This window comes from Hemibagrus wyckioides, linkage group LG28, assembly GCF_019097595.1.
Source record: "Hemibagrus wyckioides isolate EC202008001 linkage group LG28, SWU_Hwy_1.0, whole genome shotgun sequence".
Lineage (NCBI taxonomy): Eukaryota > Metazoa > Chordata > Actinopteri > Siluriformes > Bagridae > Hemibagrus > Hemibagrus wyckioides.
The window spans coordinates 3778115-4065180 of NC_080737.1; the positions used below are offsets into that span (position 1 = coordinate 3778115).

General features: G+C 38.6%; 19 protein-coding genes and 1 long non-coding RNA gene across 31 annotated transcripts; 17 read left to right on the forward strand and 3 right to left on the reverse strand.

The window, feature by feature from the left end:
• The first annotated feature begins 363 nt into the window (after positions 1–363).
• On the forward strand, positions 364–8708 carry rnf214 (ring finger protein 214). The gene is made up of 15 exons (XM_058383962.1): positions 364–596; positions 677–827; positions 1409–1468; positions 1561–1701; positions 1911–2044; positions 2783–2851; positions 2981–3077; positions 3171–3259; positions 3371–3458; positions 4267–4362; positions 4498–4877; positions 4963–5080; positions 7715–7843; positions 8179–8277; positions 8388–8708. Exons 2-15 carry the CDS (start codon positions 738–740, stop codon positions 8448–8450), a joined length of 1653 nt encoding a protein of 550 aa, XP_058239945.1. The 5' UTR covers positions 364–596; positions 677–737; the 3' UTR covers positions 8451–8708.
• Positions 8709–9222: 514 nt separating this feature from the next.
• Positions 9223–11106, reverse strand: apoa1a (apolipoprotein A-Ia). Its single transcript, XM_058383963.1, has 4 exons — positions 10912–11106; positions 10644–10694; positions 10090–10234; positions 9223–9921 (listed from the first exon to the last, which is right to left on the reverse strand). The coding sequence occupies exons 2-4, from the start codon at positions 10684–10686 to the stop codon at positions 9333–9335; spliced, it is 777 nt and encodes a 258-aa protein (XP_058239946.1). The 5' UTR covers positions 10687–10694; positions 10912–11106; the 3' UTR covers positions 9223–9332.
• Positions 11107–13756: 2650 nt separating this feature from the next.
• On the reverse strand, positions 13757–20587 carry pafah1b2 (platelet-activating factor acetylhydrolase 1b, catalytic subunit 2). 2 transcript variants are annotated; one of them, XM_058383519.1, is made up of 6 exons: positions 20449–20587; positions 17002–17082; positions 16834–16923; positions 15902–16018; positions 15672–15794; positions 13757–15311 (listed from the first exon to the last, which is right to left on the reverse strand). In XM_058383519.1, exons 2-6 carry the CDS (start codon positions 17077–17079, stop codon positions 15033–15035), a joined length of 687 nt encoding a protein of 228 aa, XP_058239502.1. In that variant the 5' UTR covers positions 17080–17082; positions 20449–20587; the 3' UTR covers positions 13757–15032. The 2 variants fall into 2 exon arrangements, with proteins under 2 accessions (XP_058239502.1, XP_058239501.1); XM_058383518.1 differs by lacking the exon at positions 20449–20587 and adding an exon at positions 17916–18196.
• On the forward strand, positions 19574–30048 carry mpzl2b (myelin protein zero-like 2b). 3 transcript variants are annotated; one of them, XM_058383514.1, is made up of 6 exons: positions 19574–19627; positions 19769–19808; positions 25575–25744; positions 27719–27929; positions 28243–28399; positions 29084–30048. In XM_058383514.1, exons 1-6 carry the CDS (start codon positions 19589–19591, stop codon positions 29238–29240), a joined length of 774 nt encoding a protein of 257 aa, XP_058239497.1. In that variant the 5' UTR covers positions 19574–19588; the 3' UTR covers positions 29241–30048. The 3 variants fall into 3 exon arrangements, with proteins under 3 accessions (XP_058239497.1, XP_058239499.1, XP_058239498.1); XM_058383516.1 differs by lacking the exon at positions 19574–19627 and having other exon boundaries at positions 19654–19808; positions 29084–29824; XM_058383515.1 differs by lacking the exons at positions 19574–19627; positions 19769–19808 and adding an exon at positions 20397–20532 and having other exon boundaries at positions 29084–29824.
• Positions 30049–37392: 7344 nt separating this feature from the next.
• scn4bb (sodium channel, voltage-gated, type IV, beta b) lies at positions 37393–53301 on the forward strand. The gene is made up of 6 exons (XM_058382475.1): positions 37393–37839; positions 37959–38243; positions 45276–45442; positions 45776–45998; positions 47257–47386; positions 47583–53301. The coding sequence occupies exons 2-6, from the start codon at positions 38171–38173 to the stop codon at positions 47674–47676; spliced, it is 687 nt and encodes a 228-aa protein (XP_058238458.1). The 5' UTR covers positions 37393–37839; positions 37959–38170; the 3' UTR covers positions 47677–53301.
• tmprss4b (transmembrane serine protease 4b) lies at positions 51637–57143 on the reverse strand. The gene is made up of 11 exons (XM_058382473.1): positions 57001–57143; positions 55721–55873; positions 55495–55621; positions 54915–55037; positions 54780–54823; positions 54539–54701; positions 53844–54010; positions 53567–53662; positions 52809–52951; positions 52038–52187; positions 51637–51832 (listed from the first exon to the last, which is right to left on the reverse strand). The coding sequence occupies exons 1-11, from the start codon at positions 57125–57127 to the stop codon at positions 51821–51823; spliced, it is 1305 nt and encodes a 434-aa protein (XP_058238456.1). The 5' UTR covers positions 57128–57143; the 3' UTR covers positions 51637–51820.
• Positions 57144–58491: 1348 nt separating this feature from the next.
• Positions 58492–66256, forward strand: tmprss13b (transmembrane serine protease 13b). Its single transcript, XM_058382637.1, has 14 exons — positions 58492–58658; positions 59040–59335; positions 61487–61673; positions 62147–62260; positions 62343–62456; positions 62565–62691; positions 63132–63227; positions 63428–63471; positions 63553–63715; positions 64293–64471; positions 64550–64648; positions 64813–64949; positions 65289–65444; positions 65716–66256. The coding sequence occupies exons 2-14, from the start codon at positions 59303–59305 to the stop codon at positions 65728–65730; spliced, it is 1464 nt and encodes a 487-aa protein (XP_058238620.1). The 5' UTR covers positions 58492–58658; positions 59040–59302; the 3' UTR covers positions 65731–66256.
• An 8470-nt stretch (positions 66257–74726) lies between these two features.
• On the forward strand, positions 74727–85089 carry arhgap35b (Rho GTPase activating protein 35b). Of its 2 annotated transcripts, none has more exons than XM_058382981.1 (7): positions 74727–75102; positions 77987–81968; positions 82074–82215; positions 83125–83202; positions 83447–83578; positions 83863–83968; positions 84091–85089. In XM_058382981.1, exons 2-7 carry the CDS (start codon positions 78249–78251, stop codon positions 84446–84448), a joined length of 4536 nt encoding a protein of 1511 aa, XP_058238964.1. In that variant the 5' UTR covers positions 74727–75102; positions 77987–78248; the 3' UTR covers positions 84449–85089. The 2 variants fall into 2 exon arrangements, with proteins under 2 accessions (XP_058238964.1, XP_058238965.1); XM_058382982.1 differs by lacking the exon at positions 74727–75102 and adding an exon at positions 75588–75683.
• An 809-nt stretch (positions 85090–85898) lies between these two features.
• On the forward strand, positions 85899–120951 carry LOC131348665 (uncharacterized). Its single transcript, XM_058383798.1, has 40 exons — positions 85899–87064; positions 90281–90337; positions 90871–91701; positions 91988–92052; positions 92440–92516; positions 92625–92842; positions 93011–93279; positions 93430–93552; positions 93632–93776; positions 94159–94223; positions 97755–97831; positions 97936–98153; positions 98312–98580; positions 98731–98853; positions 98933–99077; positions 100592–100710; positions 100912–100988; positions 101092–101303; positions 101450–101706; positions 101805–101927; positions 102021–102165; positions 102522–102557; positions 102811–103062; positions 105115–105239; positions 107211–107319; positions 108157–108846; positions 109245–109316; positions 109769–109836; positions 110229–110296; positions 110661–110804; positions 111107–111318; positions 111808–112049; positions 112183–112305; positions 112416–112560; positions 113132–113167; positions 113326–113592; positions 117894–118583; positions 119411–119475; positions 120526–120606; positions 120892–120951. The coding sequence occupies exons 2-37, from the start codon at positions 90307–90309 to the stop codon at positions 118550–118552; spliced, it is 6837 nt and encodes a 2278-aa protein (XP_058239781.1). The 5' UTR covers positions 85899–87064; positions 90281–90306; the 3' UTR covers positions 118553–118583; positions 119411–119475; positions 120526–120606; positions 120892–120951.
• Positions 104901–105750, forward strand: LOC131348323 (uncharacterized). The gene is made up of 2 exons (XR_009203915.1): positions 104901–104942; positions 105115–105750. It is a non-coding gene; the product is annotated as an uncharacterized LOC131348323 (long non-coding RNA).
• Positions 120952–126925: 5974 nt separating the features above from the next.
• LOC131348257 (uncharacterized) lies at positions 126926–133834 on the forward strand. Its single transcript, XM_058383050.1, has 13 exons — positions 126926–127415; positions 127987–128040; positions 128199–128876; positions 129275–129346; positions 129799–129866; positions 130259–130326; positions 130691–130834; positions 131137–131348; positions 131838–132079; positions 132213–132335; positions 132446–132590; positions 133164–133199; positions 133358–133834. Exons 2-13 carry the CDS (start codon positions 128016–128018, stop codon positions 133624–133626), a joined length of 2082 nt encoding a protein of 693 aa, XP_058239033.1. The 5' UTR covers positions 126926–127415; positions 127987–128015; the 3' UTR covers positions 133627–133834.
• A 4239-nt stretch (positions 133835–138073) lies between these two features.
• LOC131348275 (NACHT, LRR and PYD domains-containing protein 1b allele 2-like) lies at positions 138074–147394 on the forward strand. Of its 5 annotated transcripts, none has more exons than XM_058383076.1 (11): positions 138074–138213; positions 138413–138587; positions 139415–139479; positions 139972–140141; positions 140530–140610; positions 140896–141107; positions 141337–141578; positions 141788–141910; positions 142007–142151; positions 144758–144793; positions 144973–146254. In XM_058383076.1, the coding sequence occupies exons 2-11, from the start codon at positions 138572–138574 to the stop codon at positions 145239–145241; spliced, it is 1359 nt and encodes a 452-aa protein (XP_058239059.1). In that variant the 5' UTR covers positions 138074–138213; positions 138413–138571; the 3' UTR covers positions 145242–146254. The 5 variants fall into 5 exon arrangements, with proteins under 5 accessions (XP_058239059.1, XP_058239060.1, XP_058239058.1 ...); XM_058383077.1 differs by having other exon boundaries at positions 138413–138578; XM_058383075.1 differs by lacking the exons at positions 138074–138213; positions 138413–138587; positions 139415–139479 and having other exon boundaries at positions 139487–140141; positions 140896–141098.
• A 1230-nt stretch (positions 147395–148624) lies between these two features.
• On the forward strand, positions 148625–184858 carry LOC131348667 (uncharacterized). Its single transcript, XM_058383799.1, has 37 exons — positions 148625–148863; positions 149110–149817; positions 150577–150682; positions 152034–152120; positions 152366–152577; positions 152718–152959; positions 153322–153466; positions 154101–154136; positions 154309–154566; positions 155888–155967; positions 158689–158854; positions 159687–160373; positions 161234–161304; positions 161860–161978; positions 162376–162566; positions 162972–163064; positions 163513–163583; positions 164138–164256; positions 164658–164744; positions 165045–165256; positions 165470–165711; positions 165890–166012; positions 166108–166252; positions 166781–166816; positions 166986–167253; positions 173418–173638; positions 176287–176340; positions 176689–177399; positions 178071–178144; positions 178756–178910; positions 179676–179762; positions 181309–181520; positions 181662–181903; positions 182095–182217; positions 182328–182472; positions 183090–183125; positions 183294–184858. Exons 1-37 carry the CDS (start codon positions 148776–148778, stop codon positions 183560–183562), a joined length of 6921 nt encoding a protein of 2306 aa, XP_058239782.1. The 5' UTR covers positions 148625–148775; the 3' UTR covers positions 183563–184858.
• On the forward strand, positions 150673–153458 carry LOC131348301 (NACHT, LRR and PYD domains-containing protein 1a-like). The gene is made up of 6 exons (XM_058383122.1): positions 150673–151268; positions 152034–152120; positions 152366–152577; positions 152718–152959; positions 153141–153217; positions 153322–153458. The coding sequence occupies exons 1-5, from the start codon at positions 151153–151155 to the stop codon at positions 153168–153170; spliced, it is 687 nt and encodes a 228-aa protein (XP_058239105.1). The 5' UTR covers positions 150673–151152; the 3' UTR covers positions 153171–153217; positions 153322–153458.
• Positions 184859–208512: 23654 nt separating the features above from the next.
• LOC131348279 (NACHT, LRR and PYD domains-containing protein 1b allele 3-like) lies at positions 208513–217724 on the forward strand. The gene is made up of 10 exons (XM_058383084.1): positions 208513–208562; positions 211856–211948; positions 212601–212755; positions 213472–213542; positions 213910–213974; positions 214223–214434; positions 214818–215101; positions 215185–215329; positions 215892–215927; positions 216094–217724. Exons 2-10 carry the CDS (start codon positions 211890–211892, stop codon positions 216360–216362), a joined length of 1296 nt encoding a protein of 431 aa, XP_058239067.1. The 5' UTR covers positions 208513–208562; positions 211856–211889; the 3' UTR covers positions 216363–217724.
• Positions 217725–219600: 1876 nt separating this feature from the next.
• LOC131348668 (GTPase IMAP family member 9-like) lies at positions 219601–221543 on the forward strand. Its single transcript, XM_058383800.1, has 2 exons — positions 219601–219604; positions 220765–221543. The coding sequence occupies exons 1-2, from the start codon at positions 219601–219603 to the stop codon at positions 221442–221444; spliced, it is 684 nt and encodes a 227-aa protein (XP_058239783.1). The 3' UTR covers positions 221445–221543.
• Positions 221544–227310: 5767 nt separating this feature from the next.
• LOC131348282 (NACHT, LRR and PYD domains-containing protein 1b allele 2-like) lies at positions 227311–233514 on the forward strand. 3 transcript variants are annotated; one of them, XM_058383092.1, is made up of 11 exons: positions 227311–227824; positions 228323–228375; positions 229325–229395; positions 229563–229624; positions 230057–230113; positions 230423–230634; positions 230800–231038; positions 231862–231984; positions 232089–232233; positions 232667–232714; positions 232888–233514. In XM_058383092.1, exons 2-11 carry the CDS (start codon positions 228351–228353, stop codon positions 233154–233156), a joined length of 1251 nt encoding a protein of 416 aa, XP_058239075.1. In that variant the 5' UTR covers positions 227311–227824; positions 228323–228350; the 3' UTR covers positions 233157–233514. The 3 variants fall into 3 exon arrangements, with proteins under 3 accessions (XP_058239075.1, XP_058239074.1, XP_058239077.1); XM_058383091.1 differs by having other exon boundaries at positions 227317–227844; XM_058383094.1 differs by lacking the exon at positions 227311–227824 and having other exon boundaries at positions 229325–229399.
• Positions 233515–241779: 8265 nt separating this feature from the next.
• LOC131348313 (uncharacterized) lies at positions 241780–256046 on the forward strand. The gene is made up of 11 exons (XM_058383140.1): positions 241780–242458; positions 242591–243433; positions 244005–244732; positions 244852–245493; positions 245578–245698; positions 246991–247652; positions 247740–247860; positions 248157–248824; positions 248907–249033; positions 249350–249385; positions 252391–256046. The coding sequence occupies exons 1-11, from the start codon at positions 242275–242277 to the stop codon at positions 252660–252662; spliced, it is 4404 nt and encodes a 1467-aa protein (XP_058239123.1). The 5' UTR covers positions 241780–242274; the 3' UTR covers positions 252663–256046.
• A 239-nt stretch (positions 256047–256285) lies between these two features.
• LOC131348277 (NACHT, LRR and PYD domains-containing protein 1a-like) lies at positions 256286–267799 on the forward strand. 2 transcript variants are annotated; one of them, XM_058383081.1, is made up of 10 exons: positions 256286–257122; positions 258391–258437; positions 258879–258958; positions 262996–263072; positions 263461–263675; positions 264120–264367; positions 266072–266188; positions 266382–266425; positions 266634–266669; positions 266854–266989. In XM_058383081.1, the coding sequence occupies exons 1-10, from the start codon at positions 257001–257003 to the stop codon at positions 266858–266860; spliced, it is 993 nt and encodes a 330-aa protein (XP_058239064.1). In that variant the 5' UTR covers positions 256286–257000; the 3' UTR covers positions 266861–266989. The 2 variants fall into 2 exon arrangements, with proteins under 2 accessions (XP_058239064.1, XP_058239063.1); XM_058383080.1 differs by having other exon boundaries at positions 256802–257122; positions 266281–266425; positions 266854–267799.
• A 3774-nt stretch (positions 267800–271573) lies between these two features.
• Positions 271574–276872, forward strand: LOC131348285 (NACHT, LRR and PYD domains-containing protein 1b allele 3-like). Its single transcript, XM_058383099.1, has 10 exons — positions 271574–271624; positions 272563–272608; positions 273199–273281; positions 273508–273560; positions 274006–274214; positions 274612–274859; positions 275104–275232; positions 275334–275475; positions 275710–275745; positions 276019–276872. Exons 2-10 carry the CDS (start codon positions 272593–272595, stop codon positions 276282–276284), a joined length of 1182 nt encoding a protein of 393 aa, XP_058239082.1. The 5' UTR covers positions 271574–271624; positions 272563–272592; the 3' UTR covers positions 276285–276872.
• The last annotated feature ends 10194 nt before the right edge of the window (positions 276873–287066 follow it).

A 287066-nucleotide genomic window follows, 5' to 3' on the forward strand; every position in this document is an offset into this window, starting at 1 on the left:
TGTAAGGATGTATTGGACATTTGAGAAGTGTAAGGATGTATTGGACATTTGAGAAGTGTAAGGATGTATTGGACATTTGAGAAGTGTAAGGATGTATTGGACATTTGTAAAACAGATGTGTGGTAGATTCTGGAACTTTAGTGTGAGACATTTAGGGAGTTTAAGGATGCACTGCGTCTTCGGAATGTTTTGGGATGCGGTGGATATTTAGGAAATGTAATTATGTGTTGGACATTCTGTGTTTGGACACGTGCATAACATAGCAATGTGTGAATATTTTGAAATGTAATGATGCGCTTGACGTTTGGGAATTTCCATCCGAGATCAACGGATCTGGCAACATTCATTTACTGGAAACACGACGCGGCGAAAGGAAAATCCCGCGCACGCGCAGTACCACTTAGCTCGCCTTCTGATTCGAGGCCTGAATCCATTTTTAAGATAAATTTCGACTTGATCGAAACAACAGAACGCTTAAACAACGAAGTGTTAATCCGTGAAACATCCATTAGTGTTGTTTTTCTTAACATACTTAAATATCGCGAGATTTTGATCACCCGGCGGACTAGCTAGACAGCGCGAAACAATACGTAAACGTAAGCAAACCATTTAAGCTTTATATATATTTTTTAAAATATAAAGGTCACATTTCCGATAAGACATTTTGTTTCCCCAGTATCCCATACTGGGAGGTGGTGGAAGGTTTCTGGTACATTCCAAATCCATTTGAAGGTGGCATGGACATACCGGAAGTGGTGCTGGATGATCACGGACTCCTGGACATAATAATGCCGACAGGTACAGAGACCAAAGAGCAGGATGTCCAGGTAGGAAAAAACAAACAAACAAAACAAACAAACAAACAACCAGCTAAAGCTGCAAATAAAAATCTGGCAAAGATTTTACACAACCTGTTTAATTCATGTGTGTTGAATTGTATTCTCGATTCTGATTGGTCAGTCGGTGTTGATTAGTTTCCTCTAACAGCAGTTCCGGCTACAAGGGATTGTATTAAAATATTAATATATTAATACATTGATACACGTCTTCAAATACGTTGTCATTTTCATTAGGAACGGCTAATCTGTCTTCACGTGCTGCGTAAACGCATTCAACGTACCTGCAAATGGATAAAAAGTACAGTGGTGTCAGAGGATAAAAACACTCCAGGGCATGCTGTTCTAGGAAGTGCATCAACTCATCAACACTGCTTCATCACACACACATTTCGTTCATTATTTTCCTAGCAGAACACTGACCACGTTATTAACTTAGCACCCTGTACAGGTTTGACCCAACCCTCCCGAATCAATATCAACACAACATACAGCAGGAATGTAACTCATTCTGGTCTGATCTGGTCCTCGTCTGATCTCTGTGTCTGATCAGTGTCTTCTCTCCGTCACAGACTGATGACTGGACACAAGAAAAATGTGTCAACACTAATGACAGCTGGGAACATTTAATGGTAAAGTAGTGTTACTTCCCTCTTAGTCTTTATAGCTCAGACTGTATTCCAGTACATGTTCACTGGATAGTAAACTCTCTCTCTCTCTGTAGCGTGTCCTGATCGAACAGAGTGGCGCGTTAGCGGAGGAGTGTCAGTCTCTGGAGAAACAGCAGACTGATGACAAGCTCAAGCACAAGAGTCAAATCCAAAGTTTGGAGAAGTTGAGAGATGAGAAGAAGCGACAACATCAGGTCTGGTTTCCAATCTCTGAGTGGCCAGAAATCAGGACTTGTCTCCGTATTGTAAAAATATGAAATCTTAACTAAGTGTTAGAATGAGCTTAAGTTCCAAGTCTCTTGCTTTTGTTTATATTTGTTTTCTGATCTGCTCATTCCAGCCAGAGTTGGCTTTGAGAATTGATTGATTGACTGATTGATTGAATTTTTTGGGAATGTTCCAGGCTGTCCTAGAGAAGATTCAGTCAGTGATTCTGAAATTGAATCTAAACAGCAACAAGACGACGAGGAAAACCTTCAATGCCAAAGTTGAGGAGCTCACCGCTGAGAGGGCTCAAAAGCTGGAGGCGAAGAGAAGGTTAAGAGAAGATTTGTTTTTAAACGAGAAGTAATACTTTTTCTATGAAAACAAGATCTAAGACTTTTTTTTTTGTAAAGGGGTGAGGCTAATGTACCAGAATGACAGGTGAGGGGTGGGGCTAGTTCACTAGAATGACAGGTGAGGGGTGGGGCTAATGCACTAGAATGACAGGTGAGGGGTGGGGCTAGTTCACTAGAATGACAGGTGAGGGGTGGGGCTAATGCACTAGAATGACAGATGAGGGGTAGGGCTAGTGCACTAGAATGACAGGTGAGGGGTGGGGCTAGTTCACTAGACTGACAGGTGAGGGGTTGGGGCTAGTTCACTATAATGACAGGTGAGGGGTGGGGCTAATGCACCACAATGACAGGTCAGGGGTGGCTCTAGTGCACTAGAATGACAGGTGAGGGGTGGGGCTAGTGCACTAGAATGATAGGTGAGGGGTGGGGCTAGTGCACGAGAATGACAGGTGAGGGGTGGGGCTAGTGCACTACATGAAAGATAAGGAGTGGGACTAGTGCACCAGAATGATAGGCGAGGGGTGGGGCTAGTTCAGTAGAATGACAGGTGAGTTGTGGGGCTAATTCACAAGAATGACAGGTGAGGGGTGGGGCTAATGCACCAAAATGGTTGGAAAAAGATTTTTTTTAAAAAAGAAAAAAAATTGGGAGTGTGTTGATCTTTTGTTTGTGTTTTTTTGTGTTCAGTGTTAAAGTGTGTGTGTGTGTGTTTTAGATTCACACAAGAGCTGGAGGAGTTAGATGGGAGACTGAAGAAGCTTACAGAAGAGCAGAGCAATGAGAAGTGAGACTTTTTTAAAACAAGAATTAAGCCTTATTTTTTTAAAACAAGAAGTGAGACTTTATTTTAGTGAGACTATTAATTTATTAATTATCTTCTTCTTTACCGTTGGCCTGTGTGTGTGTGTTACAGGCTTATATGGGAGCAAGAGATTGCGTCTTTGCAGCAGGAAATGGAGAAACTCTCTAGACAAGTTGAAGAATCCAGTCAGGCAGCACTAAAGGATGAGGTCAGCAAAAAAAACGAAAAGATTTGTTATATATTAGCCACATTAGATTATTATTGTATAAATGACATGTATTTTATGTGTGTGTGTGTGTAGAAAGCTGCTCTAGAGTCTCAGAGAGAGCTGGCTGTTTCTCAGGTAGAAGACTGGATTGCAGAAGCTGAACGATATCTAAGCATGCTCAGGTAAGAGTGATAAAATTCCTAACTGATTACTTGCTGTGTTTGTGTGTGTTTGTGTGTGTGTGTGTTTGTGTTTGTGTGGGTGTTTTAACATAACATCTGCTTTGCGGCCAGGTCAGACACTTCACATCAGAGCATCCAGCTTCGAATTGAATGGGAGAAGAATGTTTCGATGACTCGTACCCGACTGGAAAAACTCAAGGTGAGGGGTGGGGCTAATGCACCAGAGTGACAGGTGAGGGTGGGGCTTATGTACCAGAGTGACAGGTGAGGAGTGTGGCTCAGGAACAAGAACAGGTGAGGTGTAGGCCTAGTGCACTAGAATGACAGGTGAGGGGTGGGGCTAGTGCACTAGAATGACAGGTGAGGGGTGGGGCTAGTGCACTAGAATGTCAGGTGAGGAGTGGGGCTAGTGCACTAGAACGTCAGGTGAGCGGTGGGGCTAGTGCACTAGAATGACAGGTGAGGGGTGGGGCTAGTGCACTAGAATGTCAGGTGCAGGGTGGGGCTAGTGCACTAGAACGTCAGGTGAGCGGTGGGGCTAGTGCACTAGAATGTCAGGTGCAGGGTGGGGCTAGTGCACTAGAACGTCAGGTGCAGGGTGAGGCTAGTGCACTAGAACGTCAGGTGCGGGGTGGGGCTAGTGCACTAGAATGACAGGTGAAGAGTGTGGCTCAGGAGCAAGAACAGGTGAGGTGTAGGCCTAGTGCACTAGAATGACAGGTGAGGGGTGGAGCTAGTGCACTAGAATGACAGGTGAGGGGTGGAGCTAGTGCACTAGAATGACAGGTGAGAGGTGGGGCTAGTGCACTAGAATTACAGGTGAGGGGTGGAACTAGTGCACTAGAATTACAGGTGAGAGGTGGGGCTAGTGCACCAGAATGACAGGTGAGGGGTGGGGCTAGTGCACTAGAATTACAGGTGAGGGGTGGGGCTATGATACTATGGTACTGTTAAGATGTTAACACGTGTTAAATCTGTTAATCTTTTGATCTGTTTTGATATTTCAGTTATCGTATAATGAAAATCTTAAGCAGCTTCTCCAGGGGAAAGAGCTGGACAGTTTGCCTAAAATCCTTCTTCCTCTTCTCCCTCACATACCCATGGTAAGTTTCAGTGTGTGTGTTGTCTGTGCTGTGTGGTACTACTTTGTAAGCCTAAGAGTGCCATTTAAAATATTAACGTATTAGTCCATTTCTCTCTCTCTCTCTCTCTCTCTCTCTCTCTCTGTCTCTCTCCAGATCGATTTGCTGAATTTCACACCTGTGATTCACCCTCCACTGACCCAGCCGCAGTTTCACTCAGTCCGTAGACACGCTTCGGCGCCGGCTTCTACACACAACCCAGCGGTCTTCACACCACACACCCTGGAGCAGCACACACCTGTACCGAGGTCTGCCTTGCCCACCTCTGTCCATTCCACCCCTAGAGCCTACACCCACCCATACACTGCTGTCCCGGCAGCACCAGCTGGCACCACGAGTAGTTTCGCACCAGGGGTGGGGCCAGTGGCCTCAGTAAGAAACCCCTCCTCCCAGGCTCTTCCTACGAACCCACAACCTGTAGGCAAGCTGGACAAGCTGCTGGAGAAACTGGGCACGCAGTTCCCACAATGCACCAGGTGTTGACAGATGACAGGTTAAATAGTTTGAATGCTTATCTTTACCCTAGAACCTTTTCTCACTGTGTGTGTGTGTGTGTGTTAGAACTCAGCTCATGGGTGTGTTGCAGCAGGTTAAGAGTGAACGTGGCACCATGGCTGGAATGTCTGTTGAGGACATCAAACAACAAGTGGAACAGAAACTAGCGCAAAGTGAACGGCCAGTAAGCAAACTTTACACAAAAACCTTTTTAAAAATGTTTTTAAAACTTTTTATAATTTTAAAAATTATTCATTTTTTATTTATTTTAATTTATTTTATTTTATATGTGTGTATGTGTGTATATATATATATATATACACACTATATTGCCAAAAGTATTCGCTCACCCATCCAAATAATCAGAATCAGGTGTTCCAATCACTTCCATGGCCACAGGTGTATAAAATCAAGCACCTAGGCATGCAGACTGTTTTTACAAACATTTGTGAAAGAATGGGTCACTCTCAGGAGCTCAGTGAATTCCAGCGTGGAACTGTGATAGGATGCCACCTGTGCAACAAATCCAGTCGTGAAATTTCCTCGCTCCTAAATATTCCACAGTCAACTGTCAGCTGTATTATAAGAACGTGGAAGTGTTTGGGAACGACAGCAACTCAGCCACGAAGTGGTAGGCCACGTAAACTGACGGAGCGGGGTCAGCGGATGCTGAGGTGCATAGTGCGAAGAGGTCGCCAACTTTCTGCAGAGTCAATCGCTACAGACCTCCAAACTTCATGTGGCCTTCAGATTAGCTCAAGAACAGTGCACAGAGAGCTTCATGGAATGGGTTTCCATGGCCGAGCAGCTGCATCCAAGCCATACATCACCAAGTGCAATGCAAAGCGTCGGATGCAGTGGTGTAAAGCACACCGCCACTGGACTCTAGAGCAGTGGAGACGCGTTCTCTGGAGTGACCAATCGCGCTTCTCCATCTGGCAATCCGATGGACGAGTCTGGGTTTGGCGGTTTCCAGGAGAACGGTACTTGTCTGACTGCATTGTGCCAAGTGTAAAGTTTGGTGGAGGGGGGATTATGGTGTGGGGTTGTTTTTCAGGAGCTGGGCTTGGCCCCTTAGTTCCAGTGAAAGGAACTCTGAATGCTTCAGCATACCAAGACATTTTGGACAATTCCATGCTCCCAACTTTGTGGGAACAGTTTGGAGCTGGCCCCTTCCTCTTCCAACATGACTGTGCACCAGTGCACAAAGCAAAGTCCATAAAGACATGGATGACAGAGTCTGGTGTGGATGAACTTGACTGGCCTGCACAGAGTCCTGACCTCAACCCGATAGAACACCTTTGGGATGAATTAGAGCGGAGACTGAGAGCCAGGCCTTCTCGTCCAACATCAGTGCGTGACCTCACAAATGCGCTTCTGGAAGAATGGTCAAAAATTCCCATAAACACACTCCTAAACCTTGTGGACAGCCTTCCCAGAAGAGTTGAAGCTGTTATAGCTGCAAAGGGTGGACCGACGTCATATTGAACCCTATGGATTAGGAATGGGATGTCACTTAAGTTCATATGCGAGTCAAGGCAGGTGAGCGAATACTTTTGGCAATATAGTGTATATATATATATATATATATATATATATATATATATATATATATATATATATATATATATATATATATATATATACACTCACAAAAAGTTAAGGATATTTGGTTTTTGGGTGAAATTTATGGAAAATGTAAAAAGTTCACACTACAGTGATATTGTATCATGAAAGTAGGGCATTTAAGTAGAAGCTGCAATGGTGATTTCCTCATCTCAAACAATTTATTGAAACAAAAGCCAGCAACAATGGTGGGTATACCACAACAAAAAATGTCAATGTCTCAATAATTTGTCATGTGCCCTTGACCATCAATTACAGCTTGACAACGACGTCTCATGCTGTTCACAAGTCGACCTCGATGAGCTGGAGCATTGTCGTCCATGAAGATGAAATTAGGCCTATGTTGTTCATGCAGGGGCACAATGACTGGATTAATGATGTTATTCAGGTAGTATTGGCTTGTCACTGTACCATTCACAAGATGTAGGGCAGTTCTGTATTGAGTAGACACACCTGCCCAGACTGTAACACCACCACACCAGTGGCTGATGCATAGCTCTCTCCTTGACGTCTCCAACATTGTTGGTGGCCATCATTTCTGCTCAATCTGAATCGACTTTCATCAGAGAACAGCACTGAGGCCCACTGGTCCCGCGTCCAGTGTAAATGCTCCCTGGCCTGGTGGTGTGGTCACCACCAGGCCTCGCCATTGCCTCGCCATTGCAGGCCTCGCAATGGCGAGGTACTGTTGATCAATTGTTAGGTGTGGTCTTGGTCTCATGATGCCAAAATGTGAACAGCATGATGAAGAGGACTGTTTAAATACCAATTCTAATGGAACCAGAAAATTTATTGGTCGATTCATGGATCAAACCTCAGTTGTGAATTTTTCCGTTAAGCACCTTGTTAGAGAACAGCAAGTTATGCAGAAAGTACTGAAACACTGAACAGTTGGACATGTGCATTCAAAAGTGTAGAGAAGGTCAAATTAAGTTCACCTGGAAAGGTTATAGTGCATTTTAGGTGCATCCTGAAATTTCACCCAAATCTGAATATCCTTAACTTTTTGTGAGTAGTGTATGTTTACTTCGCTAGCTGCAAAATTCCAATAATATTAAATGAATCTGAAAAGTCTATTTTTATCCTCCTTGTGCTCCTGAATGTGTTTATTAACTCTGTGTGTGTCTGTGTGTGTGTAGTAACTGTGATAGCATTCATTTATCATTCATAAATACACCCCTTGCTTTTTCAGCCTCCAGGTCCCATAGCACCCCCTGCAGGCTCCAGACACTCACACAGAGCTCCAGTCCAGCCTGCGCTGACCGCACATCCCCCTGTCCATGTGCCCAGCGCTCACGTCTTCCAGGCCCGAGGCCCACAGGTAGCTCTTCACAATACTTTTTGTTTACTCTGCCATGCTTGTAACGTTACTGAACAGCACAGTTACTAATTTATAATAGTTAAGAGGTTGAGTATACAGTCATGGTAGCTACACCACATGACGACTGGCCGATTTGTTGTCCAGTGTAGCAAGACGCAGGTGCAGTGCTATTACATTACAGATTACATCACAAGATTGTAAACATGAATTGTATGTAAACAGGATTTGTGAAATCCTGTTGTTGTAAACGAATAATTATGATAAACAATTTAGATTAAGAGTTAAAATTTAAATTTTAATTAAAATTAAGATTAAAATTTTTCCCCCCTTATCAGGCAGTTCCATCTGTGCGCAAACTGTGTTTAATGTGTCAGAACCACGTAGAACCCGGAACCCAGTACAGCACGAACTGCCCTCATACGCTACACAAAGAGGTGAGTGTGTATCTCTTGTACAGAGCTCAGTTCACGGCTGGATTATTCAAAACACGGTGTGATTAGCTGCTTGAGAAACGTAATCACTGGTCTGTTTTTTTATGTTTTAGTGCATCAGTGTGTGGCTGCAGTCCAGCAAGAACAACTCCTGCCCTTTCTGTCCCAGCAAATAAACCCATGTGGCTCTTTCTTCCACGTCACTGGTCCACGTGTCTCTGCTTTACCAGACACAGTTTTTCGTCAACGCTGAGGGATCTGTAAACAGTATTTGTAAAAAAATTTTTTTTTCACATGAATCCAGCCATGAGGTTATGTTCTGTCCATACAAAGAGACAAACGTTGCAGAACTCTGTGTAATTAAATGATTTTATTTTTGAATAATGTTTATCATTTTCCATTAAAGACTTGGTATACAATGGTGTCAGTATAAGAAGTCTGGCTTGTCTGGTTTTTTTTAATAGATTTCAAACGTTGAGACGCTCCACAGTGAGCAAGTTACTCTCCAGGTGAAACTCTCAGACATTAAGACTCTGATTCTGTTTTGTTCACATATACACTGTTACCTGGGACGGTAAGTGTGAACACAAACGAGTAAGTTCATATGCGAGTCAAGGCAGGTGAGCGAATACTTTTGGCAATATAGCGTATATACGAAACACCCACAATCCACTAATCTGTTCCTAACATCACGTCCTGTATGTTTAGACACTAATAAAACATGTGAATGTGTCTCCTGGTAAATTTATAGACTCAAAGCCCAAATGTCACAGGTAACCCGAAACTGAGAATGAAATTCTTAAGCTGTGAATTGACGAGAAATATTTAGGTGTTAATAACTTGGGTGTTAATATTGTTATTTTATTTGGTACTAATATTTAAAAGGCACTCAGGTCTCAGTCACAGATCTGCTAAGACACGTTTTGTCTTTTTTATATATTTCTTTTATTATGCATCATTATATCACATGGATGTTAGAGCTGGCATACAATCTAATGCATGAGTATGTGATCGTGTGTGTGTGTATGTGAGAAATTGAGTCCTGGTAGAAGCCATGTTTAGGCTTGAATGGCCTGGGCGACGGACTCGTAGAGAGACTGGAACCTGTCTCTCAGGCTCTCCATGTAGGGCTTGATTTGGCCTTGGAGCTTGGTGGTGTGGGGTGCCAGCTTCTCCTTGATGTTCTCGACAGCCTTCAGCACGTGTTCCTTGTATTCCTCAGCCACGGGGCTGGTAAGGTCCTTCAGGTTCTGCAGCCTTTCTGTGAACTTTCCACTAACAGCCTCGACAATAGGGGCCAGCTTGGTCTTAGTCTCCTCAAAGTTGGTCTCTACCTTGGACTTGAGGTCCTCGAGGGCAGGCTGAAGCTTCTGGTGAAGAGCCTTGAAATCATTCTGGTTATCGGCCATGTAGTCACGGAAGATGGGGATGAGACGCTCGCCATACTCGTCCAGGTGCTTCTCGATGGCTTGGCGCAGCTCAGCACGGTGTGGCTCCACTTTGGCATGAAGGTCATCCAGTTCTTTCAGGAAGTACGCGCGTGCGCTCTGGGTTCCCTCAACCAGCTGGGCGGCAAAGGGTTTCAGGGAGGTGGAGCTGGAATCAGCATACTTCTGCAGGTTGTCCAGGCTCTCAGTCAGCTTCAGTCTTGGGCAGAAAAAGAGAGAAGAATGGAGATTGGCTATGTCTTCCAATGCAAATCTAGCTCAAGTACTTGCTCAAAAACCTATCCAATATACATTTGGTTACTTCACATCAAAGTTAACAAGCTTTCTCAATAAAGCGGAGTTGAGTTTGTGATCATGTTTGGCTTACTTGTACTGCTCATACTCTCCTCCGTCCAAGTGCTCCAGGGCCTTATAGGCCTGGTCCTTCACCTGGTTCAGGTAGACCAATGCAACTGCCTTGTAGTGCTCCATCTGGGTGGGAGCATCAGCCTGCAGGGAGCGGGCATGGCAGCCTGCGGACAAACAAAAAAGTCTGTTAGGCCTCAACTGGTTCTGGAAGTACAGAACTTTAACTACAAATGGTAGTGTGATGATTCAGAGCAAAGGAACATCCTGCACTGGATTCCTGTGGTCTCCTCTGTAAAGCCAATTAAAAAGATGACATTATAGTGTTGATTGCATGTAATGGATAGCATTACTCCACCCTGTCAATCAGAGTGACCCTTGACAATCATGGGTGTATCCATGACAATCGTGGGCCTATTTCATTCATTTGGTAACATTTCACAGCATGAACTAAGACATCTAACCACTGCCAGAAAATAAACATTTGAGGTAAAAGTCCGGTGAACTGGTACAGCATAAAAACAAAAAGGAATTAAAAATGGTAAAGACGGAGAATTGAAGACAAACGAGACTCACCCAAAGCCAAGAGGACGGTCAGGGCAAGAGCTACGACTTTCATATTGAAGCCTGGGAAAAGATTAAAAAACATAAATACATTTAATAAACCAGAATTATATAGCTGCTTATGTATTAAAATGGACCACAAGAGACACACCGGGCAAACAAGAGCTTTAAGTAAAGTGTAATAGAAGCATAGTTCGAATGTTATTAAGTTGCTCTCTGGAAGAACTGAAAGTTGTTAAACTCCTTCAGCCTCCTTCCTCTCCTGTAAGTGAGCTCTTACCTTAGTGGTGATGGGTCCCCAACTGCAGGGACGCAGGGTTTATATACACACCTGAATCTGTGTGTGTGTGTGTGAATGCGGTTGGACTCCAGACCTCCTACATGGAAGGCTGAAGTTCGAAGGTTACACGCATCAGGTTGAATTAATCAGCTCAGTGCATGCTGTAATAGATGAATCAGATCAAATCAATCCCACCAATCAAACACACACAATGCATGCATCAAAGGTCACTACGAGTCAACAGATTCATTTCAGGATAAGGAACTAAGACAAGATTCTGCTAGTTTTTTTCTAAAAGACTTAAATATTATTCTTTTAATTTTATAGTGTGATATTTATTCACACTGTAAAATTATTTTTATTTGTTTATTCACAATTCAAAGCTAACCTTCACACACTTTATATTACAATATGTAAATACATGGATATTACAATCCATTGAGTAACATTTTCTAAATCCGTACATGATCTAAGTAATCATACTACTAAAAAACTCTTTTGATTTTTATATTTTTTACATATTTAATAAATACATATATATTTAATAAATCTTTTATTTATCATTTTCAGCATGTACTTTAATTAAAGTGTAAATAAGGGGCAACACTTTAACCATATAATTCATCATGCTTTTAAATAAATAAATAAATAAATAAAAACATTAGTAAAGCACCAAACTAGAAAAAAGCTTCATGGGGTCTGAATATTCAGTAGTTGCTTTTAATCAATGCAAACCATTTAAAATCTTCATTTTATATATTATTAGTATATAGCATTTATTACTTCATTTATTTTACATATAAACTAAATGAAGCAATAAATACTATATATTAGTGTTTATACTATATATAGACATTAATGCTAATCAGTCCACACCAGTAAATAAACTCAGCATTCCATGTGCATGAGCTCAGACTGGCTGGATGGATTAATCCCAGCACATGGACACGCATGTCAAAGTGCAATGATGGTCAGCCGATTAGCCGAGATAAGATATGCTGAGGCACACGTATGCATATACAGGTAACAGAAGTGTACATGTCTTTAGTCATTCCATCACAATAAAGCAGTGATCTTTACCATGCCAGGCTATTTCATTTCATTCGGCAACGTGTCTAACCAACAAATCAGCTTCAATATTAATTGAGTTACACTATATTGCCAAAGGTCACCCCTCCAAAACATTGAATTCAGGTGTTGTCTTTCAGGGGTTGGGCTCGGCCCCTTAGTTCCAGTGAAAGAAACTCTTAATGCTTCAGCATGTCAAGACATTTTGGACAATTTCATGCCATTTCAGCCATTTCCCAACATTGTGGGAACAGTTCAGGGATGACCCCTTCCTGTTCCAACATGACTGCACACCAGTGCACAAAGCAAGGTCCATAAAGACATGGATGAGTGAGTTTGGTGTGGAGGAAAATCACAGAGTCCTGACCTCAACCTGATAGAACAGATGAATTAGAGCGGAGACTGTGAGCCAGACCTTCTCGTCCAACATCAGTGCCTGACCTCACAAAATGCGCTTCTAGAGGAATGGTCAAAAATTTCCATAAACACACTCCTAAACCTTGTGGAAAGCCTTCCCAGAAGAGTTGAAGCTCTTATAGCTGCAAAGGGTGGGACAACTCCATATTACATTCATGTGCATGTGAACGCAGACATCCCAAAACCTTTGGCAATGAAGTGTATTTAACATGCAGTTCACATACATGAATAATATGACATGAATAAATTAACCTGCTGTTGTTTTCAGTGCTGATACTGTTATCTCAACTCGATCAAAGCAACATGCAGAAGCTCAACTCAGTGGATTCTGATGTCACAACAGGAGTAAAAAAAGGACTTTTTTTTAATCAGCAGGGTCCTCCAGTGATGTTTCCCAATCTTGCTTGAAAACGTTTCTGTAAAATCATGATTGTTTTATTAAAGTAGAATTGATCCTGATAACCCAGCTGTTCACCCTTCACCATACACAAAATCCATTTATAATCACCTTTATTGTGACGGAACATCTATGAAACAAGTCATCAACATTGTAGCAGCTACAATACATCTTACAATATCTAACAATACACATACGTGAAGACGTCTGCCTTCACATGCACATGAATGTAATATGGAGTTGGTCCACTATAATAGCTTCATCCCAAAGGTGTTCTATGGGGTTGAGGTCAGGACTCTGTGCAGGCCAGTCAAGTTCCTCCACACCAAACTCACTCATCCATGTCTTTATGGACCTTGCTTTGGTCACTGGTGTACAGTCATGTTGGAACAGGAAGCAGTCATCCCCAAACTGTTCCCACAAAGAGCATGAAATTGTCCAAAATGTCTTGGTATGAGGCTGAAGCATTAAGAGTTCCTTTTACTGGAACTAAGGGGCCGAGTCCAACCCCTGAAAAACATCACCTGAATTCAGTGATATGGAGGGGTGTCCCAAAACCTTTGGCAATATAGTGTATAAACAGTCGTCTCATGATCAAACTTACTAGTATCTTTTTCTTTTTGGTGACCAGCATAGATGTACCAGTTAGCTTCATTCATCATTTGGACGTAAACTCTGTGTATCATGTTCTTATTAACTGAATACAGAATTAAGGCAGAACCATTTTGTTTTACTGACAGGTTGAAATCCCGACACGGTTGCTGTTTTTTTCACTCAGAGTTAAACTTTTAGACCCCAATCTTTCAATTTTAACCTGTTTTTGAACCAAACGGTGCCGCCATCTTCATAGCTAGTTTCCTCAGAGGAAAGCGAACAGCACTGACAAGATATTGATCGGACTTCTATCCAAAAAGAAAAATAATAATAATAAAAAGATTCCAGTCAATAAAAAGATTCAAGTGGTGACATTCCTCCTTCTTTAATGGAAAGTTTCACACAGCATTTTCTTCAGCGCGTGGCAGTGCGGCTAAGCTAACACTCACTGGCTGACAGGAAACATTAGCATATACACAAACAGCTACGCAGGCGTGTAGTGACGGTTTATATACAGAGAGTTATGGAGTTATAACACACACACACACACACACACCAGTCCAGTCTTGTGAAGTTTAAAATATCTTAAGATAGATGGATTCTGTTTCTGTATATAACATTCTCTCTCTCTCTCTTCCCTCTCTCTCTCTCACACACACACACACACAGTGTGGTTGTGTTTCCTGATTTCAGGAAATGGCAGGAGAAATTCCTTTAAGCTACTCTGTAAAAACAAAACAAAACCAAAAACAAAAAAAGATGAAGGCCAATGAGAGAGAAGGAGAGGCTAAGCGTAGTCAATCAACCAAGCTGTGATTAGCTACAGAGCTAATGTAGTAGACATATACCTAAAAAAAACATCCACTTTTTGGGGTGAATTTCTTCTATTTCTTGGCAGCCATCTTGGACAACCGGAATCACTTTGTGCTCGGCAAAATGCGTTGGGTTTCTCGTAACATCAGTACAGAAAAGCTACCGAGGTGGCGGATGCTAATAGAGCTCCACCGTGAAGCTTCAGGTTCTTTTCTAGAATTTTAGTTTGGAAATGAATTCACGGACCTTCTGTGTAAAACCCGTGCATAAAGATTTAGACGTATTTATTTATAGGAAAGAGTTTGGGGGATACATGAACCTACATTAGCCTTGTAGCTCCAGTGTGTATGGTTGTGTGTGTAATCTGAAACATAGCAGCCATCTTTCATTACACACTGAATAGATCTTTCTGGAAAGGTGTGTGTAAGAAGCTGGCAGTATCAGTGCTACGCTAAAGCATTAAAGGTGCGCAGGGTGTCATTGTTTATTATCCAGTTTGTTGAGGTGGCTCACACACACACACACACACACACACACACACACAGTGCTCAGTGTTGTATATATATTTGTGAGGACTTTGCCATAAATCTCAAGAAACACTTAAATAAATTAAAGCACATTAGAAAAAATGATTAAAACACACACATTTCTGAGAATTAGCAAAGAAGTTTCCCACTTTTTTCACATTTTGCCAACATTTATCACTCACTCTCTCTCTCTCTCTCTCTCTCTCCGCATATATTATGTAATGATGTACGTGTTCCACTTAAAGGATGTGACGGATTCCTGAACCCTGCCTCTCTGAACCCCCCTGCGCCCATGTCGTCTCCTCTCACACGAGCGAGGCCCGCCTCTCCTGCGGTGTCTCCTCCAACAGCTGGAGCAGCAGCTCGTGCAGGGGCGTGGCGATGGCGCCGTAACCGCTGGCCGTCAGGTGCAGGAAGTCGAACATGTCTCGGCAGGAAATGGTGCCGTCAGAGTGCACAAAGCTGCCACCCACGTCCAGGAACTGCACGGGTCCGAGGCGAGGGAGGGCGCAGCGCAGGTAGGTGTTAACTGCTGCGTTCTTATCCCTCAGAGGGTTCGGGAACTCGCCCCTGGGTAACAGACCCTGAGTGGCACAACCGATAAGTTTTAATCAATTAGCTGATCAATTATTTTTACTAATCCCTATCATGTTATATTGTACTGTATTCATTAATTCAACCGCTCCATGTTACATGTTTTTAATTTACATTGCTAGCTAGTCAACAAGTGAATTAGCGTTAATCTAGCTAGCAAGCCAGTAGTTTTAAAGGAATTTATACACTTGCTAGTTCACATGCCACAACACCAAAATGACTACATTTTTACTTACTGCCTCACAGGCTATTCTGCTAGCTAGTCAGAGAGCTAGCTTATTAGCATTAAGGAATTATCTGAAGGTCAAAGTGTGCCTGTATTCTCTCTCTCTCTCTCTTCCACTTCTCACCAGGATGACGATCTTGGCCTTTGGAAGGCGTGAGATGAGCAGCTGTACTATGCTCACGATTCCGCCTGCGACCTGCTCCGCCGTGTGCTCGTGATTATTGGTTCCTACCCACAGCACCACCACCTGGTGGGATCCAAACACAACACACACCAAGTTGTTACTGCTCTTTACAAGGAATGAAAGCTATAGGATAATATCTCTCTATGTTTCTCTCTCTCTGTCTCTCTCACCCGTGGCCTGATGTTCTCCAGTTCTCCGTTCTGCAGCCTCCACAGAACATTGCACGTCGTGTCTCCTCCGATCCCGAAGTTGAGTGCGTGGAGTGGAGAAAAGAGCTCTCGCCACACCTGCACACAACAACCGATCACAAAAGTTTTGGGACAGCTGCACATGAATGTAATATGGAGTTGTCCCGCCCTTTGCAGCTATAACAGCTTCAACTCTTCTGGGAAGGCTTTCCACAAGGTTCAAGTTCCTCCACACCAAACTCACTCATCCATGTCTTTATGGACCTTGTTTTATTCACTGGTGTACAGTCATGTTGGAACAGGAAGGGGTCATCCCCAAACTGTTCCCACAAAGCATGAAACTGTCCAAAATGTCTTGGTATGAAGCTGAAGCATTAAGAGTTCCTTTCACTGGAACTAAGGGGCCGAGCCCAACACCTGAACTCAATTATTTGGAGGGGCGTCCCAAAACTTTTGCCAATATAATCTATCTATCTATCTATCTATCTATCTATCTATCTATCTATCTATCTATCTATCTATCTATCTATCTATCTATCTATAACGTGTTTACAGACTTAATATTAAGGAACCTGCTTGAAATAAGTTCATTCCTGTGATGTTACAGCAAATCTAGAAATCTAGTTTTTTTACTTTCCTGCCTGAACCTGTGAGGATTGAAGCCACATGAAATTACAAATCAGGAACAGCAACAGCAGCTTATTTACAACCCAGAAGACAATGTGGCATTGTGCAGCGTGGCACTGAACTGCAAACTGACACTTCAGGCTCTGTTTCCTGCTTAAAATACCAGATTACTGACAAGCGATAGGGATATACAGTATTATAAATATGGGTTAAAGGTGAAAAGGAGTTTTTAGAAATGTTTCAATGTGAAGGTATGTAGTTTATCACACACACACACACACACACACCTCGTACTGCTGCATCAGCTGTACCATGGAGTCCCCGACAAACAGCACGTCAGGTTCCGCATCCTTACACTCCTGAACGAAGCGGTTGTGCTGCAACACACACACTCATGTCAAATACACAAACTCTTTATATACATAGGCTTATTCATTAAATACACACACACACACCTGTGACATCCAGCGTCCATCACCCTGGACGTCCAGGACCTGTACGGGTTCAGCAGCAGGGTTCTCCTCTTCACTCATTCTCTAAACATAAACAAAAACTTGTAACATCATTGTGTGCCAAAACACACAACTTTACCCTCCCCCAAGATTCACTGGGAATTCCACTTTCGGTGTCCGTTTCCTAGGTTACCCACGATGCCATTTAGGCACCTTCTGATATTGCTCGATCTATAGAGCAATATCAGAAGATGCGGCAGCGCTTTAGTCTTTCACACCAATGCACTGCGACTTCTCCAGCATTTCACTACTTCGGAGCCTGATTTCCTCAGTAAAGAGGAAAGACGTTCTAGCTCACTGTGAAAGCTGTCCATGAGACTTCTGTAGGAAACTCACTGCACTAGCTGTAACAACGTCCCTGGAGTGACATCAGAGCGACACACTAACTTCTCACGGGAATAACGAAAACACAACACCACTCCATAAATAGAAATATATTTCATATTCTATTAATATCCAGAATATCACCTGCAACAGGAAGTTATGTAGCCCAAAAAAGGTGCAGGAATACCCAAAATGCACTGCTGTTTGTAGGAAATAAAGAGTAATCTTAATAAACACACCATTTCATACACGGTGCATGAAAGCACGCTATACATTCAGGCTCTAATGCTCTAATTCTGGCTGATAATCCAGTAGTTTCCTTATGATGCATGAAATCCTCGCTGAAAGCTCTTGTTTATTGTCTAATCGGGATATTTGGATGATATCGGGCCGTGAATTACAGCTGCATCCTGCGTTAGAGGCCTCTCCTGATATGACTAAATACCCAGACAGGCTGCAACAATAACGTTTGCAAGCATTGATATTAATATTAATACACACACACACACACACACACACACACACAGTCTCACCTGCTAATCAGATGAATTCACTAAAGCAGGAAGCAGCAGAAAGATGACTGATAGCGGAGGATGCTGCGCTTTGGTGCTGATGTTGCGCCCAGTCTCGCACGCGCACGGTTTTTGTTTTGTTTAGTTTTTGTTGTAAAAAGGAAAAAAATGGCGACGCGATGTTTATGCGCCACAAAAATCGTTTCTGTTCAGCGGATATGTTTGGAAAATCACGGACGGAGGGTTTTGATCACCGAAACCGGTTATGTCCGCCCCTTTTTTCTAGGGTTGCCAGGTTTGTGCATACTTTCACCTCAACCCAGGCAATTGTTCCACACAAAGAACTCCCGAGTTCATAATAGATCTATATATATATATATAGTTAAATAGACTTAACCCCCAAAATATATTTTTATTTATAAAAAAAAAATTATGACACATTCCAGCACTAGTCGTCTGTTTGTCCAATTAATGCTCACTAATAGACAGATGTCCCGCCCCCAGGATTGTGTCTTGCTCTACAGCAGAAGCTTGTTAACTCTAAAATGGATGTATTTTATTTATTTGGAGGATGGTGCAGGTTTGTGCAAGGTGTTGGTCATGTGATAGCCATGTTTGAGAGCAACATGGACCTGTTCAGTGTCCAACGCCTGTGGAAGAAGAATCAACTTCAGAAAGGTAACAGTAACTCCACTTCATCACACCACCCTGTTGATTATTTTCCCATAGCGCACATTTTAACAATCACATTTGAATCCTTGCTAAGAAAGTAAAGTGACAGGGCCGGTGGTAGCTCCAGTGGATAAGGCTCTGTATTGTTGATTGGAAGGTTCAAGATGTATCACCGCCAAGCTGCCACCATTGGGCCCTTGAGCAAAGGCCGTAACCTTTCCTGCTCCATTACAGCTGACCCTGCGCTCTGAGCCCAATCCTACAAGGATGGGATATGCGAAGAAAGAATTTCACTGTGCAGTAATGTATGTGTGACAAGTTAAGGCAACTTAACTTAAAGTCACGGTAATGGACAAAAGTTTTAAGTTTAAAAGAGGACGTCAATCTTCTTCTTTTTCTACCACAATAAGAGACAAACATTTAGAGCCTTTTAGAGAGAGAACACCAGTATGGATGGAAAATAGAGTCATTGAAATGCTGATGTACATCTTGTTACCATAGGAACTGGTAGGATCCCAATCTGGCAACCGTGTAAACCCTGTTTCCGACGCAGGCACGCTCTCTTCCCAAATTCGTCCCAAGTGGACACCAAATGCACTACACAGGGTACAGAAGTCTTTATTTAATGCCCTGATGTAGTGCTCCTTTAAAGGGAACGTAAGGATTTGGCATAAATATATACTTCCGGCTGCACTTCGCCCCGCCTCCTTTGTTTTGATAGCTAAAAATAAAGGAGATTTTTGCTAAATGAAAGGAAATGGAACCAAATTAGATAATCAAGAACAAAATCTAAATAATTCAGTCATAAATCAGAATTTTATATTAGCGTTTAGAAAATCTGTTAAATAATCACACGTTTATTATAATAAATATTTTGTATCATTTTAACTCCATTAATTACCTTCAACCAGATATAGGGTTAAATTCGAGATATCAATCAGGCAACCCTGTTCTCTAGTAACAACAAAACCTGCCCACAAGATGGCGGAAGAGGCGCGAGGCCAAAAACTGCTTTTAATTTAATGTTTTGGCACCTGCACGAGATTTTATTCAAAATAAAGGTCTGTGAGGTATTTTTTTTTATAGTTTCATTCTGTTCATTATGATTTCAGTCCTTTAGTGAAAGTAGAAAATACCAGTGGCTAAAAGATGCAGCTAAATGATTTATCATTTATTGACTCATCGTTATGGCAACATCACAGGAAGTCGCACGAGAACGCTCGACCTGTCTATTACCTCCAGGTAAGGAAAACAACAACAACGACAAAAAAAACCAGCATTTTAAAAACATTTATTCGCATATTACCTCAAAATTCTCTCTAAAACCTCTGACTCTTTATCTCGTTGTTTTCTTCCGTCGTGTTTTTGTAGTTTATTTATTCATTTATTTATTTTTATTGTTTTTATAGTATCATGTACTCGATATATCACACGTCAAAAGTCTTTCTTTTGAAATAAAATTCAAATTCTTGAGTCAAACTTTTGAGAAAATAAGGAAAAGTTTCGAGATGATTTTTTTTTTAAATGTGATATTAAATTTTGAGATAAAATACAAGACATTCAGAGATCATACAGTGAGAGTTAATAAATCGAAATTTTAAGGGAAAATGTAATAGATAAATGAACGGCACGTGAACTCGGGGAAAAGTTTTCCTTTTCCCACCTTTTTCCAGAAAAAAAATCCGACCTCGCGCATCAGGCATGAACAATTCGGCGCGTGCTGTCTCCGCCCACGCTCGCGACCCTTCCGCTCTCTTTTAATCACGTCAGGAGTTTCAGAAGTGGCTTGAAGCTCGGAGCGAGGAGTGAAATCAAAACTTTGTCACACACACATCTCCAGACACACACACACAGACACACACACACACGCGCACACACACACCTCTGGGATTTGCGCTGCTTTTTCTCATGTTTCGGATATGGAAGCGCTTTCTGGTCAGTGTTGTAGGTGTTCTCCTCAGTTCAGGTGAGTCGCGAGTGCGCGCGAGCTTCACTTCCTGTTTGTGAAAACGTTTTGGTTTGGAGTGTGTGTGTGTGTGAGTGAGTGTGTGAGTGAGTGTGTGAGTGAGTGTGTGAGTGAGTGTGTGTGTGTTTTGACAGCCTCTCCCTACTATGAAGTAACCACACGACGTAAAAGCTCTGGATAGTGTCTTTGTTCGTTTTGTCTTGTCTGTAACTTTAACCCACTGTAGATGTTTAGTTTAAAAGTCATATTTATTTGTGTTGCCTTTTCAGAAGGTTTATCCGTTTATAGTCACGTTTAACGTTTCGGGGCGTCTATGACGCAACTGACACATAGTGTATACACTGATCAGGCATAACATTATGACTACAAACCGGTGCCGTGAATAAGACTGATGACCTCCTCATCACGGCACCTGTTAGTGGGTGGGATATATTAGGCAGCAGGTGAACATTTTGTCCTCAAAGTTGATGTTAGAAGCAGGAAAAATGGACAAGCGTAAGGATTTGAGCTTTGAGTTTGACCAAAAGGGCCAAATTGTGATGGCTAGACCACTGGATCAGGGCATCTCCAAAACTGCAGCTCTTGTGGGGTGTTCCCGGTCTGCAGTGGTCAGTATCTATCAAAAGTGGTCCAAGGAAGGAACAGTGGTGAACCGGAGACAGGGTCATGGGCGGTCAAGGCTCATTGCACATGTGGAGCAAAGGCTGGACCGTGTGATCCGATCCAACAGACAAGCTACTGTTGCTCAGATTGCTGAAGAAGTTAAGGCTGGTTCAGATAGAAAGGTATCAGGATACACAGTGCAGGACGGGTCAGGGCAGCAAAAGGCGGACCAACACAATATTAGGTGGTCATAATATTATGCCTGGTCAGTTTATCCAGCTGACACTAAAGACATTGCAACAATAAAATCTGGAAGCAAATGAAACTCACACCAACCTTGTGCTTCCTTAAAATGTCTTTTTAAGATGCAGACCAGATATTACTATGTTTTTATTCATTCCTTGCCGTTTCCCATTTTTTTTCCAAAACGACAGGTTATGAAATAAAATTAGACGGTAATAAGAGGTCATTTTTCAATCAGCGTGGGTGTTATACTGGACGCTCTACACAGCCGAAGCACGGTGGTGGTAGCATCATGGTGCGTTGACCTCGTGCTTTCTAAATCCCTTTCAGTGACGTTTGTTGGTCAGAGGGGTGCAACTGAGACTCGGATGAACTGCTTTTCCACAACTTTGTCCTGGAATTGTTTTGCTATGGAATAAAATCACTGTCGAAAATAATCGTGCGTAAACTCCAAAATGTACGACTATGACGGTTTACACACACAAAGCTAGTTTTCACAACAGCTCTGTTACACCGCACGACGTGAGAAATTACACCCACGAAGAGCGCTGTGTGAAAACACTGTCAAAAATACCTCATCAAGGTCACATGCACAGGCATTACTACACAGTTTCAGATTCGGACATATTCGGCACTAATAACAGAGAGGAGTAATATTACAGAGATAGTTTAACTATAGTAGGTAGGATTAGCCCTCAGGGATCACCTTCACCGAAGGCCTTTGTACTGTTGGTCAGTAATACAGTAACTGAAGCGCTTCATTTACCTTCTTTTATAATAAATGCGCAAGATTTGATTAGGTGTAGCCTGACAAATAAATTAATAAGAAATTTATTGACCCAAGATAAATTTCCAAATCAAGCTAATCGAAATAATGAGGCTCACATTTTTACCAAGAGCTCTATTTTTAAATTAAGAACCATGTATCCCTCCTTTCCCATACGTATCTGCCCATCTTTAGAGTTTCTTGGATATAAATTTCATATTGATCACAATAATTGTACCTTTTGTGATGTTGATATTGAACCACTGTACATTTATTCTTTGACTGTTTACTCAGTAGAGCCTTTTGGTCTGAGACATTCGAGTGGATTAAAGTTTCAATCAAGCTTCTTCTCCATTTTCTAAACATGATGTTTGGTTTATTACTGGAACATACTCAATTTGTGCTGAATATTATTTTCATTTTGGGCAAATTTTATATTCATAAATATAAGTGCCTTAAAACAAAGCCGTTGTTTTTCTGTTTTTCAAAAGGAATTTTGGACGTACTGTAAATCTGTAAGATTGCTAAAAGACTGTTTAGTTTATTGCAGAAATTATTAGAAGACCCTACTGTGTCATTCTTTTCCTTTTTTTCTTCTTAATGTTCATCTTCTTATGATCTTGTTTTGCCTTATTGTATTTGTGTTTTTTTGCAGTAAAAAAATCGATTCATCTTCCCTGGGATAGTAATGCCTGTGACCTTGATGAGGTATTTTTGACAGTGGTTTCACACAACGCTCTTCGTGGGTGTAATTTTTTAGTAACAGAGCTGTTGTGAAAACTAGCGCTCTGTCTGTAAACCATTTTGAAGTTGTACTCTAACAAACACACAATATCTCCTATCTGTAAACTGTCATTTGACAAAACGCAGAATTACATACAGTAGTTTTAAATTGCACACGAGTGAATCACAATTACACACAAACGCTCTGAATTACCCACAATTATTTTCGACAGTGATTTTATTCCATATTTTGCTAGCTGCTTGGTTACAGATTTGTCTCCCACTGTGATTCCTTCCACAAGTGTATCGGAAAGTTCCCCGCATCAACGATCTCGCACGTTAAACAGGTTTAGATTATGCGAAGCCGAACTAACAAGTCCCCGTGAAAGATGTTACGGCATGAGGACCAGCAGGTTGATGAAATCCTGGGATAGAAATAAAGTAGAAAATAAATCAACACCTTCATGTGCAGTGGTATAAAATGCTGTATAATTGTAGCTACTGAGTAGGGCTTTAAACATGGGGGTGGTGAGAAATTCTGAGAAAGACGCAATCCTGTGATGTCGAAATACTAACAATGCTAACTGAGAGCTCACAGTTGTGAAATTTTTTCGCAACAGTTTAGATTCGTGTTACATAAAGCTGGTTTTTATTCATTTCAGTCTGTCATCAGTTCACTGTGTGTGAGGTCTTTAAGAGCATATTTTCTCACAAACACTTGATTTGTGAGTGAATCAGAGTGAAAAATGAAATGCTGTTGTGGTGTTCAGTCACATTCGTGTTGCTGGTATTCAAGCAGAACAAGTCTTAGCTTGTGGAGTCTTCCTTATAAATCAGTGCCGGTGTCAAGTTCCTCAACTGAAGTGTGGTGCTTTTTTGACCATTTCTGGACCTGGTGCTTTATGCAGAATTGAACCTCGAGTCTTGATGTGATCTGTTTAATTATAAGCGGATTAGACGGTTTGAAAAGTTTGACCCGTCTCACGCAGTCACTTATGTTTGCATCATCTAGCAACGGGCATGGTCTGTAACAAACGCTGGTTTTATTTTCTCAAAATATAACCACAGCAACCCAACATGACCGACGTGACTCAGATGCTGTTCGTGGAAAATACGCACTACTACCCCTTTCGTTTGGATCACACACAATCCCAGTCCTGCTGCACACCTCTAACCAGAAATATTCAAAATATTCAGTTTTAATGAAGAGTTGATGTGTACATGCACATGTTGAGACTTAATTTGCCCCACAGTGCTACATGAAGATGTTTTTGATCGAGACTACGCCTACATCTACTTTTCAGGTGTAATACATCGCCTACTACTAGATTAACAGCTTCTGCCAAACAGAACTCGTACCATGAATGCACATTAGTTGTGGGCTGGTTGTTGTGCTCGTGTAACAGGAACCTAGCCGACGCACGATGTGTGTTTAATTTGCATTTGTGTGCGATTGTATTCGTGTGTGTGTGTGTGTGTTGCTGAGGCAGAAGTGCCACATTTAGAGAGAGAGGGAGAGAAAGAGAGAAGGGAGGGAGGGAGTGAGAGAGACAGATGGTGAGAAAGAAAGAGAGAGAGAGGGAGAGAGAAAAAGGGAAACAGAAAGGGAGAGAAAAAAATAGAGAGGGAGAGAGAAAGATAGGGAGAAAAAGAGAGAGATGGGGAAAGAAAGAGAGGGGGGCAGAAAGAGGGGAAAAGAAAAAGAGAGAAAGAGAGAGGGTGGGAAAAAGAGAAAGAAGGAAAGAGTGAGCAGGAGAAAGACAGAGGGGAACGGAGAGAGTGAGTGAGGGTGAGGGGGGAGGGAGAGAGAGAGAGAAGTGGGGTGAAGGCCAGTGTGGTGGAGAGTTTACTTCTCTAACCAGCCAAGTTTGTACTGGAGAAATGTAAACAGTGTCCTACGCTACACACACACACACACACACACACACACACACACACCCCATTCCATACACAAGTTTACACTGACTCTTAAACTTGTAAAACTAATGAAAGTGGAAGCCATTATCTCTTTTTCTTTACTTTTTTTAATGAACTGCTACTGAACATTTGTGAAGGGGGAAAAATGAACAAGAAGACGATGAGGTCATCAAAGGAGCTGCAGCCAAAACCCACAGTCATGGGGTGTGTCCCAAACCGAGCTCTGAGCATCGCAGTCGCTGGCCACGCTGACAGAGTGCAGATGTTTGGAGCTCCAGTTCTCGAGTCCTCCTCGGCTTTGAGGACTTTTCGGGCATGGCAGGTCCAGCTGCCCACAACCCTATCCACCATCACCACCACCACCACCCTCTGCCTCATTTACTTTAATTCTCATTGGTCAGAAGTGCCGAGCTGCAAACCACTGGTTCAAATCTGTAATTGTTTCCTTGGTAACAAGGTGTGCGTTTGTGACTCATACGGGAAACGTTAGATGTTGAACAATTAAGTCATTGACATGGCGGAGATTTTCGGAAGGAGTTGTTTGTGTAAATTGTATGGAAGGAGTCTACGGTGTCCGAGGTAAAGCTGGGGCTTGAAGTTTTCCGGTAAAAAAAAAAAAAAGTGTCGGGAAAGAACCTTCCACAACATGAATGTAGCTAGAAATGGATAAAAAAAGTTTGGATCTCACTGCACCATGAAAGGTTTTAGGTCATGAGGGTGTAGTCAAGTCCGCAGAGCTTTCGAGATAAGAAGCCAGACTCTTTGATCAACCTGCTCTCTGTGTGTCCAGGCGTGACTCACGTCCTGGCCATCGAGGTGTCCACGCCCAAAGACCAGACGGCGGTTAACGGGACAGACGTTCGGCTCAAATGCTCCTTCAAATCCACATCTCCTGTGTCTGAGAAATCGGTGTCCGTCTCCTGGAGCTTTAAACCCCTAGGCCCAGGCATGGAGGAACAGGTGAGGAGCAGATAGAGGAGAAGTAAACACACTGACGGAGTCTTTTATCATCAAAATATCTGTCGATGAAGAACTTGCGGTCTTGTGTATGCTGTAGGAAGATCTGAGCGATATAGTCTGAAAACTCCAAAATAAATATTTGCAATGAAATTTTCACTTATTTAATTTTTTAATTATTTTATACTATTATCAGAATTTATACACTAAAAGATTCTCACATTTTTTTTAAAATTTAAAATGAAAATGTATTTTTATTTGCCTTCAAAATTACCCAAACAATTTCTAAATCGCACCAAAACAACCTGTGTACAATATATATAAATACATGTAAATATTTATTATAATATATAAATACATACAGAAATATATATTTTTATTTATGCATGAAACAGGCAAAGTAAATATAAATTCAATGTTATTTTTATATATATATATATAATATACAGTGAGGGAAAAAATTATATGATCCCCTGCTGATTTTGTACGTTTGCCCGCTGACAAAGAAATGATCAGTCTGTAATTTTAATGGTAGGTTTATTTGAACAGTGAGAGACAGAAAAAGAACAAAAAAATCCATAAAAACACATTTCAGAAAAGTTCTACATTGATTTGCATTTTAATGAGTGAAATAAGTATTTGATCCCCTATCAATCAGAGAGATTTCTGGCTTCCAGGTGTCTTTTATACAGGTAAGGAGCTGAGATTACAGTAGGAGCACTCTCGGGGAGTGCTCTTAATCTCAGCTCTTTGACTGTATAAAAGACACCTGTCCACAGAAGGAAGCAATCAATCAGATTCCAAACTCTCCATCATGGTCAAGACCAAAGAGCTGTCCGTGGATGTCATGGACAAGATTGTAGACCTACACAAGGCTGGAATGAGCTACAAGACCATCACCAAGCAGCTTGGTGAGAAGGTGACAACAGTTGGTGCGATTATTCCCAAATGGAAGAAACACAAAAGGACTGTCAATCTTCCTCGGTCTGGGGCTCCATGCAAGATCTCACCTTATGGAGTTTCAATGATCATGAGAACGGCGAGGAATCAGCCCAGAATTACACTGGAGGATTTTGTCAATGATCTCAAGGCAGCTGGGACCATAGTCACCAAGAAACAATTGGTAACACACTACGCCGTGAAAGACTGAAATCCAGTAGCACCCGCAAGGTCCCCCTGCTAAAGAAAGCACATGTACCGGCTCATCTGAAGTTTGCCAGTAAACATCTGAATGATTCAGAGGTCATGTGGTCAAATGAGACCAAAATCCAACTCTTTGGCATCAACTCAACTCGCTGTGTTTGGAGGAGGAGGAATGCTGCCTATGACTCCCAAGAAGACTATCCCCACTGTCAAACATGGAGGTGGAAACATTATGCTTTGGGGGTGTTTTTCTGCTAAGGGACATGACAACCGCACCGCATCAAAGGGACGATGGACGGAGCCATGTACCATCAAATCTTGAGTGAGAACCTCCTTCCCTCAGCCAGGGCATTGAAAATGGGTCATGGATGCAAAGAGGAGTGGGCCCAAATTCCTTGAGATGTGAGATGTGTGCAAACCTGGTGGCCAACTACAAGAAATGTCTGATGTCTGTGATTGCCAACAAGGGTTTTCCACCAAGTACTAAGTCATGTTTTGCAAAGGGGTCAAATACTTATTTCACTCAATAAAATGCAAATCAATGTAGAACTTTTTGAAATGTGTTTTTCTGGATTTTTTTTTGTCTCTCACTGTTCAGATAAACCTACCATTAAAATTAGACTGATCATTTCTTTATCAGTGGGCAAACGTACAAAATCAGCAGGGGATCAAATAATCTTTTCCCTCACTGTGTGTGTATATATATATATAATTAATAATAATAATAATAATAATAATAATAATAATAATTATTATTATTATTATTTTTGCCTGTTTCATGTTTACTTATATAACGTTATATATCATTCCCTTCCTCCATCCTCTTTTCTGCAGTTTTTCTATTATCATGAGGAACCCTTCCTCCCTGAAAAGGGTCACTTCAAAGGTCATGTGATGTGGTCGGGGAACGTGTTGAAGAACGACGCCTCCATCACGCTGAGCGATGTGCAGTTCAGCTTTAACGGCACCTACACCTGCCAGGTGCGCAATCCGCCCGACGTGCAAGGCTTCACCAGCGAGACCCGCCTGGAGGTGGTGCAGTCAGGTGAGATGTCACGGCACAGCTCAGGCTTCATCTCCTCCTCATCCTGATCTTCAACACCAGGGCTGATTTAATCCGGCTGTATCCCTGCCTTTCTGATACTGACTCTTCCTGCTGCTCTTCTGATCCTGAGCTCTGAGAAGATGAAGGTGTTTGACACCGAACTGTTGTTTAGTAAATAGTTGATAAATGATATCTAGACCTCTCTCTCTCTCTATCGTGCTCTCTCTCTCTCTCTCTTTGGTCTTTCTCTCTCTGTCTCCCTCTCTGTCTGTCTCTCTTTTGTTCTCTCTCTCTCCCTCTCTCTCCCTCTCAGTGAAGCTGTCCGAGATTGGAATTCTGGCCGCGGCGGTGGGCGGAGCCGTCGTTCTGGTCCTCCTCATCCTCGCCATCGTCTTCATCTCGCGTTACTTCCGAAGTCGCCACGGAGATGCAGCCATAGAGCTGCAAGACTCGAAGCAGGGGAGCGTATGGTGAGACAGGAAGGGGCGGTGCCTCTAGAACCGGCCGCGTCTCTAATTGGAACAACCCTACTGTCCTCTTCCTCTGGTTCCTTCAAAGAGCTTCTTATTTTGTGAGACAAAAAAAGATAAAGAAAAAGAAAAAAGATGTTCCTGGGCTGCGGATTTCGAACCGAAACTTTTGAACTGAAATGTTTATTTTTTAAAAAAAATTCTATTTTTAGCTGGAATGAGGATATTTTTAAACACATTTATTGTCTCATAAAATATAAATTTCTTGTAAATAATAATAATAAAATCTCCTAACTTCTCTTTTAATCTTGTAAATTCAGATCGGTGGTATGCGCTTGTTTCTTTTTCTTTTTTTTTTTCTTTTAAGGCACTTTACAGAGCACCAAATAAATAAAACCTGATATTTTATTTTACCAAAAGCTGCACTTTTTACCCATCAGTTACTCTGATTAGATTGTGTGGAAATAATCGCTCACCACCATGTTCCAGACCGACAGGTGCTTCCAAAAGTATTGGAACGAACCATGATTGGTGTCTGATTTCTTGGCTTGGGTGCGATGCAAACTTTTCCTTTTTCGTCTCTTTCTGTTGTTTCTGCTATATGTTTCATGTCGCATCTTTCTTTAATGTGGCTTGTTTGTTTGTTCATCTGTCTGTCTGCTCACATGCTAACAAACACGCCAGCTTTCTGGAGGAGTCCGTACCGATAAACCAACCAGAGAAAGTGCTAGAAAAGGACAAGCTTCAGCTCCAAGACGATCTAGAAAAGAAACTTCCTGAAGAAATGACGACGCTTAAAGAATCTGAGGCTAACTCAATAGCCGCCGCCGCCGACGACTAAGCGTTTCTTGAAATTCTGCGAAACCCGATGCAGATGTGACTGCTTCCTTTTCCTGTATGTAACGATTTGAATGATTGTTTTGTAGTTTTTTATTTTTTTTATTTTCGAATCGCTTTGATTAGGAAATGATCAGACTGAAAGTTAATGTTAGCGGAGAAAAAAAACGTGCTCAGAACGTGACGCTAGCAGTAAACATTTAAGTAGATGCTAAGCCCTGAAATGATGGGAATCGAACGAGAGACAATCTAGCAAACATGCTAACACTGATATGACACAAAAAGTGAAAATTTCAACATGGTCTCAGTGGTAAATTTACAGAAATATGAAATGCTTCATTTGACAGGAAGAGAAGGTGAAGGTAGTTTTTTTTTTTTTTTCTCCCCTTATGATATTTTTTATACATTTTTATAAAACATTTACTGATTTTTTTTTTTATGGCAATTTTGAGCACGAGGTCGACGGTTTTTAAAAAAAAAAAAAATCAATAACAAAAAAAGCCAAATGATCAACAAAATTTCAACATTTTAATAGAAATGAACAAATAAATAAATATATAAATATTTAAAAAAATTATCTGATGTTTTATACAAACTGCATTGTATCATTAAGTTGTTTGTACTTTTTTAAAATCTCCATTTGTACTTTTTTGTTTAAGCTGTAAGAAATGAGCTGACGGTGTGGGTGTGGTTAGTGTTGTTTGCTGTTGTTGTGTATCTCGACGCAGTGCTCTGGATGTGAAGATTCTGGGAACTTCAGTCTCATCTTCTGTATCTCGGATTGTTCTGTCCCTCTGTCTGTCTGAGTGGGTTTTTTAAAATTTTTTATAAAAGATCTGGAATGTTTTAAGAGAAATAAAAGATTTGTGCGAAAACGTGTGTGTGTGAGAGAGAGAAAGAGAAATTGTGTGTGTGTGTGTGTGTGTGTGTGTGAGAGATAGCAAGAGAAATTGTGTGTGTGTGTGTGTGTGTGTGTGTGTGAGAGAGAGAGAGAGAAAAACCCTTTTTTGTGTGTGAGAGAGAGTGGGATTGTGTGTGTGTGTACACATTCCACAGATCAGTGCATCAGGTGTGTATCTGCTTGTTGTTCTCAGTAATAAGTGTGTGTAGTTACAGTCAGGTCAGTGATCACACACCGTGGGCATGTTGAGTCTCGCTCTGCGCTGCTTTGTCCCTGAAAACAGGTTTGTGTTGAAGTCATTTTTCTGCTGTTTATCTTCTCTTCTCTTCCAGAAGCCACGCCCACACCTCACTCTTCCACAGTTACTCTCAGGGTTGAACAGCAGCGTGTGTGTTACTAACATCTGTGATGAGAGAGAGAGAGAGAGAAAAAAAATCACTACAAATATACAATTGTAATGCGATACACACTCCCTGGCCACTTTATTAGGAACACCTGTGCACACCCGTTAACCGATCAGGTGGCAGCAGCACAACCACACCAAAGTCCCTGCAGGTACAAAACATCAGAACGTGATCTCGGTGGCTTTAACTTTTATTAATAATCAATCTGTACAAGCATGGCGAGCGGAAAAGCATCTCAAATGCAGGAATCCTCGAGGCGGAGGAGCCACAGCCGTAGATCAGGTTCCACTCCTTTAGCCAAGAACAAGAATCTGGACGAACAGCTGATGTTTTTTGTTTTTTTTTGCAGAAAAAATCTTCTAGCACTTGGGACGTTCTGAAACGTTAAAACAGACGACTTCATCTCAGACATCAGTCCTAGCGTTTGGTACGGAACCCGTAAACTGTTTTATGGTGGACATGCTATCGATCGTGCTGCGGAGATGGACGAAGGCTTAGTGGTGTACGCAAAAAGGAAGTGGCTTTTTATATAAATTAAGGCAATGAGTGTGTGTATGTGTGTGTGTCTGGGGGTCGTATATATTTATATCTTAGTGGGGACCAAATTTCACAAGGATTACAATATATGACCTTTCTTATGTTTTTCTGAGGTGAGATGAAGGTTGTGTTAATTAGCTGCATTGTTTATTATAGGAATGTCCTCATGAGGAAAGTAAGGTGTGTGTGTGTGTGTGTGTGTGTGTGTGCATGCTGCAGTATATCCAGTAATGCTGAGCGCTCGTCCCTTGGCAGATTCTCGCTGCACCAGCAGAGGACACCGGTGTGTGTGTGTGTGTGTGTGTGTGTGTGGGAAATGCAGCATTGATTGGAACTGATCCAGAGCAGCAGGAAGAAAGAAACGCAGTCCCATTCAGGATCTCCAAAACTCTACAACCGCACACCTCTACAACCTGAAAACCTTCCACCACGTCCACAAGCGAGTGATTACTGAATGCAGCTCGGTTAATAGATAATAAAAACCAACTCAATGTTCACCTGATACGAGTTCTAGCAGTGAAAGAGGAAGGCTAAGCCGTATCAGATCGTCCTCCAGCACGACTAAAGAACCCTAGATGGGTCTTAATGTGTCTTTGAAAACCTTTAGATGTAAAAGTTTCTTAAAGTACCTTTAGACTGGCGCTGGATGGAGTGTGTGATCTCCTCAGGGTGAGTCAGCGCTTCTCCTCCACCTGCAAATGTGATTAGAGACGTCACCGAGAGCGAGCGGCCAGACAGATTAACACTACGATCAGCTGGGTTTTTTTAAAACTGCAAAGAAAAGCAAAAAGAAAGCACATGTGGGGAAACAAACAAACAAAAAAAATTCATCCATCATTAAACATCGCAGCTGGATATAAACCTGTGCTGGAGCTAATTCTGGTGTCTTTCCCATGGTGATGATTTATTTTGGAGAATTCTGAAGAAATTAGTTTCCTGCATTTATCTTTATTCTCTCAGGCCCAATACATACAAATGCTGTGTCATGGTCTTATATTTATCTGAGCAAAAGCTTCTGGTAAAAAAAAAAAAACAAACCAAAACAGATCAGTATCACTCCGTCTGCAGTACTCTGTTATCTTATTTAACATCTAGGAATTCACTTTCTTCGTTATTTCCACTCCCAGCAAAATCCCGCTCCCTCTCTTCCTGTAACATTCCTGTTCATCTGTTAGCATGATGCAGGTTAATGCTTCTTGTGTCTGTTTCACAATTAGCATAAAAATGAGATGGAAAGTTTATCATGAGCACCGCTAGAACTGTTAAAAACTATCAGAAAGCTAGCCAGGCTAGCAGAAAACCAGCAAGCACCTAACCAAAAAAACCTCCTCGAGCATTATCAGGTGAAAAAATGACATATCGCTAGGAATGCTAATGACATAGCTGTCTTTTTCTTGCTAATTGTGAATACATTACAGAATGTTAGCTTGCTGATACAGGTAGTACACTACAACACGGACCTTATAAAACAGTTGGCTTTTCAGTAGTTAAAAGCTTTAGTTAGCGAACAGGTAATAGAGTCAGGGGAAAGGTGGGATAGTTATAAACTTAATAGAATAAATGTTAAAATGATCGTTTTCTTAGATATCCTATCATGCTAGCCACCTAGTGTCAGCGAGGAAGATGATCATTAATGTGAATTTTAAAAATCAAATAAATAAATAAATGAATCACCTCAGAAATCCTCTCAGATTAGCTTGTGGTAGCTAATAAATAAATAAATAAATCAGAAATCCTGTCAGATTAGCTTGTGGTAGTTAATAAATAAATAAAATAGCTAATCCTGTCAGATTAGCTTGTGGTAGTTAATAAATAAATAAATAAATAAATAAATAAATAAATAAATAAATAAGAAATCCTGTCAGATTAGCTTGTGGTAGATAATAAATAAATAAATGAATAAAATCAGAAATCCTGTCAGATTAGCTTGTGGTAGATAATAAATAAATAAATAAAATAAATAAATAAATCAGAAATCCTGTCAGATTAGCTTGTGGTAGTTAATAAATAAATAACTAAATAAATAAATAAATAAATAAATAAATAAATAAAATAAAATAAATAAATCAGAAATCCTGTCAGATTAGCTTGTGGTAGTAAATAAATAAATAAATAAATAAATAAATAAGAAATCCTGTCAGATTAGCTTGTGGTAGTTAATAAATAAATAAATAAATAAATAAATAAATAAATAAATAAATCAGAAATCCTGTCAGATTAGCTTGTGGTAGATAATAAATAAATAAATAAATGAATAAATAAATCAGAAATCCTGTCAGATTAGCTTGGGGTAGCTAATAAATGAACAAATCACCTCAGAAACCCTGTCAGATTAGCTTGTGGTAGCTAATAAATAAATAAATAAATCAGAAATCTTGTCAGCTTAGCTTGTGGTAGCTAATAAATGAATAAATCACCTCAGAAACCCTGTCAGATTAGCTTGTGGTAGCTAATAAATAAATAAGAAAATCAGAAATCCTGTCAGATTAGCTTGTGGTAGCTAATAAATGAATAAATCACCTCAGAAACCCTGTCAGATTAGCTTGTGGTAGCTAATAAATAAATAAATAAATCAGAAATCTTGTCAGCTTAGCTTGTGGTAGCTAATAAATGAATAAATCACCTCAGAAACCCTGTCAGATTAGCTTGTGGTAGCTAATAAATAAATAAGAAAATCAGAAATCCTGTCAGATTAGCTTGTGGTAGCTAATAAATGAATAAATCACCTCAGAAACCCTGTCAGATTAGCTTGTGGTAGCTAATAAATAAATAAATAAATCAGAAATCTTGTCAGATTAGCTTGTGGTAGCTAATAAATGAATAAATCACCTCAGAAACCCTGTCAGATTAGCTTGTGGTAGCTAATAAATAAATAAATAAATCAGAAATCCTGTCAGATTAGCTTGTGGTAGCTAATAAATAAATAAATAAATCAGAAATCCTGTCAGATTAGCTTGTGGTAGCTAATAAATAAATAAATAAATCAGAAATCCTTTCAGATTAGCTCGTGGTAGCTAATAAGTAAATAAATCAGAAATCCTTTCAGATTAGCTTGTGGTAGCTAATAAATAAATAAATAAATAAATCAGAAATCCTCTCAGCTTAGCTTGTGGTAGCTAATAAATTAATAAATAAATAAATCAGAAACCCTGTCAGATTAGCTTGTGGTAGCTAATAAATAAATCAGAAACCCTGTCAGGTTAGCTTGTGGTAGCTAATAAATAAATCAGAAACCCTGTCAGATTAGCTTGTGGTAGCTAATAAATAAATAAATAAATAAATCAGAAACCCTGTCAGATTAGCTTGTCTTAGCCAGCTGACTTTAAAAAAAATCTGTGAGAAGATATTTGTGTGAAAGTTCTATTTTCCAGCACTGACAGTCACAGATAACCTGTAAAAATATCGTGTAGCATTTCCTGAAGATGGAAAGTTGACTAGCTAAACATTAGCTAGCTACCTTAGCTTCAAAGAGAAGGTTGTTTGAGGATTTGTGAGGTTTATAAAGGCTTCGGTAACCCTGTCTGTTCTCTAGGGCTCCAAAATATATGTCTATGAAAATACATGCGCATATATGAATGCTAATGATTTCTTCAACCTACTTCCTGCTTCCTGCCCACACTGCTATAAATAAACCCGAAGACACGCCTCCCGATCCTACCGAAATGATTAATCGCGTTGGGGATGACGCGTCCATGCTGTGCTTCTAGCGCGAGGGTCATGTGTGCAGTATGTACACACTAACAATGTCAGCTAAGAATCCTCTGGTACCGTGTACCTGGGAAGAACTGAAAACACATAAATCATATGTACCGTTCTGCCATTGTATGACCTACACACACACACACTCCACAGAAAACACTCCTATTTGAAAGTCCTGAGGTAAGAGAACCTGACACTGCTGCGAGGTTACAGTCATTAGAAACTCAACTCAATCTATCAGACACGTTCAAAGTCACCGTCAACACACACACACACACACACACACACAATAGAAGCATCCTAGTAGTCAGGTCTTTTGCACCAAACGTCATGTTTCCTAAAATTATTAACTAAATATAATATACTACTGTAAAAAACAAAATGTTGTGTCACACACACTAACCAAACAGTATATCCCATAAACCATACTCCTAAACTAAAGAGTGCATCAGTATAGAATGCTACAAATACTACAGTGGTAAAGAGTATGTACAAATAGCATGGAAACCCTATTACCCATACTAAAGTGTATATCAGTATAGTGCACTATTCATACTGCTGTACTACACAGTATGTTAAAATAGAATGAAGACCATACCTCCAAGCTAAAGAATATAAGTAGAGTGTATGACCAATAGACAGCACGTTCGCCTCACACCTCCAGTGTCCTGGGTTCGAGTCTCGCTCCTGCTCACTGTGTTTGCATGTTCTCCCCGTGCTTGGTGGGTTTCCTCCGGGTGCTCCGGGTTCCTTCAACAGTCCAAAGACATGCTTCTAGGCTGATTGGAGTCTCTAAATTGCCCATAGTGTGTGATTAAATGAGTGTGTGTGTGTGTGTGTGTGCGCTCTGCGATGGGTTGACACTCCGTCCAGGGTGTATCCTGCCTTGATGCCTGATAATGCCTGAGATAGGCACAGGCTCCCTGTGACCCGAGGATAGATCGGATAAGCGGTACAGACAATGAAATGAAATGACCAATAGACGGAAACCATACTACTCATACTGCTGTTCTGAAAAGTAGGTTAAAGTAGTATATCAGTATAGTATACTACCCATACTGTTGTACTAATATGTATGTTAAAATAGTATTTTAGTATAGTGTACTACCCATACTTCTATATTAATGAGCATGTTAATCTAGTATGGAAACCATACTATTATGTACAGTATCTTTATATATATATATATACTGTACATCCATACAGTATATATAGTGTATGGATGTATATACATATGTATATACAGTTAATAACTACACCAAACTCCCATACTAAAGTGTATGTTATAGAATGAAGATCATACCCATACTACAGTAGAAAATAGTATGATAAATAGTATGATAAGCATCCATACTCCCATACTATATAGTATACCACTATAATGTACTACCCATACTGTTATACTAAAATGTATGATAAAATAGTATCTCAGTATAGTGTACTACCCATACCATAATGCTTTATTAATGAATATAGTTAACTTGTATGGAAACCATACTACCATAGTAAATAGTATACTAGTAAAGTGTACTTACCCATACTGCTGTAGTACAGAGTATGATAAAATAGTATAGAAACCGTACTCCGATACTAAATAGTATACCAGTACCCATACTGTTGTACTAAAGTGTATGCTAAAATAGTATGGAATGCATACTACCACACCAAACAGTATAGAAGTATAGTGTACTATCCATACTACTATATTACTACTATGCACACAGGGGCAGTGGCGGCTGAAGTGGTTAAGGTTCTGGGTTGTTGATCCGTGGATCAGGTTTCAAGCCCCACCACCACCAAGCTCCACTGTTGGGCAACTGAGCAAGGCCCTAACCCTCTCTGCTCCAGGGGTGCTGTATCATAGCTGCCCCTGCGCACTGACCCCAACTTCCTCAACTGGGATATGCGAAGAAAAGAATTCCACTGTGCTGTAATGTATGTGTGGCGATAATAAAGGCTTCTTCTTATTCTACCACACCAAACGGTATAGAAGTATAGTACACTATCCATACTTCTATATTAAAGAGTATGTTAAAATAGTATGGAAACCACACTACCACACTAAGTAGTATATAAGTATTGTATGCTACTCATATCACTGATCTAACTTGTACAGGGCCCATACTACCACTCTGAATAGTATGCTAAAATAGTATGGAAGGCATACTAGCTTACTAAATAGTATATCAAAATAGTGTCCCACTCATACTCACATACTAGGTCAGAATAGTATGCAACCTTTACTGCCTTATGAATAGTGGTCTAGCACCTGTATTATAATGCTATGCAGGATTATAGTATCATGTAATCCATCCTGCTTTATTAAATATTATTTACTAAATTCTGCTAAGATTCTGCCACAGTGTAAATAATATAGCATGCATACTACTGTACTATATAGCATGAATATTCTATAGGTGCCAGTACCATACTGTACCACCTCTACAGTACGATGATATTCAAATTATGTGCATGGTGTGTGCTGTCCTTCTCAGTGCCTGTGCAAAATCTGACTCTCCATTCATAAGATAAGATAATTCAGATAAAACAGATTTCTGTTTTTCTTTTCCTTTCCCTTTTTCTCATTGCCAAAAACATCTGATCTGAAATCAGCACTGCAGCTGCAAGAAGCTGCACTGCAGAAAGAACAGGGCGAGTGAAAGAGAATGAAGTCCAACTTAGAAAAAAAGATGAGGGAGGAATGAGAGAGAGAGAGAGAGAGAGAGAGAGAGGCGGAGGAGAGGAGAGAAAAGTTGAGTTAGAGCCAGATTTTCTTCAGCAGTGAGACGGAGGCTCTTGTGTTTAGTCTGCAGTAACGGAAAGCGCACTGCTGTACTGCTGTTCTGCTGTTCCGCTGTTCCGCTGTCCCGGGATGGAGAGTGTGTGTGTGTGTGTGTGAGTGTGAGTGCGTTCGATGACTGATGGTGTGCGACTGCACGTGTGTTAGAACATCAGGAGCAGAAGAGCAGCAGTGTGTAGTCCTGAAGACGCTTTGACTTACCGTTTGTCCTCTGGAATTCTCGCTATAGGACACATAGGGAGTTATCTGAGCATCGGAAGAGGTATAACACACACACACATGCACACACACACTTGGTTTTCACATTGTGCATTGATTTTGTTGTTCATAGTTTACTTTTTCTAATACCCTTCTCTTTATTAATCCTTCTGGCACTTGAAGCCTACACACACAACCTGGAATTTTTCCTCATAACCCGGAGCTCTTGCTAGGTCTCCATACTCTGCAGGAATCGCCCAGAGTTTTCGGAACATTTACCTCCCTGTTATCCAGGTGTGACCCAAACCACCAAAACCTCTAAGCGGGAATTCTAGGAAACGGACGGAATACTAAGGAGCACGGAGCGGCGGAGAAACGTTAGAAAGGACTGAGAGATGGAGATCCGGAAAGCCAGAAGGTTTCTGCCAGAAAGGAGCTCTGTCAGCCTTCTCCTGATGGTCATGTTCAGTAAGCGGGCTATTTCCTTTTTTCTGCATGGACAGAAGTTTACAAAAAAAGAGGTAATGGTAATAAAAGTTAAATTAAGAAACAGGTTCTTTGGTTTGTCCTTGATGGGGAACCTTTAAACCTGGGGGTTTTCTTTTCGAAAGGGTTCAAGGACAAATAAGTGTCATCCACACTACTACACTAAATATAATCCAGTACTGTGCCTTAATAAATAGGGTGTCAAAGTAGCGCACTGAATATATTCTCAGTAGTATATCAGTATGAGGTATGTGTATTTCAAAATAGTATGGATCCTGTAGTCCGCTACTTAATTACACGTCAATATACTGTAGCATGCTTTCCAGACCACAGAATTAAACAGTGTTTCAGTAAAGTTTGGAATTCCAATTACAGTAATCAATAGTATATAAAAAATAGTATGGAATTCATAGTACAGTACTAAATAGTATATAAAAATAGTATGGAATTCATAGTACAGTAATAAATAGTTTACAAAAATAATGGGAAATTCATACTTGAGTACTAAATTGTATATAAAATAGTATGGATTTCATACTTGAGTACTAAAGAGTTTACAAATATAGTGTGGAATTCATACTCGAGTATTAAATAGTATTTAAAAATAGAATGGAATTCATACTCGAGTACTAAATAGTTTACAAATATAGTATCGAACTCATACTCGAGTACTAAATTATACATAAAATAGTATGGAATTCATACTTATGTACTAAATAGTACATAAAAATAGAATGGAATTCATACTCGAGTAGTGAATAGTACCTAAAATAGTTCATACTAGAGTAATAAATTGCACATAAAATAGTATGGAATTCATACTTGAGTACTAAATAGTTTACAAATATAGTATGGAATTCATACTCGAGTATTAAATAGTGTTTAAAAATAGAATGGAAGTCATACTTGAGTACTGAATAGTAAAATAGTACAAAATTCATACTTGAATACTAAATAGTTTCCAAATATAGTATGGAATTCATACTCGAGTATTAAATTGTACATGAAATAGTATGGAATTCATACTGCAGTATTAAATTATATAGAAAAATAGGATGTAATTCATACTAGAGTATTAAATAGTATATACAAATAGTATGAAATTCATACTAGAGTACTAAATAGATTACAAAAATAGTATGGAATTCATATTCAAGTAATAAACAGTATAAAAAATTGGATTGAAACTCATATTTAGTACTAAATACAATGTATGAAATCAGTTTGGCTTTCATACTCCAGTACTCGGTAGTATATAAAATAGTATGGAATCTGTACTACAGTACTAAATAGACATAGATATAACATAGATAGAGGAACTCAAATAAGATTACTATATATTTTCCAAAAAGAGTATGGAATTCATACTCCAGTGCTAAGTAATATATAAAAAGAATATGGAACTCATATTTCCATAATCAATATTATGTCACTATACTCTGCAGTTCATACTGCTGTACTAAATAATACGCCAATATACTCTAGTATGCTTTCCATACCACTGTATGCAGTACTAAACAATATAAAAAACTGTATGGAATTCATACTACAGTACTAAACAGTAGGTCAGTAATCAAACTGATGTCTGTTCTCTCTTAATTAAAGTGGTTTAGTTATAAAAAGTATTTTATTTGACTTACTTGAAGAAACCTTTTTGTACGCATTCAAATTTGTTTATAAAAATGAGGTTCTTAGTTTGTTTCTAACTTGGAAGCACACGCTAGTACGTCTCTACACGGATCCTTAGAGAGTTCTGAAAATCCTTAAAGTGTTCTGAAAAGAGAGAACTGAAAATCCCTTAGGGATCAATATTAAATTTCTTTTTGTGGTGAATGTCATCTTTTTTATATCTTCCAGATATAACTCCTCAGCTTTAGCACCTGTTCTCCCTTTAAGACTTCCTCCAAAAACCAAGATAAGATTTTTGGAAAAATTTCTAATCATGGGGCAGTAAGAAACTCTGAATTCTCTAAAGAACTCTTCATGATGTTTCTTCTAAGAGTGCTATGTTGAACCTCGGGAACCTTGAACCAAGGCTTCCTCCAGAGGCACAATTCATCCACTTTAAATTATCTGAGTGGATGAGGCCAATGTGGCCTTTCTCTCTCTTTGTCTCTCCCACACACACACACACAGACACACTCTGAGGGTAAATGTAGCTGTGTAGCTGTTTAGCTGTTCTCATGTTTCGCTGACATCCTGGTGCTCAGGCAGATGATGCGTCAGTGCCGATGTTCTGATACTTGTGATTGTAAATGGAAAAAACACAATATTCAGTAATGATCATTGTTGTAAAATTGCTGTGATATAATCACAATCTCACTAATAACTCTTCAGGATGTACTGTTACAGACTGTAACAGTTAAAACAGTTTTTAAGTAACTTAAAAAGCATAATAGTCATTGGAGCAATATTTGAGTTTTACTGATTTCTGTGTACCAGGATATTGTCACATCTTGAATTCACAATCAGACTTAAAACCAGACTTTAGTCTCAGCCTGAGCTTAAGTGACTGTGTGTAACCTTGAGTCCTGGTAGGCCACACCCACTTACTGTCAAAACCTTCCTGCTCCAGCATCCCCGGTTCAGCTGGTGACGTTATAGCAAGTAAAGCACTGTACCGCACGGTGGATTTGAACTCTCCGACCCTTTGCTGTCTCTCCTCTACAGAAGCGCTGGGTAAAATGAAGCGGTTTCAGATTTTTTTTGCTGGCCATGCATTATTCCACATGGTCACACAGCAGCTGTGTAAACACGTGCATTTTCTCATTTGGACGTCATCATGAGGTGTAAGTGAGAAAAAAATGATTAAAGAAAAAGGGTCTGGCTTCATTTTCCTTATGTCCAGGTGTCACAGTCGCAGAGATAGGAAAATAGTTGTCACGGTTCATATCTGCACAATCATGAGAACACCAGTGTTGCAAACATGTTAGGATTTTTGACTCGTTGCTATGGTGATGTGAGAGACAGCTACGCTTTAAACTTTCTGGAAAAACACGAATAAAATTAAGCCAGTTTCACTGAAGGGGAAAGGACTGATGTATCTAGGAGGATTTGCCAAACTGGGTCTTGTGAGCTGATGGAAAACAAGTGGACTGTGCTCAGTATAATTAGCAATGATACCAGAGTTTTGCTTGAAAAAATGGCCATCATCCTCCAGCAAACTCTGTTCTCTGCTCTGATTTTCTGATTAGTCATGTTAGATTTATAAACCTGAACTTAGGAAGTATCATATGAGTCATGACTGCAAACATCAAGCGTCAGAATTTGCTTTTATGTAACATTTGGAACAAAACTAGCCTGAAATCCTATAGCAAAGCACTCTTAAGGATATGTCTTTAGTACCTGAAGCTGTCAGGATCCACTGAGGTACGAGACAGTTTCACGAGATCCTCACTGATCTGGGGTCAGTAGTAAAAGGTAAAGGACACGAAACAAAAAGTCGCTACCTCAGCAGTCTCGGAATGTTGATAAAAACAGACACCAGTCTCGTGATAAACAAGGGAAATTCATCCTTCGCGGATATCAATCACTGCCTCTTAGCTATCAAAATTGCTGTTCTCGGAACGTCCTGAAAACTTCTAAGGACGTTGTTTAGTAGAGTCCTGTAAACAAGCTTGACAGACAGCATCCTCATAACCTTCCAAAAGCACCTTATTAAAAAAAACAGTTCTGGAATGGGATGTTCATGAGGACACACAAACTTTTGGTTATGGAGTGTATCTACGATTCTTATTTATTCCCCCCATTTCAAACAGTTACATGGTGTTTTATGGAAACTACCTGATTTACATTTACGGCATTTGGCATATGCCCTTATTCAGAGCAACACTTACAATCTATCTCATTTTATACAACTGAGGGTTAAGGGCCTTGCCCAGGATTTGAACTCACAACCTCCTGAGCCCGAACCTGCTGCTGCTGATGATGATGTTGTGAACAAACCTGACTGGTTTAGTGACTGAGCAACAAACGTGTCTTGTTTAAAAGTTTTGGGCTGCTGCTTTTAAAATGAATAAATAAAACCATTCTACCATTTATTAAAGTACCATCACATCCTCATAAACTTTCCAATGTTCTAATGTTTTCCAGTGAATTGAAATCAATTGTCTGGTGTTGTTGTTATTGTTGTTACAGTGAAGACCGCAGGTTTTTAGACTTAAAAGCCTGGAAGCTAGCTACTTGTCATGATTTAAGCTTAGCACTCATAGTTACAGTTTTAACTTTAGCTTTAATTAATGAACACGCTTGAGTATGGACAAAAACAAACAATCAAACAAACAGATAGCGTGAGAAAAGGGAAAAGATTCAGTTCCTGTGTTCCTGTGTAGCTTTTTGCTCTTCAGTTACTTCAGTCACTTTTAAAAACTAATCTACCGCAATATGCTAAAAATACAGACCGAAATATCAATATGAATGTTCCTGACCCTTTGTATTCGGTTACAGCATCTCCATATCCAGAACGTTTCTGTCTCCAGAATTTTTTTACTGTCCCAAATATACAAGAAATAAGGACAACTCTCAGGAGATGGAAATGGCAGACGTTCAGGCTTTGTAATCGAACATAAACTGCTTTTCAGTGGTTTTTAACTGATCGATTCCTTCCCATGGGGTTATATTGTGTGTGTTTCTGGATATAGGCTGAACTGTGACCAGTGTCTGTCTCTCATACTGGATTTTTTAAAAGTAGATTACTTAGTAAATTTGCATGGCATCAGCATTATTTTTTTCACTGTCGATTAGTCTTAGTGCGTTGCAGACGAGAGCAAGAAATAATCGATGTCCGGATAGAGAGCGAGTTCGGTGAGGGAGTTGACTCATGCCATCACTGCAGAGAGAGAGAGAGAGAGAGAGAGAGAGAGAGAGAGGGGAGTGGGGGAGGGAGGGAGGTAGAGGGGGAGAGAGAGAGAGAGAGACAGAATGAGAGAGAGAGAGAGAGGGGAGTGGGGGGGGAGGGAGGTAGAGGGAGAGAGAGAGAGAGAGAGAGAGAGAGAGAGAGAGAGGGAGAGAGAGAGAGAGAGAGAGACAGAGAGAGACTGTTTTTGTGAATGAGATTTTGCAGCATCATTGCTGCAACAGAGAAGGAGGGAGAGAAGAGAAAGGATCAAGTGAGAGAGAGAGAGCGAGAGAGAGAGAGAGAGAGAGAGAGAGAGAGATAGAGAGAGAGACAGAAAGCACACACTTCATTTAATTTACATAATACAGTAAAAAGTAAACACTGCAAGATCCAGTAAATGAAGCACCAGACCTGACTAAATGATGAGTTTTGCACTCAGGGAGCACTTGAAAAAAATAAACTCCACTGATCCCCACAAATATTAGCAGCATTGATATAAATGTGTACAATAAAAATGAAATGGAGGTACAATGGACATTTTTAATAAAATCGACACCAAGTTGACATTCATTAGAAGCATTTTTGATATATGGCACTTAAAAAGTGTAATCTAAGACAATTTAAATGGAAACAGAAAACAAACTAAAATGTGATCGATGTTGAGCAGATCAGGTTGGAACCAGTCAAACTTATAACCGATAACCATAAAAATGCAATAGTAAATATAATGACTTGACTAAAATGTCTATGGTGGCAGTTTGTGATTTAGGTTTCTAACCTTTTAGGGCTGTATGAAGCTTTAATTCCTGAATTAGCTGAGAAAAGATTTCTGACGTCCTGAAGTGCAGAATGTGATCCAGTCAAGAAAACCTTCCAATAACACTTCAACCTTTAGGAGGTTTACAGTGTGAAAGGAAGAAAAGTGAGAAATCAAGTGATTAAATAATCGGTTTAACACTTAAAAGAAGAAAAACAAATGAAATTCAGGAAGAAACCAATATAAATCGAATGTGCTCTGACCTCTTTTTCCAGACTGATTGACCTGGAGGTTGGTGAATGTAATTTCTTGAAGTTCCTGGTTGTTCTCAGAAAGCACTGAGTGCAGGAAACAGTTGCCCTCCACAGCACTACTCATTAGTCTGTTCATTCAGAGAAGCAGATTTTTATACATTTAAATATTGGTGAGCCAGCCAGGAGCTAGGGTTACAAAACTCTAACACAAGAATAATTAGAACCGAAAGATGGTTTGGATAAAACCAAGATCTACTTAGCTAGCATGTTTAAACCTTTGAAACATGATTGGTCTGGTTTTGTAATAGAGGCCTTATTCTGTGAATTATGAATAGAGGTCTATGCCTTAAAGTATTACAAGCCTGGAAGTCTATTTTGGAGAGAATAAAAAAAAAAACTTCTAAAACATTATAGCTCAGAACAATATAACAAATGGGGTTTAATTTTATGTTCTGAATGAGCAGTGACTCAGCTTTCCTGTCTGGGAAATAGTAGTTGGATTTTGTTTGAGGAACAACAAAGCAATGTTGATACTGGAGCATGCCTCACTTGGGCAAGTCACGTAAGCTGTAGATATTAAGCCACTTAATAGATGAATGCTGGCATCATATTACTCAGGAAAGAGAATTGTTAAGAAAGATATTTTACCTTGGAGAAAATGAAAACAGAAATATTGTTTCACTTTCTAATGGGATTTGGCGTGGATTTGGTTTTAATGGTTTCCAAATCCGTCCCTTTTAGATTCAGGTCCAGGTCCTGTATATCTCTAGTGTTTAATTAACTAAAGTATTGTTTATATTACCTCAAATGCTAATAAATCAGCACTTTCTTGTTTCCTTGAAGAAGTGCAGGAACATTACAGTGACTACTACAGTCCATTAGATTCATTCCAATAAATCACCATTAAACCAACAATTGTAACCACATAATCAGCATTGGAGACCCTTTACATTCCATTAGAAGGCCATTAAATGCATCTAGGATTAGCCACAGGTCACACATGAATCCTTTAAAACTCATTAAATTGTGATTTATTGGCATAAATGGGAATCAATACAAAGCTTTACCAACCATTACAAAAGCACAGGAACCTGTAAAAGTGATGATCTTTCTCATGGGTTGAGGGACATTTTACCTGATTCATTCCCATGCTCCCTCTCTGTAAGGTGTGTATGGGACGCTTGAGGCACTGGAGATGAACGTCGGGAAGGTCCCCTTTCTAGAGGCGGTGAACGGTAGCGACGTCTTGCTGCCCTGCACCTATGCTAGTTGTATGGGCATCGAAAACCTATACTTCAAATGGGAGTACAATGACAATGGCACCATGGTGAAGGTGAGGCTTTTGGGAGCTTTCTACAATGAAGGAGACAGAGCAAGCTAAATGTAGCAGAAAAAATGACTAGAGATACAGATACAGATATAGTTACAGGATACTAGAATCCGACTATGGGGTTTATTAGGTATGTTTCCAAGGGGTCACCTGAAAAAATTCCATTGTGCAAATAAAGTGCTGGGGCAGGCTTTAACAGGGGAAGATACATCTGTAAGCTGGTTTGTTAGAAAGATTGTTGGAATGGTTCAGGCTAAGGTTTATAGTTAGAGATCAAACTTGTAAACAAACTGATCAGTTGATGCATCCAGTCACAAGACTATGTTATCCAATCAGATTATGGAGTCGGTGATCCCAACAGATCACGGAGAGCTGATGAACAAGCACATTTACCGGGAACGTGTGGAATTTATGGGTTCCACTAAGACAAACAATGTGTCCATAATGATCTGGAATGTGACCTTCGAGGACGCTGGCCAGTACACTTGCTTTGGCAAGAACCCCAAAGAGAAGGGCAAGAACCACAGCGCCATCTTCACACTCTATGTGGTGGATGAATGTAAGTGAAGTTTCTATACTTGCTGATTCAGTTACTCCATATGTTTTGACTCCATGTTGTTAAATAATACAGCCATGGCACGTGGTCTAATTTCCTTCTGGGAAAGTTAACTAGTTTGCTAGCTTACATATATTTCATACTTCATGCTAATATGTAAGTCGTAATCTGGTGTACCAATATAAAGACAGCATTCATCTGATAAAAAGGAAAAGTTTGGAAAACAGTTATCATCCAAACTGTTCCCAACCTCTGTAGATAAAACCAGTGTCATGTAAGAAAAAGATACTGAGCATCTCGAAAATCTCAATGAATTTTATGACAGTGTAGCAGTGACAAAGTAAATGAAGCACTTTGAATTCATCATTGGAGACAAAGTTTTCAACCCGGTTTCCTTGCCCATAAGATAGGGGAAGTCTCGCTCTACATGTAACAAATGAAGTGATCACTTTCCGTTCTCACATTATTGATGTTGTTACAGATGTGAGCACCCGAATGATTGGTGACACGATTGTCTAGACAGATGTCTTTCTGAAGGATAATTACGGTCATGTTCCTCTGGGACGGTTCTTGATGTCCCACCGCTGCTCCCATGCTGTAACTGATTGGATGTCACTTCAGGTGGCTTTTTCCACATGTTGCTGAGACCCAAATGTGCTGTTTCCTAAGCCTTTTTGAGGGATGAGTTTGTTCTAACATCTACCTCAGAGTGGAATCTGATTATAGACAGTGTATAATTTTTTACAATAAACCTCACAACTAGATAAAACAGTCACATGTCAGCTGAGATGGGAAGGCGAATTTCTAACACGAAGCAATATTTCACCAATATGCTTTTTTTTTTCAATTATATAGTTGCCATAGCAACAGCTCATTCAGTGGGATTTGTTCAGCAGGTAATCTATATAATAAATTGTTTATTACAACAATAATTGTTATTGTAATAAATGCTTCCTTAACATTTAAGGAAGGAGTCTCCAGTGTCAGCACTACAAAAGTTTGTGGTTTCCAGTTTCTTGGTAAAATGACAAGTGACTTTTCTTTTAACGTTTCCTAAAGTAAAGGGAGAAAAAAAGAGAGACTGGTAAAGGGGTGACTGTTTATAGCTGCTGTAGCGTATGCACTAATAGGAACAAACGTCTTTTGCAAAAATGTAATTAATGAAATTAAGTTTTTTTTTAATGAATAAAATGCTGTGAAGCAAGAGACTGTACACAGTGTCAGTGATTTGACCGTCAGTTTGCTCTTCCTCATCTTTCAGTACGAGTTGTAGATAACACTCTCACCATCATCATCGTGTCTTGTGTGGGAGGCTGCATAGCTCTGCTGGTGATCTTCATGCTGCTTAAGAACTTCACGCTCTTCGTCCTTGCCAAGCTCGAGGAGAAAAAGTAAGAACAGGTTTATGTTTACGAATAAAAACTCAATTATCAAAATGTAATTTGACTAAAAAAGGAAATAAAATTAGGAAAAAAAGTTTTAGGAATGAAATTATTTTAGGAAAATAAATTTCCTTTTTCCACACGTTGTTGATAATGTTTGATGTCTAAATGCAAGTCTATCTCTCCCTCTCTCTCTGGTCTGCAGTAAGGAGTGCCTCGTCTCCTCAGGGATCGATAATACGGAAAACGGTCTGTCCGGCTCCAAAGTGACACCCAAACCTACACCAAAGAAAGCCTGAGAGTGACACACCCACCCACACACCCACACACACACGCACACACACACTCACCAACATGCCAACCTCCTTCCTGCCTGGTCACAAAAAACACCCCCCCCCCCAAAAAAGAAAAAAAACCCCACACATTACTGTGTGATGCATTTCTACATGAAGCATTTGATTATTTGTATATTTCATTCATGTCTAAGCGTAAAATGTGAATGAGAACAGGGCGTATCGGGTTCTGCATATATTGCACACTTTCCTCTCAATATCTATCTACTACAATGCAATGTACAGAGTTAAATCAGCTGGACTCCAGCAGTTAGGACTGCATGAAGCAATTTTGAGTCCTCAGAAAAAAAAAGCAATGGGGGGGGGGGAAGTCTTTCAATTTATTCCATCATTGAAATTTCTATATATTTTTAGGTAATTTTTTGCTTAAGATTAAACCAGGTGCCTGTAGCTGCTTCTGTCACCACCTATAGGTGGGGAGGACTATGCTAATGCAACACACACACACACACACACAAAGTAATGCAAACAAAACAGAACGCACACAGAAAAATGTAGAAACATGTAGCTGCTGCTAGCTGATGAATGAATACTTGAAAAATCCCTAGTTTTTCCTTTCCTTCTAGAAGAAAACAGAAGTGCAAATAATAATAATAATAATAAAAAAAACACTGACGATGCTGCTTTACAACACTATTAAGCGATGCTTCTTCTAGCATGGTGAGCGCCAACACTTGTTTACTGTAACAGTAGAGAAACACATTATATAACGACGTTTACTATAACAGTAGAGGAATATATGTAGGTTTTTTTTTTTTTTTTTTTAAATTCAAGAACACATTAACGTATTAAACTCGGATAGGGTGCATTGTAATACGAACGTGAGCTTACGGATAATAAAATGATCACCACTCAGCAACTTACGAATGCAATATTCTGACATTAAGCACACTTTAATCAGCATGAGACCAGCGCAGGCTCATTAACCAACAAATACCGCGCTGTAACCTGTAACTTATTGCATACGTTTTGCCTTGTGTAAGGGGTATACACACTGTACAATATTCTGTATATTAGATATGTTTTTTTAAGCTCAGTTTGCTGTAAATCCAGATGTTCTGCAACTGAAATAGGTACTGAGTCAAGAAATGTAGAATGGAAACCGGGGAAAATTTTTTATTATTGAGCTTCAAATATGATGCACTGTAGGTTAGTACAGAGACTGAACAGGAAGCGTTTTGTATTTTTGACTGATGTTCGTGTAACTATTTGGGCTGCAATGATGATACTGCAGTGATTTTAACCGACTGGAAGTTTTAAACAACTATTTAATACTAATTTTCGACCACCCTACACTGAAATAAATTGATTTCATTTAAACGTGTAAATCGGTTCTGCGTGACTGAATCGAATAACATGAACACATCCGACATGATTTTCAGCGTGTATTTTTAAATCCCTGAATAAAATTAAACCCTGTTGTGAGATCTGAACCCGCGATGCAGGTATTTTGGGTCAGACGCATTTCCGTTACTTAGACGTAATAATATAGTTACAGTTCCCATGAGCGCCAACGTCCTGGTGAGATTTAACCGAGTTTAACTGGTTTGCATTAATAATATGCGAATTCATCACACACATTCTACGTCATTCAAACTAATCATTAAAAACGTGTTTAAATTACGTTTTGTTAAATTATTTTCCGCTAAACTATACATTATATGTTTTCTTAAATCTGACTCACCACATATTCCTTTTTTTAGTGTGGCTGTATTCACAATAAACAGTCTTCTGGCTAAGTTACGTCAATCTCCAATTTCACCTCAAATATGACATTTTTCAAAAATACATAGTTCATATTTCCGATTATAAAGAAGTAAACAGGCCAAAGTGCGGTATCCGATTCCGTAGTGCTGATTTTTAGGAGAAGGTGTGGTAATGTTTATCAACACATCTATATGCTAATGCTAGCAAATTAATAGCTAGACAGAAACTACAGTTGCTGTTTTTATCTTGTAAACCACCAGATGGACAAAGTTTTCTGCCCTCTTGAGTTTTACTACATGATTTAAATTCTTACTTCTGAAGTAATTGGAACTGCTACCATTTGCTAGCCTGTTTTTGATTTAGCTCATTCCTCCTTTCGACTTCTGTTGATAAAATCTACCTAAGCGCAACCAAATTTAAGCTAAAATCTGGCCCAGTGCCTGGAATACTGGTGATTACAAGCGGAAAATGTTATTCTAAAGAATAGAAATCACAGTTAATCTGCAGTTTAACAGGAAGCTGATGTGCTTTCAGCTCCTCTTGTCCTTTCTTGACTCGTTGCTCAGCCTTCTTGATCCAGGTGATTGCCATTGTCAATATTAGGATCTTACAATCAAACATTAAAATTAAAGTCATTTTAAAGGAAGAGGACTGAGCGGGTTATGCTTTTGCCTCCTCAGTGAGATCGAGGCTTCTGCATTCTTCTCAAGGAATCATTGCGGTAGATGATGAAGGCTAGTGTTTTTCTTGAAAATGTGGAAGCTTGTCAGTGTGTTGTAAATTGTATACAGGCGTAAATACTGGTTAGAAACCGAGGTTAATGGGGGTCAATAAAATAATGGAATGTAAAGCTCTGTACTGAGATCTAAAAGAATCAAATCATAGATTGTACAGTGAATCAGATTTTTCCATTTTTATTTATTTTTTGTCATGTACCGTTTGGCCTACACTTATAATTGTGGCAGGGTTAAAATAACAAAAAATTCTATTAAATGTATTTTATGTATTACAGCGAAATTTTTCCTGTTATTAAAATCTATAACAGTTCCTCCTGAGATCACTTTCAGTTTCAAGCACTGAATGTGTTTTAACTTCACTCACATTGCCTTACATAAGTGATGATGGGGAATTAGAGTGATTTCTGTATGAGATTTTGGTAAAGAGTGAATATCTATTAAAAAAAGTGAAAACAATACCCTTAAAAAAACAGATGGAAAGTCCTATCTTGAAATCTACTTTTTATTATAGAATTAAAATAAACCAGATCATTTAACTTCTTTGTAGAAATGAATCTTGTTAAAAACATTAAAAAGTGTATAAATATTCATTTAAGAATCTTATATTTGCTTTATGGTAATCTTAAAATAAGAAATAGCAAATTAATCTGACTAGATTCAACTTGCTAAGAATTGATTTGCAGTGTGATCAAAAGGACGGGATGATGTTACTGTGATAATTCAGCAATAAGCAATAAACCGTACTGTAGCTACGAACCAAAAGACTCGGTGGCAGATAGGGGAAAAGCGTGAACCTCAATAAATATTGAAATTAAAACCTCTGTTAAGTGTGAACATGAGATTTTACTTCAGCTGTAATTATTAGATGAATGGAAAAGAGATGTTAAATAAAATCTTGAAACCAATTTACACTATATAAATATTTATTGTCATTTTTAGTTTACCATCTTCACTGGGTGAAATGTCAAGATCTTCAAGATCGTCAAGACCTTACGATTGCCGATTTGTTGTTTCAAATGTCTGAGTTGCTGGATGATGTGTCAGGAATTGATGCATTAAATGATCAATGCTGTAAATCTTCTGAATGTCTGGTTATTGGGACTTAAGGGCAAATTAACAGCTTGTTTTTTTTGGTTTTTATAAAAACACAGGAAGAAGTTTTGTGTAAACTGTCAATTGATGGTTTTGAATGATGCATTTCAACAAATTTACTCAAATTATTAGTAAATATATAAACAGTGCGACCTTACATCACTGCTTTAACTCATTTTCCCAGACATTTAAGCTTGCTTTAAAATGTTTTTCCTCCAAAATCGCACAGGATCCGAAAGAAGAAAAAAAAAAAAAAAAACAATTCAACGTCAGTTTAATTCCTTAAATCTCTTTATTGAAGTTTCCAGTGCGACTCTGATAAAAGACAAGGTATGGCACAGTTCTATGTATATTATTCAACACAACACTGATCTAAACACTAAAATAAATTTTAAAAAAGTGCCCCAGATGCCTAATATTTATTTTAAAATATATATATATATCCATCAATACGCATGTACAAATTAACCGATACCCAGATGGCAGGGTAATTATTTTTTGTTTTATGTCTTCATGGGTCCTCTTCCAATGCAGACTTTTACTACATAGAATTCTTAAGGGTATTTCTGCAACAAAAAATGGAAAAAAATAAAAAATAAATTCACACACCAGATGGTAGTGAACATGGTGCATAATGTAAGTGTGTAGCACATGATTTGGGACACAACAGAAAAAATATCAGACTTTTGGAGCATTGACCAAGTTCATGTCATGTAGGAAGGCAAACAAATCTAAACAACCATTAAATTATATCTTTATTTTCACACACACCTCCATGATGGTGTAAATCCAGTTCAGTAGCTGTCCGACATCAGTGTAAACTCCAGGCAGACCTTTACGGGCACAGCCCTGTCCCCAGCTCACAATGCCCACCAAGTGCCACCGGGACGACAGGAACACCAGTGGTCCTCCGCTATCCCCCTGCACAGAGACCGAGAACGAAAATAAAACCCCCAACCCAGTCAGTAAAGGTTTCATCATGTTTATGTTAGGTTTGCAGAATGACAGTTCATGTGGGGTGGGGTGGGGTAGTGTGAGGTGGGTGTGAATACTTACTGCAAGTCACCAGATCCTCCACTTCTAAACTAGGTTGAATAAGAATCTCCTAAGCAATAAAACACTACATGATCAGCTGGTGCAACTGTTATTGTCTCAAAGTTGGTTTACCTAAACTGCAGCAGCACATCCCCAAATAGTTTATTCATCTTCGTCGAAAACACTTTTTATCCATGTATTGTTACATTTTATGATGGGAAACAGCCACAAAATTTAGAAACTTTCATCACAGTTAAACAGTTGTTCCCTCATCTGTCTTTTTTCCCCCCTCCATTTTCACTCCTCAGTCCTGAAGAGTTTCCCCTCGTCACAGAGACTCCTTCCAAAAGCATTACATGTCTCCATCAAAGCGTGTTTTTAAGCCATTAGTGTCCACCAAACAAATGTATTTAAATGATTGGTTATTATAAAAGCAACAATGCACATGATTATTCAGTTCTAGAAGATGATATTTTGACCAATGGGAGGTGAGAAAGAATTTATCACCTGACAGGAATCTACTCCTCCTTTCAGAAAGCCAGCGCAGAGCATCCTGGGAGTGATGGCAGAACCATAGATGGATGCATTGGAACATACGGACCTGTGAATCAAAGGAATTGTGGCTTTCTGCAGAACATCTGGCAGTTGCCCTGGGGAGTATGATGGACAGTGAGGGAGGACATCATCATTATTTCATCATAACATTAACAACTTACTGTCCCCTCGTGGTACACCCCACCCGCTGACGTCCCCCTTGTGGTATATCCAATCCACTTACGATCCCCTCGCAGTACACCCCACTCACTTATCCCCCCCATGGTACTCCCCATCCACTTACCTGCCCCTCATGGTATGCCCCATCTGCTTACTGTTCCCTCGTGGTACACCCCACCTGCTTAACAACCTGCAGCGTGATCCGATGACTGAAAATCGTGCAGTGTGAACCCGGCATTACCGTCCCCTCTTGGTACGCCCCACCCACTTACCGTCCCCTCTTGGTACGCCCCGCCCGCTTACCGTCCCCTCTTGGTACGCCCCGCCCGCTTACCGTCCCCTCTTGGTACGCCCCGCCCGCTTACCGTCCCCTCTTGGTACGCCCCACCCGCTTACCGTCCCCTCTTGGTACGCCCCACCCGCTTACCGTCCCCTCTTGGTACGCCCCACCCTCTTACAGTCCCATCATGGTACGCCCCACCCGCTTACTGTCCCATCATGGTATTTCCTACCCGCTTACTGTCCCATCATGGTATTTCCTACCTGCTTACCGTTCTCTTGTAGTACACCCCATCCAGTCACAACAAGGTCATCTCCCTCCATGACTGACAGCTGGTATGGGGGCAGGCAGACTGGGTGGATAGAGGCTGCAGGAAGAAATGGGAAGTTTAATTAAGAAATGGGTCTTACAAAGTCTAACAATTAGCAGTCTAGCCAGTCCCTAGCTACCATTTCTTAATATTTGGATAGACAAACACTAATGTAATGAAGGTTATGAAATCCAGCAGCTTTACTACAAACAGATAGATAACATGATAGAAGCTACACCTCCAGGAACAATGTCAGAGGAGAGTCGGACCATGGCGATGTCATAGTCATGTGACACAGAGTTGTAGGCTTTGTTTAGCAGGATGCTTTCCACAGACACGGCTCCAGATGAGGTCAAATAGGTTTGACCTAAAACCACACTCCACTGGCTCAGTTCTTTGGTTTTTCTGGGAAACATGGGAGAGAAACAGATCATTACAGAGGCCTGGGAGTCTTCTATGTATATTTACATGAAGGAGACGTAATAAATATCTGTTATATGGAATGAACATGTGATTAGCAGGTGTGGCATTTGGCACGTGAGGCTAGAGGTGTGAACTGGGTCTGGGATCCTGCGGTATGCATCAGAAAATTTGTACCAGCAGAAGGTTTTTACTTTTGTGAAGTTAAGCAAGCGCTCATGTAAAAAGGACTATTTCATCCTTAGTAACTGCCTGGCCAGGGTAGCAGGGTTTCAGTTAGGCTACTCATTTATTTGGTGCACAATCTAAGACAACTATGAAGTGAAGTGATCGAGGTGTATTTTTTCCCCCACACAGTGTATTCTGGGCATAGTGTTGAACTTCATGCATAATTATTTATTTAATTAGGCTCCACCCACTTTGGGTTTATATCCGAATAGAGATATTTGAGGCACTATACAGATATGAGGACCCCATTTGTATCAGTATATTACATGTATTCCATATACACACCCAGTAAAGCAGTGGGCAGCACTGATTAGCCATCGTGTCGAGATAAGCGATCCTCCACACACATGCTGTGTTTGCCAGCGCAAGCTGACCTGCCATGGCCAGGACTCTATGGTAGTGTCCGTACCACCAACGATCCGGTCTTCACCAACCACCTCACCACAGTCTACACATACACAGAGTGTTGCCTCACTCTCAGTCTTCAGAAGCCTACAGCCAAAATTTCACAAAAACACACTCTTACCTGAGCAAGACAGCGATATTACCGAGCCAGAGGTGCACTGATCTCTAAAAGAAGACACCACATTAACACAAGCTTAAAAAAAACTTCAACACTATGAATGTAAATACCTGAAGCATGAGGTAAAATTTGCTTTACCCCATACTGAGTACACTCTGAATGCTTGCACTTGCGTCTTGGCCCTCGTTGTTCACCACACTGAATGCAGTCTGTAGGTCAGGACGTAGACTCATTACAGGCACTTGTATACTCCGTGGGCTCCTACGGCAAAACAGGATGGGACCCAAATGTACACTCATGCTCCAGAAAGTCAAACAGTACAAAGATCGTGCCAGAAAGTCCAAAGTGTTAACTTGTGATTTTAGTAGTTACTGCCTTCTTTAAAACAAACAGCACATCAAACAACTTGATTACTGGGTAAAGATACAAATTACACAATGAAGATAATCAGCTGACTGTCATCCACCATCCAGCTCAACGTAGCCAGACGACTTTTGTGTCTTTAGTCTGGATTTTTGACACATCTGGACCTGAAAGTGGGCTGACCGTCACTTACCAGCTTTTATCCTCTGCCTGTTTTTTCCCCAAAATAATAAAACAGCAGCAAGCAGAAAACCTTGTTTTTTGCTTTGTATGCTTATGATTTTAGTCACACATATTTTGTGTATTTGTACAGCTTAACACAAGTGTGTGTGTGTGTGTGTGTGTGTGCGCTTACTGTGTGTAACCCAGTTGCTGGCAGGCTAATCGAGTGTGTTGCGTTCTCCAGTTGTCTGCACACACAGTGCTCCATATTTTGTTGTTCATGAAAACCTGCAAAATCAAACTCTCACCCATCAACCTCACTACACACACACACACACAATATGTACACATGTATAATACACACACACATAGAAACACCTATAGACTATTTTTCCTCATGCCTGAGTGCAAACACATACCTGGATATGTGGTGTTGATCCTCAGGCTGGACACACAGTTGAGCTCGTCCTCTCCAGAAGCACAGTCCAACTTCCCATCACACGCATTTCCGATGGGAACAAACGCCAGCGACTGATCGCAGAAGTAAAACTCTGACTTTATGTATCTGATGACTGAGAAAACATGGCCGAGCGAGAGAGATGGACAAACGTTTGTGTCTTACATTTTTGCTTCTTCTCTGAATGTACACACTTGCAGTGCGAGGCCTAAAGGAATAAAACATGCTAGGGGCATTGTGCTTTAGGAAAACAATCAATCAGTGACATTTGTGCAACTGAAGTTTTCAACACTTTTAGAAAGGTTTTATTCCTCATACCCCAAAGCCTTAGCCATTACACACAGGAAAAAAAACACAGTGTAAGAAAACTCTTCTGTAAATCTGACACTGTAGGCTGCTTCCATAGACTTTAAACATTTCTCATAACCCACATGCATTTATTTAAAAAAAATGCTTTTATATGCTGCCAAAGTAGCTGCAATTGAGCTACTAGTACAGAAATGATCATATATTAGAATGTGTGTGTTAGTAAAACTCCTTAGATTTTGTATCAACATCATCTGACCAATCAAACTGAGAATTTCAAAACCAGTGGGGTTTAAAAACCAGTAAATCCTGTAACCTCCCAGTGTTGAAGCACAGTTCTCTCGGAGCCTGTTGTGGGAAAACTGCAAACTTAAGCTTCAGTAAATGATCCTGGAGAACACAACACACTCACAGCCTGATAGCACCACAGACACACACACACACACACACACACACACACACACACACACACACACACACACACCCCGCCCAACCACCACAGTACCAGCACACACCCCTACACAACCACCATACAACCCCACACACACACACCCCATCAACACACAACCACCATACAACCCCACACACACCCCATCAACACACAACCATCATACAACCACACTATGAACACACAACCACCATACAACCACACCCATCACTACACAACCACACACACACACACACACACACACACACAACTATACTACCACTACACAACCACCAAACACCCACTATCCAACCACACACACCCACATCACCACACAACTACCATACAATTGCAAAACCACTACACTACCACCACCACCACACAATCACTATACAACTACACACAAATTTGTCTTATGTGAACGGTTTTGGAATAAAATAACTAAAATAAAATCCCCCCTGTGGACTGAAATGACATTTTTCTGTTAGATTTTGTGTGAAGATTCTTACTGTAGTGTAAACCCAGTGCCAGGGTTACTGAGGTCAGAAACACACAGCAGATGATGATCAGAGCCGACCTCAGCCTCTTCTTGTTCTCAGTCTGTAACTTTGATAACCTCCTCGAGCGCACAGGCATGGCTCCTATCTGTCTGTGTCTCTGTGTGTGTGTGTTACATTAATATTTAGAATCAGTTCAAATATACCCCCCCCCCTTTTTTGCTGTGCACGTATCTATGTGTGTATAGGTGTGTCTCAGGTAGAGCATATCTTCCTGGAAAGACATCCCTGACCAATGAGAATGCACGGTTTCCTGTGACATCACACATCTGCAGGTGTTCTGAATGATGCTTGATGGACTCGTGGTTAATTAGAGCCAAGTCTCTGGTTCAGCTTTTCACAAGATGTTGATAAGAGTTTGTGCCAGTAGCTTTATTAGTATGTAGACATGTTATTTGTGTGTATATATATATATATATATATGAAAAAGGCAAATCAGTCATGTTTTCTGGCATCATCATATAAATAGAAAATAATTAAAATTGTATGCCAATCTTTAATTGTGTAAAAAAAATGTAATTGTAGCATATAAAAGCTGTGGTAAAAGAAGATTGTGATATTACATGAGAGTGATCAAGCGACCTGCTTGTTTAAAAGTTTTTACCCCTTTATAGTTACAGTTAATGATGTACGACATCCATGAAACAAGTTCCCAACAAAAAAAAAACCCCAAAGAACAAGAGACTTCCATATGTCGGAACACTTGCCGGCACTGGAGCAAGTTTTTGCATGCTATATTATAAGGAGCAGCAGAATCACGGAAAAACTGAATAAGAGCAATGAGGCAAGCAATCAGGCTGTGCATGTCTTTACTACACCAGCAGGTGGCAGCACATATAATTTCTGAGTTCTGAATCAGGGTTTTTCTGCACTTTATGACATTATTTTGTGATACATATACAGAGCTATAATTTTTTTTTGTTGTTGTTAAAAAGAGGAAGTGATGATATAAGGAAAGAAAACGTCACTCCACCTCTGACTCCTTTCCTCAAGTTAGCGGAAAACATGTGACAGAAAACATGACCCTGGAGTTCAAGGTCTAGTATTCAACAGAGGATGGAGGAACACGGTGATTCTGCATTTCTAATGATGCCTAGCTGAGAAAGTAACAGCGGCCCCTATGCTTTCAAGGGCAACAGATGACCGAAGAGAGATACCACAGAACCGGTTTAACCTCAGACGCAGAAAACCTCCTGGAGCTCCATGTGACTGAGGAGAGACTGTTTTTTTTGGTTGCAGTTTAATTCGGCAAAACAGAACTTTAGGAAACTCCTATTCACATCCATTAAAGTAATAAATATCATTCATGTAGCTTCTGCATTCCGATTGGTCAGGATCATATTAACGTTGATTAACATTCTATAACAGCAGGTTTACATTAGCACGCACATTCTCATACACTATTGTTTCTATAGCAACAGCTCATTCACAAGGGTGTGTACGGTAGATATTTAAATATCACGTCTAGCTGCTCGTTCATATGGTGTTTTCTGTATGCAGATGTTTATTTAACAGGGAAGGAGTCTCCAGTGTCAGCGCTTGTGTATCAGACTGAGGTACATTTTTCCAGACCCAGGACAAGCCTAGAGCTTCAGCGCCATCTTTGAGTGGTGAGTGCTTGTTTACAGCTACTACATCACAATTCAAATTGTTCCACAACATTAAATGTAACTATAAACAGATAAAAAGTACCTGTAATTGCCAGCCAATTGTTTTTGGAAGAGAATGTGCTGTAGGCTGATGATGTGCCTGTAGCAGCACCACACACAGAGTTTGTTTTTTTTAAAATACAACTTAAATAATCTGAGATTAAATAATTAATCCAAGATTACTAGCAAAATAAATAATAAATATGCAGATGCTAGTCAATAGTGTTTTATTGGGATGGTAAAATGTGTTGCTTGTGGGCAGAGCCGTGTGTTTTTAGGCCCGCCTTGTCATATATATATATAAATATATATATATATATATATATGTTTTTTTTTTTGCAGATTAAAGCAAACTCTGTGCTTGTCCAACCAGTCCAGCAAGACAGAGGGACAATAACAGAGGGAGAAAAGCAGGATAATTAAGGAAGCATTGGCTTGGTTGTGATGATGGTTGACACTGTGAGATAAATAAGCAGAGAGCAGTAGTGAGAGAGAGAGAGAGAGAGACAGACAGACAGACAGACAAAGACAAAGATAGAAAGCGAGAATATTTAACGCTAAGTAGGATAAGATTTCTTTTCTTTCCACTTTTATTCCACTTGCTAATGGAGACCACGGAGGTCAACATACAGGCAGAGGTATGTCCTTTGATTGAAAAAAGCAAACCAAAAAAAAGGTTTATATCTGAAGTACTCATTAATATGCTGTGTTATTATTATTATTATTATTATTATTATTATTCAGTATGCTGTATGTTAAGGCTTGGCTAATTTTAACAGCTCATTTTCTCTCATTAGAATTAAATCACATATTTCCACACCGCTGCTTTCATAAAACAATTTCTTTTCTTTTTCTCTAAATGTTTCCCACCGTAGATTATACTCAATATCCAAAATTCCAAACCATCCGTTTCTTTAAAGCCATGCACCGTATACGTATATGAGTTTTCTAAGCTGTATTTGTGGTGTTGTAATTCAACACGACTCTCAGGTGATGGCTGATGTTATGATGTAATGCTGATACAGACTTGTCAAAAAAAAAAGAAAAGAAAAAGCAAACAAGTTACCTACCATAATTAACGCTAGCAAAAAACATTGAGTTTTATTTTTTTTAAAAAGTGCAAAAGATAAGCAGGATTCAGAGGATATTCTGGGGATTCATCTGTAAAAGAAGCGCAAGGATTTTGTAGCTTTCTCTGGTTTACCTCAGATTTATTATATATTATATTTCTCAGACACAGAGGTACTACTAGTTCTTATTTCCTATATAAACATTCAGTGTTTCATGTTAGCAAGAAAGGATTGGAGTCACTGATTAAGGGATTGAGAAGTTGGATACCTGTAATTTGTTTGTGTCAAAACAAACGTTTTTCCGAAACTTTTACCTCAGAAGTCACATCCTAAACTAGTGAAAAAAAACCCTGTAAGTCATCATGCGATAGTGTTAGTAATGACAAAATAGTGTTATTGAGAGTCAGATACAAGAATGTTACAAATGTGTGCTAGTTTACTACAAACTAGCGATTTTACTAGCAGTTAGTGAGTGCTTATTTTGACAGGTTTTTCAAATAAATCACTCAGAATATGACGACTGAAATCAAGACAAGATGCAAGAGTCTCAAGTGTAAGCTAGTTAACTCCGGCAAGCTTATGAAGGTGTGTTAGTTTAGCAAAATGTGTTTGCTCAGATCAGATCTCGTTAGCTACTAGCTCAATCCCAGTGGAGTGAAAACTGAGTTCAGGTGTGTCACTGACTTGTTAAAAATGCTGTGAATCTTTACACTGGCTCAGGTACAGAGGAGATAAAAGTCAGATTTGAAGCCTGTTCTCATGACACTCGCTAGTCTTGTTGTCAGTAATCACACTGGTGTGCATATGTGCGAGCTAAAAGAACTCAGTCACACCTTTGTGCGTTGTGACCGTAAACATAGACACACGTTACCTCAGGTGTGATACAGTGTAATACAGGTGTGTTTATTTCCACATCAAAACCAGACCCATGTAGCCTTACACACACGACAATGTCACTAATGATATCATGGCTTCTGTGTCTTATGGCTGGTGTAGATTGAAAGAACGTACGTAAACACAAATATATACACATTCACAATCTGCGGTCTGCAGATGGAGGAAAATAATCAACATCCAGATGGTGTGATAAAGCGAGGTGACTGGTAACACCCTGATTATTTTACCACAACACAACATACATCTTGGACTGTAGCAGTTTGTCAGCAGTTACAATTTCCAGACTGACTGTTGTGTGTTCTACTTTTTACCCATTTATTGTAATGTAATGGATTGTCCAAAAGTAGTCAAGTCTATAGCAGCTAAGCACAGATAACATAAGATTTATTTAAGGTAACTTTTATTCGTCCCACAGTGGGGATCACAAGGATCTTATTATTTCTTTCTCTTAAAGTTAATAAAACATACACAAAAAAAAGTTAAGGTTAAAATTAAGGATACTGGAGACTCCTTCCATAACTATTATATAGCCTAAATATTTTTCTTAACATAACAACATGCTTTTAATCTGTTCCTTGTTAAAAGTCCTCGTGGACTTTTAAAGAACCATCACATCAAAGAATGTTCTTTTTTTTGCAAGTGTAATCGAAAATGTCTTAAAGTAGAAGCTCGGTTTTGCTTTAGATGGAAATGTCTGCCAGATGATTGCAATGTAAAATGTAAAGGATTCTTCCAACAAGGTTGTATCAGTTTGTAATAATACTAGAGCATCTGGAGTAATAACAGACATACTGCATCATATAAAGTTTGTTTTTTCCTCAGCATGGAGATAATCCCCCTCCGTACTACTTGGTGATAAAACCCATTGATCCCCCTCCTCCATACACAAGGGTTCAGCCATTACCAGAAGCCCCTCCAGCTGTCCCCTACTACACCCAACCTCTTCCTCATGTCCTTGCTCCTCATGTACCTCAACGTGTCATCACTACCAGGCTAGAAGATCCACCAGGTTGTATACACTTCCACAGTGAAAACCTTTGCATGAATCTATGCATCATGAATTGTCATATGGTTTGAATAAGTGCATGGATGGATGGATGGATGGATGGGTGGATACATGGGTGGATGGGTGGATAGATGAATGGATGGATGGACAGATGAATGGATGGGTAGATGGATGGATGGATGGATGGAGACTTTCATTGATTGATGGATGGATGAATGCATGGATACATGCATGGATGGATGGATGGTTGGACTGATGGCTTGATAGATGCATGGATGGTTGGGTGGATGGGTGGATGGCTGGATAGATGGATAGATGAATGGATGGATGGATGGACGGATGGCTGAATGAATAAATATCCAAGTAATGGACAGATCCCCCAATCTTATTTAATAACCCTGAGTGATAAACAGCTTTAATAAAATGCTGCATTTTATTACGTTCCATTCAATAATGTAATCCATCCCTCTTTACAGACCAGAGGCAGGGCAGACTGGTAGTGATGCGGCATAAAAAAGCCCGCTGCTATGGAGGCTCAGGTGGTTCTGCCTTTATTTTAGTTCTTTTTGGAATTGCAATCTGGCTAGGAGGTATGAAAACATCTCATTACATCATACTATATCATGATAAACTGAATGCTGTTAGGTAATATGAATATCCCATGTCCTGTAGTGCGATATGGCATGGCAGTGATGTCCAGAGGGAAGTCGGACACATGTCCATCCAATGCCATCGTCTGTGACGGACACACTGATTGCCAACGTGGCAGTGACGAGACGATCTGCGGTCAGTGTGAATTAAACTCTAAGCATAAATCAAACGCATAGTATATCAATCTCGGGTGTCATCATGAGATGGCTGAATGATCTTCACAATGTTTACTTGTCTTTACAGTGAGGTTTGGAGGAGGCAATGAACTTCAGGTCATGACCTCTAACTCCAGTGGCTTCCTTCCTGTCTGCTATGCTGACTGGAATCAGAACCTGGCTACCCAGACCTGTGAGCAGCTTGGCTTCAGAGGGTGTGTGAGATATAAATATGTTTAGATGGTGGTTTTATGTACCGGTGGCACAGTGGAGAAGCTGCAGCTCAGCTCCAGGGCCAAAAGTTCAATCCTGAGCTTGGGTTCTCTGGTTTCCCACAGAAGCATATTAGTAGTAGGTTTGGGGTGGTGTCTCCCTCTGGTGGCCAATAGTGAAATAGATTGGAGTGCTTGCATAATATCTTAAAGTTCTAGTAACATGATTTATTATAGCAATTGACATTAATTTCAATAGATTCTCTAATGTTTATTTAATGCATAAATAAAAATATATAAATGTCAACAGCCTTACTGAGGAATTTTGCCAATGAACCACTACAGAAATATTGATTACATAGTGTCTTTTTGGTCATCTTTGTAATTTCATAATTGAGCTATAAAAATGTACCGTGTGTGTGTGTGTGTGTGATGTCCTATAGAAGTTACCGGTATGGAGCCTTAACATCGACCTCAACCTCATTTCTCTTTGTGACCTCTCAATCCTCAGACACCATACAGGGAAAGGTTAACGTCGGGTAAGGGCTAGACTCTAAACATGAAGAACTGAAACAAGTAAACCCTAGTCACTAAACTTTGCTAATTATTTTCCATATCTAGCATTTCCTTAAAAGTGTTTATATACAATTTTACAATCAAACAAGTTAGATGGTATTATTTAGCTCTTTTAATTGTATGTACATGTGTTCAACCGTCTCGCCACTTGTGTCTTTGGCAGCACATCATGTCCTGAGAAAAAGACAGCGTTTCTCCAGTGCAGTGGTGAGTGTTTCATTATGAATGCTTTAGTACACTTCTGTGTATTATGTATTGTCTAATAACCATGTTTTGTCTTTCAATCAGACTGCGGCCGTCCACAGACCAGCTCAAGGATCATTGGAGGAAGTGTGGCGCCTTCGGGTCAGTGGCCCTGGCAGGCCAGCCTGCATTTCGAGGGTTCTCATGTGTGCGGAGGCTCAGTGGTGTCGCAGGATTTCATAGTGAGTGCTGCACACTGCTTTCCCAGGTATGAAGTAGTGATTGGTTGATCAACTTCATGAATGGATGGATGGATTGATTGACTGGGTAGATGGATTGATCAGCTAGATGAATGGATGCATGCACGGATGGATGGATGGATGGATGGATGGAGGGAGGAAGGAATGGATGACTGGATGGATGGATAGTTGGATCAACCAACCCTTGACTGAATGAGAAGATGGACAGATGGTTGAATGGGCTAAATAGTTAAAAAAAATGGTAGGTGGACGGATGCCTAAATCAACAGGATGGATGGATGGATGGATGGATGGGTGGATTTTTTTCTCTTGGCTGGATGGAAGAATGAATGCAGGGATGGTTGCAACCAACCATTCATTGACTGGATGGATGGATGGACTAATGGATAGGTGAATGGTAGATTGATTTATGGAAAAAGGATAGATAGATTAATGGATGAAATAAATGAAGGAATGTGCAGATGGATAAGGAAGCATGTGATCCTCCTGTATGAATGCTAAAATTATTAAAATTCTCTCCATTGAAAGAACAGTTTGTGATGAAGTACCGATGGATGTAACAGCTCTGTTTTTCTGTCCTTTCAGTGACCTCACTTCCGGGCAGGTGGAAGTTCAGTGGCTTGTGTACCTGGGGGTGGAGACACAGTACATGCTGCCACCACCGCATCATGTAGCTGACATCATCATACACGAGTCCTACAACACCAACACACACGACAACGACATCGCACTGCTTAAACTCACTCAGCCCATCAACTTCACCAGTCAGTACATGCACACACACACACACACACACTGCACTGTTTGTGTATTAAAAGTCTGCTGTGTGTTGTGTTGTGTAGGTACGGTCAAGCCTGTATGTCTTCCTGCGTATGACCAGGTCATCACTGCAGACACACAGTGCTGGACTACAGGATTTGGAGCCACGCAGGAAGGAGAAGGTTTGTGTGATGTGTGTGTGTGTGATGTGTGTGTGTGTGTGTGTAGACATGCACTATTAGTGAATTTTATAGTAAAAGAATGTTTAGTGCTCTTTGTGAACATGTGTATTGTTATGAAATAATGTGTTATTGTGTATTGTGTGTGTGTGTGTGTGTGTTCACAGCCATTGGTTCAAGTCAGCTGATGGAAGTAGCAGTAGGTATCATTGACATGTCTGTGTGCAACAACGCATACAAAGGTCTCATCTCTAACAATATGCTGTGCGCAGGAGATATGAATGGGATGAGAGACGCCTGCCAGGTGTCTCACACACACACACACACACACACACACACACACCTTTTTTAAGAACTATTTTGTTCCTCATGAATGTCTACAACAACATCTTTTCCACAACCTCTTTCCTCTCGTCTTCTTTCTGTTCCTCTTTTCTCTCTTGTTCTGACTGTCTCATTGACCATTCCTTCTCTCTCTCTCATTTTCTTTCTCCGTCTCTATCATGTCCATATTTCTTTCTGTCTCTGTTACAATCTAAGCTGAAAGAATTTGGTCAAATACTTCTATCTAATATTATTATATTTTCGTTCCTCCCTCCCTCTCTCTCTCTCTCTCTCTCTCTCTCTCTCCTTTTCTGTGCAGGGTGACAGTGGAGGTCCTCTAGTGTGTCAGGAGAAAGACGGGCGCTGGTATCTCTATGGTGTGACAAGCTGGGGGAGTGGGTGTGGCCGCCGGAACAGCCCAGGAGTCTACAGCAACGTACACAGCCTTCTATCTTGGGTCCACAGCAAGATGGAGGTACGGTCATGATTGGTGTTTTCAGCCCTCAAATGGCTGTGACTGACGTTCATCCCAGTCAATCTTTTCCACAGTACCACCTACAGGATTTCATGTCTGTTCGGTTTCCATGCCGACCAGGAAAAATGCATAGAAACTTTCTTCCATAGTTTGTATTTCAAAACATTGTCAAGTTTGAATATTTGTTAATATCAGTAATATAGTCTAATGACTTTCAGTCATTCAGAATACTGCTATATTTATCATCCTTTCTGATTTCTGTTTCTCACAGCAAGACAGGCCATGAACACGCTGCTGTCTGAAGACACTTTACAACTACACCTGCACTGTGAAGACCATCGTTTAACATCTTCACCTTCACCTTGTTAGGAATTCCACCTTAATTCTCCATCAATAGAACAGAAACACGTTAGCTCTCGAGCTGTGTTTGGTTCGCTTCTCATCAGGGATTGTTCTCATTTCGACGCATGCATTAAAATGGGTCTTGAATATTATGGTTTCACCTCAAGCACCATCACTGCATATTATATTGGCTGTAAGGCGTCTCCCACCTCAACCCTGTCCCAGCATGTGATCTGCATCTCTCCTGATTGGCTCATGAAATAGTTTAAGAAGAATAATAAACATCCTTGGGTCTGCAGTCTTCTTGCTCTGTGGTTCCACTGACGTCCTCTAGTGGCACAACACCACAGTGGTGCATTTAAACCTAATAAAAGAATGAAAAGTTGCAGAACTCATCTTGATATCTTCATCACAATGCTATGTTTCTTCAGTGGCACTGTGACTGCACTCTATACACTGAATAAAGATTTTTAAAACTTCCCTTCTGTTCTTACCTCACCAGCTGCTTATAAAAAGTACACCTTTTTATGCTAACGAGAGAAGACTTTCCTTTTCATGTGCTGAGCTAGCCTATTAGGTCATACATTCAGGAGGAAGAACATTTACATTAACAGCATTTGGCAGATACCCTTTGGGGAGGCTTGCTCAGGGTCCTTGGTGGATCTGGCTTTCAAACTTTTGATCAGTAGTCCAACAATTTAACCACTAAGCTACCACATCCTCAAGGTAGAAGTTTCCAGAATTTTCCAGCATCCAGGATTTGGATTTTATAAACATTTACACCGCTGATGTTTAAGTAGCATGTATTTGAGCCTCACTCATGGTAACCGGTGATTAACATACACATAGTTACACTTGACACATTTCATCCTCCATATATTTAGCATATAATTTTGTACCCAGTCCCCATTACCTCCTAATGGCCCTTTTTTGTAATTTTCCAGTGAGTTTCCTAGCTGTAAGTGACTCGTTAACTCTCCTGTGGGCTTCAGTAACTCAGCCAGGCTTAAAACGCTCTGCTCCTGTTCGCCCATTACAACTAACATCAGCGGCCTAATGAGGCCTGCGCAGGTATGTGTTTCGTTCAAATATCTTTACATTCAGTGCGTTCGTTGCCTGAAGGTCCACATTGTCACATGTCTTTGGCATGGTCATGAGTTTAAATCCACTTAATAATGTTCATAATTTAGCCATTAAGTTGCTGAGCGACTAGACGTAATCTCTGTACTTCCACTGCTCTAGGCAAAACTTTCAGCTGAATGCCAATTTGAGTTTTTTATTATTATTATTATTTTTTTTTTTCTTGACATTTTCAGATAGCTACGTAAAGCACAACCCCCACTTTCTGTGCCCTTGCCTTGAAGTGTTGTTTTTGTAAAACTTGTTCCCTCCCAAATGATTAACCACAGCATGAATCCTTCACCTCACTGATATTTAACTTTCCATTGAATTCATTTATTATCTACTAGACTGAGCTTCAGGAATGACCTTGTCTCCAGAACATTCTTTTGTTAGTCGCTGGCTTTATATCCAATGAATAAGGCTCAGTGGAAAACACGCTTTTAGATTCTTATAATTCAAAATAAAATTATTCATATGGCCATAACCTCTCCATTCTGATAGATAGATAGATAGATAGATAGATAGATAGATAGATAGATAGATAGATAGATAGATAGATAAAACTTATGATACAATACATACACTATATTGCCAAAAGTATTCGCTCACCTGCCTTGACTCACATATGAACTTAAGTGACATCCCATTCCTAATCCATAGGGTTCAATATGACGTCGGTCCACCCTTTGCAGCTATAACAGCTTCAACTCTTCTGGGAAGGCTGTCCACAAGGTTTAGGAGTATGTTTATGGGAATTTTTGACCATTCTTCCAGAAGCACATTTGTGAGGTCACGCACTGATGTTGGACGAGAAGGCCTGGCTCTCAGTCTCCGCTCTAATTCATCCCAAAGGTGTTCTATCAGGTTGAGGTCAGGACTCTGTTCAGGCCAGTCAAGTTCATCTACACCAGACTCTGTCATCCATGTCTTTATGGACCTTGCTTTGTGCACTGGTGCACAGTCATGTTGGAAGAGGAAGGGGCCAGCTCCAAACTGTTCCCACAAAGTTGGGAGCATGGAATTGTCCAAAATGTCTTGGTATGCTGAAGCATTCAGAGTTCCTTTCACTGGAACTAAGGGGCCAAGCCCAGCTCCTGAAAAACAACCCCACACCATAATCCCCCCTCCACCAAACTTTACACTTGGCACAATGCAGTCAGACAAGTACTGTTCTCCTGGCAACCGCCAAACCCAGACTCGTCCATCAGATTGCCAGATGGAGAAGCGCGATTGGTCACTCCAGAGAACATGTCTCCACTGCTCTAGAGTCCAGTGGCGGCGTGCTTTACACCACTGCATCCGACGCTTTGCATTGCACTTGGTGATGTATGGCTTGGATGCAGCTGCTCGGCCATGGAAACCCATTCCATGAAGCTCTCTGCGCACTGTTCTTGAGCTAATCTGAAGGCCACATGAAGTTTGGAGGTCTGTAGCGATTGACTCTGCAGAAAGTTGGCGACCTCTTCGCACTATGCGCCTCAGCATCCGCTGACCCCGCTCCGTCAGTTTACGTGGCCTACCACTTCGTGGCTGAGTTGCTGTCGTTCCCAAACACTTCCACGTTCTTATAATACAGCTGACAGTTGACTGTGGAATATTTAGGAGCGAGGAAATTTCACGACTGGATTTGTTGCACAGGTGGCATCCTATCACAGTTCCACGCTGGAATTCACTGAGCTCCTGAGAGCGACCCATTCTTTCACAAATGTTTGTAAAAACAGTCTGCATGCCTAGGTGCTTGATTTTATACACCTGTGGCCATGGAAGTGATTGGAACACCTGATTCTGATTATTTGGATGGGTGAGCGAATACTTTTGGCAATATAGTGTATATTGAAATTCCATACACTTTCTACTCAAACACATCGACTTTGACCTGGCTGTTTTTTTATTTTTTTAATGACACTCTTTAAATATTCATTTATGTCATTTCATGTTTCAAGAATACATATAAAATGTATTCTTTTTCTAAAATTATAGAATATAAATAGAATACTATAGAATATATATATACACTACCAGTCAAAAGTTTGGACACACCTTTTAATTCAATGTTTTTTGTTTAGGGATTTATTTTCTACATTCTAGAACAATACTGGAGATTTCAAAACTATGAAATAACACACATGGACTTCAGTAATCCATATGTAATGACAACAAAAAACAGTCAGTTGTTATTTTAAGACACGAAGGTCAGGTGTTCTGGAATAGTTCTTACAAGAACAGTATTGTCAAGTGCATTTGCAAAACCCATCAAGCACCATGATGAAACTGGCTCACATGAAGACCATCCCAGTAAAGCAAGACCAAAACTGACCTCTGCTGCAGAGGAGAAGTTCATTTAGAGTCACCAGCCTCAGAAATCACCAATTAACAGCACCTCAGATTAGAGGCGTTATGAAGGCTTTACAGAGCATCAGTAGCAGACATATCTCAATATCAACTGTTCAAAGGACATTATTGTGGATTTTGGCCGCCTTCAGCATATATAGATATACAGATTTTAACACAAATAATTCAAATGATCTTCAAGAAGATTTGTTGTGCTATGTACAAAAAAATTGAGAAAGCTTGGGCATCTTTTGCAAAATGAAATTTTTTGTGATAAAAATAAAAATTGTGCAAACATTTGGACAGACCCCACTAACTCTTGTGTTCAGAGAGTTCTGTTTTTACTTTATCAATCCAACGCAGTTGTTTTTAAAAGCCTTAGTTTAATCAGAACGTTGTTTTTGCGTACCTCATTCTTTCGATGACTCTTCCATGCAGATCATGCTTGTTTAAGCAGTGCAGCATGGTAAAATGGAGCCCTGTTAATGGACTGGGAGTATTTTCTTAATCTTGACTATAGTTCCTCCCATTTTAATGCCATTTTGGACAGTGGAAAGAGTGAACCAGAAGCAGTTTCAGATCCTCAGACAGCTGCTTAGACAAGTCCTAATGAGTTTAGTTTTAGTCTAGTTGTGAGATATAGTAGCTTAAGGCATTGGACTACTGATCGAAAGGTTGTGATTCTGAATCCCAGGTCTACCAAGCTGCCACTGCTGGGCCCCTGATCAAGGCCCTTAACCCTCAATTCCTCAGGTGTATAAAATGAGATAAAATGCAAGTCGCTCTGGATAAGAGCATATGCCAAATACCAGAAATGTAAATGTAGTTCTGTATATTAAGAGCTGGAACTTTTGCACATCCCAAAATGTTTTAAGTGACTATGTATTAACATTTGCACCAAAGGTTTTAAAAATTATTTGCTGCTGAGGGTTTGTTTAAAAACAAAATATGTCCTTTGGCCAGGGGTGTCCAAACTTTTGCAGATACCTGCCCAGTTTTGTCTCCCATTTGTCCTTTAAATGTTTTTAAAAAAATTTTTTTTTATGTCAGATTAAACCTTAACCACTCACTGACACAGAACAAACCTTCTCTCCTGCTTTTTCTCTCTTGCTCATGTGATTAGAAAAAGCGATGCAAGTCATATGCCAAGTGCCGAGCTAACCTTTGGTCTGGTGGTGTGGAACGAACAGGTTAGAGTAGTGAGGAGCAGGAGAACATTTATAAAGACATACACAGGCCTTGTGAAAATTTACACACAATATCTTGGAGAAAAGTACGCACTCTGAATTATTACAGGCCTGTGTATGTCTTTATAAATGTTCTCCTGCTCCTCACTACTCTAACCTGTTCGTTCCACACCACCAGACCAAAAGTTAATTTATATTATTATTATTTATTTATTGCTAACGTCTTTATTGCAAGCAATGTTAACTGAAGCAGGAATGTTACACTGACCTTGTGCTGTTTTTATAAAAAAACATTCTTGAACAAAAGATCTCCCAAAGCGTTTTATTTATAAGTCTTATATCACGAACATTGGTTTATATGTTTAAAAACATCACCTTTTATCCGTTTGTAGTTGCATTTAAATATTCTGGAGTTTACTCTAAACAAATTCCAGTTCTCACTTACACTACAGCAGACAGCAGTCTTTCTCTTAACAGTCTCTCTTTTATTTTCTCCTCTAGAGAAAACTTTATAACTTAATAGTTACAGAGTGCTCCAAAGCACTGAAACTGGAGACTCCTTCCACCAATTCTCTATAAAGAAAATCACAAGTGTTCTGTTTACATGGATTGAAGAGTCACATATATGAACGCAGACGTTAATCTAAACCTGGGATCTTTCAGAGATACTGCATTAGAAGCTTCACCTTCCAGCCAATCAGCATCGAGCATTCAGCAGCACTGTGCTAAAAAGTGTTTTATGGGACGTGTCTTGAATCATCCATCTGGTTTTAATGTTGCTTGACATCTGGGTATCAGAGTCGTGATATGTTTCACCTTGAACAGCCTGCTCACATGGGCGAATAAATAAAAAAAAACAGCAAAAAAACATGCAACACCCCCCGTCTCTGTCGTTCTTTTGTTCTTTCTCCTCCCTCTCCTCTTGCTCACACTCACAAGTCTTTAGAGAGTTTTGTGATCTTTCACACACGTCGGACTGGATTCAGTGCAGCAGCGTCCAGTGTCCAGACTGAAGCATGGAGCGTGGTGAGTCCTTCTAATTAAAGATCTGAATTATTACATGACTCTCTTTAACCAGCTCACTTTGTATGCTATAACATTGTTATTAAAAAAGTACTTTTAGTTGTATAATATCTTCTTTCTGTTAGTAAGTGTATATCATTTGATTTGTTTCTCTAGACTCATCTGACAACTCGGGTGACTTTATCTATGGTAAGAGATTAACTGGTTATTTCTGGTTATGATAACTCTACAGACCATATACTTTTTGTTGGTATTGGGAAATTGGTGTGTAATTATTCAGTTCCTTCGGGATCTGGGTGATTTTTGCAGAAATTGACGCAAAAACAAGCAGACTGCATGATATTTGGGAGGAAATTATAGTTTTGGTTTTTTTTTAAAATGACAGTTAATTTTCTACACGTTTGGGCAGAGACTTAATCCCTCTTCCACTTACAGGTTAAGCATGAATATAGCTCTCATAGAAAGTCCTTACATATGTGTTTTCACTCAAAGCAGTTTAGAAGAAGATTCCTGTGTTTGCAGTTTTGTCAATTTACGTAGTTTTATGCAAAAAAGCAAAAGCAATCCAACAAAAAAAAGCAAAAAGACAAACGTAGTCTGGAAAAGGGACTGAAAAATGAAATAAGAAATAAGAGGAATAAAACGGTGCTTTTGGAAAATAATCCAGTCCCGTTCACATGACCTGACTCCACTGATTATTACGAAAACTTCTAGACCTCTGTTAGAAAAATTTGGATTGCATTTCAGAGCCAAACGCTCTGTCTGGTTTCCATGGCAACCAGTAAACTGCATAATAACTTTCTTCCATATTTTGTCTTTCACAAGTTTAAATATTTGTTAATATCAGTAATATAGTCTACATCAAAAGTCTTAATTGTTTACCTGATTTACTTGATTGTATTACCTATTCTTTTCAAAGTAAACCTGTTTGAAATGTTTTGTAGCAACCGGAAATATTTCTACATCGCCGTCATCATCTACTGGAAGCTCTGAGCAGCTTACAGTTTCCTTACGACTGCATGACTTCCAAGATCGCACGCTTATTTTAAATCACAGACTGTGAACGATTAAAGCGTCAACGAATCAAGTTAATTATTATAGAAATGCTACCACCTCCTGGCCATCTGAGCAGCTGCGACTTAACCGTTACTTCTGTTCTGCTTTGTTAACATGATATAACAATTGTTAGAATAATGGAGTGGGATATGATTTGCTAGGATATGCTTATCTTTGTGTGTGTGTGTGTGTGTGTGTGTGAGACTACGAGCTGATCAGAAGAGGAGGGCTGATCTTCGCTGCTGTTCTGTTCTGTTTGGGCATCGCGATCATATTTAGTGAGTAATCACAATTTTTTTATAGGCGAACTCTTTGGATTTTTACAGCTTAGATTGTAGATCATAGCCATGGTGTAAAACTTTGTTAGCAGTCTTATAGCTCTTAACTGGTTTTATTAAATGGACGCCTGAATGGAAAGGATTTAAACCTTAAAAAGGTCTAGAAATGGATTGTAGCGCAATAAAATTGGATTTTAATAGTTTGTTTAAAAGAAAATACATTCATCAAATCCATCTATACAGAGGGCTTTGTGGGGTTTTTTTTTTCCAGTTAACTCCAGATCTAGAGGAACCATAATTATTAGATTTCTATACAGAGCGGTACAACAACATATCCCTCTCAAGCAGAACCTCATGAAAGAGCTAAGAACCCAAATATCTCGTAAACAAATCCTTAAATAAGGATGTAGATTACTGAAGACATCACTGATGAGAAAAATTTAACGTAGCTCTTAAACACATCTTAACATTTATTATTAAAATTGACTTTTTAACAGTATATTTGCAAGGGAATGGTTAATCTGACACTCTGTAGGTAATCTGCTGAGTCATGTCCCCTACAGTCTTAGCATTTATTCTTGATGTTAGATTGTATATATGTACTGTAAGCTGCATTTTTTTCTCTGGTGGTGTTCACACTGCTATACACAATAATCCACTTCTGTTTGTCCTGTTTCTGTTTAACAGGCAATAGGCTCACCTGTGGGAGAAAACGAAACACAAAGTAAAGCACCAACACACAACTACACACTCACATGGTGCAAGTCTAACGTATAAGCAGTACAAATAAACAAAAAGCACAGACACCCAAACACATACACATACGAATAATGACTCTCTGTCCAATTACAGGCCTGTGGATCTGGACGAACTTTAAATCTGAAGCCGGTATGTAAAAATATCCTGCTTATGCTTGTTCTGATTGCTCTACTCACAGGCACAATGGTGTAATTTAAACCTAAACCTAAAGCCTGAAATCAGTAGCTTCATCTTCTTACCACACCATTGGTAATTTTCCTTTAACAGCATACCCCAGATGTTACATAATCCACTGAAAAAAAATTACGTTTTGAGCAACTTTATGGCTCATGACCTTTTAGATGAGCAGCATTTAAGTAAATTTTTTTTTAATTATTATTCAAAATGATTGATAAATCATGTTGGGTAACACTGATCAGTTTCACATAATCTAAGTGTAAAAGTATTCTAAAATGGTTAAAGCTTTAATAGAAAATTTGGTGAGATTTCTTATATTTCTGTGCCCTTATATATTGTTCTCTTCATAGGTATCCCATCATCCTTCCCATCCTTCCCAACCCTGTCCTGCAATCCTGCACCAATGGAAAATGGAAAAACCTAGTTTTAAAAGTGACCTCCCTTTATATTTTTGAACTGAGTAAATGTTTTGGGAGCTGGTGTGTCCAGTAAAGAATGTATGATATGAGCATATTTTCTAATAAATGATGTGATGAAGACTGAGAAATACACATATGGACACCTGATCATTACATGCTTATTGAACATTTCATTTCAGATATATTCCCCATTTGCTGTCGTAATAAGCTCCGGTCTCCTGGGAAGGATTTCATTTAGTTGAATTTTGTCACGTAATAGGAATTAGGTTAAAGGTTTCGATGAGATTCAAAGTACAGATAGACGGAAGAACAGACAGACAGACAGATAGATAGATAGATAGATAGATAGATAGATAGATAGATAGATAGATAGATAGATAGATAGATAGATCTAACCCAGACTGTGGCTAACCACTGAAAGTTGAACACATGTAACCCACGTGCCAATATGCAAAAAAAGGGGGGGAAGAACCAATTACTTCAACTACATTAGCACTTCAAGCAGTGCATGTAAAATGTGTGTGTGTGTGTGTGTGTTTTGCCGGGTTGTAGTGTTGTTCCTGCGCCACAGGGCGAGTCTCTCTGTAAGTGTGCGTGTGAAAGCAGGCAGAGAGGAGGGGAGCTGAACCGGGCGGAGGGGCCGCCATTACCGGGGAAGCAAGAAAAGCCCACTTTCACCCACACACACTCTCACACTCACACACACATACACACACACACCACCCCTGCCCCTGCGCTTATAGCTGCTACCACACATTTCGGTATCGTTTGGGAATTCCGCGGTTATTACACACATATGAAGCTCCGTTTCTGGGATTTATCGGAATGTCAGCGGCGCGCGTGCACGCCGCATAGGATGAATTCAGCGCATATTTATGATGGGCTACAACAACAAAGGACATCATAATTGATCAGGAGAAACGTGGGACAGCTGGAGGAAGCAAATGAGGCGAGGATTTTTTTGGTTTGTTTGTTTGATTTATCCATGTGAAGATTACAGATAGAAATCCAGCATCGCCATTCATGGATTTTGTGAATCCGCTGTACTCGAAACCGAGCCGAGCCTCGGGAGCCGGCTCCAACCCAACCTAAATATAGATATATATATAGATATACATTTCTCTTTAAATCTGAGAAACTGCTTGTCCGGATTGTAGTCACTTAAAATATCTCGTCTATAAAATACAGTTTTGTTTTTAAGCCGTGGAAAAACACTGTTCGTGGCTTAAAGTGTGTAAAAGACCCAGAAATAATAAAGCCTCACGCCGCCGGCCTGGACTAGGAACGGATATAACGAAATAATTTTTTTTATCCTGACAGAATGATTTAATATCGAGGGCGAACAATCTGAAAAGTCAGCGCGGATTCATTTTAATAATAAAAAAAAATATTTTAGTTTTTTTTTTTTTAAAAAAAAGAAGTAAAACTATTCAAGACAATAAGACAAGGCAGCTCTGTACACGGCTGAAGAAGTGTCGAAATTGTTGTCATGGAGCTTAGCTGGCTACAAAACACTGAAAGTGAATGGGGGCTAGTCTGCTGAAGGTGTGTCACTCGGTCTCCGTTCTCGGTTCAGGGTTTTGCGATGAATTATTACCCGGTTTTTCTTTCTACAAACACGCGCTGTATGTCGTTGTGTCAGTACTTGCTTTATGAACTCTCTTTGCGCGCGGAATATATATATGAAATATTTGTAAAAAAAAAAAAAAAAAATATGTAGACAGCGTATTAGCTATCTAGCATGCTAGCTAAAGTGATTGTTCACATCACATGTATTAGCCTATGACAAAACGGGAACAGAGGGAGCTAGCCACGGCGCTGGAGCAGCTTTAAATAGCAGTTGATTTAAAAAAAAATTGAAAGAAAGAAAAGAAATATGTTCTTATTTGGCATCTTATAATATGACTGGATGTGTATTAGTTATTTATCTATTCATTATTGTTATTTATTTATTTATTTATTTATTTACATATACCAAAGGTTTCTCAAACCTTCCGAGTCAGGGACTCCTTTATCTGTAAAAATGCAGTTCACAGATTTGTTTTAGGAACACAAACTCCTCAAATGTTAGACTGTGCAAATGTGTACTCATGTATTTTGTGTGTTTATTAGAGCTATAGTGATTTTTCTTCTTCCTGAAATTGCGTCTGATAAAACACATTAGGTCCAAAGTGGGCATTATGTATAGGCCTGCTTATTAGACACGTTAAATTCAACTGGCTATTCAGACAAAAAAATACGTTTCGTAATAGTGGGCTGTGATTTCACACAGACTGTTTTAAACATTGAGTGATGCAGCTAAAATAATATAACACTTCACATTTTCATCACACACACACACACACACACACACACATATATATATATATATATATATATATATATATATATATATATATATATATAACATAGACCAATAGTCACGTTTGGTAACACTAAGTAAAGTTGAAACTAACTTAAATGTCTGAAAAGCATGTATTTACTTAGTATCTGAAAGAAAGAAGAACCGAAACATTCACTACCCCAAAGGGAAATGAAACTTTCAGTACAGACAAATTTAAACGCCCAGTTCCTCGTCATCGTGAGCAGACGAGGATGGTTAAAATGTTGGATAAAATGATTCCCGATGCCTGTGAGATCTCAGAAAACAACCATTTTTAATCACGATATCTATATCAGAATTATCATCTCAATCCTCATCATCATCTCAGTCATGTTTCCCAGCACTAGACTTTGAAAAGGATTTCTAATTACTGCCAAATTAATGGAAATCTTCAGCATTAAATGTGTTCCTACAGATGATGTTTGTGATTCGTGTATTAATGTGCTATATTTCTGTTATTCCCAAGAGAAGCTAGTGGCCGTGCCGTGCTGATATCACAGCGGGAAGTTGCTAAAGCAAAATTTAATAAGCAAGTAAATCTTTTTCACAGATGAAGATCACATATCTATGATAAACATTGATATGTCCTTAATAGAAGTTGTGTCCAGTGGGTTTTTTCGTTAGGGGACCAAGTAGTGGTTTTGTAACTGGATTCGGAGTTATGCTATAGGAGTCTGGTGATCTTTCAAGGTGACTTATGATAATAGACTATGGTTTACTAGTGATTCATTGGACCTAATGGACTTGATGTAATAATCTCGACTGCAATAATTCAAGCATCCTGCCAAAAAAAAAAGGAAGAGCATTGACATAAAGTTCATGGATTGAACTGGCAAATAGTTTCTCAAAGATATAACATTTCATTTAATGCTGCATTGAATGTATCCTGGATTTGATTATTAATAATTGGATTCCAAGAAACCAGTATCCATTATATCTAGACCTGTCTGTTTTTTTTTTCCCAGCAGAAATGCTTTGCATGGGATGTTACTTTTTATAAAAGCACTTTGCTGACATTTTGAGCAGAAGTCAGTGTTTCATAACGGATATTCTTGGTTCCAGCCCTTGTGGTATTATTAGTATTTTAATGCAAGTCTTGAAAATTAGCTGATTAGCTTAAAAAAGGCCCACATTTTACAGTAATGCAGTTTCACAAATATTATTTTTGCTGACGTTACACTATACATTATACTACTTGCACTGTTGCCGTGGCATTGCTTACTATTTGCATACACTATTGGACTTGTCTGTGGCATCGCTGAGCATAAATAAATAGAAACGAACAATATGTTAGGTAGCGCTTAGCAGACCTACAATTCTTTACTTTTTTCTGTCTGAGATGCTAGTTTATAGCTATGGTATAAAGTTAGAGTTGTACTTGCTTTGTTGATAATCAGTTGCTCTTTTTTAATCATGTTTTTTGGAAAGGAAGGTAATAACTACTCTCCTTTTTCCTCTCTTTCAGGATGGACATTAAAAAAGAACTGCTTCTCTAAAACATTTCATATTTTCTGTCAAGCCACGCCCATCTGATCCTCACCTTTATTTCTGTACCCTACGTTCGTTCTATAATATGGGCAAGAAACACACAATCTGAAGTAGTCTGATCTGAAGCCAGAGAAAACCCACTGCAGCAGATATGATTGAATAAATCTGTTCATAAAAACGTCTTAAGAGTAAAGCCTGTGTTAACCCTTACGGCATGGCAAGATGAGTGCCTGCAAACGATGATGGCTAAAAAGCAAGATTCACGGGTGCCTACCTACAACCTAGTTGTAGTTGGTCTGTCAGGCACTGAGAAAGAGAAAGGACCATGCGGAGTTGGCAAGTCTTGCCTTTGTAATCGCTTTGTCCGCCCTAGTGCAGATGACTTTCACCTCGATCACACATCTGTTTTGAGTACCAGTGATTTTGGTGGCCGAGTTGTCAACAATGACCATTTCCTGTTCTGGGGAGAGGTGGAGCGAGTCTTGGAGGATGGCACTGAGTGTAGGATGCATGTGGTGGAGCAGACCGAGTTTATTGATGACCAGACCTTTCAACCCCATCGTAGCACAGCTTTACAGCCTTACATAAAAAGAGCTGCCTCCACAAAACTGGCCTCTGCAGAAAAACTCATGTACTTTTGTACAGACCAATTGGGCCTGGAACAGGACTTTGAGCAAAAGCAAATGCCAGAGGGAAAGCTGCAGGTCGATGGATTTCTACTATGTGTCGATGTAAGTCGAGGTATGAACCGCAGCTTTGATGATCAAATGAAGTTTGTTACCAACCTGTATAATCATCTAGGTAAAACTAAAAAGCCCGTTGTGCTGGTTCTCACTAAATGTGATGAAGGAGTTGAGCGATACATCAAGGACTCTCATACATTTGCTATCAACAAAAAGAATTTGCAGGTGGTTGAAACATCAGCTCGATCTAACGTCAATGTGGACTTAGCCTTCCTTACTCTGATTCAGCTCATTGATAAGGGAAGGGGCAAGCATAAGATAATACCTTATTTTGAGGCTTTAAAACATCAGAGTCAAATAATTGCCACTGCAAAGGACCGATACGAATGGTTAGTAAACCACATAGTGAAGAATCACAACGAGACCTGGCCTGCTATCAGCCGACGTATGCAGCCATCACCGGAATACAAGGAATATGTCTTTTTAGAAGGTACAGCTAAAGCAAAAAAGCTTTTTCAGCAGCATGTTCATCGACTTAAACAGGAGCACATTGAAAGACGCCGTAAATCATATTTAAGTGCTCTCCCTCTGGCCTTGAGTTCCTTAGTGTCTGAACTGGCTGAAATTGAGCATTTAAGCTGGTCTGGGGTGCAGAAGGTTCTGGAGTCCAAGAAGGACTTTGACCATTGGTTTGTGGTGCTGGAGGATGCACCATGGGAGGACACGCCACATCTTGACAATATGGAAGATGAACGCATACCCTTTGATGTGCTGGATACAACTGCCGCAGAAATCATTTTCGATGCACATCTTGAACATTTGCGAAATGAGTGTAAGCGTGCTGAGATGCGACATGAGTTTAAGATGAAGCTGGCTTCCTCACCCTTCGTCACGCCTGGGAAGCCATGGGAAGAGGCACGGAGCTTTATAATGAATGAAGATTTCTATCAGTGGTTGGAGGAGCCAGAATACTTGGATATCTATAATAGGCACCAAAAGGTGATCATAGACAGGGCAAAGGAGGATTTCCAGGAACTTCTGCTGGAATATTCTGAGCTTTTTTATGAACTTGAAGTGGATGCTAAACCAAGTAAAGAAAAGATGGGGGCAATTCAGGAAGCACTAGGAGAAGAGCAACGTTTCAAAGCATTGCAGAAACTGCAGGCAGAGAGAGATGCCTTAGTATTAAAGCACATCCATTTTGTTTATCACCCAACCAAGGATACCTGCCCGAGCTGTCCGTACTGTATTGACAACAAGATTGAACAAATATTAGCCTTGTGCTTCCCTATGCGCTATCCTTCTTTTGGAAAGTCTCAAATGCATGAAAGCAAAGCAGAAAGGATTAACTTAGTGATTCTGGGCAAAGATGGTTTAGCAAGAGAGCTGGCCAATGAGATCCGGGCTATGTGCGCCAACGATGACTACTATGTACTTGAAGGCAAAATATATGAGTTGATACTCAGGCCTATTGAGGGTAATGTTAGGCTTCCTGTTAACTCCTTCCATACAGCTACATTTACACCTCATGGTTGCCTGTGTTTGTACAATTCCAAGGAATCTTTGTCATATGTTCTCGAAAGTATCGAGAAGTTGCGTGAGTCCACCCTTGGCAGAAGGGATAACCACATAGCTCAACTTCCTTTGTCTCTCTTGTTAGTCACTAAGAGAGGTGTAGGAGCTTTGAGTGACCTAGGTGGGGAGACGGCCCAAATCTTAATCGCACAGGGTCAGCAGGTAGCCATGAAACTGCAATGTGAATTTTTGGAGCCAGCATCCCCTGGTTCAGGCTATGGGCGTAATGTGAACGAGAAACAGATAAACCAAGTATTAAAGAGTTTGTTAGACATAAGAAGGAATGCTGTGTTTCGAAGTGGTTCCCCGTCATCACCCCCATTGCCTCCGAGCATCAGAGATATGCAGCAGGACCAGAATCCAGAGGCAGACTTGAGAATTGTCATGTGTCTAATGTGTGGAGATTCCTATGACGTAGACCAACTTCTCTCACCCTTTTTATTGCCTCAGCATTGCAGGCCAACCAATTCCAGTGGTAATTCAGTGTTGCTTGAGCAAACAATCGGTGACAACAGGCTAACAATAGAGCTGTCCTTACTATCATATCATGCTTCTTTTACCATGCGTAAGAGTCGCCTCGTACATGGGTACATAGGTGTTTATTCTGCTCGCCGCAAAGCCTCGTTGGAAACCTTGTGTGCCTTACTCTGTGAGGTTCCAGACATCGTTCCAGTCCAGCTGCTGGCTGTGGGAGAAACCGAGACAGAGCTTACAGACTCTGAGTCTGCCCGAGAGATGTTGGCCCAAGGTGAAGAACTGGCCCATGAAATTGATGGTCATTTTGCTAGTTTGGTCTGTGGACCAGGTGGAGTAGTGGGAGGACTGCACAGAATAGACATTCTACAATCTTTCTTCATGGAGGTAGCAGAGAAGAAGACTCTTGTTGAGGCAACTCATGTATATGATAATGCTACAGAGGCCTGTAGCACAAACGAGAATGTGTACTCACCCCATTGTGGTTCCCCTAGCCCTGTAACTATGCTGTTAGATTATGAGGAGGACATGGAAGCTTCACCGCCTTACTTTGATGGCACCCTTGCCTCCCATAGCGGATTCAAGCTCCCTGACCTGGACTCAGGTGACACATTCTCTGTAATCTCTGAACTCAGTACTTTTGAGAACAAGTTGAACAACAAAGTCCCTTTACATATGAGGCCAAAACCCAGTGTCACTTTTGACTTTCGAAAGCACAACTTTAATCCCTACATGGACACTAGCCATCGCCGGTCTCTTACCTCCAACGTCACCTGGCCTCCCTGTGGGGACGGAGTGTATGATCCATCTGATTATGCTGAGCCAATGGATGCTGTTTCCAAGCCTCGACCCAGCCATGAGGAGAACATATATTCAGTGCCACACGACAGCACGCAGGGTAAGATCATCACCATACGGAACTCCAACAGGATGCACTCTAATGGAGGTGTGAATGGCTCGGATAGTGAAGGGGACGGCAGCTCTTTGGAGAGGCACAGGAAGTTCTCTTCTGCAGGAGTAAAGCCACGACTGTATCGAGATCGATCCAAGCGTCTAGGCAAGTTCAGCAGCTTCCGCACCAGTTTCTCCATTGGCAGTGATGATGAATTTGGTGGTCTTCCGAAAACAAAGGAGGATGATGTGACCACTTTGAAAGGAGAATCACTGATTGAGGAAGGGGATGATAAGAAAAGAAACATTCTGAGGAGCTTGCGCCGACCAGGCAAAGTAATTACATTCCACATTATATTTTCTGTACATTACCTGTCCAAAAACAAACTCAGGTTTTGAACCCAAATTTCAACCCAACCCAAATTTCTCTACTTTTTGCAGAAAACCAGACTAAAGCCTCGGCACTCGGTCTCCAAACCCCCAGAGAGTACTTATTTTGGGGTGCCATTAGTTAATGTTGTGTCACCGGATAGACCTATCCCATTGTTCATCGACAAATGCATCCGCTTCATTGAGGCCACAGGTAAGACTACAGTTTCCTGATAGATTTCTTTCTGTGCAAGGGAACAGCTTATCTAATGCTTGTACCATATGACCAAATGTTTGTGGACGCTTGACCATCACACCCATATATTGCTCTTTTCCAAGTTGTTGCTCAAAACGTTATAATTTACCTTCACTGGAAGAGGCCCTAGCCTGTTCCAAAAATTTCAGTGCCCCTATGCACAAAGTCAGCTTCATGAAGACATGGTGTGTTAAGTTTGGAGTGGAAGAACTCAAGTTTGCTGCAAAAAATGATGCTGACATCCATGCCACTGAACACCTTTGGAATGAACTGTTCCCCAGGCCTCCTCACACAACCTCAGTAGGTGAGCTCACTAATGCTCTTCTGGCTGAATGGGCACAAGAACCTCACAACAGGTGATGCTCAAAAAGCATGCATGGGTGTTATGGTCAGATGTCTGCAAATCTTTGGCCATATAGTCTATCTTTGTACTGTCCTTGAACTAAGACAAATTGAGTCAGTGGTTCATGCCTATGTAACATGCTAGGCACTGAGCCTGACAGTGAGAAGATTCAAATCAATGATCTGGAGGTGTCTGGTTTGGTCACATGTCCCTCTGGCAAACTAGTGGTGTGTTTTCTCTAAAAATATCCACTATCATCAGTAAGGACGTTTTTCATGGTGACTGTACAATTCTAGATGCTGCAATGCTTCCTTTTTGTCTGTCTTCTTCCACTGAACACATGCTTGCTGTCAACTGTCCAAAATTCAGAGCCTAATACCTAATTAGAATAAACCTACTTATTTAGTGAAGTGATCTTTTTTGTTGTTCTGCAAGGCTGCTGATATAAGCACATATACATAAGATATCATGACAAAAACCTTTCATTCTGAGACATAGATCACATACATCTCTCTTTGTGACAGGGTTGACTACGGAGGGTATTTATAGAGTGAGTGGAAACAAGTCGGAGATGGAGAGCATGCAGCGGCAGTTTGAGCAAGGTAAGCTTATCCCCACAGCATCTCTTTTAAGGTTTGTTTGTTGGTGAGGTGGTGCTCATGTGCAAATCAATCCATTTTACATATATTTACAGACAGATGCAAGAATGACTTCAAACATTAATTCCATCGAAATAGTTATTTCAAATTCGGATTAGTCGATCAATGAACAGATCATTTCATTCCATTCATTACAAATTTATGGAAATTATTCCTTTTTGCTGGATCCTTTTTCTTTCCCCCACAGACCATGACCTGGACCTGGTTGAGAAGGACTTTCCGGTGAACACAGTAGCTGGAGCTTTAAAGAGCTTTTTCTCTGAGCTGCCTGATCCATTGGTCCCATACAGTCTACAAGTGGAGCTGGTGGAAGCTTTCAGTAAGATTTCTTTAAGATTTTCTTTAAGACACTGACGCAGAGTCAGTTCCAAAATGACATCACGTATACATCCGGCAATGTTTACTATGAACAACGTTGGCACACCAAAGACTTTTTCCTGAATTTTCTTTAAATATAACCAATGCCCAGTACAGTACCTTAATAAAGGTTTGAAAATACTGAGACTGAATAGTTAAGAATCATGCGATGAAATTAAATGATATGCTAATTAAGTTTCACTATTCCACTGTTGTCTGTATTTTTCTGTCTTTGTGTTTGTTCAGAGATTAATGACCGGGAGCAGAGACTGCAGACCATGAAGGATGTGCTGAGGAGATTTCCTCGTGAGAATTATGAAGTTTTCAAACATGTCATGAGCCACCTGAACAAGTCAGTTCCTCTTAGCTGATATACCTATATAACTTTTTACTCCTGGCTTCTCTGAAGATTTGTAGTGAGCTATATAGACCCCTTATGTGTGACTCTGTTATTTTCATTTTCTCTTCCTGCAGGGTTAGCCAATGGAACAGAGTCAATCTGATGACCAGCGAAAACCTGTCCATCTGCTTCTGGCCCACACTCATGCGCCCCGACTTTACCACCATGGACGCTCTCACGGCCACGCGCACTTACCAGACCATCATCGAGACGTTCATCCATCAGTGCGCCTATTTCTTCTACAACCAAGCTCCGGCCGAGTCTCCCACAGGCCTCTACGGCACTTCGGTGCCCTCTGCCCTGCCTCCTTCTCCCAGTGCCGCCCCCTCGTGCACCCCTCCACCTCCGCATTTCAACCCGGCGCTGCATTCTCCCCCCAGCTCGCCCCCGCAGAGCCCCCTCACCGTCCCTGCAGAGACGCACACACTGTGAGACAGGGAATCCCACAGAGAGCTAATGACTGCTCATATCTACTCACACGTACAGTTATATGCTGCAGTCTTTACATAGACACTTCCTATGTAAACACCATTACACACAAGATATTGTGTGCGTATTTAAATTTGCATGTAGCGACTGGATTCAACGCTGTCTGAAAGTTTCCGTTTTTTTGCACACACTTGAAACTGTAGCACACACACTTCTCCTGTCTCGCTGTGGACCGTCACTGTTAAGGGGGACCAGAACTTCTTAATCAAGTCCACGTCCTGCAGTTTAGCAGATTTCTGAGTGTGCGTTTTTCCTGTTCGTGTCTTGTCTCTCGTTTTTTTTTCTTTTTCTTTTTCTTTTTTAATGACTTCTCTCACTCTCTCGCTTAACTCCATCCATTCCTGCTTTCCTGCTTTCCTGATCTCAGACTGTAGCTGCTTTTTTTCCGTTTTGTTTCCAGCCACACATGAAGGAAATACAGTAGGGAGACGCACTACAAATGGAAATCCATCCAAGCACTTATTCAAATGCTTTTCAATGAAGTTAAACAGACCCTTTGAGAGAGTACTGATTTAAAAAAAAAGTGTGTGTGTGAAAGAGAGAGAGAGAGAGAGAGAGAGAGAGAGGGTGGTGGTGAAATAGAATTACTATTGCTGCATGCTTATTTGCAAAGACAAACTTTTTTCCAGTGTCAATTTAATCTACCTGATCCCTTGTTAAAAGACAGCATGGATTTGAGAAAAAAAAAAAAGAAGGCAAAAAAAAAACACTGATGACGATGTCATGTATGAAAGTTTTGATCTCATTTACTTCTCTCTGTGATATGAAGCTTTGACGGTTTTCGCTTTTATCGGTTCCTGTGGATCTGTGCTCTTTTTATGAGATTTGATTGGATGAATCTGGAACTCCAGAGACTTTGATTGCGCTGAGACTTGGAATGACTTTGAACTTTGACATTTAATCTCTAAACCTTTAACCTTTTAGTCCAGGGTGATCCCAGAAACCCTCCCACCCTAAAAAATGGGACGTTAAAAAAACACACACACACACGGGCCTTCTTTGGACATCCCCTGTTTATGTCACTTACTAATCTAAAGCACTTTGTTTTTTTTGTTCGTTTGTTTTTTTGTTTTATCTAGGCCTGATTTCGTGAAGAGTAACACTGAACCGCATTTGGTGTAGCCTGTGTCTGGGGAAGTCTATGATCCTAATGAAGCAACTGTTCATCTCTGTACTGGATTTTTCCTTGTATGTCTGTGACATTAAGACTAAACTGCAACTAATGTAGACATAAACTGCTAATGTTATCATTTCAGCGCCGTCCGTCTCCAGATCTGTGCAGCGTCCCACTTCTCTGGTTCTCCAGTCCTCTAACTCGTTTCCATCGGTCCAGAAGATGTAGAAGGTCCCAGTGTGTGTAGGTTGTAAATGCCATTTCATTTAAAAACCTTTCTGAAATGGACAAAATGTGTAATATTGTCCTGTTTTGGTAGGTGATAAAATGGCTAGCTAGATTTAATATTTGATTTAAGGAAGTAGGAAGGACTGGGATCCCACAAGACCCAACAGAAACGCCACTGTAAGTGAATAATCAAACTCACATCCTTTAATTTAAGAGCTGTTTTATTTTGGTCAGGATAATGGTGGTTTTAAACGACTAATTAGTTTATGTTTTGAAAAACAAAACTTTAGTTCAACTGTGTTTTTTTCCCCATTCCTTGATTTATGCCTTTAAAATGTGCCTTTTGGAGCATTTAGCACCACCCCCTGGAAATATGGGGTAACAATTTAATAATATAACTAAATAATTGCCATAAAAAATGGCTTCTACACTGATTTCTATTTTGATTCATTACAGTTATGAAGAAACTATGAGGGGTGTATTCAGGATTCTGAGAAGCTTGGAATGTGTTCATCACTCATGGGGGGTCAGGGGTTTAGGTGGTGCGGGTTATGGGATTAAGATAAACAAAGCTGGAACACTCACAAAGCAACACCACAGCAAACATCTGCAATACCATAGCAATTGCCTAGCAATGCCCTAGCAACCCACAAATGAGTTTATTAAGTTGTTTAGAGTATACTTTTTAAATGGACCACTTTAAATCAAGTGTTATGCAGTTGCCACTAGGGGGCAGCACCTATACTTAACAGAGCTATATCACAGGTTGCCAGCCTTAGTCCTTGAAATCCCTCTTCTTGGCACATTTCCCCTTGCTGTAACACACCCACTTCAACTCAGAACGGGTTGAATAGTTGAATCAGGTGTGTTAGAGTAAGGAAAACATTGAAATGTGCTGTTTAGGAACAGGGATGGAAAGCTGTGGTGGAGACGTTGGGATGTTAATCAGAACAACCTGCTGCTGAAATACACTAGACACAACAGAAACACACTATATGCAAGTAATTAAAAAAATAAAAATAAAAAAAAACTTTGGACAGTGTGCTAAACTTCCTGTACACTCCTGCTTGGGATAATTTGCAGCTCCAGCATCCAGCTGTCCTTCTATCCATCCATTCATCCAAAGGTAAAAGTCAGTACAAAGGCAGGCGTGTCCTGGTTTTATCGTTGTAGCGTGTGAAGTTGTGTTCTGGATCGCTTGTGGAACAACAACAAAGGTAAGAATGAATCATTTTCACACTGAAGGTATTTTTCTTGTTTGTTTTTTTCCCAACACATGGGGATGTCCTATTATAATCAACCATGGGCCTGATGATGCTGAATTAACATCATCAGCCCAACACTGATTCTTTCCTGTAACAGCATGTCCTGAAGGATTCAGACCTTTTCTATTATTAAAGCAGTTTGTCAACAAATATGTTTTTCACCTGGTGCATTCAGGTTTATAGTTTATAGCGGAAATACTTGAAATTGTGATATTGTTTGTGTGTTTCTTAACATTTTCTTTTTTGATGGCTAAATATATAGATATACATATAGAAATATAGATTTATGGAAAAATAAATTGTTTAAATTAACATTTACCTCCATTTAAAAAAATAAGAAATAATTAAAAATCATAACATCTTTTTTTTTTAATGGTGTGAAAATTTGTATAATTTGGCAACGTTAAAGTCCAACTTCAGAGCCTGTAGCATATGTTCTTCATACGAAGTAAAGAGAAAGCATACTTTGAACCCCTTGTCATTATTTCCAGAACAACAGTCAGAGAGAATCAGGTAGGCCTATGCTCTTCAGTAATTTTACAACAGCTTCAGCTGTTATTCTGATCAAATTTTACACAATTTACACAAATCTTTGTACCTAAAGTTGCTTTTACTTTAATTGTATCATCTGAACTTTATTTCAAACATTAGTAGGTATTCTCTGTCATGCAGTGGAAGCAATACAGTTGTAAAATATGCAGCAAAACCTGTTGGACAAAGGCATAAATAGCAGAAAAAGAAGGCAGGCAATCAGCCTGGAAAAATCTAAGAAAACCTGAATCATTAATCCAGTGGACAGTAGTATGTCGATGGAACTGGAGCGTGTCCAGCTTGGTTTGAACCCAAGCCAAGCTTCACATGACTGTAGGCCAACTTATTTTCCAGCTTCCTTATTTCTTGCCTGAATTGATCAATAAAAGTTTTGTGATTTTCTAATCACCTCACTGTTGTGTTGCTTTCTGAAGGTTTTAACTAGTATTACTATCAATATTATCAATTATGATAGAACCAGCTGGCAAAGATGGACTATCAGTTTGAGTAGAACGACTAACACATACCAGACCAAGCTGGGGTAGAAGATTATTGATGTACATTTAAAGCCTTATGTGGTGGAAATTCTACAAAAGGAGACTGAGCAAAGGTTCCAGGAAGAAGGTTTATTCAGGGCAGGGTTAGATTCTCAGTTCAGATATACAGTCTTGCACCATTCTCTTTTCTTCGGAGATATCTCTTCTCCTTCCTGTCTTGCTAGAAAGAACTGGTTCTAACTGGCATTGATGTGTGCAGTTGTCTGCATGCCATCACTTTTTTTCAGCCCTGACCTAGACCACACTGAACACCTTTGGCATGAACTAGAACCAGAACTGGAGTCTCCTGACATAGTGACATCACTAACACTATTGTGAATGAATAGATGAATGAGCACAAATCTCCCCAGCCACAATCCAACATCTAGTGGAAACCCTTTCCAGAAGAGAAGAATGGAACTTATTATAAGAGCAAAGAGAATAAGCCTGGAATCGGATTATCTACAAGCTCATATGGGTGTGATGGTCACGTGGGGGTGCACATACTTTCGGCCATACAGTGTATCAGAATCGTATTGGTCAGAAAGCATAGCCATACTGATTGGTTGAGGTAAAGCAGCAAGAGAACAGGCCAGTAAGCAACATTATACAGTCCAGTCTGTGACGTATGTTTTTTTTGTCTGCTGATAACTGGTTCTACAAGCAGATCTGGTTCTGCATCTCTTAGATATTCACGTGTAAAATACTTTGGTGTGTGTCCTATTTTTGTCTGTGGCCAGTGTGCAGCAGTCCTAAACACAGGAGCTTTAGTGACTGCATCACAGAAGAAATCAAAGATGTTCTATTTGAATGGCTCCTCAAACACAAGCCTTTCCAATGAACGAGAGAAGATGAGTAGAGATGTTCTCATTTATTTAATGCAAACATTTTCTTGAAACTCTGTGGTTAAAACTATTGTTCACGGTGCCTTGCAACAAAACTGTATCTCAACTGGTTAAATCCCTGCAATGTCCCAACCTGCCACTGGATGGATCTGGAACCCAAATGTAAAAATGACAGGAATTTCCAGTCATGACATTAGCTCCATTAGTTCCACCCATCTACATCAGCCCTACTCTTAAAGGGACAGCACTTCTACACAATGTTAAAGCTCCAAAGTGTATTTTGTTTTACAGGAATTTAAATGTGTCTTGAATTTCTAGTTAAACAATAATATGAACGCAGCATCAGAATCAATGTCTTTGAATATCAATCATAATATGATATTAAGCTTTTTTGGCCCCACACCTTCAAAGTTGGGGGTTTGGATTGTTTTCTCCACCCTGTGTGTGTATGGAGTTTGCAGGCTCTCTTGCTGTACTTCGGGGTTTCCTCCAAAAGTTCACACATGCGTTGTAGGTTGAGGAGCATCTCTAACTTCCCCGTATGTGAGAGTGTGTGATTGTGCCCTATGATAAGTTAATACCTCATCCAGGGTGTCTTGTGACCCGAGACTCTTGGGAGAGACTGCAGTTGCCCCGCAACTCTGTGTAGGATAAACAGAAAATGACTGGATGGATTGAAAGGTATATTTATTATGGTTATGGCAATTAGTTTCTGTAAAATGGTAAGTTTCATTCCTGTTTTTTCCCCCTTATAACTTTGTGGTTTTGAATGCTGCCTGCTTTGATTACAAGCTAGGTCAGTCCCTTTTGTTTTACATACAAGTTCTTTGTAAACAGGAAACTGGCTGTCTCAAGGCACCCAGTACTTCGTTCTCCATCATCTCACATGTACCCCTTGCCTTTAACCCTAAGCTGTGTGACCTAACCCTAGACTGGATCCTACTGGATTTGGTGTCGCAAGTAGGATTTGGGCTTGAAATTTTTTATTTTTTTTTGTCATAAACTAGACCACTCTAGCACTCGAACATTCATGGTATGGCTTTACCTGTTTTGTTTGTTTTGAACCGTTCACACCTAGCAATATGTGATATGTTTCCTTATTCAGGTATTACTCTGGTTTTGATCCCTGTAAAGCATTACAATGCAAAAAAATGATCAGTAACACAAACAAATAACAGTTTATTACTAAGGGGAACTTAACGGTTGATAAAGAAGTGGTTTAAAGATTTGTACTGCATTTTAATATTTCATTTCAGATGTGAAAGCTGTAGAATTGTCAGAAATGGCCTCCAGTGACCCAAGTTATATGTCTGGTGAGTGTCTTTTCTTAGATCAGTAATTGATCATATCAATAAGCAACTGTCAGTTGTTTATCTTAAGTCTTGCACTTAATAAGTGTCTTGCTGTAGTCATCATAAAAACAAACCATATATTCATCCCAGGTTTCTTTTCTAAAGCCTAATTATCCACAAATTATGCTGTTTTCCTTTTCTTTGTATGACTTATCTAACCGTATCTACTGTAGTGATTTATAATCCCACTATTTAGTGTCACCCAGAAGAGTCTGGTTTTGAGCCTGGTTCCCCACAAGGTTTCTTTTGCCTGTAAATCTTTCTAGAGTTGAAATAATCCTTTATTCAACCAACAACTGGGAAATTTGCAGTTTTTGCATATCCCAGCTTATTAAAAAGCTGGGGGCAGAGCAAAGGATCAGAACTGTTTTAGCACCCCTGGAGCAGGTGGGATTAAAGACCTTGCTCAGGGCCCAACAATGGTGGCTTGGTTGTTCAGGAGCTTGAACCCCAACCCCAACCACTTCCCTACCTAAAGTGTTTTTGTCCTGCAGGTGACCTACACCATCTGTCAGAAGTGAGCATTGTGCTGCTGGGCTGCAGGAATTCTGGGAAAAGTTCTACAGGAAACACCATCCTGGGCCAAGAAGTGTTTGACTTACAGGAAAGTGTGCAATGTGTGAAGAGACATGGAGAAGTAGCAGGGAAGAAGATCACTGTAGTTGAAGCTCCAGGATGGTGCTGCAATAAACCTGTAGAGGAGAGTGCCAAGCTTCTGAAAGAGGCGATCGTCCACAGTGTGTCTCAGTGTCCTCCAGGTCCACTTGCTGTACTGGTGGTGGTAAACAGTGAAAAGAGTTTCACAGAAAAAGACAGAGAAATATTAGCAGGATATCTCAGTCTTCTCACTGATGACGTCTGGAGTCACACCATAGTTCTGTTCACTTTTGGAGACTATCTGGGAGACACAACCATAGAGAGACACATTGAGAGTGAAGGACAGGCTCTGCAGTGGCTGGTAGAGAAATGCGGAAACAGATATCATGTTTTTGACAATAAGATGGGTGATGACTCTCAAGTTGCAGAGCTGCTGGAGAAGATCAAGAAGACTGTGGCACGAAATGAAGGCTGCCATTTAATCACGGATGTGGAGACATTACGTAGGACTAAAGAGGACAAGAAATCGAAGGAGGGAATGGCTAGAGGCATGAATTATTCTTCATGTTTCATGAATGCATTCATATATGTTCTCAAATTCTTCCACGTTGTCTCATACAGTTCTCAGCTGGTGTTTCTGCCTGTGTGGAGCATCACACGTCCGCTATATTTTCGTATGGGTTTCCCGCAAGTCCTCTGGTTTTCTTCCACCTCCCAAAAACATGCAGGTAAGTAGACTGGCCATGCTAAAATGACCCTAAAGGATCAATGTGTGTGTGCATGGTGCTGGAGTTTAGTGCTCTTTTTGCTGATTGTAGTTTTTTTTCCATTATTATTTTTTAAAAGACCTCATTTATAAGATAAGCAGACACGAAAACATTATATGTACTTAAAGGAAAATTTCGACTGAGTATTAGTAGAATTTATCCTGCTGCAAATATTAAATTTGATTTAATTCACAAAAATGTTTTTATTTTTATTGCTGATTTCTGCTTTTGTGAATATTTTCATTAGATCTAAACAGTGGGACTAAAAAAGACCCACAATCCACATCTACACTGCACCCAGACACCAGACGCGTAAGAACCTTTCATTCAAAATCCATGACCTATTACGAGAGGAGAGTCAGCCATATATCTTTAATTTCTGTAATAGTCACTTTAGCTGTAAAAAGCTTTTAAAGAACTCTCAAGAATCCCAGTGCCTGTTTTGGGGCTGCCTGTGTTCAGCCTACTCTATGTACAGAAACCTAACAGTGTCTTAATTAACTGTATAACAGACTTGCAGCTATAAAATAACTCATTTGTTTATATTGATTGAAAATAATATAATGAAGATAATTCGAGTTCTGTAAGAAAAGTTTAATAACTACAAGATGTTTTTTTTAATGTAGAAATTGATTAAGGAAATGAAGTAAAATAAGCAAACCATCTAAAAAGCAGTGCTTATTTCTGTCTGTTTAACAGACCTCAACAGACACTGAACTATTTACGCCTGAATTGGTTGAAAACTGTCCTGAAGATAACAACAGAGATGAATACAGGTAACAGACATGCTTCTTCTTCTTCTTCTTCTTCTTCTTCTTCTTCTTCTTCCTCTAGGTGAAGATATAGTTGATGTTATGGTGATATGTTTTTTTTTTGTTCATCAGGTTTCTCTGCCCTCATGCTGGTCAGTTTAAATGCAAACTGACCAACCTTGTGTTTGTGATGGAAGAGAAAGGTGTACTGATGTACAGAGTAGTGTCCTGGGACTGCCAGGTCCTGGATGGATTACGCAGCATGGAGCCTGCAGGACCTCTGTACAGTATTAACTGCGTTGAAGGTTCAATCTGTTACCTGCACCTTCCACACTGTGAGATCCATTGGGGTAAGAGATTTAAGCCAGAGTTACAATATTATAATAATAGACAAGTTAATAAAAGGTTAATAAAAGTCACTGCAATTGAGTAACATTTCCAATACTGTAACTAATGAATTCTAACCATTTATTATCTTTTCTGAATATTATTTTAAATTTCTCATTCTGGTTGTTTAGATGTTACAGATACAAATGTGGTTAAACTGACCGTGGCACGTGTGACCGGTGAAACTGTAGAAAACCTTCAGCCACTGAAAGTAACGGACACACACGTTATCATAGATGTTCAGAGACAACGTCTCTCCTGCATTGGTCTCGTAAAAGAGCTGCTATTCCAATCATATCCCATCAGAGCCCAAGTCCTGCTGTTCTGTACAGAAACTGAAGAACACAGGATGAATAAACTGCAAATCCATTTGTTGCCGGGGAATGTGCCAATTAAAGAGGTAATCTGCTTTAACATATATGTTTATTACTATTATTATACTCCTTAAATAAAATGATGAGATGAGGTTGTATTCCAATAACCAGAATTTGTAGTTTTAGGATATTTGATTGTTAAATTGAAGACTCTACTATTTCTATTTGTCATGAAGGTGCAGAAACAACATAAGTCCAAAACATACATTGAGACAGCCTCCGAATGTCAGCTGACTCCCAGTAACAGCTACAGGCCATGCTGTAAAACTACAGACCACAACCTTATGTCCCAACCAGAGGTAAAGTTCATCTCATATGGTCATAATTTAATAAACATGGTTGACTTGGAATGATGTCTCCCATCACCTGTTCTCTTAGGATACGGCGTTTAATTGTGATTACGACCTCAAATTTCCTCCTACGTTCGAGGTGCTCTTTAATCCTGAGGTTGATGAATTCACTTTAAGTATATTGGATGAAAATAGCCGGGAGGTGTGGAAGCCTTCTACTTTCTGGCTTACAGGTAACCAAATATTCTTTTTTTTATATATATAAATATACGGTGCACATATCCATGAGAGGCTGGTATAAATGACCTAAGAAGGCTATGTTATATATATATATATATATATATACTGTATATGACTGAGTATTAGTCAAATGAGCAATTTTTTTATTTTATTGATGTTTCTAAAAAGTTTAAAGTAGCTATAAAATAATCTTTACTGCATGAAGGATCAGTGTCATTAAGCTGTTGTGTCGATTTTTATTTTAATTAATTTGCAGGTTAATTAAAAGCAAGTGTCAGAATTTATCCTGTTGCATATATTAAATTTGATTAAATTTACAAAAATGTTGATTTTATTTTAATTGCTGATTTCTGCTTTTGTGAATATTTTCATTAGATCTAAACAGTAGGACTAAAAAAGACCCACAATCTACATCTACAGTGCACCCAGACACCAGACACGTAAGAACCTTTGATTTGAAATCCAAGATCCATTAGGAGAGGAGAGTCAGCCATATATCTTTAATATCTGTAGTCAAATTTCTATAAAAAGCTTTTCTAAACTCTCAAGAATCTCAATGCCTGTTTTGGGGCTGCCTGTGTTCAGCATACTCTATGTACAGAAACCTAACAGTGTCTTAATTAACTGTATAACAGACTTTCAGCTATAAAATAACTCATTTGTTTATATTGATTGAAAAATCTAGCCATGGGGTCACAGTCCAGTGACTTCTGTGCCGGTCCCAAGCCCAGATAAATAGAGAGGGTAGCGTCAGGAAGGGCATCCGGCGTAAAACATTGCCAAATTTAACCATGCGAATTGTCAGTACTCTAAATTTCATACCGGATCGGTCGAGGCCCGGGTTAACAACGACCGCCATCGGCGCCGTTGACCTACAGGGTGCTGGTGGAAATTGGTCTACTGTTGGTCAAAGAAGTAGAGGAGGGAGGAGAGTGTGCAGACAGAGAGAGAAGAGGAAAGATAAGAGTGTAGGACTGAGAATAGGAACTCTGAATGTTGGTACTATGACAGGGAAAGGTAGAGAGCTGGCTGATATGATGGAGAGAAGGAAGGTGGATATACTGTGTGTACAGGAGACCAGGTGGAAGGGTAGCAAGGCTCGTAGGATAGGAGCAGGATTCAAACTGTTTTATTATGGTGTGGATAGTAAGAGAAATGGGGTAGGTGTGGTCCTGAAGGAGGAGTTTGTGAGGAATGTTCTGGAGGTGATGAGAGTGTCAGACAGGGTGATGAGTCTGAAGTTAGAGATTGAAGGGGTGATGTTGAATGTTGTTAGTGGTTATGCCCCACAGGTAGGTTGTGAGTGAGAGGAGAAAGAGAGATTCTGGAGTGAATTAGATGAGGTGATAGAGACTTTTCCCATGGGTGAGAGAGTGGTGATAGGAGCAGATTTTAATGGACATGTTGGTGAGGGGAACACAGGTGATGAGGAGGTGATCGGCAAGTTTGGAGTTAAGGAAAGGAACCTTGAAGGACAGATGGTAGTGGACTTTGCTAAGAGGATGGACATGGCTGTGGTTAACACTTATTTTCAGAAGAGGGAGGAGCATAGAGTGACTTACAAGAGTGGAGGTAGGAGCACACAGGTAGACTACATCCTATGTAGAAGAGGCAATCTAAGAGAGATTAGTGACTGTAAAGTGGTAGTGGGAGAGAGTGTAGCCAGACAGCATAGGATGGTGGTGTGTAGGATGACTTTGATGGTCTGTAAGCAGAGGTCAAAGATAGAGATGGAGAAGAAAACCAAGTGGTGGAAGCTGAAAAAGGAGGAATGTTGTGAGGTATTTAGAGAGAAGTTGAGGCAGGCTCTGGGTGGGCAGGTAGTGCTGCCAGATGACTGGGAAACTACAACAGAAGTGATCAGGGAGACAGGAAGAAAGGTGCTGTGTGTGTCAATTGGAAGGAGGAAAGAAGATAAGGAGACTTGGTGGTGGAATGAGGAAGTTCAGGATAGTATTCAGAGGAAGTGGTTAGCCAAGAAGAAGTGGGACATGGACAGGACTGAAGAGAATAGACAGGAATACAAGGAGTTACAGTGCAGAGTGAAGAGGGAGGTGTCTAAGGCCAAGCAGAAGGCGTATGGTGAGTTGTACACTAGGTTAGACACTAGAGATGGAGAGAAGGACTTGTACAGGTTAGCTAGGCAGAGGGATCGAGATGGGAAGGATGTGCAGCAAGTTAGAGTTATTAAGGATAGAGATGGAAAGGTGCTCACAAATGAGGAGAGTGTACAGAGGAGATGGAAGGAGTACTTTGAAGAGCTGATGAATGAGGAAAATGAGAGGGAAAAAAGAGTAGAAGGGGTGAACTCTGTGGAACAGACAGTAGATAAGATTAGAGAGGATGAAGTCAGGAAGGCTTTGAAGAGGATGAAAAGTGGAAAGGTAGTTGGTTCTGATGACATACCAGTGGAGGTCTGGAAGTGTCTAGGAGAGGCAACAGTGGAATTTTTAACTAGTCTGTTTAACAGGGTTTTAGAGAGTGAGAAGATGCCTGAGGAATGGAGAAGAAGTGTATTAGTGCCGATCTTTAAGAATAAGGGTGATGTGCAGAGTTTCAGCAACTATAGGGGGATAAAGTTGATGAGCCACACAATGAAGCTATGGGAAAGAGTAGTGGAAGCTAGGTTAAGGAAGGTAGTGGAAATTTGTGAGCAGCAGTATGGCTTCATGCCCAGAAAGAGCACCAGAGGCAATTTTTGCTCTGAGAATGTTGATGGAGAAGTATAGGGATGGTCAGAGAGAGTTGCACTGTGTGTTTGTAGACTTGGAGAAAGCGTATGACAGGGTGCCAAGAGAAGAGCTGTGGTACTGTATGAGGAAGTCAGGAGTATCAGAGAAGTATGTCAGAGTGGTGCAGGACATGTATGAGAGGAGCAGGACAGTGGTGAGGTGTGCTGTAGGTCAGACAGAGGAGTTCAAAGTGGAGGTGGGACTGCATCAGGGATCGGCTCTGAGCCCCTTCCTGTTTGCTGTGGTGATGGACCAGTTGTCAGAGGAGGTCAGACAGGAGTATCCTTGGACAATGATGTTTGCAGATGACATTGTGACCTGTAGTGAGAGCAGGGAGCAGGTGGAGGAAAACCTGGAGAGGTGGAGGTTTGCACTGGAGAGAAGAGGAATGAAAGTCAGTCGTAGTAAGACTGAGTACATGTGTGTGAATGACAGGGAGGGAAGTGGAACAGTAAGATTACAGGGTGAAGAGGTGAAGAAGGTACAGAAGTTTAAGTACTTGGGGTCAACAGTCCAGAGTAATGGAGAGTGTGGGAAAGAGGTAAAGAAGCGAGTGCAGGCAGGTTGGAATGGGTGGAGAAAGGTGTTGGGAGTTCTGTGTGATAGAAAAATTTCAGCGAGAATCAAGGGGAAGGTGTACAGGACAGTGGTGAGACCGGCCATGCTGTATGGTTTAGAGACAGTATCACTGAGACAGAGACAGGAGTCAGAGCTGGAGGTAGCAGAGCTGAAGATGTTGAGGTTCTCTTTGGGAGTGACAAGGTTGGACAGGATTAGGAACGAGTACATCAGAGGGACAGCTCATGTTGGACGTTTGGGGGACAAAGTTAGGGAGGCCAGATTAAGATGGTTTGGACATCTTCAGAGGAGGGAGAGTGAGTATATTGGTAGGAGAATGTTGGACATGGAGCTGCCAGGCAGGAGGAAAAGAGGAAGGCCAAAGAGGAGGTATATGGATGTAATAAATGAGGATATGAAGCTAGTGGGTGTAAGTGTTGAGGATGCAGAAGATAGGGATAGATGGAGAGAGATGATTCACTGTGGCGACCCCTGAGGGGAAAAGCTGAAAGAAGAAGAAGAAGAGGTTTATATTGATTGAAAATGTCTGATAATTCGAGTTCTGTAAGAAAAGTTTAATAACTACAAGATGTTTTTTTTTAATGTAGAAATTGATTAAGGAAATGAAGTAAAATAAGCAAACCATCTAAAAAGCAGTGCTTATTTCTGTCTGTTTAACAGACCTCAACAGACACTGAACTATTTACGCCTGAATTGGTTGAAAACTGTCCTGAAGATAACAACAGAGATGAATACAGGTAACAGACATGCTTCTTCTTCTTCTTCTTCTTCTTCTTCTTCTTCCTCTAGGTGAAGATATAGTTGATATGTTATGGCGATATGTTTTTTTTTTGTTCATCAGGTTTCTCTGCCCTCATGCTGGTCAGTTTAAATGCAAACTGACCAACCTTGTGTTTGTGATGGAAGAGAAAGGTGTACTGATGTACAGAGTAGTGTCCTGGGACTGCCAGGTCCTGGATGGATTACGCAGCATGGAGCCTGCAGGACCTCTGTACAGTATTAACTGCGTTGAAGGTTCAATCTGTTACCTGCACCTTCCACACTGTGAGATCCATTGGGGTAAGAGATTTAAAGCCAGAGTTACAATATTATAATAATAGACAAGTTAATAAAAATCACTGCAATTGAGTAACATTTCCAATACTGTAACTAATGAATTCTAACCATTTATTATCTTTTCTGAATATTATTTTAAATTTCTCATTCTGGTTGTTTAGATGTTACAGATACAAATGTGGTTAAACTGACCGTGGCACGTGTGACCGGTGAAACTGTAGAAAACCTTCAGCCACTGAAAGTAACGGACACACACGTTATCATAGATGTTCAGAGACAACGTCTCTCCTGCATTGGTCTCGTAAAAGAGCTGCTATTCCAATCATATCCCATCAGAGCCCAAGTCCTGCTGTTCTGTACAGAAACTGAAGAACACAGGATGAATAAACTGCAAATCCATTTGTTGCCGGGGAATGTGCCAATTAAAGAGGTAATCTGCTTTAACATATATGTTTATTACTATTATTATACTCCTTAAATAAAATGATGAGATGAGGTTGTATTCCAATAACCAGAATTTGTAGTTTTAGGATATTTGATTGTTAAATTGAAGACTCTACTATTTCTATTTGTCATGAAGGTGCAGAAACAACATAAGTCCAAAACATACATTGAGACAGCCTCCGAATGTCAGCTGACTCCCAGTAACAGCTACAGGCCATGCTGTAAAACTACAGACCACAACCTTATGTCCCAACCAGAGGTAAAGTTCATCTCATATGGTCATAATTTAATAAACATGGTTGTCTTGGAATGATGTCTCCCATCACCTGTTCTCTTAGGATACGGCGTTTAATTGTGATTACGACCTCAAATTTCCTCCTACGTTCGAGGTGCTCTTTAATCCTGAGGTTGATGAATTCACTTTAAGTATATTGGATGAAAATAGCCGGGAGGTGTGGAAGCCTTCTACTTTCTGGCTTACAGGTAACCAAATATTCTTTTATATATATATATATATTCATGATCTAACAAGGCTATGCCATATAAAGATTAAAAATAAAAACATAATATAAAGATGTTTTTAGCCTGCATGTCAAATTATGTGCTGTTCAAGGTGGATTTTTGTGGATCAGCGCCACCAACAGATTTGTTTGAAAAATAGCATGAAAAAGCATTTAAAAATTTTTGTTACCAGTGGTATCATTATCATATATATCATTTCCAGTGCCTTGACTCTTTTATCTTAACAGGGACACATTCAGACCTGTTTTACACTTACGTGGTTAATTTGTTGATTTACATCATGAGTTGCCACATCCTTGGATTATCAGTGTGACCTGGACTGTAGAAGTGTGATACTGTGTAGATTGTGATTAATGTTGATAATCATTTGATTATCATCTGTATTTTAAGTGTTGATCTGGATGCTGATAAACACAGAGACATGCTCGCCAAGTTAGCTTCCTCAATATTTCAAACTGGAGACTGTCTGGAAGTCAAGAAAATGATTAATGATGAAATGTACATTATGATTCACTATAGGATCAAATAAGACTCTGGTACATAATTTGTTTGAGAATTAGTGAGCACTACATGCTTTGAGTAAATCTGTAAAGCTCAGTGGAGCTCCATGGATGCATAAATCTTCTTTTCTTTATTTATTATATAAAATACTTTCTGAACTTTCAGTGCACCCAAACACTGCAGCAACTTTACTAACCCACACTGATGCAGTTAGCATACAGAAAATGCAGCTTGCTCTGATCCATTTTTCCTCTTTCCTCAGCTTGAACATGGCTCACTTTTCTCCCATACACAGCTCTGTAGTCTTCATCTTGGTTTAACCTTTTACACAGCAAATGCAGACAAAACCCCAGGCTCAACCCAAGAGTAGACATTTAGAGTTTAAACAGCTGTAAAAGGGCACACCTTTCAGTCACATAACCCCAATATATTTGATCAACTGAATAGGGTGGATTCAAACAAAGGTGCCATGTTGTAAGTTGTTTATCAGGAAATGAGTTGAAAATGGGTTGGAGTTGATCTGATACCCAACTTGCCTTTTGATTAAAATACAGACTAGTTTGTATTTCACAGGATTATTTTGAATTAGTTAAGGGGCTGAGGTGCATCAGTGTATCAATTAAAGTTAAGGACACTGTTGGGTATGAGTAAGTAACTAATAAATAGCAGGGGTCCAAGCACTGACTCTTGAGGAATCCCTTTGAGTTAGGTAAGAGTGGATGACAGTAATGACGAGCTTTTCTGTTTTTTTGCCCTTTGCTATCCATATTTCCAAATAGTTTGATTGGTTTAGAATTATACTCAACATTGAATCATCACTGAATATCATTAAGAATCTCTAGTGATTCACTCTGAATCAAACCAAAGCTCGAGGTCATGATGGCTGATTTGTTACCGGTTAGAAATTAAGCACTATAAATACACATAAAATAGAGTGAGAGCTGGAAAGTATTCTTTTTATTTACTTTCTCTAGGGGATCACGATGAGGCAAGCTTCAACCCTGAGCTCGAGTTTCAGAATTTCCCACATTCTACTGATGCCTATAAGGGTTACCTCCAAGGTTTCCAGACTCTGCCCACTTATCAAAAACAGGTCAGGAGATGACTGGCTGTGCTTCATTGTCCTTATTTGTGAACGAGTGTGTAAATGTGTGCATATGCTGTGTTTTAGATCCAAATTTAAACCATACGTCTTCATCAATATGTCTTGAAGTCCTTTCAAAATATTTATCCTACGGTATTGTTACTAACCTACTGTTACTGTAAATTCCTGGTCTATTATTTTGTTTATCAGCCTTCAGGAGACATGGAATTATTTATTCCAGAAATGCTTGAAAGCTGTGCTAAGGACAGGAATAGCTGTGAATACAGGTACCACACCTGCTTTTTAATTCTTGGAAGTGGACAAATGAGTAGCTTGATTTACTCTGCATTCAAAGAAACCTGATTTCTGGTTTTTCTATTTCTTCTGCAGGTTTCTCTGCCCTCATGCTGGCCAGTTTAAGTGCAAACTGACCAACCTGGTGTTTGAGATGGAAGGCAAAGGTGTTGTGCTTTACAGGATTGGGTCCTGGGACAGATGGCTGTGGGATGGATTACCCCAAAACGAGCCTGCAGGACCTGTGTATAGCATCGACTGCCATGAAGATTCAATCAGTTACCTGCATCTTCCGCACTCTGAGACTCGTAAGTTGACCTTTTCGCTAATGTCCATAATAAAAGCTTTCCTTTTTAAATAGTGCTGCAGTCTAAATTCCGCCATTATAGTATAACTACTTAATCCTTTTTTAGTAATTATTATCTAAAATGCCTTTGTTGTTTATACATTACAGGCACAGATGTGGTAAAACTGACTGTGGCACATGTGACCGGCGGAAACGTGGAAATCCTTCAGCCACTAAAAGTAACAGACACACATGCGATCATACAAATCCACAGCCTCTCCCTTTATGGTCTCATGAAAGCGCTGCGATTCCAAACGTATCCCATCAGAGCCCAAGTTCTACTGTTCTGTAAAACAGTGACTGGAAATCATAGGACGAATAAACTGCACATCCATCTGTTGCCGGGGAATGTGCCGGTTAAAGAGGTAATCTGCTTTAATGTCTATGTTAATTATGTTTAACCCGTCCATTGTGTCTATGTGTGTAGACTGTAAAGATTGTACTATTTTGTTTCATCTTGAAGGTACAGAAACAATATGAGTGCAACAAGTACATTGAGACAACCTCCAAATGTAAGCTGACCCCCGGTAAGACCTACAGGCCATGCTGTAAGTCTAACGGCCATGACTACATACACCAACCTCAGGTAAAGTAGCACTGCTCTTCACACAACAACTCCTCCTCATCATCATCATTGCTTGAGTGACCATATCTCTCTCTCCATCACCTGATTCCATAGGAGGACACATTTGAGTGTGACTACGGTCCCAACTACCACCCTACATTTGAGGTGCTCTTTAATGCTGAGGTTAATGAAGTCATGTTAAGTCTTTTGGCTAAAAATGGCCGGGCGGTGTGGACACCTCGTACAGTCTTGCTTAAAGGTAACCAAATTCAGGAGTAGCTGGTGTTCACCATGCTAAGAAAAAAGACATCCATATAACATGTCATCAACGTCATATTTGGCATCATCGTCATCGAATTTGCTGTTATTTAGGATTCTGAAACTAGGGCCACCAGGATAGCACTACTAATGATCATAAGACAAATACACAGATGCTGATTCGGATTTCTTTCTAGCCCAGAATATACATTCTTCTATGCTGTCCCTACATGTTGCATGCTTGTCTCTTGTGGGACTGTAGTGGCTGCTGCTGTTGCTGAATTAATGAATGAATGATTTTTGTTCATTTGTTATGTAAAGCCTGAGTCTCATTTGCTGTTTGTCTTGTGACATCAGATATAGAGGGAGAGGCAACCAACATGGATCTAACAGGTAAACCTGTCCCATTAACATTCAAATCTAACGTACGAACAGAGCAGAGCTGTTTCTTAAGAGAGACACATGCAAACATTTTGGTCATTAATCTATTCTAAGAAACCGTATTGTTCATATTTATATTAAATATTGCTCCAATTTGCTGTAAATGTTACTGGTGTGTGTTTGAAATGCAGCTTTTTACAGAGTCACAGACTGAAATCATGTTCAAGTGCAAGAAAGTTTATGGTCATTATCGTTTGCATTTTAGGTGCTGACTTTGTGGATCAACACAGAAAAACGTTAATACAAAACGTTTCTTCAGTAATGGAGATTGCAGACTGTCTTCTAGAGAGGAACATTATAACTAGAGAAATGTACAGCAGGATCTCCGCAAAGGAAACATCACACGACAAAATGAGAGAAGTGTACACACATCTTGACTCAGCAGGACGAGCTGCGAAAGCTGAATTCTATCAAATTCTTCTAGAAGTCGGGATCGGTTCGGGCTTAGTGGACATTTAACAGAGGAAATCACACGAGATTGACTTGTTTGTGTAGTGGAAATGTAGAGATCATAGAGGTTTCATCATTATAATTCTGTTTTTCTGTTTTGATAATGTGAATGTGTTAAATCAACACACACACACAAAAAGTTCCCATTTGTGATTATTTGCATATATTTCTTTTAATCTTAATGGGAGGTTTTAGAGTTTTCAGTTTTAATGTATTTTGGGCTAATCATCACAAAAATGAAAGAGAAACAATATGAATTCACGGTTTTCCTTTTTTCTTCTAATTTCTTTGCTGTAACATACCATAATTATTCATGTAAAGGCTTAACCACAGCATACAAATCTGCCTCTGGGCCAATTCTTGAACTTTTCTTGGATGAGATGAACCACAGCTGACCAGTAGATGGTACTGAGCTCGTTTGCAAGTAAAAAGAAAGTATAATTTAAACCGACTTCTTGTCATTTCCTCAGTAGTGAGAGAGTCAGGTAGGAATACGTTTTTCCATTATTTCTAGTAATTTCACATCTACATAAATTTGTCATTTTAATGGTGCTATAGAACACACACAGAGTCTGGTTACTGACAGAGTCTGCTCTAATTAAGAAGTGTTCACATCGTCCACATCCTCATCTAACAAATTCTATTCTTTCAGTCACTGAGGGATTCAAAATTAAACCATGAACTTTTACAGAAGAAGGTGGAGCTCTTTTCAACTGACCCTCATCCTGGCCCTGTAGGGACTCAAGATGTGGGTTGTTCCTCTTACCAGAAATGTTAGTTTCACTTCTTGAAAAATATTTCAGATGCCCACCTCAAAGAGCAATTACTTTAAAATTCTACATGAAAATAATCAGTCTTTACCGTGAACTTCACTGTGAACTGATAAAAGGGGGTTTATAATGTGAAATGTCCTTTTTGTTTCAGTCATAACATAAAATAGAAAAAAAAAGTGTTATAAGAATAAGTAATATAGTTTAATAACATTTCAGCGCCAGTGCCTTCGTTTGTGAAATGAAGCTATATTTTTATACCTAAATAAATACATAAATCAGTCAATATTCGTTTATATTTAAAGGGATAGTTTTGTATATTGCTTTGGGTTTGTGGATGAGATCGTGGAGGCTCGTCCCTGAAATGTTCATGCTTTTGCATTAAAACGTTAACGATAAGCGTCCTGATTTCGCACATGCGCACTTGATGCTTAATTCTCGCAACCTTCTTTCCCCGCAACTTTTCAATTACCAGAACGGTACAAACCCAGCTTGTTGGTTCTTCTGCACGCAAACAAGTCTTGCTTTCTTCTTCTTTTTCATTTTTCCAGACTGAGCAATAGATAATTCACTGGTTCACCTCCATAGCCTAAAGCATATACTCTAAAAAAAAAAAAAAAGAAAGTAAACCAGAAGAATCACTTTCTCAGGTAAGAATCAGTTGCCCAGAATCTCTGCTAATTATATAACAAATTCAAATGTCTGTTTTTGTTTTTGTCTGCATGTTTTTTGCTCTCTCCATCTCTCAGAAATGAGTATTGTGCTCCTGGGCTGTGGGACTGCAGAGAGGAGTTCAATAATAGACATCATCTTGGGCCAAGAAGGGTTTCGTGTAAGACCGGGGGTATATAGTGCTATCAGAGAGGGAGAAGTAGCAGGGAGGAAGATGACTGTACTTAAAGTTTCAGGATAATTCAGAGATATAGCTGGTGTACAAGCAGTTACTGCAAGAGGTAGGTAAAAGCTACTTGACTTGACGTTTAGTCATTTAGTGAAAGGTTGTATATGACTGGTTAATGATGATAAATGAACAAGTTTGAATGAATGTTTTTTTTTGTCTTTGTCTGTCTTGTCACATCAGGAACACAGAGAGCCACAACCAGTAAAGATTCACCTGGTAAGGCTTTCTGAATCATTTCACTCACTGAAAGTTTTACATTCGATTTCTGTGGAAAAATAATCCCGTTAATGTGAGCACTGAATGAATCCTGATGCACTGAAAGTGTAATTTGTAGATTGTCAAAAAAGTGAGTTTAATGTTTAATTTTATTTGTTTGTCTGTATTTTAGGTGCTGACTTTGTGGATAAATACAAAGCAGATCTCATTCAGAGCGTTCCTTCAGTAATGGAGATAGCAGACTGTATCAAAAGCAAGGAATTTACTAGTGAAATGTACAATAAGATCCATGCAGAGGCAACACCACAAGACAAAATGAGAGAATTGTACAAATATCTCAACTCAGCAGGACGAGCTGCAAAAGCTGAATTCGATCACATTCTTCCGAGAGAAACATCGCGATTTAGTGACAGAGCTGGAGTCAGGATCTGGTCTGCATTAGTGGAGGTTTATCAGAGTAAATCACAGGCAGACAGGGGTCTAGCCCCAATTCTTGGGCCCTATGCAAAGACAGTGTGTGGGGGCCCCTTTCCCATCATCTCATGATCCATGCCATTTATCACTTAAAAAAAACAAAAAAAAAATAGTACACATTTCACTCACTAATAGAGTAACTGCTGACAATCACTGACATAAAATAAAAAAGAACAGTATTAAAAATACAAATGTGTATAGTATAAAAAATTATTTGTAGTCATGTTAATGCAGCACAGAATTATTTTCATGTATGAATTGTTCTATATCTGGGGTAGGCAGCATGTCCTGTAGACTTTAGTCCCAACCATAATAAAGTATTTTCTTTTCTTTTCCTCTCTTTTCTTTTTTTTGGTTTGGACATTGTGTTCACATCGTGTCGGTCTTGGCTTGAAAAACCACTACAACTGACCGCTCGTTTTTCTCCTCTGAGTCCACGCTCCGGCACTCCCTCAGTCACCTCTAATTAGCATTTGGCATCGTTCTTAAACAAGCAATGAAATCATCCAAATTTGCATGTAGGCAGTTCTTATGGGAAGGGGTCGACACAGGCGTGTGTGTGTGCCGAAGCTTGATAAAGCAGTGAGGATCAGGATATTGTGTGCATGCACAGGTACAGTACACACTCAGTTTCACATTAATAATAATAATGTTTCAGGATCTTCGAGGGCAGGCCGGTCAAGGCACCTCACGTGCCAGGGTCCTATGTACTCAGTCACCCTTTACGACGCCCCTGCCCATAGCTAGTTGAAGCAGAGATGAAAAAGCAAAACTGAAAGGCACATGCACGATCCGCACATCGCATCTTCTTTAGATCTTTGAGGCTCTGGAAAAGAGAGAGGATCATCACTGACACCCAGCAATGAGATGTCCATGAGAATCAATTAATCTTGTAACTAATCTGTAAACATGGAAATAAACAAGTTAAACTATTTTAAACGTAGAGGTCTATGCAGGACTTCTTCTTAATATTTTCTATCTATCTATCTATCTATCTATCTATCTATCTATCTATCTATCTATCTATCTATCTATCTATCTATCTTACAGTTTGTTTCACCCTATCAATAACCATCTATTCTTCTAATTCACATCTATTACAATAGAATAATAGATTCAGAAAATAATGGAAAATGGGTTAAATTCTGTACTAGAGACAATGTGGTTGCTGCAGATTTGGAAATGACTGATTCAACTTTCACAGGAGAAGGTGGAGATTTTTTAATCCACTGACCTTCATCCTGGTGCTGTAGGAACTGATGATAGAGATTGTTCCTCTTAATAGAAATGTTACTGGATCCGCTACTATAAAAAAAATCCTGAGCATTGGATCATTTCCTCAGTTTAAGTTTCAGTCTCAAGCTCACTGTGAACTGATATAAGGGGGTTTAGATGGGAAATGTCCAATTTATTTCAGCAGTAGCATAAAAAGTAAAATGTTATGAGTATAATAATAATAGGTAAAATATCAACAATTTAGTGTCAGTGCCTTGGTCTGTGAAATGAAACATGCATACCTAAAACAAACAAACAAACAAATCAATATTTGTGCATTCTAAAGTGTCGTTTTGTATGAAGGTTATGTTGCTTTGGTCGCGGATGAGCTTGCGGTCGTTCGCGGTAGTGTTTAAAAACCGCGCCCAGGATTTCGCACATGCGCACTTGCGTGGAAAAAGCGGGGTGATGAATTCTGCTGAACTTTATTTTTCATTCATCAGAACGGTATAGACCTAACCCCTTGGTTCTGCTGCATAGAAAACACGGACTGTTTACCTCTTCTTTCCATTTTTCCAGACTGAGCCAGAGATATGTCACTGGTTCCCCTCCATATCCTGCAGGATACTCTCTAACACAGAAAGTAAACCGGAGAAATCTCTCACTTTCTCAGTGGAAACAGAGTCAGGTAGGAATCAGTTGTCCATCATTTCTGCTCATTTTCTAACAAATTCAGCTTGTGTTCAGAAATCAAACCTTTATTATATAATCTGCTTTCCAGCTGTACAGATGTGTTCTCCTCTGTCTGAATTGCACGTTTAATGGCTTTTTTTTTTTAATGTACGTTTTACGCTAAAGATTATTCTGAATCAAATCCTATTAGGCTGTAAATTCCCTCTATTTTGATAGAAGTTTCATGTTTAATTGCCTGTTTCTAACATCTTTCACATCTAGTTTAACCTACCAGTTTGAGGAAATCCTGTTTCCTGTTTTATGTATCACTCAGTCCGCTTTGTAATTATAACGGTTTAGCTCGACATGACATCTCTAACACTGAGCCTTGACATGACGTGTCTAAGATTGTCTTCTGAAACTAGTCTGGTTTATCCTGATGTCGCCCTCTGTACAATATAACTTATATAAATAAATAAATATTATAAATAAAATGAAACATAAAATAATATAACGATGTAGTAATATATAATAATATAATGATTTGGGGGGGGGCTTCCAATATGAGCAGTGGTTGAAAGATGAAGCTAAATGTTTGTTGGTTTGTTTGTTTTATTGCAGACGTGCAAAAGACAGAGACGTAGTCAGCGATGGCCTGCAGTAAAGTCAGTCCTGGTGAGTTTTTAGATTATGCTTCATTTGTATTTAGTCATATCAGATGTTTTCACTAGACAGATGTCAGGTGTTTAGTATGGAGTCCTGCACTGACACAAGAAAATCCTTATGCTAATATCAAGAGTCATTCTATGAATTGAAACTTTTATTGTTTGTGTGTTTGTTTGTTTGTCTGCAGGTGACCTGCACCGTCTCTCAGAAGTCAGGATTGTGCTCCTGGGCTGTAGAGGTGCAGGGAAAAGTTCAGCAGGAAACACCATCCTGGGCAGAGAGGAGTTTGACTTACAAGGAAGTGCTCAGTGTGTTATGAGACAGGGAGAAGTAGCAGGGAGGAAGATCACTGTGGTTGAAGCTCCAGGATGGCGGAGAGGTAAAGCTGTGAAGCAGTTGCTCAAACAGGAGATTGAGCTCAGCGTGTCGATGTGTCTTTCCAGTCCACACGCTGTACTGCTGGTCATGCGTTTGGACTTTAAATTTAGAGAAAAAGACAGAAAAGAGTTCATCAGATTTGTAGATCTTCTCGGGCCAACAGTCTGGAGTCACACCATAGTTCTGTTCACCTTTGGAGACTCTCTGGGAGACACAACCATAGAGAGACACATTGAGAGTGAAGGACAGGCTCTCCAGTGGCTGGTAGAGAAATGCGGAAACAGATATCATGTTTTTAATAATAAAAAGAGAGATGATGTCTCTCAGGTCACAGAGCTGCTGGAGAAGATCGAGGAGATGGTGGCAGAAAACAAAGGCTGTCCTCTTGAAACAGACACAAGGGCATCACAGGACCGTCAAGATATGTGGAGAAGAGGAAATAAAAAAGAGATGAGAGGTGGAGGAATTCAACTCAAAAACAAACTCTGGGGCATGTTTGGTGAGCTGGTTAGAGATTTTTTATTTTCTTTTTAAAAGATTTTTTTTTATTTAAACTTTTTCCTATTGAATTTAGTTTGTCACTATATCACATTAAAGGTGGGGGAAGATCTGAGAAGAAGATCATTTCTTTTCTTTTCCATTTCAAAACCCTTCCAGTGTTGGTTAGGCTTCGTGTAAAAAATCTTAATTACGCTACGTTTTCTTGTAGTTTTTTATTTGAACTAGATTGAATTGTAGGTTAACAAACAACATTTCAGATAGTTTGTACAATACAGGCTATAAGCCAGGTTCATGAGGATCATAAACTGGCCTGTTTCTCAAAGGAAGCAACTGTTGTTTTTACTTAGTTCACACATGAATGCTGATTTTCATTTATTTGAGAATTTCTGCTTTTAGGCGATTTTTCAACACCTTTTCCTGAGATTACTCTCCACAGCCAGACCTCTGTCCTACATCCTGGGTACTCAGGTACATCTACATTTACTTTTTATTATGGTGTTGAATGCAACCTTTTTTTGTCATGTGTTTTTTTTGGGTAATCCTCTGTAACCTTACTGTATAATTGCATGCTTAGTACTAAGTACTGTTTGGCTGATGTCCAGCTTAATGGTTTCCTGTGTTCAACTGGAGTATAAAGTATTTGAGAAATAACATGCATTGTAGTGGGTGTAAACAAACAAAATCTACAGAATTAATGGTTACACACAAGAGTCAACAAATACTATGATTGTGCTTTGCTACAGTGATTATAAATGAAGTGTTTACATTAATATAAAAAAATCACTGTACGTTTTATTAGACTACGGCCAGAATGCTTCTGGAGTTCCAGAATTGCCACAACTTCTGTACTGTTTGGTAAAGAAGAAGAAAGAATTCTCTCTGAAAATAACTTGATGTTGTTGTTGTATGAATGTTTTTAGGCATGATTAGGAATTCTGCTATGTCCAGTATCCCTGGTTCCAGCCTCCAGACTCATTCCATAACATCAGTGGGTGGATTATCTCTGCTTAATTCCACTTAACTGTGAACAGATGTGTGTGCATGGTGCTTTGTGACAGTCTGACTTCCCATTCACACTCTATTTACATCCAGCATTCTCCAAGATGAACTAATAAAGGAATGAATGAATGTGTTTTAATTATTCTTCACACAAAGAACCCAATTTCATTGAACACAGTGAGACTAATGAATAATAACTGTAAGTCTAACTAAATACAGGCCAAAATAACTTTAACTTCACTCTGCCTTTTTCTAAGAAACAAATTTTATGCCTTTGTCAAATTGGAAAACAAATGATCCAGTGTTTTCAAATGTTTGACTGATGAGTAAAATGGGCTCAAGCAATGAAAATACACACCTGATCATTTGTTTTGTTTACAGGATTCAGTACTAACGTCTGATTCTGAGTCTGAAATCGGGCTAGACGATAAATACAGATATGAATTCGGGTAAATAGAATTCTGTGTATATATAAATTGTCACTTTTTAGTCATGTGGGTTTTCAACCATACCAAGGAGTAGTTTAAATGTAGAAGTGGAGAAATCCTAATTGATTGATGAATTATAGCTGTAATGATTTGCACCTGGATTTCCTGTTCTCACAATTGCATGTAAATTATTTGGCAAACACCCTGTTCCAGTGCAACTTACAAAATGCTTTGAATTCTCTATCGCTGAATACATCAAAACTGCTTCACTAGATCACAGACCTAGAATACCATCAGTCTAAAATTATAGCAAGAAGATTACAATTATTATTTTAAATAAATAACTACCAAATTAAGTATTTCAGAAAGATGTTGGTTTTCACAGTAATTCAGAGGATCAGATGCTTTGGGAAATAGCAGAGAGGAATCCTGATCTGTACCTTCCTTGTACCCTGAGTGATGGTGGGACCAGTCGCTCAGAGGACCAGAGAGAGCCTGGTGCAGTGCAGGGAGTGACAAGAGCTTTGAGGTAAGTGAGCTCTTATCCATTTTTGGCTTTGTAGGCAGGCATCAGTGTTTTAAATTGGAGGTAGGAGGCTATCAGAAGTCAGTGGAGGGATTGCAGCAGCGGGGTGGTGTGGGAGAACTTCAGAAGGTTGAAAGGGTTTGTAAAGCTGCATTTTGGATCATTTGCAGAAGTCAAATGGTGCTCATAAGTGGACCTGCTGGAACTGAGTTGCAGTAGTCCAGTCTCAAGTTGACAAGGGACTGAACAAGCACCTGACTGGGCTGTGTGGATAAAAATGAAATCCTTCTGATTTTATTCCTCAGGTCTCTTCACCTTCATGCTGGACAGTTTAAGTGTAAATTCTCAGACCTTGTGTTTGATATGAAAGAGGAAGGCAGAGTGATGTACAAAATAGTGTCCTGGGACAGCAGTGTCTTGGATGGATTAGGCCACATGGAGCCTGCAGGACCTCTGTACAGTATCGAGTGCCATAAAGGTTCAATCCATCACCTGCACCTTCCACACTGTGAGACCCGTAAGTTGATTTTTAAGGATTTTTAAGAATTTATTTTAAATTAGAAACAAACGAAAAGCGTGAAAGTTGTCAAAGTGTCAGAACTTTTTTATGTTGAGAGAACACACTTAAGTTTTTAAAGAATTTCCATTTTTTCTTTGAGCAGAGTCATTGGACATTACAGTTTACACCAAAAATAGAAGAGTATTCATGAGCTAATATGTAAAAGTTTTTTAAAATACCTCTTAAAATTATGCCATATTACTCATATTTAATTTACCACAACGTAGATTAAATATGCTACTTTATCAGTATACCTTATCTGAATTGTGTCTTTTTTTACATAAACAATACAAATAGTAAAAATGTTTTCCTGTTCATTGTATAATAATGTAATAATTGTACTCTAGAATATACAAAAGATATAGGATAGATATATAGCTTTGCAACATATTACCATTGTGGGGTAAAATCAGTGAGTTTCTTGTTCTGTTTGTTGATATGTTGCAGGTACAGATGTGGTTAAATTGACTGTGGCTCATGTGACTGGAGGAAAGGTGGAGATCCTTCAGCCGTTAAAAGTAACAAACTCACACGTGATCATAGAAATTCAACATCTCTCTTGTTTTGGTCTCTTAAAATCATTGCTGCTCCCAGCGTATCCCATCAGAGCCCAAGTCCTTCTGTTCTTTGAGAAAAGCCTGAGTAAACTTCACATCCATCTGTTGAAACGGAGCATCCCGGTTGAAGAGGTAATCTGATTTAATGTATATGTTCATTATGTTTAACATTATATGTTAGTGATCTTTATTTCTGGTGCTGTCTTGTTTTATAATACTTTTCTTAAATTAGTTGAAATAATGTACTGTTTTTTTGGAATTAAAGGTACAGAAGAGACATGAAAGCATCAGTTACATTCCAACAAGTTCCAAATGTATACTGACCCCTGGTAAAAAATACAGACCATGCTGTAAAACTACTGACCATAAATATGTTTCCCAACCAGAGGTAATGTAAAACTACTCATGTCATTATACAAAATGCTCATTGTCACCTTTGTTATTTTTGAAGAAGCATGTTGACTTCTGGAATATTCTCTCCATCGCCCGATTCCTTAGGATGAGACGTTTGATCGTGCCCGTGACCCCAACTACCATCCTACATTTGAGGTGTTCCTTAAACCTGAGATTAATAAAGTCACATTAAGTCTTTTGGATGAAAATGGCGTTGTGGTGTGGAAGCCTCGTGATGTCGTGCTTACAGGTAACTAAACATTAAAATGAGAGTAAAAACTTTTAGGAGCAGCTGGTATCAGTGTGTTCTTATATTAATTTATCTATTGAATATCACCCGATGTTTTAACTACATTCAAAATTGCCATAATATAGCCATTGAAGCTAACATGGCATTAAAAAATCAATCAAAAAAATCATCCTTCCATCCATCCATCTTTAGGACCCTTTTATCCTAATCAGAGTCACTCTGGATCTAGAGTGGGAGAATTCCCCCTAGATGGATGCACACACACACACACACACACACCTAGGGGCAATTTAGTGAAGTTCATAAACCTGGAGGTTTCTTTACAGTGGAAGGGATAACCAACATGAACATGGGAAGACCCTGCTAAATTCCACATAGAGAGTAGCCCAGGGTCATCAAGGCAAATCTATCAGCACTAGCTCCATGCAGTTATTCAGATGATTCTCTAGACATTTAGTGAAAGGTTGTATATGACTGGTTAATGATGATAAATAAACGAGTTTGAATGAATGTTTTTTTCAGGAACTGTAGCTCTGGGTGCATGTTAATGATTTCTGTCTTGTCACATCAGGTACACAGAGATCCACAGCCAGTAAAAATTCAGCTGGTAAGGCTTTCTCAATCATTTTACTCACTTTAAAGTGTCACATTCGATTTCTATGTTAATGTGAGCACTGAATGGATCCTGATGCATTGAAAGTGTAATTTGTAGATTGTCAAAAAAAATGTGAATTTAATGTTTCAAATAATTTGTTTGTATTTTAGGTGCTGACTTTGTGGATAAATACAAAGCAGATCTCATTCAGAGAGTTCCTTTAGTAATGGAGATAGCAGACTGTATCAAAAGCAAGGAATTTACTAATGAAATGTACGATAAGATCCATGCAGAGAAAACAACACAAGACAAAATGAGAGAATTGTACAAATATCTCAACTCAGCAGGACGAGCTGCAAAAGCTGAATTCTATCGAATTCTTCAACAAAAACATCTTGGATTAGTGACAGAGCTGGAGTCAGGATCTGGTCTGGATTAATTAGAGGTTTAACAGAGTAAATCACATGCAGTCCCTAGGTGAAGCAGGGATGGAAAAGCAAAACTGCAAGGCATGTGCACAAGGCGCATCGCGTCTTCTTCATATCTTTGAGGCTCTGGAAAAGAAAGATGATCATCAGTGACACCCATGCAGCAATGAGATGTCCATGAGAATCAATAATTCTTGTAAACAGTCTGTGAAAAATGGAAATAAACAAGTTAAACTATTTTAAATGTAGAGGTGTATACAGTAATTATTATTATTATTATTATTATTATTATTATTATTATTATTATTATTATTATTATTATTATTAATTCAGTCTTTACTGTCTAGTATAGGATAGCTCACTGTGAACTGATATAAGGGGGAAATGTCCAATTTATTTTAACAGTAGCATAAAAATATAAAAAGTAAAATATAACAAAAATAATTATATGTAAAATAAAGTTCTTGTCAGTGGTTTAGTCTATGAAATGAATCACAAATACCTAAAACAAACAAACAAACAAACTACCTGTTTATTTTAAAGTACTTTTTTTTATTTTTTTTATGAAGGTTATATTGCTTTGGTCGCGGATGAGCTTGGGGTGATTTCGCACATGCGCACTTGCGCGTGGAAAAAGCGGGGTACTGAATTCTCCGGAACTTTTCCAAATTCTGATTCACACAAAAAAACGGATTGTTTTCAGTCTGTGTACTTTTTGGTATTTGAAGTTTCTTTTATAAACAGAAACAAAACAACGAAAATGAAATAGATTTTTAATTATGAGATGAAAATGTCAGACACCTTTTTAAAATTAGACTTGATTTTCTTTCCTCATTTATACTTTAAATAAAGAAAGTTCTGTAGCATAGAAACGGAAAAACAGCTGCATTTTCTTTGTCTAAAACCGGCCGTATCTCTGCTTTTGTTAAATTATTAATAATAATTTAATTCATTGATAGTATGAATTGTGCATCATGTGAATTCATTTGTAATTAATTATTATTTTTTTAATTTAAAAAATCAGTATTCCTTCTATAGCTTCTAGGTCATGTGACCCTGTGACCCCAAACTAGTACCAAAATAATCTACTTGGAAACCCCCACAAGGTACACCTGTTTGTATCCCAAGATATGTATTCACTGGTTTTTATTTTAATGTTCATTTCATTAAGTCACTATTTCTTCAATAGCTTCTAGGTTATGTGTCGCTGTGACCCAAAACTAATACCAAAATAATATAATTGGACACCCCCACAAGCTGCACCTCTTGTGATCCCAAAATATGTCTTCAGTGATTTTTATTTAAATTTTTATTTAAAAAGAAATTAATATTTCTTCTAATAGGTTCTAGGTCATGTGACCCTGTGACCCCAAACTAATACCAAAATAATCTAATTTTACCCCAACAAGGTACACCTCTCTGTATCCCAAGAAATGCCTTTGTTGATTTTTATTTTAATTTTAAAATTATTAAGTGACTTTTTCTTCAAATAAAAAATAAATTTAATTAATTAATTAATTAATTAATTAATTAATTAATCATATGAATAAATAAAAAGTTTAATAAAAATCACTGAAGACATATTTCGGTATAACAACAGGTGTACCTTGTGGGGGTTTCCAAGTAGATTATTTTGGGGTCACAGGGTCACATGCCCCATAAGATATTGAAAGAATAGTGATATTTTATTTTATTAAAAAATAAATAATTACAAATTAATTCACATAATTCACAATTCATACTGTCTATTAATTAAATTATTATTAATAATTTAACAAAAGCAGCATGCAATGACGCATGCCATATGTATATTCAAGAAGAAATTAGAATAACTGGGGCACGTAGCCAGGTAAGTAACAATACCACATTTCAGATGTACACATGGGCGTTGCTAGGTCATTTTTAGGGGTGCTTTAGCCCCCCTAACATTTCCACTCAGCCCCCCTAAAAATTCTGCGATTCTCCATAAACTGTACACAAATTGGTGATCTCCTCAGTCCCCTTTAAATTTCATATGAAACGGCGGCTCTTCCCCGTCTTTCACTGCGTTCTTCACTCCGCAGACCGAGCAAGGATCAGAGGACAAGTGTGTGTGTGTGTGTGTGTGTTTGTGTGTGTGTGATCAGGAAGACTCATATTTGGCTTGTTCAGTACTCAAATGTAATACTCAGTACTCAAATACACATCTATGCAATACAGTGAATGCTGCAATAAGTTTCCATCCTACCCTGTTAGTCAAACCTTTATTTTATTTATTTAATATTTAATTTTTTTTTTTTTTTTTTACTATTATACCCTCATTGGGGGCTGAGCCCTCCTTAAATGAAAATCCTAGAATCTCCCCTGGTCGTACAGAAATTTGTGGACGGTCCCTAAACTCCCGCTCCGAGTGTGTGTATAAGTCACTTCCCCGCGGCAGAACACTGCACTGCCACAGAGGGCAGGAGAAGAGATACTGCCAGGTTTAGACAAACACAAAAATACAGCTGGTTTTTTTACGGGTCTATGCTATAGAACTTTCTTTATTTAAAGTATAAATGAGGAAAGAAAATCAAGTAGAATTTTAAAAAGGTGTCTGAAATTTTCATCACAGAATTAAAAAAAAAAAAAAAACATTTCATTTTCGTTTTTATTTGTTTTTGTTTATAAAAAGAAACTTCAAATACCAAAAAAAAAGTACACGGACCCTGCAGCATACTCTCTAAAACAGAGAAGGCTCTCACTTTCTCAGTGGAAACAGAGTCAGGTAGGAATCAGTTGTCCATCATTTCTGAGAATTTTATTCAGCTTGTGTTCAAAAATCACAGCCTTTATTTTCTATAATCTGCTTTCCAGCTGTACAGAAGTGATCTCCGGCTGAATGACACATTTAATGGCTTTTTTAAATTTAGGTTTTATGCTAAAAATGATGAATTGAATTGAATCCTATTAGGCTGTAAATTCCTTCTATTTTGATAGAAATGTCATGTTTTAACATCTTTCACATCTAGTTTAACCTACCAGTTTGAGGAAATCCTGTTTCCTGTTTTGCTCATTTCACTTTGCTTTGTAATCTTAATGGTTTAGCTCGACATGACATCTGTAAGGCTCTGAGCCTCCACATGACATGTCTAAGACTCTGAGCCTCCACATGACATGTCTAAGACTCTGAGCCTCCACATGACATGTCTAAGACTCTGAGCCTCCACATGACATGTCTAAGATTGTCTTCTGAAACTGTTCTGGTTTATCCTGGTGTCCCTCTCTGTACAGCATTTCTCTGTAGTAAAATAAACATAATGTACATATCAAGTGATTTTTTGGGGGGAATCCAATATGAACAGTGATTGAACGAAAAACAAATGTTTGTTTGTTGGTTTGTTTGTTTTATTGCAGATGTGAAACAGACAGAGACGTAGTCAGCGATGGCCTGCAGTAATGACAGTCCTGGTGAGTTTTTAGGGTCCGTGTACTTTTTGGTATTTGAAGTTTCTTTTTATAAACAGAAAATAATTTTTTTTTTTTAATTGTGTGATGAAAATATATAGTTTAATATAAAAATATATAAAAAATATATAGTTTAATATATAGTTTAGAAAATATATAGTTTAATAAAAATTATTTATTAAAAAAGATTTTGGTATAACAGCAGTGTACCTTGTGGGGGTTTCCAAGTAGATTACAGGGTCACATGATCTAGAAGCTATTGAAGGAATACTGATTTTTTTTTTAATTAAAAAAATAATAATTACAAATTAATTCACATCATGCACAATTCATACTACTGTATCTATTAATTAAATTATTATTAATAATTTAACAAAAGCAGCATGCAATGACGCATGGCATATGTATATTTAAGAAGAAATTAGAATAACTGGGGCACGTAGCCAGGTAAATAACGATACCACATTTCAGTTGTACAGAAATTTGTCGACGGTCCCTAAAATATACGGCCGGTTTTAGACAAAGAAAATGCAGATGTTTTTCCGTTTCTTTTCTAGTATAAATGAGGAAAGAAAATCAAGTCTAATTTTAAAAAGGTGTCTGACATTTTCATCACATAATTAAAAAAAACCATTTCATTTTCGTTTTTTTGTTTCTGTTTATAAAAAGAAACTTCAAATACCAAAAAGTACACGGACCTTTTAGTTTGTGGTTCATTTGTAATTAGTTATATCAGATGTTTTCACTAGACAGATGTCAGGTGTTTAGCATGGAGTCCTGCACTGACACAAGAAAATCCTTATACTAATACCAGGAGTCATTTTATGAATTAAAAATTCAGATACTATACTTTATTGTTTGTGTGTTTGTTTGTTTGTCTGCAGGTGACATGCACCGTCTCTCAGAAGTCAGGATTGTGCTCCTGGGCTGTAGAGGTGCAGGGAAAAGTTCAGCAGGAAACACCATCCTGGGCAGAGAGGAGTTTGACTTACAAGAATGTTTTCAGTGTGTTATGAGACAGGGAGAAGTAGCAGGGAGGAAGATCACTGTGGTTGAAGCTCCAGGATGGTGGAGAAATCAAATTTGGTTGACAAGGAACAACGACTTTCATCACAGCATGTCCATGTGTCCTCCAGGTCCACACGCTGTACTGCTGGTCATTCGTTTGGACTTTACATTTGCAGAAAACGAGAGAGAAAGGTTAGTCAGGTACATAGATCTTCCCAGCATGACAGTCTGGAGTCACAGCATAGTTCTGTTCACCTTTGGAGACTCTCTGGGAGACACAACCATAGAGAGACACATTGAGAGTGAAGGACAGGCTCTCCAGTGGCTGGTAGAGAAATGCGGAAACAGATATCATGTTTTTAATAATAAAAAGAGACATGATGTCTCTCAGGTCACAGAGCTGCTGGAGAAGATCGAGGAGATGGTGGCAGAAAACAAAGGCTGTCCTCTTCAAGATTATGACCTTGATGATGATGACATTTATAGGTGGAGAAGTGCAAATGAACAGAGAAGAGGTGGAGGACGTCATCACTGAGGCACAGACTTGGGCATGTCTGATGAGCTGGGTAAAGTACTTTTTATTCTTTATAAAAGTATTTTTTTTAATTATTTTTCCACTTGAATATTGTATATCACATTAAAGGTGATTTTTTACTTTATTTTTATTTTGTTTCTTTTCTATTCCATTTCAAAACCCTCCCAGTGTTGGTTAAGCTTAGTGTGAAAGTCGTAGTTAAGCTACATTTCCTTGTATTTTTTTTTTACTTCCTGTAGCTACATGTTACATTTATCCAAAGAAGTTTGAAACTAGATTGATTTGTAGGTTAACAAACAACATTTTAAATAGTTTGTACCGTACAGGCTATAAGCCAGGTTCATGGGGAATGTAAAATCTAAAAACTTATAATTACGAGGTCTTGTTCAAAACCAAACCTGTTTCACAACAGAAACAACTGTTGCTTTTACTTCACAACCGAATGCTGATTTTCATTTATTTGAGGAGTTCTGCTTTTAGGCAAGTTTTCAACAGCTTTTCCTGAAATTGATTATAAGTCTCCCGAGTTTCCTGTCCCCAGCCAGTCCCATGTCCTGTCACCTGCCACCATCTACATTTACTTTTTATTATGGTGTTGAATGCAACTTTGTTTTTTAGTAATCCTCTGTAACCTTATACTATGACTTAGACTCATAATACTATGATTGTGTTTTGTTACAGTGATTATAAATGAAGTGTTTACATTAATATAAAAAAATCACTGTACGTTTTATTAGACTACGGCCAGAATGCTTCTGGAGTTCCAGAATTGCCACAGCTTCTGTACTCTTTGGTAAAGAAGAAGAAAGAATTCTCTCTGAAAATAACTTGATGTTGTTGTTGTATGAGTGTTTTTAGGCATGATTAGGAATTCTGCTATGTCCAGTATCCCTGGTTCCAGCCATCAGACTCCCATACCAACAGTAGGTGGATTATCTCTGCTTAATTCCGCTTAACTGTGAACAGTTAAGCATGTATGGAGTGTGTGCATGGTGCTTTGTGACCGACTGACTTTCAATTCACACTCTATCTTTACACCCAGCATTCTTCAAGATGAACAAATCAATTAATGAATGAATGTGTTTTATTTATTCTTTACACACAGAACCCAATTTCATTGATTACAGTGAGACTAATAAGTAATAGCTATAAGTTCAATTAACTACAGGCTAAACTATTTGTTTGTTGAAAAACAAAAAGTAAAGCAAAAACTTACAGGTACATTTAACTAAAAACTCCTTATAAAAATGCATGGTCTCCTGTTTTGTTTACTGCACTCATTCTCCCCTGTACTGAAAAGCATCTGGCCTGTCCCAAATCAAAACATGCAGACTAAAATGATCTTCTGTGACAAGACCAAACAGGAAGCGCCCGAAAGAACAACAACCACAATAACATTTTCTCATTTAATGAAGGGCTTCCGGCATAAAAAGGATACTGTGCCAAATAAAAAAATGAAGACCGAAATGATCTGCTGTGACGACCCCAAACAGGGAGCACCTGAAAGTACAATAACAATAACATTCTCCCCTGTACTGACTTCTGTTTCTGATGAAGGCTCTTGGGATAAATACCCAGACTGCTGGTAAATCCACTTTTGTCCATGTGTGTAAACATATGAAATTCATCCAGCTATGGTATTTCTTTTGTCTATTATGTCAGCTGCCACTTTTTAGTTTTTCAACCAAACCAAGGTGTAGTTTGAAAGCAGAAATGGACAAAACTTAATTCTGAATTATAGCTGGAGTTTTCTGTTCTTACATTTACATGTAAAGCATTTGGCAAAAGCCCTTTTCAAGGGAGACTTACACAAGTGCTTTAAAATCTCGATCACAGAATACATCAATAGTGCTTCACTGAGAAAAATATTATTATATAGTAATAGTAGTAGTAGTAGTAGTATTTTAAATAAACAAGTGGCATTTTAAGAATTTCAGGAAGATGGAGGTATTTACCTGTCTTTTTCCTGCCAGGGACTCCGGTGTTTATGAAAGCAGTGACGCAGCGGTCCAGAGAGAGCCTGGTGCAGTGCAGGCAGTGACAAGAGATTTTAGGTAAGTGGGCGCTCATCCATTGTTGGCTTTGTAGGCAAGCATCAGTGTTTTAAATCTGATGTAGGAGGCTATCAGAAGTCAGTGTTTGTCAGGATTGCAGCAGTGGGGTGGTGTGGGAGAACTTCAGACAGTTGAAAACATTCATGCAGCTGCATTCTGGATCATTTGCAGAGATCAGATGGTGCTCAGAAGTGGGATTGAGTTGAAAAGGAACTGAACAAGCACCTGATTGGCCTGTGTGAAAAAAAAATGGAATCCTTCTGATTTTCTGATTTTGTTCCTCAGGACTCTTTACCTTCATGCTGGACAGTTTAAGTGTAAATTCTCAGACCTTGTGTTTGATATGAAAGGGGAAGGCAGAGTGATGTACCAGACTGTGCCCTGGGACAGCCATGTGTTGAAGGGATTAGGCCACATGGAGCCTGCAGGACCTCTGTACAGTATTGAGTGCAGCAAAGGATCAATCCATCGCCTGCACCTTCCACACTGTGAGACTCGTGAGTTGATTAAATTAAATTAAATTAAATTAAATTAAATTAAATTAAATTAAATTAAATTAAATTAAATTAAATTAAATTAAATTAAATTAAATTAATCAAAAAAACTAGAAACATTTTCCTGATCAGTATAAAAATATAATAATGTCATAATTGATATACAGCAATCCAATTTACTAGCCATTGTGCGATTAAAATCTGTTTGTTCGTCTAATCCAATGCCTTGTTCTGGTTGTTTATATGTTGCAGGTACAGATGTGGTTAAATTGACTGTGGCTCATGTGACTGGTGGAAATGTGGAGATGCTTCAGCCTCTAAAAATAACAAACACACACGTGATCATAGAAGTTCAGAATCTCTCACCTTTTGGTCTCTTAAAAGCATTGCTATGGCCAGCATATCCCATCAGAGCCCAAGTTCTGCTGTTCTTTGAGAAAAGCCTGAGGAAACTTCACATCCATCTGTTGCCAGGGAATGTCCCAGTTGAAGAGGTATGGGCTTTCATATGTACCTTTATTACGTTAGCATTAAATGTTAGGGATCGTTATTCCTGACACTGTCCTTATGTGTACTGAAAAGTATACATATATTGTTAGACACATTTGCAAATTTTTAAAGTTTTAGAATAAAAATTTAAAATAAAAAAATAAAAAAAGTTAAATTTCCTAAAATAAACTACTATGTTTTCTTGGCCTTAAAGGTGCAGAAGAGACATGAGAACATCAGATACATTACAACAAGCTCCAAATGTGAGCTGACCCCTGGTAAAAAATACAGGCCGTGCTGTAGAAATAATGATCGTGAATATGATTCCCAACCAGAGGTGACGTAAAAGTACTCATGTCATTGTACAAAAGTCTTATTGTCATTATGTGTGAAGCAGCATGTGGAATATTCTCTCCATCACCTGTTTACTCAGGATGAGAAGTTTGAGCGTGATTATGGACCCAACTACCACCCTACATTTGAGGTGTTCCTAAATACTGGGGTTAGAAAAGTCACATTAAGTCTTTTCGATGAAAATGGCCTGGTGGTGTGGAAGCCTCGTGATGTCAAGCTCACAGGTAATCAAATGTTGAAGTGAGATTAAAAAGTGGTATAAGTGTTGTTATATTCATTTAGTCATGCATCTGTACATCTTTCCATCCATTCATGCAGCCATCCACCCACCCATCCATTCACACACCCACCAATCCATCCATCCATCCATCCACCCATCCACCCATCCATTCCTTTATCTACCCCTCCATCCATCCATCCATCTTTAGAATGCTATTCTAATCAGGGTCACACTGCATCCAGAGTGGGAGAATTTAGCTCAGGGACACACACACATCTAGGGGCAATTTAGTGAAGTTAATTGTAAGGACGCACTCGAGGCAGGCGTAGTAGAATCCATATGCAGATCTTTATTCACAAAAACGGCAGGCAAGAATCGAAATCGATATGGCTAAGCGAAAGGGTCAAAAACCCGAAAATCAATAACTAGCGAACAGAAACCAAAACCGCAAAACCGAGACTTGTAGAAAAACAGTAACAGGCAAAGATCATACACGTAGCAGGCAATCAGGACAATAAACAAGGCTTGGTACGGAATCCACTAGAGAGAACAATACTTCACAGGGAACAATAGGCAGCGTGCTGCTTAAATACCCGAGTAAGACAGGAAGTGAGTTGTCAATATTCGGGTGATGGCTCCCTCTGGCGCTCTGGTTCTGCAAGCATCGTTACATTAATACACCTGGAGGTTTTTTTTACAGTGGAAGGGGAAAAAGACACTGTAAAACCAAACAAGTTTAAAGTACTCAAAATTTTTGGCTTAACTGATTGCCTAAAAAATGTAAGTACATGTGATATTTTTTTAAAGTAAATTTTAATTTAAAAATATTTTTCAGGTAACTCATTTCTTTTTCATTTGAAGTTATCTTAACTTATATATAGTATTTATACATCATTATTATTTTTAATAATAATGCCATCTTTAATAATAATAATGTTAACTTTAATGCAAGCAATTCTTGAAAGTAGGTAATTGGTTGGAATTATTTATTCAGGTTAATACGAACAACATAAATAACAATCCAACATCAGTGTGCAAGATTTTTCCAACATCTTGTTGAACATACTGGTTGGCAGAACCAACAACACCGTTATTATCAACACCGTTGGCAAGTCTCTACTTGGAGGAGTCAGTTTGAAATCGGAAGCCCTTTTGTTTAAAAATCTCTTTATTCGAAGATTGCTCTTTCCAACATCCAATTAGCATTTTAATTTACCAAATGACCCATAAGGACTCAGATATGCTCGTTTATTATTAGTTAATTTAGGAACTATCTAAACCCAATGCTAAGCTAAGTTGCTCATGAGTAACTTACCTTGTACATTACCTACTTTCAGGTTACAGAAGTAGATCTGAAACGACTAAAATATTACCTAACCTTACACTCCTTTAAAAAATTCATAAGGACAACTTGCACACGTTAACGTTATCTCGATTAAGAAGGTAATGATAAAGTTATTTCCTGAAGTATGAAATAAAGATTTTTCTTTTTTCTTTTTTCTCTTCATGCTTTAGACAAAGTTCTTTTTTATGCCAAGTCTGAACAGGTTTAGTTTATTCAGTTTATATACCTTTTTTTGGAGTCCGCAAACCAACCTGACGAATATCAGGAAAGTATGCTAGCCTGTATTTTTCAAATTAGAGATAATTCTATGACCCCAACATACTTTGCCCAACACCCAGACATGCCTGTTTATTATTAATTAAATTATAAATTATGTGAACTGCAAGCTAACGATACCTACATGCTGTGTGCAGTTTAATTAATTAGCCCCAAATTACCTTAATGTAATTAGCTGGCAACAGGTAGACAATACCTGACTTAAGCTAACGTCTAACTCTCAGTTAATTGTTAACGGTAAAATAATAATAATAATAATAATATTAATAAAAAATAAAAAAGAACAGAATTCCATTAGAACGAATGTTGAACACTGACTGCTAAAGCCAAATATTTGTTTAATAACTAAAAAGATTATTAATTAACTTACCAGTTTCACACAAAAATTCCTCTCCTCATTACATGGCAGTCATCTTGGTCCATAAAGCCCACTAAGACGTTGATGACGTCAGAAGCTGCGTGTCTTTTAAATACTCATAAATTATCTGTCAAAGAGTCTGTCAAAGTGTACTCAAAAACATAAAGTCAGCCTAAATGAAAACCTCATTACTTCTTAGCGTAACTCATAAGTTTTTTGCTGTGTTAACTGAATAGCAGGTTTTTATAATGTTATAATGTTGATAAGTAAGTAGTACTGTCCAGGTTTACAGTGCACATGAACATGGGAAGAACATGCTAAATTCCACACGGACAGTAACTCAAGCTCAGGGTGAGCAAAGCAAAGCTAACAGCACTAGTTTAACATCCCTGGGTCTTACTCACAACCGCTCCGAGCAGGTCTTGAACCCAGGTCTCCGGTGTGGGAGGCAGGTGCACTAACAAGGAGGCTCCATTACACTAGCTCCATGCACTTATACAGATGATTCTCTAGACATTTAGTGAAAGGTTGTATATGACTGCTTAACGATGATAAATGAACGAGTTTGAATGAATGTTTTTTTCAGGAACTGTAGCTCTGGGTGCATGTTAATGATTTCTGTCTTGTCACATCAGGTACACAGAGAGCCGCAACCAGTAAACATTCACCTGGTAGGGCTTTCTGAATCATTTTACTCACTGGAAGGTTTACATTAGATTTCTATGGAAAAATAATTGAATAAGAACTGACCACTGAATAGCACTGGATAGATTCTGATGCATTGAAAATGTAATTGGTAGACTGTCAAAGAAGTGTGTTTAATGTTTAAAATAATGTGTCTGTATTTTAGGTGCTGATTTTGTGGATAAATACACAGCAGAACTCATTCAGAAAGTTCCTTCAGTAATGGAGATAGTAGACCATTTTAGAGACATGGGACTTACTAGTGAAATGTACAATAAGATCCATGCAGAGGCAACAACACAAGACCAAATGAGAGAATTCTACAATTATCTCAACTCAGCAGGACGAGCTGCAAAAGCTAAATTCTATCAGATTCTTCAACAAAAACATCTTGGATTAGTCACAGAGCTGGAGTCGGGATCGGGTCTGGATTAGTGGAGGTTTAACAGAGTAAATCACAGGCAGACAGGGGTGTAGACTGATTCTTGGGCCCTATGCAAAGACAGTGTGTGGGAGCCCCTTTCCCATCATCTCATGATCCATTCACTTTTTTTAAAGTAACAACAGAAAAGTACACATTTCACTGACTGATAAAGTAAATGCTGGGATTCACTAACGTAAAATTGAAAAGTACAGAACAGTATTAAAAATACAAATACTGTCTATTGTATAAAAAAAATATTTGCAGTCATGTTAATGCAGCAAAGATTTATTTTTGTGTATGAATTGTTCTATATCTGGGGTAGGCAGCCTCGGTCCTGGAGAGCCGTTGTTCTGTAGAGTTAAGCACCAACCCTAATCAAATTATGTTGCGTTCATTTTGTTTTCTTTTCCTCTCCTCTCTTGCTGATCTTTTTTTGCTTGGACATTGTGCACGTCGCGTTGGTCTCAACTTGAAAAAACTCTACAATTGACCACTCGCTCTTTTCCACTGAGTCCTCGCTCTAGCTCTTCCTCAATCTCAGCCAATTAGCATTTGGTATCGTTCCTAAACAACCAATTCAGTCTGCCAAACTTGCATGCACACAGTTCTTATGAGGAGGGGTCGACACAGAGGTGTGTGTGTGCCGAAGCACAGCGAGGATCAGAATATTGCATGCACCAACAGGCACAGTATACACTCAATTTCACATCAATAATAATAATGTTTCAGGATCTTCGAGGGCAGGGCGGTCAAGGCACCTCACATGCCAGGGCCCTATGTACTCAGTCACCCTTTACCCCCCACTCACAACGCGCCTGCACATAGCTAGTTGAAGCAGGGATGAAAAATCTGAAAGGCATGTGTACGATCCGTGCATCGCATCTTCTTTAGATCTTCAAGGCTCTGGAAGAGAGAGAGGATCATCACTGACACCCAGCAATGAGATGTCAATGAGAATCAATTATTCTTGTAACTAATCTGTAAAAAATGGAAATAAACAAGTTAAACATAGAGATGTATACAGGACTTATTATTTCATTTATTTATTTGTCTTTATTTATTTTCCTAGAAAGTTTGTTCCACCCCATCAACAACCCTTTATTCTTCTAATTCATCTCTACTACAATAGAATAATAGATTCAGAGAATAATCTACTTGAATTTAAATACAATATGTGATTAAAAAAAGAATACTTGTACATTCTGGAAAATTATTAATGCATGAATATAATACAATAATGTAGTCCTTATATAACCCTGTATTAGTTTTGATGTGTTTTTGTATTAATACATTAACCCATTTATTGACGTCTGAACTTATCAACAGAATAAACATGAGTGACATTTTTGTCTGGAAGAAAAATATTTGGAAAATTGATTAAATTTTGCACTGAAGACAATGAAATAAGACTTGGAAATTACACCAAGAATGTTTACAGGAGAAGGTTATCCTACAGGAACTGATGATGGAGATTGTTTTGAGCTTTGGATAATTTCCATAATCAGGTTTTTAATTAAGATTTACTTAAGAGAGAAATTTCAGTTTCAGTCTTTACTGTCAGCATAGAGTAGCTCACTGTGAACTGATATAAGGGGGTTTAGATGGAAATTTTATTTCAGCAGTAGCATAAAAATATAAAAGGTAAAATGTTATAAGAATAATAATACTTAAAATATTGTCAGTGACTTGGTTTGTGAAATGAATCATCTTTACCTAAAATAAAGAAAGAAACAATCTAATAAACATTTCTTTATTTAAAAGTATGATATAAAATAAAACATTTATATAAAGGTTTCAATGCTTTAGTTGTGGACATGAAGCGGCCGCTCGCGGTAGTGTGTAAAAGCCACGCCCCTAAAACTTACCTGCGTTTATTAAACCGATAACCGACCTGATTTCGCACATGCGCACTTGCGCGTGGAAAAAACGGGTTGCTGAATTCTCCGGAACATTTTTACCTGCAACTTTTCCATTCACCTGAACAGTACAGAACTAACCCGTTGGTTCTGATTCACACAAAAACGGATTGTTTTCTTCCCCTTTTCCATTTTTCCAGACTGAGCCAGAGATATGTCACTGGTTCCCCTCCATATCCTGCAGGATACTCTCTAACACAGAAAGTAAACCGGAGAAATCTCTCACTTTCTCAGTGGAAACAGAGTCAGGTAGGAATCAGTTGTCCATCATTTCTGCAAATTTTCTAACAAATTCAGCTTGTGTTCAAAAATGAAATTCTTATGTTATATGATCTGCTTTCCAGCTGTACAGATGTGTTCTCCTCCGGCTGAATTACACGTTTAATGGCTTTTTTAAGTTTACGTTTTACTCTAAAATGAATCGAATCCGATTAGGCTGTAAATTCCTTATATTTCGACCGGATTTTCATGTTTTTCTAACATCTTTCACATCGAGTTTAAAATACCTGTTTGATGAACTCGTTTACTGTTTTGTTTTCCTCAGTCCGTTTTGTAATCTTAATGGTTTAGCTCGTCATGACATGTCTAAGACTCTGAGACTTGACATGACATGTCTAATATTGTCTTCCGTAAACTGTTCAGGTTTATCCTGGTGACACCCTCTGTACACCATAACTCTGTAGTAAAATAAAATTAAACAAGAAATAATATAATGTGCAAACCAAGTGATTTTGTGTGTGTGTGTGTGTGGGGATCCAATATGAACAGTGATTGAAAGAAAAACAAATGTTTGTTTGTTGGTTTGTTTGTTTTATTGCAGATGTGCAAAAGACAGAGACGTAGTCAGCGATGGCCTGCAGTAAAGTCAGTCCTGGTGAGTTTTTAGTTTGTGGTTCATTTGTAATTAGTCATATCAGATGTTTTCACTAGACAGATGTCAGGTGTTTAGTATGGAGTCCTGCACTGACACAAGAAAATCCTTATACTAACACCTGTGCTTTATTGTTTGTGTGTTTGTTTGTCTGTCTGCAGGTGACATGCACCGTCTCTCAGAAGTCAGGATTGTGCTCCTGGGCTGTAGAGCTGCAGGGAAAAGTTCAGCAGGAAACACCATCCTGGGCAGAGAGGAGTTTGACTTACAAGGAAGTGCTCAGTGTGTTATGAGACAGGGAGAAGTAGCAGGGAGGAAGATCACTGTGGTTGAAGCTCCAGGATGGCGGAGAGGTAAAGCTGTGAAGCAGTTGATTGAGCTCAGCGTGTCGATGTGTCTTTCCAGTCCACACGCTGTACTGCTGGTCATGCGTTTGGACTTTAAATTTAGAGAAAAAGACAGAAAAGAGTTCATCAGATTTGTAGATCTTCTCGGGCCAACAGTCTGGAGTCACACCATAGTTCTGTTCACCTTTGGAGACTCTCTGGGAGACACAACCATAGAGAGACACATTGAGAGTGAAGGACAGGCTCTCCAGTGGCTGGTAGAGAAATGCGGAAACAGATATCATGTTTTTAATAATAAAAAGAGAGATGATGTCTCTCAGGTCACAGAGCTGCTGGAGAAGATCGAGGAGATGGTGGCAGAAAACAAAGGCTGTCCTCTTGAAACAGACACAAGGGCATCACAGGACCGTCAAGATATGTGGAGAAGAGGAAATAAAAAAGAGATGAGAGGTGGAGGAATTCAACTCAAAGACAAACTCTGGGGCATGTTTGGTGAGCTGGTTAGAGATTTTTTATTTTCTTTTTAAAAGATTTTTTTTTATTTAAACTTTTTCCTATTGAATTTAGTTTGTCACTATATCACATTAAAGGTGGGGGAAGATCTGAGAAGAAGATCATTTCTTTTCTTTTCCATTTCAAAACCCTTCCAGTGTTGGTTAGGCTTCGTGTAAAAAATCTTAATTACGCTACGTTTTCTTGTAGTTTTTTATTTGAACTAGATTGAATTGTAGGTTAACAAACAACATTTCAGATAGTTTGTACAATACAGGCTATAAGCCAGGTTCATGAGGATCATAAACTGGCCTGTTTCTCAAAGGAAGCAACTGTTGTTTTTACTTAGTTCACACATGAATGCTGATTTTCATTTATTTGAGAATTTCTGCTTTTAGGCGATTTTTCAACACCTTTTCCTGAGATTACTCTCCACAGCCAGACCTCTGTCCTACATCCTGGGTACTCAGGTACATCTACATTTACTTTTTATTATGGTGTTGAATGCAACCTTTTTTTGTCATGTGTTTTTTTTGGGTAATCCTCTGTAACCTTACTGTATAATTGCATGCTTAGTACTAAGTACTGTTTGGCTGATGTCCAGCTTAATGGTTTCCTGTGTTCAACTGGAGTATAAAGTATTTGAGAAATAACATGCATTGTAGTGGGTGTAAACAAACAAAATCTACAGAATTAATGGTTACACACAAGAGTCAACAAATACTATGATTGTGCTTTGCTACAGTGATTATAAATGAAGTGTTTACATTAATATAAAAAAATCACTGTACGTTTTATTAGACTACGGCCAGAATGCTTCTGGAGTTCCAGAATTGCCACAGCTTCTGTACTGTTTGGTAAAGAAGAAGAAAGAATTCTCTCTGAAAATAACTTGATGTTGTTGTTGTATGAATGTTTTTAGGCATGATTAGGAATTCTGCTATGTCCAGTATCCCTGGTTCCAGCCTCCAGACTCATTCCATAACATCAGTGGGTGGATTATCTCTGCTTAATTCCACTTAACTGTGAACAGATGTGTGTGCATGGTGCTTTGTGACAGTCTGACTTCCCATTCACACTCTATTTACATCCAGCATTCTCCAAGATGAACTAATAAAGGAATGAATGAATGTGTTTTAATTATTCTTCACACAAAGAACCCAATTTCATTGAACACAGTGAGACTAATGAATAATAACTGTAAGTCTAACTAAATACAGGCCAAAATAACTTTAACTTCACTCTGCCTTTTTCTAAGAAACAAATTTTATGCCTTTGTCAAATTGGAAAACAAATGATCCAGTGTTTTCAAATGTTTGACTGATGAGTAAAATGGGCTCAAGCAATGAAAATACACACCTGATCATTTGTTTTGTTTACAGGATTCAGTACTAACGTCTGATTCTGAGTCTGAAATCGGGCTAGACGATAAATACAGATATGAATTCGGGTAAATAGAATTCTGTGTATATATAAATTGTCACTTTTTAGTCATGTGGGTTTTCAACCATACCAAGGAGTAGTTTAAATGTAGAAATGGAGAAATCCTAATTGATTGATGAATTATAGCTGTAATGATTTGCACCTGGATTTCCTGTTCTCACAATTGCATGTAAATTATTTGGCAAACACCCTGTTCCAGTGCAACTTACAAAATGCTTTGAATTCTCTATCGCTGAATACATCAAAACTGCTTCACTAGATCACAGACCTAGAATACCATCAGTCTAAAATTATAGCAAGAAGATTACAATTATTATTTTAAATAAATAACTACCAAATTAAGTATTTCAGAAAGATGTTGGTTTTCACAGTAATTCAGAGGATCAGATGCTTTGGGAAATAGCAGAGAGGAATCCTGATCTGTACCTTCCTTGTACCCTGAGTGATGGTGGGACCAGTCGCTCAGAGGACCAGAGAGAGCCTGGTGCAGTGCAGGGAGTGACAAGAGCTTTGAGGTAAGTGAGCTCTTATCCATTTTTGGCTTTGTAGGCAGGCATCAGTGTTTTAAATTGGAGGTAGGAGGCTATCAGAAGTCAGTGGAGGGATTGCAGCAGCGGGGTGGTGTGGGAGAACTTCAGAAGGTTGAAAGGATTTGTAAAGCTGCATTTTGGATCATTTGCAGAAGTCAAATGGTGCTCAGAAGTGGACCTGCTGGAACTGAGTTGCAGTAGTCCAGTCTCAAGTTGACAAGGGACTGAACAGGCACCTGACTGGGCTGTGTGGATAAAAATGAAATCCTTCTGATTTTATTCCTCAGGTCTCTTCACCTTCATGCTGGACAGTTTAAGTGTAAATTCTCAGACCTTGTGTTTGATATGAAAGAGGAAGGCAGAGTGATGTACAAAATAGTGTCCTGGGACAGCAGTGTCTTGGATGGATTAGGCCACATGGAGCCTGCAGGACCTCTGTACAGTATCGAGTGCCATAAAGGTTCAATCCATCACCTGCACCTTCCACACTGTGAGACCCGTAAGTTGATTTTTAAGGATTTTTAAGAATTTATTTTAAATTAGAAACAAACGAAAAGCGTGAAAGTTGTCAAAGTGTCAGAACTTTTTTATGTTGAGAGAACACACTTAAGTTTTTAAAGAATTTCCATTTTTTCTTTGAGCAGAGTCATTGGACATTACAGTTTACACCAAAAATAGAAGAGTATTCATGAGCTAATATGTAAAAGTTTTTTAAAATACCTCTTAAAATTATGCCATATTACTCATATTTAATTTACCACAACGTAGATTAAATATGCTACTTTATCAGTATACCTTATCTGAATTGTGTCTTTTTTTACATAAACAATACAAATAGTAAAAATGTTTTCCTGTTCATTGTATAATAATGTAATAATTGTACTCTAGAATATACAAAAGATATAGGATAGATATATAGCTTTGCAACATATTACCATTGTGGGGTAAAATCAGTGAGTTTCTTGTTCTGTTTGTTGATATGTTGCAGGTACAGATGTGGTTAAATTGACTGTGGCTCATGTGACTGGAGGAAAGGTGGAGATCCTTCAGCCGTTAAAAGTAACAAACTCACACGTGATCATAGAAATTCAACATCTCTCTTGTTTTGGTCTCTTAAAATCATTGCTGCTCCCAGCGTATCCCATCAGAGCCCAAGTCCTTCTGTTCTTTGAGAAAAGCCTGAGTAAACTTCACATCCATCTGTTGAAACGGAGCATCCCGGTTGAAGAGGTAATCTGATTTAATGTATATGTTCATTATGTTTAACATTATATGTTAGTGATCTTTATTTCTGGTGCTGTCTTGTTTTATAATACTTTTCTTAAATTAGTTGAAATAATGTACTGTTTTTTTGGAATTAAAGGTACAGAAGAGACATGAAAGCATCAGTTACATTCCAACAAGTTCCAAATGTATACTGACCCCTGGTAAAAAATACAGACCATGCTGTAAAACTACTGACCATAAATATGTTTCCCAACCAGAGGTAATGTAAAACTACTCATGTCATTATACAAAATGCTCATTGTCACCTTTGTTATTTTTGAAGAAGCATGTTGACTTCTGGAATATTCTCTCCATCGCCCGATTCCTTAGGATGAGACGTTTGATCGTGCCCGTGACCCCAACTACCATCCTACATTTGAGGTGTTCCTTAAACCTGAGGTTAATAAAGTCACATTAAGTCTTTTGGATGAAAATGGCGTTGTGGTGTGGAAGCCTCGTGATGTCGTGCTTACAGGTAACTAAACATTAAAATGAGAGTAAAAACTTTTAGGAGCAGCTGGTATCAGTGTGTTCTTATATTAATTTATCTATTGAATATCACCCGATGTTTTAACTACATTCAAAATTGCCATAATATAGCCATTGAAGCTAACATGGCATTAAAAAATCAATCAAAAAAATCATCCATCCATCCATCTTTAGGACCCTTTTATCCTAATCAGAGTCACTCTGGATCTAGAGTGGGAGAATTCCCCCTAGATGGATGCACACACACACACACACACACACACACACCTAGGGGCAATTTAGTGAAGTTCATAAACCTGGAGGTTTCTTTACAGTGGAAGGGATAACCAACATGAACATGGGAAGACCCTGCTAAATTCCACATAGAGAGTAGCCCAGGGTCATCAAGGCAAATCTATCAGCACTAGCTCCATGCAGTTATTCAGATGATTCTCTAGACATTTAGTGAAAGGTTGTATATGACTGGTTAATGATGATAAATAAACGAGTTTGAATGAATGTTTTTTTCAGGAACTGTAGCTCTGGGTGCATGTTAATGATTTCTGTCTTGTCACATCAGGTACACAGAGATCCACAGCCAGTAAAAATTCAGCTGGTAAGGCTTTCTCAATCATTTTACTCACTTTAAAGTGTCACATTCGATTTCTATGTTAATGTGAGCACTGAATGGATCCTGATGCATTGAAAGTGTAATTTGTAGATTGTCAAAAAAAATGTGAATTTAATGTTTCAAATAATTTGTTTGTATTTTAGGTGCTGACTTTGTGGATAAATACAAAGCAGATCTCATTCAGAGAGTTCCTTTAGTAATGGAGATAGCAGACTGTATCAAAAGCAAGGAATTTACTAATGAAATGTACGATAAGATCCATGCAGAGAAAACAACACAAGACAAAATGAGAGAATTGTACAAATATCTCAACTCAGCAGGACGAGCTGCAAAAGCTGAATTCTATCGAATTCTTCAACAAAAACATCTTGGATTAGTGACAGAGCTGGAGTCAGGATCTGGTCTGGATTAATAGAGGTTTAACAGAGTAAATCACATGCAGTCCCTAGGTGAAGCAGGGATGGAAAAGCAAAACTGCAAGGCATGTGCACAAGGCGCATCGCGTCTTCTTCATATCTTTGAGGCTCTGGAAAAGAAAGATGATCATCAGTGACACCCATGCAGCAATGAGATGTCCATGAGAATCAATAATTCTTGTAAACAGTCTGTGAAAAATGGAAATAAACAAGTTAAACTATTTTAAATGTAGAGGTGTATACAGTAATTATTATTATTATTATTATTATTATTATTATTATTATTATTATTAATTCAGTCTTTACTGTCTAGTATAGGATAGCTCACTGTGAACTGATATAAGGGGGAAATGTCCAATTTATTTTAACAGTAGCATAAAAATATAAAAAGTAAAATATAACAAAAATAATTATATGTAAAATAAAGTTCTTGTCAGTGGTTTAGTCTATGAAATGAATCACAAATACCTAAAACAAACAAACAAACAAACTACCTGTTTATTTTAAAGTACTTTTTTTTATTTTTTTTATGAAGGTTATATTGCTTTGGTCGCGGATGAGCTTGGGGTGATTTCGCACATGCGCACTTGCGCGTGGAAAAAGCGGGGTACTGAATTCTCCGGAACTTTTCCAAATTCTGATTCACACAAAAACGGATTGTTTTCAGTCTGTGTACTTTTTGGTATTTGAAGTTTCTTTTATAAACAGAAACAAAACAACGAAAATGAAATAGATTTTTAATTATGAGATGAAAATGTCAGACACCTTTTTAAAATTAGACTTGATTTTCTTTCCTCATTTATACTTTAAATAAAGAAAGTTCTGTAGCATAGAAACGGAAAAACAGCTGCATTTTCTTTGTCTAAAACCGGCCGTATCTCTGCTTTTGTTAAATTATTAATAATAATTTAATTCATTGATAGTATGAATTGTGCATCATGTGAATTCATTTGTAATTAATTATTATTTTTTTAATTTAAAAAATCAGTATTCCTTCTATAGCTTCTAGGTCATGTGACCCTGTGACCCCAAACTAGTACCAAAATAATCTACTTGGAAACCCCCACAAGGTACACCTGTTTGTATCCCAAGATATGTATTCACTGGTTTTTATTTTAATGTTCATTTCATTAAGTCACTATTTCTTCAATAGCTTCTAGGTTATGTGTCGCTGTGACCCAAAACTAATACCAAAATAATATAATTGGACACCCCCACAAGCTGCACCTCTTGTGATCCCAAAATATGTCTTCAGTGATTTTTATTTAAATTTTTATTTAAAAAGAAATTAATATTTCTTCTAATAGGTTCTAGGTCATGTGACCCTGTGACCCCAAACTAATACCAAAATAATCTAATTTTACCCCAACAAGGTACACCTCTCTGTATCCCAAGAAATGCCTTTGTTGATTTTTATTTTAATTTTAAAATTATTAAGTGACTTTTTCTTCAAATAAAAAATAAATTTAATTAATTAATTAATTAATTAATTAATCATATGAATAAATAAAAAGTTTAATAAAAATCACTGAAGACATATTTCGGTATAACAACAGGTGTACCTTGTGGGGGTTTCCAAGTAGATTATTTTGGGGTCACAGGGTCACATGCCCCATAAGATATTGAAAGAATAGTGATATTTTATTTTATTAAAAAATAAATAATTACAAATTAATTCACATAATTCACAATTCATACTGTCTATTAATTAAATTATTATTAATAATTTAACAAAAGCAGCATGCAATGACGCATGCCATATGTATATTCAAGAAGAAATTAGAATAACTGGGGCACGTAGCCAGGTAAGTAACAATACCACATTTCAGATGTACACATGGGCGTTGCTAGGTCATTTTTAGGGGTGCTTTAGCCCCCCTAACATTTCCACTCAGCCCCCCTAAAAATTCTGCGATTCTCCATAAACTGTACACAAATTGGTGATCTCCTCAGTCCCCTTTAAATTTCATATGAAACGGCGGCTCTTCCCCGTCTTTCACTGCGTTCTTCACTCCGCAGACCGAGCAAGGATCAGAGGACAAGTGTGTGTGTGTGTGTGTGTGTGTGTGCGTGTGTGTGTGATCAGGAAGACTCATATTTGGCTTGTTCAGTACTCAAATGTAATACTCAGTACTCAAATACACATCTATGCAATACAGTGAATGCTGCAATAAGTTTCCATCCTACCCTGTTAGTCAAACCTTTATTTTATTTATTTAATATTTAATTTTTATTTTTTTTTTACTATTATACCCTCATTGGGGGCTGAGCCCTCCTTAAATGAAAATCCTAGAATCTCCCCTGGTCGTACAGAAATTTGTGGACGGTCCCTAAACTCCCGCTCCGAGTGTGTGTATAAGTCACTTCCCCGCGGCAGAACACTGCACTGCCACAGAGGGCAGGAGAAGAGATACTGCCAGGTTTAGACAAACACAAAAATACAGCTGTTTTTTTTACGGGTCTATGCTATAGAACTTTCTTTATTTAAAGTATAAATGAGGAAAGAAAATCAAGTAGAATTTTAAAAAGGTGTCTGAAATTTTCATCACAGAATTAAAAAAAAAAAAAAAACATTTCATTTTCGTTTTTATTTGTTTTTGTTTATAAAAAGAAACTTCAAATACCAAAAAAAAGTACACGGACCCTGCAGCATACTCTCTAAAACAGAGAAGGCTCTCACTTTCTCAGTGGAAACAGAGTCAGGTAGGAATCAGTTGTCCATCATTTCTGAGAATTTTATTCAGCTTGTGTTCAAAAATCACAGCCTTTATTTTCTATAATCTGCTTTCCAGCTGTACAGAAGTGATCTCCGGCTGAATGACACATTTAATGGCTTTTTTAAATTTAGGTTTTATGCTAAAAATGATGAATTGAATTGAATCCTATTAGGCTGTAAATTCCTTCTATTTTGATAGAAATGTCATGTTTTAACATCTTTCACATCTAGTTTAACCTACCAGTTTGAGGAAATCCTGTTTCCTGTTTTGCTCATTTCACTTTGCTTTGTAATCTTAATGGTTTAGCTCGACATGACATCTGTAAGGCTCTGAGCCTCCACATGACATGTCTAAGACTCTGAGCCTCCACATGACATGTCTAAGACTCTGAGCCTCCACATGACATGTCTAAGACTCTGAGCCTCCACATGACATGTCTAAGATTGTCTTCTGAAACTGTTCTGGTTTATCCTGGTGTCCCTCTCTGTACAGCATTTCTCTGTAGTAAAATAAACATAATGTACATATCAAGTGATTTTTTGGGGGGAATCCAATATGAACAGTGATTGAACGAAAAACAAATGTTTGTTTGTTGGTTTGTTTGTTTTATTGCAGATGTGAAACAGACAGAGACGTAGTCAGCGATGGCCTGCAGTAATGACAGTCCTGGTGAGTTTTTAGGGTCCGTGTACTTTTTGGTATTTGAAGTTTCTTTTTATAAACAGAAAATATTTTTTTTTTTTTAATTGTGTGATGAAAATATATAGTTTAATATAAAAATATATAAAAAATATATAGTTTAATATATAGTTTAGAAAATATATAGTTTAATAAAAATTATTTATTAAAAAAGATTTTGGTATAACAGCAGTGTACCTTGTGGGGGTTTCCAAGTAGATTACAGGGTCACATGATCTAGAAGCTATTGAAGGAATACTGATTTTTTTTTTAATTAAAAAAATAATAATTACAAATTAATTCACATCATGCACAATTCATACTACTGTATCTATTAATTAAATTATTATTAATAATTTAACAAAAGCAGCATGCAATGACGCATGGCATATGTATATTTAAGAAGAAATTAGAATAACTGGGGCACGTAGCCAGGTAAATAACGATACCACATTTCAGTTGTACAGAAATTTGTCGACGGTCCCTAAAATATACGGCCGGTTTTAGACAAAGAAAATGCAGATGTTTTTCCGTTTCTTTTCTAGTATAAATGAGGAAAGAAAATCAAGTCTAATTTTAAAAAGGTGTCTGACATTTTCATCACATAATTAAAAAAAACCATTTCATTTTCGTTTTTTTGTTTCTGTTTATAAAAAGAAACTTCAAATACCAAAAAGTACACGGACCTTTTAGTTTGTGGTTCATTTGTAATTAGTTATATCAGATGTTTTCACTAGACAGATGTCAGGTGTTTAGCATGGAGTCCTGCACTGACACAAGAAAATCCTTATACTAATACCAGGAGTCATTTTATGAATTAAAAATTCAGATACTATACTTTATTGTTTGTGTGTTTGTTTGTTTGTCTGCAGGTGACATGCACCGTCTCTCAGAAGTCAGGATTGTGCTCCTGGGCTGTAGAGGTGCAGGGAAAAGTTCAGCAGGAAACACCATCCTGGGCAGAGAGGAGTTTGACTTACAAGAATGTTTTCAGTGTGTTATGAGACAGGGAGAAGTAGCAGGGAGGAAGATCACTGTGGTTGAAGCTCCAGGATGGTGGAGAAATCAAATTTGGTTGACAAGGAACAACGACTTTCATCACAGCATGTCCATGTGTCCTCCAGGTCCACACGCTGTACTGCTGGTCATTCGTTTGGACTTTACATTTGCAGAAAACGAGAGAGAAAGGTTAGTCAGGTACATAGATCTTCCCAGCATGACAGTCTGGAGTCACAGCATAGTTCTGTTCACCTTTGGAGACTCTCTGGGAGACACAACCATAGAGAGACACATTGAGAGTGAAGGACAGGCTCTCCAGTGGCTGGTAGAGAAATGCGGAAACAGATATCATGTTTTTAATAATAAAAAGAGACATGATGTCTCTCAGGTCACAGAGCTGCTGGAGAAGATCGAGGAGATGGTGGCAGAAAACAAAGGCTGTCCTCTTCAAGATTATGACCTTGATGATGATGACATTTATAGGTGGAGAAGTGCAAATGAACAGAGAAGAGGTGGAGGACGTCATCACTGAGGCACAGACTTGGGCATGTCTGGTGAGCTGGGTAAAGTACTTTTTATTCTTTATAAAAGTATTTTTTTTAATTATTTTTCCACTTGAATATTGTATATCACATTAAAGGTGATTTTTTACTTTATTTTTATTTTGTTTCTTTTCTATTCCATTTCAAAACCCTCCCAGTGTTGGTTAAGCTTAGTGTGAAAGTCGTAGTTAAGCTACATTTCCTTGTATTTTTTTTTTACTTCCTGTAGCTACATGTTACATTTATCCAAAGAAGTTTGAAACTAGATTGATTTGTAGGTTAACAAACAACATTTTAAATAGTTTGTACCGTACAGGCTATAAGCCAGGTTCATGGGGAATGTAAAATCTAAAAACTTATAATTACGAGGTCTTGTTCAAAACCAAACCTGTTTCACAACAGAAACAACTGTTGCTTTTACTTCACAACCGAATGCTGATTTTCATTTATTTGAGGAGTTCTGCTTTTAGGCAAGTTTTCAACAGCTTTTCCTGAAATTGATTATAAGTCTCCCGAGTTTCCTGTCCCCAGCCAGTCCCATGTCCTGTCACCTGCCACCATCTACATTTACTTTTTATTATGGTGTTGAATGCAACTTTGTTTTTTAGTAATCCTCTGTAACCTTATACTATGACTTAGACTCATAATACTATGATTGTGTTTTGTTACAGTGATTATAAATGAAGTGTTTACATTAATATAAAAAAATCACTGTACGTTTTATTAGACTACGGCCAGAATGCTTCTGGAGTTCCAGAATTGCCACAGCTTCTGTACTCTTTGGTAAAGAAGAAGAAAGAATTCTCTCTGAAAATAACTTGATGTTGTTGTTGTATGAGTGTTTTTAGGCATGATTAGGAATTCTGCTATGTCCAGTATCCCTGGTTCCAGCCATCAGACTCCCATACCAACAGTAGGTGGATTATCTCTGCTTAATTCCGCTTAACTGTGAACAGTTAAGCATGTATGGAGTGTGTGCATGGTGCTTTGTGACCGACTGACTTTCAATTCACACTCTATCTTTACACCCAGCATTCTTCAAGATGAACAAATCAATTAATGAATGAATGTGTTTTATTTATTCTTTACACACAGAACCCAATTTCATTGATTACAGTGAGACTAATAAGTAATAGCTATAAGTTCAATTAACTACAGGCTAAACTATTTGTTTGTTGAAAAACAAAAAGTAAAGCAAAAACTTACAGGTACATTTAACTAAAAACTCCTTATAAAAATGCATGGTCTCCTGTTTTGTTTACTGCACTCATTCTCCCCTGTACTGAAAAGCATCTGGCCTGTCCCAAATCAAAACATGCAGACTAAAATGATCTTCTGTGACAAGACCAAACAGGAAGCGCCCGAAAGAACAACAACCACAATAACATTTTCTCATTTAATGAAGGGCTTCCGGCATAAAAAGGATACTGTGCCAAATAAAAAAATGAAGACCGAAATGATCTGCTGTGACGACCCCAAACAGGGAGCACCTGAAAGTACAATAACAATAACATTCTCCCCTGTACTGACTTCTGTTTCTGATGAAGGCTCTTGGGATAAATACCCAGACTGCTGGTAAATCCACTTTTGTCCATGTGTGTAAATATATGAAATTCATCCAGCTATGGTATTTCTTTTGTCTATTATGTCAGCTGCCACTTTTTAGTTTTTCAACCAAACCAAGGTGTAATTTGAAAGCAGAAATGCACAAAACTTAATTCTGAATTATAGCTGGAGTTTTCTGTTCTTACATTTACATGTAAAGCATTTGGCAAAAGCCCTTTTCAAGGGAGACTTACACAAGTGCTTTAAAATCTCGATCACAGAATACATCAATAGTGCTTCACTGAGAAAAATATTATTATATAGTAATAGTAGTAGTAGTAGTAGTATTTTAAATAAACAAGTGGCATTTTAAGAATTTCAGGAAGATGGAGGTATTTACCTGTCTTTTTCCTGCCAGGGACTCCGGTGTTTATGAAAGCAGTGACGCAGCGGTCCAGAGAGAGCCTGGTGCAGTGCAGGCAGTGACAAGAGATTTTAGGTAAGTGGGCGCTCATCCATTGTTGGCTTTGTAGGCAAGCATCAGTGTTTTAAATCTGATGTAGGAGGCTATCAGAAGTCAGTGTTTGTCAGGATTGCAGCAGTGGGGTGGTGTGGGAGAACTTCAGACAGTTGAAAACATTCATGCAGCTGCATTCTGGATCATTTGCAGAGATCAGATGGTGCTCAGAAGTGGGATTGAGTTGAAAAGGAACTGAACAAGCACCTGATTGGCCTGTGTGAAAAAAAAATGGAATCCTTCTGATTTTCTGATTTTGTTCCTCAGGACTCTTTACCTTCATGCTGGACAGTTTAAGTGTAAATTCTCAGACCTTGTGTTTGATATGAAAGGGGAAGGCAGAGTGATGTACCAGACTGTGCCCTGGGACAGCCATGTGTTGAAGGGATTAGGCCACATGGAGCCTGCAGGACCTCTGTACAGTATTGAGTGCAGCAAAGGATCAATCCATCGCCTGCACCTTCCACACTGTGAGACTCGTGAGTTGATTAAATTAAATTAAATTAAATTAAATTAAATTAAATTAAATTAAATTAAATTAAATTAAATTAAATTAAATTAAACTAGAAACATTTTCCTGATCAGTATAAAAATATAATAATGTCATAATTGATATACAGCAATCCAATTTACTAGCCATTGTGCGATTAAAATCTGTGTTTTTTCGTCTTTTCGTAAAGCCTTGTTCTGGTTGTTGATATGTTGCAGGTACAGATGTGGTTAAATTGACTGTGGCTCATGTGACTGGTGGAAATGTGGAGATGCTTCAGCCTCTAAAAATAACAAACACACACGTGATCATAGAAGTTCAGAATCTCTCACCTTTTGGTCTCTTAAAAGCATTGCTATGGCCAGCATATCCCATCAGAGCCCAAGTTCTGCTGTTCTTTGAGAAAAGCCTGAGGAAACTTCACATCCATCTGTTGCCAGGGAATGTCCCGGTTGAAGAGGTATGGGCTTTCATATGTACCTTTATTACGTTAGCATTAAATGTTAGGGATCGTTATTCCTGACACTGTCCTTATGTGTACTGAAAAGTATACATATATTGTTAGACACATTTGCAAATTTTTAAAGTTTTAGAATAAAAATTTAAAATAAAAAAATAAAAAAAGTTAAATTTCCTAAAATAAACTACTATGATTTCTTGGCCTTAAAGGTGCAGAAGAGACATGAGAACATCAGATACATTACAACAAGCTCCAAATGTGAGCTGACCCCTGGTAAAAAATACAGGCCGTGCTGTAGAAATAATGATCGTGAATATGATTCCCAACCAGAGGTGACGTAAAAGTACTCATGTCATTGTACAAAAGTCTTATTGTCATTATGTGTGAAGCAGCATGTGGAATATTCTCTCCATCACCTGTTTACTCAGGATGAGAAGTTTGAGCGTGATTATGGACCCAACTACCACCCTACATTTGAGGTGTTCCTAAATACTGGGGTTAGAAAAGTCACATTAAGTCTTTTCGATGAAAATGGCCTGGTGGTGTGGAAGCCTCGTGATGTCAAGCTCACAGGTAAACAAATGTTGAAGTGAGATTAAAAAGTGGTATAAGTGTTGTTATATTCATTTAGTCATGCATCTGTACATCTTTCCATCCATTCATGCAGCCATCCACCCACCCATCCATTCACACACCCACCAATCCATCCATCCATCCATCCATTCCTTTATCTACCCCTCCATCCATCCATCCATCCATCCATCCATCTTTAGAATGCTATTCTAATCAGGGTCACACTGCATCCAGAGTGGGAGAATTTAGCTCAGGGACACACACACATCTAGGGGCAATTTAGTGAAGTTAATTGTAAGGACGCACTCGAGGCAGGCGTAGTAGAATCCATATGCAGATCTTTATTCACAAAAACGGCAGGCAAGAATCGAAATCGATATGGCTAAGTGAAAGGGTCAAAAACCCGAAAATCAATAACTAGCGAACAGAAACCAAAACCGCAAAACCGAGACTCGTAGAAAAACAGTAACAGGCAAAGATCATACACGTAGCAGGCAATCAGGACAATAAACAAGGCTTGGTACGGAATCCACTAGAGAGAACAATACTTCACAGGGAACAACAGGCAGCGTGCTGCTTAAATACCCGAGTAAGACAGGAAGTGAGTTGTCAATATTCGGGTGATGGCTCCCTCTGGCGCTCTGGTTCTGCAAGCATCGTTACATTAATACACCTGGAGGTTTTTTTTACAGTGGAAGGGGAAAAAGACACTGTAAAACCAAACAAGTTTAAAGTACTCAAAATTTTTGGCTTAACTGATTGCCTAAAAAATGTAAGTACATGTGATATTTTTTTAAAGTAAATTTTAATTTAAAAATATTTTTCAGGTAACTCATTTCTTTTTCATTTGAAGTTATCTTAACTTATATATAGTATTTATACATCATTATTATTTTTAATAATAATGCCATCTTTAATAATAATAATGTTAACTTTAATGCAAGCAATTCTTGAAAGTAGGTAATTGGTTGGAATTATTTATTCAGGTTAATACGAACAACATAAATAACAATCCAACATCAGTGTGCAAGATTTTTCCAACATCTTGTTGAACATACTGGTTGGCAGAACCAACAACACCGTTATTATCAACACCGTTGGCAAGTCTCTACTTGGAGGAGTCAGTTTGAAATCGGAAGCCCTTTTGTTTAAAAATCTCTTTATTCGAAGATTGCTCTTTCCAACATCCAATTAGCATTTTAATTTACCAAATGACCCATAAGGACTCAGATATGCTCGTTTATTATTAGTTAATTTAGGAACTATCTAAACCCAATGCTAAGCTAAGTTGCTCATGAGTAACTTACCTTGTACATTACCTACTTTCAGGTTACAGAAGTAGATCTGAAACGACTAAAATATTACCTAACCTTACACTCCTTTAAAAAATTCATAAGGACAACTTGCACACGTTAACGTTATCTCGATTAAGAAGGTAATGATAAAGTTATTTCCTGAAGTATGAAATAAAGATTTTTCTTTTTTCTTTTTTCTCTTCATGCTTTAGACAAAGTTCTTTTTTATGCCAAGTCTGAACAGGTTTAGTTTATTCAGTTTATATACCTTTTTTTGGAGTCCGCAAACCAACCTGACGAATATCAGGAAAGTATGCTAGCCTGTATTTTTCAAATTAGAGATAATTCTATGACCCCAACATACTTTGCCCAACACCCAGACATGCCTGTTTATTATTAATTAAACTATAAATTATGCGAACTGCAAGCTAACGATACCTACATGCTGTGCGCAGTTTAATAAATTAGCCCCAAGTTACCTTAATGTAATTAGCTGGCAACAGGTAGACAATACCTGACTTAAGCTAACGTCTAACTCTCAGTTAATTGTTAACGGTAAAAAAATAATAATAATAATAATATTAATAAAAAATAAAAAAGAACAGAATTCCATTAGAACGAATGTTGAACACTGACTGCTAAAGCCAAATATTTGTTTAATAACTAAAAAGATTATTAATTAACTTACCAGTTTCACACAAAAATTCCTCTCCTCATTACATGGCAGTCATCTTGGTCCATAAAGCCCACTAAGACGTTGATGACGTCAGAAGCTGCGTGTCTTTTAAATACTCATAAATTATCTGTCAAAGAGTCTGTCAAAGTGTACTCAAAAACATAAAGTCAGCCTAAATGAAAACCTCATTACTTCTTAGCGTAACTCATAAGTTTTTTGCTGTGTTAACTGAATAGCAGGTTTTTATAATGTTATAATGTTGATAAGTAAGTAGTACTGTCCAGGTTTACAGTGCACATGAACATGGGAAGAACATGCTAAATCCCACACGGACAGTAACTCAAGCTCAGGGTGAGCAAAGCAAAGCTAACAGCACTAGTTTAACATCCCTGGGTCTTACTTACAACCACTCCGAGCAGGTCTTGAACCCAGGTCTCCGGTGTGGGAGGCAGGTGCACTAACAAGGAGGCTCCATTACACTAGCTCCATGCACTTATACAGATGATTCTCTAGACATTTAGTGAAAGGTTGTATATGACTGCTTAACGATGATAAATGAACGAGTTTGAATGAATGTTTTTTTCAGGAACTGTAGCTCTGGGTGCATGTTAATGATTTCTGTCTTGTCACATCAGGTACACAGAGAGCCGCAACCAGTAAACATTCACCTGGTAGGGCTTTCTGAATCATTTTACTCACTGGAAGGTTTACATTAGATTTCTATGGAAAAATAATTGAATAAGAACTGACCACTGAATAGCACTGGATAGATTCTGATGCATTGAAAGTGTAATTGGTAGACTGTCAAAGAAGTGTGTTTAATGTTTAAAATAATGTGTCTGTATTTTAGGTGCTGATTTTGTGGATAAATACACAGCAGAACTCATTCAGAAAGTTCCTTCAGTAATGGAGATAGTAGACCATTTTAGAGACATGGGACTTACTAGTGAAATGTACAATAAGATCCATGCAGAGGCAACAACACAAGACCAAATGAGAGAATTCTACAATTATCTCAACTCAGCAGGACGAGCTGCAAAAGCTAAATTCTATCAGATTCTTCAACAAAAACATTTTGGATTAGTCACAGAGCTGGAGTCGGGATCGGGTCTGGATTAGTGGAGGTTTAACAGAGTAAATCACAGGCAGACAGGGGTGTAGACTGATTCTTGGGCCCTATGCAAAGACAGTGTGTGGGAGCCCCTTTCCCATCATCTCATGATCCATTCACTTTTTTTAAAGTAACAACAGAAAAGTACACATTTCACTGACTGATAAAGTAAATGCTGGGATTCACTAACGTAAAATTGAAAAGTACAGAACAGTATTAAAAATACAAATACTGTCTATTGTATAAAAAAATATTTGCAGTCATGTTAATGCAGCAAAGATTTATTTTTGTGTATGAATTGTTCTATATCTGGGGTAGGCAGCCTCGGTCCTGGAGAGCCGTTGTTCTGTAGAGTTAAGCACCAACCCTAATCAAATTATGTTGCGTTCATTTTGTTTTCTTTTCCTCTCCTCTCTTGCTGATCTTTTTTTGCTTGGACATTGTGCACGTCGCGTTGGTCTCAACTTGAAAAAACTCTACAATTGACCACTCGCTCTTTTCCACTGAGTCCTCGCTCTAGCTCTTCCTCAATCTCAGCCAATTAGCATTTGGTATCGTTCCTAAACAACCAATTCAGTCTGCCAAACTTGCATGCACACAGTTCTTATGAGGAGGGGTCGACACAGAGGTGTGTGTGTGCCGAAGCACAGCGAGGATCAGAATATTGCATGCACCAACAGGCACAGTATACACTCAATTTCACATCAATAATAATAATGTTTCAGGATCTTCGAGGGCAGGGCGGTCAAGGCACCTCACATGCCAGGGCCCTATGTACTCAGTCACCCTTTACCCCCCACTCACAACGCGCCTGCACATAGCTAGTTGAAGCAGGGATGAAAAATCTGAAAGGCATGTGTACGATCCGTGCATCGCATCTTCTTTAGATCTTCAAGGCTCTGGAAGAGAGAGAGGATCATCACTGACACCCAGCAATGAGATGTCAATGAGAATCAATTATTCTTGTAACTAATCTGTAAAAAATGGAAATAAACAAGTTAAACATAGAGATGTATACAGGACTTATTATTTCATTTATTTATTTGTCTTTATTTATTTTCCTAGAAAGTTTGTTCCACCCCATCAACAACCCTTTATTCTTCTAATTCATCTCTACTACAATAGAATAATAGATTCAGAGAATAATCTACTTGAATTTAAATACAATATGTGATTAAAAAAAGAATACTTGTACATTCTGGAAAATTATTAATGCATGAATATAATACAATAATGTAGTCCTTATATAACCCTGTATTAGTTTTGATGTGTTTTTGTATTAATACATTAACCCATTTATTGACGTCTGAACTTATCAACAGAATAAACATGAGTGACATTTTTGTCTGGAAGAAAAATATTTGGAAAATTGATTAAATTTTGCACTGAAGACAATGAAATAAGACTTGGAAATTACACCAAGAATGTTTACAGGAGAAGGTTATCCTACAGGAACTGATGATGGAGATTGTTTTGAGCTTTGGATAATTTCCATAATCAGGTTTTTAATTAAGATTTACTTAAGAGAGAAATTTCAGTTTCAGTCTTTACTGTCAGCATAGAGTAGCTCACTGTGAACTGATATAAGGGGGTTTAGATGGAAATTTTATTTCAGCAGTAGCATAAAAATATAAAAGGTAAAATGTTATAAGAATAATAATACTTAAAATATTGTCAGTGACTTGGTTTGTGAAATGAATCATCTTTACCTAAAATAAAGAAAGAAACAATCTAATAAACATTTCTTTATTTAAAAGTATGATATAAAATAAAACATTTATATAAAGGTTTCAATGCTTTAGTTGTGGACATGAAGCGGCCGCTCGCGGTAGTGTGTAAAAGCCACGCCCCTAAAACTTACCTGCGTTTATTAAACCGATAACCGACCTGATTTCGCACATGCGCACTTGCGCGTGGAAAAAACGGGTTGCTGAATTCTCCGGAACATTTTTACCTGCAACTTTTCCATTCACCTGAACGGTACAGAACTAACCCGTTGGTTCTGATTCACACAAAAACGGATTGTTTTCTTCCCCTTTTCCATTTTTCCAGACTGAGCCAGAGATATGTCACTGGTTCCCCTCCATATCCTGCAGGATACTCTCTAACACAGAAAGTAAACCGGAGAAATCTCTCACTTTCTCAGTGGAAACAGAGTCAGGTAGGAATCAGTTGTCCATCATTTCTGCAAATTTTCTAACAAATTCAGCTTGTGTTCAGAAATGAAATTCTTATGTTATATGATCTGCTTTCCAGCTGTACAGATGTGTTCTCCTCCGGCTGAATTACACGTTTAATGGCTTTTTTAAGTTTACGTTTTACTCTAAAATGATTCTGAATCGAATCCGATTAGGCTGTAAATTCCTTATATTTCGACCGGATTTTCATGTTTTTCTAACATCTTTCACATCGAGTTTAAAATACCTGTTTGATGAACTCGTTTACTGTTTTGTTTTCCTCAGTCCGTTTTGTAATCTTAATGGTTTAGCTCGTCATGACATGTCTAAGACTCTGAGCCTTGACATGACATGTCTAATATTGTCTTCCGTAAACTGTTCAGGTTTATCCTGGTGACACCCTCTGTACACCATAACTCTGTAGTAAAATAAAATTAAACAAGAAATAATATAATGTGCAAACCAAGTGATTTTGTGTGTGTGTGTGTGTGGGGATCCAATATGAACAGTGATTGAAAGAAAAACAAATGTTTGTTTGTTGGTTTGTTTGTTTTATTGCAGATGTGCAAAAGACAGAGACGTAGTCAGCGATGGCCTGCAGTAAAGTCAGTCCTGGTGAGTTTTTAGTTTGTGGTTCATTTGTAATTAGTCATATCAGATGTTTTCACTAGACAGATGTCAGGTGTTTAGTATGGAGTCCTGCACTGACACAAGAAAATCCTTATACTAACACCTGTGCTTTATTGTTTGTGTGTTTGTTTGTTTGTCTGCAGGTGACCTGCACCGTCTCTCAGAAGTCAGGATTGTGCTCCTGGGCTGTAGAGCTGCAGGGAAAAGTTCAGCAGGAAACACCATCCTGGGCAGAGAGGAGTTTGACTTACGAGGAAGTGCTCAGTGTGTTATGAGACAGGGAGAAGTAGCAGGGAGGAAGATCACTGTGGTTGAAGCTCCAGGATGGCAGAGAGATAAAGCTGTACAGTCACTTAAACAGGAGATTGAGCTCAGCATGTCCATGTGTCCTCCAGGTCCACACGCTGTACTGCTGGTCATGCGTTTGGACTTTGAATTTACACAAAAATATAAAGAAGAATTAATCTGGTGCATAGATCTTCTAGGCCCGGCAATCTGGAGTCACACCATACTTCTTTTCACCTTTGGAGACTCTCTGGGAGACACAACCATAGAGAGACACATTGAGAGTGAAGGAAAGGCTCTTCAGTGGCTGGTAGAGATATTCGGGAACAGATATCATGTTTTTAATAATAAAGACAGAAATGATAACACTCAGGTCACAGTGCTGCTGGAGAAGATTGAGGAGATGGTGGCAGGGAACAGAGGCAGCCATTTTGAAATGGACAGAACAATATGGAGGAGTGGAAATCAGAGGAAGGGAGATCAAAAGAGAGGAGGATGAAGGTGACAAAGAGAAAGGAAGCCCTTAGAAAACACATGTGTAAGTCTTTTTGTTAATGTATTCATATTTTTTTAGTTAGAACTAAAATTTTAAAAATCAATATAATCTGCCACTCTTAGATTTATGAATCAGTTTATTTGGTATACATTTATGAAGAATATATTGTAGCTGTTAGTGTTTTTCTATGTTAGAAATGTACATTGATGTTTTATTAATTATAATTACAGTTACTAATTATTACAAGGACCAGAATGGTAACTTATAGTCTGCATTTTTATCCTGCAGTAATACACCATCTGTCAGAAGTGAGGATTGTGCTGCTGGGCTACAGAAATGCTGGGAAAAGTTCATCAGGAAACACCATCCTGGGTGATGATAAGTTTGAGTTCAACCCAACTGCAAAGTGTGTGAAGAGACAAGGATATGTAACAGACAGGCAGGTCACTGTGGTTGAAGCTCCAGGATGGCAGAGAGATAAAGCTGTGATGCAGTCACTTATACAGGAGATTGTGATCAGTGTGTCCATGTGTCCTCCAGGTCCACACGCTGTACTGCTGGTCATGCGTTTGGACTTTACATTTACAGAAAAAGTGAGAGAAGAGTTGGTCAGGTACGTAGATCTTCTTGGCTTGACAGTCTGGAGTCACACCATAGTTCTGTTCACCTTTGGAGACTCTCTGGGAGACACAACCATAGAGAGACACATTGAGAGTGAAGGACAGGCTCTCCAGTGGCTGGTAGAGAAATGCGGAAACAGATATCATGTTTTTAATAATAAAGAGAGAGATGATGTCTCTCAGGTCACAGAGCTGCTGGAGAAGATCGAGGAGATGGTGGCAGAAAACAAAGGCTGTCCTCTTGAAATATACAAATGGTCACCACAAAACTTTGATGACAATGACATTGATATTTGGGTAAGTGCAAAAAATGAACAGAGAAGAGGTGGAGGACGTCATCACCGAGGCACAGACTTGGGCATGTCTGGTGAGCTGGGTAAAGTACTTTTTATTCTTTATAAAAGTATTTTTTTTAATTCTTTTTCCACTTGAATTTTGTATATCACATTAACGGTGGGAAAAGTTTATTTTTTTGTTTCTTTTCTTTTCCATTTCAAAACCCTCCCAGTGTTGGTTAAGCTTAGTGTGAAAATCGTAGTTAAGCTACATTTCCTTTCATTTTTTTTTACTTCCTGTAGCTACATGTTACATTTATCCAAAGAAATTTAACGTAGCAAACTAGATTGATTTGTAGGTTAACAAACAACATTTTAAATAGTTTGTACCGTACAGGCTATAAGCCAGGTTCATGGGGAATGTAAGATCTAAAAACTTATAATTACGAGGTCTTGTTCAAAACCAAACCTGTTTCACAACAGAAACAACTGTTGCTTTTACTTCACAACCGAATGCTGATTTTCATTTATTTGAGGAGTTCTGCTTTTAGGCAAGTTTTCAACAGCTTTTTGTGATATTGATTATAAGCCTCTCGAGTTTCCTGTCCCCAGCCAGTTTATTATGGTGTTGAATCCAACCTTGTTTTTTAGTAATCCTCTGTAACCTTTCTGTATAATTGCATGCTTAATACTAAGTGGTGCTTGGCTAATGTCCAGCTTAGTGGTTCCCAAAGTGTGAGGACTGGAGTATAAAGTATTTGACATTAACATGCATTGTAGTGGGTGTAAATAAACAAAATCTACAGAAGTATTAGTTACACACAAGAGTCAACAAATACTATGATTGTCCTTTGTTACAGAGATTAAAAATGAAAGTGCCACTATGTCCAAAATCCCTGGTTCCAGCCTCCAGACTCATTCCATCTTACCATCAGTAGGTGGATTTTCTCTGCTTAATACCCCATAAGTAATAACTATAAGTCTAAGTAAATACTGGCCAAACTATTTGTTTGTTGAAAAACAAAAAGTAAAGCAAAAACGTAGAGGTAAATTTAAGTAAAAACTCCTTATTAAAATGCATACCAGTTAAAAAATGAATGGGCATTAAATTCACTTTTTACCTTTTCCTTAGAAACTAATTTAATCCGTAGTCATATTGGAAAATAACAATCTAGTGTTTTCAAATGTTTGACTGATCATTAAAATGTGCTCTAGCAATGAAAATACACACCTGGTCTCCTGTTTTGTTTACTGCACTCATTCTGCCCTGTACTGAAGGGCATCTGGACTGTGCCAAATCGAAAAATGTGGAATGAAATGATCCACTGTGATGAGACCAAACAGGAAGCACCCGAAAGAACAACAACCACAATAACAACATTTTCTCCTTTACTGAAGGGCTTCCAGCGTAAAAAAAAACTGTGCCAAATCAAAACATGCAGACTAAAGTGATGCGCTGTGACGACCCCAAACAGGGAGCACCTGAAAGTACAACAACAACAAGAAGAACAACAACACTCTCCCCTGCACTGACTTTTGAATCCACTTGTGTGTATGTGTGTAAATATAGAAAATATATGAAAGTGTAAAATTCATCTAGCTATGCTATTTCTTTTGCCTATAATGTCAGCTGCCACTTTTTGGCCTTGTAGGTTTTCAACCAAACCCATCTAGCCATGGGGATCACAGTACAATGAGTTCTGTGACGGGTCCAAGCCCGGATAAATAGAGACAGTTGCGTCAGGAAGGGCACCCAGCGTGAAACATTACCAAATTTAACCATGCGAATCGCTGGTCAAAGAGGAAGGCCAAACAGGAGGTATATGGATGTAATCAGTGAGGATATGAAGCTAGTGGGTGCAAGTGTAGAGGATGCAGAAGATAGGGATAAGTGGAGAGAGATGATTCGCTGTGGCGACCCCTGAAGGGAAAAGCCGAAAGAAGAAAAAGGTTTTCAACCAAACCAAAGTGTAGTTTGAATGCAGAAATAAAGAAATCGTAATTCTGAATTTATAGTTGGAATGTTTTGCAGCTGTTTTTTCTGTTCTTAAATTTACATTTAAAGCATTTGGCAAAAGCACTTTTCCAGGGCGACTTACAAAAGTGCTAAAATCTCTATCACTGAAAACATCAATTCTGCTTCAGTAGGTCACAGACTTAGAATTTCATCAGTCTTAAAGTCTGCTGGGAGGAAGTGTAGCAAGAAAAATACATCATTATTATTAGTAGTAGTTGTAGTAGTAGTATTTTAAATAAACAAGTGCCAGTTGAAGTATTTCAGTAAGATGGAGGTCTTTACCTTTCTTTTTCCTGCCAGTGACTCAGATGTTCAGGTAAATTGGAGCAGTGACTCAGAGGACCAGAGAGAGCCTGGTGCAGTGCAGGCAGTGACAAGAGATTTTAGGTAAGTGGGCGCTCATCCATTGTTGGCAAGCACTAGTCTGATGTAGGAGGCTATCAGAAGTCAATGTTTGAAATCAGGATTGTAGCAGTGGGGTAGAGAACTACAGAAAGTAAAAAACATTCATGCAGCTGCATTCTGGATCATTTGCAGAGGTCAGTAGACCTGCCAGGACTGAGTTGCAGTAGTCTAGTCTTGAGATGAAAAGGAACTGAACAAGCACCTGATTGGCCTGTGTGGATCCTCAGGTCTCTTCACCTTCATGCTGGACAGTTTAAGTGTAAATTCTCAGACCTTGTGTTTGATATGAAAGAGGAAGGCAGAGTGATGTACAAAATAGTGTCCTGGGACAGCAGTGTCTTGGATGGATTACGCCACATGGAGCCTGCAGGACCTCTGTACAGTATCGAGTGCCATAAAGGTTCAATCCGTCGCCTGCACCTTCCACACTGTGAGACCCGTAAGTTGATTTATTTTATTTTATTTTATTGATTAAAAAAACAGAATAAATACTAAAAACGTTTTCCTGATTAGTATAAATATGTAATGGAAATGTTTTCCTATCTAAAGTGCCTTGTTCTGGTTGTTGATATGTTGCAGGTACAGATGTGGTTAAATTGACTGTGGCTCATGTGACTGGAGGAAATGTGGAAATGCTTCAGCCTCTAAAAGTAACAAAGAAACATGTCATCTTAGAAGTTCAGCGTCTCTCACCTTTTGGTCTCTTAAAAGCATTGCTGCTCCCAGCATTTCCCATCAGAGCCCAAGTTCTGCTGTTCTTTGAGAAAAGCCTGAGTAAACTTCACATCCATCTGTTGCCAGGGAATGTCCCGGTTAAAGAGGTGATCGACTTTAATATATACCTTTATTATGTTCAACATTATATATAAGTGACCTTTATTCCTGACCCTGTCCTTATATGTGCACTAATAAGGTAAATGGTATTGTAGCAAAATTTGAAGGTGTAGAATAATTTTGTTAAATTTCTTAGAATAAAACTACTATGTTTTCTTGGCCTTAAAGGTGCAGAAGAGACACAAGAGCATCAGATAAATGACAACAAGCTCAAAATGTATACTGACCCCTGGTAAAAAATACAGGTAACGTAAAACTGCTCATGTCATTGTACAAAATGCTCTTTGTCACCATTTCTGAATAAGTATCTTGACTTCTGGAATATTCTCTCCATCACCTGTTTACTCAGGATGAGATGTTTGAGTGTGATTATGGACCCAACTACCACCCTACATTTGAGGTGTTCCTTAATACTGAGGTTATAAAAGTCACATTAAGTCTTTTGGATGAAAATAGCCTGGTGGTGTGGAAGCCTCGTGATATCATGCTTACAGGTAAACAAATGTTAAAATGAGTTTAGGGGCAGCTGGTATCAGTGGATTGGCAGGACTAAGTCTGTCTTTCTTTTATTCATGTATTCACCCATCAGGACCCTTTTCTCCTAATCAAACTTTTAGGAGCAGCTGGTACTGTATCTGTGTGCCCTTATATTCATTTAGTGATTCATTTGTACATCCTTTGATCGATCCATCCATCCATCCATCTAACTATTCATTCATCCATCCATCCATCTACCATCCCTTCTTCCATCCATTCATACATCCACCCACCCATCTATCCATCCATCCATCTTTAGGGCCATTTTATCCTACTCAGGGTCACACTGGATCTAGAGTGGGAGAATTTACCCCAGAGGGACGTATACGCACACACCTAGGGGCAATATAGTGAAGTTAATACACCTGGAAGTTCTTTACAGTGGAAGGGGAAAAACCCACATGAACATGGGAAGACCCTGCTAAATTCCACATAGAGAGTAGCCCAGGGTCATCAAAGCAAATCTATCAGCACTAGCTCCATGCAGTTATTCAGATGATTCTCTAGACATTTAGTGAAAGGTTGTTAATGATGATAAATGAACAAGTTTGAATGAATGTTTTTTTGTCTTTGTCTGTCTTGTCACATCAGGTACACAGAGAGCCACAACCAGTAAAGATTCACCTGGTAAGGCTTTCTGAATCATTTTACTCACTGGAAGGTTTACATTTGATTTCTATGGAAAAATAATCCAGTTAATGTGAGCACTGAATGAATCCTGATGCACTGAAAGTGTAATTTGTAGATTGTCAAAAAAGTGGGTTTAATGTTTAAAATAATTTATTTGTTTGTATTTTAGGTGCTGACTTTGTGGATAAATACAAAGCAGATCTCATTCAGAGCGTTCCTTCAGTAATGGAGATAGCAGACTGTATCAAAAGCAAGGAATTTACTAGTGAAATGTACAATAAGATCCATGCAGAGACAACACCACAAGACAAAATGAGAGAATTGTACAAATATCTCAACTCAGCAGGACGAGCTGCAAAAGCTGAATTCTATCGAATTCTTCGAGAGAAACATCGTGATTTACTGATGGAGCTGGGGTTTGGATCTGGTCTGGATTAGTGGAGGTTTATCAGAGTAAATCACATGCAGACAGGGGTGTAGCCCTGATTCTTGGGCCATATGCAACGACAGTGTGTGGGGGCCCCTTTCCCATCATCTCATGATCCATGCCATTTATCACTTTAAATAAAAAATAAAGAAAGAAAGAAACATACACATTGTACTCAATGATAGAGTAACTGCTGACAATCACTGATGTAATAAATAAAAAAAACAGTATTTAAAATACAGATACAGTGTATAGTATAAAAAATATTTGCATTCATGTCAATGCAGGAAGGAAATTATTTTTGTCTATGAATCGTTCTATACCTGGGAAGCATTGCGCGGGTGGGGCTTTGGGGGCTTAAGCCCCTCATTTACTGTCAATAGCCCCTGATCTTATGAAGACTGAAAACATTTTACACCACAAATAAAGTACAAGACATACTGGTACAATAACGCCACCTGTCTGTTGGCGCTTATTTTACACGTTCATTCCACTATACCCAGTTTTAAAACTTACGTGTCAAGCTGTTGATCAGAACAGTAACTATTCCGCCCAGCAGGTGGCACTGTTGTTTGCATACGGCCACTGGACAGCCGTCTCTCCTTCCTTCATTCAGTGCAAGAATTGGGATAATAATAATGCAGCAAATTTAACAGTTTGCATTTCAGCTTGTAAGTTTGTAGTTCTAATTAAATAACTTTAATCAATGAAATGTCATAAATATATAAAAACACTTTTGTTATTTAGAGGTATGTTGTTTACATGTTTACATGTACCCAGTTGGTAGCCCTGCAGCTGGCTAATAACAGTGTTACTCAGGGTTGATTTTTTATATAGAAATTATTCTTTCAGATTTGAAAACATGCAGAAAATCATAGCATTTTGCAAAAAAACAGGCAGACACCGCAAATCAGGAGGAGACGGGGCACTCGAGAGGTATGATAGACCAGTAAATTACATGTGGGATGATTTTTTGTGATTTCATAATGTTCACCTTTTTGTTTAGAGTGATACTGACATGGGGTTAAAAAAAAATAAAGTAAAGAAAGAAATGAAAGATTTTAACACACTAAATAATGACCTAAGCTTAGAACTTTTTTTTTTTTTTTAACTCAATTCTTAATTCAAGAATTAATTTGAAATCAATTAGTTGAGTCATATTCAGTCATGGTGAAACCCTTTCTTGACTGTTTTGCTTGATTGTTTGTTTTAATCAAAATATTGGCTGCAAGCAACATTAAAACAATTTATCTGACATGTAAAGCATCCCAGATTTGTACATCATTTGTTTACTATTCATTTCTTTGTATACATTTTGTAGCTCAAGCTGTGGGGATAGGAGAAGAGCTCAAGATTTTTGAACTATCAGGAGATGATGTAGGAAAGAAAAGGATGATCTGGGTAACCTTAAACAGGCCGTAAACATGCCCAATATCCAATGACTTATTTTATGTTTTTGATGAAGGCATACAATACTAAATAGTATTACATTTTTCTATGGTTGGAGTATTCAGTAGAAAAACATGCAGCATTTTGTTATTGCTGTCGCCTGTTGTGAAGGCAACATATTTGAACCAAAATTGATAAACTGCAGAGTCAGGGCTACAAAAATGGGAAGAAAGCCCTCAGTTTATTTAGAGAACATAAAAAAATACGACTTCCTGCTGCCAGGATGGTCTCATAGCAAGGCTACAGAAGTACAAAAGGGCATGGTGAAACATGCATACAGCTGCACTCATCCTCCCAATCCTTCTTGTCAATTCTCAGTGATGCTGCACTTCACTACAATATAAAGAAGAAATATTTGTGGCAAAACATTATCTAGTGAATGTAGCATTCCAGATGTTCTGACTGTATACCACCTGCTGGACTGTGACATGTTTCTGTCTCTCAAAAAAAATTCTGCAGGTTGCACTTCCTGTCAGCAGCTGTACATGTGAGGATCATTTAGTGTCCTGAGACGCCTGCACACATGGTTGAGGTGAACCATGGGTCAGGAAAGATTCAACAACCTTGCTGTCTTGCCAACTGAAAAATAAGCTGTTAATTCATTAATTCATTTGAGCCTGGAAGAGTAATTGACAGAGTTGCTACACTCATGTCAAGGAGACACACATAAGAAGACAGTCTTCCACCTAAAATAAAACTGGCTGAAAAATGAAATGAAACTGAGACAAAAAGACAGACATAACTTTTTACAGACAAAGGCGATATGAGACAACACAGTGTATTTTTTACACTGTGTTTGAATTTCTTTTTCTACGTTTAAAATGTTTAAATATATAGTAGTGTACCATCCTGTTGATTTGGAATCGCTAATTATTTATTAAAGGTTTTCGATGTTTTGAAATTAATTCTCTGTTGTCAGTCACTTACTATCAGGGGCAGAGTTTTAAGGGGGGTACGCAAGACAGAAATTTGGGCCCCCTTCTTCCTGATGAATATGTGTGTGTGTGTGTGTTTTGATGTGTTTAATAAGAAATTGAAAGACACCGAATAAGAAAATAAAATAGTTTATTAGTTAACCTTTACATTATTTAAAATAACATTGAAATATTTTATTTCAAGTAACAAAAATGGTTTTAATTTTAGATTCAGTTTGAGTTAACTCTGATACATAACTAACTAGTCTTAACTAGTCTTCTATACAACCCTTATTATTTATTTCAATGATTTTTGAATCATCATTACATCATTAAAATAATTTTTAACAGTTAAAATGATATCTAACAGTTTATTGCAATCTAGGCAGCAACAATAAAGAAATATAAAAACCCACAAAAGCAGCTAAACACAGCAACAAGCTTAACAGCGGAACAGAACTTTTAACACTGCAGTCTTATTATACATTAAAAAAAGTACTGGTAGCCAGTAAAAAGAGTTTCTTGTCCTAAACATTTCAGACATAAAGGTAACGCCTAATTAAACTTGAACACGTCTTGTTTTCATGCTTTCCCATTTTTATAACATCTCATCAAAGGGTGCAACTGCGTGCTATTGATATGAGTGCCAGAAGCACTAATTGGTCTTAGTCCATTGTAGATGGCAGATCATTTTTTATAAGTTTTAGTTTACCGAATGACCTCTCTGCAGAGGCCACTGTGACAGGAATGGAAAGGAACACTCTTAAACAAATTCGGGAATAATGATTCAAGGTTTCTCTGAGGAATGAATTCAAGGTTTTCAATTGCACATAGTATGATTAAAAAAAGAATACTTATAGATTTTGGAAAATGATTCATGGATATAATACAAAAACATTACACGTCATTCGACCTATTTTACTTACAAATTTAAAACTCCTATAACCCTGTAATAGTTTGGGTGTGTTTTTGTGTTCATACGTAAAATAATTCATATACTTCTGAAGTTATTCAGAATACAGTCTAACCAACTAATAATAAACATGGTTGACATTTTTGAATGAATGAAATGAATGAAAAATGGGTTCAAATTTGCCCCTGAGACAATGTGGGTGCTGCAGAACACCTGCTGAAATAAGCCTTGGAAAGAAAAAGAAAGAAATGTTACTAGTTCCGCTATTATAACAATTCTGAGCATTGGATAATTTCCCTAGTCAGGTCTTTGATTAAGATTTACTCAAGACAGATATTTCAGTTTCAGTCTTTACTGTCAGCATAGAGTAGCTCACTGTGAACTGATATAAGGGGGTTTAGATGGAAATTTTTATTTCAGCAGTAGCATGAAAATATAAAATGTTATAAGAAATATAACACGTAAAATATGAATAATTTTGTGGCAGTGGCTTGGTCTGCGAAATGAATCATCTTTACCTAATACTAATCTAATCTATACCTATATCTGTGAATACATAAATAAATAAAGAAACAAACAAACATTTCTTTATTTAAAAGTATGATATAAAGTAAAAAGATTTATATAAAGGTTTTATTGCTTTGGTTGTGGACATGAAGCGGCCGCTCGCGGTAGTGTGTAAAAGCCACGCCCCTAAAACTGCGTTTATTAAACCGATAACCGCCCTCATTTCGCACATGCGCACTTGCGCGTGGAAAAAACGTGTTGCTGAATTCTCCGGATCTTTTTCCCCGGGATCTTTTTCCCCGCAATTTTCCATTCACCTGAACAGTACAGAACTAACCCGTTGGTTCTGATTCACACAAAAACGGATTGTTTTCTTCCCCTTTTCCATTTTTCCAGACTGAGCCAGAGATATGTCACTGGTTCCCCTCCATATCCTGCAGGATACTCTCTAACACAGAAAGTAAACCGGAGAAATCTCTCACTTTCTCAGTGGAAACAGAGTCAGGTAGGAATCAGCTGTCCATCATTTCTGCTCATTTTCTAACAAATTCAGCTTGTGTTCAAAAATCAAACCTTTATTATATAATCTGCTTTCCAGCTGTACAGATGTGTTCTCCTCTGTCTGAATTGCACGTTTAATGGCTTTTTTTTTAATGTACGTTTTACGCTAAAGATTATTCTGAATCAAATCCTATTAGGCTGTAAATTCCCTCTATTTTGATAGAAGTTTCATGTTTAATTGCCTGTTTCTAACATCTTTCACATCTAGTTTAACCTACCAGTTTGAGGAAATCCTGTTTCCTGTTTTATGTATTACTCAGTCCGCTTTGTAATTATAACGGTTTAGCTCGACATGACATCTCTAACACTGAGCCTTGACATGACGTGTCTAAGATTGTCTTCTGAAACTAGTCTGGTTTATCCTGATGTCGCCCTCTGTACAATATAACTTATATAAATAAATAAATATTATAAATAAAATGAAACATAAAATAATATAACGATGTAGTAATATATAATAATATAATGATTTGGGGGGGGGGCTTCCAATATGAGCAGTGGTTGAAAGATGAAACTAAATGTTATTTGTTTGTTTGTTTGTTTTATTGCAGAGGTGCAAGAGACAGTGACGTATAGTTTGTGATGGCCTGCAGTAAAGGCAGTTCTGGTGAGTTCTTAGATTATGCTTCATCTGACTGTAAAGTCAGTTATTAGATGTTTTACTAGACCGATGTCAGGTGTTTTGCACTGACACAAGAAAATCCTTATGCTAATATCATTAGTCATTGTATGAATTGAAACTTTTATTGTTTGTGTGTTTGTTTGTTTGTCTGCAGGTGACCTGCACCGTCTCTCAGAAGTCAGGATTGTGCTCCTGGGCTGTAGAGGTGCAGGGAAAAGTTCAGCAGGAAACACCATCCTGGGCAGAGAGGAGTTTGACTTACAAGAAAGTGCTCAGTGTGTTTTGAGACAGGGAGAAGTAGCAGGGAGGAAGATCACTGTGGTTGAAGCTCCAGGATGGCAGAGAGATAAAGCTGTACAGTCACTTAAACAGGAGATTGAGCTCAGTGTGTCGATGTGCCCTCCAGGTCCAGACGCTGTACTGCTGGTCATGCGTTTGGACTTTACATTTACAGAAAAAGAGAAAGAAGAGTTAGTCTGGTACGTAGATCTTCTCGGCTCGACAGTCTGGAGTCACACCATAGTTCTTTTCACCTTTGGAGACTCTCTGGGAGACACAACCATAGAGAGACACATTGCAAGTGAAGGACAGGCTCTCCAGCGGCTGGTAGAGAAATGCAGAAACAGATATCATGTTTTTAATAATAAAAAGAGAGATGATGTCTCTCAGGTCACAGAGCTGCTGGAGATGATTGAGGAGATGGTGGCAGAAAACAAAGTCTGTCCTCTTAAAACAGACATAAGGTCATCACAGGACCTTGAAGATATGTGGAGAAGAGCAAATAAAAACCTGAGGGGAGGTGGAGGATTTCCTCCCAGATCCACAGACTGGCCCATGTATGGTGAGCTGGTTAGAGTATTTTTATTCTTTATAAAAGTATTTTTTAAATTCTTTAAGATCTTTGTTTCTTTTCTTTTCCATTTCCAAACCCTCCCAGTGTTGGTTAAGCTTAATGTGAAAATTATAGTTAAGCTACATTTCCTTGTCATTTTTTACTTCCTGTAGCTACGTTTATCCAAAGAAATTTGAGAATTTAATGTAGCGAACTAGATTGATTTGTATGTTAAGAAACATTTTAAATAGTTTGTACAATACAGAATATAAGCCAGGTTCATGTGGAACATAAATTCTAAAAACTTATAGTTATGAGGTCAACACCGAGCCTGTTTCAGAAAAGAAGCAACTGTAGTTTTTACTTAGTTCACACATGAATGCTGATTTTCATTTATTTGAGGATTTCTGCTTTTAGGCGATTTTTCAACACCTGATTTTGATTGTCAGCCTCCAATGTTTACTGTCCCCAGCCTGACCCCTGGCCTGCCTTACTGTATAATTGCATGCTTAATACTAAGTGGTGTTTGGCTGATGTCCAGCTTAGTGGTTCCCAAAGTGTGAGGACTGGAGTATAAAGTATTTAGAATAACATGCACTGTAGTGGGTGTAAATAAACAAAATCTACAGCAGTTATAGTTACACACAAGAATCAATAAATATTATGATTGTGCTTTGTTACAGAGATTATAAATAAAGTATTCACACATCAATATAAAAAAAAATCACTGTATGTTTCATTAAACTAAGGCCAGAATGCTTCTGGAGTTCCAGTTAAGGAGGATTACCACAGCTCCTGTACTGGTTGACAAAGAAGAAGAAAGAATACTCTCTACAAAATTATTTGATTTTTTTTTTATGCATTTTTAGGCACGTTTATGGGTGCCACAATGTCCAATATCCCTGGTTCCAGCCTCCAGACTTATTCCATCTTACCATCAGTAGGTGGATTATCTCTGCTTAATTCCCCTTAACTGCACGGTGCTTTGTGACCGACTGACTTTCCATTCACACTCTGTCTTTACACCCAGAATTCTTCAAGATGAACAAATCCATTAATGAATGAATGTGTTTTATTTATTCTTCACACACAGAACCTAATTTCATTGATTACAGTGAGACTAATAAGTAATAACTATAAGTCTAACTAGCTACTGGCCAAAGTATTTGTTTGTTGAAAAACAAAAAGTAAAGCAAAAAACTTACAGGTAAATTTAAAGTAAAAACTCCTTATTAAAATGCATATCAATTATTGGAGGGCATTAAATTCACTCTTTACCTTTTCCTTAGAAACTAATTTAATCCTTAGTCATGTTGGAAAATAATAATCTAGTGTTTTCAAATGTTTGACTGATCAGTAAAATGTGCTCTAGCAATGAAAATACACACCTGGTCTCCTGTTTTGTTTACAGCTCTTATTCTCCCCTGTAAAAAAAAAACCTGTGCTAAATCTAAACATGCAGAATGAAATGATCTGCTGTAATGTCCCCAAACAGGGAGCACCCAGAGGAACAAGAACAACAGCAACACCAAGAAGAGCAATAACATTCTCCCCTGTACTGACTTCTGATTCTGATGAAGGCTCTTTAGAAGATAAATACAGATATGATTTCTGGTAAATCCACTTTTGTGTATGTGTGTAAATATATTAAATATATGAAAGTGTACAATTCATCCAGCTATTTCTTTTGTCTATTATATCAGCTGCCACTTTTTAGTCATGTAGTTTTTCAACCAAACCAAGGTGTCCAGAAATGGACAAAACTTAATTCTGAATTATAGCTGGAGTTTTCTGTTCTTACATTTACATGTAAAGCATTTGGCAAAAGCCCTTTTCAAGGGTGACTTACACAAGTGCTTTAAAATCTCGATCACAGAATACATCAATACTGTTTCACTAAGAAAAATACATTATTATTATTAGTAGTAGTTGTAGTAGTATTTTAAATAAACAAGTGCGAGTTGAAGTATTTCAGGAAGATGGAGGTCTTTACCTTTCTTTTTCCTGCCAGTTGGAGCAGTGACTCAGAGGACCAGAGAGAGCGTGGTGCAATGCAGGCAGTGGCACTACAAAACAAAGGATTTTCTCTTGAGACAGACACAAGGGCATCACAGAACCCTGAAGATATGTGGAGAAGAGGAAATAAAAAAATGAGGGGAGGTGGAGGATTTCCTCCCAGATCCACAGACTCGGGCATGTATGGTGAGCTGGTTAGAGTATTTTTATTCTTTATAAAAGTATTTTTTAAATTCTTTAAGATCTTTGTTTCTTTTCTTTTCCATTTCCAAACCCTCCCAGTGTTGGTTAAGCTTAATGTGAAAATTATAGTTAAGCTACATTTCCTTGTCATTTTTTACTTCCTGTAGCTACGTTTATCCAAAGAAATTTGAGAATTTAATGTAGCGAACTAGATTGATTTGTATGTTAACAAACAACATTTTAAATAGTTTGTACAATACAGAATATAAGCCAGGTTCATGTGGAACGTAAATTCTAAAAACTTATAGTTATGAGGTCAACACCGAGCCTGTTTCAGAAAAGAAGCAATTGTTGTTTTTATTTAGTTCACACATGAATGCTGATTTTCATTTATTTGAAGATTTCTAGTTTTAGGCGATTTTTCAACACCTGATTTTGATTGTCAGCCTCCAATGTTTACTGTCCCCAGCCTGACCCCTGGCCTGCATCCTGTGTCTTTAGGTACATCTACATTTACTTTTTATTATGGTGTTGAATGCAACCTTGTTTTTTTAGTAATCCTCTGTAACCTTACTGTATAATTGCATGCTTAATACTAAGTGGTGTTTGGCTGATGTGCAGCTTAGTGGTTCCCAAAGTGTGAGGACTGGAGTATAAAGTATTTAGAATAACATGCACTGTAGTGGGTGTAAATAAACAAAATCTACAGCAGTTATAGTTACACACAAGAATCAATAAATATTATGATTGTGCTTTGTTACAGAGATTATAAATGAAGTATTCACACATCAATATAAAAAAAAATCACTGTATGTTTCATTAAACTAAGGCCAGAATGCTTCTGGAGTTCCAGTTAAGGAGGATTACCACAGCTCCTGTACTGGTTGACAAAGAAGAAGAAAGAATACTCTCTACAAAATTATTTGATTTTTTTTTTATGCATTTTTAGGCACGTTTATGGGTGCCACAATGTCCAATATCCCTGGTTCCAGCCTCCAGACTTATTCCATCTTACCATCAGTAGGTGGATTTTCTCTGCTTAATTCCCCTTAACTGCACGGTGCTTTGTGACCGACTGACTTTCCATTCACACTCTGTCTTTACACCCAGAATTCTTCAAGATGAACAAATCCATTAATGAATGAATGTGTTTTATTTATTCTTCACACACAGAACCTAATTTCATTGATTACAGTGAGACTAATAAGTAATAACTATAAGTCTAACTAGCTACTGGCCAAAGTATTTGTTTGTTGAAAAACAAAAAGTAAAGCAAAAAACTTACAGGTAAATTTAAAGTAAAAACTCCTTATTAAAATGCATATCAATTATTGGAGGGCATTAAATTCACTCCTTACCTTTTCCTTAGAAACTAATTTAATCCTTAGTCATGTTGGAAAATAATAATCTAGTGTTTTCAAATGTTTGACTGATCAGTAAAATGTGCTCTAGCAATGAAAATACACACCTGGTCTCCTGTTTTGTTTACAGCTCTTATTCTCCCCTGTAAAAAAAAACCTGTGCTAAATCTAAACATGCAGAATGAAATGATCTGCTGTAATGTCCCCAAACAGGGAGCACCCAGAGGAACAAGAACAACAGCAACACCAAGAAGAGCAATAACATTCTCCCCTGTACTGACTTCTGATTCTGATGAAGGCTCTTTAGAAGATAAATACAGATATGATTTCTGGTAAATCCACTTTTGTGTATGTGTGTAAATATATTAAATATATGAAAGTGTAAATTTCACCCAGCTATGGTGTTTCTTTTGTCTATTATGTCAGCTGCCACTTTTTAACCAAACCAAGGTGTAGTTTGAAAGCAGAAATGGACAAAACTTAATTCTGAATTATAGCTGGAGTTTTCTGTTCTTACATTTACATTTAACGCATTTGGCAAAAGCCCTTTTCAAGGGTGACTTACACAAGTGCTTTAAAATCTCGATCACAGAATACATCAATACTGCTTCACTAAGAAAAATACATTATTATTATTAGTAGTTGTAGTAGTTGTAGTAGTATTTTAAATAAAGAAGTGCCAGTTGAAGTATTTCAGTAAGATGGAGGTCTTTACCTTTCTTTTTCCTGCCAGTGACTCAGATGTTCAGGTAAATTGGAGCAGTGACGCAGCGGTCCAGAGAGAGCCTGGTGCAGTGCAGGCAGTGACAAGAGATTTGAGGTAAGTGGGCGCTCATCCATTGTTGGCTTTGTAGGCAAGCATCAGTGTTTTAAATCTGATGTAGGAGGCTATCAGAAGTCAGTGTTTGTCAGGATTGCAGCAGTGGGGTGGTGTGGGAGAACTTCAGACAGTTGAAAACATTCATGCAGCTGCATTCTGGATCATTTGCAGAGGTCAGTAGACCTGCTGGGACTGAGTTGCAGTAGTCCAGTCTCTAGATGAAAAGGAACTGAACAAGCACCTGATTGGCCTGTGTGGATAAAAATGGAATCCTTCTGATTTTCTGATTTTGTTCCTCAGGACTCTTTACCTTCATGCTGGACAGTTTAAGTGCAAATTCTCAGACCTTGTGTTTGATATGAAAGGGGAAGGCAGAGTGATGTACAAAATAGTGTCCTGGGACAGGCGTGTCTTGGATGGATTACGCCACATGGAGCCTGCAGGACCTCTGTATAGTATCGAGTGCCATAATGGTTCAATCCGTCGCCTGCACTTTCCACACTGTGAGACTCGTGAGTTGATTTATTTTATTTTATTTTATTTTATTTTATTTTATTGATTCAACAAAAACAAAAAAATACTAAAAAAAGTTTTCCTGATCAGTATAAAAATATAATAATGTCATAGTTGTTATACAGCAGTCCAATTTACTAGCCATTGTGCGATTAAAATCTGTGTTTTTTCATCTAATCTAAAGCCTTGTTCTGGTTGTTTATATGTTGCAGGTACAGATGTGGTTAAATTGACTGTGGCTCATGTGACTGGTGGAAATGTGGAGATGCTTCAGCCTCTAAAAATAACAAACACACACGTGATCATAGAAGTTCAGAATCTCTCACCTTTTGGTCTCTTAAAAGCATTGCTATGGCCAGCATTTCCCATCAGAGCCCAAGTTCTGCTGTTCTTTGAGAAAAGCCTGAGGAAATTTCACATCCATCTGTTGCCAGGGAATGTCCCAGTTGAAGAGGTATGGGCTTTCATATGTACCTTTATTACGTTAGCGTTAAATGTTAGTGATCTTTATTCCTGACACTGTCCTTATGTGTACTGAAAAGTTATTATATTGTTAGACACATTGAGCAAAGATTTAGAATAACTTGATTAAATTTCCTAAAATAAACTACTATGATTTCTTGGCCTTAAAGGTGCAGAAGAGACACAAGAGTATAAGATACATTACAACAAGCTCCAAATGTGAGCTGACCCCTGGTAAAAAATACAGGCCGTGCTGTAAGACTACTGACCGTGAATATGTTTCCCAACCAGAGGTAATTTACAACTGCTCATGTCATTTATAAAAGGCTCATTGTCATTATGTGTGAAGAAGCATGTGGAATATTCTCTCCATCACCTGTTTACTCAGGATGAGAAGTTTGAGTGTGACTATGGACCCAACTACCACCCTACATTTGAAGTGTTCCTAAATACTGGGGTTACAAAAGTCACATTAAGTCTTTTGGATGAAACTGGCCTGGTGGTGTGGACGCCCCGTGATATCAACCTCACAGGTACCTAATTGTTAATGTGAGATTAAAAACTTTTAAAAAGCATCGTTCTTATATCAGAGCCTTCTTATATTCATTTAGTCATTCATCTGTACATCCATCCATCCATCCATCCATCTATTCATCCATCTATTCATCCATCCATCCAACCGTGCATCCATCCCTCCACCTTTAGGACCCTTTTATCCTAATCAGTGTCGCACTGGATCCAGAGTTGGAGAAATTACCCTAGTGGGACACACACACCCAGGGTCAATTTAGTGAAGTTAATACACCTGGAGGTTTCTTTACAGTGGAAGGGGAAAAACCGACATGAACATGGGAAGAAAATGCTAAATTTCACACAGACAGTAACTCAAGCTCAAAGCAAATCTAACAACACTAGCTCCATGCACTTATACATTTCTCCAGAGATTTAGTGAACGGTTGTATGTGACTGCATGTTAATGATGACGAATGAATGAGTTCTGTTCATTTTCAGGAAGTGTGTCTCTGGATGCATGTTAATGATTTTCTGTCTTGTCACATCAGGTACACAGAGAGCCGCCACAAGTAAAGATTCACCTGGTAAGGCTTCCTGAACCATTTTACTCACTGGAAGTTTTACATTCGATTTCTGTGGAAAAATTATCCAGTTAATGTGAGCACTGAATGGATCCTGATGCATTAAAAATGTACTGAGAAGATTGTTTAATGTGTGTTTAATGTTAAAATAATCTGTTTGTCTGTATTTTAGGTGCTGACTTTGTGGATAAATACAAAGCAGATCTCATTCAGAGAGTTCTTTCAGTAATGGAGATAGTAGACTGTATCAAAAGTAAGGAATTTACTAGTGAAATGTACAATAAGATCGACGCCGAGGCAACACCACAAGACAAAATGAGAGAATTTTATAAATATCTCAACTCAGCGGGACGAGCTGCAAAAGCTGAATTCTATCAAATTCTTCGAAAGAAACATCGTGATTTAGTGTTAGAGCTGGAGTCGAGATCAGGGTCGGGATAGTTTAGCCCCAATGCTAATAAAGTAATTTGCATTTATTTTGTTTTCTTTTTCTCTCCTCCCTCTCTTTTCTTTTTTTGGTTTGGACATTGTTCACGTCGTGTTGGTCTTGACTTAAAGAACGACAAATGACCTCTCGCTTTTCTCTGCCGAGTCCACGCTCCGGCGCTCACTCATTCACCTCTAATTAGCATTTGGCATCATTCCTAAACAAGCAGTGAACGAACGTGTGTGTGTGCTGAACCTTGTTAAAACAGTGAGGATCAGAATATTGTGTGCATGCACAGGTACGGTATACACTCAGTTTCACAACAACAATAATAATGTTTCGGGATCTTCGAGGGCAGGGCGGTTAAAGCACCTCACATGGCAGGGTCCTATGTACTCAGTCACCCTTTACCCGCAGCCAGTAGCTGGTTGAAGCAAGGTACGTGCACGAGCCGAGCATCGCATCTTCTTTAGAGTTTTGAGGCTCTGGAAAAGAGAGAGGATCATCACTGACACCCAGCAATGAGATGTCCATGAGAATCAATTATTCTTGTAACTAATCTGTAAAAAAATGGAAATAAACAAGTTAAACTATTTTAAACATAGAGGTGTGTACAGGACTTATTATTTATTTATTTATTTACCTAGAAAGTTTGTTCCACCCTATCAACAACCCTCTATTCTTCAAATTTAATAGAATAATAGATTCAGAGAATAATCTACTACAAGTCAAGTACAATATATGATTTAAAAAATAATACTTATAGATTTTGGAAAATGATTTATGAATATAATGCAAAAAACATTACACATCATTCGAAACTATTTTACTTACAAATGTAATACTTACATAAGCCTGTAACAGTTTTGGTGTCTTTTTGTGTTTATACATGAACCCATTTATTTACAGTCTGACGAACTAATAACCATGGGTGACGTTTTTGGAAGAAAAATAAATGGAAAATGGGTTAAATTTTGCACTAGAGACAACGTGATTGCTGAAGAACACCTGCTGAAATAAGACTTGGAAATGACCGATTACACCAAGAGGAACTGTGCTGTAGGAACTGATGATGGAGATTGTTCCTCTTAAAAGAAATGTTAGTAGTTCCGCTACTATAAAACTTTCAGGTTTTTAATTAAGATGTACTTAAGAGAGAAATGTCAGTCTTTACTGTCAGCATAGAGTAGCTCACTGTGAACTGATATAAGGGGGTTTATGTGGAAAATTTATTTCAGCAGTAGCATAAAATTATAAAAGGTAAAACGTTATAAGAATAATAATACGTAAAATATTTACAGCTGCACAGAAGTGTTCTGCTCTGGCTGAATTGCACGTCTAATGTCTTAAATTGACGCGTGTTTAAAAAAAATATTTTTGCTAAAACAAAATGCTAAATCGAATCCAATTAGGCTGTAAATTCCTTACATTTTGACGTATATTTCATGTTTAATAGCCTTTTCTCTTTCACATCTAGTTTAAGCTACCTGAACTCGTTTCCTGTTTTATGTATTCCTCAGTCCGCTTTGTAAACAGAATGGTGTGGCTCGACATGACATCTCTAAGACTCTGAGCCTTGACATGGCATGTCTAAGATTGTCTTCTGTAAACCAGTCTGGTTTATCCTGGTGTCACCCTCTGTACACCATAACTCTGTAGTAAAATAAAATTAAACAGAAAATAATATAACATGCATAACAAGTGAAAACATTTGGGGGGATTCCAGTATGAGCAGTGATTGAAATCTGAAAAAGAAATGCTTGTTTGTTTGTGTTTGTGTTTGTTTTTTTTATTGAAGAGGTGCAAGAGACAGAGACAATGGCCTGCAGTAATGTCAGTTCTGGTGATGTTTTTTTTTTTTTTTTTTTTGTCTCTCTCCGTCTCTCAGAAATGAATATTGTGCTCCTGGGCTGTGGGACTGCAGAAAGGAGTTCAGTAATAGACCTCATCTTGGGCCAAGAAGGGTTTCGTGTAAGACAGGGGGTATATAGTGCTATTGGAAAGGGAGAAATAGCAGGGAGGAAGATGACTGTAGCGCATTTCTATTCTTTTTAAAAAGGTTTTTTAAAAATTTGTTTTCCACTTGAATTTTGTTTTTCTCCTATATCACCTTAAATGTGGGAAAAGGTCTGACAAGATTATGGTTTCTTTTCTTTTACATTTTCAAACCAAGCTCTATTGTAGTTAAGCTACATTTCCTTGTAGTTTTTTATTTTTTTGTTACATTTCTCAGAAGGAGAGTTTAAGGATTTAATCTAGCAAACTAGATTGATTTTGCAGGTTAACAAACAACATTTTAAATAGTTTGTACATTTAAGACTATAATCCAGGTTCATGAGGAACGAAATATCTAAAAAACAACAACAACTAGGCAATCCTAGCCTGTTTCACAAAAGAGGCAACTGTTGTTTTTACTTAGTTCACACATGAATGCTAGGATTTCTGCTTTTAGGCAATTTCTCCACACCTGATATTGATTGTGACATTCCCGCATTTGTCCCCAGAACGTCCAATGTCCTGCATCCTGTGTCCTCAGGTACATCTGCATTTAATTTTTTATTATAGTGTTGAATGCAGCCTTGTTTTTGTTATGTGTTTTTTGGGTAATCCTCTGTAACCTTACTTTATAATTGCATGCTTAGTACTAAGTGGTGTTTGGCTGATGTCCAGCTTACCAAAGTGTTTGACTGGAGTATAAAGTATTTGAGAAATTACATGCATTGTAGAGGATGTAAATAAACAAAATCTACAGAAGATATGTTTACACACAAGAGTCAACAAATACTATGATTGTGCTTTGTTACAGAGATTATATATTAAGTATTTACATATTAATATTAAATCACTGTACATTTCATAAGATTAGAGCCAGAATGTTTCTGGAGTTCCAGATTAGGAGCATTGCCACAGCTCCTGTACTGTTTGGCAAAGAAGAAGAAAGAATTCTCTCTGAAAATAACAATGTTTTTGTAGGTAGGTTTTGGAAGGAATTAAAGTCTAAAATCCCTGTTTCATGCCATAAGTCTCTTCCCATCTTACAATCAGTAGGCGTGGTAGATAATCTCTGCTTAATTCCTCTTATGTGTGAACGTATGTGTGTGTGCATGGTGCTTTGGGACAGACTGACTTCCTATTCACACTCTCTATTCACACCAAGCTTCCTCTAAGACGAACTAACCAGTTAATGAATGACTTTTTTTTTTTTTTGTTTTTTTCACAGAGAACCCAATTACATTCAACACAGTGACTAAGGCTAACTATTAACTATAAGTCTAACTAACTACAAGCCAAAATAATTGTTTACAATTTATTTATTAAAATGCATATCAGTTCAAAAATAAATAGGCCTTAACTTCACTATTTACCTTTTCCTTAGAAACTAATTTCATGGTTTTGTCATATTGGAAAAAAATAATCAAATAATCACTGTAACATGTGCTTAAGCAATGAAAAGACACCTGATTGCTTGTTTTGTTTACAGCACTCAGCATACACTCAGCATGAAAGAAATTAATCCAGGTAAATAGACTTTTGTGTATGTGTATATGTGTATTACATTGCAAATAACTGAATTCAGGTGTTGTGTTTCAGGGATTCGGCTTAGCACCTTAATGCTTCAGCATACCAAGACAATTTCATTCTCCAAACTTTGTGGGAACAGTTTGGTGATGGTCCCTTTCTGTTCCAGCCAGTTAGGTGTGGAGGAACCTGACCTGCCTGCTCAAAGTCCTGACCTCAACCCGATAAAAGATCTTTGGAATGAATTAGAGCGGAGACTGCAAGCCATTCCAAAACTGGGACGTCTGCCTTTACGTGCACATGAATGAAATATGGAGTTGTGCCGCCCTTTGCATCTAAAACAGCTTCAATTCTTCTGGAAAGGCATTCCACAAGGTTTAGGAGTGTGTTTATGGGAATTTTTTGACCATTCAAGCAGAAGTGCATTTGAGAGGTCAGGCACTGATGCTGTACGAGAAGGTCTGGCTCACAGTCTCCACTCGAATTCATCCCAAAGGTGTTCTGTCGCTTTGAGTTTAATGTTTAAAATAATTTGTCCGTGTTTTAGGTGCTGACTTTGTGGATAAATACAAAGCGGATTTCGTTCAGAGTTCCTTCAGTAATGGAGATAGTAGACTGTATCAAAAGCAAGGAATTTACTAGTGAAATGTACAATAAGATCCATGCAGAGACAACACCACAAGACAAAATGAGGGAATTGTACAAATATCTCAACTCAGCAGGATGAGCTGCAAAAGCTGAATTCGATCAATTCTTCTTCGAGAGAAACATCGTGATTTAGTGTTAGAGCTGGAGTCAGGATCGGGTCTGGATTAGTGGACATTTAACAGAGTAAATCACATGCAGACAGGGGTGTAGACCGATTCGTGGGGGGCCCTTTCCCATCATCTCATGATCCATGACATCACTTTTTTAAATAATAATATAGAAAAGTACACATTTCGCTCACTGATAGAGTAACTGCTGGCAGATCACTGATCCCAGGGTCCTATGTACTCAGTCACCCTTTACCCGCGGCCCGTGGCTAGGGATGAAAAAGCAAAACTAAAAAGCACATGCACGAGCCGCGCATCGCATCGAATCTTCTTTAGCTCTTTGAGGCTCTGGAAAAGAGAGAGAATCATCACTGACACCCAGCAATGTCCATGTTCATGAAAATCAATAATTCTTGTAACTATCTAATCTGTGAAAAAATGGGAATAAACAAGTTAAGCTATGTAAAACATAGAGGTGTATACAGGACTTATTATTATTATTATTATTATTATTATTATTATTATTATTATTATTATTATTAGCTTAGAAAGTGTGTTCCACCATATCAACAACCCTCCATTCTTTTAATTCATCTCTCTTACCATAAACTAGTCAGGAATAGCTGGACAGTTCCCTGCTAGGCCGGGAGAGGGCGCTGGCAGGCGAATCTTGGATGTTTATTTTGTGTCAAGCCTTTCCTATTGCGCTCCTGTTGTATCACCTGTTCCCCATTTACCTTAATGTCTAGCCCTATAAATAGGGATCCTTGTGTTTCGGTCATTGTTAATCTGTTCCATGGTTCTGTTCTGTTCTGTTCTGTTCTGTTCTGTTCTGTTCTGTTCTGTTCTGTTCTTTTTGCCATAGATTATGTTAAGGTTTTTTAGATCTAGGTTTTGTTTTTGTTTTAATTCCTTGTCACGTCTTTTCTCGTGTTCAGTTAGTCTACCCCATGTCTCGTGTTTGTTAATAAAGCGGTGCTTCATTTTATCCCGCGTTTGGATCTTACTCCATGGCTGCAGGCGCGCGCACGGAGGTCCGGGTTGGAGGCCCGGTCCTGATAACTACACTATAATATATGATTGAAAAAAAGAATACTTTGCATCATACGTTTTGGAAAATTATTGATTCATGGATATAATACAAAAACATTACACATGATTCGAACTATTTTACTTACAAATAATACTTATGTAACCCTGTAATAGGTTTGGTGGGTTTTGTGTTCATACGTAAAATAATTCATATACTTTTGAAATTATCCAGAATGCAGTCTAACCAACTAATAACAAACATGGGTGACGTTTTTGTCTTGAAGAATGAATGAAATGAATAAAAATGGGTTCAATTTTTTGCCCCTGAGACAATGTGGGTGCTGCAGAACACCTGCTGAAATAAGCCTTGGAAAGAAAAAGAAAGAAATGTTACTAGTTCCGCTATTATAACAATTCTGAGCATTGGATAATTTCCCTAGTCAGGTTTTTAATTAAGATTTACTCAAGACAGATATTTCAGTTTCAGTCTTTACTGTCAGCATAGAGTAGCTCACTGTGAACTGATATAAGGGGGTTTAGATGGAAATTTTTATTTCAGCAGTAGCATGAAAATATAAAATGTTATAAGAAATATAACACGTAAAATATGAATAAGTTTGTGTCAGTGGTCTGCGAAATGAGTCATCTATACCTACAATAAAGAAACAAACAAACATTTCTTTATTTAAAAGTATGTTATAAAGTAAAAGATTTATATAAAGGTTTTATTGCTTTGGTTGTGGACATGAAGCGGCCGCTCGCGGTAGTGTGTAAAAGCCACGCCCCTAAAACTTACCTGCGTTTATTAAACCGATAACCGCCCTGACTTTGCACATGCGCACTTGCGCGTGGAAAAACCAGTTTGCTGAATTCTCCGGATCTTTTTCCCCGCAATTTTCCATTCACCTGAACAGTACAGAACTAACCCGTTGGTTCTGATTCACACAAAAACGGATTGTTTTCTTCCCCTTTTCCATTTTTCCAGACTGAGCCAGAGATATGTCACTGGTTCCCCTCCATATCCTGCAGGATACTCTCTAACAGAAAGTAAACCGGAGAAATCTCTCACTTTCTCAGTGGAAACAGAGTCAGGTAGGAATCAGTTGTCCATCATTTCTGCAAATTTTCTAACAAATTCAGCTTGTGTTCAAAAATCACAGCCTTTATTTTCTATAATCTGCTTTCCAGCTGTACAGATGTGTTCTCCGGCTGAATTACACGTCTAATGTATTTTTTTAAATTTACGTTTTATGCTAAAAATGATTCTGATTTGAATCCTATTAGGCTGTAAATTCCTTCTATTTTGATAGAAATTTCATGTTTAATGGCCTTTTTTAACGTCTTCCACATCTAGTTTAATCTACTAGTTTGAGGAAATCCTGTTTCCTGTTTTATGTTTTCCTCAGTCTGCTTTGTAAACAGAATGGTGTGGCTCGACATGACGTGTAAGACTCTGAGCCTTGATATGACATGTCTAAGATTGACTAATGAAACTAATCTGGTTTATCTTGGTGTCACCCTCTGTACAACATAACTCCGTAGTAAAATAAAATTAAACAGAAAATAACATAATGTGCAAACCAAGTGATTTTTTTGGGGGGAATCAGACTGGGACGTATTCATGGACCACGGACCTCTCACACCTCATCGGTTTTAAATTACATCAATTACTGTGTGGACGATGTGATGTTCTGGAAGCAGATACGTGTGTCTCCCAGTAAGAAACCTTGGATGACACACGAGGTCCAACTGTTGATCAGAGCCAGGGATGTAGCATTTAAATCGGGGAACAGGACAGCATATAGTACTGCCAGGACTGCACTTAAGAGGGGCATAAAATTGGCCAAAACCCAATATAAACTGCGGATTGAGGCTCATTTTAACAGCTCCACCAACTCCCGGCAGGTGTGGGAGGGAATTAGGGTCTTAACGGATTATAAGAGAACAACACCTTTCTCTTTTAATAACTGTGGTACCCTAGTGGAGGAGTTGAATATCTTTTATGCCCGCTTTGATAGGGGCAACAGAGATCCACTACTGCCCCGCCCTCCCTCTGATGACACTGCCCCAGTCCTGAGCAGCCATGAAGTAAGACGGTGTTTCCGCAACATTAATCCCAGGAAGGCTGACAGACCTGATTGAGTGCCGGGTCGGGTGCTCAAGGCTTGTGCAGCTGAACTGGCGGAGGTCTTCGCTACCATCTTTAATCTGTCACTGTCGACATCATGGGTTCCAGCATGCTTCAAAAACACTACAATAGTTCCCATCGCCAAAAGATCAAATATCACCTGTTTAAATGACTACAGACTGGTTCCACTCACACCCATACCTGCAAAATGTTTGGAGAGGTTGGTGATTAAGCGTATCAGGGATGTCATATCACCCACACTGGACCATTACCAGTTTGCATACAGAGCAAATAGATCAACAAAGGATGCAGTGGCTATTGTCCTCGGTTCCATTTTAGAATATTGTAACACAAATATACATATGCTAGGCTTCTCTTTGTTGATTTTAATTCAGCATTTAATACCATCCTGCCAAACCAGCTCCAAAAGCTTTGTAAGCTTGTACTAAGCACTGTATTGTGTAACTGGACTATGGACTTTCTAACGAATCGCGTACAGTGTGTGCGAGTAGACAAATACATGTCATCCTCAGTGCGTATTAACACCGGGGTCCCCCAGGGATGTGTACTAAGTCTTCTACTTTATACACTCTACACACATGACTGCTGTGCCTCCTGTCCTTCTAACTACATCATAAAATTCGGGTCTCATCATTAACAACGAGTCCTTATACAGAAGGGAGGTGGAACATCTGGCAGCATGGTGTGATACCCACAATCTGGCCCTCAATATTAAGAAGACCAAGGAGATGATTGTGGATTTTCGTAGAGATAAGGGGACTATTCATTTACCACTTACTATTGGCAATGGGATGGTAGAGAGGGTCACCAGTTTTAAATTTCTCAGTTTAACTGTATCAGAGGAACTAACGTGGGGTAATAATATCACCTCTGCCATAGGAAAGGCCCAGCAGTGCTTCTTCTACTTGAGGAAACTGAAAAGAACCAACCTTTGGCAGCTTTTGGTGAACTTTTACCGTTGTGCTATAGAGAGTGTGCTTACATATGGACCCTTGGTGTGGTTTTCCAGCTGCACTAAGGAGGAACAGCAGGCACTGCATCGGGTGGTGAAAGCAGTGGGGAAAATCATCGGGACTAGTCTCCCGGAGATTAGTACAATCTACACCACACGATGCCTTGCGAACATCTTGCATGATCAGCATCACCCTGCACATCACCTGTTCCAGCTACTGCCCTCGGGTAGAAGGTACAGGTCCATACGCGCTAGAACCACCAGACTGTCCCACAGCCTTTTTCTAACAGCTGTGAGGCTGCTGAACGAGCAATTACCCCCCTCACTGCCCCCACCTATCATTATATACCACACATCACTATGACAATAACTGTGAACTGGACTTTGCATTGCTGCAGTACACATAATAAACACAATTTCTTGGTTCGACCCCTGTGAGTACTGCACTGCTGCACTATGGTTGCACTATGCCTATGCATATGCCTAGAAAGATGATGCTTTAATGATATCTTATTGTTATTTATACTCTGTTATTATAACAATGACAATAAAAGTGAATTAAATTGAATTGAATCCAATATGAACAGTGATTGAAAGAAAAACAAATGTTTGTTTGTTGGTTTGTTTGTTTTATTACAGATGTGCAAAAGACAGAGGAGTACTCAGTGATGGCCTGCAGTGAAGCCAGTCCTGGTGAGTTGTTAGTTTGTGGTTCATTTATAATTAGTCATATCAGATGTTTTCACTAGACAGATGTCAGGTGTTTAGGAAAGGAAGCCCTTAGAAAACACATGTGTAAGTCTTTTTATGAATGCATGCATATTTTTTCAGTTAATACAAAGATTTTAAAAATCAATATAATCTGTCACCCTTGGATTAATGAAACAGTTTATTTGGTATATTTTAAGAAGAATATATTGTAGCTGTTAGTGTTTTTTCTACGTTAGAAATGTACATTAATGTTTAATTGATTTTACATACAGTTACTAATTATTACAAGGACCAGAATGGTAACTTATAGTCTGTGTTTTTATCCTGCAGTAATACCCCATCTGTCAGAAGTGAGGATTGTGCTGCTGGGCTACAGAAATTCTGGGAAAAGTTCATCAGTAAACACCATCCTGGGTGACGATAAGTTTGATTTCATCCAACGTGCAAAGTGTGTGAAGAGACAAGGACATTTAACAGGGAGACAGGTCACTGTGGTTGAAGCTCCAGGATGGCAGAGAGATAAAGCTAAGAAGCAGTCCCTCAAACAGGAGATTGAGCTCAGCGTGTCCATGTGTCCTCCAGGTCCACACGCTGTACTGCTGGTCATGCGTTTGGACTTTACATTTACAGAAAAAGTGAGAGAAGAGTTGGTCAGGTACGTAGATCTTCTTGACCCGACAGTCTGGAGTCACACCATAGTTCTGTTCACCTTTGGAGACTCTCTGGGAGACACAACCATAGAGAGACACATTGAGAGTGAAGGACAGGCTCTCCAGTGGCTGGTAGAGAAATGCGGAAACAGATATCATGTTTTTAATAATAAAGAGAGAGATGATGTCTCTCAGGTCACAGAGCTGCTGGAGAAGATCGAGAAGATGGTGGCAGAAAATAAAGGCTGTCCTCTTGAAACAGACAAATGGTCACCACAAAACTTTGATGATTATGATGACATTGATATTTGGAAAAGTGCAAATAAAAAACAGAGAAGAGGTGGAGGACGTCATCACCGAGGCACAGACTTGGGCATGTCTGGTGAGCTGGGTAAAGTACTTTTTATTCTTTATAAAAGTATTTTTTTTAATTCTTTTTCCACTTGAATTTTGTATATCACATTAACGGTGGGAAAAGTTTATTTTTTTGTTTCTTTTCTTTTCCATTTCAAAACCCTCCCAGTGTTGGTTAAGCTTAGTGTGAAAATCGTAGTTAAGCTACATTTCCTTGTATTTTTTTTACTTCCTGTAGCTACATGTTACATTTATCCAAAGAAGTTTGAAAATTTAACGTAGCAAACTAGATTGATTTGTAGGTTAACAAACAACATTTTAAATAGTTTGTACCGTACAGGCTATAAGCCAGGTTCATGAGGAATGTAAAATCTAAAAATGTATAATTACGAGGTCTTGTTCAAAACCAAACCTGTTTCACAACAGAAACAACTTTTGCTTTTACTTCACAACCGAATGCTGATTTTCATTTATTTGAAGATTTCTGCTTTTAGGCAAGTTTTCAACAGCTTTTTGTGATATTGATTATAAGTCTAATACTAAGTGGTGCTTGGCTAATGTCCAGCTTAGTGGTTCCCAAAGTGTGAGGACTGGAGTATAAAGTATTTGACATTAACATGCATTGTAGTGGGTGTAAATAAACAAAATCTACAGAAGTATTAGTTACACACAAGAGTCAACAAATACTATGATTGTCCTTTGTTACAGAGATTAAAAATGAAAGTGCCACTACGTCCAAAATCCCTGGTTCCAGCCTCCAGACTCATTCCATCTTACCATCAGTAGGTGGATTTTCTCTGCTTAATTCCCCTTAACTGTGTGTGCTGTGTGACCGACTGACTTTCAATTCACACTGTCTATTTACACCCAGCGTTTTTCAAGATGAACTAATCAATTAATGCATGAATGTGTTTTATTTATTCTTCACACACACAACCCAATTTCATTGATTACAGTGAGACTAATAAGTAATAACTATAAGTCTAACTAGCTACTGGCCAAAGTATTTGTTTGTTGAAAAACAAAAAGTAAAGCAAAAACTTGCAGGTAAATTTAAGTAAAAACTCAAAATGCCTATCAGTTAAAAAATGAATGGGCATTAAATTCACTTTTTATCTTTTCCTTAGAAACTAATTTAATCCGTAGTCATATTGGAAAATAACAATCTAGTGTTTTCAAATGTTTGACTGATCATTAAAATGTGCTCTAGCAATGAAAATACACACCTGGTCTCCAGTTTTGTTTACTGCACTCATTCTGCCCTGTACTGAAGGGCATCTGGACTGTGCCAAATTGAAAAATGTGGAATGAAATGATCTTCTGTGACGAGACCAAACAGGAAGCACCCGAAAGAACAACAACCACAATAACAACATTTTCTCCTTTACTGAAGGGCCTCCAACGTAAAAAAAAAACTGTGCCACATCGAGACATGCAGACTAAAATGATGCGCTGTGACGACCCCAAACAGGGAGCACCTGAAAGAACAACAACAACAAGAAGAACAACAACACTCTCCCCTGCACTGACTTTTGAATCCACTTGTGTGTATGTGTGTAAATATATAAAATATATGAAAGTGTAAAATTCATCTAGCTATGCTATTTCTTTTGTCTGTAATGTCAGCTGCCACTTTTTGGCCTTGTAGGTTTTCAACCAAACCCATCTAGCCATGGGGATCACAGTACAATGAGTTCTGTGACGGGTCCAAGCCCGGATAAATAGAGACAGTTGCGTCAGGAAGGGCACCCAGCGTGAAACATTACCAAATTTAACCATGCGAATCGCTGGTCAAAGAGGAAGGCCAAACAGGAGGTATATGGATGTAATCAGTGAGGATATGAAGCTAGTGGGTGCAAGTGTAGAGGATGCAGAAGATAGGGATAAGTGGAGAGAGATGATTCGCTGTGGCGACCCCTGAAGGGAAAACCCGAAAGAAGAAAAAGGTTTTCAACCAAACCAAAGTGTAGTTTGAATGCAGAAATAAAGAAATCGTAATTCTGAATTTATAGTTGGAATGTTTTGCAGCTGTTTTTTCTGTCCTTAAATTTACATTTAAAGCATTTGGCAAAAGCACTTTTCCAGGGCGACTTACAAAAGTGCTAAAATCTCTATCACTGAAAACATCAATTCTGCTTCAGTAGGTCACAGACTTAGAATTTCATCAGTCTTAAGCTCTGCTGGGAGGAAGTCTATCAAGAAAATTACATTATTATTATTATTATTATTATTATTATTATTATTTTAAATAAACAAGTGCCAGTTGAAGTATTTCAGTAAGATGGAGGTCTTTACCTTTCTTTTTCCTGCCAGTGACTCAGATGTTCAGGTAAATTGGAGCAGTGACTCAGAGGACCAGAGAGAGCCTGGTGCAGTGCAGGCAGTGACAAGAGATTTTAGGTAAGTGGGCGCTCATCCATTGTTGGCAAGCACTAGTCTGATGTAGGAGGCTATCAGAAGTCAATGTTTGAAATCAGGATTGTAGCAGTGGGGTAGAGAACTACAGAAAGTAAAAAACATTCATGCAGCTGCATTCTGGATCATTTGCAGAGGTCAGATGTACAGGGGTTGGACAATGAAACTGAAACGCCTGGTTTTAGACCACAATAATTCATTAGTATGGTGTAGGGCCTCCTTTTGCGGCCAATACAGCATCAAGTCGTCTTGGGAATGACAGATACAAGTCCTGCACAGTGGCCAGAGGGATTTTGAGCCATTCTTCTTGCAGAATAGTGGTCAGGTCACTACGTGATGCTGGTGGAGGAAAATGTTTCTTGACTCGCTCCTCCAAAACACCCCAAAGTGGCTCAATAATATTTAGATCTGGTGACTGTGCAGGCCATGGGAGATGTTCAACTTCACTTTCATGTTCATCAAACCACTCTGTCACCAGTCTTGCTGTGTGTATTGATGCGTTATCATCCTGATACACGGCACCGCCTTCAGGATACAATGTTTGAATCACTGGGTGCACATGGTCCTCCAGAATGGTTCGGTAGTCCTTGGCAGTGACGCACCCATCTAGCACAAGTATTGGGCCTAGGGAATGCCATGATATTGCAGCTCAAACCATCACTGATCCACCCCCATGCTTCACTCTGGGCATGCAACAGTCTGGGTGGTACGCTTCTTTGGGGCTTCTTCACACTGTAACTCTCCTGGATGTGGGAAAGACAGTGAAGGTGGACTCATCAGAGAACAATACGTTTCACATTTTCCACAGCCTAAGATTTTCGCTGCTGTCACCATTGAAACCATTTGGCATTGGCACGAGTGACCAAAGGTTTGGCTATAGCAGCCCGGCCATGTACATTGACCCTGTGGAGCTCCCGACGGACAGTTTTGGTGGAAACAGGAGAGTTGAGGTGCACATTTAATTCTGCAGTGAGTTGGGCAGCTGTGGTTTTATGTTTTTTGGATACAATCCGGGTTAGCACCCGGACATCCCTTTCAGACAGCTTCCTTTTGCGTCCACAGTTACTCCTGTTGGATGTGGTTCGTCCTTCTTGGTGGTATGCCGACATTACCCTGGATACCGTGGCTCTAGATACATCACAAAGACTTGCTGTCTTAGTCACAGATGCGCCAGCGAGATGTGCACCAACAATTTGTCCTCTTTTGAACTCTGATATGTCACGCATAATGTGTGCATTGCAATATTTTAAGCAAAACTGTGCTATTACTCTGCTAATTAAACCTTCACACTCTGCTCTTACTGGTGGAATGTGCAATCAATGAAGACTGGCCACCAGGCTGGTCAAATTTAGCCATGAAACCTCCAACACTAAACTGGCCAGTGTTTCAGTTTCATTGTCCAACCCCTGTAGACCTGCCAGGACTGAGTTGCAGTAGTCTAGTCTCGAGATGAAACGGAACTGAACAAGCACTTGATTGGCCTGTGTGGATAAAAATGGTATTTTTCTGATTTTCTGACTTTGTTCCTCAGGACTCTTTACCTTCATGCTGGACAGTTTAAGTGCAAATTCTCAGACCTTGTGTTTGATATGAAAGGGAAAGACAGAGTGATGTACAAAATAGTGTCCTGGGACAGCAGTGTCTTGGATGGATTACGCCACATGGAGCCTGCAGGACCTCTGTACAGTATCGAGTGCCATAATGGTTCAATCCGTCGCCTGCACCTTCCACACTGTGAGACCCGTGAGTTGATTTATTTTATTTTATTTAATTGATTAAAAAAAACAGAATAAATACTAAAACCATTTTCCTGATTAGTATAAATATGTAATGGAAATGTTTTCCTATCTAAAGTGCCTTGTTCTGGTTGTTGATACGTTGCAGGTACAGATGTGGTTAAATTGACTGTGGCTCATGTGACTGGAGGAAATGTGGAAATGCTTCAGCCTCTAAAAGTAACAAACAAACACGTGATCATAGAAGTTCAGCGTCTCTCACTTTTTGGTCTCTTAAAAGCATTGCTGCTCCCAGCATTTCCCATCAGAGCCCAAGTTCTGCTGTTCTTTGAGAAAAGCCTGAATAAACTTCACATCCATCTGTTGCCAGGGAATGTCCCGGTTAAAGAGGTGATCGACTTTAATATATACCTTTATTATGTTCAACATTATATATGTGACCTTTATTCCTGACCCTGTCCTTATATGTGCACTAATAAGGTAAATGGTATTGTATTGTTAGACACATTGAGCAAAATTTGAAGGTGTAGAATAATTTTGTTAAATTTCTTTAAAAAACTACTGTTTTTTTGGCCTTAAAGGTACAGAAGAGATACAAGAGCATCAGATACATTACAACAAGCTCGAAATGTATACTGACCCCTGGTAAAAAATACAGACCATGCTGTAAACCTGCTGACCGTGAATATATTTCCCAACCAGAGGTAACATAAAACTGCTCATGTCATTATACAAAAGGCTCTTTGTCACCATTATTATTTCTGAAGAAGTATGTTGACTTCTGGAATATTCTCTCCATCACCTGTTTACTCAGGATGAAACGTTTGAGTGTGATTATGGACCCAACTACCACCCTACATTTGAGGTGTTTCTTAATAATGAGGTTAATGAAGTCACATTAAGTCTTTTGGATGAAAAAGGCCTGGTGGTGTGGAAGCCTCGGGATGTTGTGCTTAAAGGTAACTAAATGTTGAAGTGAGAGTAAAAATTCAGTCCTCCATCTGTTCATGCATCCATCCATCCATGCATACATCGACCGATCCTTCCATACATCCAACCAACTATTGATTCATTCATCCAAATGCATCCATCCATCCATCCATCCATCCAACTATTGATTCATTCATCCATCCAACTATTGATTCATTTTCCAAATGCATCCATCCATCCATCCATCCGTCCCTCCATCTTTCGGACCCTTTTATCCTAATCAGGTTCACACTGAAAATAGGAGAATTCACCCCAGAGGGACACACACACACACGCACACACACCTAGGGGCAATTTAGTAAAGTCAATGCACCTACCTGGAGATTTCTTAACAGTGGAAGGGGAAAAACCGACATGAACATGAGAAGAACATGCCACACAGACAGTAACCCAAGCTCAGGGTGAGCCCAGGGTCATCAAAGCAAAGCTAACAGCACTAGCTCCATGCACTTTGCAAATGATTCTCTAGACATTTAGTGAAAGTTGTATATGACTGGTTAATAACGATGAATGAATGAGTTCTGTTCATTTTTTAGGAACTGTAGCTCTGGGTGCATGTTAATGATTTTCTGTCTTGTCACATCAGGTACACAGAGATCCACAACCAGTAAAGATTTACCTGGTAAGGCTTTCTGAATCATTTTACTCACTGGAAATTTGACATTTGATTTCCATGGAAAAAAAAAAAATCCAGTTAATGTGAGCACTGAATGGATCCTGATGCATTGAAAATATAATGTGTAGATTGTAAAAAAGAGTGTTTAACTTAATCTGTTTGTCTGTATTTTAGGTGCTGACTTTGTGGATAAATACGAAGCAGATCTCATTCAGAGAGTTCCTTCAGTAATGGAGATATTAGACTGTATCAAAAGCAAGGAATTTACTAGTGAAATGTACAATAAGATCCATGCAGAGACAACACCACAAGACAAAATGAGAGAATTGTACAAATATCTCAACTCAGCAGGACGAGCTGCAAAAGCTGAATTCTATCGAATTCTTCGAGAGAAGCATCACAATTTAGTGACAGAGCTGGAGTCAGTATCGGGTCTGGATTAGTACAGAGACTCGTTTGTGTAGTTTGTGCAGAAATATTCAAGTAGAACCAACAGCACATCAGTGCTCATCAGAGCTGGAAAAACGTCTTAATTCAAGAGGAATTGTTGAAAGAAAGAAGAAGTCAAACATCAGAAATGAAACCGAATGAACAGAAGTCAATACAACAATACAAATGTTAACAAGGAAATATAAAAGCATTTGAAATAACAATTTAAATCACAGTTATTTCTTTCACCCATTCTATTTTGATGTGATAGTATATGCAGGTAGAGGTGCCCACCACTGGTCCATGGTCCAAACTCTGTAGTTCTTGAGTATTTTAGAATTGTTTTGATTTCTCTGACCACAGTTTCAGTTTCAGAAAATATTCTGTGATTGGCTTGTTTTCTGAATTTACTCCATCGACCCTCCTACCATACACCTCATTATACAGTATCATGTCATTTTAAAGGCTCTCAAGGAATGTGACTACATCTGTTTTGTCTGCTGGCTATCAGTAGTTTCTTGCTGATTGCAAGAGAGATTACAAGATTCTGCATTCCTGTAGCTTTTTCTTATTTACCTGATGACTAGCGAGACGGTTCTTTCCAGACTACCAGACAGATTAGTCATGATTTAGACGTCATTCTCATCTAAATTTAAATGTAAATGTCATTCATAGGCAACACCCATACAATTGTAATCTACATAAACATCATTTTTTGAGATGTTTCTCTTCTGCAGCTCTTCTTTAGGACTTCTTTAGAACTTTTTTTTTTGCACATTCTTACAGAACATTTTAAATCTAAAGAATTAGAGTAACACTTGGACAGCAACATTTGATGCAGCTTTAATGACTAGGAAAAATGACAAGGAGAAATACAACTAAATAATCAACTAAATGTTATGTTCTTATTATAAATGTAATATAAATGTTATATATATATATATTTTTTTATTACTTCAAGACCTCATCATTCATTTAATCCCTTTATCGTTACATTTAATGTCATGAAACATCTACAGAACAGTTTCAGGAAGCTTTTATTGTCATTTCAACCATGTACAGTTGACATAGTACACAGTGAAATGAAACGATGTTTCTCCAGGGCCCTGGTGCTGCATAAAAGAACACAGAGCTACAAAACAACGCAGAAAAATTGTTCCTTTAAATAGGATTGCACAATGTCTTTACATACCTGTAGGTGTCCACTGATGGTATGATATGTATAGACGTATGTCCTTAAACTGAAAGAACAGGAACTGGATTTTTGTAGCTGTTTGTTGCTCTGTCATTTCCTCACCTACATAAGGTAGGTAGTAATAAATAATAACATTTGTGCATTATTTCTGCTTCTTGTGGAATGTGTTTTACATTTTAATCTTGAATAATTTTAATGTATGTAAATGAACCTTTTATGTACACATGTTTTACATACATGTATTATTCTTAGTCTACATTTTCATCAAGGTCCCTGCATTTTTGGCATGAATTTCAGTGTTGATAGATATTCTTTATAGCAATACATCATATGCCTTTATTTGCATCTAGTTTTAATCTGTTGTGTTAGGAAATAGAAACAATATTTTGCTACAACATATTTTTTAAATAATAATAATAATAATAAAAAAAAGGGCTGGAAAAGCATTTTAGGTCAATCTAAAAAAAACAACACAGGGTTTTGTTTGTTTATTTATAAATAAATAAATAAAGAAAGAAAGAAAGAAAGAAAGAAAGAAAGAAAGAAAGAAAGAAAGAAAGCATCTTTATTTCACCAGAAGCAGTTCTACAAGTAACTATGAGTACAAGTATTTTTGGGGGTATTTTGGTGGGTATTTTTGGTTAAAGCTGCTTTCTATCTCCCACAATGAGTTTTTTTTTAATCTTAATGTAATTATTAGGCAGTTAAAAACTTTCGTTATTTTCAATGTTAAGAAAACTTTAATTAAGCTTTAATGATAAACAGCCTATTTTATACATTTACATTTACAGGATTTAAGCATTCAAGTCTATATCAATGAATACATTACTGGTTCACTAGGTCACAGACAAAGCATATCAGGAGTTTAAAACTATGTTTGGAAGAAACAGAAACAAAAAGCTCTAGTTATGTATTTCAGGAATCTCATTATGGATTAATATAAATATAAATTTAAAACTCATTGCAAACTTTATCCATTTCATGTGTTCAGTAGTAGTTAAAATTATTTTTGTTATAATCTTGTCCACTCTATCACTTTTACAAATTAGCATTTAAACCTGATGAAATGCCATGTCTTACGTTTCTGCCTGGTTTCAGGGAGAATGTTCTTTATCCTGTTTTTGATGTCTGTCCAGCATGACACAGTAATAAGAATACAGATTTTAAAAAAATGTGTTTTACACTTGTGCTTTAGTTTTGAAAAAGAGACGTAGAAACAATCAGAGATGTCCCTCGGTTCTGGTAAGACTTTAGATCGAGGTCCTATATTCATCATGTAATCCTATATTTCTTTCTCCCTGCTCCCGAAGACATAAAGGTAGGTGGACTGGCTACAGTTCATTTCACAGTTCAATTAGTGGAAACACTTTTATTTTGGCCACAGTGTCTTTTTAAGTTTGCTGTGATGTTTGAGTAGATAATAAATAGCAGGGGTCCAAGCACTAGCTCTTAAAGAAGTGTAGGTGGTACTATATTTTGATTGAACTTTATTGTGTTCATTAGGTAAGATGTGAGATAGGCCAGTGTTAAGCTTTTTCCACCAAGATCATGCAAACTGAGCAGGAAGATGAAAAGACAAAATGCGTAAAAATAAAAAAGAAAGAAAAAATAAAGCCGCACTGATCAGGGTGGTATCAGTATTCTGTGGGAGAAATCCAGAGTAAGGGAGAGGACAGGGTTAGTTTAACCATTTAAGGAAATAATAGCCAGAATTCACAAAAATCATTTGTGCCATAGTTATGATGCTCCAAACTACCCTTAATACCCATATATTACAAGAGACGCTTTAGAATTAAATTCAAATTCTATAAGTACTCCAGTTATTGTTAGTGAATTATACTGAATCACTAGAAAAAATAAACCTCGATTGTACTGCCTGTTAGACTTGTTGAAGGCTGAATATTGATTAACATAATATAATGTACATACACTATATTGCCAAAAGCATTCGCTCACCCATCCAAATAATCAGAATCAGGTGTTCCAATCACTTCCATGGCCACAGGTGTATAAAATCAAGCACCTAGGCATGCAGACTGTTTTTACAAACATTTGTGAAAGAATGGGTCGCTCTCAGGAGCTCAGTGAATTCCAGCGTGGAACTGTGATAGGATGCCACCTGTGCAACAAATCCAGTCGTGAAATTTCCTCACTCCTAAATATTCCACAGTCAACTGTCAGCTGTATTATAAGAACGTGGAAGTGTTTGGGAACGACAGCAACTCAGCCACGAAGTGGTAGGCCACGCAAACTGACGGAGTGGGGTCAGCAGATGCTGAGGCACATAGTGCGAAGAGGTGGCCAACTTTCTGCTGAGTCAATCGCTACAGACCTCCAAACTTCATGTGGCCTTCAGATTAGCTCAAGAACAGTGCGCAGAGAGCTTCATGGAATGGGTTTCCATGGCCGAGCAGCTGCATCCAAGCCATACATCACCAAGTGCAATGCAAAGCGTCGGATGCAGTGGTGTAAAGCACGCCACCACTGGACTCTAGAGCAGTGGAGACGCGTTCTCTGGAGTGACGAATCGCGCTTCTCCATCTAGCAATCTGATGGACGAGTCTGGGTTTGGCGGTTGCCAGGAGAACGGTACTTGTCTGACTGCATTGTGCCAAGTGTAAAGTTTGGTGGAGGGGGAATTACGGTGTGGGGTTGTTTTTCAGGAGCTGGGCTTGGCCCCTTAGTTCCAGTGAAAGGAACTCTGAATGCTTCAGCATACCAAGACATTTTGGACAATTCCATGCTCCCAACTTTGTGGGAACAGTTTGGAGCTGGCCCCTTCCTCTTCCAACATGACTGTGCACCAGTGCACAAAGCAAGGTCCATAAAGACATGGATGACAGAGTCTGGTGTGGATGAACTTGACTGGCCTGCACAGAGTCCTGACCTCAACCCGATAGAACACCTTTGGGATGAATTAGAGTGGAGACTGAGAGCCAGGCCTTCTCGTCCAACATCAGTGTGTGACCTCACAAATGTGCTTCTGGAAGAATGGTCAAAAATTCCCATAAACACACTCCTAAACCTTGTGGACAGCCTTCCCAGAAGAGTTGAAGCTGTTATAGCTGCAAAGGGTGGACCGACGTCATATTGAACCCTATGGATTAGGAATGGGATGTCACTTAAGTTCATATGCGAGTCAAGGCAGGTGAACAATATAGTGTAATATAGCATAATGCAATTAGCATCTCTACATGGATGGCAGCCATTCCATTCCAGTGTCTGTTGAATTCCAAGACAGGTACACCTCATTCTGCTTAATGAAGTACTGATTACATGATCACCTGCACCAAATCTTAGTTAAAGAGAAAAAGTATAAAAAGCACTGCTGTTGTCATCAATATATGGGACAAGCTGGATGGCATAAACAGTGATAGTAGGTGCCACTAAACTAATTGTAGTCAAATAACAACTATTGACCATGCCAAAAAAATTGAAAAGAAAAGTTTTGAGTGAGGAAAAGAAGGGTTGAGTTCTGGCTTTACTGGCAGAGGGATACAGTGAGCATCAGGTTGATTCTGATTCTTTTGATCCTTAAAATTTCAAGAACAGTGGATCAAAAGAACAAGTTGCAAACATTGGAGACAACAAAGCTACAAGCCAGACAATTTCAAACATTTGAGTGTTTCCCATGTGTAATTTAAATGAGTTTCACTTTAAATGTAAATTATTGTAAGAACTGACTATCACCAAATGGGCAGGAGATACTGTCGTCTAGCCGGATGTACTTAAATGGTAATCACAGTCACATACACCTTGGCTAGGTATTGTTATAGGTGTTATCACCCAAATGATCAGGTAATACTAAATGGTAATCATGGTCAAGTATACCCTTTGTTCAGTGATGGTTCTTGATGTCTTGCTGCCACTCCCATATTAATAATTGATTGAATTAAGTTTAATTCTAAATGTTTGGTAAGGCTGTTTTAAGCCAATGTAAAAAAAAAATACCATACAGATAAACTGAATTGAATTAAACATATTTTTTAGATATAAGCCTTTTTTTTGGGAATGAGCTCTTTCAGATGTGTACTGTGGAGTGGAATCTGGGTTGAGGCAGTCTGTAGTTTCTTACAGCTGGTGTGAAGTGCATGGCGAGGACAGTTTATATCAGGCTCCTAGAGGCAGGGCTGAATCAAGCAAAGTATCAGGGGGTAGCTATGTGGCCGAGTGGCCCGAAAAGCAGAGACAGGAAGAGTCTTTAATGAGAAGTCTGAAAAAGAAAAACTTTAGTGCAAGGTTACCATGGAGAAGTAACAAAACCATAGATCAAAAGTCTAGAGACCATGAACAGAGGAGGTGATAATTCCACAAAATATAAAAGCACAGGCAGAGAAAAAAATCCACAAAGGTTAATTCCACCATATAATTAGACAAAGAAAAAAATCCACAAAAATAACTTCACAAAACATATATCCACAAAAAAGTAAAAATCCAATAGAGATTTAGAATTGAATAGAATAGAATAGAATAGAATAGAATAGAATAGAATTACTTTTAAACAAAAGTAATTAATCCACAATGAAGAGGCTTACTAGGGAGCTTGGTCGAGGAACACCGCGATAAGAAGACACAGACGTGGGGAGAAAAGAAGCACGAAAAGTTCAGGCAATACGCTGTCACGGATCTGCGGGACTCTGTGACGTCACCACGCCCTAGTCACCTGAATGCCGCCACCGCACCTGCTGGCAATTAGCCAAAGTTTGTATTTAAAGGCCAAACTTGCCAGAATCAGCGGCGAGTATTAGTGTCTGTTTTCGAGTGTCACGTTATGCTTGATGCCAGCCTTTTTTCCCTGCTTGTCTAAGTTTTGTTGTTAGATGTGATTTCCTGAGTTGATTCCTTTGCCTTCAAGGACGTTCTGGCCACGAATAAATCACCCTTTGAGTGCATACTAGACCCGTCTGGTTCCTTCCCCAGCTAACTAAGACGGAATACTCGCCCAAACTGTAAGAAAGCAGTGGCCACTTACCTGGAGAATGTCAGTCCCACACGCCGGCGCACCTTCCCCACCGGACCCACAGCCACCGCAAGCTGGACCGCCACCTGCTCCCAACCCTTTCAGGGAATTGGCCATCTCGCTGCAGGAGACCATACAGGCCGCTGCGGCTCCTCCGGCTTGTCCCGTGGCCAAACCGGCGTTATAGTCAGGGGAAGCATCGGAGTGTGCCGGATTCCTTATGCAGTGTCAGCTCTATTTCGAGGTGGTCCCTCAGCAGTTCCCCACCGACGGTGCAAAGATTGCGTTTATGCTCTCCTTACTGTCAGGGGAGGCTTGACGCTGGGCGGAGGCGTTATGAACATCTGAGAGTTCCACCCTTGCCTCCCTGGACAGCTTCAAGTCGCAATTCAAGGCAGTCTTCAGCGCGAGCGCGTCCGCCGTTTCGGTCCACGACGAGCTGTTTTCCCTGCGGCAGGACAAGAGGACTGTCCGGGAGTATACGCTACGTTTCCGCTCGCTCGCGGCGTCTAGTGGGTGGAACGACACGGCACTACTCGCGGCTTACTGGCGAGGCTTACGGCCCGAGGTCCGACGGCAGATGGCCATTTATGATGACTCCGCCAGCCTTGAAGCCTTCATGCTGAAGGCACAGAGTGTGGCACGACATCTCACCGCGGTCAGTGCTGAGGGACGTTATACGTCTGACACCTCACCCCAAGAGGACTTTCCGGCATCGGAGCCCATGCAGACGGATGAATACCACCTCTCCACCAGTGAACGGCAACGCCGTGTTCTGCGTGGACTCCACTGGGCATTCCATCCCTACCTGTCCAGTCCGGTCCCATCGCCCAGCGGTGAGTACTATCCAAATGAACTCCTTAATGTTTAACCCCCGGTACCATGAGGCTACCCTGATTTCTGATTCTCGCCCTTATCCAGTGCAAGTACTTTTCGACTCCAGGGCCTCTGGAAACTTTATCTCCTCCCAGGTTCTGGCGGCCTGCCACATACCCCGACAGCCGAGTCCCAGGCATTATCAGATCACAACTATCCAAGGAAAATCTCTGGGTCAGGGACTGGTGAAGTGGATCTCACCCGAACTCATTCTCCGTATCGGGGTGCTGCATGAAGAGACCTTGTCGTTCCTGGTGCTGGAGGATTCTCGGGTGGATATCATGCTGGGACGCCCCTGGCTGGCTCTTCACCAACCAAACATCCGGTGGAGCGAAGGGAGCATCGACCTGTGGAGCAGCTACTGTCTACGGGTCTGTCTACGTGGCCTTCCAGTCACTAAACCTATGGACCTAGCCCTGGGATCGACCTCCATAGAGAGCCCCCAAAGCTGCCCTTCAGTGGATATCCCAACTGAATACCGGCACTTCAGGGATGTCTTCTGTAAGACCGCCGCCACTAAGCTACCTCTGCACCGGCCATGGGATTGCACGATAGGGCTCCAGCCTGATGCCAAAATGCCCAAAGGACACATCTACCCTCTGTCTGACCCGGAACATAAAGCGATGGAGGAGTACATTCAGGAAGCGTTACACCAAGGGTTTATATGCCCGTCTACCTCCCCGGCACTTACCCATTCATAGTAGAGGTAGACTCCTCCTCCGTGGGGGTCGGAGCAGTGTTATCTCAGCGCGGGGGCGACCCCGCGGTACTCCGTCCATGCGCTTTCTTCTCAAAGAAGTTATCCCCGGCGGAGCAAAATTACGATATTGGAAATTGTGAACTAGTGGCAATCAAATTAGCCCTCGAGGAATGGCGGCACTGGCTCGAGGGTGCTAGACATCCGTTTGAAGTGATCACTGATCATAAAAACCTCCAATACCTCCGAGAAGCCAAGCGATTAAATCCCCGGCAAGCGTAGTTGATTCCTTTGCCTTCAAGGACGTTCTGGCCACGAATAAATCACCCTTTGAGTGCATACCTGACCCGTCTGGTTCCTTCCCCAACTAACTAAGACATATGCACAAGGTAGATAATCCACAGATAGGAAAAGCAAACAGGTGAGACGAGAACGTGAATTGAGGGGAAGAGCATGGCCAAGAACAGAAAAAACAAAGAATAGAGAAAGCAAGAAAACCTATCACAAAAGACACACAAATTTCCAGCAAAGAGTCAAAGAAAGTGAGGCTATATAAACAGGTATCAGAGAGTTGTGATGATTGAGAACAGGTGTGAAAGTGGAGGATAATGAAGCGAGATGAAATCTCCGGGTTGGAATGCAGAAGTGCAAGTGTGATGTTGGTGTACAGTAGGGTGTGACAATACCCCTCCCCCTATGAACACCTCCTGGCATTCTAGAGGGAGCCTCCGGGTAATGTTTGTGGAGGTCTGAGATAAGGGCAGGGTCTAAAATACACCTGGCAGGAACCCAGTTCCTTGCTTCTGATCTATAGCCCTCCCAATCCACAAGATATTGTAAGCCACATCCTCGGTAATGAGACTTAAGCAGTTTGCAGACAATGTAAACGTCTCTTCCATTAATGACCTGGGGGGGCAGGGGAGGGCAGGAGTAGGGTGAAAAGGGGCTGGTGAAAAGGTGTCTGAGCTGGGAGACGTGAAAGGTGGGGTTGTTGCCGTGCATGGCCAAGGACAGGTGCAGCATGACAGCCAAGATTCATTGCAGTGCTTGATGAGAAGTAGGTGTGGGCCAATCCAAAACCACCCAGATTTTAGAAGGGTCCATTTCCATCTTGGATGGGAAAATCTTGAACCCGAGGAAAGAAACAAACATCTGGTGAAATTTGCATTTTCACCCTTCACATTCTGCTTATTTTCAAACAGTCTTTGAAGGACCTGGTGGATGTGACAAATATGTTCCTTGAGGGAACAAGAGAAAATAAGGATGTCATCAAGGTAGGCAAAAAACAAAGAAGTTAAGGAAATCCCTCAGAACATCATTGATAATGGCCTGGAAAACTGCAAGTGCATTAGTTAGCCCAAACAGAATGACCATATATTCATAGTGGCCTGAAGGAGCATTAAAGGCCATTTTCCACTCATCCCCCTCCTTAATATGGACCAAGTGATACGCATTCCTCTGACTTGCTAAATATCAAATGAAGATCAAAGTAGTCAGGGGGTCTTTGGAGAGGTCAAGGAACTCCTCTGTGGATACAGGTGGAAGAGAGTCGATGGCAGCAGAATGGAGGCAGGAAGACAGGCAGGATGGGTTCCAATCAAGAATAGTAATTTTGTTCCGGTCAATTTGAGGGTTGCGTCGAGTAAGCCACAGGCATCCCAGAACAATAGGGGTGTGTGATCTTTCTATCATGAGAAATGAGAGGGTCTCGGAGTGATTGCCAGAGACGCTTAATTGGACAGGAACAGTGTGGTGGGTGATGAATTCGAGACTGCTGCCTTTGAGTTTGACTTTGTCTCATGTTCATGACTGACGCTATGGGAAAACTTTGTCGATGAAGTGTGTCTGAAGCTCTGTGTGCACACATGCCAATTCATTGGCTCGGATAGGTGACGGCGGAATACACGCCAGCATGTCCATATAAGGGCATCTACGTCACATCCATTCAGCTTGCTTATTTTTGTCTTCAGGAAGTATGCTGTATGTGTGTCGATTATCTGTCCTCAGGCATGGAGTTTAACCCTTAACCGTGAAAAGAACTTAAAATCCTTCATCATTTTTGATCATACACATAAGTGTAGTACATCATTTGAATCTGTAAAGGGTTTACTTTTATTTACAGTATGTACACTCACAATATCCACAAAACATTGTGATTTTGTAAAATAAAGAAAATAAACAGGGTGCGCTTTCAGCTGTCTCAGTCTCCGCGAAAATATTTTTGAAATGCGTCACTAAAATGAACGGAAACTCTGCGAATACTGCACACACAGACATGAGAAATATATCTATAGAAAGCTTAAAGGGTCTACTTTTAAATGATGCAAGTCACATCGAAAACAAACATTCTCAGTTTATGTAATCCATGTGAAACCAAGGAGAGGCACAGAATTTCTGTTGCACTTCATTATCTGATAATGACCTGAGGCAGGACATGCCCACACGCTATTCACAGGGAAAACAGTCTGGGTAATCTACATACAAGGCCACGCCCCCCGGACACTGGCTTGAAAACACACAGACAGTTTTCTGCGCGGAAATTGGAAATGCCAGGCATGTGATGTTCCCCTGTGTCTTCAGTTGAACAGGAACTGCTTTCAAGAGTGACACAGGGATGTGTGACTGTAGAAACCATACACCCATTTTATCTTGTACTGTTCCTCTTTGCACCATTTTGCTTTGAATGTCTATTTTTTCAGTTTTTATTTTGCACTGTTCCTGTTGCAGTTTTACCCTGCATGTATGTTTTTGGACAGTTTTTTTTAATATATATATATATATATCCTACACTGTTTTTGTTTGCACCATTTTACCCTGAATGTCTGTTTTTACACTTTTTATTTATCTTGAACTGTTCCTGGGATTCTTGCAAGTGAATCTTGAGTTATTCTAAATAAACTACAAACAAAGAAATATGTTTTTGTCCTCAAATTATTTTCTTGTAGCACTTTCCTCAGTCACATACCTGACTGAAAGGGGTAATTATGCTGCTCAGTATGCGGTTCTTTGTCTTCTCTGGTGTGAATTACAGCATTATTCATGATCATTCACACTTCCTCGCATATGGCCTTTCTAAACAAAAGTGTCTTAGTAAATTTAAATGAATGTATTGTTTTCTGTGAATAAGTGAGCAGGATGATTGTCACATCATTTCGAAGTAAAAACTCCAGGCTACCAGGTCAGGTCACAATAGTCTTGTACACAAATGTTATGAATGTGTTTTGTGGTCTTGTTTCAGTGACTTATTGTTTTGTTGTTTTCAATAATCACGCATAACTGTTATTTTCTCCAATATACAAACTTGTACATACATGGTGCTCGCATATTATTGTAGCCCAGTTTGTGCTGAATACAGTGTAATCAGACTTTTATATGTTTATAAGTAACTGAAAAATACACAAATGTCAGGACATGTCAGAACGTCTTCAGGGCCCCAAAACGACCTGCAGACTCCTAAGGGTTAAGAATTTTAAGAGGTGTGTGCATCCATGTCCATGTTTTATTATGGAGAATGACACACGCTTTTTGCGTGGTTTGTTTGGGTGAGGAGCATGTCGGGAGGTCAGCTCTTGAGTGATCCGGCTGTGTCCATTGCGAGAGATTTCCTCCTTGCAAACTCAGATCCTGTTTAGTTTTGTTTACCGGCCATGCTTCTGCGCTTCTCAGATGGAGTTAGTGGAAGCGGGACAAGAGAGGGGCTTTCCCCTTTCCCCTTTCAAGAGAGGGGCTGGTCGTCCAGTCATCCAGCAGGCCTTCTGTCTTCTGCCCTTGACTTGGCAGAACAGGAGAGGGTGCACTTGCTCTGCCCAGTCAGAGCCCTTAAGACTTATGTCCACCTCTCCAGCTCATGGCATAAGTCCCCCTCCTTATTCATCTGCTTTGGGAGCCGGAACAAGAGTATTCTGATCTCCATGCAGCGCTTGGCACACTGGGTGGTAGAGGCCATTACCCTGGCCAACGAAGTGTGTGGTATTGCTTTGTCTTTAGGGGTCAGGGATTACTCCACTAGGAGTGTCGCCTTATCCAGTGCCTTGGCTAGACCAGAAGATTTGTACTGCGGCAGACTGGTCCTCTCCGCACACTTTTATCAGGTCCTTCAGGGCTAATGTTCTGTTCCTGGTCCACTTGTGCTCTTTCATGGCCCCTGGGACAGACATCGAATGGTGTGTGGTGCCGTGGGTATTGATGTTCCCATAGTATCAGTCATGACTCAGTGTAGAGTTCCCTTGAAAGGGAACTACAACAGGTTAGGTATGTAACCTAGTTCCCTAAGAAGGGAACAAGATGCTGCAGCATTGGCCACACACTGAGTGTCCTCTCGCGCTTCCTTTCAGACAAAAGGCAAGCTGAAAGGATGTGACGTAGATGCCCTTATATGGACATGCTGGCGCATATTCCTCCATCACGTGTCCTATCCAAGCCAATGAATTGGCGTGTGTGCACACAGAGCTGCAGGCAAACTTGTTCCCATAGTCCCATAGACAAAAAGCTCCCATAGTGTCAGTCACGACCCAGCGTCAAGGGTTAAATACATAACCTGTTGTAGTTTCTGATTATCCACCTGCCGATTTGGTTTGTGTTTATAAACTCTGCTCATGGATCCTAGATCATCTGCCTATGGCGCTTCATTAGATTTGTTCTTTTGTTTTTGGATTTGTTATTTTGTTTCCGGATTTGTTATTTTGTTTCTGGATTTGTTATTGTGTTTTTGGATTTGTTATTGTATGTTCGAATTTGTTATTTTGTTTTGCACTTCTCAGCCACCATTAATAAGTACAATATGTTACTTCAAAATGTAGTGGATTGAAAAAAAAGGTCTCAAAATTTTTTTATACTTTAGTAACGTACAGATATTGGAAAAAGATATTTAAGTACAGTAAAAAATTACATTTATGTTGTTACTGCCCACCACTTGGTTGTGGATGAGCTCACAGACGTTTAGTCTAAAAGCCAAACCCCTAAAAATTACGTGCAATTACATCAAACCAAGAAATTTCCTGATTTCACACACGTGCACTTACATGTGGAAAAATGTGTTGCTGAATTCTCTGGAACATTTTTCCCGCAATTTTTTTAAGAACGTTACAAACCCAACCCACTGGTTCTGATGCTCACAAACATGGATTGGTTTCTTCTTCTTTTTTTCATTTTTCCAGACTACTCAACACTCTAAAAAACAGAAAAAAACTGTCACTTTCTCAGCAGAAGTCAGATAGGAATCAATTGCCCATAATTTCTGCTAATTTTTATAACAAATTCTGCTTGTGTTCAAAAATCAAATTCTTATACACATGGACAAAATTGTTGGTACCCTTCCATTAAAGAAAGAATAACACACAATGGTCACTGAAATAACTTGCTTGTTCCTGTGACTACAGTTGCACATATTATTCAGAAGTTTATGGTCCACAGGACTGTAGCCAACCTTCATGGACGTGGCCGCAAAAGGGAAAATTGATGACAAATTCAAGAGACAGATAATACGAATATTAACCAAATATCCCAGACCAACTTCCAAAGAGATTAGAGGTGAACTCCAAGGTCAAGTTCACCAAAGATCAGTATCAGATTGCACCATCCATCACTGTTTGAGCCAAAGTGGACTTAATGGAAGATTACTGAGGACTCCACTGTTGAAAGCAAATCATAAAAAGCGAGACTAGAACTTGCCAAAATGCATATTGACAAGCCACAAAGCTTCAGGGAGAATGTCCTTTTGACAGATGAGACAAAACTGGAGCTTTTTGGCAAGTCACATCAGCCCTATGTTCTGTACCTATTGTGTCTTGAATCTGTGCTGGGTACAAGGAAATATTAAGACTATCAAGGCATTCTGGAGTGAAATGTGCTGTCCAGTGTCAGAAAGCTTGGTCTCAGTCACAGGCCATGGGTCCTCTAACAGGATGACCCAAAACACACAGCTGAAAACACCCAAGAATGGTTAAGAACAAAACATTGGACTATTCTGAAGTGACCTTCTATGAGCCCTAATCTAAATCCTATTAAACATTTGTAGAAAAAGCTGAAACATGCAGTCTGGAGAAGGCATCCTTCAAACCTGAGACAGCTGGAGCAGTTTGCTCATGTGGAGTGGACCAGAATACTTGTTAACAGGTGCAGAAGTCTCATTGAGAGTTACAGAAATGGCTTGATTACATTAAAAAATGCAATAAAATAAAAAGTTGCAAAGTGCAACAAAATATTAAGTTAACGTTATGATCATTTTTGTCAAGGCCAGTTTCATTTGTTTTTTAATGCTTTTGTTTAACCACAATTCAAAAGCAATGTCTGATTTTCATTAGTAAATTTTCAGTAAATTTTTATTTATCATTACTTTTGTCAGTTTCAAGTTATTTCAGTGACTATTGTGGGTTTTTCTTTCTTAAATGGAAGGGTACCAACAATTTTGTCCACATGTGTATTTTATTTGATCTTATGTGACTAGCTGTACAAAAGTGTTCTTCTTTGTCTCATTTGCACTTTTACTGGGTTTTATTAATATACATTAAAAATAATTCTGAATCGAATCCAATTCGGCTACAAGATACTTACATTTTTACATAAATTTCATGATTAATAGCCCTTTTCTAACATCATTCCACATCTAGTTTAAACTACCAGTTTGAGGAAATTGTTTCCTGTTTTATGTTTTCCTCATTCCATAGTCTGCTCTGTAATCATAACTGTGTGGCTCGACATGACTCGAGCATGTCTAAGACTCTGACCCTTGACATTACATGTCTAAGACTCTGAGCCTTGTCTTTTGGAAACTGTTCTGGTTTATCCTGGTATTGCCTTATATACAGCATAATTATGTTGTAAAATAATATTAAACAGGAAATAATATCAACACGTATATATATTTTTGCGGATTCCAGTATGAGCAGTGGTTGAAATCTGGAACAAACATTTGTTTTTTTGTTTTACTGCAGAGGTGCAAGAGACAGAGACGCAGTCAGTGATGTCCTACAGTAATGGCAGTTCTGGTGAGTTTTTAGATTGTGGTTCATTGGTAATTAGTCATATTGGATGTTCTGGGAGACACAACTATAGAGAGACACATTGAGAGTGAAAGAAAGGCTCTCCAGTGGCTGGTAGAGAAATGCGGAAACAGATATCATGTTTTTAATAATAAAAAGAGAGATGATGTCTCTCAGGTCACAGAGCTGCTGGAGATGATTGAGGAGATGGTGGCAGAAAACGAAGGTTGTCCTCTTGAAACAGACACAAGGGCATCACAAAACCTTGAAGATATGTGGAGAAGAGCAAATAAAAAACAGATGAGAGGTGGAGGATTTCATCCCAGAGACATAACCTGGGACATGCATGGTGAGCTTGTTAGAGTATTTCTGTTCATTTTAAAAGCATTTTTATTTGTTTTCTACTTACATTTTGTTTGTCACTATATCACATTAAAGGTGGGAAAAGATCTGATTAGATCTTGGCTTCTTTTCCATTTCAGACCCCTTCCATTTTAACATGAGTGCATTGGTTAAGCCCAGTGTTAAAAGCCCTAACAAATTTAAGCTATATTTCCATATAGTTTTTTACTTTCTGTAAATACATGTTACATTTCTCAGAAGGAGAGCTTGAAATTATTGTAGTGAACTAGACTGATTTGTAGGTTAATAAAACAACATTTTACATAGTATGTACAATACAGACTATGCGCAAGATTCTTATAGTTACCTTGGACAAACCCAAGCGTGTTTCATAAAAGAAGCAACTGTTCACATATGAACGCTGATTCTCATTTATTAGTGCATTTCTGCATTTAAGCACTTTTCATTAGCTTTTCCTGATATTGATTCTCAGTCTACCAAGATTACTCTCCACAGCCAGTCCCATGTCCTGCATCCTGTGTACTCAGGATGGTAAACCTCTGTAACCTTACTGTATAATTGCATGCTTAGTACTCAGTGGTGTTTGGCTAAGCATCTTAGTGGTTCTCAAAGTGTGAGGACTGGAGTATAAAGTATTTGAGAAATAACATTCATTGTAGTGGGTGTAAATAAACAAAATCTTCGAAAGTTATGGTTACACACAAGAGTCAACAAATATTATGATTGTTCTTTGTTACATAGATTATAAATTAAGTATTTGCATATTAACATTAAAAAATCACTGTATGTTTCATTAGACTAAGTCCAGAATGCTTCTGGATTTCCAGTTTAGGAGCATTGCCACAGCTCTTGTATTGTGTTTGGCAAAGAAGAAGAAAGACATCTCTCTGAAAATAATTTGATGTTTTTGTATTAAAGTTTTTAGGCTGCTATATCCAAATTCCCTGATTCCAGGCTCCAGACTCATTCCATCTTACCATCAGTAGATGTATTATCTCTGCTTAATTCCCCTTAACTGTGAATGGGTGTGTGTTCAAGGTGATTTGTGATGGACTGACTTCCCATTTACACTTTCTATTTACATCCAGCATTCTCCAAGATCAATTAACAAATTAATGAATGAATGTGTTTTATTTATTCTTCACACACAGAACCCAATTTTATTGAGCACAGGGACTAAGGCTAACTAATAACTAGTCTAAGTCTAAATAACTACAGGCCACACTAAATGTTTGTTAAAAGAAATGCAAAAACTTAAAATGCATATCAGTTAAACAATAAATGGGTATTAACTGGACACTTTACTTCTTCTTTAGAAGCTAATTTTATGCCTTTGTCATATCGGAAAAAATGTATTTTAGTGTTTTCAGATGTTTGATCAGTAAAATATGCTCAATCAAATGAAAATACACACCTAATTGTTTGTTTTGTTTACAGTATTCAGTACTAACTTCTGATTCTGATGAAAGCTGGTTAGACGATAAATACAGATATGAAATCAGGTAAATAGCATTCTGTGTCAAATTCATCCAGCTGTGGATTTTCTTTTGTCTTTATTAACACACTTAACGAACTTAAATAACTTATGCCAGCCTCCACTTTTTAGCCATGTAGGTTTTTAACCAAACCAATGTGTAGTTTGAATGCAGAAATGGACAAATCGTAATTCTGAATTATAGTTGGAATGTTTTGCTTCTGGGTTTTCTTTTCTTACATTTACATGTAAAGCATTTTCCAGGGCAACTTACAAAAATGCTTTGTATTCTTTATCACTGAATACATCAATACTGCTTCAGTAGGTCACAAACTTAGAATATCATAAGTCTAAAGCTCTGTTGGGAGGAAATCTAGCAAGAAAAATACAATTATTTTTATTATTCCTCCCACAACCTGGCATCCACATACGTGGACATCACATTTTTGGTTGTGTGCACCATAATACTTAATTCTTTGTAACTGCAACCTGTTGTACTCAAACGTGGACACTTACACTGTCATCTGGTGGCATCAGAAGAGAAAATCACTTTGCATAGAAATTTCAAGATGGCGGAGAACACATCTGAAAAGTTAGGCAGTCACACCAGACCAAAATATCCATAAGGTAAAAAAAATCTAATAAAATTGAATTGTTGATTCTTGTCAAGATATTCTTAATAGTGTTGTATGATTAATATGGCATGCAAATTTGACATATTTTTGTAACCGTAAAGATTTACTATGCTGCTAAACTTGAGGTCCACATATGTGGACAATGGGACTTTGCTTCATTGAAAATGTACAAATGGGACGTAACTGTGTTTGGGAAGAATCTGTTAGAAAACATAATTTAACAATAGTTTACAACAGTATAAATTGAATATACATCTATATACATATATTAAAATGTGAATTTATTTTTTCTTAGCCAAAATAGCAAAACAATAAGTTGATATTTGATAAAAAACAATTCTTTTTAAAATAATTCATGTGTGATGAATAACTACATTAATTTTTATTTTATTTTTCTCATGAAATCATTTCCAGAGTGTATTCCTCTGTTAAAGGAAGTTGAATTAATACTGGAGTCAATTGCTGGGGACAGCTCAGAGGTAGAGGACTTGTCTGAGGAGGAGAATAGTGGGGAAGAAGACCCTATTCCACAGTCCACTGAGGCCAGCCGGGGACATAAATGTCTTCGTGGTGAATTGTATGGTTATTGTTCAGACCTTAGCATTGCGATTTCGCGCACTCCCAGACGTCGGACTCAGCCGGTTGAGTCTAATGTATCAAACGATGACACTGAAGAGCCAACACCAGGACCAAGCTTTCAAGGACAACCCAAGCAAGGCCAAGGAATGCGCTGGAGGGCTGCTCAATTGACCCCAAACCTAGCCCAGTTTGAGCCTGAGGAGGAAACTGAGCAGGGCAGAGAAGGTTGAAGCACACTGGACTATGTAACCCAGTATATTGATAAAGACTTAATTAAACTGATTGTATACTGCTCCAATGCTACAGCACTAACTAGGAGTGGGTACCCACTCAGCACATCAGTTGACGAGATGTATCATTTCTTTGGTGCCTCAATTTTGATGTCCTGTGTCCCGTACCCACAAATCAGTATGTACTGGTCCAGAGCATTAAGATTCCCAGCCATCACAGAAAGATTCACACGTGAAAGATTTTACAGTCAATAAAGGTGGTCACTGATGATGACATTCCAGAAGACCTGAGGGAATGTGACAAATTCTGGAAGGTTAGGCCTTTTCTTGACCGCATTCTGAAAGGCTGAAGGTCTCAAGCAAGACCCAAGAGTGTTTCTATTGATGAGCAAATGATACCATTTACAGGAGCATTTCCTTGTCGACAATATCTGCTAAAGAAGCCCAATCCAGTTGGCATGAAAAACTTTGTTTGTGCTTCAGCAGAAGGCATTATGCTTGACTTTGAATTATATCAGGGTGCAGATGCACTGATTGCACAGGTTGAGGAGCCAGGTGAACTGGGTTTGGGGGGCTTGGTCACTGATCGTCTATCACAAACTCTCCATCCTGGTACAAAAGTGTACTGCATTCGGTTCTTTACATCCATCAAAGCTGTGAATCGAATGATGGAGAAGCAGCTGTACCTGACTGGTACAGTTATGAAGAATCAGGTTTCCGAAGCAGTGCAGAAGCTACCAAGTGACAAAACAATGAAAAAGAATGGAAGAGGTACCTCAGCACAAGTTACCACTGAAGATGGGAAAATTTGTGTTGTAAAGTGGGATGACAACAAGCCGGTATTGATGCTGTCTGTTGTTCATGATGCACAGCCTGAAGCCACTTGCCAGCGTTGTGACAAGAAACAGAAACAATATGTGTCTAACAGACGACCAAGTATTGTTCGTGAATACAACAAGAAGACTTGTGGGGTTGACCTCACAGACAGGATGATCAGCTACTATAGAATGAGTGTCCGTACCAAGAACTGGACGCTTCGGATGCTCATGCACTTCACAGAGGTTGCTTTAGCCAACAGCTGGCTACTGTACCGCCAAGACCACACAGTACATGGCACACCAAGAAAGGGCATCATGCGATTTCTTGAATTCCGAATGGAAGTGGCCAAGACATACTTGGCCCAGCATAACAATGCACAAGAAGACAATACAGACCTCTCAGAACAGGAAGACAATTCTGAGCGATCAGAGCCAGCAAAAAAGCACCCTGTGAAGGAAGTGGACCACATCTCAGTCCGCAGAAGGGCTAATGCACATCTTCCAGAGGTGGTGAACCTGAAGAATGCAGCTAGTTTGGAGTAGTTGAAGTTTTGGAGTATTACAAAATGTTTTATGATATGATAGCTTGTGTCTTATGATACCACCCCCCACCCCCCAAATCCATGTTCAGAAGTTGAAACTGTTGTATATGCAAGAGTAACATTTAAAAATGTTCAGGCACAGTACTCAGGCTGTAAATAAAAGAGATTTGCACTTTGTTACAATGATGCCTTGATTATTTTCTGTGGATACAGACGAGTGTCCACATATGTGGACATCATTTTTTTCAAAAAGAGCTTCATGTTTAAAGATAATATCTGGTTATTATATTTATTGGTTCCTCCTAACTCTAAATAGCTAGAAGAAATCTAAAATGCAAGCCAAACCAAAGCTCGGGTCTTGGGAGGTTAAATAATCAAGTGCCAGTTTAAGGAAGATGTCAGAATTTAGTGGATGGATTGCAGCACCTTTGTGGGGTGGGAGAACTTGAGAAAGATGAAAACATTTGTGTATATGCATTCTGGAACATTTGCAGAGGTCAAATAGTGCTCAAAAGTCCCCTGTTGGAACTGAGTTGCAGTAGTCTAGTCTCAAGATTAAAATGAACAGAACAAGCACCTGATTGGCCTGTGTGGATAAAAATAGATGATTTCTTCTAAATTTTTGAATTTTGTTCCTCAGGACTCTTCACCTTCATGCTGGACAGTTTAAGTGCAAATTCTCAGACCTTGAGTTTGATATGAAAGAGGAAGGCAGAGTGATGTACAAAATAGTGTCCTGGGACAGCCGTGACTTGGATGGATTTCACCACATGGAGCCTGCAGGACCTCTGTACAGTATCGAGTGCCATGAAGGTTCAATCCGTCGCCTGCACCTTCCACACTGTGAGACCCGTAAGTTGATTTTGACTAAGGATTTATTTATTTATTAAAATTTATAGTGAATTAGAAACAAACAAAAACATGAAAGCTGTCAAAGTGTAATGAAACCATCAATCTTTTTTGTTGAGAGAACTCACGTAAGTGTTTAAATAAGTTTGATTGTTTCCTTTCAAAAACAGTCATTGCAAATTAGAGTTTACTTATATATAACTTGCAAACAGTGTAGAGTAACTCTGCTACTTTATTAGTAACTTTATAATACATTTGAATTTGTAAAGTGTCTAAGAAAAACAATAAAAATAGTAATGTTTTCCTGTTCAGTATATAATAATGGTACTATAGAATAGTAGATATATAGTTTTGCAACATATTGTCATTGTAGGATAAAACCTGTGTTTGTTCATCTAATCCATAATGTCTTGTTCTGTTTGTTTATATGTTACAGGTACAGATGTGGTTACATTGTCTGTGGCTCATGTGACTGGTGGAAATGTGGAGATCCTTCAGCCGTTAAAAGTAACACACACACAGGTCATCATAGAAGTTCAGAATCTCTCATGTTTTGGTCTCTTAAAAGCATTGCTACTCCCAGCATATCCCATCAGAGCCCAAGTTCTGCTGTTCTTTGAGAAAAGCCTGAATAAACTTCACATCCATCTGTTGCCAGGAAATGTCCCAGTTGAAGAGGTGATCGACTTTAATATATATCTTTATTATGTTTAACATTATATATAAGTGACCTTTATTCCTGACATTGTCCGTATATGTGCACTAATAAGATAAATGGTATTGTTTTGTTAGACATATTGAGAAAATTTTGTTTGTCTTTAAAGGTGCAGACGAGACATAAGAGCATCAGATACATTACAACAAGCTCCTTATGTATGCTAAGCCCTGGTAAAAAATACAGACCGTGCTGTAAAACTGATGACTGTGGATATGTTTCCCAACCAGAGGTAACGTAAAACTTCTTATGTCATTGTACAAAAGGCTCATTGTCAATATTGTTATTTCTGAAGAAGTATGTCGACTTCTGGAATATTCTCTCCATCACCTGTTTACTCAGGATGAGATGTTTGAGTGTGACTATGGACCCAACTACCACCCTACATTTGAGGTGTTCCTTAATACTGAGGTTAATGAAGTCACATTAAGTCTTTTGGATGAAAATGGTCTGGTGGTGTGGAGACCTTGTGGTGTCATGCTCACGGGTAACTAAATGTTAAAGTGAGAGTAAAAACTTTTAAGAAACAGCTGGTTCTTATATTCAGTCATCCATCTGTACATCCTTTCATCCATTCATGCATGCATGCATCCATCCATCCATCCATCCATCCAACTATCCATCCATTCCTCCATCTTTAGCACCCTTTTATCCTAATCAGGGCCACACTTGATCCTGAGTAGGAGAATTCACCCCAGAGGGATGCACACACAGACTTATGGGCAATTTAGTGAAGTCAACAACCGACATGAACATGGGAAGAACATGCTAAATACCACTAACTCAAGACACTAACTCAAGCTCAGGGTGAGCCCAGGGTCATCAAAAACAGCACTAGCTCCCTGCACTTATACAGATGATTCTCTAGATAGTTAGTGAAAAGTTGTATATGACTGGTTAATGATAATAAATGAACAAGTTTGAATGAATGTGCTTTTTCAGGAACTGTAGCTCTGGGTGCATTTTAATGATTTTCTGTCTTGTCACATCAGGTACACAGAGAGCCGCAACCAGAGATTCATTTGGTGAGGCTTTCTGAAACATTTTACTCACTGGAAATTTCACATTTGATTTCCATGGAAAAATTATCTAGTTAATGTGAGCGCTTATTAGATCTTGATGCATTGAAAGTGTAATGTGTATATCGTAAAAAAAAAAAAAAAAGTGTGATTAATGTTTAAAATAATTTATTTGTTTGTATTTTAGGTGCTGACTTTGTGGATAAATACAAATCAGAACTCATTCAGAGCGTTCCTTCAGTAATGGAGATAGTAGACTGTATCAAAAGTAAGGGATTTACTAGTGAAATGTACAATAAGATCCATGCAGAGAAAACACCGCAAGACAAAATGAGAGAATTGTACAAATATCTCAACTCAGCAGGACGAGCTGCAAAAGCTGAATTCTACCAAATTCTTCGAGAGAAATATTGTTATTTAGTGACAAAGCTGGAGACAGGATTGGGTCTGGATTAGTGGAGGTGTAACAGAGTAAATCACATGTGGAGACTTGTTTGCATAGCAGAAATAGTCAAGTAAAACCAACAGCACATCAGCAGATGAGAGAGCTGGACAAGTGTTTTAATTCAAGAGGAATTGTGAAAGAAGTCATATATCAAAAATGAAACCAGATTAACAGAAGTCAATACAACACTACAAATTTCAACAAAGAAATATAAAATCTTTTGAAATAACAACTTAAATCAAGTTGTTTTTTCCACTCATTCTATTTTGATATGATAGGGGAGACAGGTAGAAGCTACAAAAATGGTCACCACTGGTCCAAACTCTGTAGTTCTTGAGAATTTTAGAATTTGTTTTGATTTTTTTTGACCACATATGTTCTATATCTCGGCACACTCTGTCCTGGACTGACTGCGGCCCTTGGCTGAGTGTGCGTCACCATTTGTTTATGACCTCATCTTATTATGGTGATATTCTTCGTTTTGTCTTAGAAATTCTTTCTGTTCCATTTTGAGAACATTTGCCGAGCACAGACACTCAGTGAAAGTTCCCTCTTCCACATTTTAGATAAGCCTTTTGGTAGAAATGTGCAAAACTGCCAGTGAACACGTCAACCATCATGTCTGTTTCTGCTGACGTCTTTTAGACGTCTATAGATCATAATGAAGATTATACCTTTCTTCTGTATAAATACTCCCTGTTCATCTCATTAAATTTTGAATATTTCTGCTATTTAATCACTGACTCTGCATGGTTCTTTTGCATCTTTTCCCTGAATTCAGATCTGGAGGCAGTGACAGACTCAGCATGACTCAGGTTTCTTCTCTGAGTGAACCCAACAATTCTATCACCACAGTTTCAGTTTCAGAAAATATTCTGTAATTGGTTTGTTTTCTGGATTTACCCCATCAACCCTCCTACCATACATCTCATTATACAGCATCATGTCATGATTTTCTTTTTCTATAACCCTTCATTATTGATTCATTGGAATCACAATTTGTCCATACCCCTGACTGCCCTCACATAAGTCATTTATGTTACAAATCTTTTATAGGCTCTCAAGAAATGCAACTAAACCTGTTGTTCCTGTTGGCTATCAGTAGTTTCTTGTTGATTCTGCATTCCAAAAGCTTTTTCTTATTTACCCGACATCTGGTGAGAGTCAACAAAGCTAAGGACTGAAAGTAAGTTGTCCTAACCACATAAAATCAGAGGTGGACAAAGTACACAACTTCCTTACTTGAGTGAAAGTACAGATACTACTGGTCAAACATTACTCCATTACAAGTAAAAGTTGTAAAGACAGATTTTACCTTAAGTAAAAGTACAGAAGTACTTGTTTTTAAAGGTACTTAAGCATCAAAGAAAATGTCAACGCATTGTTTTATTATTGTTGCATTGATGCAATACTTACAGTACCTTTTGAAGCAACCTTGTGAACATACTGACCAATCTGTAGTATCTGTGGAATTAAGAGCTTTTAGAATATTACAAAACCTATAGAAATTAAACTATTGAATTGACAAAAAAGACAGGTATAATCATTTTTATTTTTTTATTTAACACTCCTACCACCCCCAACAAAGAAGTACACATCTATGTGTATCTATTCAAGTACATTCCAATCAAGTGGCTTGTAAATGCAGACTGATCAGAAAAGAAATCCCATCTGCTTTAAAACTCTAGCTGTATAACTGTAGCTGTTTAACTGTAGCTGTATAATTGCCCAACAGCAACACTGTTTTAACTTTAACAAAGAGAAAAACAGAAAGACTTGTTTCAAGCCATTAGTTGTGGGCAATATTACTCATTAGAGTGTGCATTGTTCTGCACTTTGAATTTCTACCCAAAGTTGTGGACCATCCAGGAATTTTTGGAATACTCTTTTGCAGTATCCTACGATTTGGGACATACTAATTCTATTTTTGAATACTATTTAGGACAGATAGTATGAGAATTTGGACACAGCATCCGTTTTTGCGTGTTAACTAACATCATTACCAATGTGTTGGTGGTGTATATGCAAAGCTATGGCAACTAGGCAAACAAATACATAAAAAAAAAACCCCATTAGCCTCACCATACATATTTCATGGCACAGGCAATATCCATTTCAAGCTTTTACCAGAAATTAAAAGTATACATACCTCAATATGCCTCCGCAGGTTGGATGGAGAGTTTTTGTAGGCTGTGATGTGGTTTGTTTTTGGTAAACAAAGCAAACATTTAAAAACAAAAAGAATCTTTACTGGAACAGACTGTCTAAGTATGCCCATGGATGTCATGTTAGTACATGGAGAAGATGCCCTGTCTCAGAAATACTGAGAGAAAAAGAGCTGTGGCTTTTTGTGAATCACATATCCGAATGATATGACACATGTTTTAATATATATTATACAGTATGATACATAAAGAATCCAACACAATTTAACACGAATACAAGTAAATAAATCTTCAAGTTGCTCCAAATGGTGTGAAAAATTGTTCCTTTAAATAGGATTGCACAACGTCTTCACATGCCTGTGGGTGTCCACTGATGGTATGATACGTATAGACGTATGTTTTTTAAACTGAAAGAACAGGAACTGGATTTTTGTAGCTGTTTTTTGCTCTGTCATTTCCTCACCTACATAAGGTAGGTAATAATAAATAATAACCTTTGCGCATTATTTCTGCTTCTTGTGGAATGTGTTTTACATTTTAATTTTGAATACTTTTAATGTATGTAAATGAACCTATAATGTACACATACATGTATTATTCTTAGTCTACATTAAGGTCATGGCTAATTTTCATCAAGGCATTTTTGACATGAATTTCAGTGTTAATACCATATGTGTTTATTTGCATCTAGTTTAATCTGTTGTGTTAGGAAACAGAAACAATGTTTTGCTACAACATATTTTTTTAATAAAAAAAAAAGCAAAACTAATGGCTGGAAAAGCATTTTAGGTCAATCTAAAAAAAAAAAAAAAAAACACAGGGTCTTTATTTATTTCTTTGTTTGTTTATTAATTTATTTATTTATTTATTTATGAATAAATAAATGAAGCATCTTTAGTTCACCACAAGCAGTTCTACGAGTAACTCTGTAGTTTTGGGGGTATTTTGGTGGGTATTTTAGGTTAAAGCTGCTTTCTATATCCCACATTGAGTTTTTTTTTTTTTTTTTTAATTTTACTGTAATTTTTAGGCACTTAAAAACTTTCTTTAATATCAATGTTAAGAAAACTTAGCACTAGCTTTAATGATAAACAGCCTATTTTGTACATTTACATTTACAGCCCTTATCCAGAGTTCAAAAATGCTTTGAAGTCTATATCAGTGAATACATCAATACTGGTTCACTAGGTCACAGACAGTTCAAGTATTTCAGGAATCTCATTATGGATTAATATAAATATGAATTTAAAACTCATTACAAACTTTACACATTTCATCTGTACAACAGTGGTTAAAATTCGTTTTGTTATAATGTTGTCCACTCTATCACTTTTACAAATTAGCATTTAAACCTGATGAAAGTCTTAAGTTTCTGCCTGGTTTCACGGAGAATGTTCTTGATCCCGTTTTTGATGTCTGCCCAGCATGACACAGTAATAAGAATACAGATTTAAAAAATGTGTTTCACACTTGTGCTTTAGTTTTGAAAAGACACAGAAACAATGTCCCTTGGATCTGGTAAGATCAGGGTCCTATATTCATCATGTAATCCTTTGTTTCTTTCTCCCTGCTCCAGAAGATATAAAGGTAGGTGGACTGGCTACAGTTCATTTCACAGTTCATTTAGTGGAAACACTTTTATTTTGGCCACAGTGTCTTTTTAAGTTTGCTGTGATGTTTGAGTAGATAATAAATAGCAGGGGTCCAAGCACTAGCTCTTAAAGAAGTCCTGGAGCGACAGTGTAGGTGGTACTATATTCTGGTTGAACTTTATTGTGTTCATTAGGTAAGATGTGAGATAGTCCAGTGTTAAGCTTTTTCCACCAGGATCATGCAAACTGAGCAGGAACAAAATGTGTAAAAATAAATACATACATACATACATACATACATAAATAAATAAAGCTGAACTGATCAGGGTGGTATCAGTATTGTGTGGGAGAAATCCAGAGTAAGGGAGAGGACAGGGTTGGTTTAACCATTTAAGGAAATAATAGCCAGAATTCACAAAAATCATTTGTGCCAAAGTTATGATGCTCCAAACTACCCTTAATACCCATATATTACAAGAGACGCTTTAGAATTAAATTCAAATTCTATAAATACTCCAGTTATTGTTAGTGAATTATACTGAATCACTAGACAGATTAAAGCTAGATTGTACTGCCTGTTAGACTTGTTGAAGGCTGAATATTGATTAGCATAATATAATGTACATAATATAGCATAATGCAAATCAGCATCTCTACATGGATGGCAGCCATTCCATTCCAGTGTCTGTTGAATTCCAAGACCTACCTCATTCTGCTTAATGAAGTACTGATTACATGATCACCTGCACCAAATCTTATTTAATGAGAAAAAGTATAAAAAGCACTGCTGTTGTCATCAATATATGGGACAAGCTGGATGGCATAAACAGTGATAGTAGTTGCCACTAAACTAACTGTAGTCAAATAACAACTATTGACCATGCCAAAAAAATTGAAAAGAAAAGTTTTGAGTGAGGAAAAGAAGGGTTCAATTCTGGCTTTACTGGCAGAGGGATACAGTGAGCATCAGGTTGATTCCATCCTTTTCAGGTTGATTTCAAAGACAGTGGATTAAAAGAACAAGTTGCAAACATTGGAGACAACAAAGCTACAAGCCAGCAGAGGGTGAAAATGACTTTTCATTGCCCGCTATGATAGTCAACTCATTCAAGTTTCATTCAAAAATTACAGGATGGCATCAAGTGACCTTCAAAAAGAATGGCAAACAGTAGCTTGTAAGAAAAATAAAACAATGAGGGAGTCGACTTTGGGTTCAAACATTTGAGTGTTTCCTGTGTGTAATTTAAATGTAAATGTAAATTATTGTAAGAACTGAGTATCACACAAATGGCCGGGGGATACTGCCGTCTAGCCAGATGTCTTTTAAATGGTAATCACAGTACACCTTGGCTAGGTATTGTTATAGGTGTTATCACCCAAATGATAATACTAAATGGTAATCATGGTCACGTATACCCTTTGTTCAGTGAGAAACGTTTGTGGGTTGACACCGATGACATCTTGAACCCCTCCCTGATTGTGTATGACCCTTGCCTTGTTTATTGGATTACTAAGAGTTTTGCGTTTTCGGTTTTGTTTGCCTGTCTATTGCTTTTCCGGTTTTGACTTATTTCCGCATGTCCCTGTTTCTGATTATCCACCTGCCGATTTGGTTTTGGTTTGTTAATAAACTCTGCTCATGGATCCCAGATCATCAGCCTACGGCGCTTCTTTACAGATTTGTTATTGTGTTTCTGGATTTGTTATTGTGTTTTCAAATGTGTTATTTTGTTTGGCGCTTCTCGGCCACTGCTAGAAAGTATAATATGCTTCTTAAGAATGTAGTGGAGTGAAAGTAAAAAGTGTCAAAAATGTTCTATACTTCAGTAAAGTACAGATACTGGAAAAAGATATTTAAGTACAGTAACGAATTACATTTATTTCATTACTGCCCACCACTGAAGGTTGCATTGCTTGGTTGTGGATGAGTTTACAGACGCTCGCGGTTGAGTCTAAAAGCCACACCCCTAAGGCTTACATGCAAATTACATTAAACCTATAAATGTCCTAGTTTTGCACATGTGCACTTACTTGTGGAGAAAAGCAGGTTGCTGAATTCTCTGGAACATTTTTTCCACAATTTTTCATTTAACAGAACGATACAAACCCAACCCATTGGTTCTGATGCTCACACACATGGATTTTTTTCTTCTTCTGTTTTTCATTTTTCCAGACTGAGTGAAAGATTGGTTCACCTCCATAGCAGCATGCACTCTAAAAGAAAAAGTAAACAGGAACAACCTGTCACTTTCTCAGTGGAAGTCAGGTAGGAATCAGTTGTCCATAATTTCTGCTAATTTTATAACAAATTCAGCTTGGGTTCAAAAATCAAATTCTTGGACAAAACTGTCTGCTCATGAAGAGTGGGCCAGAATACCTGTTAACAGGTGCAGAAGTCTCATTGAGAGTATTTGATTGCATCAAATAGTTGTGCAACAAAATATTAAGTTAACATTATGATCATTTTTGTCAAGGCCAGTTTCATTAGTTTGTTTTTTTAATGCTTTTGTTCAACCATAATTCAAAACCAATGTCTAAATTATTATAATATTATAATTTGTTATTATTACTTTTGTCAGTTTCAAGTCATTTCAGTGACCACTGTGGGTTTTTCTTTAATGGAAGGGAACCAACATTTTCCACACGTGTATTTTATCTGATCTTCTTTATAGCTGTACAAAAGTGTTGTTCTTTGTCTACTGGCCTTTATTAATTGACATTTAAAAAATGAATTGAATTGAATTGAATCCGATTCGGCTACAAGTTACTTACATTTTGACATACATATCATCTTTTTAAAAAATCTTTCCACATCTAGTTTAAACTACCAGTTTGAGGAAATCGTTTCAATCATTCCACAGTCTGCTTTGTAATCGTAAATGTGTGGCTCGACATGACATGTCCATGAAACTGTTCAGGTCCATCCTGAACATGGTGGCAGAAAACAAAGGCCGTCCTCTTGAAACAGAAACAAGGGCATCACAAATCCTTGAAGATATGTGGAGAAGAGCAAAAAAAAAACAGAGGAGAGGTGGAGGATTTCATCTCAGAGACAGAATCTGGGACATGTATGGTAAGCTAGCGTTTCTGTTCGTTTTAAAAGTGTTTTATTTGTTTTCCACATTAATGTTTTTGTCACTATATTACATTAAAGGTGGGAAAAGATCTTGGATTCTTTTCTTTTTCATTTCACAACCCTTTCATTTTAATATAGGTGGGTTGGTTAAGCCCAGTGTGAAAAGCCCTGTCATAGTTAAGCTATATTTCCTCGTAGTTTTTTTTACTTTCTTTATATCAATGTTACATTTCTAAGAAGAAGAGCTTGACAACTTAATGTAGTGAACTAGACTGATTTGTAGGTTAATAAAACTACATTTTAAATAGTATGTACTGTACAATACAGACTATGAGCCAGGTTCTTATAGTTACTTTGGTCTTTGGCCTGTTTCATAAAAGAAGCAACTGTTGTTTTTACTTTTTACACACATGAATGCTGATTTTTATTTATTTGAGGATTTTTTAGGCAATTTTTCAACAGCTTTTCCTGATATTGATTGTCACGCTCCCAAGATTACTCTCCACAGCCAGTCCTATGTCCTGCATTCTGTGTTCTCAGGAACATCTTCATTTGCTTTTTATTATGAAAACTCGATGTTTCATTAGACTACGGCCAAAATGCTTCTGGAGTTCCAGTTTAGGACCACTGCCACAGCTCCTGTACTGTTTGGTAAAGAAGAAGAAAGAAATCTCTCTGAAAATAATTTGATGTTTTTGTATTCATTTTTTTAGGCATGTTTAGGAGTGCTGACACGTCCAAATTCTCTGGTTCCAGGCTCCAGACTCATTCCATCTTACCATCAGTAGGTGGATTATCTCTGCTTAATTCCCCTTAATTGTGAACGGGTGTGTGACATCCCATTCACACTCTCTATTTACATCCAGCGTTCTCCGAGATGAACTAACAAATTAATGAATGAATGTGTTTTATTTATTCTTTACACACAAACCAGGCCAAACTATATGTTTGATGAAATAAAAAATAATGCAAAAAAAATTTATATACAGTTAAATTTATGTAAAAACTCCTTAAAATGCATATCAGTTAAACAATAAATGGGTATTAACTTCACTCTTTACCTTTTACATTTTATGCCTAATTTTATGACTGATCAGTAAAATATGCACAATCAATGAAAATACACATCTGATCGTTTGTTTTGTTTACAGGATTCAGTACTAACTTCTGATTTTGATGAAAGCTGGTCAGACGAAAAAAACAGATATGAATTCAGGTAAATACAATTCTGTGGCAAATTCATCTAGCTGTGGATTTTCTTTAGTTTTGATGTATGCACTTATTGCCAAATGGTGCTCAGAAGTAGATCTGCTGTGACCGGGTTGCAGTAGTCCAGTCTCGAAATGAAAAGGGACTGAACAAGCACCTGATTGTACTATGTAAATATTTACTGTGTAAATAATATTGCCTGTGTAAAGATAAAAATGGATGATTTCTTCTGAATTTTTGAGTTTTGTTCCTCAGGACTCTTTACCTTCATGCTGGACAGTTTAAGTGCAAATTCTTGGACCTTGTGTTTGATATGAAAGAGGAAGGCAGAGTGATGTACAAAATAGTGTCCTGGGACAGGCGTGTCTTGGAAAGATTAAGCCACATGGAGCCTGCAGGACCTCTGTACAATATCGAGTGTCATAAAGGTTCAATCCATCGCCTGCACCTTCCACACTGTGAGACCCGTAAGTTGATTTTGACTAAGGATTTTTAAATATTTATAGTGAATTAGAAACAAACAAAAACATGAAAGCTTTTTGTTGAGAGTACTCACATAAGTGTTTAAATAATTTTGCACATTGCTCATTGCACATTGCAGTTTATGTATATATAAACTTACAAACAGTGTAGAGTAAATCTACTACTTTATCAGTAACTTTATAATACATTTGAATTTGTGAAAGCGTCTAACAAAAACAATAAAAATAGTAATGTTTTCCTGTTCAGTATATAAAAACTGGTATTGCAGAATAAACAGTAGTTTTGCAACCTATGGTCATTGTAGGATAAAACCTGTGTTTGTTCATCTAATCCATAATGTCTTGTTCTGTTTGTTTATATGTTACAGGTACAGATGTGGTCACATTGTCTGTGGCTCATGTGACTAATGGAAATGTGAAGATCCTTCAGCCGTTAAAAGTAACACACACACATGTCATCATAGAAGTTCAGAATCTCTCATGTTTTGGTCTCTTAAAAGCATCGCTATTATCAGCATATCTCATCAGAGCCCAAATGAGACATGAGAGCATCAGATACATTCCAACAAATTTCAAATGTAAACTGACCCCTGGGAAAAAATACAGACCGTACTGTAAAACTACTGACCATGAATATGTTTCCCAACCAGAGGTAATGTAAAACTGCTCATGTCATTATACAAGAGGCTCTTTGTCACCTTTTAAAGAAGTATGTTAACTTCTAAACATTCTTAGGATGAGACGTTTGATCGTGCCCGTGACCCCAACTACCATCCTACATTTGAGGTGTTCCTTGACACTGAGGATAATAAAGTCACATTAAGTCTTCTGTACAAAAATAGCCGGGTGGTGTGGAAGCCTCGTGATGTCATGTTTACAGGTACCTAATGTTAAAGTGACAGTAAAACCTAAAGAAGCAGCAGTTTCACATATTCATTTAGTCATCCATCTGTACATCTATCCACCGATCTATCCATCCAGTCACCCATCCAGTCACCCATCCAGTCACCCATCCATCCATCACTCCATCTTTAGGACCCTTTTATCCTAATCAGGGTCACACTGGATCCAGAGTGGGAGAATTCACCCCAGAGGGATGCGCACACACACACGTGCACACACACACACACACCTAGGGGCAATTTAGTGAAGTCAGTGCACCTACCTGGAGGCTTCTTTAAAGTAGGAGGGGAAAAACCGACATGGACATGGGAAGAATATGCTAAATTCCACACAGACAGTAACCCAAACTCAGGGTGAGCCCAAGGTCATCAGTGCAAAGCTAACCGCACTAGCTCCATGTAATCATACAGATGATTATCTAAACATTTAGTGAAAGGTTGTATATGACTGGTTAATGACAAAGAATGAATAAATTCTGCTCATATTCAGGAACTGTAGCTCTGGATGCATGTTAATGATTTTCTGTCTTGTCACATCAGGTACACAGAGAGCTGCAACCAGTAAACATTCACCTGGTAAGGCTTCCTGAACCATTTTACTCACTGGAAATTTCACATTCGATTTCTATGAATAAATAATCCAGTTAATGTGATTTCAATGAATCTTGATGCATTGAAAATATAATGTGTAGATTGTCAAAAAAAAGTGTTTAATATTTAACTTAATTTGTTTGTGTTTTAGGTGCTGACTTTGTGGATAAATATAAAGCACATGTCATTCAGAGAGTTCCTTCAGTAATGGAGATAGTAGACTGTATCAAAAGCAAGGAATTTACTAATGAAATGTACAATAAGATCCGTGCAGAGAAAACACCACAAGACAAAATGAGAGAATTGTACATATATCTCAACTCAGCAGGACGAGCTGCAAAAGCTGAATTCTATCAAATTCTTCAAGAGAAACATCTTGAATTAGTGACGGAGCTGGAGTCAGGATCTGGTCTGGATTAGTGGACTTTTGACAGAGTAAATAACATGTAGACAGGGTTGTAGCCCCGATTCTGGCCCCTACGCAAAGACAATGTGTGGGGGCTTGGCCCCTTAGTTTCAGTGAAATGAACTCTTAATGCTTTAGCATACCAAGACATTTTGGACAATTTCATGCTCCCAACTTTGTGGGAACAGTTTCGGGATAAAAATAAAAATTATTCAGCAACAAAATTGCAATTACCTATGATATTATAATGACATGAATAGCAATATAAACAAAGAAACAAAAATAAAAAGAACCTAAGTTTAATGAATTCCTGTATAAAATTTCAAAGTTTGCTGGAATAGGCACGCTTTTTGTTTCTTTTCCTCAACTCCCTCTCTTTTCTTTTTTGGTCTAGATATTGAGCACCTCGCGCCGGTCTCGAATTGAAAAAACAGTACAATAGACCACTCGTGTTTTTCCCCTTAGTCACAGCCCATTATCATTTGGCATCGTTCCTAAACAACTAATCAAATCATCCTAATTTGCATGCAGGCATAGACGTGTGGGTGTGCCGAAGCACAGCAAGGATCAGAATATTGCGTGCACGTGCATACACTGAATATACACACTGAATTTCTCAACAATAATAATAATGTTTCAGGATCTTCGAGGGCAGGGTGGTCAAGGCACCTCACATGCCATGGTCCTATGTACTTAGTCACCCTTTACCTGTGGCCCATAGCTAGTTGAAGCAAAACTGCATGGTACATGCACGATCCACGCATCGCATCTTCTTCAGATCTTTGAGGCTCTGGAAAAGAGAGAGGATCATCACTGTAGCTGTCGCAGTTAAAGGTATTTTCTTGCTAAATATTCTGGCCATTTTTTGAAAGATTCCTTTTATTTATTATAAATGTTATGTAATAATTGAACTCTTATTTGAGTATTGTATATTTCATTTGCATTATTGTTGGCAATAGTGACACCTGCAGGAGAAAATAAGTAGTGCTAGATGTATCAGTCATGTGATTTTTACTAGCTGCGTCATAAGAGGTTAATGTCTCCTGAATCCTGATTGGAAAGCACACGGTATGTTTATCTTGTTTGTCAATTATTTATAATTTGAGGTACAACATGTATTGATGTAAGTTTACTAAGTTTTGTGATTAATCGAACTACATCATGGCAGATTGACTTCATCATTCAGCACAAATTTGATTGTAATTTTTATTTATTTTCAGTTTTTTCACGGTGTCCATTTGATGATTGAGATGTTGACCATCTTGGCATTTGAAAAGAATAAATATTGAAGGCATCGAAGGCATCAGTTGAAGCGTGGTTTTTTTAGTCATGGAGAAAAAATTCAGGAGCCGTGCCCACCCAGCAATGAGATGTCCATGAGAATCAATTATTCTTGTAACTAATCTGTGAAAAAATGGAAATAAACAAGTTAAACGATATATGTTAATCGTAGATGTGTATACAAGACATTATTATTATTATTATTATTATTATTATTATTATTATTATTATTATTATCTTAGAAGGTGTGTTGTACCATATCAACAACCCTCCATTATTGTAATTCATCTCTATTACAATATCTCTAGCCTTAATTAGATTATGTATATTATATATAATATATGATTTAAAAAAAGAACACATATACATTTTGGAAAACATCATTTGAACTATTTTACTTACAAATGTAATATAACCCTTTAATAGTTTTGGTGTGTTTTGTGTCTATAATAGTTTGGTGTGTTTTGTGTCTTGTGTTCAGAACACAGGCTAAAGAACTAATAATCGTGGGTGACATTTTTGACTGGACATGTGTAACTAGGTGCAGACAGCAAGTACAAAAAACAACACAAGACAGGACACATAGCACCGAAGAAGAACAATGAAAAAAAATGAAATGATGTGCAAACTTGAAACCTGTGTAAGCCAGGTATCTTATCTTATAATATATATGATTGTAATATATATATAAAATGTGCCTCTCACCTCCCTTAAATGTGCCTGGAGTTGAGAGGCATTCATCATCCGGTTCCGCAGGGCACTGTTCACAATGAAGCGGTCATCAACGCGGGATGTGGCCAAAGGACGTCCACTTCTATGCTTTTCTGTGACTCTTCCAGTCTCTCTGTATCTCTGTCGCAACCTGCTGATGACACTCTGTGACACTCTAAGCTCAGTGGCCACTTCCCTCTGAGAACATCCTCTTTGAAGCCTCGTAATGGTGAGGTACTGTTGATCAATTGTTAGGTGTGGTCTTGGTCTCATGATGTGAAAATGTGAACAGCATGATGAAGAGGACTGTTTAAATACCAATTCTAATGGAACCAGAACATTTATTGGTCGATTCATGGATCAAACACCAGTTGTGAATTTTGCCGTTAAGCACCTTGTTAGAGAACAGCAAGTTATGCAGAAAGTACTGAAACACTGAACAGTTGGACATGTGCATTCAAAAGTGTAGAGAAGGTCAAATTAAGTTCACCTGGAAAGGTTATCGTGCATTTTAGGTGCATCCTGGAATTTCACCCGAAAGCCGAATATCCTTAATTTTTTGTAAGTAGTGTATATATTCAATTCAATTCAATTCAATTCAATTCAATTCAATTCAATTCAATTCAATTCAATTCAATTCAATTCAATTCAATTCAATTCAATTTTATTTGTATAGCGCTTTTAACAAAGAGCATTGTCTCAAAGCATCTTTACATAAGAAACAACATAAGAAAACAATAAACATATAAACCAGGGGTGTCCAATCTTATCCACAAAGGGCCAGTGTGGGTGCAGGTTTTCATACCAGTCAAGCAGGAGTCACACCTGATTCCACCTTTTTAATCAGTTAATCTTGTCTTTCAACAGACTCAGGTGAGGCTTCTGCTTGGTTGGAACGAAAACCTGCACCCACACTGGCCCTTTGTGGATAAGATTGGACACCCCTGATATAAACAGACAAACTGTGGCAAGGAAAAACTCCCTTAGATGGTATGAGGAAGAAACCTTGAGAGGAACCAGACTCAAAAGGGAACCCATCCTCATTTGGGTGACAGCGGAGAGTGTGATTATATTGTGCATTTATGTGTAGTCAATTGTGTGATGCAGATACAGCATGTGTAGAATGTTATGTAAATCAATAAGGAGGTTGTTGTCCACGGCGCTGCTTTGAATACCCCAATCCTCACAAAGCAGAACCCGGCTGGAGCTGGTCCATCTCCGGATGCCACTGGGGCCAGCGGAGTCTCTGTATGCCTCGTGATGGGTAGAAGAAGGGAAACAATGGAACAGAATTAGCGTAGCTGCTGTTATCAATATTAGCAGCACTAGATGATAATGTGCATTTAATCAGATGTACTGGAGCACAAGGTTATGGGAAGTGTTAGATGTATGCCAGGCTAAAGAGATAAGTCTTTAGTCTACATTTAAACTGGGAGACTGTGTCTGAGCCCCGAACACTGTCAGGAAGACTTCCAAAGTTAAATACGAAAACACTCGGCCCCCTTTTGTGGACTTTAATATTCTGGGAACTACCAGATGTCCGTGGTATTGTGATCTTAAAGAGCGTGGTGGATTGTTACGTGTTAGAAGACAGATATGTGGGAGCTAAACCAATTAGAGCCTTGAACGTAAGTAGTGCTAATTTATAGTCAATTCTGTGAGTGAGTGAGTGAGTGAGTGAGTGAGTGAGAGAGAGAGTGAGTGAGTCAGTGAGTGAGTCAGTGAGTGAGTCAGTGAGTCAGTGAGTGAGTGAGTGAGTCAGTCAGTCAGTCAGTCAGTCAGTTTTGGGTGTTGAGGAGCCTGATGGCTTTAGGGAAGAAACTGTTACACAGTCTAGTTGTGAGGGCCCGAATGCTTCGGTACCTCTTTCCAGACAGCAGGAGGGTGAAGAGTGTGTGTGAAGGGTGTGTGGGGTCATCCACAATGCTGTTAGCTTTGTGGAGGAGAGAGAGACTTTGGAGATCTTTTCAGCAGTACAACAAAAATAGAAAAAATAAAATTTAATAATAATAACAATCGAAAATATTAATAATACTTAAAATAGTAATAATTTAGTGTCAGTGGCTTGGTCTGTGAATCATCTATACCTAAAATAAACTAACAAGCAAATAACTAAATGAATAAATAAATACTTGATTATTTAAAAGTATTGTTTTGTATGTAGGATATATTGCTAGGCTGTGTATATGCTCGCGCAGTCGCGCCCTTAAAACATAAATCCATTTCCAAACAGCCTAATGTCGCACTCGCGCGTGCAAAAAGGATGCTGAATTCTCCTTTCTTATTCTTTTTTTATTTTTCCAGAATATGCAAATGATAATTCACTGGTTCATCTCAGATGTTTTACTAGACTGGTGTCAGGTGTTTAGCACGGAGACAATCCTTATGCTCATATCAGAGTCATTCTATGAATTGAAAATTAAGATATTCACTGTTTTGTTTGTGTGTTTGTTTGTTTGTCTGCAGGTGACCTGCACCGTCTCTCAGAAGTCAGGATTGTGCTCCTGGGCTGTAGAGGTGCAGGGAAAAGTTCAGCAGGAAACACCATCCTGGGCAGAGAGGAGTTTGACTTACGAGGAAGTGCTCAGTGTGTTATGAGACAGGGAGAAGTAGCAGGGAGGAAGATCACTGTGGTTGAAGCTCCAGGATGGCAGAGAGATAAAGCTGTACAGTCACTTAAACAGGAGATTGAGCTCAGCGTGTCCATGTGCCCTCCAGGTCCACACGCTGTACTGCTGGTCATGCGTTTGGACTTTGAATTTACAGAAAAAGAGAGAGAAGAGTTAGTTAGATACGTAGATCTTCTCGGCTCGACAGTCTGGAGTCACACCATAGTTCTGTTCACCTTTGGAGACTCTCTGGGAGACACAACCATAGAGAGACACATTGAGAGTGAAGGACAGGCTCTCCAGCGGCTGGTAGAGAAATGCGGAAACAGATATCATGTTTTTAATAATAAAAAGAGAGATGATGACTCTCAGGTCACAGAGATGCTGGAGAAGATCGAGGAGATGGTGGCAGAAAACAAAGGCTGTCCTCTTGAAACAGACATAATGTTTTTACAAAACCTTAAAGTTATTTTATATGGAGCAAAGAAAGAATAGAGAAAAGGTGAGAAATTAATGTAGTGAACTAGAGAAATTTGTAGGTTAATGAACAATGAGCAAAATCTTTTTATTGGAAACATATATGAGTCACATAATGATTAACATTACAGAATCCCATTTTGATTTTACATGAAAAAGGGAAAATAATTACAACAACAATAATAATAATGATCGGACAATAAAAAAAATAAAAAATAAATAGAAATAAAATATAAATAAAGAAGGAAAATAAAGAGAAAAAAAAACAAACAAACAACCCACAAGGGGTCCTGGCCCTTTACAATTGACAAATATAAAGCACGCATACATTTTAATTCACACAAAAGAGAAGAGAACCTAATCCGGCAGAACCTGAAGGCCTGTAAAATATGAAATAAACAGTTGCCATTTATGGAAAAACCTGAAAGTATTACCTCGTATTGTATATTTAATTTTCTCAAGCTTAAGGAAAAACGCTGTATCTTTTAGCTATTGTGAGTGAGATGGTGGGACAGAGGACTTCCACTGAAGAAGAAGGTGACGTCAAGCCAACAATGATGTGAAACTAATAACTTCCTTTTGCATAGAGTTTAACTGAGATGCTTCATCTGGAAGTCCAAAAACAGCAATCAATGGACAGGGTTGCAAATGTACTCCCAGAATAGTGGACATTGTACTGAAATAACCTGACCAATAATTATATAGTCGAGGACAGAAAAAAAACATATGACTCAGGTGACATTGTGAGTTAGAGCACCTGTCACAGATGTTCTCAACATCTGGGTAAATTTGAGACAGTCTATATTTTGAAAAATGTACCCTGTAAATGACCTTAAACTGGATAAGTGCAAGCCGAGCACATGAGACATTACGTAAACCACTCACACCACTATCCCAAAACTTGTCCCCAAGCTGAAGTCCCAGTTCCCCCTCCAAAGCATCCTTTGTTTTGGAGGAAGTTTGATCACAAAAATCCAGAATATGTTTAAAGATCTCAGAAACAGCATCTTTTTGTTGTGATTTAAAAGTAAGCAAACTTTCCCACTGTTGGAGAGGTGGAGATGAGGGAAAGTCAGAAAAACATTTTTGAACGAAATGCCTAACGTGATAAAATCTAAAGAGATGGTTGGTGGGTAGCCCATAAAATGATGATAAATTAGAAAAACTGTTAAAAAATCCCTCAGAGTACAAGTCAAGAAAACAGTGTATACCTTTGCTATACCACAGTGAAAAAAAAAGAATCCAGACAAGAAGGAAGAAAGATGGTTGTTACATAATGGACCTAAAGGAGAAGCATTTACAAACTTGAAACGTTTCCTAAACTGATACCGGATTTTTAAAGTGTTAAATACAACAGGATTTTTAACATACAAAGAAATTTTAATTGGAAGAGAAGAATATATAAGAGCAGAGGTAGAGAATGAGGAAGAACATGACTGGGCTTCTAACTTACACCATGCTAAATGAGGTGACTCAACCCAGCACCGTATCTTATGAATGTGCGCTGCCCAGTAATAAAACTGAAAATTTGGTAGCGCCAGACCACTGCTGGATTTACATCTCTGAAGTAATGATTTACGCACCCTGGGAGATCCACCAGACCAAACAAAAGAATTAATCATTTTATCTAATGAATCAAAGAAGTGCTTAGGTAAGAACAATGGGAGTGTTAGAAATAAAAAGAGGAATTTAGGCAGAACATTGATTTTAATAGCATTAATCTTCCCAATCAGAGACAAAGGCAGACTATTCCATCTCTGAAGATCAGACTTAATTTTAGTCATAAGCAGAGTAAAATTTGCAGAAAAAAGACCTGAGAATGTACGTGTCACATTAATACCGAGGTACCTAAATCCAACAGGAGTGATTTTGAAGGGCATGTCCATGTGCTTACGTTCCAAAGCAATTGTGTTGATTGGATAACATTCACTCTTCTGAAAATTTAATTTATATTCAGAAAAGGAGCTGAATGTATCAAGAGTGGATAAGATACCGGGCAGGCCAGATACAGGATCAGATATATAGAGCAATAAATCATCTGCATACAATGATAATCGGTGTTCGATGCTATTCCTAATAACACCCTTAAACAATGTAGAGGTTCGCAACGAAATGGCTAAGGGTTCAATGGCCAAGGCAAATAGAGTCGGAGACAGAGGGCAGCCCTGATGTGTCCCACATTCCAATGGAAAATACTCTGAACGCACATTGTTTGAATACTGGCTTGAGCTGATGTATACAGTAATTTCACCCAACTAATAAATTTATTTATTAAATAAATTTATGCCAACAATAGAGAATTAAATCTCCAAAGAGGGGGAGCAGATCCATGTGTGGACAACTGAATATCCAGAAATAGTGGTGCATGGTCTGATACTCAAATACTTGAGTAATCAATGGCAGCAACAGACGAGTCCAAGCTGTTATCTATGAAAAAATAATCTACTCTTGAGTATGGTTGGTGGACCTGACACCAATACACAATACGCAATGTGCTCAAGCTGTGAAAATACACAAAATACACACACTCAAGCTGTGAAAATACACACACATACAAACATGGTCTGTTTTGTTTACAGGATTCAATATCTGATTCTGATGAAGCCTGTTTTGTCAATAAATCCAGATATGAAAGTCTATCCAGGTAAATAGACTTTTGTGTCCAATTCATCCAGCTGTGGAATTTCTTTTAACTAACTAACCTTAACTAATTTATTATGTTTACTGTCATTTTTTAGTCATGTAGGTTTGTTTGGTTAAATGCAGAAATGGACAAAATAATAATTCTGAATTATAGCTGGAATGCTTTGCACCTGGGTTTTCTGTTCTTACATTTACGTGTAAAGCATTTAGAAAAAGCCAGGGTAACTTTATAATCTTTATCACTGAATAGCTCTGTTGGGATGAAATCTAGCAATAAAAATTCAATATTATTATTGTTTTTAAATAAACAAGTTCCAGTTTAAGTATTTCAGGAAAATGGAGGTCTTCACATGTCTTTCTCTGGTCAGTGACTTAGATGTTCAGATATCATGGGGCAGTCACTCAGAGTATCAGAGAGAGCCTGGTGCAGTGCAGGCAGTGGCAAGAGCTTTGAGGTAAGTGGGCGCTCATCCATTGTTGGCTTTGTAGGCAAGCATCAGTGTTTTAAATCTGATGTAGGAGGCTATCAGAAGTCAGTGTTTGTCAGGATTGCAGCAGTGGGGTGGTGTGGGAGAACTTCAGACAGTTGAAAACATTCATGCAGCTGCATTCTGGATCATTTGCAGAGGTCAGATGGTGCACACAAGTGGACCTGCTAGGACTGAGTTGCAGTAGTCCAGTCTCAAGATGAGAATGGACAGAACTAGTACCTGATTGGCCTGTGTGGATAAAAATGGAATCCTTCTGAGTTTCTGATTTTGTTCCTCAGGACTCTTCACCTTCATGCTGGACTGTTTAAGTGCAAATTCTCAGACTTTGTGTTTGATATGAAAGGGGAAGGCAGAGTGTTGTACAAAATAGTGTCCTGGGACAGCCATGTCTTGGAAGGATTAGGCCACATGGAGCCTGCAGGACCTCTGTATAGTATCGAGTGCCATAAAGGTTCAATCCATCGCCTGCACCTTCCACACTGTGAGACCCGTAAGTTGATTTTAAGTCTTTTGGATGAAAAAGCCTGGTGGTATGGAAGCCTTGTGATGTGCTTACAGGTAACTAAATGTTAAAATGAGGGTAAACACTAAGAAGCAATGTGTTCTTATATTCATTTAGTCGTCCATCTGTACATCCATCTGTACATCCATCCATCCATCAGTCCATCTTTACGACCCTTTATCCTAATCAGAGTCACACTGGATCCAGTGTTGGAGAATTTACCCCCAAAGGAATGCACTTTAGTGAAGTTAATACACCTTAATACACCAGGTTTCTTTAAAGTGGACAAGGAAAAACCAACATGAACATGGGAACAACACGTTAAATACAGTAACCCAAGCTCAGGGTGAGCCCAGGGCCATGACCATAGCAAAGCTAAGAGCACTAGCTCCATGCACTTATACAAATGTTTCTCTAGAAATTTTGTGAAATATGACTATATATATGACTGGTTAATGATGATGATTGAATGAATTTGAAAGATTTCAGAAACTGTAGCTCTGGTTGCATGTTAATGATTTTCTGTCTTGTCACATCAGGTACACAGAGAGCCACAACCAGTAAAGATTCACCTGGTAAGGCTTCCTCAATCATTTTACTCACTTTAAAGTTTCACATTCGATTTCTATGGAAAAATAATCCAGTTAATGTAAGCACTGAATGGATCCTGATGCACTGAAAGTGTAATTTGTAGATTGTCAAAAAAGGGAGTTTAATGTTTAACATAATTTGTCTGTCTGTATTTTAGGTGCTGACTTTGTGGAAAATAATGATATGTATATAGTAAAAAAGTAAAAAAATAAGAGACCACTCCAGATTTGAGCCCTATTGAAAACCTCTTGAATGTCATCAAGAGGAAGATGGATGGTCACAAACCATCAAGCAAAGCTGAGTTGTTTGCTTTTTTTAATACATTTTAAGAGTTTGAATTCTTTTACAGATTGTGTGAGGAGTGTAAGGAATGTGTCAGGGCTACTTCAGTAAGTCGTACTGTTATAATTATTATTATTAGTAGTAGTAGTAGTAGTAGTAGTAATAGTCAGTTAGCTAGCTACAAGTGTCATATGATACCCGTTGAACCTTGTTGTTTTAGGCTACAGTAAGCAAATCCTGTCAACAACATTCATATCATCCTTGCCTATGAATGACCCATGGAAGATTCACTTAACACATGAAGGTACCACCCCAGGAGGTTGAAGGCCATCGATATACCTCTTCTAAAACTGTTCATACTGCATCACTCTCGGAGGAATCTGAGATCTGCCCTCTTCTGCATACACCAGCTTACGGCTGCCAGCGATTAGCTAGTGTCCCTGTGATGGACAGAAGAAAGAGAGAGATCAGAGAGAGACAGAGAGAGAGACAGAGAGAGAGTACCTGCTCCTCACCCACAGACCCCATGGTCAGGTTTGCTTCATTAGCTTTCGGCTTTAGATGTACAGCTCTGGAAAAAAATAAGAGAGCACTGCCCAATCTCTAGATTTGGACCCCATTGAAAACCTGTAGAATGTCATCAAGAGGAAGATGAGAGCAAAGCTGAGCTGTTTGCTTTTTTTGCAAAAAGAGTGGTATAAAGTTACAACAGCAATGTGAGAAACTGGTGGAGATCATGGAGCCAAAACACATGCAGATCGGGGTTATTCCACCAAATACTGATTTCTTAATGTTATTTAGCCAAAGCATTAACACAGTTTGCTTACAAATTATTTGCATTTTGTTGTATTTGAGTTATTAAAGCTCTGCAAATACTGCATGATCTTGGGTTATTTTGATGTGTTGTCATTTCCTTTAAATATAGTAGTAGTATAGTACCAGTAACTAGTAACTTCTTCATGGCAGTGAGGTTTTTCCATTATTTCTAGTAATTTCACATCTCAACAAAATCTCTACTTATGAGAGGTACGTTCACATCCTCATCTAATACATTTCTATTCTGTCAGTCATTGAGGGAAGGTGTTAAGTTCTTCAGCTCGTGTAAGAAAACAAGAAAACTTTACACGTCTCATTATCCACTTCTTTTGAACATTTATTTTGAAACTTGAACCTGAACATCAGACACTGAAACAATAAACTTCCTACGTAGAGTACATTGTACAAGGTAGTGACGTCACACCTGAATGTACTGTAATACCGTCAATAAAACAATAAAACCGTAATGTGCTGAGTAAGAGCGCAATACTAAACAGCAGGATTGGATTCAAAATTACCCCCATGAGTTTTTACAGGAGAAAGTGGAGACTTTTTAATCAGCTGACACTTATCCTGGTGCTATAGGAACTCAAGATGGAGGTGGTTGTTCTTAAATTTCTCGTTCCTCTACTAGAAGTTTCAGATCATTTCCCCGGTCAAGACAGCAAGTTTCAGTTTCAGTTTCAGTCTTTACGGTCAGCACAGAGTAGCTCACTGTAATAAACAAATAAATAAATTCTTGTTTATTTAACAGTATCGTTTTGTATGACGCTTATATTGCTTTGTTTCTGGATGAGGTAGTGTCTAAAAGCCGCGCCCTAAAACATACATGCGTTTACGTTAAACCAATGGACATGCGCACTTGCGGGTTGCTGACTTTTTTCCGCCTTAACTTTTATAGACCCAACTTGTTGGTTCTGATGCACCCAAACGCGGACTGTTTTCTTCTTCTTTTTTCATTTTTTCAGACTGAGCAAAGGATATTCCGTTGTTTCACTTCCACGGCCTGCAGCCTACAACCTAAAAAAGAAATATAAACAAGAATAATCTGTCCCTGTCTCGGCGGATGTCGGGTAGGAAGCAGTAATCTCTGGTAAATTTATAACAAATTCAGCTCGTGCACAAAAATTAAATTCTCATGTTATATGATCTGCTGTACAGAAGTGTTCTCCTCCGTCTGAATTACACGTCTAATGTCTTTTTTTTTTTTTGAATTTTACGCTAAAAATGATTGCATCTGAATCATATCCGATTAGACTGTAAATTCCTTACATTTGGACATAAATGTCATGTTTAATTGCCTTTTTCTAACATCTAGTTTAAACTACCAGTCTGATGAACCCGTTTCCTGTTTTGTGTTTTCCTCATGCTTCAGTCTGCCTTGTAATTACCACAGTGTAGCTCGACTTATGTCTAAGATCTTCTGAAAACTGTTCTGGTTTATCCATGATGTTGCAATCTGTCTGTTCTAAGACTAAACAGATAATAATATGCATTTTTTTGAGGGGTAGGGATTCCTTTTAGAGCACCGTTTGAAAAATGAAAACAAATGTTTCTCTGTTTTATTTCAGAGGTGTAGAGACAGAAACGTAGTCAGCGATGGCCTGCGCTAAAGTCAGTCCTGGTGAGTTTTTAAGTTTGTGGTTCATTTGTAATTAGTCTTATCAGATGTTTTAACTAGACAGATGTCAAGTGCTAAGCACTGAGGCTTGAGGAAGTGCGCAGTGTGTTATGAGACAGTGAGAAGTAACAGGAAGGCAGATCACGGTGGTTGAAGCTCCAGGATGGCAGAGAGGTATAGCTTTGAAGCAGTTGCTCAAACAGGAGATTGTGCTTAGAATGTCCGTGTGTCCTCAAAGTCCACATGCTGTACCGATGGTCATGTGTTTGGACTCCAAACTGTGGGAGAGTGAAAACAATGCCTTGAAAAGGATTCATGAAATTTCTTACCGTAAGTCCCTGGAGTCACTGTATACTCCTGTTTACCATTATCATCTGGATAAGAGATCAAACCTTAGAGCAGTACATTGAAAGTAAAAGAAAAGCTCTTCAATGGCTGTAGTAGAAAAGTAAAGTGAAACTATAAATGAAAATCTTCAGGTCACAGAACTGCTCGAGAAGATGGTAGCAGGGAATAGAGGCTACCATTTGGAAATGGACTGGGTGATATTGCAAAAAGCAGAGTTATCAAAAGACTGGATGATGAAGGTGTCAAAGAATAGACAAGCAATTAGAAAACGCATGCGTTAGTCTTTTTATGAATGCATTAAAAAAAAAAAATTTCAGTGAGATCACACATTTTATGATCCACCACTCTTTAAATATTAATATTTTAATTGGCATATTGATTTGATAAAAGTGGAATTGAATTACTTCTGAGTATGCGGGAAAATCTTATCTGTTAGTGTTTTTCAGCATGTTTTATTAATAACACATACCGTTACTAATATTACAAAGTCTAGCAGGGTAACTTAGTCTTTTTTAGGAGCGTTGCCATAGGTCCTGTAATGTTTGGCAAAGTAGAAAGAATTCTCTCAGAAAATAATTTGATGTTTTTATTTGAATGTGTTTAGACAGGCTTAAGGGCCCCAGGCCTCAATTCCCTGGTTCCAGCCACCATTATCTTTCCGGCTTACCAAAACATGTCAGTAGGTGGATTATCTCTGCTTCATTGACCTTAAATGTGAATGTGTGTGTGTATGGTATCTTCGTCATCTTTGTCTTTTTTTTTTTTTTTTTTTTAGTGTTTTCAAATGTATGACTGATCAGTTAGATGTAAAATACACAACTGGTCTCCTGTTTTGTTTATAGGACTCAGACTCTCCTGAATTGTCTTCTGATTCTTATGAAAGCATTTCTGACTGCACATCCAGGTAAATTTGTGTATGTGTGTAAATTGTAAAATTCATCCAGCTGTGGATTTTCTTTTGTCTTTAATAATGTACTTATGTAACGTAACTCATTATGTCAGCTGCCACTTTTTTAGTCATGTAGGTTTTCAACTAAACCAAAGTACAGTTTAAATGCAGAAATGGACAAATCATAATTCTGAATTCCAGCTGGAATGTTTTGCACATGGAGTTTATGTTCTTACGTTTACATGTAAATGTTTTTCAAGGGTGACTTACAAAAGTGCTTTAAAGTCTCTATCACTGAATCCATCAATATTGCTTCAGTAGGTCACAGACTTAGAATATCATCAGTCTAAAGCTCTGTTGGGAGGAAATTTGTCAGGAAAGATACAATCGTATTATTATTAATTTCACGAAGATGGTCTTCTCATGTCTTCACATATCATGTGGCAGTGACTCAGAGGACCAGAGAGAGCCTGGTGCAGTGCAGGCAGTGGCAAGAGGTTTTAGGTAAGTGGGCACTCATCCAATGTTGGATTTGTAGGCAAGCATCCGTGCTTTAAATCTGATGTAGGAGGCTATCAGAAGTCATTGTTTGAAGTCAGGATTATAGCAGTGGTGTGGTGTGGGAGAACTTCAAAAGGTTGAAAATATGTGAGCAGCTACATTCTGGATCATTTGCAGAGGTCAAATGGTGCTCATAAATAGATCTGCCAGGGCTGAGTTGCTGTAGTTCAGTCTCAAAATAACAAGGTACTGAACAAGCACCTGATTGGCTTGTGTGGATAAAAATGGACTCTTTCTGATTTTGTTTGTCAGGACTTTTCGCCTTCATGCTGGACAGTTTAAGTGCAGATTCACAGACCTTGTGTTTGATATGAAAGGGGAACGAAAAGTGATGCGCAAAGTAGTGTCCTGGGACAGCAGTGTCTTGGATGGATTACGCCACATGGAACCTGCAGGACCTCTGTACAGTATCGAGTGCCATAAAGGTTCAATCCGTCGCCTGCACCTTCCACACTGTGAGACCCGTAAGTAAATAGTAAACCGTAAAAAAGATTTTCCTGTAATAATGTAACAATGTCACAATCGAATAGTTGATACATAGCTTTGCAATTTATTGCCATTGTGGAATAAAATCTGTGTTTGTTCATCTAATCCAAAAATGCCTTGTTCTATTTGTTTATATGTTACAGATACAGATGTTAAATTGACTGTGGCTCATGTGACTGGTGGAAATGTGGAAGTGCTTCAGCCTCTAAAAGTAACTAAGACACATGTGATCATAGAAGTTCAGAATCTCTCACTTTTTGGTCTCTTAAAAACATTGCTGCTCCCAGCATATCCCATCACAGCCCAAGTTCTGCTGTTCTTTGAGAAAAGCCTGAATAAACTTCACATCCATCTGCTGCCAGGAAATGTCCCTGTTCAAGAGGTGATTGGCTTTAATGTACATCTTTATTAAGTTTAATGTCATGTGTTTGTCGCTGAGTGTTACCGTAAGGACTGTATTAGGTGAGGTCTGATATCTAACCTTCCCCAAGGGGTGTCAGTCAAAACACAGGGTCTGATCAGATCCTTCAAAGGGTTTAATCTCTCTTAGCACAGGAGTAATTTGCAACCAAGTGCACACAACACAGCTGAACACGGGCATTACAGGTGATCAAAAAGGTATTTGTTGTAAGAGGGGGTGTGTATGTGTGGTCTACAATAGAAAGGAATAAAAGGTGGATTAAGTTACATGTTTCAAACTATAAGACATGCACATGATATTCTTAGTTCTTATTAAATTCTCAGGTTAGCTATATAAACAACAATGAACTTTATAACAACACTACCACCCAGTGGTTAGAAATGGCAACAGCTTTCATATTCAAACCGCTTGCGAGGTAATTTACATAAACTGCATGTAAACATGAACATCAGGTACATAAACTTCAAATAAACATTGATTCAGTTACTAATATGGCAGTAACATATAGGAAAATAAGGATATGACATTTGTTTGTTATCATACAATCATTCGGGAGAACTCCAGTCATTATGACCCTAATGGCGAGGCATATACAACTGCTCGCCGATGCGCGATTAACCCTAATAAATGCGTGAATCACTCAATAACAGGATAATACGAAATACACATTCATAACGGACTAAAGAGATATTGTATTGTTAGCCACTTTGAGCAAAATTTAAAGTTGTAGAATGATTTTGTTTAATTTCTTAAAATAAACTACTATGTTTTCTTGGCCTTAAAGGTGCAGAAGAGACATGAGAACATCAGATACATTACAACAAGCTCCAAATGTGTGCTGACCCCTGGTAAAAAATACAGGTCATGCTGTAAAACTACTGATCGTGAATATGTTTCCCAACCAGAGGTAACGTAAAACTGCTCATGTCATTGTACAAAAGGCTCTTCGTCACTATTTCTGAAGAAGCATGTTGACATGTGGAATATTCTCTCCATCACCTGTTTACTCAGGATGAGAAGTTTGAGTGTGACTATGGACCCAACTACCACCCTACATTTGAGGTGTTCCTAAATACTGGGGTTACAAAAGTCACATTAAGTCTTTTGGATGAAAATGGCCTTGTGGTGTGGAAGCCTCGTGATGTCAAGCTCACAGGTAAACAAATGTTCAAATGAGTTTAGAAGCAGCTGGTATCAGTGGGTTGGCAGGACTAAGTCTGTCTTTCTTTTATTCATTAATTCATCCATCCATCCATCCATCCCTCTATCTTTAGGACCCTTTTATCCTAATCAAGGTCACACTGGATCCAGATTGGGAGAACTCACTCCAGAGACACACACACACACCCACACACACCTAGGAGCAATTTACTGAAGTCAATACACCTACCTGGAGGTTTCTTTACAGTGGAAGGAGAAAAACCTGACATGAACATGGGAAGAATATGCTAAATTCCACACAGACAGTAACTCAAGCTCAGGGTGGGCCCAGGGTCATCAAAGTCATTCAGTGAAAGGATGCACATGACTGATGTTGATGATGATCAATGAACGAGCTTGAATTAATGTTTTTTTTGTTTTTTTTTTAGGAATGGTAGCTCTGGGTGCAATCTTTACAATCAGTAAAGATTCATTTGGTAAGACTTTCTCAATTATTTTACTCACTGGAAGTTTCACATTCGATTTCTATGGGAAAATAATCTAGTTAATGTGAGCTCTGAATGGATCTTCATGCATTGAAATTGTAATGTGTAGATTGTAAAAAAGAGTGTTTAATGTTTTTATCTTAATCTGTTTGTCTGTATTTTAGGTGCTGACTTTGTGGATAAATACAAAGCAGATCTCATTCAGAGAGTTCCTTCAGTAATGGAGATAGCAGACTGTATCAAAAGCAAGGAATTTACTAGTGAAATGTACAATAAGATCCATGCAGAGGCAACACCACAAGACAAAATGAGAGAATTGTACAAATATCTCAACTCAGCAGGACGAGCTGCAAAAGCTGAATTCTATCACATTCTTCGAGAGAAACATTGTGATTTAGTGACGGAGCTGGAGACAGGATCGGGTCTGGATTAGAGGAAGTTTAACAGAGTAAATCACATGCAGAGCCTTGTTTGTGTAGCAGAAATATAGAGATTATAGAAGTTTCATTGTTTTAATAATGTATTACTGTGAACCTTTTAGATCAAGCCACCATTTGTTATTATTTTGCAAAAGTCATTTAATCTTAAAGGTAGATGTAGAGTATTTTGTTTTAGTGTATAATGGCATCAGCACAAACAGAGAGAGAGAGAAAAATAATTTAATGGTAATGGTCATTGTTTTTGTATTATTGTTTGTGGAGAAACATGAAATCACAAATTAGTCTCTGAACATCAGCAATAATAGATATAAAATAATAACAAATAATATACAAAAAATACATGTTTTAAAACGAGCATCTGGAGTCGCAATATGGTGAGTTCACTTAACATTAGTATCTTACATGCTTTACTTTATAGCATTTTATTAGACCAACTGGATTTATTAAACCTTTAAACATTCAACTAAATAGCACTAGTTTTTTTTTTCTATTTAGCTTTTTAGCACAAATGTCAGCATTTGTCAGTGTGCACACCTGCACTTCTATTTCAGTGATGTGTCACTACCGGGTCAGTGGCCATTTTGGAAGTGTCTGTATAGTGCTTCTCTGCACTGTTTCAGTTTGCTGTGATTTTGCTTGGTTTCTTCCAAGATGGCGGCGCGGCAGTAGCATGCAGCGGCCACTCTGGAACCAAAATGGTGCTTTCTTTTTGTTTTAGCGCGAAATAAAAAGTGCATGGACGCCAAAGACGGTGTTCATGTATACGACCGCCAGACGATATTACAGTGCAGAAATCATGCAGTCACTAACTTGCATGATGAAGTTCTCTGCAAACTTTGCGGACTCGGCTTGCTGCGAAGACCAGGCCTTCAGTCCTCGGCGTTGCCTGATGCCGGTGGCCGGGAGAGAGGACATCGCAAGCGGTGTTCGAGGAAGCGGAAGCGCGGTAAACGGGCGGGTGTCCGTGCTAGGCTAACAACCAATCCGGCCGGCACTCCCTTCCATCATCTTGTCCAACGTCTGCTCACTGGATAATAAACTGGACTACATCCGACTCCAGCGAACTACACGGTGTGAGTTCAGAGACTGCTGCGTGTTTGCTTTCACGGAGACTTGGCTCAGCGACAGAGTTCCGGACGCCGCCATTCAGCTAGCTGGGCTAACCGTGTTTCGTGCCGACAGGAATGCAGCTCTGTGCGGTAAGACTCGCGGTGGTGGCGTGTGTGTTTACATCAACATGGAATGGTGTAAAGACTCTGTGCTTGTGTCTAACTACTGCTCATCGCTAGTGGAGTTTGTGATTGTTAGATGCAGACCATTTACCCTGAGAATTCACCACTACTCTCATTATCAGAGTGTACCTTCCCCCCAGCGCTAATGCTAAGGAGGCTCTGTGTGAGCTGTACGGAGCTATTAGCGAGCTGCAGAATGCTCACCCCGACGGACTGTTTATCATCGCCGGAGATTTCAATCATGTAAATCTCAGAACAGTGCTCCCTAAATTCCATCAGTATGTGGACTTTGCCACCAGAGGGGCGAACACGCTGGATGTTGTTTACTCAAACATTCCCGTCGCGTATCATGCGGAGCCCCGCCCCCACCTCGGCTACTCAGACCACATCTCTGTTATGTTGATTCCAGCATACAGACCACTCGTCAGACGCTCTAAACCGGTTCTGAAACAGGTTAAGACCTGGCCACCAGGAGCCATCTGTGCTCTTCAGGACTGTTTTGAGTGCACTGACTGGGACATGTTTAGGGAGGCTGCAACCAATGGTGACTCTATTGACTTGGAGGAATACACGGCATCAGTGACCGGCTACATCAGGAAATGCATCGATGACGTGACCGTCTCCAAGACCATCACAACACGCTCCAACCAGAAGCCGTGGATGACTGCGAAAGTGTGTGCTCTCCTGAAGTCGAGAGACTCTGCCTTCAGATCAGGGGACAGGGCGGCCTTAAAAATTGCAAGGGCCAAACTGTCCCGAGCCATCAGAGAGGCGAAGCGTGCACACGCCCAGAGAATCCACGGCCACTTCCAGAACAGCAGAGACTCCCGGCGCATGTGGCAGGGCATTCAGGCGATCACCAACTACAGGACAACTTCACCTGCCTGTGACAGTGATGCCTCCCTTCCAGATGCACTGAACAACTTCTACGCTCGGTTTGAGGCACAGAAAAACACAACAGCGAGGAAGACCATCCCTCCTCCTAATGACCCAGTGCTCTGTCTCACCACGGCTGACGTGAGGAGAACTCTATGCAGAGTTAACCCACGGAAGTCTGCTGGACCAGACAACATTCCTGGCAGAGTTCTCAGGGAGTGTGCAGAGCAGCTAGCAGATGTCTTCACTGACATCTTCAGCATCTCGCTGAGCAGCTCCATCATCCCTACGTGCCTCAAGACAACGACCATTGTCCCTGTGCCAAAGAAGTCTATGGTTTCCTGCCTCAATGACTACCGTCCCGTCGCACTCACACCAATCGTGATGAAATGCTTCGAGAGGCTCATCATGAGGCACATCAAGTCACAGCTACCACCCTCGCTGGACCCCTTGCAGTTTGCGTATCATCCTAACCGTTCCACGGACGACGCCATCACCACAACCCTCCATCTGGCCCTCACGCATCTGGACTGTAAGGACTCCTACGTTCGAATGCTGTTCATAGATTTCAGTTCAGCATTCAACACAATCATACCTCAGTAGCTGATTGAGAAGCTGAGTCTCCTGGGCCTGAACACCTCTCTCTGCAACTGGATCCTGGATTTCCTGACTGGGAGACCTCAGTCAGTCCAGATCGGGAGCAGTATCTCCAGCACCACCACACTGAGCACTGGAGCTCCTCAGGGCCGTGTGCTCAGTCCATTGCTGTTCACTCTGCTGACTCACAACTGTGCAGCAATGCACAGCTCCAACCACATCATTAAGTTCGCCGATGACACGACCGTGGTGGGTCTCATCAGCAAGAACGACGAGTCAGCATACAGAGAGGAGGTGCAACATCTAACAGCCTGGTGCAGAGCCAACAACCTCTCCCTGAACGTCAACAAGACCAAAGAGATGGTTGTTGACTTCAGGAGAGTGACCATTCTCCGCTGTCCATCGACAGATCCTCGGTGGAGATCGTCAAGAGCACCAAATTCCTTGGTGTCCATCTGGCGGAGAACTTCACCTGGTCACTCAACACCAGCTCCATCTCCAAGAAAGCCCAGCAGCGCCTCTACTTCCTGAGGAGGCTGAGGAAAGCCCATCTCCCTTCCCCCATCCTGACTGTGTTCTACAGAGGCACCATCGAGAGCATCCTGAGCAGTTGCATCACTACCTGGTTTGGGAACTGCACCGTCTCAGATCGCAAGACCCTTCAGCGGATAGTGAGGACAGCTGAGAAGATCATTGGAGTCTCTCTCCCCTCTATCACGGACATTTACATCGCACGCTGCCTCACACACCCCTCACACACACTCTTCAACCTCCTGCCATCTGGAAAGAGGTACCGGAGCATTCGGGCCCTCACAACCAGACTGTGTAACAGTTTCTTCCTCAAGCCATCAGGCTCCTCAACACCCAGGACTGAACTGTTCTACACTCTCTCACACACACACACACACACACACTCACACACTCTCACTCAGGACTGAACTGTATATTAACTCTCTGTCTCTCTCACACACAGATACACACACTCTCTCTTGACTGTGTGGACGCATACACACATAATTTATATTGTTCATTACTTACTGCACTACCTCTACCTGTCATCCGCTGCTATAGTTATATTTATGTTTATTTCTATTTGCACTACCTCAACCGCTGCTGTTGTATTTTTGCACAATATTTTTGCACAATACTTTTTTACATCATTTCACTTTATCTTATTTTATTTCACTTACATTCCATTACGCATGTTCTTTTCTTTCTTTTCGGCGCTAAGTGTCCTGTGTTCTTTTGTGTTGTCTTTCTTGTATTTATTGTCTTTTGCACTGTCTAGGCTATGCTCTGTTTGCACCTAGCTGCACACTGTGTACTTTACGTGGCTAAGACAAACTTCTGTCCTATCTCTGTGGTGTTGTTTTTGTGTTGAACTTGTTGTTGTATGTTTATGTAGCACCAGGTTCTGGAGAAATGTTGTTTCATTTCACTATGTACTGCGTCAGCTATATGTGGTTGAAATGACAAGAAAGCTTCTTGAATCTTGAATCTTGAATTTTGGTAGCCAGACCTCAGAAAGGATGTCCAGGAATTTGTTGGGGCATGCCTTGTCTGCTCCCAGCAGAAAAGCCCTAAGACTCCACCAGCTGGTTATCTCTAACCTCTCCCAGTTCTCCATCAACCTGGGCTACCTCCTTCCACCAGCAACATTGTGGTTCTTTCTGTGGTCAACCGTTTCTCTAAGATGGCACACTTCATCCTGCTACCCAAGTTGCTGTTGGTCAAGGAAACTGCCCAGCTCCTCCTCCAGCTTGGCTTTTGTCAAGCACTGCTGGCAGGTCTGGAGGAGAGCTCCCGCCTTGCTGCTGTTTCTAAGGTACGCAACCACTTCGCCATCTGGCTCAAACTCCCCTGAGTCTTTTGGACCCATCCCACGTTCCATGTCTCCAGACTTGAGCCGGCTCAAGCTTGTATGTTTGTTATTTGGGTCCTCACCTGCCACCCCTGACAGCATTTCTGACAAAAATAACATTTTTCTTAATATTTTAAATTCCTTCTCATTCTACTTGAAAAATCATAGTTGCTGTAATTCCATAACAAAAAGAGTCAGCAAGTATCTGGGAAACATTTGGTAGGAGATTAACCAAAAGTGAACTGGTATGTTTGATTTTTTGGTCCCATGGCTAGTTGAAGCAGGGATGAAAAAACAAAACTGCAAGGCAGGTGCATTGCCGTGTTACCAAAACATGAGAAATATCGTAGCCATGCATTGCATCGTCTCTAAATCTGAAATCACAGAGGGAACAGTTTTTTTCTGGAGGCCTCAGAAATGTGTTCCTCCTGCATATTACAGCCTAGGAATCCATAATGCACTTGGACCTCTCAGTCCTCAGCTGATGCTTAACCACAACCCCACTGCCACACAGACAAACTAAAGATACTATTCAGAAATAATCCTTAATTGTAAGAACATTTTTTAAATAACATTTATTTCAATTATATTTATATAACAATTATTCAAACAAACCACAAAATGTTCAAATATAAATAGCAATAATATTATAGAAAAGAAAATAAATAAAATGTTAATAAAAGTGACTTGTGCAAATGTGCATGGGCAACTGTCTCACAGTCAGTGTTGGGGAGTAACTAGTTACATGTAATGGCATTACATAATTTAATTACAAAATAAATGTATATGGATATGTTAAATGATAATTTGTTGCTAGAGTTCGTTAAAGCGGTGCTATTCTGATGATTTTGAGTGGTTCTCTGGTTTGAATTTGCGGCACGTCTGCCAATTACGTTAATCCACATTGCCACTGAAAGCTTTAGGCTACAACCTATCTGAGAGTTGCCACCATGGCGAGTGATAAAAATGCATTTCAGTCCTGGAAATTTAAAAATAATTTCATCCTGAAATCCGATAAGGGGCAAATATAACAGTTCAGGGGGAAATTAGTTTGCTTGCTGTTAATATGCTTTCAGCATCACAGGCTTCAATGTCGAACCTGAGGAAGCATCTGCAGGTCTGTAACCTAGCCTTTCTTTATTTTATAAAAGCATATGGTTTTTGTCATTATTGTGAGTGTACAGAAATAAAAACAGACCCTTTAGTTTCGAATGATATATTACTCGTTTCTGTATAATAAAAAGTGACAGAGTGGTCAGTCGATTTACTGTAGCTGCTGTGTGGAAAAAAATCCACTCAAGACCTGTATTCAAAACATTCAGAACAAATTAGCTAGTCTGCTAGCTACCTTTACAAGGCACACTACTATTTATTTTGACAGAAAATATATAGCTCACATTTTTCCTCCTTGTAAATGTGTTGGTAATGTCAGATCTAATAGAACTTCGTTATTTTAGCGCTGTAGCATACATTATGATGACTCTTTTCAGATTATTTTTTTTTTCAAGGCATTGTTACTTGCCAGTGTGTCCTGTCGTAGCTATGCAAAGATTTGATTCCTAAAACAGTATTAAACCGTTTTTGTTCTGAAGTCTGGTTTTGTGGCTGGGCTTAAAATTAAATTAATATAATCTTAATTCAAGTGATGAAAGATTTAAAATTCTAACAGTAAACAGAGTTGAGTTCTACTGTAAGGTTAACCCTGCCTGGGATAAATGTTTGGAAATGATTCAGTTGAAAATATCCATTAGAAACTTAAAAGTAATCAAAAAGAAATCAAATGTAATCAGTTTATAAAGTAATTGAAAAGTTACACTACTTATTACATTTTAAACAGAGGAACCTGTAATCTGGAACCTATTACATTTCCAAAGTAACCTTCCCAACACTGCTCACAGTGTATTCTTCAGTAAATCAATAAAAAGCAACACATTTTTTCCTTTCAATAAAAAGCAATAAAATCTTTCAGCTATAGAAAAACATTTCAGTGAAGCCACAGATGGAACAGCTGTTTCCCAAAGTCTAGTGCTTAACTGAGAGGAGTAACAGGAGAATGTTTCTGAAGAATATATTAGGTAAATTATATTTGACGCCTTAATTCTAGTTGTTACTTTAAAAAAAAAAAAAACCCAAAGGATTAAGCAATAGAAATTCTTATAATAAGACATTAAAATTTTTAGAAACTTTAAGGTTTGTACTTCATTGCAAAGTATTAAAGAAAGAACGAGAAATATACATGATGAAGTATGCGATGATAACGCATGCACTAGCCGTTCAAAGCAGAAAACGTGCAAAAAACGTCATGATGATTTCGCGCATGCGCACTATTGGGGCAACAAGGGGAACTGGGTTGTCCGGTGTTAATAATACTCTAAAATGTATGAATGTCACTTAGCCACTTTAATATATAATTAATCGGGATAGTGGGAAGACACGTGTACTTGGAGCCTACGGGATATTTCTGGAGTGAAAGTTTCAACCAAATCATTTGTTCACTGATCACTTCCTCAAAAACAGCGAGAGAGTCAGGTGGGAACATTTTGTGCGCTAATTCTGCTAAGTTAATAAATAACTCAGCTTCTAGACATAAAATATATTTACAGCTGAAGTCCTGGTTGCAAGTTTATTTATTATCGGTAAACATTAGGCTTAGAAACGTGGTTAGTGTATATTGTTAGCACTTTTGAAAACCAGCGACGGGAAAACTGGAAAACTGTCATTTGAGTTCAGAACTGTTTTTGGAGTTTTGAAATAATCAAAAAATAGTTATAATATATTTATATAATTTACGAGTGTATATGCAAATATTACTGAGGTTTCAGGGTTTTTTTTTTTTTTTTTTTCTTTGTTTATTATAAATTATTCAAGTCAAGAAGCTTTTATTGTCATTTCAACCACATGTAGCTGACACAGTACATGGTGAAATGAAACAGCGTTTCCTCCAGGACCTGGTGCTACATACAGTATAACACAACGAAACAGAAACAACAACAACTCAGAGCTAGGGACAGGATTGACCTAGCTACACCAAGTGCAACATGTGCAACCAGCTGCAAACAGTACAAGACAAGAAAAAAAACGTGCAACAAAATAGAATGTGCAAAACCCGAGAAACTGTAAAACCGGTCGTATCTTATATGTTTGTCAACATGTACAGGTGCAGCTCCATAAATTAGAATATCATCGAAAAGTTGATGTATTTCAGTAATTCAATTCAAAAAGTGAAACTCATATTATACAGCTCTGTTACATATAGACTGATATATTTCAAGTGTTTATTTGCTTTAATTTTGATGATTATAACTTGCAGCCAATGAAAACCCAAACCCACCCTGCACATGGAGGGTAAGGCACAAAGGTCATTTCTAAAGAGGCTGGCTGTTCACAGAGTGCTGTATCCAAGCACATTAATAAGTTGAAAAGAAGGAAACATGGGCGTCGCTAGGCCATTTTTAGGGGGGCTTTAGCTTCCCCATCTTTCAGCACGTTCTTCAATCCGCAGACCGCGGCATCGCAGAGCGAGGATCAGAGGGTGTGTGTGTGTGTGTGTGTGTGTGTGTGTGTGTGTGTGTGTGTGTGTGTGTGTGTGTGTGAGAGAGGGAGAGATCAGGAAGATCTTTGGCTTGTTCAGTTCTCAAATGTTATACACATCTATGCAATACAGTGGAATGCTGCAATAAGTTTACCATCATACCCTGTTAGTCAAACCTTTATTTTAATTAATTAATTAATTTTTTTTCACTATGATACCCACATTGGGGGCCGAGCCCCCTTAAATAAAAATCCTAGAATCGTACCTGGAAGGAAATAATGTGGTAGAAAAAGGTGCAGAAACAACAGGGATAAGTGCAGACTTGAGTGGAAGGAAGGAAGGAAGGAAGGAAGGAAGGAAATAAATAAATAAACAAATAATAAACACTTGAAATATATCAGTCTGTGTGTAATGAATCTATATAATATTTGAGTTTCACTTTTTGAATTGAATTGCTGAAATGAATCAACTTTTCGATGTTTTAGTTCATTGAGATGCACCCGTATATAGCAGCATGACAGTATGAAGTGTGTAAAAATGGCAGTAGCAGCGGTTGAATTAGTGCAAATAAAATATAAACATTTCTAGTGTGTCAGTTCACAATGGTGTGTGTCTGAGAGAGCCTTGATACAGTTTTGTATGTGTTCTGCAAATGTTTTTTTATTATTATTTTTGTGATTAATTCAAACTGATGAATAGATAATCTAACCATAGTTTTGGAAGATAACTTGCTTTAATTTCTCGCAGGAACAGAGTACCACCTCTCGGGGCGAAAAAGAAAGCTTGTGAAAAATGTGAATCCATGGGAGAGCTGTGGAAAAAGCTCCATGATGGTGGAGAGATAGACCTGTGGAGGAGAGCTTACACAGGAAATCATATTGCTTTATATAAATCCATATATCCAGGAACTCACACTGGCTGAACATTCGAAAGTTAACTATTGTTCCGTTCCGCTTTAGAGACTTGCTGAGAAACGTCTGGTTGAGAAATGTGGGCTCAGGTCTGTTGTGGTGATGGATGGGAACAGGGATTGTTTACAGATTACAGATCTTCTAGAGAAGATAAAGGACATGGTGGCCAGGGGTCAGCATGTTAAAACTGACAAAAGGAAACAAAAGAGGGAAGCAGAGGAAGAGAGCATAATGGAGACTACAATGAAGCTCTGCAAACAGAGAGTGGATATTATAAAGCACACCTGTAAGTCTTTTTGTTAATGTAATGTGCTGTTTTATTATATAACATGATGGAATCATTTTCATTTTCATAATTATACTAATTATGTTAAAAATATTTTTTTAGTCAGCCATATAATATACTTTTGTCCCACAGGTGACATACATCATCTCACAGAAGTGAGGATTCTGTTGCTGGGCTGCAGGAATTCTGGGAAAAGTTCATCAGGAAACACCATCCTTGGCCAAGCAGTGTTTGACAGAGCTGTGCAGTGTGTGAAGAGACAGAGAGAAATAGCAGGGAGGAAGATCACTGTAGCTGAAGCTCCAGGATGGTGCAGTGATAGACCTGTAGAAGAGAGCACTGAATTACTTAAACAGGAGATTGTCCTCAGTGCATCTCAGTGTCTTCCAGGTCCACATGTTGTGCTGGTGGTGGTAAATGGGGACAGGACTTTCACAGAGAAAGACCGGGAAATATTAGCAGGATATCTGATGCTTCTCTGTGACAACATCTGGAGTCACACCATAGTTCTCTTCACATTTGGAGACTCTCTGGGAGACACAAGCATAGAGAGACACATTGAGAGTGAAGGAAAGGCTCTCCAGTGGCTGGTAGAGAAATGCGGAAACAGATATCATGTTTTTAATAACAAAATGAAATATAATAACTCTCAGGTTATGGAGCTACTGAAGAAGATAGAGACAATGGTAGCAGAGAACAGAGGGTGCCATTTAGAAATGGATAACAAGATATTACAAGATGTGGAAAAGAGGAGGAGACAAGAGAAAAAGGAATTAAATCAGAGAAGAATGAAAATGATGAAAGGTGTTAAATATTTCTTGGATGTTTACAGGTATTTGTTCAGTTCTCCCCGGGGTTTCAGGTTCATTCCTGTGTTGGCGTTATTGCCTGTATGGATTATCATACACTCTCTCGATTTTTGCGTTGGTTTCCTTCGGGTTGTCCAGTTTTCTTCAACCTCCATAAAACATACTGGTAGGTGCATTGCACTTAATTGCTTCAGAGTATGAATGCATGTGTGCATGATGCTGCATTTTAGTTCTTTTTTATTGCTTGGGTCATTGCATTTAGTTATTGTTTTGTAGTTATTATTGTAGTGTCAATTTAAGTAAGTTACTTTTGCTGTTTGTTTTAATAACTTCTGATCGCTTAAATGTGAAAAGGATTAATTTTTTTCATTTTGTTGGTAAACAAACTGCATTTTTTTTAAATAGCTTGCCTGAAACTTGCTATTTTACTGTGAGACTAATGCACTGGACAATAAATTGCTGCAAATCACTGAGAAATATTTTAAGAGCTGAGTTACAGTAGTGAATAATTGATATAGAAATTGTGCACATTAGTATTTATAGATTTATTTATAGATACCCCTATTAACTATGTATGTATTAACTATGTAGTGAATGTAAAATTATTTTGTTTAACGTATAAATTGCAGGAAAGTACATCAAACCCTGTCCACAATATTCTGTACATTAACTTGCATAAATATATTGATAGACAACCATGTACTTTTACTGAGGGTAAACTGTTTTTTATGCAACAGGTGACATACCCAATCTTCCAGAAGTGAGGATTGTGCTGCTGGGTAGCAGGAATTCTGGGAAAAGTTCATCAGGTAACACCATCCTGGGCCAAGAAATGTTTGACTTTAACAGAGCTGTGCAGTGTGTGAAGAGACATGGAGAAGTAGCAGGGAGGACGATCACTGTAGTTGAAGCTCCTGGATGGTGCAGTGATAGACCTGTAGAAGAGAGCACCAAGTTACTTAAACAGGAGATTGTCCTCAGTGTGTCTCAGTGTCCTCCAGGTCCACATGTTGTACTGGTGGTGGTGAATGGGGACAGGACTTTCACAGAGAAAGACCGAGAAATTTTTGTGGGATATCAGAATCTTCTCAGTGATAAAGTCTGGAGTCACACCATTGTTCTCTTCACCTTTGGAGACTCTCTCAGAGACACAACCATTGAGAGACACATTGGGAGTGAAGGAAAGGCTCTCCAGTGGCTGGTAGAGAAATGCAGTAACAGATATCATGTTTTTAACAATAAAAATAAACATAAAACTCAGATCACAGAGCTGCTGGAGAAGGTAGAGAAGATAGTGGCAGGGAACAGAGGGTGCCATTTGGAAATGGACACAAAGACATTACAAGATGTGGAAGAAAGAAGAAGACAAGATGAAGAGAGATCAGTGCAGAGGAGAATGAAGGTGTCAAATCAGAGAGAAGACATAAGGAAACACACATGTAAGTATTTTGTGATTACAACCAGTGTTTGGTTTTCAATATAATAGTTTGTTTTGTATCAATTATGACAACAAAGAGTTTAATTTTTTCTGGTGATAATCAGAATGTTTTTCTCTGAACAGGTGGCATACACCACCTCTCTGAGATAAGGATTGTGCTGCTGGGCAGCAGGAATTCTGGGAAAAGTTCATCAGGAAACACCATCCTGGGCATTGAGGAGTTTGATATTAACAGAGCTGTGCAGTGTGTGAAGAGACATGGAGAAGTAGCAGGGAGGACGATCACTGTAGTTGAAGCTCCAGGATGGTGCAGTGATAGACCTGTAGAAGAGAGCACCAAGTTACTTAAACAGGAGATTGTCCTCAGTGTGTCTCAGTGTCCTCCAGGTCCACATGTTGTACTGGTGGTGGTAAATGGAGACAGGACTTTCACAAATAAAGACAGACAAATATTTGTGGGCTATCTCAGTCTTCTTGGTGACAAGGTCTGGAGTCATACCATAGTTCTGTTCACCTTTGGAGACTCTCTGGGAGACACAAGCATTGAGAGACACATTGAGAGTGAAGGACAGGCTCTCCAGTGGCTGGTAGAGAAATGTGGAAACAGCTATCATGTTTTTAACAATATGACGATGGATGACTCTCAGGTCACAGAGCTGCTGGAGAAGATAGAGGAGATGGTGGCAGGAAACAGAGGCTGCTATTTGGAAATGGACACAAAGATATTACCAAAACTGAAAGAGACAAAGAGAACAGAGGAAGAGAGCTCAAATAAGAGGATGACAAAGGTATTAATACTGGGAGGCCATTAGAAAACGTGTATGTATATGTGTGATTTCATAAATTGATATTTTTCTCTTAATTTCCTTCAGGGTTTAATGTTTGAACATGAGTTCCAGTTACCAATTCAAAGTTTCACAGGTATTCCCCCTGGCCGCATGAGTATTGACTGGGTTCCCTGGGTTCTTTACCCCCACTTCCAAAAAAATGCCGGTAAGTGAATTTCCTGTCTAGGTGTGAATGAGTGTGTCCATTCAGCCCAATGATGGCCTGGCATTCTATCCAGGGTGTATTTCCACCTCATCTCTAGTGGATCCTCTGTGGCAATGATTAAAATAAAGAGCTTATTTAGGATGAATTAATGGATGGAGAATAAATCTGTATGTACGTCTGGGCATCATCTCAGATTTTATTTCAATTAAGAAGCAAATTGCCAATTGAGGCACATAAATTAGTATACTGACTGGATCTTAGTCCTCATTTGTTTTTTGTTTGATTTCATTTGGGGTTTTTTTTCTTTTTTTCCATTTTATTTATTTTTATTTTTGTAATGCACTCATTTTCATTATAATGAAACATACATTTAAAAAAAGCACAGTTTCATTTATTCCCAGTATTTTCCTAAAACCCTTGGAGAGCCTATATAGTATGATAATCTCTCATACTTTATGAAACTATATTCTTATACGTTATTGTTAAAGAATGCATCTAACTTAAAATAGTAGAGATGGTGACTGGATTAATTATGCTTCTTAGACGAAAGTTTGTTTCTTTAAAATACAAAACTCTTTAGTACATAGAAAAACACCATAGTCTGTGACACAATACAGCTGAATATGAGACATTACATAAGCTGTGCATTTACTCTACATTTACACCATTTAACAGACACTCTTATTCAGAGTCTGATATTGTTTATACAGAAGAACTGTGATAATCCACAATCAGCGAATACAGACAGCTGTCCACATTCTTTGGTGATTGTTTAATTAAAAATAAAGACATAGATTCAGTGTAGGGAAGTTGTGTTCACGTTGTAGTGTTTTTATGCAGTTAGTTTCATTTTCTGAAGGTTAGTGTTGATGTATTTCAGATACATTAAAATACTAATCCCTAAGTAAAAATATCAAACTCAACATCAGTGGTGTCCTTGCAAATGTGTCCACCACCAAGAAGTCTAGTACTTCTTTTTACTAAATTGTACACCAGAAATATGCTTAAAACATGAATGGAGGAATTAAAAAGTTTAGACATTTGACCTTGCATTGACCTTGGCCACATTTAGATCACTTCTAAAATCTAAGCAGTTTTGCTGCTTACAATAATCATTATATTTAAATGTGAGAGACATTCAGCCACTCATGCTTGAGTTATCACACTAAAGAGGATCTTGGAATTACAGATGAACAAACAACCTGAAAATTAGCCATCCATATCTTGTCTCTAAATTATTTACTTTGAGTGCTATGAGATTTGCACTTTTTACTAAATATTTTGTCCTGCAGGTGAAATGCATCATCTGTCAGAAGTGAGGATTGTGCTGTTGGGCTGTAGGACTGCAGGGAAAAGTTCATCGGGAAACACCATCCTGGGTAAACAGGAGTTTGACGTACAGGAAAGTGCACAGTGTGTGAAGAGACATGGAGAAGTAGCAAAGAGGATGATCACTGTTGTTGAAGCTCCAGGATGGTGCCGCGATAAACCTGTAGAGGAGAGCACTGACTCACTTAAACATGAGATTGGCCTTAGTACATCTCGGTGTCCTCCAGGTCCACATGCTGTACTGGTGGTGGTAAATGGGGACAGGTCTTTCACAGAGAAAGACCGAGGAATATTTGTGGGATATCTCAGTCTTCTCAGTGACAAAGTCTGGAGTCACACCATAGTTCTATTCACCTTTGGGGACTCTTTGGGAGACACAACCATAGAGCAACACATTGAAAGTGAAGGACAGGCTCTCCAATGGCTTGTAGAGAAATGTGGAAACAGATATCATGTTTTTAATAACAATAAGATGGATGATGGCTCTCAGGTCAAGAAACTCCTGGAGAAAATAGAGACAATGGTGGCAGGAAACAGAGGCTGCCATTTGGAAATGGGCATAAAGCCATTACAAGAAGTAGATGCCAAGATTGCAGAGGACAAGAGATTACATCACATGCTGAAGGTTTTAAAGTAGAGAAAAGACATCAGATCATACATGTCCAAATCATTTCAAGAATTTATCAGTTTTATTCTATTTCATTTCCACCAGGGTTCCTGGTTCCATCACGAGCTCCAGTTAACAATGCAGAGTTTTACACGTATTCCCCTTGACCGCATGGGTATTGCCTGGGTTCCCTGGGTTATTCAACCCCCCTTTCAAAAAGATACTGGTGAGTGTACCATGCAGGCGTGATTCAAGAATGACTGAGCTTAGTACTATGAAATGTGAGGCATACTACATACTCGAATATACAGTGCTGTTATCGCATAAGTGCAAATTATGTTTTGCAGTATTAACTTCCACCATCCAGAAGATTTGGACTTTAAATGTTCATCTAACAATTATTTTGCTAAACCCATAAATTACATCAAGAAAATACATCAGAAACACACTGCCAGTGCTTACAGATACTGACAGAGACAACTATGTATTATTAAGCACACTGTAAACTTTTTTGTCCTGCAGGTGACATATACTATCTCTCAGAAGTGAGGATTGTGCTGCTTGGCAGCAGGAATTCTGGGAAAAGTTCATCAGGCAACACCATCCTGGCACAAGAAATGTTTGACTTTAACAGAGCTGTGCAGTGTGTGAAGAGACATGGAGAAGTAACAGGGAGGAAGATCACTGTAGTTGAAGCTCCAGGATGGTGCAGTGATAGACCTGTAGAAGAGAGCACCAAGTTACTTAAACAGGAGATTGTCCTCAGTGTGTCTCAGTGTCCTCCAGGTCCACATGCTGTACTGGTGGTGGTTAATGGGGAAAAATCTTTCTCAAAGAAAGACCAAGAAATATTGGTGGGATATCAGAATCTTCTCAGTGATAAAGTCTGGAGTCACACCATAGTTCTATTCACCTTTGGAGACTCTCTGGGAGACACAAGCATAGAGCAACACATTGAGAGTGAAGGACAGGATCTCCAGTGGCTTGTAGAGAAATGCGGAAACAGATATCATGTTTTTAACAATAAACTGAGACACAGTAACACTCAGGTTATGGAGCTACTGATGAAGATTGAGAAGATGGTAGCAGTAAACAGAGGGTGCCATTTAGAAATGGATAACAAGATGTTACAAGATGTGGAAAAGAGGAAGAGACAAGAGGAAGAGAAATTATTTGAGAGGATGATGAAGGTATTAAAGCAAAGAGAAGAGAGAATAAAACATGCATTTTATTTCATAACATATATAATTTTTTTTTTCTAATTTCTTCCAGGTTTTCTGGTTCCAGTATGAGCTTGAGTTACAAATGCAACAAATAAGTTTCACAACTATTCCACATGTCCGCTTGAGTAATCCCTGGATTCCTTGGGGTTTTCACCCCCCCTTCCAAAAACATCCAGGTAGGTGGATTGGCTACAATGGGTAAAATGCACCTAGGTGTCTGTCTGTCTATACATTTATCTGTCCTAGCATCATCTCTGATTTTTTAAAGGAGCAAATGATTGTCAATTTTAGTTCTCTTTTTTTGGTAGATTATTTAAAATTTTCTAGAACCTTACAGGAACAGCACGACCACCAGCCATAAGAAAAAAAAATGCAGCTTATTGGTTACCTAAAGATGAATAAATTATTTTTCTTTATTTTCATGAACTGTAGCTTTGGATTGATTGTCTAATGTCGGAGGATCAAATCTAGTATTCTGTTTTGTCACTTCAGGTTCAGAGGCAGCAACACACAAAATGAATCTAACAGGTAAGGCTATTTGACCACTGCATCCACCCATGCCCCTCAACACCACCAGAGGGCACCACCAATAATATTTTTGAATGTCTTTGTTGCCGCCTTCACTTGCTGTCTCCTTCGTCTCGTGGATCGGGTCCCACATCTGCCGAGGCAGTGTTCCAACTTAGATGTGGAATAATAGCGGACCCCATCCAAATGATAGCTGAAACTTTTACTGATGTTTCTTGAAGCTTTATTGCACATTTAACACCGTGGAAATATCCTTTATAACTTTGGAACGCACCGGAAGAGCTAAACAAAGTACTAGGATACACGTTAAAAGTTTTGTCCGTACACACTCTCTTCACATATTATCTGCATACACAGCAATTTACACAAAATACTTCATTTTAACTAATGATAAACAAATATATATGCATACCTTATGCCTTTTAGGGGGGTGCTTAATAAACTAGTAAACCTTGGAAACCATGAACCATAACTATCAGCATGTGCTACTTTCCATTACTGCCACAATCATCATCAGTCCAAAAGCTACAATACCCATCAAAATAAAACCCCCTGGCTTGTAAGACAAATATAGCAGTTCATTTTACATAATTAAACCCACAAAAATATAGATAAAATATAATACATACAAACACATTAGAAAATGAATTACAATAAAGTCTGTTACACTTATTAAGCCATAGCTATTCAGCCATTGTAGATGAATATGGGTGTGTGGCGATCCCTAGGGTTGAAAAGATGTTTGCAAGCAATCTCTTTCCTTCATTAGCTGCATGGAGAAAGTCTGAGCTCCTGTCAGGCCACATTGGCCATTATAGGAAAGGCCTACATGGCCGCAAGTCAAGGGCATACCCTATGCATCCCCGCGAATGGCATTTGAGAGAACTTCTGTCTCTCATGGCACACAGATTGCCTGAAGATGGGGGCTGTGTTTCTAGTGCTGAAACACTTCCTCCCAAAACTCAGGGGCTACATTTAGTGGTCCTCTTCATTTAGGGTGGTCTGTTTCTGTGCCCTTTGCTCAAGTTGGTGCACCAGATCTTGCCCTAGGTAGGGACCAGATTTTGCTGATAGTGATCTACACTCCGTAGCGAAGCTTCCTGCTAAAGCCCAGGGAATGGCAAGTCCACCCATAGGCAGTGGAATGCATCTGGCAATTTTTGGCTGGATGAAAGTGGCTTTGTTCGCCTCTGAGGAGTCAACCCTATGTCTCCTGTGGCTTTCTCTTTTTAAAGAGGGCTGGATGCTGTGATTTTCCATCCATATGCTTTCCCAGATAGCTCTGCTTGCTGGATCTTAGCCAGGGCATGCCATGACCTAGTCCAAATGTTACTGGTTGATCCTCATTGGCCCCCTGAGTCTGGCTTGCAGACCATATTTCCCTTCTGGATGGTGCTCCTTGGGAGATTCCCAATCAGATGCAGGGAGCGATGCTTAACCCCTGCCCAGAGATTTGAAAACTCTTTATCTGGCAACTGAGGGGGACCAGTTCCTAGACTCTTGTCTCTCTATCGAGGTTGTGGAGACAAGGTTGAACTTTCGCCTCGGGTGTAATCATCGTCATCAAGCTCTAGATCAGGACTTCATGCAGACATGCCTCTTTGAAGGCTTATCACCCTCTTCATTGAGGTATAGGTGGCAGTTATTGCAAGTCCTGTGCCTGTTCTCTGGTCTCTCACTTTCTGTGAAGTATCGGGTGGCTGAGGCTTTCCTGCAGACCACATATCCCCTCCTGGGTCCTCACAATGGTCCTGGAGGGGCTGCTCTAAGCCCTCTTTGAGCCAGTGGAATCAGCCTTGTGGAGTTTCTGGTCCTGGAAATAGCTCTGCTATTAGCCTTGGTCTCCCTAAGAATGGTAGGAATTCTGCAGGCCCTACCAGTCACCCCCTTCTGCCTAGAGTCTGCTTCTGGCATGGTCAAGACTGCCCAGCATCTTTGGGTGGGATACATTCCCGAAAAGCCCCATTACGCCCGTCATACGGGCTTTCTGCAGGCCTTTTGCCCTCCGCCATGAGTCAGCTGAGCAGGAGAGACTGCCACTGCTTTTCCCAGTTCGAATATCTCAGCAGGCCTATGAGGCACACTTGTGTGGCTTTGCTTCTAGGGATTCAGGCTCACTCCACTAGGTATATTACCTTTTTCAGCATACTGGCAAGGATATTTGTGCTGTAGTGGGTTGGTTCTCTCTGCACACCCATATCAGGTTCTATAACCTGGACTTGGACCCTACTACTGAGTTCTGGGTCTTACAGGGCTAATGATGCTCTGCTCATGACTTATTCATGCTCTTTTACACACTCCGGGACAAACATCTCCCGGCATAGGGCAGCGCTGGCCTCGGCATTCCATGACGCAGTGTCACAGTCCTTTAAAAGGGATCTACACCTACTAGCTGAGAATGGATCCAGACACAGCATTACTTGCCATGCTCCAGGCATCCACTCACGCTTCCTTCAGAGAAGTAGAAGCTGGAGTAATGTGATGTAGATGCCCTTCCATGGTCTTGATGGCACGCTTCACCTCGTCAACAAGCCGCTAAATGGGTGTGATTTCACATAGAGTTTCAGACACAACTTCCGCAAAGAAGTATTCCCATAGCATCAGCCATAATGCACCATCTTGTAACTTGGTCTAGTTTTTCATGCCCTGCCTTGTCTTGTCTTGCCTCGTCTCACCTCACCGTGGTTTAGTCCTTTAAGTTTAGTTATTAGTTTCGTTTCGTAGTTTTGTTCCTCCATGTTGGTTATTTATAAGTTGCTTTAAGAAAAGAAAGTTTTAGACTTTCTGTACTTGCATCCACAGGAAGACATCCATGAACACTTACTTTATTTAATACCTAAATATTTCAATAAAATATTACCACAAACGTCACATATGATTTGACATAATCCAAAGTGAACACCAGATGGGCCCTGTTGCACTGGAAGAGTAATGATATGTACATTGATATAAAGTCTTTTAAACATTTACAGATGTTTGATTTCATTATTGTCTATATTTTCTAGGTGTTGACTTTGTGAATGAACACAGAGAAACACTCATTCAGAAAGTGTCTTCGGTAATGGAGATTGCAGACTGTCTAAAAGGCAAGGATATGATTAGCGATGAAATGTACAGTAAGATTCAGGAAGAGGCAACGCCACAAGCTAAAATGAGAGAACTTTACAAACATCTCAACTCAGGAGGAAGAAAAGTGAAAGCTGAGTTCTATCAAATTCTTAAAAAGAAGCTGCGCTACTTAGTCGAGGAATTGGAGTCTGGATCAGTTCAGGCTTAGTGGATTTTTAAATCAAACACTTTAAACAAACATGAGTTTTCTCTTCATATAGCTGAAATATAGAAATGTTTCATAATAATATTGTTTTTCATTTGTGTTATGGTGAGTGTTCCAGTTGTATTTCATACTGTATTTTCAAATAATTTCCTCAAAAAATAGCTTACTCAAGATTCAGGAAACACAATCACAATAAACAGTATTTGATTGTTCACCAGATCAAAAGAGAAAAAAAATCTTAATAGTACTGTTAAACATGCAAAATATATTAGTTTTAGTTTATAAAAATTCATGCAGCTAATACCTACACACTTGTAAAAGAAAATTTCTTTCTGGTTGTGTGGACATGATTGTGGAATTTAGAGTCTTGCCTGTCTGGCTTTTATACAGGGAACAGCAGAGGAAACACTTTGAGGGCGGGTAAGCTCAGGCCCCTTGCTAACAGGCAGCATAGATGATGTAATTTCAATACCCCATGGCACTGTGAACTCATGAGCATCAAGTGTTTATCATTGAAAAGTGGTGCATCCATAACTGCTTTTCAGCACCTTTTCTGTGCAGGAAGTGGTATCTTATACAAGACTCTTTATCTCAGACCCTGTTGTTATGAACACTTCAGCCCACCTGAGAATCATGTTACCATCAGGAATGTGTCTGTGACACCCCACATTGAATTGTTGAAGAAGGCACGAGTCCACGATGCCGTGGCTACTGGCTATTGAAACTGCATCATTTACTATGCCTTTTATCAAGGGGTGGAGCTTGGAGCATTGTTTCCTCATCTGCAACCTGAGTTTATACATCAGTAACATATCAACTCAACCAGGTTCATGAGACTTTATTTGAAAGGTACAATATAAATGCATAAACACATTGAATGCATTTTTCATTTTCACTGTGAAAGTCTATGACTATTATTTTGTTTAGAGATTGGGTTTATGTCTGTCTTTTTATAAGAGGTTTTTAATATTCCGTTTTGTTAAAATAAAACTTTGTTTACAGTACTGTACACTTTGTGGTGAACAGTTGTGAATGTACAAGAATAACATTGTGTGATTGATTTGTTTTCTGAATTTACCCCACTGATCCTCCAACCTTATTTATGCAGAACCGTTTATTGGTGATTCATACATCCATTTGGGATCACAGTCAGGACCAAAATCCAGGCTGGAAAAATGCCCCAGAACCTTATGTAGTCCTATAGACTAAGGACGACTGTTTAGAATCTAAGAGTGTTCCTTCCTGTCCTTCATCGTTTTTTGTTTGTTTGTTTTTCTTTGCTGATGTAGTGAATTGATTGGCCTTCTCTGAACAAAAAGATAATTTTGTTAAACATACATTCCTCTTCTTGCTCAATTACTTTTTTAAAAAGTTATCCCCAAGGCATGTAGTTACGTCTAGCAGAGTAACCACCTGGTGTAGTTCAGCATGTTAACTATGGACTAACTATGAGAGTTATCTACCAGAAAGCCTTTAGTTCATTTAAATGAACAAAAACTGTCCAAGCTTTCTGACACAGCAATTTTTCCATCTTCCATTTTCCCATCATCAGATTGTGATTTAAATGTCAAATAGTCAGAATGTAGGTAAGAAGCCGCTGAAGTTTGATATGTTTAAACTTACCATAGATATCGTTTTTACTGCCTTGTCTCTGATCTCAGATTGCAAAGTGGGGAATAAAAGTTCCACAGGCAAAGATAAAGCATTGCATTTGGCAAGTTGTCTCTGTTACTGATAGTTCTTGTTTACAACCCAGTCTTGTTTATAATGGGAAGCTGTGACATTTACATTTAAATTTATTTGGCAGACACCCTTAATTAGAGCAAATTACAGTAATGCTTTGAAGTGTCCATCTAGGAATACATCAAATACTGGTTCATTAAGTCACTGACTAAGAATGTTATCAGACTAAAAATCTCTGTCTCTTGTTAGAGTGACTCAGGGTTTAGATTCCTGATTCCGCAAAACAGGGACATCTCAGGCCCTGTGAAAATTGTGGTGCGGTCACGGCTACCATTTGAGAGGGAGAGTAGGATTTTGGGGAATGACTTGGCTGGTGGGAAGGTTTTTCATTATATGCATGTGTCTGCTGAGTCTGATACTTGTGTCCAGACTGATTTAAATAGTTTCCCTCTGTTTTTTCAGCATGTGTCATAACTCATGTTTAAAACTAAAAAAATGTAGTTGAAATTTTAGGTACGCTCTTAACTTGTCCATAAAAAAGTAGTTGAGGGTATATTGTTTATTTCACCACAGCATTTGATAAATTTTGAGACTTCCGGTTCTAACCAGAGCCGGAAGCCATCTACCTCTACATCTACCTCAGCCATTAAGAGAAAACTGAGAGCAGTTCGCTGCTGCCTGAAGAGCCGATACAATTTGGTGAGATGTATTGACACTGTGGTAGATATAGATAAGTCACAACTATCAGAAGGTAGACTCGGGATTTTTGGGATGCTCTCATATCTGTCGTATTGGACTACTTTCTGGAATGTGCCTATTTTTATGTGTGTTCTGGTCACTTTGGGGTAACTAAAACTTATTGGCACATCATTAGACACTTCTTTTGGCATGGGTTGAAGTGTTATGACTGTTGTTTGGCTGGAAAGCCTAATAAGATGGTACAGCAAGCTCCTCTTTGGTCTATTCCAATCACAGCAGAACCATTTGAGAGGTTTATCACTGACATTGCCTGAATTCAAGTCCAGTAATCAGTACATTTTAACTATTATGTGTACCTGTTACCCTGATGCCATACCCCTGCTTTCTATCAAAACCAAAGCAGTACTGAAAGCTTATCAAGTGTTATGTTTAATTTTTTAGATTACCTAAGGTCATTCAGACTGCCCAAGAGTCAAATTTCATTTAACATCCAAAGTCACAGTGAGCACTTTAGCCATTCCCTCAGACTGCATAGAATGACTGCATAAAAGTCATCTATGTGACATAAATATTTTAAAGGCTTATATCTAAAATGATGTGACTAAAGCTGTTTTTCTTGTTGACTATCTGTGGTTTCTTGTTGATTGCAAGAGATTGTGAGATTCCACTGTTCTGACGTTTTTATTCTGAGGTTCTTCTTTCGCCAGATGAAACAAAGATATTTTTTCAGAACATTTTATTTCTAAAGAAAAAGAACAACAACGTTTGATATAGCTTTAATGTCTAGGATAAATATATAATCAACTAAATCTTTAAATGCTGAAAGAAAATCATTAAATGCTGAAAGTCATTCCTTTCATCCATGTATAGTTAGTTTCTGTTTTCACTTTTGTTATGGTAGCTACAAACAGTTACCTAAGAGCTAGAAAATGCAACTTGTCAGGTTACTGATCTGAGAGCAGAAAATATTTATCTGTCAAATAAATGTTTTACAAAGAGCTGACACCGGAGTCTCCTTCAAAAAAATCATAAATAAATGTCTTCACTGAAAAGTTCAACATATCGATTACACATGCTGATTTATTTCTGTGTATCTGGAGTCTATGTGTAAATTCCTTCTTTTATTACAGAAGCAATAACATGTTAAAACAAGTGGATTAATATAAACCTGTCCATTATTTTATTTTGGATAATTTGTTCTCTCCTATCATGTGACTACCAACCAGGAAGGGTGAAGGCTCAAGTGTTTCCTTCAAAACACATGAAGTCATCTGATCAGTGCTACTCGTGCGTCACATGACTGTCTGAAGAATGAGCTATCTGCCCTCTTACACATACATGATCTCACAGATTCCCACAATTAGATAGTGTATCCCTGACACAGTGAGAACATTCCAGAATAGATGCCCAATTTTGGACATATGCTAGCATTATGACATTAGATGAGTTAATTTTAATATCATGGGTTATTAATTTTTTTAAAATACCTTTTAACTAAAGTGATATAGCCAAATTCCATTTATTTTTCTATTTTGACTAGAATAATCAGCTTTAAAAGAAGAACATTATTTTATCCCAGTACGTACTTCAGTTTGAAAGATTTTTAAATTTCAATGATATCCTTAGCAATATACCAAAGTATAACCCAAATACAATTGTCTGGAAATTAAATATATGAATGATGTGAAGGTTGTGTCTTGCCCAGAGAAAAATAGCTCCCTGAAGAGCCACTGTAGATGTTCTAGAGCTTTGTCATTGTTGTGTCTGTGTTAGTAGACACCATGTGAAGGTGGTCAGAGATGCTGAGAGAAAAAAAATGTTTGAGGACAAGCAGTGGCTCCTGTGAATCAATTATATAAATGATATGATGCACACTTTAATATATATTATACAGTATGATACTTAAGGAATTCAATTCAACACAATTCATTCAAAAATTCCTTTAATTAGAGTTGCACAATGTCTTTACACACATGTGGGTGTCCGCCTACAGTATATGTATATATACAGGCATATGTTCTTAAACTGAAAGTACGGCAAAGGCATTCTTTGTTGCTCTGTCATTTCCTCAGCTACTTAAGGTACGTACTAATAAATAACAACAAGTGTGCTTTATTTCTGCTTCATATGGAATGTGTTTTATATTTTAATCGTGAATATCTTTATTGTACAGAAATACATAATTGTCTTATTTTTTGTCTACATTAAAAACTGTTATAATTTGTAATGGTGCTTGGATAGGTCAGGGCTTTTTTTCATCAAGGTCCCTGAATTAGTGACCTAAATATCAGGGTTAATAGATATTCTTTATTCTAATACATCATATGAATTTATTAGATCTAGTTTAATCTGGTGTATTCATTAGGAAACAATAAAGATAATTTGCTATGTAAACTTCATTCAAGCACTGAAGAGAAAAAGCAATTATTTCAACAAATGTTATAAGTAATATAAAAATAATAAAAATAATAAAAGGAAAAAAGCTGGACTGAAAAATAATTTTTGGTCAATCTAGAAACAAAACACTGTCTTTCTTTCTTTCTTTCTTTCTTGATTGATTCATTTATAGTAAATGAAGCATCTGTAGTTCAGCAGAAGCAGTTCGACATGTAACTCAGTGTCTCTGACTTTGATTTTGAGGATATTTTGGTGGGTATTTTAGATTAAAGCTGCTTACTATGTCCCACCTTGAGTTTTTTTTTTTTTATTTATTTAACTGTAATTACTAGGCAATTAGAAACGTTCCTTAATGTCAATGTTAAGAAGATTTAGCAGTATCTTTGAAAGATAAACAGCATTCTACATTTACATTTACAGTATTTGGCAGATGCCCTCATCCAGAGCAAAAGTGCTTTGAAGTCTGTATCAATGAATTCATCATAATGGTTCACTAGTTTACACACTAGGTATACCATAAGTAAACAGTCAGTGACTCATCTATATGGACATCTGGGGGACGTCTAGGAGAAAGGGAGATCACAAGATTGCTCTTATTAGCTTAGTTTTCATTTTTTCTAATATTAATGTTCAATTCTTCTCGGTTTCTTCCTAATATTATCTCAGGGAGTTTTCTTGCCACGGTTGCCTTTGGCTTCCTCATTAGGGATTAATATGAATATAAATCTAAAACTCATTAAAAAACTTTAGACATTTAATCTGTACACTTGTGGTTAAAAGTCTTTCTATTATAACCTTGTCCACTCTTTTACAAATTAGCATTTACACCCGATGATAAGTCATGTCTTTAGTTTCTGCCTGGTTTCATGGATAAATATCCTGTTTTTGATGTTTGTCCAGCATGACAGTATAATTTGCAATTTAAAAATGTAATTTTCTCTTCTTGTTGTAGTTTTGAAAAAGTGATAGAGAAACAACCAGAGATGTCTGTCAGCTGTGGTAAGATTTTAGATCAGGTTCATGTATTCATCATGTCTGCATGTGTTTTTACTGTAATTCTTTGTTTCTTTCTCCCTATATTTTGGTAGAACTTAAATGAAATGTGCAAAAAAATATACGGAACAAAAATAATTTGTGCCACAATAATAACGCTCAAAACATTACCCTTTAGTACTCATATATTATAATTGTTTCAATGGTTTAGAATGTTTAAAATTCTATTTTTTTTTTTTTTTTTAGAATTATTAGTGATTTATTCTGATTCACTAAACAAATCAAAGCTTGATTGTATTTGATTAAGCCTGTTAGACTGGTTAAATATTGAATAGCATAGTATAATGTATATTATAAAGTGTAAAGATCTAATCTTTAAAAATAACTGCATATATTTATATGGCTGTGTTTTGTTTATTCTCCAAATTTTGGGGGGGTTTTTTTCAGTATGTTTTTCACATTTTGGTGAACACAATAGGACAGACACTGGCTGCACATCTATACTGCAGACTCTCTCCCCCGGAAAAGTAAGTATCACTGATGCTGGTATACAGTTGAAGACAAAATTATTAGCCCCCCATGTCAAATATAATATCACTTATATTATATAAGTGATGTTTAACAGAACAATTTTTTCACAGTATTTTTCTTCTAGAGAAAGTCTGATTTCTACGGAAGCCGAGAGAGGCCATGTGATATTATTTTTGCCTTTGTTTTCTTGTGATCACGACATAATCAGAATCTAATGACGTATTTTTTTGCTGGAAAATTAGGCGCAGTTTCAACTGACTGTTGCACATACACGTTGGCGTCAGCATCTTCATAAATGTATTGTAATGTCTGCTGTAAAGATGGGATTTATCTCTGCATTAAGAGAGAGGGGTGTCCCTGAAGAGAATCTCACAAAAATGGAGGTAGATAAGGCAAGTTGCCAGTCGTGATCACATCACAAGAAAATATATATCGATATCACAAGATCATTAAGTCGAGATCACGAGAAAACAACTTTTGTTATCTCAAGATCATGAGAAACTTAAGTCACGATAACGAGAAAACAAAAGCAAAAATAATAATATCACATGGCCTCTCTCAGATTCCGTAGATTTCTTTTAGTTTGGCTGAAATAAAATAATTATTTTTAAAAATGAAAAAAACTAAGGTCAAAATTATTAGTCCCCTTAAGGAATTATTTGTTTGATTGGCTACAGAACAAACCACTGTTGTCCAATTACTTGCCTTGACAAAAGAAATTAGTTTAGACTTGAGAAAAAGAATTGTTCATGCTCACAAAGGAGGAGAAGGATATACACGTTTATCAAATCATATTCAAGAACTGCCGTGAGAAGTATTATCAAGAGGTTTAAAGAGACCCACACAGTGGAGAACAAGACTGGCAGAGGCAGGTAGTGAAAGATTTCAAAACCTTTGGAAAGAAAAGTAGTGAGAGAGGTTTCTAAAGACCCAAGCAACTGCCAGGACACTAGTGAATGACTTAGCAAAGTCTGGGATTTATGTATCAATGAAGACAGTCACTAGAGCCTTGCACAGGAATGGACTGCGAGGTTGCCGACCAAGAAAGACTCCACTTCTGAAGAAGAGACACCTACAAGCTAGACTCAAGTTTGTTAAGGACAACCTGGGGAAAAATGATTCATACTGGAAACATGTCCTTTGGTCAGATGAGACAAAACTAGAGCTCTTTGGCCATAGAGATGTTGCCTATGTTTGGAGAAAGAAGGGAGAGGCGTTCAACCCAAAGAACACGGTTCCCACAGTGAAACATGGCGGTGGGAGTATAATTCTGTGGGGAAGTTTCAGTGCGTTTGGAACTGGGAATCTCGTCAGGGTTGAAGGAACCATGAAAAAGGAAGACTACAAGAAGAGAGACAACCTCAGACAGTCTGCAACAAAGCTTGGTCTGAGTCAATATTTTGTCTTCCAGCATGATAACGTCCCAAAACATACCTCACTTCTGGTGAAGAACTACCTACAAAGGAGCAAAGTGAACATCCTTGACTGGCCTGCACAAAGCCCAGACTTAAATCCAATAGAAAATCTGTGGGGCACACTAAAGTTCAGAGTTCATGCCAGAAGACCAACGAATCTGGAGGAGCCTGAGAGATTGGCTAAGGAGGAATGGGCTGCCACTCCTCAGGAGACATGTTATCAAAAAAAGGGGATACACTATTGACTATTAAAATCAGAGGGCTAATAATTTTGACCTGTAGACTTTTTTTATTCTTGGTTATAATTTTTGTTTCTGTTTGTATTACAAACACTATAAGCTTACTAAATAAACTATTATGTTTAAAAATGCTGTGTTGAAAAAATCTTCTCTCCGTTAAACAGCACTTCTTAGTTACCAATCTTTGATACTAGCCGTCAAGCCCCAGAAACTGCTTCAGCCCCTTTTTGGTCTTAGGTCTCAGGCAGACCGCAGTTGATGCTGTCTTATCAATTTGCGGGTGCACCTGCCTATAGCCCAAGTTGAAGCCCAGATACCATATTTTCACCCATACAGTTGCACACTTTTCATTTTTGCTGTGAGTCCCACCCATCTCAACGAATGACATTTTCTGTGTTCAGGTAGCTGATCAGTGAGGTGCTCTATGTGGTCACTGTGACCTGGTAAAGGCAAAAAACTGACAACCTGTGCTTACTGGGACAGCTAGATGTCTGAGCTACCTATCCTAGTACCAAGCATCAATCTGAACAAATGAATTAATTTTGCAAGCATTTAATTGAGTGGCTTCACCAGCCCATCCCTGTGCAAATGATAAACACTGATGCAAATCAATGAAATCATTATTTGTACAGTTCACAAAGAAGGCATGATATAAAGGATGTGCCTTGGTCAGTCATGATCTCTTTTGGGATCCCAATTTGAAAGCTAGCATTCTGAGATCTTGTGGGGAGCCATGGCTTCTGGGTATCACTTTGCATGGTCCATAAATAAAATACAAAATATGCCCTCCTGCAGTTCATTCTATTGGCCCAAAGAGGGCCATACTAATACCACTGTCAGATTCACCAGCTGACATTTGCAATATGCCACACCCCACCCGTGAACAATGATTGCGCAATGGAAATGGGCCATGAGACAATTAATGTTTTTTCCTGGCCCTTTCCAGCCATAGATCTAAGATGAACTGCATGGAACAGGTTTTCCCTACAGCTCTTCAGTACTAACAATTGTTTTGTCTCTTCCTGCATCACTTGATGCAAACTATCCTTAATACCAGAGAAGTATGGGTGGGATAGTGCAACAAAATTGTGATTTCTTGGATTTGTTGACCCTCTCTTCACTTGCTTGAAGGCATGTCCCAGGATTTCATCAGATAACTGCTCCAGGAGAATAAGCTTATGGGAAATCACTGCCAAGGGTGGAGAAGTGGATTGCCTCCCCAACCACAATGTCCCCTTGATGTGTAGTTGCCGTTAACAGCCACATAACTTCCTCCTCAGCCAATGCTGCACATTTTCCAACCCATGTTTGGGTGTTGGAGGAACCATTGACAAACATTTCTCTTACTAATGCCTGAAACCCTGGGCAATTTGTCTAAAGAATAAGTGGATGGGTTAGGCATGAAATATTTGCCACCTCTGATTTATGCTTTTTCTCCCTGAATTTAATAATGGCTGGCACCATCAGACACACACACACACAACCGAGATCTGATCTCAACAGAGAACTGAACTGTGCTAGACACACACACACGCACACAATTGAGAACTGTTTCTCATCAGAGAACTGAACTGTGCTGGACATGGACACACGCACACAATTGAGAACTGTTTCTCATCAGAGAACTGAACTGTGCTGGACATGGACACACACATACAACTGAGAACTGTTCTCAACAAAGAACTGTACTGTGCTGGACATGGACACACACACACACAAAATTGTGTGATACTTCCTTGTACACTCAGTGAGATGTGGTACATTACTGCTCAATCGGGAGAGGCCTGAGGTGTGTGATGAATCCAGATCAGGGTCTTTTTTAGCTGCTGAGTAAAGACGTATGAGCAGTTAATCTCAGGGAGCCGCAGTGTTCGGAAGCATCAGTGGTGCTCCTCAAGTGTCCACACAGAAACATACAGCATTACAGAGCACATTCTATTCTTCTTTTAGCCATTCCTACACTGCTATCACATGTTCCAAAAGCTTTAAGAAGGCCTCTGGATGGTCTGTGTCAGCCATGTTGGTGGGCGTTATTAGTGGCATGGTGACACATGAGGACACAGCTAGAGATGTGGCAGGCTACAGCAGCTTCTGAAGTGCCTGTCTGCTCCTGCCTGAGGGCTTTTGAAGCACTGTGTTCTTTTTAACCTTTTGAAGGATGAGAAGGGACTTGAGTTCCCCAAATGCAGAGGTTTCCATAGTGGCATCTGAGTCTTCCCAGATGCCAGGTTTTGGAACCACTATAGAACCCACTGGAGGCAGGTAGTATTTTAGCAGGACATAAAACCATGAAAATAAGTGTGTTCACAGATTTGACTGGTCAGTTATATACGATTAAGCAATAAAACTCCTTTTTCATCTATCTGTTCTATTTAACAGCCCTCAGCAGACATTTGTCATCAGCTGAAACCATTTACACCTCACTTGGTTAAAAACTGTGAAGAGGATGAATACCGGTAATGTAACTGCTTTTATTATTAATGTAGTCTAGGACAAGTAACAGATTTGTCCCAACTATTCGTTTTTTATTCACAGCTGCGTGGCAGACAAGTAGGTTGGGAAAAAATGGCAATCATTATTGACTTATGCTCAAGTTTTTATTCAGTGTTTAAACTTAACATGCTTCATGGTAATAAGTAAAAACTTTATGCTCAAACTATAGTGCACACTAGAAGAGTGTATTAACAGTATAATTGTATGCTAGTCTGTATTAATGCACTAACAATTACCTCGCCACCACCTTTAACAGATATGATTTGTTTACCCCTGCATTCTTACAACCTCTTGATCACTGACATGCATAGCAGAGCATGCTTCTGGCCTGGGTTTTCTATTTTTCTTCAGGTTTTTCTGCCCTTGTCCTGGTCAGTTCCTGTGTGAATTTACCAACATTGTGTTTGAGATGGAAAGTGAAGGGGAAGTGAAGTACAGAATAATGTCCTGGGACAACTGGCTCTTAAACAATTTACCCCCCCCAAAAAAACCTGCAGGACCTCTGTATAATATTGACGGTCCCAAAGATTCAATCCTTCGTTTGCACTTCCCACATTGTGAGACGGGTGAGTCGACCTTTCACTAGCATTTACAAATTTAAGATTGGTGTAAACTTGCAAACTTAGAATGGTAAAAGTTTGTAACACCGGAAAAAAGCCCATCCAAAATGATTTATTACCAGGGTCTACGGAAAAGTGAGGAAGAGTGTTGAAATTAAGCAATTATATAAAATGAATATAAGTCAAAATATAGACATAACGCTGTGGTAATCAGTAGCCACCTGGTGGTCCAGCAGCAGGATCCCGCACTCTCATTACCGCAGCCCAGGTTTGATGCCCAGGCAGAGAGCCAACCCATCCACTGAAGAGATAACTCTCACTACCAGTCCCAAGCCTGGACAAAATATGAGGGTTGTGTAAGGAAGGGCATCTGGCATAAAACCTGTGCCATATCAAATATGTGTAACAGTGGTAATAAGTACATCTGATATTTTTAATCTAATGTTACAGGTAAAGGCAAGGCAAAACTGGCTGTAGCACATGTGTCTGATGGTAAAGTGGAGATCATTCAGCCACAAACAGTGACAGACACACATGTGATCATAAACATTCAGAGTCTCTGCCCATTTGGTTTAATTTCACCCTGGAATACAAATTTCATCAGGGCCCAAGTTCTACTGTTCTACAAAAAATTTACAGAGCACAACAAGAGTAAACTGAACATCCACCTCCTGCCAGCAAATGTGCCAGTTAAAGAGGTAATCTGCTTGAACCAATATCTACACTCACATGTGGACAAAATTGTTGGTACCATTCCATTAAAGAAAGACAATGGTGATTGAAAACATTTGAAACTGACAAGAAATAATAAATAAAAATTAACTGAAAACTAATGAAACAGACATTTCTTTTTAATTGTGGTTAAACAGAAGCATTTAAAAAAACAAACTGATAAAACTGCCCTGGACAAAAATGATGGTACGCTTAACTTAATATTTTGTTGCACAACCTTCTGAAGCAATCACTACAATCAAGCGATTTTTGTAACTATCAATGAGACTTCTGCACCTGTCAACAGGTATTCTGGCACACTCCTCGTGAGCAAACTGCTCCAGCTGTCTCAGGTTTGTAGGGTGCCTTCTCCAGACTGCATGTTTTAGCTCTTTCCACAGATGTTCAAAAGGATTTAGATCAGGGCACATAGAAGGCCACTTCAGAATTGTCCAATGTTTTGTTCTTAGCCAGTCTTGGGTGTTGTGTTTTGGGTATTTTATCCTGTTGGAGGACCTGTGACTGAGACCAAGGTTTCTGACCCTGGGCAGCACATTTTGCTCCAGAATGCTTTGATAGTCTTGAGATTTCATTGTAACCTGCACAGATTTAATACAATCTCTGCCAGATGCAGCAAGTCAGCCCCAGAAAATAACCAGGCCTCCTCCATGTTTCACAGTAGGTACAGTGTTCTTTTCTTTGTATGCTTTATTTCTGCATCTGTGAACATAGAGCTGATGTGACTCGCCCAAAAGCTCCAGTTTTGACTCATCTGTCCAAAGGACATTCTCCCAAAAGTTTGGTGTCTTGTCAATATGCATTTTGGCAAGTTCCAGTCTCACTTTTTTATGATTTGCTTACAACAGTAGAGTCGTCCTCTGTGATCTTCCATTAAGACCACTTTGACTCGAGCGATGATGGATGGTGCGATCTGACACTGATGTAACTTGACCTTGGAGTTCACCTCTAATCTCTTTGGAAGTTGTTCCGGGCTCTTTGGTTACCATTCATATTATCTGTCTCTTCAATTTGTCATCAATTTTCCTCTTGTGGCAACATCGAGAGAGGTTGGCTATAGTCCTGTGGACCTTAAACTTCTGAATAATATGTGCAACTGTAGTCACAGGAACATCAAGCTGCTTGTAGATGGACTTATAGCCTTTATCATGCTTATAGCCTTTATCATGCTTGTCTATAATTTTCCTTCTAATCTCCTGAGACAATTCTCTCCTTAGCTTTCTGCGGTCCATGTTCAGTGTGGTGCACACCATGATATCCAACAGCACAGTGACTACTTTTCACCCTTTAAATAGCCAGACTGACTGATTACAAGTTTGAAGACACCTGTAATGCTAATCACAGGACACACTTTAATTCAGCATGTCTATATGGTCAAAATATTTTTAATCTTTTTTAGTGGTACCATCATTTTTGTCCAGGCCAGTTTCATTACTTTGATTTTTTAAATGCTTCTGTTGAACTACAACTGAAAAGCAATGTTTGATTTTCGTTAGTCAATTTTCAGTACATTTTTATTTATTAATACTTTTGTTATTTCAGTGACCATTGTGGGTTTTTCATTCTTTAATGGAAGGTACCAACAATTTTGTCCATGTGTGTTTATAAAAATATTTAGAAGAATAATATTCGGATTTAAATGTCTATTTTTATGCTTTGTCTTGCCCTTTAAGGTGCAGAAACAATACAAGAGCTACACATACATTGTGACAACTGCCAGTTGTGAGCTGAAGCCTAGAACAAGATACAAACTTCGCTGTATTACTCCTGACAGTGTTTTACAATCTGAGGTAGTTTACTAAAAGCCCATCATGAACACTTTTGTAAAATATGATTAATCTTAGGAATTCAGGAATGACCTGTTAATCACTTGTTTCCTTAGCTTGTGGAATTTCATCGTGACTGTAGCCCCAACTATCACCCCACGTTTGACATGCTCTTAAATATTGAGGTTACTAAACTCACATTAATTCTTTTGAATAGAAGAGGCAGGGAGGTTTGGACACCATCTGTAGTCTTGCTTACAGGTAAGTGAATTTTTCGGAGACTTCTGAGACACATCAGTGTGCCATGAAGAAGTGAAACTGTAGTTTTACACAGATGATACAGAGTGAAATGCCCCCTACTGGTTTTGTTGAAGATGAATAAATGATTTGGACTGGATGTCTATTGTAGCTGTACTTTAATTACATAATGTCAATCTGTCTGGTCTTGTTCTTTGTCTGGTCACATCAGGTACAGAGCCAGACTCACACAGCCTGGATACAGCAGGTAAGGCTGTCTGACTAGCTCTGAATTTTACATCCACCTTAGAAATTGGCACCAAGACACAACTAACAATTTTCTATAACAAGTGCATGTTTGGTGATTCATCACATAATCCAATTAATGTGAATCCTGTTGCAGTGAAAACACCTTGCTGTTTAGAATCATTTGATTATGGTTTGTATTGCAGGTGCTGACTTTGTGGATGAACACAGAGAAACACTCATTCAGAGATTTCCTTCAGAGATGGAGGTTGCAGACTGTCTGATAGGCAAGAACATGATTTCTAAGGAGATGTACAATAACATTCAGGCAAAGTCAACACCTCAGGATAGAATGAGAGAACTGTACACATATCTTGACTCAGTGGGAAGAGCTGCAAAGCAAGAATTCTATAACATCCTTGAAAATGACCACAGCTGTTTAGTTGATGAACTGAAGTCAGGTCAGACTTGAGCTGGAGTAAATAACACACTCTAAATTATTCACACACATTCTAAAGATCCATTTAGATGTTAATACACACACACTTATGGCAACATGTGTTTTCTCTGTTGATAATTTTAATTCTATTTCATTACTCCGTTCTAATATGCTAATATGTATATGTTATATAAAATTAAATCGAACCTTAATTTCTTATCATTTCCACATCGTAGAACAAAATGATACAAAAAAAAAATTTACATTTGTAATTATTGTGATTATTATGTGATTATTCTATTATTTTGCTTCCAGTGGATTGAGTTCATAACTACACATTTATTTATCGTAGGCTATATTGTACATTTTGATCTGAATTTTTAAAGCAGGGGTGTCAAACTCATTTTTAGTTTTATTTAGAAACAAATCTCTTTGTGCAAATCTCTCTATGCATTTTGTTTCATTTAATTATTATATTGAGGTTTTTTTTTTAATGGTCTGATTTCTTTACATATCTTTCCTTTAATCTCTGAAAGTGCTTCATGGCTGTGCTCCAGTCTGTTCCCATGTTCCTCGCCTATTTTCAGAAGTGTTATGCTAAATGTTTTATTCATATTTTTATTCCTTTTTATTTATTTTTATTGATAAAAGTAACAAACAGGTGATCATAGATGTTATAGATAATTAATCAACACCAGTTTCCTCGTCTTTAAATACCCTTTAGAATTGTTTCTATATATATATATATATATATATATATATATATATATATATATATATATATATATATATATATATATATATATTAAATCATTTCCACATCATATTATAATACTCTCTCGAATACTGTTGTATGGGAACTTGCCTGTTTTTATCTCGTGCTTTTGAATTGCAGTTTTTTCTATGTTAGATGCTTTTTCTGTGTTCCAATGTTTTTGGATTTTCCATTTATTTTGCATTTCCCTTGTTTGTGCATCACCCATTTTTGTCTTCTTGCCGTAGTGTTTACCCTGTGAATTGCTCTGATTCTTGTCCTGTTTGTTCTGTGGATTTAAGCGATCCTGCACTACATCCTGTCCCCATGTTCTGCCTCGTGACAGCCCCAAATACTAAAGCTTATGCGAACAAGTATATGTGCAGCAAGAGTTGATTTGGTATCATGAAGAAGAAATGAATAAACGTCACCTAGTGTCAGTTACGATTATTTATTTTCCTACTGTATTGTGAAGTTTTGTAGCATTAAACAAATTGCGAGCAAGAAATATTTATAATAAATTACCGTTAATAAGTAAATCATGGCATAGTTTAATATTAGTACCCAGCATTCATGACTGATTTTTACATTTCTACTACAAAAATGCTACAACTAACTATCTATTTGGAGAGGTACCCTGGCCAAAATTCATTGTCTATAATATAACATCAATTAACATAACTTACACAACAGTGTTTCTGAATGCACAATACTGCTTGGTTATAAGGTGTTGATTAATTTACTGTAACAGAAGCTCTGACAATAGTGTGGCTGGTGAATCAAAGGTTTATGTTAACATATATTTGACATTTCTGGAAGAATATGGAGCTGAGAGTAATGATGTAATACCTCAAATAAGCATGCTTTACAACTGTGATAAACAAAAAAGCATTTCAGAATGCATAACACACCAAACCTTAAGACTGATGGGTTACAACAGCACAATGTTCCACTTCTGCCAGCTAAGAACAGGAATTTATGAATTCCATGAAAGCACAGATGTATGACTTGATCACACAGTTAGTGTCTTGACGCAGTCAATTGTTTCTTTATGGTTCTTCATTTTTGTGATATAGCTACCTGTCACAGGACCCAGAAGACTAAATAGCATTACAATCTCCTTTCTCTAAATGAACTAGACATATTACAAACAAAATGCTAGTGTTTATTATTAATAAACACTGTATTACTTCACTCACTATATAACTCTGTTCACAATATTAGTTCCAAAATGTTTTTTGCTGGAATTATTTGCTTGTTACTGTACGCTGCTGACAAGACGTGATCAGTAATATTATACTAGGTGAATACATGCTATGTGAAAATGGGGTTTTAAAGAAGTGAAACAAAATACGCCATACCTCTATCCACCTTGTTTCGTCATTCTACAAGAAGATTATGTGAGACTGATATTGCTGGAAGTGACATGACTGAAGTGAAAATAGCTCTCTTGGCACTTTATTACACTTGTTCCCATAGTCAGCAGGGTGGAAAGGTAAATTTGAGGAACTAATCAGTGTTTCATGAACATACTGTCATTCAGACACTCTAATGATGTTTCTCTATTATTGGGGTTTACTCTCAGTGTCAGTACCAAGTCTGGATAAAATGGGATGGTTGTGTCAGAAAGGGCATCTGGTGTAAAAACCTGTGCCAAATCAAATATGTGGACCAGATGATCTGCTGTGATGACTCTGAATGAACAACAACATTATTCACAAGGCTGGTTGCTGCCTTGCCGCAAAGTAAAACACTGAAGTGAAAGAGTGGTGTCTGCTTTGGTTTTTGAAAGATGCCAACTTGTGAAGTGAAAAAGTCAACTTTGCTCAGCACAGCACTAAGACAGAATGATGACAATGATTTACGTTTATGTAAGTTGGAATTTTATGACTTAGAATGGAATAGAATTTCAATTTAACACAAAACTGTGGCCATTAGTGGCAGGCAAGAAGCATTATTAAGGCCATGAAAGCCAAAATGAAAGCAAATTTGATAATTACAAAGGTTTATGTAGCAATTTACTATCAGTAGTTGTCAATTTCTATGCAAATGTTTAGCCTCTCCCAATCAGCCTGCAATTTTCTTGCAAGTCATTGCTGCCTGTCTCACTGCAAAATTGGTAAAACTGTTCCTTGAAGCTCAGAACATTAAAATAGTGAAATGCCAGCACCAAATCCTAAAACAAGTTGCAATAATTGAGATCAGTTAAAATAATTCAGTCTATCGCCCTCAGATTTTATTTGTATTTAGGAGCCATTTGGTAGGAGAAGCAGGTAGTTTAACAAAAGTGAGTTGATGTGCAATGTACAGTACAATATAAAATTGAAGTGATCTAATTAGATTTAAATTTCTAAAAAGCTTAGACCAGTTTTCTGCTACCTAAAAAGGAGATCCAAGTTGGTCAGACGTATTGGTAGGTAAAGACAAGTCACAAGTGTCAGCAGGAATTTTGGGGATAATGAAAAACACTGTTGGTGGTGGAAGCCGCATGACGCTGATGATGACTGCCTCATGGTCAATTGTATAGGACTGCTTACTGGGAAAGCAGAAGCTGTAACATGAGCATGTGTGGTCTGGTCGTCATAAACTGTCAAGTGTCTGCAAAGCTTAACCATGTGGTATGCCAAGCTCCACTTTGGTCCATTCCAATCATGGCAGAACTGTTTGAGAGGCTTATCATTGACTGGGTAGAACCATTGCCTAAATTGAAGTCCAGTCATCAGTAAATTTTAACTATTAAACGTTCATGTTATGTGTAGCATAGTCCCTGTGTGAATTTTTACCACAGTAGTAATAACACGCTAAAACAAGTGCATTAATATAAACCTATCCATTATTTCGTTTTGAATAATTAGTTCTCTCCTATCACATGACTGCTACCAACCGGGAAGGGTGAAGACTAAAGTGTTTATTAACAAACACATGAAGTCATCTGATCAGTGCATCATGCGACTGCAGAACAGTCTGAGGAATGAGCTATCATAATGAGTATCTTCCACATACAAGAGCTCATGGATTCCTACAATTAGATAGTATTGCTATGATTGACACGCTGAGAACATTCCAGAATACATGACCAATTTTGGACATATGCTGTTGGCCATATTGCATTATGATATTATATTAATTAATTTTATTGTCAAAGGTGATTTAATTTTTTTAATATATTTTAACTGAAATAATAGAGCCAGAATTGCTTTCATTTTTCTATTCTAACTAGAATATGCAGCTTTAAAAGGAGAACATTATTTTATCCCAACATGTCCTTCAATTTAAAAGATTTTTAAATTGCTACCAGTAGCTATCCTTAGCAATACCAAAGTATAACCCAAATACAGCTGTTTGTCTGGAAATGAAAATATATGAATGAAGTGAAGAATTTGTCTAGCCCAGAGAAAAACAACTAGTTCCCAAAAGAGCGGCTGATGAAGTTTATAGCTTTGTGATTGTTGTATCTGTGTTAGTAGATGGAGAAGAAACCCTGTGAAGTTGGTCAGAGAAGCTGAGAGAAACAAATGTTTAAGGATGAGCTGTGGGTCCTGTGAATCACATATTCAAATTATACAGTATGATACCTAAAGAACCCAATTCACATACAGTTCCCATGGAGTTGCTCTAAATGGTGTGGAAAAACTGTTCCTTTAAATAGGATTGCACAATGTCTTTACATGCCTGTGGTTTTCCACTGATGGTATATATATATATATATACAGACGTATGTTCTTAAACTGAAAGTACACAGAAGGCATACTTAGCTGCTCTGTCATTTCCTCAGCTACTTAAGGTAGGTAATACTAAATAATAACACTTGTGCATTATTTCTCCTTCTTATGAAATTATTTTATATTTTAATCTTGAATAGCTTTAATGTTTTAAACGAACCTTCAATGTACATATCATGTTTTACACAAATGTATTATTCTTAGTCTACATCAAAAACTGTTTAATTTGTAAAGGTTGCTTTTATTGGCCAGCCATTAGCCATTATTTCCATCAGGTTCTGCTTCTTCTTCTTTAGGTAGATGTAAGAAACAAAATCTTACATATTTTTACATAACATTTTAAATCTAACAAATAAGAGCAATGCATAGAGGTAGATCAATGTTTGATGTAGCTTTAATGTCTAGGAAACGTACATAATAGCTTCTGTTTTCACTTATGTTATAGTAGCTACAAACAGTTACCTAAGAGATTCAGATTGAGTAATTCAGCTTGTCAAGTTACTGAACCATGAAGATTTTTCTCTGATAGAAAACTTAGGTAAAGCTTTACCTTTGACTGTTACAAAGCTCTGACACTGGAGACTCCATCCAAAAATGTCAAATAAATGTCTCCTCACAGAAAAGTTCGTCATTTCATTTACACAAGACATTTGTAGAACATCTGCTCTACAAGTTTCTGTATAAATTGTTGCTACAGAAACAATGAAACTTTCCAATTAAAAAAAAAACCTTGTTAAGTATAGCTCATTTATCTTAGCTCATTTTATCTTATTATCCTATTTAATTTTTTCTTATTTTTTTATGTTCATTATGCCTGTACAACTGTACTTAAATTTATGAAGTTTATGTGAAAACATAGTCCAATAACATTTACACCTCATTATATGTCATGTTTCTGCCTGGTTTCCTGGAGAAGGTTCTTTATCCTGTTTTTGATGTTTGTCCAGCATGACACAGAAAAATATTCATTGACAAAATGTGTTTTAATCTTGCTTTGTAGTTTTGAAAAAGAGTGGAGAAACAATCAGAGATGTTCTTCAATTCTGGTAAGAGTTTAGACCAGTGTTTTCACAAATATGCCAACTTCAGATATGTGGCTCAAATGATCCTCTGTGGCAATCCCGAACAAGGAGCAACTAAAACAACATATTGGACAAAAATAATTTGTGCCACAATTATGATGTTCTAACATTTGCCTTTTGTACCCATATATTTTTATGGTTTCAATGTTTCAGAATTACATTCAAATTCTATAAATATTCCAAGAATTATTAGTGATTTATAATGATTCACTTGACAAATCAAAGCTTGATTGAGCTTCATCATGCCTGTTAGACTGGTTAAAGGCTGAATATTTAGCACTGGAAAGGTGCTGCTGTTGGGCCCTTAACCCTCTCTGCTACAGGGGCACTGTATTATTGCTGACCCTGCGCTCTGACCTCAACATCCTAAGCTGAGATATTTGAAGAAAAGAATTTGACTTTGCTGTAATGTATATGTGACAATGAATAGGTTTTTTCTTCATTGTAAACTGTATATTGTAAAATGTAAAGTGTTTTCTTCAAAAATAACTGCATATATTTATATGGCTGTGTTTTGTTTATTGTTCATATTTTTTTTTGTGTATTTTCTCCAGAACATGTTCAGGATTTTGGTGAACACAATGGGAATAAAAAAGACATTGGCTCCACACCTATACTGCAGCCCTACCCCACACATGTAAGTATCACTGATGCTGATATATTAGACTGTAGAACCCCATGGGGGAGTGGAGGAAGATTCGTCAGCAAGCAGAATTTTAGCATTTTATAATAATTCAGTTAAGTGTGTTCACAGGTGAATTGTGAAGTGGGATTGGTCAGTTATATGTGTTTAAATAATGAAACTCTTTTTTCCCAGTTTCTCCTATATTAAATAACAGCTTTTTTTTATTATTTCTCATTAGCTGAAACCATTTACACCTGAATTGTTTGAAAATTGCGATGAGGATGAATACTGGTAATGTAACTGTTTTTTATTATAATAGTCATGGACAAGTAGATTTTGTGTCCCAGCTATTAGTATTTTTATTCATGCCTGACAGATAAGTAGGGGGGGGGGTGGCATTTATTATTGACTTGTGTTTAAGTTTTTATTTCATGCGCACGTCTAAACTTAACATGCTTCGTGGTGATGAGCAAAACTTTGATACTTCAACTGTAGTGCACACTCTTCTTTTTGTTTTGTTTAGGGCACAATCACTGTGCTACATCAGAAACTTTCTTAGAGGAGTATATTAACTGTATAATTAGATGCTAGTCTGTATTACTGTACTAGCAACTACATTGCCGCCACCTTTTAACCACCTTTAATAAATGTTTGATTTGTCCACTTCTGCATTCTTACAACCTCTTGATTGCTGACATGAATAGCAGAACAGCCTGGGTTTTCTATTTTTCTTCAGGTTTTTCTGCCCTTGTCCTGGTCAGTTTATGTGCGAATTGACCAACATTGTGTTTGAGATGGAAAGTGAAGGGGAAGTGAAGTACAGAATAATCTCCTGGGACAATAAGCTCTTAAACAATTTACCCCAAAAGGAACCTGCAGGACCTCTGTATAATATTGGTCCTGAAGGTTCAGTCCGTCGTCTGCACTTCCCACATTGTGAGATTGGTGAGTTGACCTTTCACTAATATTTACAAATTTACAGAAACCTGAATTTATAACACCTGGAAAAAAACATACAAATGGTTTGATACCAGGGTCTATGGAAAAGTGAGAAGGCTTAATACTTTGGTAATAAGTAATTTAAAACCATCTCATACAAGTACATACATTATCTAATTACAGTGGCTGTATATATATCGCGCTTGTCTGAATTGTCGTTGTATTTTCGGATTTGTTATCGTGTTTTTGGATTTGTTTTTTTGTTTTGCATTTCTCGACCACAAAAAATATTAAATATATTATTCTTGATGATGATGTGAATATTATAGTTTAAAGTTTATTTCCATTGTTGCTTTAATACTATGTCAGTATTTGCTTGATTCTGGTGGTTTATATGTTACAGGTAAAGGCAAGGAGAAACTGACTGTAGCACATGTGGCTGATGGTAAAGTGGAGATCATTCAGCCACAAACAGTGACAGACACACATGTGATCATAAACATTCAGAGTCTCTCCCCATTTGGTTTAATTTTCCCACGCAGTGAAACTTCCATCAGAGCCCAAGTTCTACTGTTCTACAAAAAAAAGACAGAACACTGCAAGAGTAAACTGAACATCCACCTGCTGCCAGCAAATGTGCCAGTAAAAGAGGTAATCTGATTTACTGATATCTGATATCTGATATATATATATATATATGTATGTATGTGTGTGTGTGCATGTGTGTGTTGTATTCCACATCCTGCAGTGGTTAAAAGTAGTTGTTTTGTTAGTTACATCTTTATGATGAACATAAATTTACCAACATTTTTTGGATTTTTTGTTTTGATTTTATGAACAATTTTCATATTCGGAATTAAATGTTTAATTTTCATGCTTTCTCTTGCCCTTTAAGGTACAGAAACAACACAAGAGCTACACGTACATTGACACAACCTCCACTTGTGATCTGACCCCTAGACGAAAGTACAGACTACGCTATACAAATACTGTCAATACTGACAATACTGTACTCCAACCAAAGGTATTATTCAAAATGTTCATCATCAACACTGTGGTCATATTGGTCAAACATTATTGATCTTAGACATTCAGAAATAAACCTTTAATCACGTGTTTCATTAGGTAGTGAAATTTCAACGGGACTGTGGCCCCAACTATCACCCCACATTTGAGATTTTGAACATTGAGGCTGCTGAAGTCACATTGATTCTTTCTGAAAAAAAAGGCAAGGAAGTGTGGACACGATTTGTAGACTTGATTACAGGTAAGTGAATACAAATTTTCTGATATTTTTGACACACATTCAGAATGCCGTGAAGAAGTAAAACTGTAGATTCGTGCATCCTATCAGTGACAGTCACAGATGATACAGAGTGAAATGCCCCCTACTGGTCATGTTGAAGATAAATAAATTATTTGGACTAGATGTCTACTGTAGCTGTATTTCAATTACATAATGTCTGTCTGTCTGGTCTTGTTCTTTGTCTCGTCACATCAGGTACAGAAACAAGCTCAACCAACCTGGATACAGCAGGTAAGGCTGTTGGACCAGCTTACCCACTGGCACCAAGACACTCACAAAACTTTTATACATTAAATTTATTGCAATCTTTTTACTTCACTGACTTAATTGCCTTTTTTGGCTACACTCCAGTGGAATTCTTTACATGGAATAATAATACATTTCTAACAATTTCCTATAACTGGTGCACATTTGCTGAACTGTCAGTAAATCAAATTTGTATGAATCCTGTTGCACTGGAAATGTCTTGCTGTTAGAATCATTTGATTATAGTTTGTATTGCAGGTGCTGACTTTGTGGATGAACACAGAGAAACACTCATTCAGAGATTTCTGTCAGTGATGGAGTTTGCAGACTGTCTGATAGGCAAGAACATGATTTCTACGGAGATGTACGAAAACATTAAGGCAAAGTCAACACCTCAGGATAAAATGAGAGAACTGTACACATGGCTCGACTCAGTGGGAAGAGCGGCAAAGCAAGAATTTTATAACATCCTTAAAATGAACCACAGCTGGTTAATTGATGAATTGAAGTCAGGTCAGGCTTAGTGAACACTTAATGGAGTAAATCACACACTCTTAGGAAATCTCACTCACACATTCACTAGTTTGTAGAAATCTATAATTATTTTATTATTACTTAAATTGTTCATTTGTGCATCTATGGATCTGATATATAAAGATAAGTCTTCTAATCTTAATTTCAGATCATTTACACATCTTGGTGAGACAAAAAAAGCCTTACGTTTGTGATTATTGTAATTATTATCATGTGATTATTCAGTATTTTGCTTTCTGGAGGTTTTTGTTCATATCTATTGATTGTAGACTATAATTAACATTATAATAGTTTTTATCTGACTTTGTAGAGCAGGGGTGTCAAACACATTTTCAGTTTAAAAAAAATTCTATTTAGTGATCAATAAAACATCACCATCTCCCCTTAAATGGCTTCACTGATATTTATTTGATCACCTACACAGATGAACTGGCCCTGAGAGACACGGTTAATGTCATATTTTATGTTTATGACTCCATTTAGCCCCCTAGTAGAGTAACAGAGTCTAACGCTTCCTGAAATCTATTATTTACAAAAAGATTTTAACTAAAATTCGCTTTAAAACATTTATCAGAGCATGCCTGTAGATAACGTGTGTTTTCTTTTCTCTGTTTGTGATAATAGTTAATCTGTAATTATTTAATTATTACTTAAATCGTAACTTCTAAACTTAATTTTCAATGATTTCCACATATTGGTGATACTAAAATAGGCTTACATTTGTGATTATTGTGATTATCATGTGGTTATTGGAGTATTTTGCCTTTGTGTTCATACCTACGTTTATTTATTATAGACTATTTTGTATATTTTAATAATTTTTATCTGAATTTTAGAGCAGGAGTGTCAAACTAATTTTTAGTTCGAAACAAATCTCTTTATTGATCAATAAAACATCACCGGCTCCACCTGTGAGACACGGTTACAGTGTCAGATTTTTTGTTTATGCCTCCCTTTTGCCCCTTAGTGGAATAACAGAGACTAACGCTTCCTAAAATCTAATGTCCACAAAACGGATTTTAACTAAAATTCACTTTAAAACATTTATCAGAGCAGCCCCGGTCCTGGTGACCAAATGTTTGATCCCCCTGCCCAAATGTTTTAAGGTATTTACAAATGTATGCATCTTATATCATTGAATGTTTAGACTGAGATTTTGAAAATGGTCTGATTTCTTTAAATATCTTCCCGTTAAACTCTGAAAGTGCTCCATGGCTATGCTCCAGTCTGTTCCTATGTTCCTCGCCTATTTATCAGAAGTGTTATGCTGAATAAGTGTTTCATTTATATTTACATTTACAGCTGCAGATTTAAAAAATCATTTCTGGAAATTATTTCAGTTATGATACATCATAAAGATGTGGTTAAATCGAGTGTGTCACATGTGACCAGTGGAAATGTGGAGATCCTTCAGCCTCTAAAAGTAACAAACAGGTGATCATAGACGTTATAGATAATGAAGGATTTTGTATATAGTTCTTGCATGTATAATCAACGTCTGACATTACATTGTGCCTGTGCCCCACCTGTAATTAGCATATGTATACTGTATGTAAAGATGTGAACCAAATGGCTCAAGCAAGCAACTGCTTCCATCCTGTCCTTTGTAATGTCTCCAGTACAAGGTCCTAATGGTATCTGTCTATTGTTTGAAGACCTTTTGTTACCAAGTATAAGTCTGATCACACAGACAGTACTTTTGGGTTAAGATCTAGAAGATGGCTATGCAGCACGAGTATCTTCAATAAACTCTTTTCCCCTGAACTAGGTCCGGTTTACTTTTCATTTATGTACTAGAAGCATTCGTACATTGGCGAGCCACCCAACGATTACTCAGCCAAATATAGCAAAATCTAACAATAATTAATCAACACCAGCTTGTCTTCCTTGGCTTTAAATTCTCCTTAGTTGCATTTCATTCTTTCTTGCTATGCACGCTTTTTCACATGAATCAGCATTTATATTTCTGATTTTTTGCACTGGTTCTCATTTTCTCTTGAATACTGTTGTTTGCCTGGTGAGGAACTTACCTGTTTTTAACTCATGCTTTTGAATTGCGGTTTGGACTTTTCTATGTTAGTTGCTTTTTACAACAAGAAATATTTACAATAAATTACCGTTAATTAGTAAATCATGGCATAGTTTACTATTACCCAGAGTACTACAAAACTACTACAACTAAACCTTTATCAACATTAATAAATAATTAATTAATCTATTTGGAGAGGTACCCTGGCTAAAAATTAATTGTCTATAATATAACATTATATAACATAATTTACACAACAGTGTTTCTAAATGCACAATTCTGCTTGGTTATAAAGTGTTGATTAAGTTTCTATAATAGAAGCTCTGACAATATTGTAAATCAAAGGTTTATGTTAAAATTTATTTGACATTTCTGGAAGATTATGGAGCTGAGAGTAATGATGTAATACCTCAAATATAAACATACTTTACAACTGTGGTGAACAGAAAAGCCTTTTAGAATGCATAACACACCAGAAGAAGTCTTCCACTTCTGCCAGCTAAGAACAGGAATCTATGAATTCCATGAATGCACAGGTGTATGACTTGACCACACAGTTATCAAGACTAAATAGCATTTTAATCTCCTTTCTCTAATTGATTTAGACAGTACACACAAAATGCAAGTGTTTATTACTAATAACTAAATAATTACTAATAAAAACTGTATTACTTTATTCGCTACACTCACCACTTAATTTATTCACAATACTAGATACAAAAACCTTTTGGTGGAATTATTTGCTTGTCACTGTACTCTGCTGGCAACAGGTGATGAGTAATATAGTAAGTGAATAAATGCCATGTGAAAATGGGGTTTTAAAGAAGGAAAACAAAATATGCCATACCTCTTTCCACCTTGTTTCGTCATTCTACAAGGATGTTATGTGATACTGATAATGCTGGAAGTGACATGACTGAAGTGAAAATAGCTCTCTTGGCACTTTATTACACTTGTTCCCATGGTCAGCAGGGTGGAAAGGTAAATTTGAGGAACTAATCAGTGTTTCATGAACATACTCTCATTCAGACACTCTAATGATGTTCTCTATTGTACTATCAAATCATTAAGAAGAAGTTATACAATTCAAAATTACACTGTTATTTCAAAAAGCTGGTTGCTGTCCCCCTCATTGCCATGGACTGGTTCAATTCCCAGGCAGGGAACTAATCCAGCCACAGGGGTTAACTCTCAGTGTCAGTCCCAAACCTGGATAAAATGGGAGAGTAAAACCTGTGCCAAATCAAAAATGGGGACCAGATGATCTGCTGTGATGACCCAGATGAGAAGCATCCAAAACAACAACATTATTTACACAGCTGGTTGCTGCCTTACCACAAAATGAAACAGTGAAGTGAAAAAGTGGTGTCTTCTTTGGTTTCTGAAAGACGCCAACTTGTGAAATGAAACAGTCAACTTGCATTAACTTTGCAGCAGTAGTGAAATGAGGCATTCCACCAGACTCCATGGCGAGTGGTGAGGACTGACAGTGGGTGACCGTGTCATCAAGTTCATGAGAAAATTCCCCACACTGTTTCATGATGATTTTTCCCAGACTACCAGACTGATTAGTCATGATATAGGCAACATCCAAACCATGTTATTCTACATAAACATTAGTTATTGAAAACTTTACTGTTCTGCAGTTCTCCTTTAGGTAGATGTAAGAAACATATTCTTCATATTCTTACTTAACATGTAAACTATAGAATAAGAGCAACACTAGAAGGTACAGCAACATTTGAAGTAGATTTAATGTAACTAGGGAAAATACTTTAAAAAATTTTATGTGAAAGCAGAGCCCACACCACCTGGTTTCCCCAGCCATAATTCACAACTCCAAATTCCATAATTATTGATTATTATTAACTTCTCTGTCAAAGGTAGTTGAGGGTACATTGTTTATTTCACCACAGCATTTGGAATCTGAGTGCAGTTTGCTGGTGCCATAAGAGCAGGTCCAATTTGGTGACGTATTTATTCAGTGGTAGATTACCGATAAGACACAAGTATCAGTGTCTTAGTTAGCTGAGGAAGGAACCAGACGGGTCAGGTATGCACTCAAAGGGAGATTTATTTGTGGCCAGAACACAAAAACGTCCTTGAAGGCAAAGGAATCAACTCAGGAAATCACGTCTAATACCAAAACTTAGACAAGCAGGAAAAAAGGCTGGCATCAAGCATAACGTGACACTCGAAAACAGACGCTAATACTCGCCGCTGATTCTGGCGAGTTTGGCCTTTAAATACAAATTCTGGCTAATTGCCAGCAGGTGCGGCGGCGGCATTCAGGTGACTAGGGTGTGGTGACGTCACAGAGTCCCACAGATCCGTGACAATCAGTAGGTATTTTTGGGATAATGAAATACTCCTGTGTTGGTGGTAGAAGCTGCATGATGCTGACAATGCCACATGGTCAATCATATAGAGCTGTTTTCTGGGAAAACAGAAGCTTGCCCATGAGCATGTGTAATCTCGTCATCTTGCAGTAACTAAAAAAAATGGTGCATTATTTGACATTTCTTTTGCCATGGGTTCTGCCATGGAAAAATGTTATTCAACCATATCTGTCAAGTGGCTGGAAAGCTTAATCAGATGGTACAGCAAGCTCCTCTTCAGTCCGTTCCAATCATGGCAGAATCATTTGATAGGTTTATCTTTGCCTAAAGCAAAGTCCAGTCATCTGTACATTTTAACTATTATGTGCACAGCTACAATTATGCCATACAAATTGCTTTCTAAACTAAAATAGTACTGAAAGCAGTAGTGAAATGAGTCATTCCATCAGACTGCATAGCAAGTGGTAAGGACTGGCAGCAGATGACTGTTTCATGATGATTTTTACCAGCCTACCAGGCTGATTAGTCATGATACAGGCAACATCCATACTGTCACATCCGGACATGCCTGCCCTGTGTGGGGCTTGAACCCGGACCTCCGTGGTGGCGTGTGTGCTGGCACACTATGGAGACAGACCCATATGCAGGATTCCACAAAGCACTGCTTTATGGATGTAGACAGACATGGGGAAGACCTAATCACAAAGACACTACATGGCACTAATTAAACAGAAACAAACAAAAACCTGAACTTGGACTTGGACATGATTCTAATTAAAACATAACACACAGAACATTCAACAATGACCGACAAAGACAGGTACACAAGGATCCCAAAATCCTTGGCACAAAATACAAACAAAGAAGAAGGCTTCCAAGGTTCACCTGTCAGCGCCCTCTCCGGGCCTGGCAGGGAACTGTCCAGCTGTTCCTGACATAACCCCCCCATGTGTGGCTCCAAAAGCACCCACCTTAAACCTAGAGGACGCCCCAGGGGTAGGCAGGAGATGTAGTCCATGATAAAGGGGAGATGCAAGGCTTGATGTAGTTCATGAATGCAGTCTATGGCGATGCCCCAGGTCCCAGGGGCACATTGACATCCGGCCCTGACAAGAGACGAGAGGGAAGCGTCTTCCAACCGTGGCGACGAGCAATGTCCTCCACAGAAACTGCATCGTGGGGCAACGTCCCTGGCTGGCAAGGTGGTGGAACCACGCTTCCAAGGGGTCCGATAAAAAAAGGGGGTGCCCCGCAGACATGGGATCAAGCGGCGAACTCCATCGCGGAGCGGCGTCCCCAACCTAAACAAGGATGGAGACACCTCTCTGAGGGAAATGGGGAAGGAATCCGCCGGATGTCATCCACCAGATGTCCAGGGCTCTAGCCAGCAGACTGCAAATCCTTGCCGGAAACAGGAACTAGCTGAGAATCCCACTGGGTCTTAGAAAGCGGATGGTCATTCTGTCACAGAGCTGATTGACTCTGGATCAGCAGTCAACCTGATTGACAGCAACCTGGTACGTGAGCTCGGCCTGTCTACCATTCCATGCACTCCACCTTTAAGACTCACTGGCATAAATGATCAGCCCATTGGGGAAGGCCTTCTCACTTACCACACACCTCTCATGGAAGTTCAGATCGGACTATTTCATTATGAAAGACTGAGATTTTTTATCATTTCCTCACCTTCCCTGGCTCCAACTTCATGATTCGAACATCTTGTGGAAGGAAGGGAAATTAAGAAAGTGATCCTTTTGCCATGAGAACTGTTTTTGCAACCACATAACTCATCCATGCCTATCCACATCCATTGAAAGCCCAGAATCTTCTCTCCAAGTCACACTTCCCAAAGAATACCAGGACTTCCAAGAGATCTTCAGTAAAGAGAAGGCCACCAGATTACCCCTACATCAACCCTGGGACTGTGCCACAGACCTCCTTCCTAAAACCATGCCACCTAAGAACCGCATTTAGCCCCTGTCACTTCCTGAAAAGCTAGCTATGGAGGAATATATCGTAGAAGTCCTCCCAGCTGAATACATTCGTGCATCTACATCACCGGCTGCAGTAGTGGAGTTTTCTTTGTGGAAAAGAAAGACGGAGGCCTTCGACCCTGCATTGATTTCGGAGGCCTGAACGTGATCACAGTCCCGTAACCATACCCACTTTCCATGGTTCCCGTAGCCCTCGAACAGCTACAAGGAGCGAAAGTCTTCACCAAGCTGGACCTATGCAGCACCTACAATCTCATCCGGATAAAAGAGGGCGATGAATGGAAGATGGTGTTTCACACAACACACGGACATTATGAGTACCTGGTCATGCCATATGGACTTATGAATGCCCCCGCCATCTTCCAGTTACTTATCAATGAGGTGTTTATGCTAAATAAATTCATCATTGCTTACATTGATGACATCCTCATTTACTCTGCCAGCCTAGAACAACACATTGCCCATGTTCGTGCTGTCCTCCAACGCCTCACTGACCACAGCCTCTATGTGAAACTGGAGAAATGTGAGTTTCATCGCTTCTCCATAGCATTTCTGGGATATGTGATCTCTCATAAAGGGGTGGAAATGGACCAAAATAAAGTGTCCGCCATTATGTCCTGGCCAGAACCTACCTCCATCAAGGGGTTGCAACGCTTCCTCGGATTTGCAAACTTTTACAGAAGATTCAACTGTAACAACAGTACCATTGCTAGCCCATTGACTTCACTGTTGAAAGACAAGCCTAAGAAATTAAAGTGGACTGATCAGGCCAGAGCAGCATTCCAGAGACTTAAAAAGAGCTTTTCTTCCGCCCCGATACTCTGCCATCCAAACCCCGAGCTGCAGTCCGTAGTGGAGGTGGATGCTTCGAATTGTAGAATAGGGGTGGTGCTTTCTCAGAGTCAACCAGAGTCTGGAAAGCTACATCCTTGCACCTTGGGACCTGCCACCTGTTCATGGTCCTTACAGATCACAGAAACCTGGCCTATCTTCGAGAAGCTAAGCGCCTTAACCCTCGCCAAGCTAGGTGGGCTCTATTCTTCACGAGGTTCAAGTTTTCAGTCATGTATCACCCCGGTTCAAAGAATGGAAAAGCAGATGCCTTGTCTCATATCCATGAAACTCCAGAACCGATCCTCCCACCATCTGTCCGAGTAGCTCCCAGGCAGTGGGACATTATGAATGAAATTGAACGGGCACAGTCGGCAGAAACTCCTCCCCCAACCTGTCCACCAACCAAGGTTTATGTGCCCACAGGTCTCCACCAGCGAATATTACAATGGACCCATGAGAGCCCGAGTACAGGACACCCCGGCATCCGTAGAACCACTCAGCTAGTACAACAAAGATCCTGGTGGCCATCTCTCAACCACAATGTCGACGAGTTTGTTTGTACTTGCTCGGCCTGCGCACAAGCCGTCAGCTACCAGAGGGCCTACTAGAACCACTGACAATCCCACGCCGACCATGGTCTCACATCTCCATAGACTTTGTCACTGGCCTCCCTGACTCTCAAGGTTTCACTACAGTTATGGTGGTTATTGACAGGTTTTTCTGCAAGTTAATCCCCATGAAGGGTTGCCTACTGCCATGGAAACAGCCACGGCCATCTTCCAGAACACCTTCCATCACAATGGCTTACCCGAGGACATTGTTTCTGATCGAGGCCCACAGTTTACATCTCGAGTGTGGTCAGAGTTCTGCAAACAACTCAGGATCAATGTCAGCCTCAGCTCGTGCTATCAGCCTCCCAGATCACCAGAGGGAGCCATCACCCGAGAATTGACAATCTCAAACTTACTTCCGGTCTTACTCAGGTATTTAAGAAGCACGCTGCCCTTTGTTGTATGCGAAGTATCATTCTTTCTAGATTGCATACCAAGCCTTGTATATTGTATTCTTTGACCGCATCGTGTATGATCCTTGCCTGTTCCTGGTTTCCCTGAGTCTCGGTTTTGCGGTTTTGGTTTCAGTTTCTACAGTGTTTAATTTTCCGGTTTGTTGACCCTTTTTGCCTGACCATATCGATACCGATTTGTGCCTACCGATTCTGTTATAATAAAGATCTGCATATGGATTCTGCTACACCTGCCTCCTGTGTATCCTTACACATACCCTGTTAATTTACATAAACATCAGTTATTGAAACCTTTCTCCTTTATATGTAAGAAACATATTCATCATATTCTTACATAATATATGTGTTACATAACACTTGGAGGTACAGCAACATTTGAAGTAGCTTTAATGTAACTAGGAATAGTACATAATCAACTGAATCTCATATTCTTATAACAGAGCAAAATATTTTATCTCTAAAGGACAATGAAGACAACATTCCCAGCTGAACCCCACAAGCTTCCTAGGCTCCACCTCATCTCAACTCCACAACACCTGCATCCACTTTCTCTTTGAGCACAACACTGAGCAATTGAAGGTATGGGCCTTGCTCAGGGGTCCAGCAGCGGCAGTTTGATGACCCTGCAATTCGAACTCACAACCTTCTGATCAGTAGTCCAATGCCTTATGCACTAAGCTTAGCTATGCTAAGCTACCACTTTCCCATTTACCTTCACTCTTGCATCTTACCCACTGGATTTAAATAAAAGAGCACTATCCTTATCTCCAATGTGGCTGTTTTCAGCCATCACAGCCTTGAGTCACTACACACTTAAAGTACAAATAGTTTCTGTTTTTACTTATTATAGCCACTACAAACAGTTACCTAAGAATAATTGCAGCATCAGGTTACTGAACCCTAGATATGTTTCTGTAAGTTTTACTAATTACTTTTTACTGTTTGAAAGCTCTGACACTGGAGACTCCTTCCAAAAATGTTAAATAAATATCTGTTCACATAAAAGTTTATTATTATTTATTTAGTATCAAAGTATAAAAGAATACAATTGTTTTCAAATATATGAATTATGTGAACAATTTGTCTAGCCCAGAGAACAATAGCTAGTTTCCAGAAGAGCCACTGAAAAAGTTTTGTGATTTGTGAGCTTTGTGATTGTCGTATCTGTGTAAGTAGACAGAGGAGAATGTGTGTAAATGCGGTCAGAGATGCTGAGAGTAAAGAGATGTTTGAGGACAATCTGTGGCTTCTGTGAATCACATATTCATATATGATGCACATTTAATTCATTTTATACAATATGTTACATAAAGAATCCAATTCAACACAAATACAACTTCATTCAAGCTCCTCCAATTTTGGTGAGACAATTCCTTCAATTAGAGTTGCATAATGACTTTACACACCTATGGGTCCACTTACAGCCTACATAAAATATATGCAGGCATATGTCCTTAAACTGAAAGTACAGGGAAGGGATTATTTTCATTTCTCTATCATAAAAACAGATATTTTGTTATTTTTTCATTAAGCTCCCTGCATTTTGACATGAACTTCAGTGTTAATAGATATTCTTTTTTTTTGCTGTTCATCATGTTTACTTGCATCTATTTTAATCTGGTGTATTTATGAGGTAAAAGAAAATGTATTTTGCTGTGTTTCAGCAGATATTTTAAAGGGATCTAAAATAGATTAAAACACTTTGGGTCAGTTTAGAATCAAAACACTGGGTCTTTTATTGACTAAGCCTACTTGATTTTTTATTTGATTTAATGATTCATTTATTCATTTATTTTGTTGTATTATTGGTATTTTTTTCTTTTCTTTTTTATATATATAATGAAACATCTCTAGCTCAGCAGAAGCAGTTCTTTGAGTAACTCAATGTCTGTGATTTTGATTTTGAGGACATTTTGGTGGGTTCAAGCTACATTTTGTAGTGTAGTTTGTAATACTTGATTTAACTTGTTAATTTTCATGACCCTGGGGCCATTTTCTATATTCCACTTTGAATTTTTATTTTACAGTAATAATTAGACAATTAGAAACTTGTCACACAGAGTTTTTCTTCCACTTTTAATATTTAAAATCAATATATATATATACAATATAAATTTTAATGCATGTGTTTTCACTTTAATCCTTTGTTTCTTTTCCCTTGCTCCTGAAGACATGAAGGTAGTCTGCCATAGTTCTTTTCCATAAGTTCATTTAGTGGAAACACTTTTATTTTGGCCACATTGTCATTTTAGGTTTGCTGTGAAGTTTGAGTAGACAATAAATAGCAGGGGTCCAAACACTAGCTCTTGAGGAAGTCCTCTAGTGACACTGTAGATGGTACTATATTTTGGTTGAACTTTATTGTGTTCATAAGGTAAGATGTGAGGCAGTTCACTGTTAAGCTTTTTCCACCAAGATCTTGCAAACTAAGCAAGAAGGCAGAGAGATACTATTTCAAATTAAAAAGAAAGAAAGAAAGAAAGAAAGAAAGAAAGAAAGAAAGAAAGAAAGAAAGAAAGAAAGCTGAAAATTCTATAAATACTCCAAGTATT

Excerpts from the sequence above, each read along its gene's own strand:
- rnf214 (XM_058383962.1), top strand. The coding sequence starts at position 738 with ATGGACATACCGGAAGTGGTGCTGGATGATCACGGACTCCTGGACATA. Across the intron at positions 1,702-1,910 it reads AGAAGAAGCGACAACATCAG|GCTGTCCTAGAGAAGATTCA; the intron begins GTCTGGTTTCCA and ends GGAATGTTCCAG. Across the intron at positions 8,278-8,387 it reads CTCATACGCTACACAAAGAG|TGCATCAGTGTGTGGCTGCA; the intron begins GTGAGTGTGTAT and ends TTTATGTTTTAG.
- apoa1a (XM_058383963.1), bottom strand. The coding sequence starts at position 10,686 with ATGAAAGTCGTAGCTCTTGCCCTGACCGTCCTCTTGGCTTTGG. Across the intron at positions 10,235-10,643 it reads GACCGTCCTCTTGGCTTTGG|GCTGCCATGCCCGCTCCCTG; the intron begins GTGAGTCTCGTT and ends GTTTGTCCGCAG. Across the intron at positions 9,922-10,089 it reads GGAGAGTATGAGCAGTACAA|ACTGAAGCTGACTGAGAGCC; the intron begins GTAAGCCAAACA and ends TTTCTGCCCAAG.
- pafah1b2 (XM_058383519.1), bottom strand. The coding sequence starts at position 17,079 with ATGAGTGAAGAGGAGAACCCTGCTGCTGAACCCGTACAGGTCCTGGAC. Across the intron at positions 16,924-17,001 it reads ATGGACGCTGGATGTCACAG|CACAACCGCTTCGTTCAGGA; the intron begins GTGTGTGTGTGT and ends TGTGTGTTGCAG. Across the intron at positions 15,312-15,671 it reads AGGCCAAGATCGTCATCCTG|GGTCTGTTACCCAGGGGCGA; the intron begins GTGAGAAGTGGA and ends TGTGCCACTCAG.
- mpzl2b (XM_058383514.1), top strand. The coding sequence starts at position 19,589 with ATGTTTTGGCACCTGCACGAGATTTTATTCAAAATAAAG. Across the intron at positions 19,809-25,574 it reads GACCTGTCTATTACCTCCAG|GCGTGACTCACGTCCTGGCC; the intron begins GTAAGGAAAACA and ends CTGTGTGTCCAG. Across the intron at positions 25,745-27,718 it reads GCCCAGGCATGGAGGAACAG|TTTTTCTATTATCATGAGGA; the intron begins GTGAGGAGCAGA and ends TCTTTTCTGCAG.
- scn4bb (XM_058382475.1), top strand. The coding sequence starts at position 38,171 with ATGGAGATCCGGAAAGCCAGAAGGTTTCTGCCAGAAAGGAGCTCTGTC. Across the intron at positions 45,999-47,256 it reads ACTCTATGTGGTGGATGAAT|TACGAGTTGTAGATAACACT; the intron begins GTAAGTGAAGTT and ends CTCATCTTTCAG. Across the intron at positions 47,387-47,582 it reads GCCAAGCTCGAGGAGAAAAA|TAAGGAGTGCCTCGTCTCCT; the intron begins GTAAGAACAGGT and ends TCTGGTCTGCAG.
- tmprss4b (XM_058382473.1), bottom strand. The coding sequence starts at position 57,127 with ATGCCTGTGCGCTCGAGGAGGTTATCAAAGTTACAGACTGAGAACAAG. Across the intron at positions 55,038-55,494 it reads CAGCAACTGGGTTACACACA|GAGCCCACGGAGTATACAAG; the intron begins GTAAGCGCACAC and ends GTTTTGCCGTAG. Across the intron at positions 52,952-53,566 it reads GGGTGTACTACAAGAGAACG|GGCAACTGCCAGATGTTCTG; the intron begins GTAAGCAGGTAG and ends CATACTCCCCAG.
- tmprss13b (XM_058382637.1), top strand. The coding sequence starts at position 59,303 with ATGGAGACCACGGAGGTCAACATACAGGCAGAG. Across the intron at positions 61,674-62,146 it reads CAGGCTAGAAGATCCACCAG|ACCAGAGGCAGGGCAGACTG; the intron begins GTTGTATACACT and ends CCCTCTTTACAG. Across the intron at positions 64,950-65,288 it reads GGATGAGAGACGCCTGCCAG|GGTGACAGTGGAGGTCCTCT; the intron begins GTGTCTCACACA and ends TTTTCTGTGCAG.
- arhgap35b (XM_058382981.1), top strand. The coding sequence starts at position 78,249 with ATGATGGCTAAAAAGCAAGATTCACGGGTGCCTACCTACAACCTAGTT. Across the intron at positions 83,203-83,446 it reads GCAGCGGCAGTTTGAGCAAG|ACCATGACCTGGACCTGGTT; the intron begins GTAAGCTTATCC and ends TTTCCCCCACAG. Across the intron at positions 83,969-84,090 it reads GTCATGAGCCACCTGAACAA|GGTTAGCCAATGGAACAGAG; the intron begins GTCAGTTCCTCT and ends CTCTTCCTGCAG.
- LOC131348665 (XM_058383798.1), top strand. The coding sequence starts at position 90,307 with ATGGCCTCCAGTGACCCAAGTTATATGTCTG. Across the intron at positions 90,338-90,870 it reads TGACCCAAGTTATATGTCTG|GTGACCTACACCATCTGTCA; the intron begins GTGAGTGTCTTT and ends TTTGTCCTGCAG. Across the intron at positions 109,317-109,768 it reads CCTACATCCTGGGTACTCAG|GCATGATTAGGAATTCTGCT; the intron begins GTACATCTACAT and ends GAATGTTTTTAG.
- LOC131348257 (XM_058383050.1), top strand. The coding sequence starts at position 128,016 with ATGGCCTGCAGTAAAGTCAGTCCTG. Across the intron at positions 129,347-129,798 it reads CCTACATCCTGGGTACTCAG|GCATGATTAGGAATTCTGCT; the intron begins GTACATCTACAT and ends GAATGTTTTTAG. Across the intron at positions 132,080-132,212 it reads GGAGCATCCCGGTTGAAGAG|GTACAGAAGAGACATGAAAG; the intron begins GTAATCTGATTT and ends TTGGAATTAAAG.
- LOC131348275 (XM_058383074.1), top strand. The coding sequence starts at position 139,804 with ATGCATGGTCTCCTGTTTTGTTTACTGCACTCATTCTCCCCTGTACTG. Across the intron at positions 141,108-141,336 it reads CCTTCCACACTGTGAGACTC|GTACAGATGTGGTTAAATTG; the intron begins GTGAGTTGATTA and ends GATATGTTGCAG. Across the intron at positions 142,152-144,757 it reads TCGTGATGTCAAGCTCACAG|GTACACAGAGAGCCGCAACC; the intron begins GTAAACAAATGT and ends TTGTCACATCAG.
- LOC131348667 (XM_058383799.1), top strand. The coding sequence starts at position 148,776 with ATGGAGGAGTGGAAATCAGAGGAAGGGAGATCAAAAGAGAGGAGGATG. Across the intron at positions 164,257-164,657 it reads AAATACAGATATGATTTCTG|TGACTCAGATGTTCAGGTAA; the intron begins GTAAATCCACTT and ends TTTTCCTGCCAG. Across the intron at positions 182,218-182,327 it reads AATATATTTCCCAACCAGAG|GATGAAACGTTTGAGTGTGA; the intron begins GTAACATAAAAC and ends CTGTTTACTCAG.
- LOC131348301 (XM_058383122.1), top strand. The coding sequence starts at position 151,153 with ATGCAGACTAAAGTGATGCGCTGTGACGACCCCAAACAGGGAGCACCT. Across the intron at positions 151,269-152,033 it reads ACTTTTGAATCCACTTGTGT|TGACTCAGATGTTCAGGTAA; the intron begins GTATGTGTGTAA and ends TTTTCCTGCCAG. Across the intron at positions 152,960-153,140 it reads GGAATGTCCCGGTTAAAGAG|GTGCAGAAGAGACACAAGAG; the intron begins GTGATCGACTTT and ends TTGGCCTTAAAG.
- LOC131348279 (XM_058383084.1), top strand. The coding sequence starts at position 211,890 with ATGCACTCTAAAAGAAAAAGTAAACAGGAACAACCTGTCACTTTCTCA. Across the intron at positions 212,756-213,471 it reads CAGAATCTGGGACATGTATG|GCATGTTTAGGAGTGCTGAC; the intron begins GTAAGCTAGCGT and ends TCATTTTTTTAG. Across the intron at positions 215,102-215,184 it reads AATATGTTTCCCAACCAGAG|GATGAGACGTTTGATCGTGC; the intron begins GTAATGTAAAAC and ends AAACATTCTTAG.
- LOC131348282 (XM_058383092.1), top strand. The coding sequence starts at position 228,351 with ATGGCCTGCGCTAAAGTCAGTCCTG. Across the intron at positions 228,376-229,324 it reads CTGCGCTAAAGTCAGTCCTG|ACAGGCTTAAGGGCCCCAGG; the intron begins GTGAGTTTTTAA and ends GAATGTGTTTAG. Across the intron at positions 232,715-232,887 it reads AATCAGTAAAGATTCATTTG|GTGCTGACTTTGTGGATAAA; the intron begins GTAAGACTTTCT and ends TCTGTATTTTAG.
- LOC131348313 (XM_058383140.1), top strand. The coding sequence starts at position 242,275 with ATGGATGGGAACAGGGATTGTTTACAGATTACAGATCTTCTAGAGAAG. Across the intron at positions 243,434-244,004 it reads AACCTCCATAAAACATACTG|GTGACATACCCAATCTTCCA; the intron begins GTAGGTGCATTG and ends TTTATGCAACAG. Across the intron at positions 249,386-252,390 it reads ACACAAAATGAATCTAACAG|GTGTTGACTTTGTGAATGAA; the intron begins GTAAGGCTATTT and ends TATATTTTCTAG.
- LOC131348277 (XM_058383080.1), top strand. The coding sequence starts at position 257,001 with ATGTCTTTACACACATGTGGGTGTCCGCCTACAGTATATGTATATATA. Across the intron at positions 258,959-262,995 it reads AGACTCTCTCCCCCGGAAAA|CCCTCAGCAGACATTTGTCA; the intron begins GTAAGTATCACT and ends TCTATTTAACAG. Across the intron at positions 263,676-264,119 it reads CTTCCCACATTGTGAGACGG|GTAAAGGCAAGGCAAAACTG; the intron begins GTGAGTCGACCT and ends CTAATGTTACAG.
- LOC131348285 (XM_058383099.1), top strand. Across the intron at positions 274,860-275,103 it reads CAAATGTGCCAGTAAAAGAG|GTACAGAAACAACACAAGAG; the intron begins GTAATCTGATTT and ends TTGCCCTTTAAG. Across the intron at positions 275,476-275,709 it reads ATTTGTAGACTTGATTACAG|GTACAGAAACAAGCTCAACC; the intron begins GTAAGTGAATAC and ends TCGTCACATCAG.